The following is a 288,358-nucleotide window of genomic DNA, read 5'->3' as shown; positions in this document are numbered from 1 at the left end:
AATGAATTCTTTTATTTACATTTGTATGAACTCATGTTTCCTGTTTTATCCAATTGTTTACAATCTATTGCTATACTCATTTATTTTCATGCTATATGGTCTCAGATTTGGCCAATGAGAATTCCTTCTATCCGGCTTCTTTACCCTCTTGACCATTTTTTTTTTTAGTGCTTTCATATTTTCTGGCATAATGAGATGTTTTAGGATTACTTTGCACTTTCTCTTTCTCAGCCATGGATTTAACCATTTCTTCATGGAGCTCCAGAATGATATTTAGAAGCCAAGATCTGTGTGCTAAATGTGCTTATTGGTATTGGAGTGTTACCATTCACAGGCCCTTGAGTGAAAACAGCTATGCAATACACGTATACATACACAAAATACATTCATGTTTTTATCTACATTTATTTGCATCCCTGTCACATATACATTGAAAAACATGAGTTCACAGCAAAACCTGTAATTTCAATCCAACATCCTAGAGTTCCATCTAGTTTTTCCCCTTTCCATATTTGTATATCCATGTCTCTGATAGTGAGAAAACTATATCCCATTATTTTAAATTGATTTGCTTATTTGATCAATCCCTCTGCATCTAATATCCTGCCTTTGCTGTTACCTTCTCTCCAACATGAATGCCCTCCATGCCCTACTCTGACACCATGATTGGTGTCCCTGTATGTGAACATGGTCATCACCCTAGTTGGCCCTACTATCTCCATCAGACCACCCTTCTGCACTGATGGCCTTCTGAACCCAGCCAGGCTTCAACATTCCCTGCAGAATTTCCTGCTACATAGACATCCTGGGGCACCTTCACTAGAAAAATGTGGCTCCCTCCCATTAGTGCCACAGATGTTTACTTCATTCTATTCTACGTAAGGATTAAGATTAAACTGATATACAGGAAAAGAAATAGGAAAGGAGGGACAAGGGAAGGGGAGGGAAAGGGAGAATGAATGAGGAAGGGCTAAGACATCCTTTCAAGATCCAATTTATCCCAATATATTATTATATATTGGCAATATACAACAGAATGTCATAATGCATTCACATTTAAACTTGATCATGTATAAAATTTCATAACCTTGGATGCTCCCATATGTCCCTAAAAAAGATCAAATATGTGTTTTTCTTGAGCTTGTAACATTAATGAGTATTTAACTTACTCACATTTCTTTTATTTTGCCAGCTCAGTGTCAAGAATTCATTTAGATGGCAGACATCAATGTGCACTTTAACACTAAACCATGAAAATATATACTCACTAGAATAAGTCTAAGCCATTATTCAGAGACATTTTAATTCCCATAGTTCACGTTGATATCTATCTCACAAATATCAGGAAACAAGTCTTCATTTTTGCAACATTGGTTTGTTGTCATACGTAAAAAAATAATAATTAAGAGAAAACAGATACTGCCATAATTTAAAGTAATATGATTTATTTTCAATAGACACTAGCATGTTATAAAGCAATTTATAACATCAAACAAAGCCATAATGTTTCAGAATGGGTCATTTAGTATATTATATTATGGCACTTTACTTATTAGAGCTTTGAAACTATTATGAAATTTTCTCAGCCAGCACTTTTTTCTCTGTAAGAATCCTTGTTTTTTTTATGTTGTTCTTGTTTTTTTTTTTTTTATTTCCAGAGAAGTGAATCTGTTTCAATATTTAATCACTGTCTGAGTTTAGCAGGTATAAAAGATTTAAGGTTTTATTTCATTATTAATATATTTACATAGCACTTTTTTCTTTATTAGTGCCTAAGCTGAATAAATAATAATAATAATAATAAAATAGGTAAGAAAAGGAGAGGTGTCATTTTCTGTTTAATTCTCCTAGATTGTTGAATGAGATTTTTGGATGAAACATACATCAATTTTAGAATAAAATTAGATTTGAATGTGATTAGTGCCAACTTCATGCTGTCTAAAAAAGAGTTTATTTAATCAATTATAACTGTTTCTTATGATGTCAAGTTCTTGATTTGTGATTTCATTTTATTGTGTTTGGAGACCCTTGCTAAATATGTCATTAGGAGACAAAAGCTCAAATCCCTCGGCCTTCTTACTACAGTAATGTTTCATTTTAATTTAAATTCAACTCATAAAACATCTCTGTCCTTTTATAAACAAGGTGAAAAGATAAGTTCAATTCAGCCTACTGAAAAAGTGTTCCTAGAATTAAAATACTGGCAAAGTATTTTAATCTTCCTCTCAACACATCTGGCAAGTTTTTTGGTTTTGTTTTGTTATATTTTGTTTTGTTTTGTTTTTTTGAGCTGGAGTCACCCAGGCTGGAGTGCAGCAGCACAATCTCAGCTCACTGCAACCTCTGCCTCCTTGGTTCAAGCTGATTCTCCTGCCTCAGCCTCCCTAGCAGCAGGACTACAGGCACATGCCACCACGCCCAGCTATTTTTTGTATTTTTTAGTAGAGACTGGGTTTGGACATGTTGGCCAGACTGGTACTGAACACCTGACCTCAAGTGATCCTCCCGCCTCAGCCTCCCAAAGTGCTGGGATTGCAAGCATGAACCACTGTGCCCGGCCATATCTGGTAAGTTTGAAAAAAAAAACGCGGTCACTGAGACCATTCAGTTACCTCTGGCCCTCTGCTGTCCCCATCACAGCTATTTGGAATACTTGGGTTACTTTTTGATTCATAAGCGATATCTCATCATAGTCCTGAATTGACCAGCTATTACTGATGAAGAATTAAAATCACATTTAGCAAACCTCTACCTTTCTCAACAATCATTGAAACAGCAGTCTCCAAATCTACATACATATCCCCTATATACTTCCTTGCTATTGTTCCATTTTGAAGGGTTGTCATTTTAAAACTAAAAACTAAAAGACATTTTTTTCTCTAATTCTTTGCCCCCCCAAATATTCTAAACTTGTGTAAAACATTTTAGCCATACCACAGACTTCATTTGGTATTTGTTTTGTGGCTGGTATTGGTGCACAAGAAATGTAATACTATCTGAGAAAGTGCTTTGTAAAACATAGGACTTTGCTGCTCTTTAGAAATGGGTGAGGATTTGAGGTGAGTGAGATTGTGGTGTTCATGCAGTTGGTAGATTCAAATCAGGCTGACTCCCTGCTGAGGAATCCTGGGTCCTGATTCACCTAGGTTGCCTAGCTACTTTCCCTCTTCTCACTTCAATGCTCTCTCAGGACCCGAGCAGAAACTGAACCTTATTTCCAATCTTTCTTCTCTCTTCCTCCAAACACTTTTTTAAATTCACCAACACTATGACCTATTTTCTTGGGACCTTCTTTCATAAAGCTACAGTAGAGTATTCCCTGATGTTGTATTAAAGGATGCTAATGTGTGAATGGATGCAACTGTATTAATGGGGTCAGATGCAAAGAGACACTGCCTTAAATGACATAAAGGACCCTAATAGTGGCCATTTCAGGCCAGGTAGACCAACACTTGGAAGACAACATACTTCTGAAAGACTCAACTTTGCTACCAATAATAAAAGCCAGTCCAAATAGAAAAGACCTTTCTACATAAAAACTAATAGTGTTCTTGTTCAACAGAGCACAATTGTGTGCCCAGCTGAGTCAGGAGAGCCAGAACGCCTGGCTTCAACTCCTGATTTTGAAAAAATTATTTCACTCTTCTGTGCCTCAACCTCCTCATCTGAAAAATGGAGAATCAATAAATTAGAAGTGGAAGGACAATGTCAGAAGCTATTATTTTTAGTGGCAGAATAACATATTTGTTTAAAAAAAGGGTGGGGGAGGGGATTAGGACAAGACCCAATACATAAATCCTGGCCATCTACGACAATTGGTGAGGTGTTGGCAAGGTGCTTTTCTCCTCAGCGCCCTAGATATTTTGATCTGTAAAACTAGAACTATCATGATACCTCCTTCACAGGGTTACTAGAAGATTAAGGAAATACATATAAGAATACTTTATCATCATCTGCCCCATAGTAAGAGCATGATGAACACTACTGTCACAATAGAAACAGCTGAATTCAAATAGTATTATTGTACTTTATTAATCGAGGTACCCAAATCTATATAAGGTAGAGAATAACAACAAATATTTCTACTGAATGCGTTACAGTATTTCTTTTAGCCCTTGCTTTTTACTTGCTTTTTGAACAAAGTAAAAATAAATCAAGTAAATAACTCTTTTTAATATAAAAGGCACTACACGAAGAGCAGGATGGATAAGAAAAAAACAGGTGAATTCATTCAAAATGCATTAACTTCAGAATTGGTTCTGAAAGGGCTAATTGTAAAAGTCTCTTTTTACATGTGTTGTGTTCACAGGTGGTAAACACTGCGCTAACAAAAAGGACCCCATGCGAAGCACCGTGGATGCTCTGCCAGAACGAGTTTGTGTGGCCGTACTAATAGCTGAAGCATTAAGTTCTTATATCGGGTTAGAAAGCAACATTTCTCCCAATTAAGGAGCCAAAGAATATTTCTGTTTCCTGAAAGTAAATTATGACCCACAAATTAGGAATTTCAATGAAATATTTACCATTGACATGAACAAAAAGTTTATTTTATTTTTATTTTAAATTCATTTCAGTGGTAGACTGGAACACGAAAGACAGACACTTGTGATTTGAAGGCTTGCGTCTGCAGTGTATACATTACATTTGCTGCTGGACTCAGGACAATAAAAATAATTTCTTGTTGCTGCTGCTGGTACTCTACTACAACTATTCATATTTCTTCCACCTAGTATTGATTAATCTTTTATGATGGACTAGCTAGGCACTTTACGTGTATTAACACATTTGATTATCACAACAACCCTACCATGGAGACTCCATTATTAATCTCATTTTAAAGATAAAAAGACTAAGGGACCAATACATTGAATACCTTTTCCAAAGGCCTCCAGAAGAAAACATCAGATAGTCTGACTCAAGAGTATTCTTATGCTGTACCATGTCTCTATATTAAACTTGAGGCATTCTGAAAAAAATTGAATATTGTTCCTATTGAATTTTTTTCTCTCTTATTTCTTCTAACTGGACAAGAACCTATGCCTTCAAGTGTTGTATGCGTGTATGTGTGTGTGTAAAATTTATAGCTCGAGACAATAATGTCTATTTTCTATTTAATGGTATGTGAAATCAGCTGGCTGTCTTGGTCTAGTAGCCGAGACACAGGAGCTCACATTACAAAATAAATAATGGCAAAGATTGAATGGGCATTTATGGTAGCAGGCACTGGGAAGACAGAAAGAAAGGTGAAGACACTGTAAATTGAATGCCTTCACCTTAGAAGAGGTCTCTGTGGTCTGGCATCATGAGTTCATGGAATAAGTCTACTCTTGCTTGCTAGAAGGTTGTCTCTATCTTTCTTAATGAATGACTTGATAGTTGTACAAAATGTGCAAAAATTTGTCTTCGTCTCAAAACCAAAAAGAATGGCAAGATAGAGATGGAGGATGAAATAGCATCTCTTGGAAACTATTAGTACCTAATTAGTCCTGAACAAAGGTATCTGTGAGGTCCAAACCCTCTTGTGCCCTGTTTTTCTACACCCTCATGGTAATTGGTATGACTTTCACAAATTTAAGAAAAAGACAACCAGTTGACAAGGGAACTGAAGGTGGTGAAGACATACTGGCAGGCTACAGCATTTCAACCCAGGGGTTAATTCTGAAACTCTCTCACCATCAATGTAAAATTTTTCATCTATAAATTCCCACATACAAAGAAAAGGAAAGGGAAAGGAAACAGCCTTTTTAGCCAGGGCAATTTATTAGCATTGCTCAAGTCTGTGCAAGAATGTAAACTAGGACTTTTGTGAAATGTCTTGTAATATATTCAAATCAGTTCTTCCAAATCCTCATGTTCTTTTTGAGCTGATTTAGTTGCACATTGCTCCTGGGAAAACCCAGGAAGAGAGTTTGTGAACTGCATACATCTGTAATCCAAATGATAGCAATTTACCGTGAAATGTTTGACAAGTATTGGCAGGCTGATTATTTACCAAAGCTATTCCTGCTTTTGGATAAAAAGGGGATAATTTATTAATTAAATTGGGAGATAAAGGCTTCATTACACTGCTATTATTAAAATCTGAGAAACCACCTGTTTCTTGCATCTTAATCTCATCCAAGATTCTCGTTAAGAGTAAAAAAAAATTGTAATCAAGCTGCCACAAAGGGGAAATGAATTGTTCCAAATGTGCTCGCTCTGTAAGTTATGAATTTTTTGAATTAATGATAGCTATTTACATACATTCACACAAAAGTTTCTTAGTTATAAAACTCTGTATGTAATTTCCAAAAGCCACCATTGCCTCTGTTTTCAATCCATTCTGACTAAATGGTATTATAATAACTAGTACCTGTTAAGTACATAGGACATGCCATGAAAAAGCTTGATAGAAATTAATTGATTTAATCCTCCAAACAGCTCCATTTAAAAAGTAATATTATTACCTCCACTTTTACAAAGGATAAGACTGAGGTACAGGGTAGTTAAGAAACTTGTCCAAGGTCACACAGAAGTAATTATCAGAAGGGAGGCTGGGACTCCAAGCCCTCATTCTGAACTTCAGTAAAATGGGTTAGGCTCTCAACAAATATTTAAAATGAGCTCAACTATTATTTTCTAAATGTGGAATGACAATTTGAAATTCATTACTTTGGACTCCATTTAGACCTCCTCTGTCAACATAACTCGTTTTTTAAAAAAATTCATATAACTATTCATCTGGTTATTGCCTATACAATGACTTCTCAAAGACATAGCAGAAAAAGCTGAATTTTATAAGAATGTTTAAGTTTCACAAATGTGTAGGAATAGCAGAGGGTGGATATTTAGACAGCCAGTCTCACTCCTTTCTTTCCTAAATAGTCACTTCTTAAGTAGACGTTGGTCTCCTTTAAGCTAACAAGTAGAATGATTCAAGAAAAATGCTAGTGAAGCACTATCAGGAATATGTTAATGATACCATATCATACTAGGAAGGTAATTCAGAAATGAGCTGCCTTCATTGTCCATCATGTCCCATTTAATCCGTAATATCTTTGGCAGGACTATTTAGCCAATGCGAACACTTCCTCGTAGTATGGCCCATTCCTTCTTTGAACAGTTTTAATTATTTCAAGATATCTCTTACATGAAACCAAATACTGCTTTCTTCATACCCCATATATTCTTCTCTTTCTTGAGTGTGTGTGGGACTGGTGACCACTAACCAAAAGAATCCAGCAAAGGTGATGAGATGTTTCTTCTGTGGCTATGTTATATAGGATCGCAAAATCTGTCTTGCTGGGAGACAGGGTCCCTTACTGGCAGGAAGCAAGCTTCCATACTGTAAGATCCCCTGTAGAGGGGACAGCATGGTGGCCTTTAGTCAATAGCCCACAAGAGACTAAAGTCCTCTGCCCAACAGGCTGTAAGGAACTGAATTTTGTCAACAAACACATGAGCTTGGAAGCAGATCCTTCACCGTTGAAATCTGAGATAAGACTCCCATTTTGGCTAACAACTTCATTGCAGCCCATGAAAGATCATGACATAGAAGATGCAGTTAAGCTGTCCCTGGATTCCTGACCCACAGAAACTGTGGGACAATAAATGAGTGCTGTTTTTAGTATCAAATTTGTGATGATTTTGTTAGGCAGCAATAGATAACTAAAACCTACGTATCACAGTTTGAATGCTAATTCCTCTTAAGAGCTTCATTAAAAATAATAAAATTATATTAGTATTATTAGTTCTATCACAATAACAATAGAGTCAGCCCTTTATTGAGTATCTACTATGTGCCAGACACTTTCACTTCACTAGATTCTTTCCTCTCCCTCAACCCCCTTTTGTTTTTTAAAGTTTCAGGATACATGTGCAGGATCTGCAGGTTTGTTACATAGGTAAACTTTTGCCATGGTGGTTTGCTGCACCTATCAACCCATCACCTAGGTATTAAGCTTGGCATGCATTAGCTATTTTTCCTGATGCTCTCCCCCACCCACCCTCCCCCAACAGACCCCAGAGTGTGTTGTTCCCCTCCCTGTGTCCGTGTGTTCTCATTTTTCAGCTCCCACTTATAAGTGAGAACATGGGGTGTTTTATTTTCTGTTCCTGTGTTTGTTTGCTGAGGGTAATGGCTTCCAGCTCTATCTATGTCCCTGCAAAGGACAAGATCTCATTCCTTTTTATGGCTGCATAATATTCCATTGTGTATATGTACCACATTTTCTTTATCCAGTCTATCATTGATGGGCATTTCGGTTGAGTCCATGTCATTGCTATTGTGAATGGTGCTGCAGTGAACATATGCTTGCGTGTATCTTTATAGTAGAATGATTTATATTCCTTTGGTTATATGCCCAGTAATGGGATTGATGGATTGAATGGTATTTCTGTCTTTAGGTTTTTGAGGAGTCACCACACTGTCTTCCACAATGGTTGAACTAATTTACATTCCGACCAATAGTGTAAAAGTGTTCCTTTTTCTCTGCAACCTTGCCAGCATCTGTTGTTTTCTGACTTTTTAATAATTGCCATTCTGACTGGCGACTTCACTAGATTCTATACACAAATCATCTCATTTGTTTTCATAAGAATCTTAAAGAAAAGGCATTATTAGTATTTCTAGTTTAAGAAACTGATGGTCAGAGAACACAAGTAACTCAAGGTCATACGACTAGAGTGTAAGGAAACTGCAATTAAAGCCAAGCCTTTTCACTGTGCCTTGCTGCTGCCTAATTCATTGGTTGAAATAAACCAAAACAAAAATAAAAATTTGGATTTAATTTTTTAAAAACCAGGACTGGGCCCAGTGGCATACATCTGTAATCCCAGTGCTTTGGGAGGCTGAGGAGGGTGAATTGCCTGAGCTCAGGAGGGTGAAGTGACAGTGAGCCATGATTGCATCACTACCCTCCAGCGTGAGTGACAGATTAAGATCTTTTCTCTCAAAAACAACAACAACAACGACAACAGTTATTAATATTTAATGTTATTAAAATGTTTCTCTTTGGCAAACATGGTTCTAGGCCTCAGACGGCTATTGGCATATCACAGTCATGGAATGGCACATCATATATTTGGATTTGGATGGTTTACTTCTCATTAGTACCATCCCACCCCTATCCCTCACCACGTCTTATCTACAGTAGACTAAACTTTCCCAGTACTTCAACCACTTTCACTGTTTCATGTAGAATGTTTTCTTTTCTACTTTTTTTTTCTTTTTTGGGGAGGGGATGGGTTTTACTTTGTCACCCAGGTTAGAGTGCAGTGGTTTCATCGCTGCTCACTGCAGCCTTAACCTCCCAGGCTCAAGCAATCCTCTTGCCTCAGCCTCAGCTGGGACTACAGGCATGCACCTGGATACTTAAAAAAAAAAAAAAAAAATGTAGGCTGGTCTTGAACTCCTGGCCTCAAGCATTTCTCCCACCTTGGCCTCCCAAAGTACTGGGATTACAGGCATGAGCCACCACAATCAGCCTACGATGTTTTCTTGAATTGCTTTTGCTTTCATTTTGGCTTCTTCTCAGTATTTCTGTAACTTTTATTTTTTATATCTCTTTAACAATGTGGTATCTTAACCAAAACATAAAATTGAAATACTATATGCAAAACCGATAAAAATAAAAGAACTTGACAATATCGGCTGGGCATGGTGGCTCACCCCTGTAATCCCAGCTACTCAGGAGGCTGAGGCAGGAGAATCACTTGAACCCGGGAGGTGGAGGTTGCAGTGAGCCGAGATTGCGCCACCGCACTCCAGCCTAGGTGACAGAGTGAGACTCCGTCTAAACAAAAGCAAAAACAAAAAACAAAAAAAAACAAACAAAACCCCCCAAAAAAAGAACTTGTCAATATCACAATGAATATTATTTTCCTTTTAGAAACTGACGTATCTAATCGACAATAAAACTGAGTGAGGAAAGTGAATATGAATAATAGGATTAATATGCTTCATACAACTAATAGGTATAACTTAATTGTTTTTAACTCTAAAGAGTAATAATAATGTATTTTAAAACACATTTTAAACTGACAAAAGATGATCTTTATTAGGGCAAAAATAAAAATCTCAATATAGTCTCCAAAAGAGAAATAATATAGACTTAAAATTGAATGAAGTGGTGATAAAGTTAGACAATTAAAAACTGAAGAATCATCAAATATCATGCCTTGAAAGATTATAATAAACACATACTTCTAAATAAGTCTTGAAAAAATGAAACATATTTATATGTGTGTGTGTGTTCATATAAATGAAGTTTCTAATTATTTGGAAACGTAAAGTGTTAAGAGCACTACAACACCCCTTGCAGAAAGAAGCCAAGGTTGCATCAAGAAAAACATTTATAATGTTAAGAGCAAACACAGATAAGAGAAAAAAATTAAAAATAACATAAGTATAAAGTAACTTTAGAAAGGTAGGAGTGCAACAAAGGAAAATCAACCGAGTGGGTGCATTAATAAAGATAAAAGTGTAAATTAATCACACTATATAAAATGGAATGCCCCCACAAGAATATGAGACACCATCTGCCATCGATAAGGACAAAGTATGTCCCTTCAGGGTCTAAATTTGCTGGAGCCTTTGCTCACATTTTTGTTAGATTCCAGGATATTGTTGTCCTATATGTTGTAAACAGAAACAACCATAGTGAATCTTCAATTGGTATTTTTTTGTCGTATTTTAATACCAACATATGGGGAAAGCTTAGAAACAAGTGTTCTGTCTGTTAATGAAGTTTAAACCTCAGGGATTTCAGTTGTTAAAGACCTTCCTTTATCATCAGCCATGAAAATTAGTATTCAGAAAGAATTTTGAAAACCAATTATTCTTAAGTTTGATAATCATAAATTAGGGGATGAATTTTTAACAATTATTGTCCCAAAGATATTTCCACAAATACATTGGTGCTATTAAATACTTTTATGTATCTATTTCCCTTCTCAAAAGGCCTTCCTTTAAGCCACTTTTCCTACAGAGACATTTCACTTTAACATGAAAGTCATAGTGTGTCTCCTCTAGAATATTCACAGATGATTGTCTTCATTTATCGGGAACACATATTTAAACAGTTTGCACTATTTCAGTTTTCCTTGTGAAGCAGAAGTATTCATCATACTAGTTGAGGCTTATATTACCCTATAGCAAAGCAATTTATCATATCCCTACATCAGCAACTTCTTTGATTATTAAAATTCTCTTGCAGAGGTACACTTAGTTGCACACAAGCTGCTATCTAATGAATTTTCTTTATTATTTGACCTGAAGTTCAGGGAACCTACATATTAAGACATATTATTCAAAAGCAGTGATAGAGCATGCAGAACCAGATTAATTAAACTCATATCTGGAAATACTTCAGCAGAATTTAATACTTGGCATATATAAGCAAACAACCCTCAGGAAATACCAGCGTGAATCATTTTTTCTCCTTTAGAAACAATTTTTATTTCCTAAATTTGGTCTGCTGTAAAATGGTAATTTGTGAAGCTCCAGAATTATTGATTCAATTTTGAATAGTAATTATAACTAAGGGTATGTGTAATTGACTCAAGTTACTAATGACCACCCTTTTCCTAATTATTCAATATTATTTCAATTAATATTTATTAAGCATTCTTTTGTCAGCCTGACACTGTGCTGGTTTCTTTCAGAGATGTCAGAGGTGTTTATATGTTTCTTCTGGCTTCAAGAAGTTTGTAATCTAACTGGAGAGGGAAGATTCACCCATGGAAACTATATGGGCATCTAATTTCTCCTCCATGTGATATCTCTAATAGCCAGCCAGGTTTAGATTTACTATCCAGAAAATATGATTTCAGGTTTCCAAGGGTAGCCAAAAGGATCACACCTCAATGTTCAATTCTTTTCAAGCTTCTGCTTGCGTCATGGTGGCTAACAACCTATTGGACAAGACAATTGACGCAGTCATGCCCAGATTTTAGGGGTAGAGAAATAAACTGCACCTCTTGATGGTGGAATGGCAAAAGGTCCTGCATAACGAGATAATGTATCCATCTTTGAGAGCCTCCCATTACAATTAAACCAGAATTTCTGGAGGTGGAATAAGGACAGAGAATTTTTTAAAAAGCATTTTAGGTGACTCCAATATGTAACCAATTTGAGGGCCAGCTGTTTTGACCAGTGCTTCTCAAACTCTGGTGTGCATCAGAATCACCTGGAAATCTTGTTAAACTACAGATTTGTGAACCCATCCCCAGGGACACTGATTCAACACCTGTGGAGTTAGGGCCTGACACTTTGCAGCTCTAACAAGCTCCCAGGTGATGCTGATGCTACAGGTCCTTTATCTACATTTTGATTAGCATTAATTTAAACCACGGTGCAAAATTAATTATATGGATGATATGTAATATGTCTCTATTCATATGGCTGAATTCCTGTGAACAGTTTGTCAGTTTTACAAGTTGGAAAAGTTAAATCTCCCATATCATACACAGGGACCAATCTTATCATATGACCAGGAAAATGGGGAGAAGTCCCTCATCAGCAGTTCAAATTTAAGTATTTGAGCATCATAGGACACTTGATATTGTACCTGCATTAATCTGCCTTGTTTCTTGTAACTCACTTCCTGGGCTCCCGCTATGCATCTTTTTTCATCCTACTACTGCACTATGGCTGTTTTATTCTTGGTACACTCGATCCATCCCTCTGTTCCCAACTGGGAATTGAGATCTTGCCTTGTTCTCCACATTGATTTAAAGAACTAAGCCTTCCCAGTGGCTTTCTGCCACTAGATTTTACACATTCAACCTGCCAACTTCATATTGTATTTGCCTTCTGGTTTTCTCTTTGTGTTGGTTGTTTTCCTTTGGCTCTCCCTAGACCCACACTCCTGCTTTCTCTGCTCTATTCCTGCCTTAGAGGTTGATCTCTTATACAATATATTGCACTACTGGGGATTTCTTGCTGCCTGGTTTCCTGTACACAAGTGATTCTCAGAGTAAAGTTCCTGGACCACCAGCAGCGTTACCATCACTTGGAAACTATTTTCATTAGAACTGCAAATCTGGCTGGACATGGTGGCTTATGCTTGTAATCCTAGCACTTTGAGAGGCTGAAGCAGGAAAATTGCTTGAGGCCAGGAGTTTGAGACCAGCCTGCACAACATAGCAAGATCCCCATCTCTACCAAAAAAAAAAAAAAGGAAAAGAAAAAAAAAAGAAAATTAAACAGAACTAAAAATTTTGGGGCACCACGTCAAGACTAGTAAATCAGAAACTCTGTAGGTGAGGCCCAGCAATCTATATTTCAACCAGTCTTTCTGATGACTCTGATGCATGCTAAAGTTTGAAAACCACTGACATAGGATATAGCTGATGCCAGGCACTGGCAGGTCTATGTACAGACAGAGAGAGTAGAAGGTCTGTTTCTTCCCTTGATTCCTTCCTGCTCTGGGCTGCATTTTCTTACAGAGTTTGCATGCCTTCACAACTTAAAGCTCTTACCAGGCAGCCTTTGCTCCAAAATTTCATTTCACTCTGGTCTCCAATAATATTATTTCCTCCTCTCCACACTTCAAGCTTAGGAGTTGTAACAGCTTCCTGCCATTGCTATGGTCTAGGCCTCAACATCCGTTTTTGTTTTCTTTAACCTATGTACATATCAGTAAATATTCTCATTCTTACTGTCTCCTAAACTGTTCCTGCTGGCACCCTCAGGCACTGCTGCCTGTGGATTTCCTTTTCCTAGGCTTCTTTATCCTGAGTCCTCTCACCCAAGACCTAGCTCAGATCATGATGAATAATAAAGTTGGGATAAGTGTTACTTACATAAAGGTGTGGTTTCTTACAAAGGCAATCTTGAGAGCATGAAAGCATTACAGTTCATGAAGCCAGGAAAACAGAGCCCTTCCTAGAGTTCCTAAAATCTCATTGCACAGGCAGCCTGTCAGTGAGTACACACACATGCTATGATATACATGTATTGTGTGTGTGTGATGTATGTGTTGTGTATAAGTGTGCATGCATAAAAAGGGTGGGGGAGAAAGAAAGGAAGAAAGGGAAAAAATGAGCATCAAGATTTTCTGGCAAAATAAGTAATGAAACCCTGTTAATCTCCTGGCAGCTGCTTCAGATGTCAGAATACATTTGTCAAAAAAACAGTAGAATCTGGTTTGAAGAGCTTTTCTGTTTGGGGAAAAAAAGAAAAAGTGAAACTTAGCAAGAATGTGAACTAGATCATAAACTCAACTGCGTACTAATGAAGATGGTATGTTTCCAATTTCAGTGGTCTTTCCTGGTCAACAATGTTGTGCTTGTTTTTGTTGTTTGTTTTGTTTTATTTTTATTTTTTCTCTTCTTTTTATTTAAATGTATTTATTTACTTATTTTGAGACAGGGTCTCACTCTGTCACCTAGGCAGGAGTGCAGTGGCTTAATTATGGCTTACTGCAGCCTTGACCTTCTGGGCGCAAGCAATCCTCCCACCTCAGCCTCCCGAGTAGCTGTATCTGAGTAGCTGAGACTGTAGTTAGCCAGCATGCCCAGCTAATTTTTAATTTTTTGTAGAGACAGGTTCTCACTATGTTACTCAGGCTGGTCTTGAACTCCTGAGCTCAAGTGATCCTCTTGCCTCGGCATTCCAAAGTGTTGGGAAAATAGGCATGAGCCACTGCATCTGACCTTGCCTCATTTTTAATCTTTTCTGTGTGAAAGCCCTCAGAAGTGGTCAGAGGTAATAAAAAATACTCACACAGCAGATAATTTCCCTTGAGGCAGGCCACCAGTGGCAAAAATGAACTTGGCACCACATGTAAGAAATGGTCTTAAACACACCCAATTTAACTGTGAGCTTGACTTTAGCTTAGGATTGAGGTAAGAAAGAGCTGTAGGTACACAAAGATGGTCTTCTAAACCTTCTACAATCACACCAGTTGTCATGTCTCATGCCTGTAATCTCAGCACGTTGGGAGGCCAAGGCGGGTAGATCACTTGAACTCAAGAGTTTGAGAGGAACCTGGGCAAAGTGGTAAAACCTTGACTCTACCAAAAATACAAAAAATTAGCACAGTGGCGTGTGCGTGTGGTTACAACTACTCAAGAGGCTGAGATGAGAGGATCACTTGAGAACGGGAAGCAGAAGTTGTAGTGAGCTGAGATGGTGCCACTACACTCCAGCCTGGGCGACAGAGCAAGACCCCATCTCAAAAAAAATTAATAAAATTTATATAATCAAAACATTTTTTTCTGATACACTGCACCAATGCTTCCAAGGATAAAGACCTTTTCTCCTAAGAATATTAAACAAAGTTGTTACGATTATGATTCCCATTTCATAGGTGGGAAAAATTTGAAGGCAGGCAAAGAAAGCTCTAGCAGCAAACATCTAGCAGGAAATGCAGAGAAAAGGAACTTACTCTCACAGTATGTAAGGGAAACATCTTTTACAGACTTGCATATGCTTTTTCTGAACAATCTATGTGTTTTTGTTTTCTTTTTTAATTAACCAGGGTCTTTATTTTAGCGTTACTCTACATATGTTTCTTATGACAATGTATTTTTAAAATTTATTTTAATTGTGGTAAAAATCACAGAATATAAAATGTATCACCTATTTTTAAGTAATGTTAAATATATTCACACTGTTGTGCAACCAATTTCCAGAACTATTCCATTTTTCAGAAAACTGAAATCCCGTACGTGCCCCCACCATGTGTTTTTAAAGCACATATCAAATGTCTTCTTTTAAAAAATTCATATTTTATGTTCTTGAATGTTTAACTTTATCATGTATTATAAATAACCTGCCAGAATTAATGTGGATTTTAAATAAATATTTCTCTCTACTAAGATGCTTTTTTAAAATAAATATTCTTTGGAGTTTAACTCTGTGAGACCCCATGTCTACAATGGTGAGAAAAGCAGATATATTTTTCAAATGGTGGGGCAAAATGTGTGATGCAGTGAGGCCAACAACATTGAAAATAATGATGATGATCACACTGACTGGCACAACACTATAAATAATAATCAGGACGAGCAATGCTGTAGATCCCAGGGTTCTCAAGGGGTATTATGAAATGGTGCCTCTTAAGTTCACCCCTCAAATTTATAATTGAACATATCAAGGACAGACTTTGTCCGTTTAATAGTATACTCACCTGCTCTGGAGACCTGGCCCCTCATAACCTAGCTCTGATCCTCAGAATCTTAGGGTTGCCTTCAGCAGATCCACTTTGCAAAGCTATGGAACTGAACTTCTGTCTGGGACCAGGGGGAGTTGAATTACAGGAGACATTAACTTCACACAGGCATCTAATGGAGCCCAAGAATATCAACACAATTCTCAAATGACTCTCCCCATTTGCTACTAAAGACCTGTAGTGCTTCTCATATCACCATGGATAATTATTACTTGCTTCCCCAGCCCACATATCAGCCACTTATTATTTTTTTAAAGACAAAACAACAACAACAAAACCTGATCTTTGAGATGTTTAAAAGCATAGATACTAGAGTGAGACTTCCAGGTTTCCATTTTGACTCTCATACTTGTGTGACCTTGTGCAAGTTATTTAATCTCAGTAACCCAATCTAGACTATTAATTAAGCTAGTTCTTATATATAAAGATTGTGGAATAATTTCTGGGTCACTGTGTAGGTCTTGTAAACACTACATAAGTATCTTCTACTAGAGGGTCAGGGATTTGGTGAACCCCATACCAAGTTGTAGTCAGTGCCCTGCTGTAATTCGTCATATTCCTTAATTCTAGTTTATGCCCAGCTGCACTCTCTTCTGATGCCTAAATTTATACAGCTTTTTATTCCACCTGTACAAAATCGCAGTGAGTAGACAGAAAAACTCTTAGCAAGTAAAAATATTCTTGAGATCAAAGAGTTCTAAGCCAAGGGGCAGATGCATTTCAAAATCAGATCACTGTTCATAGGAAGGGAATTGGAGGGACAACCTGGTTACCAAGATCAAGGTGGTAAAGGATTACTTTGCATCTATTCTTTTTCTAGTTACTGGATCACAGATACCCAGAAAGAAAGCCTTTGCACTTTGACACTTTGATCTCTTTCTGTAGCTATATCCACTACATGCCAACTGTTACCAGACACTTTCTTCTGCATATCATTTATGATCCTTATCTACAGTAAATAATCTTCAGATTTCTCTCAATGTTTCTCTAATTTTAGTAACTCTTTATATAGTGAAAGGCTGTCACAGCACCCATGACTTCCATATGTACATATTAATAGCATTTTAGTCTTCAGATATGAATTTAAAAGTCACATCCTCTAGAAAGCTTTTGCTAACTCCCCAGCCTTGGTTAGGTCTGGTTACTATACATTCTTACAGCTTGCATCCTATATATCTCTTTTTTTATTGCACTGAACACATTTGTATGATTCATTGTATTTCTTCTCCATTAGACTCTAAGCTTCATGAGGGTGTCATGATTCTGTTTTACTGATTTCTTCTTGTGCCTAGGACAATTCTATCTCCAGTCTTATTTCCAAGTACTTAAAGTATACCCTGATTCTCTTACAATGTCAGCATTTTCATATTTCTTCCTATTATTTTTTCTTTTGTGTTTTATTACTACCTAATGTTCCTGACTCTTATCTCTAGAGTTGCTATGTAAGCCAGTCTAGATTGTAGTTAATGTTATGATGAAACACAAAATGAATTCAGGAAATTCTTATAGAATGTTACCTGCAAAAGCTCCAGTGGCTTTGGTGATTAAACTGTAATCTCAGTTAAACATCTTACTTTCCATTGTGGGAAACTTGCTTTGGCAATATTCAAACAGAATGAACATAAATTCTAATCAAATATGTTCATGGGACTCATTAGTCCAGTTCCCTTGCCTCACTTAAATTTACAGTACTTGCTAATTCCTACCAGCTTCTCTTATAGTTTTAAAGGTATCCATGGACTCTTATCTCAAACCATATACATTTGTTATGCACCACCCCCAAAATTCTCCAAGGTTTATGCTCTTGATTTAAACAGAAGATTTTTACAAGGCAATAATTTCTACAAAGATGTAATTTTATAAACACTTTATCCCCATCTTTTAAGAGCTTTCCATAAAATTAAAAATAAGAAAATGATTATTGTTGTTATCCTTAGTGAATAAACCATGTAATTGTTCTCTTTTATTTGTTAAAAATAAAAGCACCTACAATAATGTTAACAATGGGCATTTACTAAGCACTAAGATATATATGAGCTTTATATTTTTAACATGTAAATTTCACAATAATTGTGTGAAGTATTTGCTATTATTCCTATTTATAAATTAAGAAATTGGTCTGCATAAAAGCAAAACTCATCCAATATGAATTAGTTGTTAAATGAATAAATTTGAATTCAAAGCCAGGTCTTTCTGCATCCAGGGCCCGTGTACTTTCAGTAAGTACTACCTCAAGTGTATAAAAAGTATTTAAAGTTAAAAAATGAAAACCTTTGCTTGACTCCCATGTAAAAACTCACGAATTACACAAACGCAGTAACTTGATGTCAGCTGAGCATGCACACACTCTGAGCAAAGAAATGGGGTTCATGATCAAGCTGTGGTTTCTACAGTGTCTTTTCACAGAATGGAAGAGACAATCACAGAGTTTTGATGCTGTCTTTATGTAGAGCCTGATATAGTCCCATCACTTAATTTTTTTCCATTACTATTCTGAACTTAGAAGGCTAAGAACATAAACAAATACAGCTGTTATAAAAAAGGAACAGGCTTTTTCTCCCTCCATCTCCCCACCCCTGCTTCAAGATTTGAAATGTTAAATTAATAATAGGTGAAGAAAATTAAAACTCTTAATTATAATAAGGTAAGGCAACAACCAAGAAAAATAAATGCATGGGCTATCCCGGTGAAGAAGTTAATCATTTTGCTAAATGCAAAATAAAACTATAAATAAAGAAATGTTGAGTAATAAAACACTTAATATAATAGTTAATGTAGAAGTCATAATGGTTAGGAATTTGTGCAACCGCAAGAGGCAGGAAAGCCAATCACAGAATAGCTTAAAGCAGTTGTTCTGAAGATGGCTGACGTTAGAATTACCCAGAGAACACTTAAAGTTACCAATTCCCTGGCCCCAGCCCCTCTCTCTTTCTGATGAAATTGATCTTTTTGAGAGCCCCATATAAATATCTTTTGTCAGTTGATGTATTAGTTATCTATTGCTGCATAACAAATTACTCCAAAACACAGGAATTTAGACAACAACATTTATTATCTTACACAATTTGTAGGTCAGAAATCTAGGTACAGCCTAACTGGCTCCCTCTGGGTTAGGCTCTCTCACAAGACACTAATCAAGGCATCACCTGGGGCTGACATCATCTCTAGGTTGAACTGGGGGAGAATCTGCTTCTAAGTTCATTCATATGATTGTTGGGTAGCCTCAATCCCTGTGGGCTGTTGGCCAAAAACACCAGTGTTCTGTGCCGTACAAATCTCTCCATATCCAGAAAGCAGGTCACAACATAACAACTGGTCTCCGTTAAAATAAATGAGCAAGAGAGGGCTCCCAAAATGGAAGACATCATCATTTGTAATCTAAATCTTGGAAGTGACATCCCATTACTTTAGAAATGTTCTATTCAGTAGAAGTAAGTCACCAGATCTAACCTACTCTCAAGGGAAGGAGATTACAAAATGATTTGAATACCAAGAAGTGAAGAACCTTGAGGAACATCTTAGAGATTGCTTTCCACAGCCAGGAATGTGAATTGGCTTAAATGAAGAGAGGTTTATTTTTCTCACATAACAAGCCTAAAAGAGGTATAGTAGCTGAACATTTTCTGGACTGCAAGTCACTGTTGGCATTTGATAGGAAGGAGGAGGAATATGGGAGAAAGAGAAGGTCTATGCCTCTTCTTTTTATTAGGAAAGCAAATATTTTTTTTTCTAAGTCCCTCTGGAAGACTTTTGTTTATGTGACACGGGTCATAACTGGATCACTTGGGATCCCTTAACTAAAAATGGAGGTGGATGGTGAGTGTTTACCTCCAATCTTAGATTAGGAGCAGCAAGGAAGCCTGAGATTGAGAATGACTTGAGAATAGTACCCATCAATGACCTGTGCACACCATGCCTCCATTTCCTTGTATCTTACTCTTTACTGTATCTCAATTTAAGTTTGCAAATTGAAGTATAAATTGATGCTAGTTTACTAAATTTAATATACAGCTAATTTCAAGATCATATTTCTCATGGCTTCAACTTTATCACAGCATGCTCGTGAACCAGAAAGTAGCAAACACCTTCGAGCAGCAGAAAAAGTTGTAATCAAGTCCATGTAGTTAAATTTACAGAAAATTTCTCAGATCTTACTCTTCAGTTTTATTTATTCCCTTTTAGTTCACAATCCAGACAGGATTGATGATTAATTCATCTCACAGCTTGTACATTTGCCTCAGTTTTTCCCCAAAGGGTATTGTCAACATTTTAGCATTTCATAAAAGGGCTGTCATAATCTGGCCACAACTTTCTTCTCTGGCCTTGCCCCTGACGTCTTCTTCTATGCTCGCTTCTTTCCAGTAACTCAAGATTTCTGAACACACATCCTCTTCTCTACCTCCCTGCTTCCTCTCTGCCTGCAATGTCCTTCCCGACTCATCTTTCAAGGTCTACGTCGTATCATACAATCTTAGATGTCTATAGGGACCAGGGAAATAATGTAAATGAGAGGAATGTGCTGGCAATTGCATATTAAACACATGGAAATCATACTTGCAACAAGGGATATATGCTCCATCCTGCTTTTCTTAATATTTTCTCTGTTCTTGGTCATTCCTTTGTCTTCTCATTCCAATAGAGACATAATGATCCACTTTCTAAATTCTAAATTCTGATAGAGACAAAATTATTTCATTTTTGTGTTAAGAAAGTGAAAATGATTTACATCCATTTTTAATCATGACCATATAGAAAATGGCTATAGTACCATCATATCTCCTCCTCCCTCCTCCATCTTCTTCTCCTTCTCCTTCTCCTTCTTCTTCTTCCCAGGGTTTTGCTCTGTTGCCCAGGCTGGAGTGCAATGATATGATCACAACTCACTGCAGCTTCACCTCCTGGGCTCAAGAGATCCTTCTGCCTCAGCCTCCTGAGTAGCTGGGACTGTAGGCATGCACCATCACAACTGGATAATTTTGTTTATTTTTTGTAGAGAAGGGATCTTACTATGTTGCCTGGACCGGTCTCAAACTCCTGGACTCAAGCAAGCCTCCTGCCTCTGCCTGCCAGAGTGCTGAGATTATAGGCATGAGCCAACATACCTGGCAACCATTATATCTTTTATCTCTCTCTTTAAAAAGTGTCTACAGTAATTAGAAATCCAGATTTTAACGTAAAGTGTCCAGTTTTAAAATCTTGGTGTTTGTATATACAAATTTACTTTTTAAATTATTTTCGTGGAGGAAGGGAACATTCTGCATGTCACATTAAATACATCTGGAGTCTGGAGCATGCCTGCTGACTGTGAGCTAGATCAAAACAGTTCCCTCTTAGAGTCTTTTCTAAAAGCCCAAGTTGGTTAGTTACTTCCTCCACTGTTTTCCAGGAATAGCAAAGATGACCTCCAAGAGGAACATTTTGTATACCAATTTACACATGCGGTTTATATGTGAGTCCTTACCTGGACTGAGATACTTGAGAACAGAGTTTGCAGATTATGACTCTGTTCTCAGCTTAACACATTGAGTCTACCACATAGTTCCCACCCTGTAATTGCTTGTTGCATTAATGCATCCCAAATGAACACATGAATCTCATAAAGAAATGTAGCTGATGTGGAGTGGACATGATCTAATTAGAGAACAAGTAAGCTTTGACTTAGCAGCAAAATTTGTGAAGAAGAAATGTCCTGGTTTGTCCTCTTGGACAGGATTATTGGATAGAGGCCCAAATTCATTCATTTAACAAGTGTGTGCTGGAGGCCCAAGATGAATCAAGCAGTTCTAGACACTGAGGATTCAGAAAACAAGAATATAGAGAAAAAAAAAAAAACTTGATGGGAGGGGACAAATAAGAAATAAAAGCAACAAATAAAGCAAATCATATTTTCAATTATTCTGATGTTTGTTTTGTAAAACAGTGAAAAAAAGGACAGAGAAGAAGTTGTCAAGAACCTGAGGAATGGGGGCATGGGGGCATGTGCAAATTTAAATAAGCTAGCCATGTTAAGTGTCTGTGAGCAGGAGGGCATTTGAGTAAAACTCTGAAAGAATGAAAGAGCCAGCCAGACTGATAACTGGAGGAAAGTGCTCCAGTCAGGTGGAACAGCAAGTTCAAATCCTGAGGCAAAAGGATGCCTACTCAAGGAGTAGCAAGGCTGCTGGGATGGCTAGAAAGAAGAGAATGAGAGAGACAGATGGAGAGGGCATGAGGTTAGAGACATCCTAGCAGGATTGGAGGGAGAGAGTGCAATAATCTCTTAGGGCCCATTTTGTGACAACTTTAACTTTTATTCCAACTTAGATGGAAGCCATTGGAAGAGCAGGAGAGTGACATGATCTAACAAATTTTAAAGGGATCACCTTGGTGACTCTATTGACGCTAGACTGAATGGAGACTAGAGTGGGGCAGGATGACCACTTAGACAGTGATAGACATAATGCAAGCAAGTACAATGACAGCTTGGACCAGGGTCATGATCACAGAGACAAAGAGACAGATAGAGAACTGGGATTCCAACCTCATTAGGTTCCTAAAATAAGTTAAAATCTTCCTTGCAAAGCAATAGGATCACAACCTGACCTGTCAGTTCAGTATAAGAATATCTTCTTTGTGATCGTTCTAGTTTTAATACTGCCAGCATGATAATTAATTGCCTAATCACCTGCTGTTTTCTTGTCAAGGGGATTTTTCTGATTTTTCTCCTATAATATATTCTCTACATTGGAGCCAGGGTGATCTTTTCATAATGCAAATCTGACAATGTGTCCCCTTTTTAAAGCAGTTTAATATCTTCTCATTTCATGGAGGGTAAAACAAAATTCCATATCATGACCCACAGAACACTTTTGGATCTGGATGCTCACTGTGATGCCAAAATCTTCACAATCTGCTCCAGCAAAGCTGCCTGTTCAGTTCCTTTTTTGCACCATCGTTCTCTCACACCAGAGGTTTACCCATCCTATTCCTTCTGCCTAAGTTTCTTTTTGATCCTTTCTTCACCTCGTTAATTTCTTCTCATCCTTTTCATATTAGCTCAGTGCTATAAGTTCTACTCCCTCTGGGACTCTTTCTCTAAGATTTCTGACTATTGGGTACTCCCCTATTGTAGGCTCTAGCAGTACCTGCACCTCTCCCTGCATATGTCACAGTTACAGTTTTTTAATACACTTGGGTGATGACTGAACTGATGTCACCTCCTCCTGTCACCAGCTCCCCTCCCCCCACCCAAACTAGACTGTAAAATTCTTGGAAGTAAGAGCCATGCCTTCTTTTCTTCATCATTTATTCCCAGCATTTAGCACAATATCTAGCACATATATGTTGGATGGATGGATGGATTCATGGATGCATGGATGGACAGACGGATGGGTGCATACTATGATTGCCTTAAAATTTTAGCATTATTCATCCTACTATTTCTCACAATTTAGTGTAATTTGTATTCTCAGAAGCATGAATAGAAAACAATTGCAAGTGTTGGTTGTCCCAAATGTGCTGCTGTAAAGCTGGGCTACAAAGGCAGTCATTTTGCCCTGTCTGGGGATAAATAGGCATAGTTTGAGTAATGGCAATTACAGCCAGAATTCAACTGGTGAATCACATTGACCACCACTTGAGTAAACCCATGGACTGTAATTATGTCTATTCCTTATTTGGAAGCCTGGGGAATAATGCTTTTGTTTGCAGTGTTTCTCCCTGGCACAGTCTGTGAGCCCAGAATGAAAAGATTATTATCTTTAACCAGAATCTCATGTTCTTTGATTTTCATCAAGCTTTTCACATTTTCATGTGAAGAAAGTGAAAAGGATTTACATCCAAGATTGATTCAATGACATTTTTGTAACTGATTGCCTTTTAAAAAATTATATTCCAGAGCTTCAAGTAAAAGCAGTCTTACAATAATTTCATAAGGCAAGAATGCATTACTTCTTTTCTTCTAAAAACAAATTGATGCTATTGTATATATTTTAACCAAAATGACTTTATACACACTAAGATCAAAGATGTTATCTAAAAGGGCTAAAACAAGATTCCACCGTAGACCTTACAATTTAAAAAAATCCTGTCAATATTTGATTACCCAACTGAAGAATGATGTCTTATTTTTTAGCATTCCTCATAAATCCTATTTCTTAATTTTCCTATAAACAGGCTGGTGTGTTTTGCTATCAAGCAATTTAAGTGTATATTTTTATGGGATTTGGGGTCATTGTTGAAACCCGGCTAATAAACTGCAAAGGCAGTTGATGCAGATAAACCTTAGAACAATAAATATAAGAACAAAGGGAGAAGAAAATAATGTGCATCTGCTGAAGGGAAAGATACCGCCGAATACTGATGAGGAAAGTGGTCTGGGAGTTGTTGTAGAAAACCTCTAAAGCATGCAGCTTAATGTGCAACTGCGGCAAAAGGGCATGGAGAATGCTAGATTGTATGGCGGGGAAAGACAATATAAATCATATTTGGCATCATTAATCCAAGCCCCAGTATTAATGTCACCTGAAGAATTGTTCTCTATGTTGCTCTTGGTCAAGAGAGGTGCAAAGAATGCATTTAATGTTGAAATTGTGTAGTAAAGGGGCAGCTCTAGGAATTTAGTGGTCTGAGGTTAGCAAGTAGGGGAAAAAGAAGACTCACAACCTGGCTAGTAGCTGTGGACTAAGATGAGCATTGCTGCCCTTTCTTTTTATATGGGCCATTGAGAGTTAAGTAAGCCAGAGATATCATCGAGTTCATATAAAACTGGACCCTAGGCCACTTGGGCTGGGCTCAATGAAGACTTCCACTTTCTGGAAAACTCTGAGATTTCTGCCCTGTCAGTGTACCCAACCTTTCCTCAGAGGATACTTTGCTGTCTTTTCTCACAAGTATTTCTTACTTTTTAATCTGCGTACAATCTATAAGGTACATTTAGACCTGTGAATATGCATTTGCTGAAGTGTTCCCACCACTACCACCACTAAAATACAGTCCTTTCTTACCTTTTTTACCTTTTTTTTTTTTTTTGAGAGAGAGTCTTGCTCTGTCGCCCAGATTGCAGACTAATGCAGTGGCACAACCTCAGCTGATGGCACACTCCACCTCTGAGGTTCAAGCAATTCTTCTGCTTCAGTCTCCCAAGTAGCTGCAACTACAGGTATGCATCACCATGCCCAGATAATTTTTGTATTTTTAGTAGAGATGAGGGTTTACCACGCTGGCCAGGCTGGCCTCGAACTACTGACCTGAAGTGATCCACTCGCTTCGACCTTCCAAAGTGCTGGGATTACAGATGTGAGCTACCGCGTCCAGCCCCTACTTTAATTCTATTCATCCTGAATTCAAGGTAATTTGGAATTGAAAAACTGTGAGTAAAACTGCAAGAAACTCCAGGAAGTCGTATGTATTCATCCATATGAGTCTACTGTCTACACACATATACACAGACACACAGACACACACACATGCTTATACATACACACAAACATATAGTCTGTTTCTGGATGTGTATATATAAATATATACGAGTGTGTGTGTGTGCGTGTGTGTGTGCATATATATATATATATATACTGAATTATTCTTACTCCAAAACAAGTCTCCTTCACCATTTTGTAGATAAAAACTTCACATGAGTGTAAATTCAAAAGTAAATACAAATTTAAGTCAATTTTTAAGTCTAATTTTCCCTACTTGCAGGGTCAGTTTTTTCAATATAAAAAAATTGGATTTACTTAGCTTGATTTGTTTTTGATAAATCAGAATTGGCTGTTTATAATACCTTGATATCCACTCTGTACTTGGAAATCTATTTTTTGACCAATTGGAATGAGGTGTCTCTGAATCTTTCTGGTAATGTTACTCTTTCCACCTTTGCAAATCTGAGTTGACGATGTTGCAGTGTGCTCTAGAGAAGCACACTGCAGGTGGTGAGAAGTAAAAGGTTCAGCCATTGGACTGGTTGTCTTGTCTATACAGAGCCAGAACCATCAAGAAGTAACCATAAATCTCTCCTGGGGTATTTTAGCACATAAACTTTTCCTAGAGTCTCCAGACTGTGTTTATACTTTGCAGATATTATGCAAAATATCACGGCACTGGATGTAGTAGTACAGGATGCATTTGAGAGTGGTGTGCACAACATGTACAGTTGACCCTTGAACAACGTTAGGGTTAAGGGTGCTGACCCTTCCATGCAATAAAAAATGAGCATATAACTTTGGACTCTCCAAAACTTAACTACTTATATAACTTACTGTTGACCAAAAGCTTTGCCAATTACATAAACAGTTGATTAACACATATTTTGTATGTCATATTTATTATGTGCTGCATTCTTACAATAAGTAAGCTAGCGAAAATGAATATTATTAAGAAAATTATAAGAAAGACAAAATATAGTTGCTATTCATTAAGTGGTGTTGGATCATTATAAAGTCTTTTTTTTTTTTTCAGAGGAACTCTCATAGTGTCACCCAGGCTGGAGTACAGTGCAGTGGTATAGTGGTGTGATCTCGGCTCACTGCAAACTCCATCTCCCAGGTTCAAGCCATTCTGGTACCTCAGCCTCCCAGGTAGCTGGGATTATAGATGTGTGACACCATTCCCAGCTAATTTTTGTATTTGTAGCAGGGATGGGGTTTTACCATGTTGGCCAGGCTGGTCTCGAACCCCTGACCTCAAGTCATCCACCCACCTCAGCCTCCCAATGTGCTGGGATTACAGACATGAGCCACCTTGCCCAGCTCATTATAAAGTCATCATCCTCATCATCTTCACTTTGAGTAGGCTGAAGAAAAGGAGAAAGAGGAGGGGTTGGTCTTGGTGTCGCAGAGGTGGCAGAGACCCAAGGATATTTGTATGTAAGTGAATCTGCACAGTTCAAACCAGTGCTGTACAAGAGCCAACTGTATAGATACATTTAAAATAGTCTTTAGAATTTGATATCATTAAAGTCATTATTGATTTCTTATGCAAAGACAGAGATAATTTTACCCCACCTGGAAGCAAATTTTAAAAGTTCAATTTTTACATTTATAAAATCCTTAAGTGTCATAAGGTATACTCTGGGACACTGTGTTAATATAGCAGTTTATTCAGTTTTAAAAATCTGAACCAGAACTTATTCTTAAAGTTCACTGCATATAGTACTCTCTTTTCATGCTCTTACTTGCCAGGTGAATGACCTTGAATTGTGCCCAGTTCCAGCCTTGCGAAGCAAAGGTACTAACAGATCTCAAATGAACACTGAGGTGATAAACTATAAGATCCTATTTGAAAATTCAAAGGGTGGTTCTTACCATTTTTATCTGACGTTAGAGGAGGCATGTCACAATCTGAGAGTAGACCTTTTGGTCTTTAAACAGTAGCTATGAAATAAGATAGAACATATTCCTACCAACTTAGCAAAATGTATTTTTATTTTGATATATGACAGCACTTTCCCGGGTTGTATTTCACACTGGGCTGCAGGAATATTGCCTGGATTATATTAATGTGATCATTAATTTGATTTAAAACCAATTCTGTTCTTTTAAGCTTATAATTTAAATTTAAGGTAAAATACCAAAGAAATTTCTTTTCCTTATTGATATAACTTCAAATGTGTCTGTGCATTTTGTAGAATTGGAGTTACAAATTACAGATTTGCAGAGCATTATTAAAGAACCATTTAAATGTATAAGATATTAAAAATCCCATTAGTTCAGGGTGTATATTTTCCTGACTAAATTAAATAAATTCTATCCAAATCCTATTTTATTCAGCAAGTAGAGCCATCGAGAGAGAACTATGGAGTCTGATGACCTGGACTGAACCCGGGTTTGGTAATTGCATGTCTATGTTTCCTTGAGTGGACCACTTATTCTTTCCCAGCCTCAGTTTCTTCTTCTGAAAAGTGTGAAAAATCTAAGCATTTACCACAATGGTTAACTGTGTGCTGCACATAATAGGCTCTCCGTAAAAGTTAGCTACAATTATCACTATTTTTTTTCTATTGCATGCAATCCTGTCTTCTGTTAATCTTCATTTACCCTTTGTTTCTGCCTATTTTCTTACAATTCTGCATTTTATAATTCTTTCTGTGTACTTGTTAGGTTCCTCTAACCTACAGTACAAATTGTATTACTAATTGGCACTGTATAATTTACTATATTACTAATATTTAATTAGTACTATTTAATTTAATAATTACTAATCCCTTCCTCACAATGTTTAAGTTACCATAGTCAATAATTATTTATTGAACCCAAGCTTAGCCATTGAAATGTATAGGTAGATTGCGACCAGATTCAAATGTTAACCTATAAAGAACTGGTAGTTTTAGGATATTTTCCTCCCTTTTTGAAGAACATTGCACACTTTCCCTGGCTATCAGGGTAGAATGTGAACTAGGCTGGGCCAATTGAGTATAAAATCTGCCTTAAGTGTAGATAGTGTCAGCAATAAGAATTTGAACCAAAATCAGATCAATCAGGGATTTCCCAAATTTTCTAATGGACTTAGCAAAAAAGCCTAATGGACTTACTCTCATCTTTAAAATATGAACAATAATACATCCACTTCATAAAATTACTTTGATTAGTATAAGAGTTTCAAAGAACTTGGAAATGTCCTGGCATGAAGTAATTTCTTATAGCTGAATACCTGCTGTTATTTTATTGGTATTACTATTGGTATCATCTTTTTTCATGGGTTGCTAAGATGGGAGAATATGGGTCTGTAGCTGAATATGGGTCTCTCGTCTTCTCACCTATTGCATGGGGAATGTCTGAACAAACAATGATAGCAAGCTATATATATATATATATATATATATATTATATATATATATATATATATTATATATATATATATATTATATATATATATAAAATTAGGAATGAAGAAAGAGACTGTAGCCAACAGATACTGCTGGTGCCTGTAGATCCAACCATGCCCAAAGGCCAGAATATACTATTGGAATCTCCAAATATATGAGACAATAAATTTCCATTAAAATAGTGTGAGCTGAATTTTTTGTTATTTGCAATAAAAATAGTATCACTGAATAATCTTTCCACTATACCATGTAGCCATCAAATGAGGAATTCCCTGGTAAAATTAATTAATTTGAATGACAAATTTGATCTTCAAGACTGAATCTTTCTGCATGTATATGTGTGGTATTTCTTTTGGGAGAATTATCCAAATAATTTTTTTTTTTTTTTTGAGATGGAGTCTCATTCTGTCGCCCAGGCTGGAGTGCAGTGGCCCGATTTTGGCTCACTGCAATCTCTGCCTCCTGGGTTCAAGCGATTCTCCTGCCTCAGCCTCCTGAGTAGCTGGGACTACAGGCGTGTGCCACCACATCCGGCTAATTTTTTGTATTTTTGGTAGAGATGGGGTTTCTTTCTTTTTTTTTGAGACTGATTCTCGCTCTTGTTGCCCAGGCTGGAGTGCAATGGCAGGATCTCGGCTCACTGCAACCTCTGCCTACCAGGTTCAAGCAATTCTCCTGCCTCGGTCTCCTGAGTAGCTGGGATTACAGGTGCCCACCACCACACCCAGCTAATTTTTGTATTTTTAGTAGAGACAGGGTTTTGCCATACTGGCCAGGCTGGTCTTAAACACCTGACCTTGTGATCTGCCTGCTTCGGCCTCCCAAAGTCCTGGGATTACAGGCGTGAGCCACCCCGCCTGGCCGATCATTTCTTAATTAAATACTTGACTCTGTCTGCATAGCCATAATGAATTAAGAATGGAAATGATGCTGAAATAGAAGAAAATTTGGAATCATTACTATTGTTCCACCTAATTAGGACACTCATAATGACCAGTGAAGAATCTGCAGTGATTTCATTATAATGACTTGATATTCTAGATGTCCACACTCAGTGTAAACAAAGGAAACAGGAGCTTCTTTGCAAAAACACACATAGGGGAGTAAGAAGGATACATAATTGCAAGTCTTAATATCTCTGGTCTAAGGATGAGGACATAAGTGGGCTTTGGGCGTAAAATTATGATTTTTGGCTTCTGCATATTGCATAGCTTGGAATATTAAACAGTTGAAAATAAACTTTCATTTTACCTTTAGTTGAGAATTTTAGAATAAAGTATGTTGAGAAGCTTCCTACGTGAACAATTTTCTTAATAATTTCATCATAAATTTGCTATATTTTAGCTTGAATTTATGTTCATTAGAGGTATAAAAAATATTTACTATAAGTAATTTATATGTCAACAATACACCTTGTTTCACTTAGCATTCACACATGTTATGAATCTTTCATTCAAACTTAATTTTACCAGGTAAATATATAAGAGATCTTTAAATAGTAATATTTGTATTCTATATCTTTATTCAAGAATAATATTTTGCTCAACATACATATTTGTGTAATGCCAAAAATTTATTCTCCAAACATCTCTCATAATAATGCTTAATATATAATACAATGTAATACTCAATATAAGAGTCTCTAATAATTAATACTTAATATAATCCACAACAATAATAATCTGTAGGCGCCTGTACTATAAAAAGGTAATACTTAGAAAAGGTCAGTTAGCTAAATTTTCTCCAAAATTACAAAGTATTTGAAAATAAATTATTACAATATTACATGTCATAAAGTAAGTAAATAGCTATTTTTCCTAGTGATTTTTATTTTATTAAATAAGTGTATATACACATATAACTGTGTATATATATATATACATATATATACACTTTATATACCTATACTTATTGGATTTATATACCTATATACTTACAGGTATATAAAGTATATATATACTTATGTGTATATATGTATATATTTATATGTACGTACTTATGTGTATATTTGTATATATTTATATGTATATACTTCTATTTATAAATAAGTGTGTGTGTGTGTATATATATATATATATACCTTATAAGTGTGTGTGTGTATATATACATACACCTCTATATATAGAGAGAGAAAGGTATATATATACTTATTAGGTATACTTATTAGGTATATGTATATACTACTTTTGTAGGTATATCTATACCTACAAAAATAAATGCAGAAATATGCCTCTGACTAGAATAGCTTGAGAGGTATTACGAAATATCACCTTGAACTAATTCTTCCACATGAAAATCAGCATGAAGTATGTTTCAATTTATTTGTTAAGAAATAGTCTGAATTTAGCTTGTGGATCCTAGGTTAATACATTTCCTAAAACATTTAAGAGCTTGTATTTTTCACTTCTTTTGGCACTGATTCTCTTCTGTCTTCATTTTATGTTATTCTTTCTCATTTATGTTTTTTTCCTGAGGTTGGTTCTCTATTTCTCTCTCCCTATATCATTTTCTCTTAAGACAGTTGGTGGCATGTGAAGATGGGATTTAACTATTAGCACAATCTTGCCTTTCTATGGCAGCCTTTCCCCTAAGGAACTGGCTTTCCTTGAAATTGGCTTTAGATCTGACAGGGCTTCTGCAGTTTCACATTACTGCTAGTCCAATAGAAAAAATGAAGCCAAGAAATTTGATCAGGTTATCCTAGGGCAAAATAAAAGGTTGGTTTGGGGAAATGTTTAATTTCCATGATCCAGCAGGGATTTACCAGCCTGATTCTCCTGAGAAAATCAGAATCCAGTTTTCCATTTATCCATCCAGCTTTTCCAAATTACCATCTCTAGGTGGTTTTAAAGATAAGAAACTGGAATGGATTCTAAATGTTGGATTCCATTTCTGATATGGAGTTATCTTAAAACATGGGTCAGAACACCAAGCCCCTCTCCCCTCTCCCTGACCCCAGCTACTACCACCAAATAATCTATGTCTTTTCGAGGTCTTTAGTAGATTTACTCAAGAAAAAGATTCAAGGAAACTGAAATAAATCCTTGAGTCAGGGACCACGTTAGCCAAAAGTTAAGAATCAGAGACTAGGTTAATTGAGGAACGACTTTCAGAATCTTACATTCTTTTTATCTTTCTTGCTTCACAGATAGAAATGTTGGGCAATGGGCTGTTTCATTAAGCAATAAGGAGAAAATAATCTGACACACATTCCTTGCATCATTGAACATCAGATGAACTAATATGCATAGACTCTTGCTATTACTGCACAAAGCCTTTGAAAATGGTCAACATCCACTGCCATGCTTTTTCTGCTGTATTTTTAAATATTCTATATCTGATGGGTAAAAAATTCGAGACTAGTTTAATTTTATAAAGGAACTAGATGTGTCCATTCTCCGCCATTTGTACAACCTTGTAATATACACATGTGGAAAACTGGGGACAACATTTCTTCCTTTCTTTGCAAGGAACCAATTTAAATTTGTCACTCTCATTTACTTATTGCAGAGAAAAATAAGGAGCATGTCTTTTGGGGCTTAGCTTTGCATTTCACAGACTATATAGGCAAATGTGGGGGTGTCACAACAAATGCAGGTGAAGAGGGGGCTACTAATTAAGAACCATCATTCAATGTCACTTCATTTCTACATTAGATTAAGAAAAATACATTAGAATGCTCCATCTTATTTTTCTCAAGAGGTCAGAATCCAAGCTACTAAACTCATCAGAACAAACACAATCACTTTTTATTCATTTCACCACAGTTCAAGCTAAAATTAGGTCTCATTTGCCTTTTACCAACATGCCTTCTAAATGCATCATAAGCATTTCTTCATTTTGAAGAAGTTACTACAATAGGCCACATACATCTTTGCCCATATTCATTTTTTTGTTAAATCGAGACAGTTGATTAGAAGTGTAAAGATTTTTTCTTTGGTTCTAGGGAATAATTTTTCTTCTATAGACTTCCCAGAATACACCTGGTGAAAAGAAGTTTTGATTCACAAATTGAGTCTGGAGCTCTTGCTAAGATACTGAGAACACCACGGAAAGGGTGAAATTCACACTGTATGTATGCAAATATAGTTCTGGTGTTTTAACTAAATCAATTTGGACAACCTCTTAGAATTTTTTTGTTACTTCACTGATGATAAAATTAGTCTTTCATCACAGCCTCTTATGTGTATGACTGCTGCCTCATATGTAATTTACTTCTAAAGATTGAAAATATCTTATTAATTAATGACCCAAACTTTATAATAATATTGACTTAAAAACAATGCTGTTTCTGCACAAGTGAGGTGAAGTTCAGAGTACAAATAACAGAATAGTTAGGAAAGAAAAACTGCTTGTATATTTTGTACTAAGATTGATTGGTTCTAAGTTATTTGGATGACTATCTCAGTTATCCACTTTACTTGGAATAGATATGGTTTAAGTCATGGCAATAAAATAAATAGTCATAACTTTAAAAATAAATAAACACAATTAACTGATGTTGCAGATATTTCATTCATATAATATTTAGTTTCCAATTTGTTCACGTAGATATATAAAAACAAGAAACTACAGTAGTTTATATAATGAATAACTTTAAAAAATCTGCTTACATATAAAAAGAAAAAGCATGTCGTATTTGAAATCATGTAATTCTACCACCCTACATAAGAAGAGAGAAATTATCATGAGTGAAAGCACAACACAAATTTAAATTTTGGGTAATAGTTCCTTTCCCTTCTATTTTAAATAAATGGACATTCATTATAATATATGATAACATGGTGGTCTGCTTGGTTAAAGTTGATGATAATCATCATTTTACATTTGATTTGTGCATACATTTTGAGTAGTACAATTGTCCCTTGGTATCCATGGAGGATTGGTTCAGAGATCTCTTATGGATACCAAAATCTGCAGATACTCAAGTTCCTGACATAAAATGCTGTAGTATGTATGTGCATATAACAATGCACATCCTCTCATATAGTGTAAATCATCTCTAGATTACTTATAGTACCTGACACAATGTAAATGCTATTTAAGGCCAGGCGGGGTGGCTCATGCCTGTAATCCCAGCATTTTGGGAGGCCGAGGCAGGAGGATCATGAGGTCAAGAGATCAAGACCATTGTGGCCAACATGGTGAAACCCCGTCTCTACTAAAAATACAAAAATTAGCTGGGCATGGTGGCACACACCTGTAGTCCCAGCTACTTGGGAGGCTGAGGTGGGAGAATCACTTGAACCCGGGAGGCGGAGGTTGCAGTGAGCCGAGATCTTGCCACTGCACTCCAGCTTAGCGACAGAGTGAGACTCCGTCTCAAACAAAAAAAGAAAAAAAATTGTTCTACTGCATTGTTTTGAAAATAGTGACAAGAAAAAAAAGTCTGTTTATATTCTGTACAGACATATTTTTTCCAATATTTTCTATTTGTAGTTGATTGAACCCATGGAAGCTGAACTCACCAATAGAGAGGGCCAGTTGTATACAAATATGCAGAACACGCTAAGTATTAGACACCATATATGTTACAAAGGTGACTAAGACCTGATTCTCCTCAAGTGAAGATGAGCCACAGGCTACAATACTGCAGAGACTAAAATGACCATATTAGTCTCCATCATATACCATTTATTGGCAGCTTACGGAGTTGGTGTTCTCTTGTTTTGCAACGTAGTTTTCTTTATATCCTTGGAAGTTCATAAGCGAGAGATTCACAACTAGAAAAGATTTCTGTATGAATATGCAGAGGTAACAAACTGTGTCTTTTAAAGTACCTGAATCAGAGCAGACAAAGATTCAAGTAAGCTTTCAGCTGTGTGACTTTCAGTAAAACACTCGAACTCTCTAAGATTCATTTGGTACATCTGCAAAATGAGAAAAATAAGCGTAGATATCATGGATGCATGTGAGGATTAAATGAGGTAATATGTCAAGCATTTAGCACAGTACCTAATATAATAATTATTACAATAATAATAACACAAAATAAACTACTATTAGTATTAATGAAACTCAAGTTGCCATGGAAGTTCCAAGGAAAATTTCTGTGGAATGCATTTGGGGATCAGAAGCATTCTAGTAGAGAATTAAAGTATTTGTTGATTTAAAATAGACCAAGAAGACAATACAAGTGTTTCAGGAGAAAGGAGTGGAAAAATTAAATGCTGAGTGTTAACAAAACAAGGCGTGATCTTGAGAGAATAAATGTACAGTCAAGCATTGCTTAATGACAAGATACACTCTGAGAAATGCCTCCTTAAGCAGTTTCATTCTTGTGCAACATCTCAGAATGTGCTTACACTGTCTTGGATGGCATAGCCTACCACACACCTAGGCTATATGGTACAGCCTATTGCTCCTAGGTTACAAACTGTACAACATGTTACTATACTGACTACTACAGGCAATTGTAAACCCATGGTATGCATCTGTGTTTCTAAACATATTTAAACATAGAGACGGTACAGTAAAAATACAGTATTATACTTATGATACCACTGTCATATATACAGTCTACATACCGAAGCGTGGTGTTGGTAGGACATGATGATAGTCAAATTTAAATGAAAGCAAATATTAGGATGTAAGACTAGAAGCACAATTTGAAACACAAACTTCTCGGTTCTTAAATGACAGGCCTAAAAGTCTTTATTGGTCTTGATTTCATAGAGCAATTGAAATCTTTGCTAATTTTTGAAGTTAGTAAGATGGATTGAATATATAGGAAAGTAGATATGAGAAGAAAATTTAGAAAACTGTTACTAAAGTCAAGACAAAGGCCATGAGCTAGGGGGCACTAGAAAGAAGAATGAAGGAAGAGAAATGAAAGATAATTATAGGATAAACTTAACCAGACCTAACAAATAAATATATGAGGCCATGCAAAAGAAATCATCCAGGGTCAAATACTGGATGATTCTTGATGCCTGTTATGGGGCTGAATTGTGTTCCACCAAAATTTATATGTAAAGTTTGATGCTAGCCCTAACCCCTAGTCCCTCAGAATGTGACTGTCTTTGCAGATAGGGTCATTAAAGAGGTGACTGAGTTAAAATAAGCTCATTACAGTGGGCGCTAATTCAATATCACTGGTATCTTTATGAGAAAAGGAGGTTAGAACATGGACAGGCACAGAGGGAAGGTCATGTAAAGACACAGAGAGAAGATAACCACCTACAAGTAAACGTGAGAGGTGTCCAAAGAAACCAACCTTGACAACATTTGATCTTGGAATGCCAGCCTCCAAAACTGTGAGAAAACAAATTGATTTTGTTTAAGCCACCCAGTCTGGTATTTTGTTATGACAGCCCTAAGAAATCAATAGAGTGTTATTCACAGAAATGGAGAGAATAAAAGTGGAGCATATTTAGATAGACACAGATAATTAGTATAATCACAGGCAGGTTGACCTGACTCAGGCTTTGTAAATTAAGATAATAATGGTTTCCTAATGATCTGATGCTTATGTTGAAAATATTAAAAGTATAATGCTATAATTTTATTTTGGGGAGAACACACACCTTGTGTATTATATTCATCAGATAATTAATGTTAGCTACCATAAAAAGAAATTCTGCCCCTCTCTCAATCTCAATGGCTTCACAAAATAAAAATTTATTTTTTGTTTATATGAATTCACTGTAAACATCCAAGTTGGTTCCCCTTTTTTTAAGAGTTAACTCGAAGAGCTTGCCCTCTTTTTCTTGTAGTGCTTTTTCCTTTGCTTCTAGCCACATGGATGGAAAGAGAGATAACTTGAAGAATGGTTTTAAGGCTATTCTTGGAAGTGACACGTATTTCTTCCTCCCATATTCTATTGGCTGGAACTCAGTCACATAATTCTACCCAGATGCAAGGCATCCTGGGAAGTCCAGTTTAGCTGTGTCCCCAGGAACAAGAAGATAATAGAATATTAATTTACACATGTAAACTTTGCCTTACGGGCTACCAGACTTTTAGTGTGCAGAATTATACATAAGGGGGAAAGGGAAAAGAGTAGCTAATTCGATATAGGGTATATTTCTATGAGGGTAATTCAGAAGAACATCTGGATTTAGAAATTTCTTCCCAACAATATAAAGATTGCTTAGCGATCCCTAAGGTCCAGAACAGGCTTTGAGAAACTTTTTCTGTAAAGGAGTAGAAAATAAATATTTTGGGCTTTTGGTGCCATATGGTTTCTGTGGAAACCACTGAACTCTTGTTATTGTAGCACAAAAGCATCTAAAGACAATATGTAAATAAGTGAGCATGGCCTTCCAATAAAACTTTATTTACAAAATTAAAAAAAAGGCAAACCAGATTTGGCTTACAGGCCATGGTGCACCAACCCTTTTCACAGTATATTAGGTAATTTGTCATTTTGCAAGTATTTCATGCTTGTGCTCAGGTAATTGTGCATGGGCAGTGAGCCTAGCTAACTGCCAGCACCATCAAAAGTGGCTTTGCCCATTATCCTCAGCAAACTAAAGCAGGAACAGAAAACCAAACACGGCATGTTCTCACTTATAAGTGGGAGCTGAACAATGAGAACATATGAACACAGGGAGGGAAACAACACACACTGGGGCCTGTCAGGGGAGGGTAGCATTGCTGGGGAGTGGGGAGCATCAGGAAAAGTAGCTAATGCATGCAGGGCTTAATACCTTGGTGATGGGTTGATAGGTACAGCAAACCACCATGACGCATGCTTACCTGTGTAACAAAACTGCACATCCTTGGCCAGGCGTGGTGGCTCATTACACACCTGTAATGCCAGCACTTTGGGAGGCCAAGGTAGGCAGATCACTTGAGGTCAGGAGTTTGAGACCCATCTGTCCAACATGGCGAAACCCTGTCTCTACTAAAAATACAAAAGTTAGCTTGGCATGGTGGCGCACACCTTTATCCCAGCTACTCGGGAGGCTGAGGCAGGAGAATCACTTGAACCCTGGAAGAGGAAGTTGCAGTGAGCCGAGATCACACCGCTACACTGCACTCTAGCCTGGGCGACAGAGTGAGACTCCATCTCAAACAAACAAACAAAAACCTGCACATTTTGCACATGTATCATGGGACCTAAAAAAAAAAGAAAAAGTGGCTTTGCTCTTTGCCATGCTCTAATTTACTTGGTCAAAGTACATGGAGTATCATTTGCCGAGAGGAGAAAAAACAAAAACAAAAACAAAAAAATACCCTAAGTTGCTTTGTAAAAACTGACCTTAAAATCAAAGATAACTACTTGAGTTGATTATGAAAGTAAAGAAGAAGTGAGGAGCCCAAGAAAGTGGCAGAGTATAGCTAGGAGATGTCACAGTTAATTTCTTTTATTTTGATTTGTCTCAGAAGAATGGTTGTTTTTTCTTGCCTGTAAAGATAACTTTTCTTGATTTCATGATTTCTTAAATCCAGAGGAATCTTTTAATCAACCTAATTTTTAGCTGTCACCTCCATTCTGTCCTTCTATACTGGCCAATCTCTTTTCCATTGTAGTACATTGTAGGTGTCTTCTCATGATATTTCTGTCTCTAGTTTTTCTGATCTGCCAAACTGCACAACAAAGCACGTGTGAATCAGACAGATAGGAGTTTGAGTTCTCCGGTCTTTCACTCTTTAACCTTGTGACTCAGAAACTTCACTTTACATCCCTCAATCCTCAAGTCTTCATTCCTAAAAGTTGGCAAAAGCACAATATTCAACTCAAAGATTTGTTTGGTTTTGTCTAGATTAAATGAGTTAATCTATATATAGACCACTAAACTCAGTGTTTGGAACCTAGTTAAGAGCTTGATATTAGTTTATTAGTATTTTAATTTTTCAGTAATTCTATCCTCAATGCAATATGATTACTAGAACCCAAGTTGTGCCAACATTTCTCTCACTAATGTCACCAATGGCTTTCGGGGGCGGGGGGCTGTAAAGGTTTTTATTCATTTGATATTGTTAAACATCACTTCCTCAGCATACTTCTTTGCTATAGTGTGCATGTCATTGTACTCTGCTGTTTATCTCCTACCTTTATGATACTTCTTTCTTCATATAACTTGATGGTTTCCTTTCTCTGACTCCTAAGTGCAATGCAGACAGAGCTTATTTCTGTACCACTGTGCTCCCCACACTCACACTCATGAGAACCCTTTCTTTGCAGGGAATCTCAACAACCCCTGAGAACAAGTCAAACACAATCCTTACGTTCTGTTTTAAGCTCTCACATTTGTGACTCTTTATCTGCTATTTCCATGGGTATATATCTCACCCATGACAAACCATACTCCAAACCCATACTCCAAACCCATACTCCAAACCAAACTGATGATGTTTGAAACATGAATAATCTTGCTAAGTTACCATCATTGTTCCCGTTTCCCAGGCTTGAAACTTTTGTCATTTTCTACTCTCCTGCATCTTCTTCCCCTATATTTATTCAGTTCTCAAATCGTGTCCTTCCCTCAAAATATCTGCCCTTCCCCCATCTCCTTGATAAGGTCCTTAGATCTCATGCCTGTATTAATTTCTGCCCTCAAAGTCTATTTTTCCTTCCACCCACCTACCTAGTCATACATTCATTCAATGAGTATTAATGCTCTACCATGGGCCAAGCATCCTGAGGTCCCTACTATGAAAAATACATGAAATAACAATCCACTCTTAGCTTTTCAGGGTATATATTCTCTTGGAGGACAGTAGACATTGATAATGCACACATGCTATGGAGTCAAATAGTCTTCTGTTAAAGTCTTGGATCCTTTGTTTCCTACAACCATAGATGATTGACTTAACCTCCCCATGACTCATTTTCTCATGTGTAAAATTCAGATGGTAATGGTACACCCTTGATAGATATTTTGTGACTATGAATTAGGTGGTGGCACATCGAAGCCTTTGCACTGTGTCAAATATCTAATAAACCCTCAATAAATATTAACCATTATAATTATTACTAATAAAAGCAGAAAGGAACATTGTCATGACAAGGCTATGTGTGATTAAAAGCCAACATGAGAATTATCTAGAGTAGCAGTGATTCAGGGAAACTGAGGTGAGCTGTGACCCTTCTGGGGCCAGTTCAATGAACAACCCAACACAAAGACAGGTTTCATTTATGCGTGGTGCTGGGTGAGACTGTATATAGGGGTTGATGGCTTCTAATAATAAGCCAGGACATGTGAACTTCCTCCTGTTCACAATGTGGAGACCGTTTAGATTTTGGAGTTGAAAAATAATATGATAAAATCAGTTTTTGTTCGTCTGTTTGTTTTTTGTTTTTTTGAGATGGAGTCTCGCTCTGTCACCCAGGCTGGAGTGCAGTGGCGTGATCTCGGCTCACTGAAAGCTCCACCTCCCAGGTTCAAGCCATTCTCCTGCCTCAGCCTCGAGTAGCTGGGACTACAGGTGCCCACCACCACGCCCGGCTAATGTTTTTGTATTTTTTAGTAGAGACGGAGTCTCACTGTTGTTAGCCAGGATGGTCTCAATCTACTGACCTCGTTATCCGCCCCCCTCAGCCTCCCAAAGTGCTGGGTTTACAGGCGTGAGCCACCGCGCCCGGCCAATAAAATCAGTTTTAAAACAACTTGAAATCATATAGCAACCCCTTATTCCTTTATGCATGCTTTGCCTGCCCTCTGTTAAGGTCAATTGCATAATATTTTTCCCATTTAAATATTGCATTTTTCCAAGTGGAATAAGAATGACTAGGTCTTATTTTGAGGATAGGAGATATTCAGCAAATACTTGATCATTTATTGAAATATAACTGTTTTGACTGAGCACAGAAGTAAGGAATTTTTGAATCACTTCCTTTTGTGAAGGTGCATTTATTTTGTCCCTTTATTCCATGGCTACATTCTGTACCATTAGACTGAGGTTAATTTATGGTTAAAAATGCCTGTGGTGTTTTGTTACAATGTCTACAAATATCAACCAAGTCATCTCTAATAGTGTACAAGTAAATTAAACTCCAAATCAACTGATTATGATACTGAGGTGCAGTCTTCACAATGATTAGGAACTTGATTATTTAGTAGAATTGTGCTTAGGTATGAACATCACCACTCTTTTCTGCACTGTGAGAAGAAATTACTTAATATAAATGGAAGCATCTTATTTGGCTCTGTGTGGTGGTTTTGATTTTTTTTGACCAAACGCTATGATTATAAAGTTCAATGAGCTATTTAAAATAGATTCTGTCTCAGAATAAAATGCATTTTGTTCATAACTTTGCCAGCTACTATGTCAAGCCTATATTTACTAAGGGCCTTCATGAAATGTCTGTTTGGAAGAATCAGTCTGTAATGGCAGTGATGTGTCAAGGAAAGACCATACAGCCTTAGGGAATGCATTTTACCTGGTGTGGGTTGTACGTACCTGTAACAGGAAAGATTCCTTTGTCTTTGGGCAGTACAGTTGGCCTGGCAGGGTGGTGGAGGATTCTGCCTGTGCTTTCCAGCTCATAGCAGGATGTTCACTTTTATTTACTTCCTGAGTATCCTTCAAGTGGTACTGTTATCAGAGCTGCATTTGAGATGAAAGGGATCCCTATTATGGCCCAAACTGAAACTCTCCACAGGACACCTCTGTTAGGAAGGCAGGAATTCTTTCCAACTTTAGACACTGAAAGGAACTATTCCTTCTTTATGATATGCAAGGTGATCTTTGATATTTTAATGCTTATTACTTTAATCTCAGAGGAAATTTTAAAACATATTAATGTTCCATTTATTCCAAATATGTATAAAATAATTTATTCTTTTTCAAAGAGGGGCACTGTGTTTACCATCTGCAGATTAGGTATGCATTATGTATGTACATAAGCACTTATGAATGAATGGATGAATGATGATTTAGGTGGTATTATAGGCTCTTCCTTCTTCTAACATAATTTGCATAAACAGTGGTCTCAGAAATAAATTTCCTGATTCTTTACTTGCAGAGCCCAGGAAATGCTTGCAAAGTCTGAGGTTCACAAAATGGGTTTGGTTGGTAGTTGTGTGCCTGTGTATATTTTCCCATTTCTTTTAAATTCTTAATGACCTTTATGTAAGTTTACTTTACCACTTTGACCCCAGAATACCACATATTTTATTGGCAGAGCTATTTATTACTGAAAGAATGTAAAGTAAAGTTATAAAAATGTCTTCTAGATGAGGCATTTTTAGTATATATTCTGTGGTTAATTTTTTTTTCTTTTTTATCTTTCCATTACTTCTGTCTATTTATGGAAGCAATGTTTTAGGCTTATTCTTTTCTGACTTTACTAATGCACTTTTCTGACTTTAATATGCACCAAAGTTGCCCTGTTTAACAGCTTTCTCTGCAACCTTTTACTAACATTCAGTCTCTTGGGAATCAAGCGCAAAAACAAAGTCATCCATCTTGAACTAATATACAAGCTTACACCTACTGACAGTAGTAAATACAAAATTGGTGATGCTCTTCACGACTGGAATTCCATTTAACTACCAATTCCCAAGGAGACTAATTCATTTACCAACGGATATGAACAAAACCACAGTCACTATTTCAGAGAGCATATTGTATTTTCCCTCTTTGAGATAATTCTAACGAGGGGCTGTTCCACCTCACATCTTCGATCACATGGTGGTGAGAAAACCCTATAACTTAAAGGAGAGGAGTTTATTACAGTAAGTATAAAACAGAACAAAACAGCTGGGCTTCCACAGCACTTTATGGGAAACGTCTTCTGACTCTTCTATAAACAATTCCTTTGGTAAAGTCCCCATTTTATGTTGGTTTGCTCTGTCATCGGTGTAGAGTTATGGCTTGAATAAATTCTTGTTGAGGGTTTCAAGGTTGGCATGGGAATGCCTTTCTTTTCGAGATCTTATAGTAGATGTGTGTAATTCATCAAGTGTGGAACATATGCCATGCTTTATTCACAAACTTTGAGAGAAGTTAATTGCCAGCTATCACCTTCAAAATCTGGCACCAGAATTTGATATCTAAATCATTTGAGTAAAAATTAGTTTGTAAGGCTTTGAAGTTACTCCTAGCAAATATATTAGCTTATCCAAATGAAAATAATTTTAGTGTGGTTTTATGATTTTCAAACGCTTGTTATTTATGCTTCATTTCATACCTTGGTAAGCATTTTAGGATTTCACTATATCTAAATTATGGAGTGGGTGTGAGAATTAAAGACATAACTAAATTGCTGGAGAAAATCAGGTTATAAAAATTTAATTTGTATTTTATTTGAGTAGCATTTAAAGGAAAAATGTGTTTTCTATATGTACATTAGACTTTTGATATTTTGTGTGTGTTATAAAGCATAATATCCTCCATATATTTACTTTGTAAAGAAAAAAAGTTATGAATATAATGCAAACTTATTTATTCCTGTTCTCTTTTTAAATTGAACTGTTAACAATTACCAATGCCTTGAAAACTCACAAAAGTGCATTAGGCAATATACTTTCACAATTAATTGGTTATTAGATCATTAACAAAATTTAAAATCTTTTTTCTTCTTCTTATGGTACCCAACTGTAGCATAAAAGAACAGATATGACACATTATTTGATGAAATGCCAGTTTTAAAAAACCTTTTTTAGTTTAAAATAATTATGTCTAGTCCTCACCTAAAACTCAGCTGAAAGTTGTTAACTTTTATATTTGAGTCTAATTTTGAGAATAAAAAAATAAGCTGCAGCAAAGTGTATTTTTTCATTACGTAAAGCAAATAAAACATGTTTCATGTATAAGAATTTTGGTTGATTACCCTGTGTGTAAGATATTCTTCAATTAATCAGTTCTAGCTGTTTCCACAAGAAACAATTTTTCTTTGGGCATGTGTAATAGAAAAAAACACATCAAGTTGGGCATAATGTGTTTTTTTTGTACTTCCTCTTAAGCAATTCATTCAAATTTAGATAAATTTCATGTTATTTCATTTTGAAGTAGGCAAGCTATATTTATTTCACTTTGTTTCAAATGCAAATGGTTAAGTGTTTTGCATTCTCATCAGTAAAGAGTCCTATGACTAAATCATAATTTAATGATCTCTTCCTAGAGAGATGATGCAAAATTTAGATCTGAGAAAAGAATTCTTTTTATCTATTTAGGCTGATCTTTCTATAAAATCTCTGCAGGCTTCCTTTGTTGTTCAAATCATAAAGATGAAATCAATATTGTGAAAGATAATGTATTTTATTATAGAAATATGGATTATTGAAATAAATCTTTACATATGAAATGACATTTTATGCATTGCGATAATGTGCTTTTTCCCTGGAGTTAGGAAATTGTCTCAGTTTTATCAGAAGCAAGAGTTAGGACTTTTTTATTTAAACCATCATATACAATTTAGGTAAATTGAAAGAAAAAATATTTTATATTTACCCACATCTTTTCCATTTTCAGTGCTCTTTACTTCTTTTTAAAGATCTGAGTTTCTATCTGGTATAATGTCCTTTCAGCCTTAAAAATGACTTTTAGTGTGTCTTATATACAGTGTAATTCTAATGATGACAATCCTCTTAGTTTTCATTTATCTGAAAATATCTTTATTTTACCTAAATGTTTGAATATTTTCACTGGATAAAGAATTCTGGGTTGATGCCGGGTTGGGTGGCTCACGCCTGTAATCCCAGCACTTTGGGAGGCCGAGGTGGGTGGATCACGAGGTCAGGAGACCGAGACCATCCTGGCTAACATGGTGAAACCCTGTCTCTACTAAAAAATGCAAAAAATTAGCTGGGCATGGTGGCATGTGCCCGTAATCCCAGCTACTCAGGAGGCTGAGGCAGGAGAATGGTGTGAACCTGGGAAGTGGAGCTTGCAGTGAGCAAAGATCGCGCCACTGCACTCCTGCCTGGGCGACAGAGCGAGACTCCGTCTCAAAAAAAAAAGAAGAATTCTGGGTTGACAAGATTTTTTTTGTTTGTTTTTCTTTCAGAACTTTTAACTTGCTATAAACAGTATGTAATGTGTTGTTTTTCTCTCTGGCTGTTTTCAAGGTTTTTTTATTTTTGTTTTTTGGCAGCTTGATTATTATGTTTATTATGTACTTAGGTGGGGCTTTCTTAGTATTATCCTTCTGAAGGTTTGCTGGGATCCTTGAATCTATTAACGCCTGATTTTCACCACATTTGATAAATTTGCTGCCATATTTCTCCAATATATTTTTATGCCTCATCTCTCTTTCTTCTGTTGAAAATTCAATTACACACATGTAAAATGTTTTGAGGCTCTATTCAATTCCACTCCCACCCCCCAACCCCCAATCTTTTCTCTCTCTGTTTTTAAGCCTAGAATATTTCTATGTATCTAGCTTCAAGTATACCATCTCTTTTCTCTGTTATCTCAAATTTGCTGTTAAGCTAAGTGAAAATTTTAATTTCTGATATTATTTTTTCAATCCTGGAATAGCTTTCTTGTTCTTTTTTAAGAATTCTATTTCTCTGTTTAGGTTTCTCAATTTTAGGTTCGTTTTGAAAAATATTAATATATTATTTTATTCCTTAAGCACAATTACAAGTGTGCTTTAAATTCCTTGTTTGCTAAGTCCAATGTTTAGTAGGTCATCTCAGGGGTCATCTCCGTTGTCTTCTCTTTGAGTATGGAACACATTGTCTGGTTTTATCATATGTTGAGTCATTTTGAATTGTTTTCTGGTCATTGTAGAGATTTCAGAATCTGTCATGTTCTCCAAATTATATTAACTTCTGTTTTGACTACCAGGCACTAAATTTCGCAGAAATCAAATTATAGTGTCCTTTAAAGTGGATGGTTGTTGAAATCTCAATTTAATTCTTTTAACCTCAGCAGAGCCGTTTGGAGACTATCTTGCTGTCTTAGTTCTGGCTGCTGTAACAGAATACTATAAGCCAGGTGGCTTATAAACAACAGAAATGTATTTCTCACGGTTCTGGAGGCTGGGAAGTCCAAAATCAAGGTACTGGAAGATTTGTTGTTTGGTGAGGGCTGGTTTCCTGGTTTACTGGCAGCCACCTTCTCCCAGTGTCCTCACATAATGGAAGGGGTGAAGGAGTTCTCTGGGACTTCTTTCGTGAAGGCACTAATCCCAGTCAGAAGGGCCCCACTATCCTGATCTGATCACTCCCCAAAGGGTTCATCTCCAAATACCATCTCATTAAAGATTAAGTTTCAACATATAAGTTAGGGGGCAGGCACATATATTCAGTCTATAGCACCCACCGATGCATATTTCAGAGGATAGCCAGGGATTGGGCATCATTTACACAGAGAATATGGGGCCTTCTCCTTGATTGATTTCTCCTCAACATTTTCCAGTTGCTCTGTTTGCCCAAGCTCTGTCCCTTGCTACTTCAAGCCAATAACTGCAAGTTTACTTTCCTCGTTTTATCCACCTAGAATGGACAGACTGGGTCTTGATCTTCCCTAAAAGCTGTAAAATAGGAAACTTACCCAGTGTTGTTCCCTTCGTCCAGTTGTCTGCCCCCTTCACTATCTGCCTGTTTTGGATTACTTTCCAGTGTTTTCAAGTACTTACATTTTATATTTTGTCTATACTTCATAGTTGTTTTGTTTTGTTTTGTTTTGTTTTGTTTTGTTTGAGACAAAGTCTCGCTCTATCACCCAGGCTGGAGTGCAGTGGTGTGATCGCGGCTCGCTGCAACCTCTGCCGCCCAGACTCTAGTAATTCTCCTGCCTCAGCCTCCTGAGTAGCTGGGATTACAGGCGTGCAACACCGTGCCCAGATAATTTTTGTATTTTTAGTAGAGATGGGGTTTCACCCTGTTAGCCAGGCTAGTCTCAAACTCCTGACCTCAAGTGATTCACCTGCCTTTGTCTCCCAAAGTGCTGGGACTACAGGTGTAAACTACCACATCTGGTCTACACTTCACAGTTTTAGGGTTGGTTGGTTCTGAAAGGACCCATTATTAGAAATCTATAACTTCACATTGGAAAGAGTTCTCATATTACAAACATTTGAAAACATAATTTTATTGGCTGCTTCATTACAGGATTGCAGAATAATCTATTAGGTCAAACAATGTGAAATTGTCATTTTTCCAGGTCAGAAATGCTCAGATAATGGTAATTTCATATGGTTTAAACTAGTAATTATGTTCTTAGATATTTATAATTTATTTTATCATTGAATATCTATGGGAATATAGAGTTTTCTGTATTTCAGTTTGCTTACATTGTGTAGAGTCTTAGAAGTGGAATGCCTGGGTCTATGTACATCTTTAAACCTCTTCAATATAATTGCTATTTTTGTTATTAAATTGTAATGTAAATAACATGTAATTTTTTTTGTAAAATGGTTGCATGCATTAATGATGTTTAATATGGCTTTCATCCTACAATTGAGTCATGAAATTAAATTTTGGCTTTACTATTTTTTCTTTGGCAAAATATTTTCAAGTTATTTAATTGATTTGTGTTTGTTCCTTATTATCCACATTGAATATATTCATTATGCTTGTTAGCTTCTCTACTTCATCTTTGGATAAATGTATCAGAATATTTTAAGTACCCAGAAATATTTGAGACTTTCATCATCAAATTTCCTACTTTATTCATATTTAAGACTTTAAAATCTGCTTAAATTTAGGAATTTCTAAAAATAATTTCAAATTTTATCTTAGATTAAGTGGGTACATGTGCAGGTTTTTTACATGGGTATATTACATGGTGCTGCGGTTTGGGGTGTGAATGATCCTGTCACCCAGGATCATCGAGCATAGTACCCAGTAATTAATTTTGCAATCCTTAGTCCCCTCCTTCCCTCCCTCATCTACTAGTCCCCATTGTGTAGTGTTGCCATCTTTATGTTTATGTGTACTCAATGTTTCACTCCAAGTTGTAAGTGAGAACGTGGTATTTAGTTTTCTGTTCCTGCCTTGATTTGCTTAGGATAATGGCCTTCAGCTGCATCCATGTTGCTAACAAGGACACAATTTTGCCATTTATTATGGCTGCATGGTATTCCACGGTGTATACATTTTCATATCCAATACACTGTTGATGGGCACCTAAGTTGATTCCATGTTTTTGCTATTGTGAATAGTGCTGCAATGAACATATGAGTGAATGTGTCTTTTGGTAGAACTATTTATTTTCCTTTGGGTATATACCTAGTAATGGGATTGCTGGGTTGAATGGTAGCTCTGTTTTAAGTTCTTTGAGAAATCTCCAAACTGCTTTACACAGCGGCTGAAATAATTTACATTCCCAGCAACGGTGTATAAGCGTTTAATTTTAGGAAACTTTTAAGATGGCTTCTATATGCAAGTAATAATATTTGAAAATGTGTTCTATATTTGTATTTTTGTGCATTCACTCAGATATAGAAAAAGGAATCTAAGTCAATAAGTGTTTCCTGTTTGGAGAAAACTCTACTCAATATATGGGCAATACAAGTGCTCTATATAAAGCTCTTGCCTGGTTACGTGACCTTAAGTGTTGTAGTATGAGCTGGCACAAAACTATCTAAGTGAGAAACACAAAGGATATGGCATAAGAGAGAGTAACTAATCCCCATAAGATAAGGCAAATTTTTCATGTCAATATAAACAGAAGATTTGGAACCCTTGCTGTGGGCTTACTGTACTGTGGCATAGTGCTTTGAATGCCTAAGAAGATTTGTCTGTTTATCATATTCTGAAAAACAACATGAAAAAAATAAATTGAGAGGTCTCATTTAACCCCTGGAAGAAAATAAATCCAATGCAATGCTTGTAAAAAAAATTGAGTTATGTTTGTGTTAACATAGCGCATCACATACTAGCAATCTGTGATTTCAGTACATGTCTGCTAATTAATTTGTTTATTTTGTAGGAAAATAAAGTTAATTGAAAGCATGAAATATGGTTCCTAAACAATGCATGGAGAGGGCTAATTGGTTCATGGCTTTTTAAAAAAATGGATAAAAATATGCCTTAAAAGGATGTCCTATTATATCACAGTTCAAAAGAATAAAGTCCCCACCCATGTCTAAATGTATGCTAAACCTTAAGAATATCTTAAAGCAAGAATAGAAAATACCTAACACATGAAAATTATCTCTTGTATAATATCTGTGATAGAAACCATTAATAGGTCACTTTAACCTTTCCTGCTCAGCTCAGATGCAGGGTCAGCATCCTTTGGACACAGTGTTTCAGTAAGTCACTACCAATCAGTTGGGTTAGTTTATGAAATGAAGATTTTTTTTTGCCATGTATACGCCTCTTACTAAACAACCTATAACAAGAGAGTAATCTTACTTAGAAATGTATCATGAATAAGAATTATTTTGATTTTAAGAAAAATAATTTCAAGGAAAATAGTTTCAAGGAAACCATTGAAACTATTTTACATGAAACATTTTTTTCTCTCACCTAGCTACAAGGTCAAGTTGTATTCCAGTTTCAGCTTTTAATAAAAAATGACCTTTCAGTTTATTTGAAGATCTAGGTCTTCAGACATAATTGTCAAGTATCTGTCTCTCTCCTCTTTTCTCTATGGTGATTTTATTCTCAGGAAGGCTCTAAGTGGTGATAAGAAGAAGCGAGTTTCTCCTGCCTTATGTCATACCTGCTGAGCAACACTCAGTTTTTTCCTAGTAGCTCATGCATAAATCCAAGGTAGTTTTCTCACTGGCTTCTGTTGGGTCTGATGCCCTTCATAGCTTTAGTCCCCGTAGACTTAGGAGTAGAAAATATTGGCTGGTCGTGCCTGTGTCACATGGACCAGGGATAACTAGAAAGCATTGGAATTAGCCTCAATTCAGCCACATAAACATAGGAGATATTATTCCCTAGGTCCAACTGGCCTAAATGAACGGAGATAAATGCTTGGCAAGCAAAAAACAACAGGTATTCATGGTAGCTTCCACTCTTATTTTTCTTAACTATTCTGAAATTGTTCTGATGACAGAGATTACAGTTGCATTAAGGATAAAGTTTAAGCAGTTATAATAAAAGTCTCCAAAGGAGACTGGCTCAAATTGAAAAGGGACATTCAATTTTTTATGGTATTAAGCAGGTTCTGATCCTCAGTCATGTAGGAATTCAGGCCAGAGTGGGGTTTCTTTGTCATCCTCAACATGAGCCTTTTACTACTGTGGGTTAGTCAAAAGGAAAAGGAGAAGTGAATCTAGATTATCTTTAAGTAGATGAGCTGAGAGTTGCCAACAGCATTTTTCCTCATGTCTCTTTGGTGAGAACCTAGTCCTAGAACCAAACTAAGTCAAAAGGGTGACTAGAAAATTTAGTCTTTAGGTTAGCGGCCCTGTGTCCAGAAGGAGAAAAAGAACAGATTAGGCCGGGCGCGATTGGCTCACGCTTGTAATCCCAGCACTTTGGGAGGCCGAAGCGGGCGGATCACGAGGTCAGGAGACCATCCTGGCTAACACGGTGAAAATCAGTCTCTACTAAAAATACAAAAAGAAATTAGCCGGGCGTGTTGGCGGGCGCCTGTAGTCCCACCTACTCCAGGGGCTGAGGCAGGAGAATGGCGTGAACCTGGGAGGCGGAGCTTCCAGTGAGCCGAGATCGCGCCACTGCACTCCAGCCTGGGGGACAGAGCGAGAGTCCGTCTCAAACAACAACGACAACAACAATAACAACAACAACAACAACAAAAAACAGATTAGTGGGGGCAGAGGAAGTGGAGAGCAACCTGTGGCTGCCACAAGTTCTTGTTAGTCTTTCCTTTTTCTCTAACATGTTTCTTTTACATTGAGTGGAAAGCATACTTTTCAAAAACAACTGGAAAAAAAAGAAAAGGATAAACTTCATTTTGGCTATGTGTCTCTGTAAAAAGATCAGCCCTTATGTTCCTGGTATTACTCGCTATCCCACTATTCAATATTTGTCTTGTTTGCTGCAACAGAATAATAATAAGTAAAATTATCTTCAAAGATGGCAGTGACTTTTCATCCTGTAAAATGATACAAGATTAAAAATTTGGAAATTTTTTTCAATATATTCTCTGCCATTAACCAGTTGTACAACTCTGATAAAATTTCTGAACCTTACTCTTTTCAGATATAAAAGGAAGCTATGGAAGATTATGTTATCTGAGGTCCCTTCCAGACTGAAAAGATTTCGTACCATGTTGGAAATAGAGAGGTTTAGAAGAAATTCTCATCCTCCAGACATATGAGGACTTTCTCCAACAAATAGGAATTCATCCTATAACTCAGTTCACAGGCCTTTGAGATAAGACTTGGGGGCATAGGACTTCGGAGCAAACCATCAATAGGAGAGAAAACTAGCCATTGTAGGCATTGCTGATTGGAGGGTGGGAAATCCTTCTGACCTGCACAAGTAATCAATGGATGCCTTAAAGCATGAGATTTGAAAACACTTAACATTATCTTGGCTACATAATTATAATGTTATTAATGGCCACAAAGTTTCTTAGCCTTTTAAAAAAAATCCGGTGAAAGTATTTGATTTCATGACCTACCACGGCTGAATCATACATATTAATGATCCATGGCATGCAATACAAGATTTTACTTTTTTATTTGTTCCAGAATTATTGTCCTTTGATTTTTAATACATAACCTTTTGTTCTTGTATTAAACGACAAGTTAAAGGAGTATTGCCTCTGTCAGGATAACTCTGCAGAATTAATATGGTCTTTTTAGCTTTATTAATATCTAAGCTGAAGTGGCTGCTTTGTACTTTCAAGGTTGCTTTTGAAGGATCTATTCCTCAGTGGAACATCCTGCTTCCTGCTTTTTATTTTTTATTTTATTTTTTTATTACAGCAGTTGGCCGGAAAGCCCCTGTTGATCTGTGACTATTTGGAACTGCTAGACTGAAATGCCATTTTCAAAACTCCAGCTCTTCTGCTAAACAATTTTTCTAGGAATGATGCCATATCACTAGCTACTTGTATTTGCCAAAAGGCAACACTACTTCAATGGCCCTAGCTCTGGGAATGATACCAAATGACGGTTCAGGAGGGGGGTAGGCAGTAAATCAGCAGGAAAAGCTGAAAAATGCCCCAGCTTTTAATACCTTTTATCTTTTTCCAGATGACTGGCCTATCTCTCTCACCTTCTGCTTCTATTCATGATAGTACCGTTTTCTCCCCTGTTTTTGTGGCTTGATATTAGTATTTTCATTCGAAACGGCCTTCCTCAATTATCAGAGAGAAAATTCACACCTTTCAAAGCTAAGGCAATCAAATTTCCATGTGACTCATAAGTATATCTTCTTTCTCTAGCACCTATGTGCAACTGTGGGATGCCTGATAGATTAGGATTGTATGTTGAACGGGAAATGGGTCTGAACGAAGTGTCAGACAGTAGAATGGGAGCCAGGGGAGGGTTCCAAAGCAGCAGCAGAAGGTATCTCTAGCAAGCATCCACTCTGGCTGGGGACTGCCTTCTGGTTCCAGCCTTACTGGAAGCTCAGGCTGTAGAGCTGTGAATTCCTTGGGCCAGGCAAGCCTAGATGTGTTGCCTGCTTTTGATAATGTATGAACTCATCCTTGGAGGCAACAGCTATGAGGTGCTTCTTGGATGTAGAAATTTAGGTCATCTGTCTTCCTTGTGCATTGCCTTAAAAAATACTATTTCCTTTCTTGGTTTATCATTTGCTTGCCTTCTTTCTTTCCTTCCTTCCTTCCTTTCTTCCTCCCTTTTTTCCTTCCCTAGATTTTCCCTATCTCCCTCTTTTCTTTCGTAAAATTTGGTTGCCTGGGATAACATGTATTGCATACAAGCTGACTTCCTTACTGTCCCTAGTAAGCTATGTGTGGCTATTATTTCTTCATTTATATGCAATGTCAGAAGCTTAGAAGTATGTTATCTCCCTTTCAATTAAAAACTCATATTTAAGAACTGATCATCTTCTTGTTTTGGGTATTGTGGCTTGGTATTGTCTAATATATTTGGAGGGTATTTGATTTTTTAAAAAAGCAATTGGCCATGTCTATTGAGTTTCCTACTGAACCCTAGCACCCAGACCAGTGACTGATTAAATAGTAGATGCTCAATAAATATTTATTTTGTAAATAATGATTCTATTGTCAAGAAAACAAATCACCAAGAAAGAAGGAGCTATATATTTAAGAGTACTCTGTTCATCTGGCCACAATGGAGTTCTGAGTCCCTTGCTCAGCTGATGTTTACCCAGAAGATGGTAAACTCCTGAGACCAACTTCGCTTTGTTGTTCTCTTGTGGTTCCTTGACCTTGGAAATGTTTTTCTACAGGCAGAGTATTTCCCCCGTTGGAATTTTATTTAATATTCTATCTTTGTTTCTACTTTAGAAAACATGCCACGTGAATAATGATGCCTCAGGCAAAAGAAAATCACTCCAGCAGTACAGTTTAAACTTAGGACAAATCCTGCCCTCACTTGCATTCACAATTTGCCAAGGCAGTTGGTAAGAACTGTGCCCACACACGAACTGACAGAATCGAGGCCCCAAGGTTAGCGATGGTTAAAATTTAAAAGTCCATTTACTCATTTTCAAAATATTTTATTCGATTGCTTCTGAGGCAGAATCATGATTGCCTTCGCTTTTGCTGCTCCTGGTGGTGGCATCCAACTCTGAGGATAGCTCATCCAACTCTGAGGGTAGCTCTGAGGGGAGCTAAATATCCTCATTGTTCAATGAGCTAGATGAAAACAAAATGAGGCTGTAAGGTCAATCTCTCAGCCTTAGTGGAGTAAAAATTAGAAGTCAATAATTCTCTTACCAACAAAGAGGACTTGCATTCAACAGGATTTTTAAAAGTGGTATCCTGTAAAAATTTTGGAAAATACCACCATAATGGAAAAAAAAAATAAAGTGGCACATAAATCAAATGTAGTGCTAAAAATTATAATTTTTCCATATGAATTTTGGAATCCTAAAATATTTTTATGTGCTTGTGGATTAATAAGGCATCAGAACTGGCTTTTTGCACTGAATATGAGTACAGAAGGCTTTCTTCTCCAATAGTGAGTTAATAAAGGATAAGTAGGAAAAACGTTATGAAACAATATGGTAAAATTATAGACTCTGTATTAGGGCAAAAATTGTGAGAATAGTAGAAGATCTGTAAATTTATGTATGCACAATTTGACAGCGGATGGTTGTAGCATATTTTGTAAATTCAATAGTAAGCCCCACCACGCCCTTAAATGAAGGAAAGCAAGAAGACCATTTTTAATACGTACATGGCACCACACCCCTCTATCATGCAGCAATGGGAGAAAACCAGATTGGCGACCTGTGTATGGAATATGAACTGAGTGAAACCATGGGGGAGGGGGTGGGGGGCGTTTCTTTTAAATGTCGCTTTTGCAGATAAACAAGCAGGGATCCTACCTCTTTTGACCAGAGATGTTGAAAAGCACGACCAAAGTTTTTGGCTTCGTCTCTTGCTTTCCACAATGAGATAAAGTCTTAAGCCTGTAACTCTGCCTGTCCCATGGGAGTGTGCAAAGGGAGGGAAAATAAGCGGCGTGGGTGAGGGGTGACGGCGCAGAATCGAGGAAGGGAGGAGAGGCGAGAGCCAGCCTCTGGCAGGAGGGCGTAGATCCCGGTGCAAGCCAGAACAGGTCCAGCCTTCCCGCGGCCAGAGCCAGCAGCGGCAGGGGACAGGCGGGACATCCGTGGACAGCCCCGGGTGCGGACCAGCGGGGAGCGGCCGGCAAGAAACTCCCTTGGATCCGTCCAGAGCTTACTGGACCCTGCCCGTCCCCGTCCCAGCTCCCAGCCAGCTTGGGGGAGAAGTTGCCCGAGGGGAGGTACCGGACAGATCGCGTGCTGGAGGCGACGCAGGTGTGTCAGGGGTGGGGGTCAATTTGCATGTCTCGTGCCAGTCCTGGGGGGGTCTCCCATGGAGGACCGGCTAAAGGTTTGCTCCCAGGAGGAGGGGGTCAACTCGTTATGGAAAGGAAATGGTGAGCAGTCAGGGTTCCTTGTCTGAAGTGGGGGTGATCCGAGGTCCCTCAGCCTTCACCCGGGAAGAGACACCCCCTTTTCAAGCCCCGCCCCCGGGTGGCCGAGGCTGGATTCAGACAGCTCGGGGTCAGTCGGACGGAGTACACTGGGTCCCCGAATCCGCCGGGTCCCACTCACTCCCGCTGGTCGCCGGTAGGTTGACCCTCTTATTTCCAGCCTCTCCCACCCCATCCCTCGCTACTCGCTGAAGAGGATTCCAGATCCCCCTGTAGATTCCCGTCCTCTCTCGGGTGGGGGTCCAAGGTCTAGCTAGTTTGGGGGTCAGTCCCGACCTCTCTCTCCCACCACGCCCCTCACTCCCCTGGACACCTCCTAGTGTGTGGGGCTCAGATCCCCTCCCAGTCCACTGCCCCTGTCTGGCTCCTACTCTCAGGAGAGGATTCTAGATCCCAGGGGGGTTCCGAAAATGCCGCCAGCCTGGAAGGGGGGAATCAATGGACCGTGGGGTTGTGGGGTTGGGGAGCACGAAAAACCAGAGAGGGGCTAGAGCTCCACCTCCCCAGACCGCCGAGGGGGCGAGAGGGCAGGCCGGGGGCCTTGGTTGCCATGGCTCCTGGTAGCGGAGCCCGGGGAGCTAGAGATGCCAGTCACGGATGGTCCCTTCTTCCTCTTTGTGCCTCTCTCTTTCTCTCGCTTTTTTTTTTTTTTTTTTTTTTTTTTGAGTGTGAGTGTGCGTGGGGAGGCAGCACGGAGAAAGTGATTAATTTGGAGAGCAGGGATTGGAGCCGGGAGGCTGGGGAAAGCCAGCCCCTCCGTTCCCACTCTCCGGGCTTGCTGCGAGCCACAGTTTCTCAGCCAGGGGCAGGGCTGGTGAATTCCTGCGAAAAACCACGGGCAGGAGGAGCAGCAGCCGCGCAGGCCCAGGTACCCCCGACCCAGACGGCAAGCAGGGTCGAGCGCAGGGTGGGCGTTTGGGCTGTTGGGCGCGAAGGCAGGCAGGGGAAGGGGTGGGAGGCCAGCGGCGGAGGGCAGGTGTGCGTCGGCACGGCTGGGTGGCCCGGCGGAGAGGGAGCCCCAGGTTCAGCCCTTCCTCGAAGGGCGCCGGGGGTCCAGTGCCGCTCGTGGGAGCCGCGGAGCAGCCCCAGAGCCAGCAAGCGGCTGCCTGGCCAGGCGTCTGCGCGATGGCGCGCTCCCGCTGGAACGCGCCGTGGGTGGGGAGATTTGCGCGTGCGCGTGGAGATGGGTAACTAGTGAGCCACCTGGGCTCGCTCTAGGCGGAGGCTCCCGGGGCGCCCACGTGGCTTCGAATTCCAGCTCCACCATCACTGTGATGTGTCACTTTGGACTAGCCATTTAACTATGTGCCTCAGTTTCCCTTTCTCAATAATACGGAGATTATCAATACCCTCTATATTGGGTTGTTGCAAGACTGGAATGAGATGATACAAGTAATTTAACACCATGACTGACGCATATTAAGCACTCAAAAGTTAGTTATTGTTGTTGATGGCATTACTGTTAGTTAATCCTCAGTTTAATTACATATGGTGCATTTTCATTTCTCTGCATTTTCATTGAAGTAAAAATTCTGCGTTTTCTAATTTTGGAGAATAATCTTAATTAAAATATGAATATTTGTACTGCACAGTCCAACTCCTACAAAGCTCTGGCTTGCAGCAGATTGGAAGAGAGAAACTGATCAACTGCTGATGAAGTTGGCTTTTCGGTATATCGATGGAGAGAGAAGCTTAGAAAGCTCTTTGGGGAAACTTTTGGTGACAAGAAAATAAAAAGTTTATCCCACAGTTTTTTTTTTTTTTTAATTTTTTGTAAATCTTTGTGTTTTCTCTTTCACCTGCAGATGTTGCAGTTGGGTTTGTCTTAATTTCAGTCTCTTTGTGAGGGACCACCATTTGGCTTTCATAATTTAACTTGGTTACAGAGCCTATGTATACCCTGGCTTTCCATTTTATGGCCTTAAGTGCTGCAGTGGATTTACCTTTAGTAATGGCAGAACGTAGTGTATGATCATTCCTTGCAAGCTCCTGAATATTGTGAGCAAATCAATGGAGACAAATAGTTATTACTGGATGGGTGTGAGTACTGGCTATGGCAACTCATTAAAATCTCTTTCAGAGTATGTTTGTACCCACTTCACTGCAGCACAGGACAATGATGATGAATATATGTTTTCCAGATTGTTATCTGTTGCATGTAGACTTACGGATCCTTTTCTTTAAAGAAAAGGCTATAGATATTTATTGATTTCTCATGGTTATATAGGTCCTCCAACCTATCTGCTGATAAGTAAACTGTACACTTCATGGGCCTAGCTGTAGGTCTAAGAGGAGTTGATATTGCACATACTATACTTATTACATTTAAGTTAATTCATCTCATTACATGAATTGGTTTTAAATAAATTTTTAAAATCATTTGATTATTAAAATATAGGCGTTTCTTGGTGAACTTGAGGCAAGTAAAGCCTGACAGATGTCACCATCACAAAGATCCTTAGTGACCTTTACAAAATAGAGCTCACCCAGAAAGACATTTGCTGGATAGAAACCTGATTTTATAGTTGCTTCTGAAATCTTTGAAGATAGGAGGTTATTTGCCCCAAAATTGCTTTGTTGAAATAATTTAGCCTGATTCGCTTTTATAGAAAAATAAGGGTAATGATCAAGACTGATTTAACAGTCTTGTATTTTTAACCGATAAAGGAAAATTAAGTAATAGTTCGGGAACTACTGGTGTCAGATTTGAAGGAATGATTGTCAGGAAATACTGAGAGTATCACTTCAGGTAGTGGTGTTTTGCTTTGCAAGACAACCCTCTCATCCTCACCGTGAATATGTCATCTTTAAAAGGTACCTTGAGGAATTAGTGTGACAGCTTCTCTGAAATTCATGTGATCATTTACATATTGTTTCCCAGGAGCTTTGGCATTAAATGTTTCATTTATTGGAAATTATTTTGCCCTTTGATTTATGACAGCCAACAGTGCAATAGAGTCTAATGTATTTTAGAAACAATAAAATTAGCTTTTCACCATTTTCTATTTTCCCTAAAAATCTAGCAGCAATGCACTTGGAATACTTAAGTTAGTCCAGAGACAAATAGTAAGAGTAGGAAAACATGACAGATTGGGAGGTGTTGAGTCCTGAATTTGGGGACCTAATTGAAATGCAAAGGTATAATCAAGAGATGAACTTGTCTCTGTACTAAGGTTGTTTTCAGTGATGTACTGTATTATCTGATTCAGTCAACGTTCCTTGTTATTTTTTCAAACCAAGATTGAGAATACTATATTTTCAATTATGAATATTTTGATTACAGCTTCATTCTGACTAATTCAGTCTGAAGAGAATGCAATTATTATGGTGATTTACATACAATATGCTAAGTTAACACAGCTAATGAGTGAAAGCGTAATATTCTTTCTATTCATTCCTGGAAAAATATTGTGCTAAGCATTCTTTCAAAGAAAAGATTACATTATTCACTATCATTTTATGTCTACCTACAAGTAGAATTGGCATGAGCCATTTTCTCTGCTATTAAAGTGAAATCTCTTATATTTTGGTGATTACATGCCTTTCCTCTCACCCTTTGGGGGAGACTGGAAACAATTCTCAATTTAATTAGATATGCTGCTTTCTTTTTTCTGTACATCTTTATCTGAGGAAAGATTGTATTTTCTAATTTGGGAGGCTGCTTAACACCTTAAACATTACTAATTACTGCAGTTAATTTTTTGTGTGTCGCAATAGTGTAGTTAGTTAATTATAGCTTTCTCATTGGCACCACGTAGAGAATAATGAATTAACACATCCCTTTGATCAAAAGGGATTTAAGTTTATCTTCTGAGAATAAAAGTGTTATTGTGCTACTGAAAGTCACTATAATTTTCCCAAGAAACAAATTGGTTGGAATTCTGTATCACTGGGTTAGGAAGCTCGATGAATGAGTTGGATTGATCACAAAGTAGAGTAGAGCTGTGGTTGCTTGGCAACCTGACATTATTCTACAATTTCTGGTATATTTATCCAGTAAACTAGAAAATTCTGTTTTGTTAACGAATGTTTTAAGTCGGTGCACAAATAGACCATAACTAATTGAGATTTTATGTGTTGTGGATAAAAAATGATCCTGCTTACCTTCTCATTGTGTTTGGATAATAAAAATACAAAGGGACATATTCTGTTTTCAATTTTAAGGCTTTTCCCTGAAATGTTGACTTCACTTTCACACAATTTATTCCTAGTGGAAGAATACAACTTGTGTATCTCTTTGGAAGTTAAATTATTAGGGGTGTGTGTGAGTGTATATGTGTATGTGTGTATGTGTATGTGTGTGTGTGTGTGTGTGTGTGATGCTTATATACATAATTTCAGTAAGAATCACAACTAGAGTTTGAGGTGAGATGAATTCTCAAAATTCATAGTTTGCTAATTAAACTGACAATTTGGTAAATTTAGGGTGGGTACAAATATCTGATTCAAATGATGCTGGCAGATGATGATAAGAATGATAAATGCATTGAACTTGGCCAATATATAATTATATTTTATGTTTAGACCAGGGTTTCTTCTCCTGGTAGTCTTATAACATTCTCCCTTCTAATGTTTGTTTGCATCTTATTTCCCCTATAGTTGTGGAAGTAGGAGCTCTGTTGCCCATCTTCTGATTCACCTTTTCCTAACTACAGGGACTACAATTGTGCCATTTTCTTATACAACCTATGAATTTTAGTGTGCATCACAATTCCCTTCTCAGACTGTAAACTCCTTGAGGGTATACATTTCCTTTTATGCATCTCATAAACTCTTAAAGTGTCTGGCACAGTGGGAAGCAAACTGTTGTGGTGGTTACATGCACTGGCTATAAAAGTCAGGCTGCTAGGGTTCAAAATCTAAGTCTGTCAGCTTGCAGGTGTGTGGCATTGGCTTAGTCATTTTGACCTCTCTAAGACTACTTTCTTCTTTAGAAATGGGGAAGTAGCCATACTTAGCTCACATGTCACATGTGTTCTTGTGGACATTGTATGGGGCAACCTATGCAGACAGCTTAGTAGCATGGTTTTTTATTGTAGTGATAATTGTCCTTCTATATCATGTTCAGTATGTGAATGAACAAAGATACAGGGACAGAGCGTGTGTGTGTGTGTATCCCTGTGTATGTGAATAACTGTGAGCCATGATCAATGGTGGTGTCAAGTGGAAAACTGTTGATTCCTACATTAGTTATATGCACATATACCAATAATGATGGCTTCACATATTTAAAAGGTTTTCTCAATAGTTTTTCTTAGGCTTGGCTGAAATTAGAATCATCTGGAGAGTTCTTTAAAGCTACCAACCCAAATCAATTCAATTACAGTCCCTGTGGATGGTGACTAGGAATCTGGATTTTTGAAAACTTCTGGTGAGATTCTAACACACCCTAATGTACTAATATTGGTTGAGAACCACCACCTTATATTTGCGTACGTCTTCCTCAAGATTGTGTTGGGCTAAGGCATTGGTTCACAGTTACCTTGGTGTCATGAAATGTGGCTGAAAGAGAGAAAATGCTTTGGCAAACTTGTGAGGTTTTTCTTACTAATCTTCTTGGTTTAAATAGCACTTTATTCTCTGAAGATCTCAAATGTGCTTTTCATTTACTATGTATAATTTCGTTTTTCAACCAAATGTCTCTGTGAAGATGGTAGGAAAGAAGTAATTATCCTGATTTTGCAGATGAATGGAGTGAGCTACACTGAAATTAAATGATTTGACTAGATTCATACATTTAGAACAGGCCCAGATAACAAGATTCCTGTGACTTTGGGGTTTTGAATATTTCTGTTTTGCCTGCAGACTTCCAATGAGGTAGGGAGAGTTATTGTTTTTGGACTAAAGTACTGTGTAAGAAAAAGCTGTAAAAATGAGACTTTCATCTTTTTTTGGTTATAATTGTGCAGTGTAAAGAAAAACAGATTTTATTTTCTTTCCAAGAAGAGGCACCATAGTCTATATAGGATCCAAACCAATGTCCCCTGGACTATGAACACAGCTTGTATAAATATTTCATTTGGCCCAAAGAATGTTTAAGACAAATTTCAGCCAACATTTAAATACTGGAGATTTCATGTAAAAATTCATCTTTCTTGCTTATCTTAAAAGGATTGATGTTCTCACAGTATTGTACCTGAATGCCCAGGTGGCAGAATGCCACAGGTTAGAACCCAGTGGTTTGTCCCCTTGATGTTCTTGAAAGACATGTCTTCGCTGGGTAAAACATGGCTTCCTCTCACCTTCACTTTGTTCCTTTCTTTTATGTAGATCATACTCCAAAGAGGTAATTAAGGGACCTTAAAGACGGGCCCACATCTCTTTGGATGGGATTAGGGGAAGCCCACAAGGGCTGCTGAAGCACATCTGGAGCTGTTACTGCCACTTGTCCTGAAGGGATAATGGGAAGATGAAGTTCCTGGAAGGAAGTGGGAGCAGTAGCTCTGGGAGAGGGCTGTCACGTAGGACTTATGGCTTTTGGTAGAGGAACATAACTACTGTCAAATCACAAGACAGTGCTCTGCTTCTACCCCAAGATTTCCAGTTGCTTCTTCAGCAAGGCAGTAAGAGGGCAAGGGAGCCTATTATAGTGGTTTGTGGAGGTCAGTTCTCCCAGAGCAGAGCAGGATGGAGGAAGGCAGAAAAGGGATCTGAATCTAGGAAGTACATGAGGAATACCTAGCACATCTTGAAGGCTTTACATTTGTGGAACATGAGTAATGGGGAAGGGGAAAGCTAGAATTGACAAAAACAGTACAAAATAGGGAATCATTAAGTTTGTATTCAGGAGAATCTTCACCACTTTTTCTTTGTCATTCCTTTCTTCTTTCTTTCATTTGCCCGAGGTGGGCATGCTCATATTCAGTGGTGTGTTTCAGCTGGGACTCCTAAACTTCAAAACAAATTTGTCCATTTCGTTGCATTATCTATGCTTTCTAAGATGAGAGCTGACATAGCAGAGAGAATAATGTAAAAGATGTATTCCAGCTTCTATGGTAACGGGTTGGCATTTTCAGCAGAGGTTCCTCCCTAACAAAAGCTTTTGCTGTAAGTGGTGATTCTCCTGGGAGGGATTGTAGTTATGATGCCTGAGAAAGCGGAGATACCCTCAAATGTCAGTCTGGCAGCTGAAACTCATGTAACCCGGATGCCTGGATCTTTGGAGGAAGTATCCTTCTTCTTTGTTATAGTTGTATCAGAACAAGGACGATGAAGGAATAGACCAGAATGCACTGGTTGCATCATAATGTGAGGAATTTTTATTTCCAGGGACTAAGCGATGTATTTCCCAGAGTAATAGAATGTAAGTGGATAAAAGGAATGTGGGAATTTTGGTCATCTGTTGCTGTTAGAGTTGTTGGAAATTTGGTTTTTTATTGCATTGAAAACCTTGCTAAAAACTGTAAAGTGACAGAATATTAGCTATTATGGGATGTCTTACATATTGGTTATGTTCAAAAGAAATAACACATCTCATGTGCAAAAGGTTCAGGGGGAAGATAAATACTGACCTTTTCCAAGACTGATACTGGATGCTGCATTTCCATCCATTCAGAAGATTGCCTCTGAAGATTTCTATTTAAAAAAAAATCACAATGTCTTGCATTATTTGAGTGCTTTATGCTGTTTAGAAAATTTTTCCATGTCATCTCATCTGACTTTTACAATAACATAGTGAACAAAAAGAAACAGGTTGTTAGCCCATTATATAGATGAAAAAAACTAATGCAAGGTCAAATAGTTAGCTTTCCACCACACTGCCTACAGTAGTGAAAATTAGAATTAAATCATCTTAGATATCCTAATTTGTAACCCAGTTCATAGCCCACTCTATTGCTTTCAGGTTTTCTTTTTCCTTTTTTCTTTCTTTCTTTCTTTCTTTTTTTTTTTTTTTTTTTTTTTTTTTTTTTTTGGTGATAGGGTCTGGCTCTGTTGCCCAGGCTGGAGTGCTGGAGTACTGGCTCTGTTGCCCAGGCTGGAGTGCTGGAGTACAGTGGTATGGTCATGGCTCACTGCAACCTCGAACTCCTGGGCTCAAGTTATTCTCTCACCTCAGTGCCCCAAAGTGCTGGGACTACAGATGGCACCATCATGCCTGGCTAATTTTTAAAATTTTTTTTGTAAAGATGAGGTTTCACTATGTTGTCCAGGCTGGTTTCAAAATCCTGGCCTTAGGTGATTCTCCCACCTGCCCCTCTCAAAGTACTGGGATTACAGGCATGAGCCACCTTACACAGCCCAGATTTCCTTTTTGGAAGAAAAGAGCAACATTGTATAACTGATAGTGAACTGTTTTTTTAAGGAAATCTAGAGTCACTCTATAAACTGAGAGCTGTCTAGGGGAAAAATTGAAAATGTTACCAGTTATATTTTGAGGGTTGAATATAGTCCCGGCCAAAAATAGGAAGATAGACTTTTCCAAAGCATCCTGAATTCTATAATACATGTTCTTATGTTTGTGTGTGTGTGTGTGTGTGCGCGTGCGTGCACACGTGTGTGTGTAGGTCCTATGAGGCATTGTGACCAGTCATTATAAAAAGCTTTTATTGATCACCACTTTGTGCTACAGACAGGACTGAAACTGTGCCAGGCAGATACTTAAATAGCCACCATTGATCATTTATCAAGTGTTTATTATGTGTTTTGCAATCTCCACATCAGTGATTTGAGGAAAGTACTATTATAACACCCATTGTAAGCTGGGCGATGCAGACACAGAAGGGTCCTTGTCCAATGTCACACGATATGTCTTGCAGTACCAGAGTCAGAATTCAAACTCAGAAGTGTCTGATTTCCAGCCCCAGCAGTGCCCCCTTGATTAGCAGGATTCTCCAGCTATGGTCTTCACTATGGACTAACACTCTTTCCTGTTGTCCATCCAAACTTACCTGTTCTGTGTCCCATTATCCATTTGTGGAAAAGTAGACATAAAGGAATCCTACTGAGGTATTGGATGATAATGCATACCTATTCCAGGAATGGTGGCATTAAATATGAGGTTTTAAAACGTGCCAGGCGTGGTGGCGCAAGCCTGTAATCCCAGCATTTTGGGAGGCTGAGACGGGTGGATCACTTGAAGTCAGGAGTTTGAGGCCAGCCTGGCCAACATGGTGAAACTTCGTCTCTACTAAAAATACAAACATTAGCTGGGCGTGGTGGCATGCCTGTAATCCCAGCTACTCAGGAGGCTGAGGCAGGAGAATCACTTGAACCCAGGAGGTGGAGGTTGCAGTGAGCCTAGATTGCGCCACTGCACTCCAGCCTGGGTGACAGAGGGAGACTGACTTAAAAAAAACCTTAATACAACTTTGGGAGGCTGAGGTAGGACAACTTGAGGCCAGGAGTTCAAGACCAGCAACATAGCAAGACTCCATGTCTACAAAAAATACATAAATAAATTAAAAAAAATTAGCCAGGTGTGGTCGGGCATGCCTGTAGTCCCAGCTACTTGGGAGGCTGGGGTGGGAGGATCATTTGAGCCCAGGAATTGGAAGTTACAGGAAGGAGACATTTGTGTTCTCTCCAAAATCAATTCATATAAACATCTGATGCTCTGACTCTTCCTGTACCAGACCCTGGGCATCATTATATGTACAAATGAAACTTCACCCTCGTTATCATTTTTTATTTCTTGGCAGAAATGTTTCTGATACTCTGTGATATGAATACGCATGGATTTCGCTCACTTCTGGGTATTATATGTAACCAATTGCATTTCGTGGTTGGCATTTCCACAAAGGTGTGAGTATCTGCTATTCCAGATTAAAATAGAAATCATTGGCAATGGCAGATGCCATATCTCAGCATTGCTGTTCTTGAAAACGGCTTGAAAATGACACCGATCATAATGATGGCACTGTCTTTATTAGCCGCTGTCAATAAAGATAAGGCTTTAGAAGAAAAAAAGGCAACTCTATTTCAGGCACAGCCAATATATTTGGGAGTTTTAAGAGATTTTTGACTTTTTTGTTTGGGATATTTACAAGCAAATGTTCATGTATTTTTAAAATATGCATAATATAAATAGCATTCTCAGATGCTGAGTGGCTCCAAAATGCTCCTTTTTGTGTACTAGAAAGTGGCAAGAATAAGTTTGTTTCCTGCTTTGGCTAGACAGGAGATCCCACTTCCTTGGATTATGCACAATGGCTTTTCTATAAAGCTTTTTTTTGACCCATACCTGCTTCTCTGGAATACTCAGCTTGGCTTCTCAAGAAGTAAGGTTATTTCTGTGTTGTAAATTCAAGGATTTTTCTAACTTGTTCTGTAAAGTGCATCTGATGACATAGTGGAGAATTCATTTGATTAAAATTTAAAGATGTAAAGAATGCTTAAGGCATTATACAATGGCAAAAAACTGAAAACACTGCCCACAGGATAAACATATAGACAATAACAATTTTAACATCTATTACCTATATCTGCATGAATGATAGGCTATATTGGGTTGTTTGTTATTGTTCACTAATTTGAGACATATACTATTTTCCATAAAGAAGATCTGAGTGAATGGATAAAGATAGCCAAAACAAGCCTGTTTAAATTTGACCTTGACCCCATTTTCTTTGTGACCTCCAGCAATTCTCAGAGGAGCAAATTTCAAAGAGTTTCAACAGTCTGCTCTTCCCATGCATACAAGTTTCTGCATGTAATTGATTTGGGCTGAATAGATTTTGAACACAATTGATTTGCTTGAAATAACATTAAAGGACCAAGCATTGAGCAATTCAGGTGCAACTCAGCATATTTTGGAGTCAAGTTCAAATAAATTGGATTTGACTTTAACCACTGTGCCCTCAAAAAAAGGGCTGGCAGTCATCAGAATGAATGCCATCCAATCAAGTATAAAAACTGATAAGTGGTTTGGATCAGAAATTGATCTCCATACACAAGACCTTTTGAAAACTTGTCATGAGCTTCTGTTTCCCTGTTTCACCAGCTGTAAACTGAGGAAAGAAACATTCACTGCTGCCTCCCAATGGCAGTTGGAGGATTAATGAGCTAATATTTGTAAAGTGCTTTGAAGATAAAGATGCCAGCTATTATTATTACTAATAAACCATTTTTTCTGCAGTGTAATTTTGGACAGCAGCCATTAAAAACCCATTACTGTATTTAACAGTAAAACAATCTGCCACAGCCTAGTATTTACTGCCTCAATTAAGAATGCATTCCACTTCCTTTGCCCCTCCAAATTCAGAACTGGCGAGGAGAGACAGAAAGGTGTGTGTCATCATTTCCCAAGTTCATTGAAATATTGGGTTTGCGTTGTTTGATTGTCTCGGCAGAAAGCTAGACTATATCCTCAGTGGGAGACTAGTTGGGCTATACTTTTGTTTCTGTGCCTTATGAAGGGAATGGAAGGCTTGGTTCTAGGCCTTTATTCAACCAGATTTACATTGCAGTTTATTATCTTTGAAGATTGCATTCCAGTATCCCTTTTGGTTATTTGAATATGGTACCATTAATGAAACTGGTTTATTTGGGTGGTTTTGTGTGTGTACCTGCACGAGGGTGGGGTTCACAACTTACTCCTAAAACCGAAGTGGAAAATGAAGGTAATTCTGAAACTAGCCAATGTCCAAAAATATTAGAAAATAAAACTGGAGACCTTGAATTATACAGGGTAGTTTCTTAGTTAGTAATTGCTGTTATCATTATATGATATTAAATCCTTTCAATCTGATTTATTTTGATCTATATAGATGTCCTAAAATATCAGATGGTACAGGGTAGTGTAAATATTTCTGACATATTGCCAAAACAATGCTCATTTTCCTCTGATGCTGTTTCAATACTGCAAATAAAAATAAAAAAATATATAAAGTTAATAAATGACTATGATGAGATGTCTCAGCTTTCAACAGCTATTTCAGGTATTCAAATGCTAGGCCAATATCTAAAAGTTGAACAAAAGAAGCCTCAAAGCAACCTAGATCTCTTTCTTTGCAAAAATTCACTAAAATGTAAACACTTGATTATGGAAAGACCTTCCTCATTCAATGACTATTTGCTCTTAATTTAGAACCATTCTAATATGCATAATTATATTATTTTAGCAGATGACAAAGTATAAACTGCAAGTTGGAGCAGATGAGGGAAATTTTGCAAATTCATTCTAAGACAAAAGAAGTTACATCTAATATTTCTTCAGCAAGGGAGAGGGATAGAAAGACTAGAAAAAGACAACTCAGAAATGACTATATGGGTGATCTGGAGTCATTAAGAAATTATTTTAAAATAAAAAATAAATTGACATACCACCTATAGGAGTTCAGATCATTTATGTGAAAATCTTATGGAACCAATCCTTCCTGGTGGTCTAGTTGTTCAATAATGTTAAATACAAATTCTTAACAGAACCCAGATCTTTTTTTTATTATTATACTTTAAGTTCTGGGGTACATGAGCACAACGTGCAGGTTTGTTACGTATGTATACATGTGCCATGTTGGTGTGCTGCACCCATTAACTCATCATTTACATTAGTTATGTCAGCTAATGCTAGCTCTCCCCCATCTCCCCCACCCCATGACAGGCCCTTGTGTGTGATGTTCCCCACCCTGTCTCCAAGTGTTCTCACTGAACAGAACCCAAATCTTTAAATGGTTTCTTTTACAAGCAATGCACTAATAATGATCCAAGGTGGTGCCGTTGTTTACAGATAGGATTTTGTATTGCCCATTCCAAGTTTGCCACAGAGTATACTTTTTATAACTATCACTTAGGGAGACTGTATTTTAAATACCATCACCATTCCATTGACTTTTGAAGTTGAGCTCATGCTATTTTCATCATTTGTTTTGTTTAATTGTGTATGGGGAATTCACCATATGGCTTAAAACTGTTTAAGACCTCAATAGATATATGTTTTGCATATGAGATTCTTGGGGTATCTGTAGGGATATACACAAGCTGTTTGTTATTGGGAAGAAAAGTACCTGAAAGCTTGTGTGTAGCTAAGAGGAGAAATGATGACAAATATTCTGAATGTAGCAAAGTAACAATTTGTGTAAAATGTGAAGGCACATTTTTCCACTTACCTATCACTGAATGACAAACTAACTCATACCTTTAAACAGTAACTTCAAACAACAGACATTTTATGAAATCTCATGAATTGTAGGTCAGGAATTTAGGCAGGGCTCTGCTAGGTGATTTCTTCTGCCTCATTTGGTGACAACTGAGGTCATATGGTGGTGTTCAGAGAGTGGCTGGGGTGGGCTGGTGGCCCCAGGATGGCTTCCTTCATATCACCGATGCAATGGCAAGGAGGGCTGAGCTCAGCTGGGCCCCTCTTTCTGTTCAAATAGTCACAGGGCCTCTCTCCTGGTCCTTCCAGAAATGTCACTGGACTTTTCACACAGTGACTCAGGGCTTTAAAAATCTAACTTGGAAACTTAAAGGCTGGTCCTCGGACAGTTCAGATTCAAAGGAAACTCACATCCAACTTCTAGTAGACAAGGTAGCAAGAAATACTAATTAAGAAAGACATGCTAATTAACAGAATTATTAAACCCATTGTGATACACCATTCACTCACCATGTGACTGCTTACAAAGAGGGAAAAAATATGGATCCCTCTGTTCCAAGGGAACACTCCTTTCCCCCTCCCGACACTTCCTAGAGATCTTAGACCCACATGACTGTGAGAAAGAAGAGTGATGTGAGAGTGAACTTTGGCAAGGCTGAAGTGCCCTGGTTTTGTCTGGAGAGAGAATAAAAGTGGGAGGAAGGAGGCGTCCAGTTGGCTGAGAATACTGTTGGCTAAGATTCTTTAGCAGAGTGGGCTTTTCTGATGCTTTTCTCCTCTGATCTATTTAGGTTTATCCTTACTCTTTTCCATTTATCTGGGAAGTGACTTGGGTTTAAGAGAACCAGGAGTATCTTAGCAGAGTCAAAAGGGCCATTGTGAACCCCAGATGTCAGGAAACAAGGAATTGACTAGATTACTCAAGGCTTCACCCTTGAGGAGGGAGAGAAAAGAGCTCCTGCATTTCCTTCTATTTATTGATTACAGCCACAAATGGAAAAGGAAGCAGGCTTTCTGCCCTGAAATAATGATGATACATCGGGCTGCAGAGCTCCTATACCTATAACTCTCAAAAGCATGACTATAATGGAAAGGAGACTAGCGTGTGGCTAGTACCATTATACTCACATCTTCCTGCAGTGTTATGAGAGCACAGAGTAGGATGCAGGGCAAGGATAGACAGCAGTAGAGCTTTCTTGAGCTACTTATTCCTCTCCAAATGCTCTCTGAAAGTGGATGAAGAACTGCTGCCATGTCTGGCGTGGGTTCAATTTGTGCTCTCATTGCTTCTACTTCTCTGTTTCTCCGGATCCTACCATCACGTTCTTCCTTCTGTGGCTTAGCCATTTTTCTCTCCGCGCTTGGGAACCATACATACTATCATTCTTCTACCTCTGAAGCATTATCCCATCCTTCTGATAAACATGAGTAGATGTTTTCTCCTCACAGTCTTGTTAAAAAGCACTTATAAAGTATTGCACTATAGTTTTCGTATTTCAAAAACACTTCAACAGGCAAAATGTGATATACACAACCCCAAAATGCTGTGCTATGATGAATTTAGTTCTATATTGGTAATACTATAAATTGCTTTTGAATGAAAGATACAATGTCTATATATTATTTAATTTGATACTTGTAGTAACTAGCTATTTAAGCAAAATAGGTATCAGTCCTGTTTAGCGAAGTTCAGTGGAACCAATGGAACAAACGTGTGGGAGTGGAACTGGAACTCGGATGTCTGATTTTGTCATAAGTTATTTTAATGACAAGTCATTTAGCCACTGATAAAAAGTTACTTATTCAGAAAATTCAATCTTCTGGACAAGTTTTATTTTTACATGACATAACCTAAAATGTTATATATGTTAAATTCTGCCGTTTTAGATTTCAGGAAAACAAATGCAGAGTGAGAGGCTGGTGGTGAGAATGAGCTGAGAAGGGTGGTAGTAAACTGAGGTTTCTACAATGAGTTTGCATTAAAAAAAACTTTTTGGGGGTTCTGGAACCCAAGCAATTCTCAGATGTTTCCATAGTCTATTTTTATATAGCATAATACATTTTTATTACGATCAGGCAATAAAGCAAGACTGTTCACCAGTCTTGCTTTAGCCATTTACCATTTCCTATACTCTATGTATGTCCTTTCTCTGCTTTTACACTACCATAAAGCCTGCTTCAACTTTCCCCTCAATACACTGGGATTTATTTCTTCACTAACCATTCTGGAAAATTCCTTGTTCAGCCTTCTAATCACTAGACCCCTGCAACATTTCCTTCACTGGATTTCTGCCTCGAACAGTCGTTCTTCTCCACTAAGATCTAAATGTCACTGCTAAAATCCCCTTTCTTGCTTGTCACTTTGACCATGATGTCACTTACTTCCTGAAAATTTCCCCTGGCTCCCTACTGCTTTGCAGGCCAAGTAACTGTCACACTTCGTTTCCACTTTCAGCTGGAGTCAGCCTTCATTATTCCCCTCTCCGTCCCTGTATCCTTAGAGACCCTCTCCTTTGACTCAACAGCTCACTGCTCCTGTCTTCTCAAAGCTCCTGTCTTTTCACACTCAGTTCCTGCTGTCTTTTCTTCTTAAAACAACCAGCCATTCGACAGTCTCCAATTCTCTGAGAAGACATTCCCCTAAACTCACCATCTTCAATACTTGTGTCATATCTTTGTGTCAAATTCTAATTCACTTAAGATTTTAACTGGCTTACTAACAAAATACAGTAACTTAAAAGGAAGGTTTTATTTTATTACCTTAAATGAAACATCAGTGTCAGCGGCAAACAATGAAAAGTAAGAGCAAACATTACTATGATGAAAGCAACTTGAAGTCATTGCATTTTAGGTAGATATTTGTTCCTGCCCCAGACTCTGGACTTGAACCCTGCTCTCTCTTATAAAATAGGGAGATTAGAAAAGTTAAATTGTTATTAATGTTCTATTAACACCTACTTGAGACTTTCAACTTTTTATAGTAAGAAGAATTGAAAAATAATTCACAGGGAATGTGGTTCCCATGAGGCATTCACCTATGTCCTGCACAGAACATATCTAGGATCATTTCAGGGCTGATAGACTGTTCAAGGAGATGCAGCCCAACTCAAGGAGGGTATAACCACCCCTAAGAAAAATTCATCATGCTCCTCCTCTTTCCTTCTCCAGTTTTGTTCCCACATATGAACATCAAATGAAAATTTATGAAGTTCCTGCTGAGTGAAAATCGCTGCTGGATAGATGAATTCCAAGATGAAATAGATACAGTTTCTGGCCTGAAGTTGCTTACTGTTACCATTGAATATATGCCCATAAAATATTATTTAAATAGACCTAAATGCCTTTTCTGAGGTCTGGAACTCTCAAAATGTTGTGAGCCTCCAATCTAATTAAAGAACTCATTCAAGTATAATGCAAAATAGAGGATGAAAAATGCCATAGGAATGTATAGATAATGTTTTATGGGGATTAGAATAGAGAAAGATTATTTCCAGCTTGTGCACTGTTAAAAGTTATTAGGAAAGAGGTAGAATTTGGAAAGCAAAGAAGAAATTGCATTGCAAAGAAGACATTCAATTGCAGTGATTATTTCTCTGAAGCAAAATGAGTGTTCAAGCCCAATTTAATGAGAAATTAATTTTTAGCAATATTTTCCACATATTCATAATCTAGTACCATTTGAGAAAACTTTCTGATGTGAAAAAAATGTGATTTAAGTACTTGTCTCAAGTTCTGAAAGGCTTCCTCACATATTATAAAACAAGAGCCCTCCCTAATTTGAGTCAGGTTAGAGAAAGCCAAACATAGGTGGAATATGGATACCTTTACTACAACTACATTTGGGGAGTCAACCTAATGCTTGCTTAATCACGTCACAGAAAGATTGAGGAAGGCAGTGATATCCAGCATCATCATAGGGCTCTTTGGTGCCAATAATCTATTGAGGTGCTTTTCGATTGTGAGATGACCAAGAAATTAGCTGATCCCAGCAGAAAAACAGAGCTCCTTCCTTACTTTTTGGCTGGGTTAATTTCTTCTCTACATTTCAGAGTACTGCTAATTCCATCCACTGATCCCTTCTAGGGCCTGGTTTTCAGTCCTAGGAGTCCAGGTAAGGCTATTCTCTAGACATAATATGCATGTGAAACAAAAAAAGAGAAAAGTAATAATAAGGACTTCAAATATTAGGATCTGACTATGAAATATCGATTCTTTTAACTCTTTTATTCATGTAATCTTCCTACATTTTTTGAGTGAAAATATTTCCTACATTTTTTAAGAGACATCAGTGTTACATGCTACATTATCAATATTATTTTCTTATTGGCCATGGAAATGCTTAAATAATTGACGTGAATTGTTAAATCTATTTTACACATCGCATTTTAATTACATTTATAATTTTAAGAAACTTCACTTTTTAGAAAGATATAGACGTGAATACCCTTGGTATTAATTAGTAGTAGATGTCCTTACTTCTGATAGCCCTTACATAATGTATCCCTCTCTATGAGTGCTGTAGATTTTTCACTTATATCTACAAATACAGAAGACATAACTTATTAAAAGTTCAATAGGAATAAGTCCTCATGTTATGAGAGAGTATAAAGCAATAGTTACAGTGATGTGAAATATTATAACTCTGTCTTCTGGAATTATTCCGTGAAAAGATTAATTGTGTATGCCTAATGAGATAATAGTGACAAGGCATAATTTAGAGATTATAAAGCTGAGAATTTAAATGCCTAGCACGTGCGCGCGCACACACACACACACACACACAACTGCTCTTTTGCAAATCTTCATCACATCAATTGTGTTGAATCCATTCTCTTAGGCTATACATTCTCATGTTAGCAAAATGAAAACCTGAAAGTAATATGTTGAAGAGATACTATGTTGAAGAGATTCCCATGTTGATTGCAGCATTATTTACAATAGCCAAGATATAGAATCAACCTAAGTGTCCATCAACAGATGAATAAAGAAAATGTGGTGTATATATACACAGTTGAATAGTACTCAGCCATAATAAGAATGAAATCCTGTCATTGTGGTAACATGGATGAATCTAGAGGACAATATGCTAAGTGAAATAAGCAAGGCACAGAAAGACTAATATCCCACGTTCTCACTCATTTGTGGAGTCTGAAAAAGCTGATGTCACAAAAGTACAGAGTTATTAGTGACTCCGGAATGTATCAAGGAGGGGACGATAGGAAGAGATTGGTCAATGACATAAAATTACAGTTAGATAGGAGAAATAAGTTCTGGTGTTCTATAGCATAGTTGGGTGACTATAGTAAACAGTATTATAGTTTGTATTTCCAAATAACTAGAAGAGAGGACCCTGAGTTCTCACCACAAAGAAGTAGTGTTTCAGGAGATGGATATGTTAAAGCCAATGTATACATGTATCCAATCATTATGATGTACTCCATAGATGTGTATACTTATTGTGTATCAATTAAAAACACAATTCAAAAATTATCATGGGTTTGCTCTTTTTTTTTTTTTTTTTTGCAGCACAAAGTGACATCTATTTCTTGGCTACATGCTAGGTGATTAATTATAAAATGGCTCTGTGCATTGAAGCATCTCTTTCAAGAGCTTTACAACCTGACTTTTGGGAAAGATACATTGTATCTTTTGAATGATTCAATAGTGAAATTTATTTCTGAGTTTACCATTTTGTGATTTCTGAATTTTTTCACTTTCAGCATTTCCACTAGTGTTTTATTTACTGGTTCCACAAATCAGTCAGTTTCATCAAATTTGCCAACTGCAAGCCTAAACCATTGGAAACTGGCATAATGAATGTTCTGAGTAAGAATAGATATGTTATTAAGAATATTTTAAATATAAGAAAATACAATACAAACCTAGCTGCCAAAATATGGCAAAAATGTAAACAAAAAATGATGTGTAAAAAATACCACTGTATTTCAAAGGAATAAAACTAATCAGATAGTATTTTAAAGCTGATGTCTTGATGGTACAATTTTAAATTGAAGTGCTATGGGGGATATTGTCTTACTGGTATTTGCAGTTTGGGCTCAAAAAACCAGAAACTATATCTTTAAGGATGTTTAACAGAATAATTCTAAATATTATAGTTTTCTATTTCCTTTTTGTTGTCCTGTGATTTTAACTTTGACATTCTTATATGATAATTGAAAAAGTCTCTTCACTTTTGTGTATTCTTTCTAATGTGATCAGGAGAAGAATTAAAATGAACATTTTCTTTCATAAAGCTGAGAGTTAATTCTGAAACATTGTACCAGATTACTTTTATGAATGAAAGAATAGCCTTTGAACCCTAGGAGAGTCAACTCTACACCAACCCTGTCTATTAAAAAGAGTCTGTGCTTAGAGATGTCTTATGTGAGATGTGGCTTTACCAAAAGTATCTGAACTTCAAATTTCTCCTATCACTGCCGACTACCCATGGGTATTGGCAATGTATTTATTTGGTAGACTTATTTCTTCTGTAGGCATATGATGCCATGGCCAAAGTGAACTCTACATTTTTAGGAAAGGCTGCTAAATATGGCCAATCACAACCAGAAAACTAGCATCTCTCCAATTTGGCAGTGGTTTCTGGATGGCACACCCAGACTTACTTCCTTAAGCAATGCTGATATATGAGAATGCCATGATAGAGGCTCAGAAGCTAACACTGAATTCAGCAGTGCAGAAAAACTCCAAATCATGGAGTTTTTCTTTGTCAATATTTTCACTAAGGCAGCATAAGATATTAAATCACCTGGAATTAGTTATGTGCCATTTCAGCAACCTTTTGTGCTCAGTCTGCTACAAGCTGCTTGTGCTGATTAGCAGTTTAAAAGTCTGCAGGGGAAGGAAATTTTCAGTAGCTTGATTTTCCCCCACCCTTTGGTCCTGTGTGCATTGGGGAAGAAATTACCTTCTGTGCAATTCCTGAATAATTTGGTTTGATTATTAATAGATTCATGCTGAAAAAAGAACAATATCAGAAAAAAATTTAGCCATGGGGTTGTAGCTGTGCTCCCAGATACAAAACAGGGAAAGAAAACAAGTCTTTCCAAGCAAAGGGTATATGTGTAGACGTGTGTGTGCATGTGTAGCTCTGATTCTAAGAAGCCATTCGTTCATTTATTCACACATCAAATATTTATTGAGCTGCAAACAAATCCCAGGAACTGTGAGGAAGACAGATTTCCTGCCCTCCCAGAGTTGCCATTACTAAGAATGTTAGCCAATAAATGAATAAACACATAAAATCTTTACGGGAAAGAAACAAAGGACTGTGATAGAGAAAAATGGGAGGAGAAACTTACTTTAGAAAGGATTATCTGAGAAGGTGCCTTTCACGCTGAGCCAGAAAGGGAAGAAGGCAAACAGGAAAAGAGCCAGAAGAGCAGAGTTCCAGGCAGAGGGGAAGCAAGTGGAGAGGCGGTGTGGAGGAATCAATTTGGCCCAATCTGGAATGGACAGAAGGCTAGAGCCTGCAATGCAGTGAGTGTGGGAGAAACCAGCTGGCACAAGGTGAGCTTAGGGCAGATCACATAAGGCCTTGTAGGTCATGGACAACAATATGGATTTAAGTGCAGTATAGGAACTTCAAAGGAATTCCAACAGTTAAGCTAGCTGATGTAATTTGTGTCTACATATATATACAAAACAAACAAAACAAACCTTGGCTGTTGCATGTAGAGTAGATTGCAATGGAGAGGAGGACCAGTTGGTATTCCACAGGGGAGATAAGAACAGCTTAGGCTTGAACAAGGGTGTGAGAAAGGGGATTTTATGAGCAAGGCTGTTTTATTATTTTATTTATTGTACTTCTATTAAGATGATATGGGTGCTTTGGGGGCTGTTGTAAATTATAACCCACAGCCCCTGCACGGGAAACCTCCATAGGAAATAATCAAAGAATAAGCACTTGTGAGATGACAAGGTTTAAGACACGTATTTTCAGGCTTCTTAATAGCAGAATGGGTGGGTGATTTCCGAAAGAACTCAGGGCTGGGGTGGGTGAAATTTTGTGAGCTTCTGGATTGGATAAGGGTGTGCTCTTGCAGAAAGAATTCCTGTATACTTTCTGCACTGAGAGAACCTGCTTATTAATTCTTACAGCAGTTATGTTTTAGAAGATGAAAGACACTTTCCATTCAATTATTGATCATAAGCATGATGTGTGTTGATTAAAATGGCATGATAATGGTATCAAATGGATTTTGGATATCTTTTTCCTTACTATATTTTCGTGTATCATATTTAAGTTTCCTCAAGTCAGTAGAGAAGATGTTACCCACATCTTCTTTTCCAAAGAAGGAATCATTTGATCATTGAAAGGTTTACTGAATAGAAAATAAATTATGTTGACTTTAGCACAAATTCCTGCCCTAAGTTTTGGCCCATATATTAATGATGTCAAGTGCTGCTAAATGTGTTCTTCTTCTATAAAAATTAAAATTTAAGCTTTGGATGCTAACTTTCAAATCTATGTGAAATGATATGATTTATTGGTGATATAAAGAATGACATAAAGAACAAAATAATACTTTTTTAAATTTATGAGGAAAAAGACAACAGAAAGGAAAAATGGGCAAAGAAAGAGAACATGTTTCATGCAAATCAAAACCACAGTGAGATACCATTTCACACCAGTCAGGATGGTTATAATTAAAAAGTCAAAAAGTAGGCCAGACGCAGTGGCTCACACCTGTAATCCCAGCACTTTGGGAAGCCAAGACGGGTGGATCACGAGGTCAGGAGATTGAGACCATCCTGGCTAACATGGTGAAACCCCATCTCTAAATAAAAAATACAAAAAAATTAGCTGGGCGTGGTGGTGGGCACCTGTAGTCCCAGCTACTCTGGAGGCTGAGGCAGGAGAATGGCATGAACCCAGGAGGCGGAGCTTGCAGTGAGCGAAGATTGCGCCACTGCACTCCAGCCTGGGCGACAGAGTGAGACTCTGTCAAAAAAAAAAAGGTCAAAAAATAAAACATGCAGGTGAGGTTGTGTGGAGAAAAAGGAAGAGAAAATACACTGTTAGTGGGGGTGTAAATTAGGTCAACCATTGTAGAAGACAGTGTGGTGACTCCTCAAAGACCTGAAGACAGAAATACCATTCAATCCTGCAATCCAATTACTATATATATTCCCAAAGGAATATAAATTATTATATTATGTTAAAAAGACACATGCATATGTATGTTCATTGCAGCACTATTCACAATAGCAAAGACATAAAATCAACCTAAATGCCCTTCAATGACATCAATAACAGAGTGGATAAAGAAAATGTAATACATATGCACCATGGAATGTTATGCGGCCATTAAAAAAGAATGAGATCATGTCCTTTGCATGGACATGGAAGGAGCTGGAGGCTATTATCCTTAGCAAACTAATGCAGGACCTAATGCAGGAAAACCAAATACTACATATTCTCACTTATAAGTGGAAGCTAAGTGATGAGAAAACATGAACACTTAGAGGAGAACAACACACACTGGGGCCTACTTGAAGGTGGAGGGTGGGAGGAGGGAGAGAATCAGGAAAAATAACTAGTGGGAACTAGGCTTAATGAAATAGTCTGTACAACAAACCCACATGACACAGGTTTACCTGTGTAACAAACTGGCTCATGTACCCCTGAAATTAAAATGAAAGTTTTTGAAAAAAGAGAACACATATCAGAAAAATCTCAAATGGCCAAAATACGTACTAAGATAGACAACCTCATGAATAGTCAGGGAAATGCACATTGAAATCACAGTGAAACAAATTGTAGTTCATCTATATCATTGAATAATACTCAGTATCTAAAAGGAATGGACTACTGATATATGCAACAAAATAAATGACTCTCAAAAGCATTATGCTAGGTGAAAGAAAGTTACATACTGTGGGATTTCATTTATACGATATTTTGGAAAAGGTGAAATTGAAGGGATAGCAATAGAATCATTGTTTTTAAAGACTGGTGAGGGTGGTTGATGACTGACATGATGGGAATACTGTGTGCTGATTGTGGTGGTATTAATACCCAGTCTACCTTTGTCAATCATTGAATTGTACCTTTACAAATTTGGTTATTGTGATGTTTGTAAATTGAACCTACAATGATCTGATTTTAAACATTACAGTGAAGTCAGGAGTGGTGGTATGCACCTGTAGTTCCAGCTACTCAGGAGGCTGAGGTGGAAGGATCTCTTGAGCCTGGAAATTCGAGGCTGTAGCATGGGTGCCCAACCTTTTGACTTCCCTGGGCCACATTGGAAGAAGAAGAATTGTCTTGAGCCACACATAAAATACACTAACACTAACAATAGCTGATGAGTTTTTTTTTTTAAAAAAGGTCCATGCATAATTTTTGTGATATCTGTCATGCCACCACAGATAAGCAAAGAAGTCCTCACATTCAAAGGATTTTACACCTATGCATGTAGAATGCTATAATTGCACCTGTGGGTAGTCACTTCACTCCAGCTTGGGCAACATAGTGAGATCCCATCCCAAAAATCTCACAATGAGAAAATGTTATCATTTATTAGGCTACAACAATGAAAATAGGTAGTACAGAATCTTGTGAAGGTGTTAGGAAATGAGAACACTCATGCTCTGTTGGTGTGAGTGGTAAGTGGCATAACCTCCTTTTAGAGGAGGAATTTCACATCAGCTAGTAAAGTTGAACATGTTTTAACCCACACCTTCATAAGTCTGATAAACATTTACAATCAATTGTCTCTGAAGCCTACTACCTGGAGGCCTCATCTGGATAGAACCTTGGTCTCCACAACCATCCTTATCTTAACCAAGACACTCCCTTCTATCGATTCCAGGTCTTTAGATAAACTCCTTGGACTAGTTGCCAATTAGAAAATCTTTGAATCCACCTATGACCTGAAATCCCACACTCACCCACTTTGAGTTGTCTCACCTTTCCAGAAGGAACCAATGTACATGTTTCATGCATTTATTGATGTCTTATGTCTCCCTAAAATGGATAAAACCAAGCTGTAGCCCGACCACCTTGGGCACATGTTCTCAGGATCTCCTGAAGCTGTGTCATGGGCCATGGTCACTCATGTGGCTCGGAATAAATCTCATCAAACATTTTACAGAATTTGACTCTTTTCATTGACACTAATCATCATTGTAAAATTAAGACTATAGTAATCAGTGCATTTTGAGCCCTCAGTTGTTCAAGTACTATCACAGAAGATCGATATCAACTTTCATTTCAGCTCCAGATTAAAAGGTGAGCCTATTAGAGTGTTTATGTGTAGCAGACCCTAAACTTATTCAAAGAATCATTTGCTTAGATCTAAGAGAAATCTCATCCCTTTTACTTTTAATATCATGATCCTTGTGAAAGACCAGACAAAAAGTCAACCCAATTCGTTCCTTAAAAGAGGAAAAGTAGAGGGAATTTGCATGAGCAACACCCCAGTACTTAACAGTCATTCAAGGACTTATGCATTAACAGTACTTGGCATGTCATGTAATCCTTCCAATGTTCTTATCAGTTCTGTGTGTTCTTACCATTGAAATATAGATGAGCACACCATTGAAAAGTTTAAATCATTAATTTAGTATTAAGTTAATAAGAACATAGATGCTATACCTAAACTTATCCAAGATATTAATCCATTGTGCCTTAGTACTTTATTGACTCAATTTATAAAAATATTGTATGTGTTCAGTAAAAATATAACTACATTTAAGACATAAATTTGATTTTATGACTTAGGTTTCTGTAAGAAGCAGCATACTTTTAACTCAGGCTTATGAATATAATATCACTTCATCTCCTTCAAAGTAATTAGAATAAAGGCAGCATATATTTTGTATGAACTAAAAAGAAGTACAAAATATTGGTCCCCAAAATTAAAATGTAAGTTCTTAACTACACATTTCTATGCTGTATTACTTGTATTAGTTTCCCATTATGTTCATAACCAAGTTCCTCAAATTTAGTGGCTTAAACCAACACACCTTTTCCTGTTAGAGATCTGGAGTTTAGAAGTCCTAAAATCAAGGTGGCAGCAGGGCTATACCTTTCTAGAATCTCTAGGGGAGAATCTGTTTACTTGCCTTTTTTTAGCTTCTAGAGGCTACTTGCACTCTAGCTCACGGTCCTGTTGGAGCTCAGGGGAAGCTGCCCTCTTGCCCTTGGATGGTTTGCTGAAAAATAAAGTCACAATAAGGCATGTTAATAAGAAGAAAGCATAAAATTCATTTAACCATATGCATGGGGAGATCACAGAGTGATTACCTGATTACCCAATCAAACCCAAACACTTATATAACCTCCTTTCGGAAGAGCAGGGGTAGATGGGAAATATAGGTAGTTCCTTTGATGGACATTACATGATTACTAGGGAAAAGTAAATGGATCCTTGGGAAAACGAATAGATGCACTTGTAAATGATTTGGAAGTAGAATGAACTTCAGAGACAGGCACTATTTTGTAGAAAGGCTGTGCCAGTTCTGAATACATTCTTTCACTCTTGTCTTGAAATAGATAATGAGATAACAGGGAAGGGAAGGAAAAACAATTTTTTTTTTGGTGGATCCATCCTATTTTTATGAAGATAGGGGAAAAGTCTCTTCTAACGCATATTGATTTCTAAGGGATTTTAATTCAAAGTATTCATTACATCCAGGGAACCATATTTTGGGGAGAAATTCTCTGTGTTTTTTTAGTGCCATCCTTCATTTTTATAGCCAGCAGTATAGCATCTTCCAATTTTCCTTTCTTTCTGGGCTCTGTCCTTATAACATCTTTTCGGATTCTGACCCTCCAGCTTCTCTTGTGTAAACACACTTGTTATACATTGGCCCACCCACATAATCCAGGATAACATCTCCATCTCAAAATCTTGAGTCATCTTATTCACATTTGCAAAGTCCCATTTCCAATGTCAGGTAATATATTCTCAGGTCCTAGCAACTAGGACACGAACATCCTTGGGGTCATTATTTTAATCAGTTGGTCTACTCTTTAAACTCTTTTCTGGTTGAAATATCCATAAAATTAAGTGACATTTGGGTGAAATGTAATCACCCATCACTATCCCTATCTCATATAAAATAATGATACTTAAGTGAAGTGTTATAAGAATACAAATTTGCACTATGAAGTTAATATTAGAAGATAAACATCCTCTAAATATTATCTTATGGAGGTAAGATAACTTGTGTGAGGACTATACCATCTTTTATTCTTAGAGTAATTTACTATTCAGAATGTGGTCAGTTTTGGCACATTGTCAGAACTGTAACTGTATAAGGAATAAATAATAAGACCTATCTCGGAAGGTTGTTGCAATTATTAAATAAATTATTATTTTGGCATATAGACTTGCTATGTATTTACTGCAGTTGTTAATATTAGATCCATGTGAACTATCAAAAATTGTATTATAATTGTCCAACAGGTTCTTCTTGCCCACTACATGGATAGGGCAAATTCACTGAGACAGTGGTATTACAGTAGAGAAAGAGTTTAATAATTGCAGGCCCAGCCAAGGAGAAGGACTGGATTTATTATTACTCAGATCAGCATCTCTGAAAGCTCAGAGGCTAAGGTTTTTCCAGGATAGTTTGGTAGGCAGGGGACTAGGGAATGGGAAATGCTGATAGGCTGGGGCAGGGATGAAATCGTAGGGGTCAAAGCTGTCTTCTTACATGAAGTCAGTTCTTGGGTGGGAGCTCCAGGACTGGTTGAATTAGTTCCTTGGTATGAGTCACAGATCCCGGTGGAGTCAGCTGGCCTGCCCAAATGCAAGAGTCTGAAAAATACCTCAAAGACTAATCTTAGGTTTTGACAATAATGATGTTACCTATAGGAGCAATTGGGAAGGTTACAAATCTTGTAACCTCTGGGACAATGGCTGGTCATTATTTAACTATACCTACATCCTAATAGAGTTCAGGCCCCTCCCATAATCCTAGTCTTGTCGCCTTTTATTACTTTTACAAAGGTGGTTTTGGTACCTGAACAAGGAGGGGGTAGTTTGGGGAAGGGCTATTTTTATCCTTGTCTTAAGGTTAAACTATAAACTAAATTTCTCCCAAAGATAGCTTGGCTTATGTCGAGGAATGACCAAGGACAGCTTGGAGTTGAGAAGCAAGATGGAGTTAGCTATGTCAGATTTCTCTTTGATATAGTTTGAATATATATCTCTGCCAAATCTAATGTTGAAATGTAATCCCCAATGTTCAAGATTAGGCCTGGTAGGAGAGGTGTTTGGGTCATGGGAACAGATCCCATATGGCCTGGTGCTGTCCTCGTGATAGAGAGTGAGTACTCATGAGATCTGGTTGTTTAAAAGTAGGTGGCTCCTCCCCAGTTAAGTCTCTCTCTAGCTTCTGCTTCCACCATATGGTGTGCCTGCTCCAACTTTGCCTTCTACCATGAGTAAAAACTCCCTGATGCTCACCCAGAAGCCAAGCAGATGCCAGTGCCATGCTTGTATAGCTTGAAGAACCATAAGCCAATGAAAACTCTTTTCTTTATAAATTACCCAGTCTCAGGTATTTCTTGATAGCAATGCAAGAATGGCCTAATACATTTATTGTCATAATTTTGCAAAGGTAGCTTCCATGTTAGCTACATCAAATTGAGGGTTTGCTAGAATAGAAAAGTGAAAAATATCAATGAAAATAACTCAAGGCCAGGTGCAGTGGCTCATGCCTGTAATCCCAGCACTTTGGGAGGCCGAGGTGTGCAGATCACCTAAGGTCGAGAGTTCAAGACCAGCCTGGCCAACATGGTGACACCCCATCTCTACTAAAAACAGAAAAGTTAGCCAGGTATGGTGGCACATGCCTGTAATCCCAGCTACTCAGGAGGCCGGGAGGGAGAACACTTGAACTCAGGAGGCAGAGGTTGCAGTAAGCCAAGATCTCACCACTGCACTCCAGCCTGAGTGACAGAGTGAGACTCCATCTCAAAAAGAACTCAAAAGGACTATGTTAGGTACTTACAGACTAGAGGATTATGTTAATGAATCTTTTATTCATTCAACATATAATTATTGCCCACTGAGTATGTAACACGTTTTCTGTTATGTTTAGAAACAATTATGAGCAACTCAGAATGGTCTCTACCCTCAGAGGGTATACAGTCTACCTCAGTAGGTAGATGATTAATAGACAAATAATAAGTGATGAATGTTGCACAAACTGTCCTTTATTTGATCCTTAGAGTTATATAGCATATTTGAACATTTCGAAGTTTGAAAATGAATACAAATTAGAGAGACATCCAATAAGGTAGAACTTGGGTTAATGTTTACTTTCCTCAAGCACAGGAACAGTATGCAAGAATTAAGAATTAATTGTTAAAACCCATCTTTATATTTCTTTATGAGACAACTCTTGAAGCAAAAGTGAAAGCTGGCTCAAACACAATTCAATTACTTACACACACGTATACACACACTTATAGTCTCACAGACACACACAAAACCACCACTGTCCAGGAACTAAACAATAATTGTACTTTTCTAGATATCTAAAATCAAGAGAGGAATAGTTAAGAATAGGTTATGGCCAGGCATGGTGGCTCACGCCGTAATCCCAGCACTTTGGGAGGCTGAGGTGGGCAGATCACGAGGTCAGGAGATTGAGGCCATCCTGGCTAACTTGGTGAAAACCTGTCTCTACTAAAAATTCAAAAAATTAGCCAGGTATGGTGGCACGCACCTGTAGTCCCAGCTACTCAGGAGGCTGAGGCAGGAGAATCACTTGAACCCAGGAGACAGAGGTTGCAGTGAGCCGAGATAGCGCCATTGCACTTCAGCCCAGGCGACAGAGTAAGACTCTGTCTAAAAAAAAAAAAAAAAAAAAGAAAATGTTAATGTTACTTTTTTGAGACCGTCTCGTTCCATCGCCCAGGACAGAGTGCAGAGGTACAATCTCAGCTCACTGCAACCTCCACTTTCAGGTTCAAGTGATTCTCGTGCCTCAGCCTCCTGAGTAGCTGGGACTACAGGCATGCACCACTATGCCCGGCTAATTTTGTATTTTTAGTAGAGACGGGGTTTTACCATGTTGGCCAGACTAATCTTGAGCTCCTGGTGTCATGTGATCCGCCTGCTTCGGCCTCCCAAAGTGCCGATCCCAAAGTGGGATTACAGGCATGAGCCACCATGCCAGGCCAAAAATTCTGTATTCTATTATATATTACATAATAGAATATTATATATATACTTATATATTATAAAATATATAATTATATACACAAATATTTATTTTTTATTTTATTATTATTATTTTTTTTTCTGAGACGGAGTTTTGCTCTGTTGCCCAGGCTGGAGTGCAATGGCATGATCTGGGGTCACTGCATCACTGCAACCTCGAACTCCCGGAGTCAAGCGATTCTCCTGCCTCAGCCTCCCCAGTGGCTGGGATTACAAGTGCACACCACGCCCAGCTAATTTTTGTATTTTTAGGAGAGACAGGGTTTCAACATGTTGGCCAGGTTGTTCTTGAACTCCTGACCTCAGGAGATCCACCTGCCTTGACCTCCCAAAGTGCTGAGATTACAGGCGCAAGCCACCACACCCGACCTGTAGTACCTATATTTTTTATTTTTCTCCAATCTTTTAATCTTTTAATCATTCTCCAAAATGTTGCCTTTCTTCTCAATGCTTAGCAGGTAATTTGATAAACAAGGATCCTTTTCTAAGTAGACTTCATATAGGAGAGTTTTCAAAACAGAATAAGAAGGGCGTATTATTCCTTGTCAAAATATTTTCTTGTTGAAAATGGAAAATTTTTGCTAAAAGCTGAAATGCATGGCAGATTAATTTATGCCTATTGCTTCAGGTAAATAATTTCACCAGGAGTCTTCATAGGTAAAATGAATGTTTATGCTTGATAAAAAAGTAGCAGTTGTTGATTTCAACAGATTTTAAAGAAGCATAAATGTTATCCACCTCTTCTTTCCATCCCATGCACATCTTACTTTTACTTTAGTAACTACCACCCATGAATGTCCGTCTATTAAACCCAAGCAGAGAGTAATTTTTAAAATATTCCTTTCCTGTTTTCTGTTGAACTATTTTATAGACAAGCTATATAAAAAAGAAACACAAGGAACAAAAAATGATATCTTATTCTGGTGAAGGAAATCTAAAGTTGGGGTCTAGAATACAAATATACCTATGTGCAAGCTCCAGTTATGCCAGTTCCTAGTACTGGAGAGCATTGTGACTCTGAGCAAAAGAGGGAAGACAAACATATGAACAGAAAACCTCGTCTTTTCTCAAACATCCTCAATGACTGTTCCATGAAAATGAGGGCTATCAGGCTCATATCATTTTCAAAGACAATAGGTGACATGCATGTGGAGAACAAATACAAAAGACATGTATAGAAATCAAAAGTGATTAAAAATAGACTGAATTCTGGAGACAATAGCATGTGTGGACGGACAGGTGCTACAGATTTAATGCTGACATATGAGAGTTGAAATATCAGCTTTCTTTATTACCAGTAGCTCTCAGCTTTTCAGGCAAATCATTCTTTGTACTCTACGTTCTTTCTCCTCATGGATTTCCTTCTTGATGCCTCTTCCTACTTCTTCACATCTTTCTACTCCTTGAGATACCTGCACTCATTGCTTGTACTTCTGTTAGTGATTTTGTTACAGTATTGCACTGTGTGTTTCCAGGAGTGGAGCCAACGTGAAGGAAGCCCAGAAATGCCTGTCAAGGGACACTATGAGATGATGACAGCATTCCTCTTTTTCCTTGTGCTTCTTGCAATTAACACCCACATCTATCTATCCATCTATTTGTGTATCTCTGTGTCTGTCTGTCTGACTATCGATCTATCCATCACCCATTCATCTACTCATTTATTTTGGTATACAGCTTTTCGATAGAGGCAAACACTGCCTAATGGAATTGATCCACAACAAGACCATAGCTGGCATGAAAGAACCAGGACTCAGAAGTTAAAACCAAAGTTAATGATGTTATTGGAATGTATAGTCTTAAAAACAATATGTTTTTTAAAGGACAATTTTAATTCAATTAAGTGTGCAATGAAAACACTGGGGGGTGTTTGAAGAATCTTTTATCTTTTACCCAGGTGATGTGATTTTGGACAGGATTACAGTTAGTCTAAGAGTTAGAAAAATGTCACCAACAACACCTTAAAGGCTTACCCCAACCACCAGAAAAATATATGTACTATTTCCTTCTTAAACTGTGCACAACTTTTTATGTAGATATTAAGTGTTCAAGGGGATCCCTGCACATGGATGAAGTCATGTTTGCGTACATTCAGTGTAAATATGTATACACACACACACACACACACACACACAGAGTAAAGGAAATATTTTTTAGATGACTACACCTAAGTGGTTACTTTCCATCTTTATTTTCTTCTGTGGAATAATGCAGACTATAACTAACATAAATTGAATGCTCATGAGACCACATAGCTTCACATGGTATAGAGTGTGTTATCGCAGCAATTTTATAATGGCTCATTAGCCCCTGTGAGAGGCCAGTAATATGGGATAGCAATGGATTTCTATCAACTCCATGAGGGAGATAAGTAAGGTGGCATCTTATGTAGATTTCTAAATCCTCTACTTTGAAATCAGCTCAATAGCATATTTTAAACTCAAAATAGAATGTCTTCTGGTTCCTAATGATTGATTTAATGGTGGATTTGACCATATGTGTATCAGATGTAAAAAGTATTGTCCACTAAGTGGAGTAAAAATGATCTTTTACAGAAGGAAAAAAAACTGATTTAAATCTTTAGATTCTCATGGGATCTCATTAAGGTTCTCTTTCTTTAATACATTGTGCAGCCTAATAGTTATCAGCAACCCTGCAGTGTGCATTGCTGATAGGTTAGTTTACACAGGATTAATTGTGTAATTTTGCAAGCAACCAGCACAGTGAACATTGATTTTTGCATAAGCCCCATGTGTTGTTTCCAAGGGGACTCTGCTTTCTATTTTAAGGTGGTGTTACATTTCACTTCTTATTAATTATAATTTCTGCTAGCATGTTTTATGCCCAATATGATTTATTAAAAATCCTTCATAATCTTTTTTTCCTAATTGTTATGTCCTTCAGTAACTTCATTAATTTTGAGCACTGACGTGTAAAAAATGGCAGGAGAAAATGGCATTCACAAAAGGTTCTCTGACCAGCCAGTTTCCCTATGCTCCCGTTGATAAGTTGCCACAAATCTTTTGCTAAAATACAGAAATAAATTCAATTGCAGCCACTCCAGGTATGCTAAGTGAATAATCAATGCAGGCAACAACCTGACGGTACTGCGTTCCTCGAACCAAAAGAATGCGAATGTTCAAAGAAGTGTTGGCTATGCAGAACTCAGTCCATTTTCCACAATATGTAGCTTAGTATTTTCCAGAAATACTTGTGTATTTGGAAGAATTAGAGGAAGGAATCTTTTGTTTGAATTTTCCACATAATTGCTTAGTTCAACACTCAGCTACTACATTTTATCCACTCTTGGTGGGATTATGAAATGCCTATTGAGGTTTCAGTGGAATCTTTATAGCTGGACTTGATATTCTCTTACGTGGTTTTGAAAAAACAAAACAAAACAAAATGTTGACTGTGCACAGTTTAGAACTTAATCTTTAAATTCTTTTTGCCTTGAACCTGAAAATCAATTATCTGTCTATGCCCCACTACCTCTTCCCTCATCTCAGCCTTCATGAGATAAAATTTCTCTCCCTCTGGAGCACGTGGTCTCTCAAAGGGGAAGAGTCACATCTCCTTGTCTGTGCAGCTCTTGCTTTGTTTTGTTTAGGGTGGATCCTCTCTCCTCCTTATCCCATGAGTTTCTATAGTATTATAAAGGCCTAATAAGGTTCTGTACAATGTGGGTACTTAAAATGTGTCCTGAGTGACCAACTGGCCCCCACTGGAAGAACTCTTTTAAACACTCCGTTACCAGAGCTTCAAAAAGGGCTTGTTTCTGAAGGATAAAAGGATCTCTTGTATAATAAATTCTGAGCATTCAGTACATAATGAAGAGAAGAAAACATGTCTTTTAAGCTCCTATATGATGCCTGGATTATGTGAAGAGATGAAGGAAGTGGTGACTCTTTCTGGCTTTTGTGTCATTCACATTAAACAGGAATAGATGAAAGCAAAGGCTTAACACTGACAAAATCCCAAGTAGGAAGGCTCTGCATCCACAGCCTGTTCACACATTCATAACAAACCACCAGCTGATGACTTGAAAAAAATATGATTTTCTTTCATAGTAAAAGACTGACTTTGTTTTGTGCCTTTTAAAACATCTACCTTCAGAAAGTATAAACCTTTTTTTTTTGACAGAGTGATTGGGTTACAATATTGTTACAGAAGGACTAGAATTAGAATCACAATACTTGGGTGCCACACTTGACTTTTGTCACTTGTTATGTATGACACTAAGGAAGTAATTTAGTCTGTAAATTAATTTTATTTTTCATCATTTATAAATAAACCTAGTAAAATGAACAGGAATAGTTGTTTCAAACGTTTAATTTAAAAATCATTGTTATACTGTGGTAAAATGTAGACTCATATTCTTATAGGTAGATTGCAATAAAACTCTACTAAGCAATTACAATAGATTTTATTTCTCTAAATTAAGGCTGAACCATCTCTTTTTTCAATTCAACTTTGTCTGAGTAGTTTGAATGGCCCAGATCAGAGGTGATTTTTGAGACTGTTGTTATTGTGTTCAATATATTGTGCTCATGAAGGCACGTGCATATTTATGGAGAAAGAATCCTTAGCTTTCCCCAGATGCTTACATGTGTTTGTGATCCTAATGGAGTTAAGAACCCTTAACCTGATAATCTCAACCAATTTTCCTTTCACATTAAGTGGGAGTCCTACTATGTTAGTATTAAGTACCAGAAGGGTGAATTTTATACGTTGCTTTATATTTACTATCGGTTTTGTCTAACAGGAATTTTGTGCAGTAAAATATCTACCTTTCAAATTCCCTGGGAGGAGAAAGACAATGCATACTGGAGATATGAACACTTTTCCGCAATACTTATGAAAAATAAAAATAACTACCTTGGTGATTTCCCATAATTAAGGCAGTTTTTTTCCTTCCTCCTTCCTCCTTCCTCTCCTCTCTTTTTTATGTAAACACCACCACCCTCATCATTACCACTGCCACTTTTCTCTCTTCCCTCTTGAACTGAGTAGATAATTGCATATGTACAATTTCCTAGAGAACTGAAGCAGACCTAGCCCATAGTTGAACTAAGTTTCAAAGTTTGCAAAGTAAGACTGGATTAACTATATTTTCTGCTAAGTGTTGGTTTTAATAACAAACGAAGTTTATATTCATTGAAATTTTCAATTGGGAGTATATGTTTTGAAACCTTATTTCTTCCTTTTTTTTTTTTTTTTTTTTGAGACGGAGTATCATTCTGTCACCCAGGCTGGAGTACAGTGGCACAATCCTGGTTCATTGCAACTTCTGCCTCCTGGGTTCAAGGAATTCTCCTGCCTCAGCCTCCTGAGTAGCTGGGATTACAGGTGCCTGCCACCATGCCTGGCTAATTTTTGTATTTTTAGTAGAGACGGGGTTTCACCATGTTGGCTAGGCTGGTCTCAAACTCCTGACCTCAGGCGATCCTCCCACCTTGGCCTCTCAAAGTGCTGGGTTTACAGGCGTGAACTACCGCACCCGGCCTAGACCTTATTTCTTAATCTCTAAATGTGTTTGGTGTGACACTCAACTATACTTTCAGCTTACCTAGCCCAATATAAATTTTATTTTAATGAATGGTTTCCAACATTTTGACTCTCCTCATGTTAAAAATATCTCTGGATTTCCTTATACTTGATTTATGTACTTATCAGTATTTGGCAGGAATGCAAGTCGTGGCAACAACTGATGGTTGACGAGACGTTATGCTTAGAATTCATATATTCATCTCCTTAACTGAGAAGGTTTTGGTACCTACCATTACTGACCTCACTGTGAGGAGGCACAGGAGAATCATGATCTCATTCTGTATATTGGCATGTCATTACACATTATTAATTTGGTCTTTTGAGTGACACAACTGTTTTTGTATATCGGTGTGTTTGTGCACTGTCCCTGGAGCTCTTTGTACTGAGTTATTTTTATTTCATTTTCATTAACAATATTTTGGGAATTGTCATTGAATTTGTACCTTTTCTATCTTGCACTTTACAATAATTAGCATATTATTATAGTAAATTAGAGGTTTAATAATTAAGGTAACATTTAGATCCTGTCAATAACTATAGCCTACTTCATTTTTTGAACATCTTACTATGCCCCTTTGTAACAGTTTTAGGTTTTTTAAAGAGTCATTAGAGTCATTTATTTATGTTCTGCTGATTAGCTGTTTATTTTCACAGTTTTACAAGTTAGATGTTTGTACTTAGATATTTTTTACAGATCGAAGTTTCTATTTGCTCATGAGCAGCTATAAAATAATAATTATCATTAGGTTAGACATTTTCTGTGTTACAGTTTGCCATTTATATATTTTCATTGCCACCCTGTGAGTGAAATGAATCAGGGATTGTTAGCTCCAGTTAAAAAAAAAATGAAGAAAGAGACATTCAGAGAGGTTGGCTAAATGGCTAGCTAGTAAGTGCCTGAGATGGTGCTGTTCTGTTCATTTAAATTTACACTTTAGTCTAGAATTTTCTCTGTTACTGCACTTCCTTTTCTACTCAAAGACCTTTTTATAAAAGAAACCAAGGAGCACTTAAAATTTGCTCTCTAAGTTTAAGGCTGGACTCAAACCATTTCTGGCAAAATCAATTTTGTCCTTTCTTTCCTCCTTTTTTTTTTTCTTTCTCTCATAATGAATCAAGACATCCAGCATCCTTGAAACCTTAAAGGTGTCTGAGGATACAAAGATACCAAACTGGAGTTATCTTCCTGACACATAAATCTGATCTTGTCATTTCCTACTACAAATCCACAATGGTCTTCTTTTACAAGATAAAGTTTAATTATCTGAGCATGACACCTAGGGCTCTTCACATTCTGTGCAATCCAACTTTTCAGCCTCATCTCTTTTTATTATCTATTGCTTGCCCTTATACACCTCATCTTCAGCCTCCAAAATTTCATATATCTTCTTGACTGTGCCCTGCTCTTTTAGGCTTCTGAGTTGCCTCTCTTGTTTTCTATACCAGTCCCCAACCCCAACAGGAATGCCATTCTTTCCTTTGTAGCTTGCTAAACTGGGCCACTTACCTAACCAAATAACTACGTGGCTTTGGAGAAAATACTGTTTTTATTTCTTAGCATGTTTATTTTGATGTAAAAAAAATGTAACGCATGATCATTAAAAAATATCTATTAAATTAAGTCATCTTCAATTTCTCCTTACCACTTTCTTCCCATAAACAATGGTAGCAATTTGATGTTTTTCTTTCCAATGTTATTTCTCATGTAGACATTGATACATAGTGTTTTTCGTATGAGCAAAATTAAGCTCACATCCTATATAAAATTTTGTAGTGCTTTATTTCACCTAATATTATACAAAGTCTCAGCATTCAATATTCTTTAAAAACACAACTTTTTAAAATTATAAACTTTTCTAATACATAACTATATTCTACATATTTAATTATTTCTCTATTATTGGGCACTTAGGTTGTTACCCAAATTTTACTGTTATAAATTACACTCAGTAAAGATTTTTCCATTGGTATTTGGTCATATATTCATATGTTTAATCCAAACTTAGTTAGATTTCTAGATCTGTGCATACTGGCCAAATGAACATAAAAATCTATGCTAGAATATTTAAAGAAGTCAAAATGCTCATAATGTTATGTAGAGATAAACAGCATATGATTTTTACATATGTAATGTATTCATACATATATCTGTATGTGTATATATGTGTGTGTATATGAGTGTAGCTATAGCACTGGTTGAATATTAATATATCAATTGGGGAAGGAAATACACTAAAATATTATTTTACAGATGATGTCTATTTTATTATGTATACATGTGTGTATATATATAATGTATATGTGTATGTATGTATACATATATATTTGTATTTTACCAAATATCTAGAGTGAGCACTTCTTACTTTTATAATAAAACAAAACTCCCACAATTATCCACCTTAACCAATTGCTGTCTCCTATAAACCCTTTCCAACCTGACTTCATGGGTAGAAAGCAAGTTTCTGCTGGTGAAAGAGTGAAACTACTTGAAAATTATTTATTGTCTCCCAAGGTTCAATGCAGCATGAGACGTTACGTAGTTATCAAGACTAAAATACGAAGATAGCCCTGAAAATAGCTGGGGAGTGTGGACAAGTACTGAAAATTAGTGATACTTAAAGGAAAACAGAAAGTTTAACTGTTGGTTTGCTTTGGGAGAGGATGGGATTTTGAGACCCCCATGCTGGTGACGCACGGATCTTGGAGGGTGGTCAGAGGTTGAAAGCCACTTGAGCAAATACTCAGTCCAAAGCAGCAGGTGCAATGGCTCAAGCAGGAAACAGAGTAATATCCTGAGATTGGCTATGTTTAGACAAGTTCCTATTTTGGGGACACAGGGCTCCCCATTCATGGGTGTGCCTTGAGTGCAGTGCCAGACACAGAATAGTCAAGTAATATGTTCTTGGATGAATAAACAAAGACCCTTTGTACAATGCTCTGGGACAGAAAGTCTTCATAATAGTGATGTTAACATCTTTTCATACCTAAATAAGCCTAAAAGACTTCCAGGCAGTTTTCATATGTATTTCAGTGTGACTTAATGATTTATAATTCTGCTTTCTAAACATTATTAAAAATACTTGTGTCACTAAGCTTGCAGCCATAAAGAACAAGAGTTTGCTTTAAAGGTGTACTGGTGCTGCAATAACACCTACGGCAATATTTAAGGTTATCAAAATTATAAAGATCCATCCTGGAGAAATGGTCATGTGACATTAGGCAATATGTAACATCTTTATGCCTTAGTGTGGTCATTGTTAAATGAGGACATTAAAAAAAAAGCAAAACAGTATTTACCTCATGGGTTATAAGGATAAAATGAGTTAATAAAATGTAAAGCACTTAGGACAGTGCCTGGCCTATAGTTAGCCCTGTATAAATGTATCCCATTATCATTACCAAAGAAGCTTGACATTGGTATTAACTTTCTTACAGTTAACTGGTGTGATCAGGCATCAGTTCAAGGTGATATTACTATCACATACATTTTGGACTATATAGGAAAACATAGTGCTTCTCTATAAATTGTTTGCAGAATTATTACTGCAAATTGTAGTGGCCTTCTACTTCCAGGGGAGGCCATCTCTATTTGCATTAGAAAGTAATATAAAGTCAAAACTGGGTCCTATTTGAGATCTAAAAGATTATCTATTTGATTTATTCTTATCTTAAAACATTGACATTTTTGCTTATTGCTTTCAAGACGGTTTCAAACATGATTTCTTTTGATATACTATCTTTGATAGTAGTGAGAAAACAAGAGAAGCCTCTGCCATCATACTCCAAGGTGGGAAACAGAGGACTAGCACCTCCAGAAGAGGGCCTCTGGCCTCTGGGACATGGGGCTTTTAAGTTTCATGAATTGGTATTGGTGCTGGGATCTGAGTTTTGAGGTTTGACTATGCAACATGCTTGAAACATGGCTCAAGGATTGTTTGACTGCCTCAGCATTCATGGTGGGAAGACCAGCGACTGAGTGATAAGAGATTTGGACCTTGTGTGGCAGCCTTTGGCCTCAGGCCCTGCTCCACCTGCTTGGTATTCTACTATGATGACTTGGCTATAGCTGGTTTCCCAGGAGCTTCGTCATATCCACGTCTGACTGCAGAAAAAAAAGAGGAGTTAACTAACTTTCCCAAAGTGACACAGCTAGTAAGTGGCAGAGCTTATTCATTCACTCAAGAAAATATTTAGTGATGACCTGTTTTGTGCTACATGCTGAAGCTGGATCAAAACCCCAAAGTGTCTGAGTGTTATTGATATCATCAATCAGCCCCAGGTCCTTCTAGGTCAGCCTTCTATAGGGAAGGGAAGTGTTCTAGAGAATGTGTCTTGGTTCTCCACGATGTTCTTGGACAGTAGTGATGAAATGCATATACTCATTTCTATGAATAAACTATGCCTGCACTGGCCAAAAATATGTCTCTCCTTTTTTGGAAGCTATTTATTTCTTTAACATATATGATCTATTATAGTAATGTAATTCTATTATGTATGATTTGCCCTCAATTTATTTCTGGAGGATCTCCTGTCTTCCAAGTTGTAACAGGCCAAGGTTATAGAAAACATTATAGTCACATTTTCTGTGTCCCTTAAGATTTTATTTCAATCTATCTGTTCTGTGTATTCATCTGTCCACACTAAAGATTTCTAATGTTTCTAATCTTCTTCTGTGTAAGTCCCATGGCCCCAGCCTCTTAAATAATGTAGTGCCTTTCTCTGTACCTCCTTTAGTCCCATTATTAGAGAGTTTTTTAAAAATAATCATAGACTTTTAGGGCAAAAAAAAAAAAACCTTGTAAATAGCATTCAGTTAAAATTCTCATGTCGTGAATAGGGATTCTGAGGCCCCAGTTAGTTAGGAAACACGTCATTAATAGGGAGTGTTACTGACTTAGCTAGGAATCAAACTTGTTAGGACCTCTGACTTGCCTTGGGATATTCTTTGCTGATATCTCTCTATTATGCTGTTGGCCTCTAATATGGTTTGGCTCTGTGTTCTCACCTAAATCTTATCTCAAATTGTAATCCCCATGTGTTAGCGGAAGGACCTGGTGGGAGGTGATTGGATTATGGGGGTGGTTTCCCCCATGCTGTTCTCATGATAGTGAGTGAGGTCTCACAAGATCTGATGGTTTAAAAGTGTGTGGAAGTTCCCCACTCACTCTGTCTCTCTGCTGCCACAATGCAAGACGTCCCTTGCTTCCCCTTCCACTTCCGCCGTGATTGTAAGTCTCCTGAGGCTTCCCAAGCCATGCAGAACTGTGAATCAATTAAACCTCTTTTCTTTATAAATTACCCAGTCTCAGGAAGTTCTTTGTAGCAGCGTGAAAACAGGCTAAATACAGCCTCCTTTAGACAGTTGAATATAACTTAAAAATAGTAAAAGACTGAGGTATAACCAGTATGGAGTCCTTTTCTCAAAGTATTTTAGATGAGTGATGCAATAAGAAAGAGGGTCTACTGTAGATAAAGGCACAGGCCTTGAGGTTACACACATTAGGTTCGTATCTTGGTGCTGACATTTATTCTCATTGTAACTTTGTAAATCATACCTAACTTATTTGAATTCATTTAATCTTTTGTAAAATTAAAGTTAGTGGTACCCACATTAAAGGTACTTGTATTACCTGAGATTATACTAAATTATTAAATATGACATCTGACATATAATATGTCTTCAACTGATATTAGAAAAAAATCACATATGATGTTTAGTGGAGAGTCAATATCTGTGATTTAGTAAAGAAATGCTAAAACTCGTGATCAGAAATAGGGGCTATTTCTATTTAGAATGCTCTTTCAGAAGTATTCTTAGAAAAAGTTGAACATCTTCACATTGCCTATATAAGGTTTTCTGATAAATAATTCCCAAAAGCCGACATTAACAGCGTATCATATTTTTTCTAGTTCTTACTTTATTGTACATCATTTTATGTTAGACATATTGAAGAATTTCTGTCTGTGTGTTCATTTTTGCAGTACCAATGGCTTATAACCTAGGGAATATTATGTGCCTCATGTATCATTTTCCTTTTTAAAAGATACAGTCATTCAAATTTGTATTGAGCATTTTGGCACACATTTTGAGGGTCTGGGCCTCCATGATTTGAATCAAGAACTGATTCCTGTCAGGTAAATGTTAGTTGATGACCAAAAAAGCGGTGTTTTCAATCCCAGTTTCTTAAGAATATTGACCTAAATATTGATTAAAAGCTGAGGTGCTCACAGCCTTTTCTAGCAATTTAAAAAATCACTCAAGATCTCCAGTGTTTAAAGATCAATTGAGATCAGATACATTTTTTAAAGGAAAAAAATAAAAAAATAGCCAGTTTTGATCTCAAATGCACACACATCTATATAGAATAGGCATTTTTTGTCAACATATGTGTACTAAGCAACAAATATTTGGCAATCTGACAGCCATTGTGCTTGAGTACTAGGAAGGAAAAAATTAATAAGATCATGTTTCCCCGACCTGGACTTAAGGAACTCAAAATCTTGCATAAAACATTGTAAAGAAACCCTTTTCTGGCCAGGTACAGTGGCTCACGCCTATAATCCAAGCACTTTGGGAGGCCGAGGTGGATGGATCACCTGAGGTCAGGAGTTCGAGACCAGCCTAGCTAACATGGTGAAGCCCCGTCTCTACCAAAAATACAAAAAAAAAAAAAAATAGCTGGATGTGGTGGCGGTTGTCTGTAATCCCAGCTACTCAGGAGGCTGAGGCAGGAGAATTGCTTGAACCCAGGAGGCAGAGGTTGCAGTGAGCCAAAATCGCGCCATTGCACTCCAGCCTGGGTGACAAGAGCAAGACTTCTAAAACAAACAAACAAACAAAACAAAACAAAAAACCTTTTTTTTGTCTTGTGAGAATAAGGCATGTAGCTGCTCACACATGTGGCTTATATAGCAGCTGTCAAAGTTCATATGCTACCATGTGGGGTACTGTGTGATTTCCTCCTGATGGCTGAGTTGAGTGGGGACTTTCAAGTAGGGGGAACCCAGAGAATGATCTCAAGTGTCCCTCCCAGCTTCACTGGACATCATCAATCAGGACAATGATGTGGCTGCTGCTACCGCAGATGCCCTTTGCTTATCACAGAGCACTGGCTAGATCTCAGCCTAGTGCTAAGCAGTTTTTGCATGTCAGTACTATTCCTCCAAGCCATTCTGCAAAACAGATACTATTATCCCTTATTTACCAATGAGACAACTGGAGTTCTAAAAGGCTACTTGATTAGCTTAAGATCACACAACAAGTAAGTGCACACTTGCTCCATTTTCAGTCTGTCTGTCTCTTTTTTCTCTGCTGCAGCATCTCTTTTGACAGTCACTGTGGTGGTAATGTGCTCCCTCCTGCTCTATGAAGGTATGACATTCATACTTGTGACGATAAGGTGAAGGAACTATGAATACTACTATTAATTGATATGTGTAGCTTTAATGCATTCATTCATTAATTCATCTAAACAGTATATATATACATTTTAAAATTATTTTTTCATAGGCTTTTGGGAAACGGGTGGTATTTTGTTGTGTAAGTTCTCTTATGCTGATTTGTGAGATTTTGGTGCACTTATTACCCAATCAGTATACAATGAACCCAGTTTGTAGTCTTTTATCCTTCACCCCCCTCCCACCCTTTCCCCCAAGCCCCCAAAGTCATTCTTATGCCTTTGCATCCTCATAGTTTAGCTCCCACTTAAGAATGAGAACATAGGATTTTTGGTTTTCCATTCCTCAGTTACTTCACTTAGAATAATAGTCTCCAGTTCCATCCAGGGTGCTGTGAATGCGGTTGATTTGTTCCTTTTCATGGTTGAGTAGTATTCCATCATATACATTTATCACAATTTCTTTATCCACTTGTTGATTGATGGACATTTGGGCTGGTTCCACATTTTTGTGATTGCAAATTGTGCTGCTACAAACATGCATGTGCAAGTACCTTTTTTGTGTAATGACTTCTTTTCCTCTGGGTAGATACCCAGTAGTGGGATTGCTGAATCAAATGGTAGAGCTACTTTTAGTTTTGTAAGGAATCTCCATACTGTTTTCCATGGTGGTTGTGCTAGTTTACATTCTCACCAGCAGTGTAGAAGTGCTCCCTTTTCATTGCATCCACACCAACATCTACCGTTTTTTTTTTTATTTTTTCATTATGGCCCTTCTTGCAGGAGTAAGGTGGTACGGAGATGTAGTTTTGATTTGCATTTCCCTAATCATTAGTGATGTTGAGCATTTTTTTCATATGTTTGTTGGCCATATGTATATCTTCTTTTGAGAATTGTCTATTCATGTTCTTAGCCTGCTTTATGATGGGATTGTGTGTTTTTTTCTTGCTAATTTGTTTGAGTTCCTTGTAGATTCTGGATATCAGTCATTTGTCGGATGTATAGATTGTGAAGATTTTCTCCCACTCTGTGGGTTGTCTATTTATTCTGCTGACTGTTCATTTTGCTGAGCAGAAGCTCTTTAATTAAGTCCCACCTATTTATCTTTGTTTTTGTTGCATTTGCTTTTGAATTCTTGGTCATGAAGCCTTTGCCTAAGCCAATGTCTAGAAGAGTTTTTCTGATGTTATCTTCTAGAATTTTTATAGGTATCGGGTCTTATATTTAAGTCCCTGATCCCTCTTGAGTTGATTTTTGTATAAGGTAGGAGATGAGGATCCAGTTTCATTCTCCTACATGTGGCTTGCCAATTATCCCAGCATCATTTGTTGAATAGGTGTTCTTTCCCCACTTTATGTTTTTGTTTGCTTTGTAGAAGATCAGTTGACTGTAAGTATTTGGGTTTATTTCTGGGTTCTGTATTCTGTTCCATTGGTCTATGTGCCTAGTTTTATACAAGTATCATGATGTTTTGGTGATTATGGCCTTATGCAAAGAGTATATATTACGTTTTATTATGGTGCCAGGCAGTGACATTGGTACAACTAATATATGCCCTTATGGAACTCAAGATTTCTTATGTTAAATACAGAATGAAAAGAAGTAGGAATATTTATAGCTGTTAGGCCTTTAATTTTGTCTAGATGGAGTTTCAAATTACTTATGATTTGTTGTCAGTTCAGTGCATAAGGAGAAATTTATCTTATAAATAGCTCAGAAAGGAGTCATGTCATAAAATAACATGTCTCAAAATGTCTTGTGAAGCCAACTTTCCTTCCAGCATGGCAAGCAATCACCATTTCTCTTGCTGAGCATCTAATGAAGTCATCGGTTTGCTGTAGAGGGTATGTTGTGTGAAAAGTACTACTTTCAAGTATTAGATAACTTCAGAGGGTATGTTGTGTGAAAAGTACTACTTTCAAATATTAGATAACTTCAGAGTCACAACATGCTCATATTCAGAAAACAAGTGACCTGAGTTCCGCTGATCTGCAGCTCCCATATTACACCAGCCATGGGTAGGTTGTTTGCTGAGTGTACCCTCATAACCCAGTTTTTACTGTATCTTGCTCTTCAGCAAGTTTTGTTTCTCCTTCCAGTATACTTCTCTCTGTTTTTTTTTTTTTTTTTACTTTGCCTCAAGTCAGTAGAGTTTAATTTAACTAGTTTTTTGTGCATATACTATATTTTCTTTCAGTCATACTTTTTAAATCTTAGTTACAAAGCAAACAACCAGTAAGGACCCAAATGTTGTTTTGCCTTAAATTACTTCCTTTTTAATATTTTCTTTTTAATATTCCTTTCCATTCTTGTTTTACATTTGGTGGGTATATTTATTTGTATCTCTTAAGTAAAAGAAACTAAGGGACTTTGAAAGAAAAACACAACTTTTCACTAATAACAGAGAATAAGACGTTAGTATGTATGTCAATGGTGGTGAGGGAAAGGGTAAATGCTTTCTAGAGTAAATAAATTCAAAGGATTGTATGTCATGTTAATATAACAAAAACAAAATTAGAAAGATGTTTTCTTAGATTATAGTAGTGTATTTTGTATATACCCTTATCTAATAATGTTTGAGCCTATCCCTCCACTATATGTATATCCTAAATTGTACAGAGACATTAGTATGCTAAAATTTATCATAAGAAAAGAGTAAAAGGAGAGAAATGTTTAAAAATGAGATGAAAAATCATAAGTATGTGTGTGTGTGTGTATATATATATATATATATATGTATATATGTCTCCATATTTCTTGTTTCATTCTAAAGGATGGTCTGTGCATCTCTTTCCAGAGATCATGCACCTACAACATGAAGGAATGGAAGAAAACCTAATAATACAGAGACTGGTTGGGCGCAGTGGCTCACGCCTGTAATCCCAGCACTTTGGGAGGCCAAGGGGGGTGGATCATGAGGTCAGGATATCAAGACCGTCCTGGCTAACACGGTGAAACCCCTCTCTACTAAAAATACAAAAAATTTGCCGGGTGTGGTGGCGGGTACCTGTAGTCCCAATTACCTGGGAGGCTGAGGCAGGAGAATGGCTTGAACCAGGGAGGCAGAGCTTGCAGTGAGCCGAGATCGTGCCACTGCACTCCAGCCTGGGTAACAGAGTGAGACTCCATCTCAAAATAAATAAATAAATAAATAAATAAAATAAAATAATACAAAGATAATTCTTCATTTACAATAAACACTAAGAACACACGCACAAACACACACACACACACACACACACACACAGAGAGAGAGAGAGAGAGAGAGAGATTAGATTAGTAGCAAGGAACTTACATACATGATTAATGTGAATGCCTTCTGAACCAAAGTTGAAGGAAGCAGATGAGAGCTCTGTGGGCATAGGCTGCTGCTGTGAGCATACAAATAAGTTTGATCATAGCTACAGTTTCCATGCCTAATGTCAAACAACTGTCTTGAAAATCCTAAGTGAGAGTGTGGTGGGTAATTCAGCACAAGTACTGATCTCTGTTGTCTTGAATGTCCTTGACAGTGGTAAGAAGTGGGGACCCACTGGGAAGAGCCACCTGAGGTGGCTTCATGACATGATGGATTTTGAAGAGATGTCTTAGACAGATCTAATGTTAGAACAATAAAAGTGGTACCATGGCTATAGGAGATCCTGAATGCACGACATTCTTTATCACTGGGATAAAGAACACTCTAGATTAAGTTATTTAATGTTCACCTCAGCAAATGGAACAGCAGGGTCAGCAAATCTCATTTTGAGTCAACAAATGCAAACATTGCATTATTTCTTTTCCCCACTGAGATACTGTTGTAACACACATAGGATGCTGGACACAGCAAAGTGGCAGCCAAGTTCTGTATTCTTCTACTTAGGTAAACTTCTATTAGCCTGCAGAAGTCAGTGAACACAATTATATTAAAACAATGTGTACCATGGACCCATTGGTTAGAAGCCATATTAAATGCAGCTTCGTGCATGGTTAGTCATCCACAAACATTTCTGTTTGTAATAATAATGCTGTCAGAAGTAGGCCTTATGGGGCTGAAATGAGGTTACTAAACAAAAGTATTAAGGGCACGGTCTGTGCAGTGTGTCACTTGGTCAACTGGAAAGCAGTGACGACTTTTCTTATACTTTCCAGGGTGGAATTCTTCTCAGTGTATTGGTGTGAGGTTGTCTCCGGAGGCATTGCAATCTGTTTATAACTTCTTGGCAACAGCTTTTGGAATAAGGCCAAAAAGATTGTCAAATAATACACAGAGTGGAAATGAGTTGTTTGAATTTTTCAGCCATTCTTCCTTTTCTTAGGGCCAAAGATGTAGTTTTATAAATCTCCTTAATTAGTAATTTCTACCGGAATGAGTTAGAATTATTAAATGGAATTTAGCTCTTCTGAATGATGTTCAGTCATTAAATTATGACAGCTGGTATGCAAAAAAATGTTGACTTATTCTGATTGTTCTGATGCCTAATAGAAAATGTAGTTTTTTAAAAGGGTGTTCATGGGATGGCATTCAAAAACAAGCTTAAGCAATCTTTTTGAGATTGGGAGCCAATCCTTGAGACACCTGGGAATGAACAGTAAAAGGATTGGATATGTTGGTTGAATCAGTCCCCTCATTTCACATGTTGATGTTTTAAGAGATTGGCGGCTTGGCAAACCATGGTGAGAGATGACCTCTTGAGTTGAAGGCTTATGTTCACTCTGTAGTTCAGAGGTCTGATCTTTCAAATGCTTCCTGACAAAGCTCTCCTCATTTTGGTCGATATCATTTTATTTTGACAGATTAGTCACAGCATCAGACAGATGCAAGTAGCTATTGTGCCAAACAGGTCAGGAGAACTGCTATGTAGAAATACTTACAACTGTGGTCTGTTGCAAAATACGTGAATTCATGAGAGAAGACACATCGATAATGTTTTCAATGAGAAGTGTAATTATGTGGCTGCTTTTTGCATGCCTGTCCTCTCTTCTTCTTTTATTCCTTGATAGAAAGTCACAGGGCTCCTTTTTTTAGCAACAGAGCAATACTGTAGCTTAGGTATTTGAGTGGAAATTTTGAGGGGTGTGAGGAGAAAGAAAAATTAAATCCTTTTTTTAAACAGAAAATGTAAGAATTAATTTAAAAGTGACTCAAATGATAATTGTTTCCAAAATTACAACTTTCTAATCTATCCCTAGGTGCTGTAAACTGCAAACCATAATCCTGTCTTAATACTGCAAACAAATCATAGTGGAACTAAGGGGAACTTAATTTACCGGTAAGAGTATTTTCCTTAATCAGTTGTTTTATGATTTTTGATTGTATTTAATTATTGCAGTACATAGGGCAGGAGTCACACAAGATAAGGATAAGGAGACGTTGCAGAACTTTTGTCTGCACTACGGTCTTAGCGTAGATATGGACCAGATATATCATATAGTGAGGGTTTTTTCGTTTTTTGAGTTCCATTAAATTGCTGGCTTATTTTTGAAAGATCAAAACCCTTACCTTAAAGTTATTTTTCTTGTTGGCTGACCTGTTGGCATATTTGAAAGTGGCATATTTATAATATTTATCAAAATGTCATTTTTAATAGAAAAAAATAGTTTCACCACTGAGATTTGAAAAGGTTGACTTCTAAGGAGGCTTGAAGTTTCAGTAAGAAAACCAGTATTTTCAGGGGGTAAACAGAGCTCACGCTTCATAGTCTGAATGACTTACAGCTTCAGTCACTGTTCCTTGAATTTGAATCCATTTGAAATCTGACCTGAATCCTTGATTGGAGTTTTTTCAAATTCTTTGTGCAACACCAAGCTGAATTTAACTAATTTCAAAGAGTTTGGAACAATGAGAAAAGTCCACATTGGAGGGAGGGCCAAACACACGGTGATATAGTTCTAGGCAAGCTATTTAGCTATTTTGATGATCCATTTTGTAAATCATAAAACTGGAATAATAGTTGTAACTGTCTACAGGTGCAGCTTAAATTAGATTATTACGATAATGAATATTAGCACTGGGTTTGGTCCATACCATTGTGTTTGGTTCAGTAAGTGCCAATAATTAGTATCACAACTAGTTTTTAAAGACAAAATGATTGGAGGAAAAACAAAAACGAGTTATTTTTTTCTCAATGATGAAAGAATGATTTTCTTACTTTCTCAAGAACACATTATGTCACCAAGAGAATATGCACTCCAGAAGAAATAAGATATTACTTGGTGTATGAAGAATTTTTTTCTATGCATTTGTTGCAAATGGGACCTTAATACAAATATAAAATAATGAAGACAATGTGGAAAGAGATAGAGAATCTTGACTTTATGGGTTACTGTTAGCTTACCTGATTCCTGGTAACCCCCAGCGGCCTTCTAAATGAATGCGGGCCATACCAAGAATAAGTCTATGAAGAAACTGTCTGTGCTTTGAAAAACATTTGCTCTCTTCTCTCATCCACTGGAGCGGTTTTACCCTCCACTATTTTTAGATCTTCACTTGGGAACTTTCTCCAGGAGGGGTTCTCCATACAGGCTTTCTAACCACGGGGCATCTGCAAGTCTCTTGTAACATTAAAAATGGTTTGAAGTATATTCTAATATCCTTAGAGAAAACTCTTCCCAAAACCTGATTAATCAATTCCTTTGATGATGATTGTGTGGGATACATTTATTCCATTAAAACACTTTTATGATTTCACTTTAAATGAATTTCTAGTTCATAAGAAACATAGGTAAATCTTCTGAGATAGTAATGAACAAAATACAATACCCAGGGTATTAAATTTTAAAAAAGAGATTATCATAGTACTATAAGAAACTGTAATTGTGGTTGTGTCATGATGATGTATTAATAATTATGTCTCTTGACATCATGAAAATGGATAGTAACCTGCAAAACACCCTTCTTGCTCGTAGCCCTGCATTCTTTCCTGTATTTTATTGAATTATGTTTATTTCTTGTGTTCCTCTTGGTGATTGATGAAATCATTATTTAATTCTACAGAATAAGTTCCCTTACTGTCAGTTTTCATTGTGCTAGGGAAATCAGCCATCAGGTTCCAGGAAGGGTTTGTGGAATCATAGTCATAAAACACCCATACCCACACCCACACACAAACACGCATTTACCTAATCTTCATTTTTCTTTTGAGAATCTCTTGTTTGGAAATTTCCTCCCAGAATACCCAACCTCTCAAGAATTTTAAAACAATGGAGTAAAATAATCTTCAAGCTCTGATTAGATTACAACATATGATTGCTAATTTTGTTTTTACATGTTTCAACACCCAAATTTATCTGAACTTAGGGCACAATAAGCAGTTTAGCTGTTAGAAATCTTATGAGATTGAGTTTGTGCCTATCAGATGAATATAGATTTATATATAACATTTCAATTATTGCTACACTTATGTATAATTTATCCAAAGGTGATGTTATCTATGCATCTTAACAGAAGGCTTAAGTAGTTGAATGACAGAGACTACATTTTTGCTCCAGAAAATCATGATAAAACATGTGCTGTGTGGTCACCTTGGGTCATGTGCCAAGACTGCTTGATGATACTTATCTCTACACACTGCATCTCGTACTGATTTATGGATTTGGATGACTTATTTTATGTCAAAGACATAAAGAGAGTAGAGAAGAGAGAATAGTATTTTCATTTCAGTCTTAATAAAGTTCTATCCTATGAGACGTTACAGCTGTCTTCTCTTGGTGGTCTGTGAAGTTTTTATAAAGATATTGATATTTTCCAATGACACATAAATCTACTGCTAGAGACCATTCAAATGCTTAGTTACACCAGGGCTTGGCTCCTGTACCCTGAGGAGGACATGATTAACCAAATCCTCCTTTTTAAATGTTCTGAGGACAATGAGCTGCACATACTGCACAAATGCAATTTGCTTGACCAATCTTGCCTCTGTCTCCTTCTAGCTCTGTTTACAATGCTTCATGCTCAGTTAAAATTAATTCTTTACACATTGGTCTCATGAGCACATCTTTGAGAGCAGAGTTCAAGTTAAATTTTTATTTGCATCATTGCCTCTGAGAACACAATCTGGGGCATATTAGACGCTTTGTAAGTATAGAGGTGGGGAGAAAGAAGAAGAAAGAGAGGAACAGAAGGAGGGAAAGATTTTCCTGGTAGATCACTTTTTGGACACTTTCTGTGCTGAGAAGTTCTGAGATTGCCTCTCTGGATCCTGTTATCTTGGCAGTCTTGCTAAGAGTTTCCATTTACACTTACACATGGTTACTGATGAGTCTTAATGTTGCCTTAACTATCAGATCTCTGACAGTCCCACCTAGCCAAGTGGGACTCTGGTCAAGAAGTTCACCTCTGTTAAATAAATATGCATAGATTTTCAACATCTCTTCAGATGCATTTAGAGGAGATGAAAGATTCCACTGGATGCTAGAACATTGTGCATAAATAATCGAAGTTGTATGCTCCTCAGCAATGATGCTAACCCATATCCTTTTTTTTTTCTTTCCCATGATATGAGGATATGAGTGCAGCAGAACTAGCTCCATGCCTTGTCCCAGAATTAATCATTCCTATCCATATTTGATGTCTATACCTTTTAAATATTTATGGGCTGTTATGTTCCTTTCTTGTTGTTCACCCACTCTGGGGACATTCAGAAGCCTCACATTTCTTCCTTAGCCAAACACCCCATTCCCTTCATCCTCTCTCAGCTGTTCTTTGGATTACCTCCAAATTGCATACATAATTTTGGTATTGAGGTGCCAAAAATACATTTGTTTCAACTGGAGTCTTATTGAAGTTGCTTTTACTCAAATCACGTACTCAAATAAATTTGATTTCCAAGGCATGAAAATTCAGTAAGGTCTCCGAAGGGAAGCTGAGGTATACAAATATTTCGTTATAATGCTACAGGTAGATTTTAAGTCACTAGGAAAATGACATCTCAAAATCAAAAGATTATAGACTGAGCATTGTATGAAGAATTACATTTTAAAGCATAGGTCTGTGATCATTTTGTAGGTTTTTGTTGTTACTGTCAGTCTATTGTTTTTTATTAATAATTTTATTGAGGTATAACTGATACACAAAGGACATATTTAATGTGTACAATTTGATGAGTTTGGACATATCCAAGGACTCATGAGACTGTCACTGCAATCAAGGTAATAAACGTATGTATTACTTCCAAAAGTTTCCTCTGTCCCTCTGTTTTTGTTTGTAAGATTTTAATAGGCTCAAGCTCAATCTTCATAGCCTTTTTTTAAGTTAATTTTTTCTTTCTTTCCAAATTCAGAAGGCAGATTCATTTCATCAAAAGAAAACAGTTCCTCAGTTGCTATTGCATTGCAGAGAAAAGACTGACTATAATGACCATTAAATTATTAAAGAATAAAGGATACTGAAACCCAGCAAAACTTGGGTGATCTCTTTAATAAGCAGACACTTTTAATCTTATATTGACATTTAAAAGGACTGTTCAAGTAGCAACATGACAGACTGCACGTATAAAATGTCCATGAAAATATGTAGCACAGCTAAACAAATAACTTAGAGCAAAATCCAATGAAGGGAGAAAATTGTGTTTCCTCAAGAAAAATGCTATTTTTTCCCTAATGCAATTCTTGTTGGAGAAAAATACCATGTAAAACATTGACACAAATCACAGACATCTCTTCTAAACAGTGGATTTTATTGGACTGCACATGTGTGCAGATATTTGAGGGCTTGGAAAGGAAGCAAACCAGTGAAATATATCACTATTATCACCAACACAACTGCAGAGGGCAAAGAGCAGACACATCTCAGAGCCTAGTGATGAAGCAGGGAATTAAAAAGTAAATCAGAGCCTCTGCTCAAAGGCTAATTTAGTCTGTCATAATTGATCTGCAGTGGAAGGAAGCCTCATGCACAAAGATCAAAGATTAGTGACTTCACATTTACCACAACATCCCCACCCTAAAGGAGGGGAAAAAATCAGAAAGAAGAAAGGGGAAAAAAGAAGAAACATATCAAAGCTCACTAAGAACCCTGTGCAATATAATCTACCTTTCTTAAGGATAGCATGCATTATTAGAAAAATGAAAATGAATCTTATTATGGCATGTTTGAGTTCTACCTTCGAAAGAGTGAGGAACTGGCACTATTGGCTTAAGTAACTTATTTGCAAACAGACATTATTAGGCAGTGCCTTTTGCTGTAGTTGCTTCCCTTTATTTGTAGCCCTTCAAATGCATACATTAAGATTCTCTTCACAGTTGCAAACAGCAGGTAAATAATTGTATATTTGAGAGACTATTGCCTATTGAATTTAAGTTGGTCACAGACTTTGGTCCATGCTGACATACTAATTGTTAACTTCCTGTTAACCAGTTATATCAAGCCTTATGTATTTTTTGTTGTTTCAGTACATACTGTGAATATAGCCAGCTCCCTAACCCTGTATGAATATTATATGGGGAGGAAAAAATCCTGTTTCTCTATTCTTTTAAAATCTGTACCTGGGGCCTCTGAATTAAACTAACAAAAGACAGATTAATAGGAAAAAAAAAAACATACTTTTTTTTTTTTGAGACAATTCTCACTCTGTCACCCAGGTTAGAGTGTAGTGGTGCAATCATAGCTCGTTGCAGCCTTGATCCCCCAGGCCCAAATGATTCTCTTGCCTCAGCCTCTTGAGCAGCTGGGACTACAGGCATGCATCACCACACCTGGCTAATTTTTTATATTCATAGAGATGGGGTCACGCTATATTGCCCAGGCTGGTCTTGAACTCCTGAGCTCAAGCAATTCTCCTGCCTCAGCCTCCCAAATTGCTGGGATTACAAGCCACAAATTTTATTTGATGTTAGTAATTTAATTTTTACATGCAGAGAGGATGTCACAGTAAAGAAGTGAAAACCAAAAAAGCAATTAGACCAGGTTTGCATACAATTTTAACTAAGGGTGATAAATTGTGTAGAAGTGACAAGACAAAGGAAAAGAGATTCAGGCTTCTAGGAGCAGTTAATTGTGGGAAGTTAAGTATATGGGCAAACCTAGTGGAAGATTAGGGTTATTTTTAGTAAGATTTATGTGTGCAGATCTATCTCAGTACTGAGTTTCTATCTCCAGTGATAGTGGTTGTCCTCCTGGTACAGCAGTGGAAAGGGGGAAGACCCTCACAAAAGGAAATGTATGTCCTCCTTTTAGGCCTATAGTGGGGAGGCAAACAGCTGTTTCTGTGTTTGCTGCTTGCTGACTGCCTTCAGCTCAAAGTAAACCTTATGAAAAAGTGGCATATTTTGGGGTGACATATTCTGATCTCTTTCAGTTCCTATTTATTATATTCTCCTGTCATTATGCTTTGTATATTTTATGACATTTTAAAACTGTGCCATGTGTAAAATGACAGTGAAAATGAAAGTAATCATCTTATGAAATGTCTTTCTAGTTGTCTAATTATAGGGTGCCCTATTAGTTTGTAGGAATTAAGCATTTTCAAAGGCATTTATTCAACAATTGTTTTTGTGTGGCTGTTAAGAGCCACAGGGTTGAAGATACAGTCGCAAACAAAGAGAGACACAGTTCTTATCCTCATGAAGCTTATAATCTTATAAAGGCAGACATGTTATTCAAGTTATAATGCAAACAAATGTAAAATTGCTGCTCTAATAAGCACTAGAATATGGTGAATTGACCTGTGGTGGTCAGAGAAGGCTTCTCTGAGCAACAAATGCCTGATCAGAGATGAGAAGTAAACTAAACCAGAAAGTAAGACTAGAAGGATCCGTTTGATTGGGAACTTTATTAGAATGCTTTCATTTTTCTTGAGATAGATGTGGAATCCATCTGTGCTGGGGAGGTAAAAAATTAGTCCACCTATCAGGCAGAGGACAGAGTGCTGTAGACAATTTACTGAGAATGGATTTTAGTTCCAGAAAAATATGAGTTCCAGCTTTAACTCAGCAACTTTTCGGTTGAAGATTTGGACAAACTAGTCAACCTCTCTGAACCTGAGGCTGCTAATCTGTAAAGTGGGCTCATAATCCTTATCTCAGATAATCATCTCAAGTAATGTTTGTTATCAATGTCATCAACATAGCGCTGATTTGCAATGTGATTTTAGGCAAACCATTTTATCTCTTTGAGTTTCAATTTCACACTTCTTTAAAATGGGGGATGTTGGATTAAATGGTTTCAAGATTTCTTCCAGCTCTACATTCCGCGATTTTGCAAGCAAATGTAAAGCTGGAAATTTCTGTCTAGATATCATGGGAAGCCTATATCCTGGAAAGTTAGAAAAATTGTTGTTTTTGGAAAGTAGACTTTTTAAAAGGGCATAATTCCACCCGTTAGCAATTTTACTTATATTTCTTTAATCCACACTTAGAAGTTTCTATTATCTTAGATTAAATTTTATAGCACATATTTCTTCTGCTAAAAAGCCTTTAAAGTGTTTCAGTGGGATGTTTAATTTCCCGTTATGGTTGGTTTCTCAAATCGTTCTTTTTGTAATTGTCACATTTTTACAGTCCTGTTTAAAACAAATTCAGTTTTTCAACTGAAAATATCAAGCTGAGTTGGAAATTGAAATCCAAGGACTGCAAAATCAAATGATAATAAACCAACCATAAGGTTAAACTTTCCAACCACCACAATCTTAGAGACCACCAGAAATTTGTGTTACTTGTTTCTTATAAAATATAGAATAATCTTTTGAAAATTCTTGTGGCCAAAGTAAAATTTTATTACGTTTCTAAATCTAGAAAAGAGAAAACTATTTTTAACACCTTGTTACTTACTTAAACATAAAAATATTTAGTTTGATTGGAGCCTCTTCTTGACTCTATTTATATTTCACTTAAATTACTATTCTTTTAGCTATACAAAGCCTGCTTTTGATTATATTTATGTTAAACATTTAATCTTTCTTTGTAGACCCACAGATTTAAGAAAGCATCCAGATATTTATATATATATATATTTTTTTTCTATTTTGGTATTTTAAAACCTCACTCTTATGTTTTGATTAATAAATACTCTTAAGTGCTTTCATATTTATCTTTATTTTACCTTAGGAAACACATATTGAATATATTAAATAGGTATACCAGGTGCTATTGTCCTTATGTTATAGGTTAGAAAACTGGGCCATTGATTTATTCAAGTTCGATTGTATATTTATCGAGTGAAAATTAGATCTCATATCTCATATCTTCTAACTTCTTATTTCGCATTGCCTTACTGATTTTCCAAGGTAAGGCAGAACCTACCCAATCAAATGAAAGAGTGCTGACATGAATTAAATCTGGTTAAATGCCAGATGGTCTGATTGTCCTCAATGATTATAGCATTCAATGGTATTTTATTTTCATTTACCCTTCCATTTGTTTCTTATAATATTTCCCATTTTGTTAGCCTATGTATAGATATGCTTTTCATTAGTGAATGTCCAATTATCATGCTTTCATTTTGGGTGGAAGACTGATTAGCATGGATTAATTAAGCTAATTAAATAATTATAGTTACTATAATGTAACTATATAGAAATCAACATTAGCATGGCCTAATTATCTAGTAGTTAGGAACATATGCTTTGGAGAGGTGATTTAAGTGGGCTTGAATTTGACCTTCCATACTTACTAATAATGTGTGCTTTTACAAGTTACTTAATCTTTATGAGCCTTAATTTCTCATCAGTAAAGAGGAGATAGTAGTCCTTACAGAGTTTATTTTTAATAGACACATTTCTATAATTGTACTATATTTTATACATGGTAAAAGCTCAATATTATTGTTAACAATACTTTTATTGCCCTAGCCATGGCTGTGACATATCTCATTATGAACCAATTATGCTCCCTTAGCACCATAGTTATAGAGGATGGGACAGCTAATGTAAGTTAGGTTGTTTAGAGTTCTTCCCTGAGGATTTATTGAATTGATGCTGAAGTAACAGAGCTGGTATCAGAGAATTATACCAGTACATAAGCAAGAAAGAAACAAGAATAAGCAAGATAGTCTCAGAGGTGTTTGGGTTTCTGGATCCAGGGGTCTCTATAGCTGGTTCCCTCTCTACCTTTTCTGTAGTTTTTGTATGCGGGCCAATATAGTTCCATAACTTAAGTTAGTTTAGTTTAGTTTGATTTGGGTTCCTGTGACCCACTAATGCAATCCAATAATACAACATCTTAAAAGACACATTTCTTTGTTCTTCAAGTTAACATGTATTACTCACAACAGTATCTTAATACTTATTTATTTATATGTTTATTTTCTTTCTCCCAATTACTAAAATGTAAGCTCTATTTGAACAAAAACTTGCAGCACTCTTTCTTCAGCTGTTGGAAAACCTCTACCACCTACTAGGTTCTCAGTAAATATTGGGTGAATAAATAGATAAAAAGAGAAAGAAAGTGACACTTTTCTAAAAGTGCTCCTGAATTAAAATTGCGTCTGTATTCTTTCCTGAATAGACTAGAAAAGGACACAAATTTAACATTTATTGAGAACTTACACTGAGCTAGCCATCATGTTAGATATTATATACATTTTGAACTTGATGGTATTATCTCCATTTTACAAATGCACAAATGGAGGGACAAAGAGCTAAAGTCAAATTGGTGGCCTCCTGGTTCTCTGCTCAGACCGACCTTTGAGAACCAGCTGCTTCCCCAGCTGCTAGGATGTGTCCAGTAGCTAGCACTTACATGTTAGCCCTGTTTTAGGGATTGCCTCAGTGGAAGAGAGTACTCCTTTGTGCAATGTCATGTCCCCTTTCCAGGGAAGCCCACGTCTAATGCCTATAAAGGCCCAACATCATCAGCTCAGCTCAGGACAACTCCTGCTTCAGAACACCCCTTTCCCATAAATTGATCTCACATCCCTCACTAATAAACAAGACTCTTCTTCCCAGGGAAACCAACCTGCTATGGTAATTTTCAAAGATCTCTGCCCAAGCTAGTGACATGGCCTCTCTAAGGAGGTAAAGTGGGCTGATACCCACTGAAACTTGGAGAAGTATAGTTCCAAGGTATGATTTGAGAAAGGGCTAGGTATTTTCTAGGGTCTTAAAGATAGGTTTTTTAGCTGGGACACAGGGAGCTGGTGATGAGATGATTGTCAGGGCAGCAGACATCAGACTATGCAGGGCCTTATAAGCCATGTGTCTTAGTGCTTTTGTGCTGCTATAATAGAATACCAAAGACTGGATACCTTGTGGATAGTAGAAATTTGTGTCTCACAGTTCTGGAGGTTGGGAAGTCCAAGATCAAGGCATCAGCATCTGGTGAGGGCCTTCTTGATGCTTCCTTCAGAGTGCAGGTAGCCATGCCTCACATAGTGGAAAGTGGAAAGGCAAGCTAGCTAAATCCTGCATGAAGCCTCTTATAAGGCCTTTCTGAGGGCCTTAATCCCATTCATGAGGGAGGAGCCCTTCTGACCTAATCACCTCTTAAAGGCCCACCAGTTAATACTATCACATTGACCATTAAGTTTCAACACTTGCATTTGGGAAGGGATGCATTCAAACCCTACCATCACGCAAAGAAGCCAAAATTATATTTCCTATTGTCCCTATCCTTTCCTCAGATACCAGGATTTGCCTATCTCCATCTCTAGCTACAATTGTTCTGAATTTTGGGGCCCATTTTTGCTCCATGAATTTGTATTTGAATTCAAGACTTGAAAGATTAATTTTCCTTTCAGAATGTTATTCATATACCCTTTCATTCTTAATCTGCTCACTGGTTTCCTACTATAATTATAGTCTCAAAAAATGGTTGCATTCTGGCAAAACGATGTTTTGAGTTATAGTTGTTATGCAGTTAGTCAGTTGTTTGTAGTTAAAAAGTCTCTTTTTTATTCACTGAAATGACTGGAGTCCCAGCTGCTAGGATTCAAAGGCAACAGGGAAGATTTCCTAGAGTTTCATGTGATCATAAAAACCTTTCCAGACATTTTAAGTGATTATGATTTCTATGCTGTATTGACTTACAATTAGAGATCATTCAAGTAACTTAGAATTCAGTAACTTCTAGGTCACAGAGAGGCACAGATAGACACTGTTGACAACCTTTTGTTTGATAATGGGTGGTGTCTTTCTGTGTGTGTGTGTGTGTGTATACATACATACACACTAAACTGTACTGCTATATGTGTGGGAAAAAGTCTAAATACTAAGGATTTTTATTCTATTTTGGGCAAGTATCTGTGCTCAATGGATGCAAGTTGGTATCTAAAATCTGAAAAATGCAAAGATAACTGGATCATCTGTGTACTTCAAGCTTTATTTTCTTGCATAGTTTTTTCCTAGTATTTCTTGACAACCTAGAACAGTAGTTCTCACCTTTGACTGCCTATTACCATTGCCCGTAGCATATTTTAGATCTAAGGATCCCTGGACAGATACTCTAACTCAGTGGGTGGAGCCCAGGTATAGCTGTTTTGTTTGTTGTGATAGTTGCTCTTTTTAATGTCTACTCATTGTCCTGTAAGACAACTAGGGTTGTGAACCATTGGTCTGTTACACTATCTAAAAGGAAGGTGTCTGTGGATTGAGGCTATTTCTTACCTTGCCTACTTCCACACTTTCAACTTTCTAAAATTCCTGGGATTCATGCTCCCATTCCCCAAAGAATAGTGAGTTACCTATAATTATCTACAGCATCCATCAATAATGCCTTTAGTTCCTCACTTTGAGTTCTGCTTAGAGCTAAACATATTCTAAGCAAAGTAAGGAGGTTTCATGCTTCTGTGTATGCATAAGTGTGTGTGGCAAAGAGATGAAACATGAAAGTGAAACAATACTGATAAATGAAACTTAAAAATATAGTACGACTTTGATAGGTAGTCTATATTCTGGAACTTCATGAAATCTCCAAATTATTGTATATTACCATAGCATGCAACTTTTGCTTATAGCATGGTAAAGCAGAGTTCCTCCTTTTGAGTGATGTACAGCTATTGCACCACTCTAAGTGGTAACTTAACATAGAATAAATATGAATAGAATTATCTAGAGTTGTACAACTCAGTACCTTTGGTTTGGACTAGAGAAAAAGGCCTTAGAGTAGTGGTTTTCAACCAGGTGTGATTTTGCCCTTCAGGAGCATTTGGTAACATTTGGAAATATTTTTTAGCTGTTAACACTAATGAGGGAGAGACTTGCACCTGGTCAGTAGAGGCCAAAGATGCTGCTACAGTAGAGGCGAAAGATGCTGCTACATGTTCTGCAACACACAGGACAACTGAGTGCCCACAAAGAATTATCTTGCCCCAAATGCAATCATGCTGACGTTGAGAAACCCTGGCTTAGAGAATTGTATTAGTCATCCTGGCCCATAAAATTCCCATGAAAATTTGGGAACGAAGGGAGGATTCATATGTATGTTTTTGGTATTGTATTTCTAGCGCCTGGGAGCTTGCTTAGCATGCAGTAGTTGCTAAATATGTTCTTTGGATGACTGAGTGATGGCATGATTTGAATCAGACAACATTATTTTACCAGCCCTGGAATCTGGACAAAAGGGGGCTGCTTAGGAGCAAAGACACGAGTCTGTGTATTTCTGTGGTTGCCTTTCCATGGAAATTCCCATTCAAGGGGATACCTAATATGTAAGGATTAAAGATGCCTCCTCCGTGGATTTTCCATGGTGTCTCACATTCTCTAATTAGTTATTCCTTAAAGTTTTGTCCACCTGTGTATCTTTAGTGGGTATGGCTTCATGTCACCTCAAATATGGAGGCATTAGCTTTGTTTAGTTCAGTATATCCCAGATTATGGAATGGATAATACTGAAGGGATATCAAATGTTCATATGTAATCTAAGATATAATTAAATAATAGACTTACATAAAGCATTTTTTAAAAATTTTTAGTTCTCTTTCCCTTAATTCTTTCAGTATTTCAGGTAGAGTCAAAGGCTGGTTTTGTGCTATCACAATTTTATAACTAATTTTTAACACCATCTCTTTTTCTTCTTCTTCTTTTTTTTTTTTTTTCATGAGACAGAGTCTCTCTCTGTAGTCCAGGCTGGAGTGCAGTGACACCATCTCAGCTCACTGCAACCTCCGCCTCCCAGGTTCAAGCAATTCCCCTGCCTCGGCCTCCCTAAGTGCTGCGATTACAAGTATAAGCCACTGTGCCTGGCTCTCTTTTTCATAACGAGACAGCAAACCTCAAAATCAGAGATTCAGTTGGCCACAGGTCTATTTAAAATTGTTTTTATTTCAATTCATGTATTTTTTATGTAAAGTAGTGTTGATTTCCCATTTATAGCAGTGGAGAACATATTAAGATATTTTAATTTAAATAGAAAAGTAAGCCAATTAAAAATAAGTGCAAGTAGTTCACAGATATGAAAAAAATCATAATCATGTCACTTAGATAGGTGAAGAAATCATTGAATTTATTTGTTTTGTTAACATTGTCTCTTCTTGAAGGAGAAGATGGAATCTGGAGATTGCAGCTTGAATGGCTCCGGAAGAGGCAGCATGTTCTATGGATTGGATGTGTTTACATAACTGTGGGGCCACATGGGAGGTGACACAGGAAGGCTGAAAGAGGACAGTCTCAAAAGGGGGGAGCAAACCTTGAAAACACCTGCAGGGCCCTTTTAATGGCCAACTGCATCAATTTAAAATGTTCACTTGCTCCCCCATGGCTGTCTGTCCAGGCAGAAGCAACATGACTTCTGGTTTGAAAGGCCTCTCAGATTAAGAGAGAATATTGTTTCTTGGGGAAATCAATCATATTATTATGAATCATAGAATTATGAGTCATGTGTTATAGGTTGTTTTAGGCAACAAGACCTCAGATGTCCTTCACTTCAACCACTCTTGGGATATTGAAGGGTATTGCCATTGCAATCTGTGGCCAGCATCTACTTCCACATCTTTCCCTCTTGGGGCTTTCAAGTCCAAGCTTGAAGTTATGTTTGTAGGAGCCTCAAATCTCTCTCTCAAGAATTTTCATTTGTTTTCCCCAGTTCTCCCCTGTGGAACCATGGAAATTAAAATCGAAACCCTGTTCTATTACTTTCACATGTTTGAAGACAGATTTGATGCCTTACTTGAGCCATTTTTTTCTTCAAGAAAACATTTCCAGCTCCTTCAACTTTTCCATCCATGAGATAATCAGTCCCTTCTTCCAACTTCGGACCTTGCCTCTGAATATACTCAGCTTGTCTGAATCAGTTTTAAATAGAAGCACCTACACTTGGATACAATTTTCCAGGTGTTGCTTCAGTGGGACAAATGAAAGTGAGACAATTGCATCTCTTCTTCTAGATATAATACTTCTTTATCCGTACCCTAAGGTTACTAACTTTTTGGCAATTTCATCACATTGTTATTAACTAAGTCCTTTTTTTTTTAATAAAGAAAGTACTACAATTATCACACGCACTTATTTTAAATGTATGCCAACATCGTTTTTTTTTTTTTTCCGAGACAGATTCTCCCTTTGTCACCCAGGCTGGAGTGCAGTGGCTTGATCACGGCTCATTGCAGCCTCGACTTCCTGGGCTCAGGTGGTCCTCTCATCTCAGCATCCTGGGTAGCTGGCACTACAGGCACATGCCACCATGCATGTGCTTTTTTGTAGAGATAGAATTTCACCACATTTCAGGCTGGCTTGGAACTCCTGGGCTCAAGTGATCTGCCCATTTCAGCCTCCAAAAATGCTGGGATTACAAGCATGAGCCACAATGCCTGGACTGCAAATGTCTTTCTAATAAAAGTATGTGTATCTGTAGTGTGTGTGTGTGTGTGTGTGTGTGCGCGCTTGTGTGTGTGTGTGTGTGTGTGTGTGTGATATAGTGGGGGTGGGGCAGGAGATAGGAATTGCAGAGAAATACGAACAAACAGTTAAACACAAAGAGAAAATGGAAATTTGAAAATATATGAAGTGTCTGACCCCAAGTTCAAGCTGAGAAGCTAGGCATAGATTTTATTTTTCCTTAGCCTGTTTTTAAAAAAGTATTTCTTCGAAGTTTGGTCTGTGAGCCACTTATCAGCATCATCTTATCAGGGAGGCCTTTCCTGTATATCCCATTGCTTGTTATCTCATCCACCATTCCTTGCTATCTGCTTTACCCTGCTTTATTATTTTTTTCATAGCTCTTATTACTTCCAAGCATTTTATATCTTTTTATTTACGTATTACAAGGCTTCATGAAAGGAGGTACTTTGTTTTTTTACCACTGCTATTTGTCACAATTAGTTTACTAAATGAACAATTGAATAATAAGTAAAAGGCTAACTTGGGATGTGATTGCATATGCGGATTTTTGGGTCCCAAGCTGGGCCTACAGAATTAGAATTCCTGGTCATGGGGCCCATTTAACTTACTTTTCTAGTGTTTTGTCTGTGTTCTAAAATTTTAGCAAGACTGAAAGTGCACACAATCTCAGTGCACCAAACCCTGAAAATAAAGTGTAATGAGTAAATTTTTGAAATATCAGCTGGGCATGGTGGCTCATGCCTGCAATCCCAGCACTCTAGAAGGCCGAGGCAGGCCGATCACTCGAGATCAGGAGTTCAAGACCAGCCTGGCCAGCATGATGAAACCCTGTCTCTACTAAAAATACAAAATTAGCTGGGTGTGGTGGCGCGGACCTGTAATGCCAGTTACTCAGGAGGCTGAGGCAAGAGAATCACTTGAACCCAGGAGGCAGAGGTTGTAGTGAGTAGAGATGGTGCCACTGCACTCCAGCCTGGGTGACAGAACGAGACTCTGTCTCAAATAAATAGATAAATAAATGTTTGAAAAATAAAAAAATGGCCATCTTCCTTTACATTCTTAAAGGAAAACATAAGTCTGTATCAAGGCATTAGAATATAATTATGCTGACTGTATATTTTAAGTCAACTGCGTATTACTGGCCAACTGGAGATCACTATCTATTAAGACATAAAATTTGCTATAATGTAGGTTTATTATTTACAGAGGTAAAAGGGCCTTATTCAAACCTTGTTTCGACTATGATGATGTCATGGTTGAGGATTCACTCCCAGGTCCTAAATAACATTCCAATACCAGCATGACAGCAGATTTACACAAGCACAGGCACTTGCAGACTACCACAGCTTACCAAACAAGACCCAGGTAGATCATTTCAAAAAGCTACCAAATTGACACAGCTGGGGTGTAGTTTGCGAAATTTGTTCAAAATGCTAATCTTAGAAGTTAAAAGTGGAAAGAAAAAGTCTACATAAAAACCTTCCTTGGAAGGAGAAACTCTTATTTTCCTATAAACTTCATTACTAATAAAATAAGGGAGGAGAGCAATAAGAAACAAATAAGATTAAGGAAGCCAAATGGTTTTTAAATGAAATTATTTTTTCTCAGACTTTTCCACAAGGCGTCAGCAGCTCTGTAACCACCAAATTGTCAGAAATTAGCCTGGTTTTTTTTGGACAGTTTGAGAAGCCATTCTGTCGGCCTTATTTATTGTTTATTAAATTAATTTTACTTGATTTTTTGCAGACATAAATGAGATTCTTCTGAATGATGACCTATGCCGTTAAACCTTATAATAACGTCACTAGTCACTACTTCTGCCTCTCAGCTAGTCAGAAGGGCACACCCTATGGCTTTACCTTTGATCATTGCACAAAAAGAAGAGCCAAGATTGTGTAACCCAAGTGTAATCAAAGTTACATAAAAATTACTTAGTGAAGCCAGTCCCTGATCTTTTTAGCATGATGTTTACTAATTTATTTATTTTTTTTACCTCCAAGTAAAGTATTTGGTCTTTTTAAAAAAAGAAGGAAGAAGAGCAAAATAAAGAGAGGGAGGGAAGAAGGGAGGGAAGGAAGAAAGAAGGAAAGAGGAGAGGAGAAAAATAAAGGAAGGAAGGAGGGAGAGAGAGCCTTCTCAAACTCAGAAAATAATATTATTTTTTCTATTATGAAGCATAGTGGAAGAAAATAAGGCCAGTTGCTACTTAAAATTAAGCATTGGGCTGAGGTTAAGAAAGCATATTCCATCTTTAAATTTTATGTTCACTACATGTTTGGCCTCAAAAAGTCACAAACTTATTGAGCTAAGATCTTACTTGTAAAATATATGAATTAGAGCTGAATGATATTATTGAAACATTCCAGCTTTAAAAACTGTATGGCTCTTTGATTATTAATGTAACTGTCAGATTTGAAACACAAAGATAGAACGAGTATTTAGAAACATAAGCCACAGACTTAACAACCAGCTCTCAGAAACCTTTATCAGTATTTATAAGGAGAAATAAATTTTGAATAAAAAGATAATAATTGTGAAGTACAATTATTACTGGTTATAATTCAATCTTCAATGTTTTAATAGAAATAAATTGAACGATGTATGTTCTTAATAACTTCCTTAAGTCAATAATCCAGTTTGAGAATTTTTAGCAGCTTGAGTATATTCACAGCCTAGATCTACATAGTACTTACAGGGCAGAGTTCACACATTTAAATGCTAAGGGATGAGGTATCAGGAGAGGTATAAGACAACAGGGAGTGGTGAGGCCTGGTACACTGAAAAACAGGATTGTTTTAAAGCAGGAAAGCTTTGCTCAGCTCTGGAAGAATTTTGCCGTGTGCCAAAGCAGAACTAGTCTTGTCAGACTTTCTAAGTTTTGGAAGAAAGGACAGAAATCAGCATTTTAATGTTAAAACTCATAATGTTTAAGACATGGGAGCTCATTCAAGCCTTCAAAGACATCACTGTGCAAACTAAACAAAACACATCTGTGAGTTTGGCCCCACTAGGATTTCTGGAGTTTCCTTCCTCCCATTCAGGTATCAGGTGAACTACAATTAGGTATTAATCCTTAAGGACATCTTCTTAATGACCTTGTTTAGCTATTTCAAGAGGATCCTGCCCTAAAGTATTCAGTATAGCCTTGAAACATGAAGACCACTTCAAGTGCTATGCAAAGTGAGGGAAATTTGGAGAGTAGGTTCTTCTGAAGATTTCTCTGCTGAATAAGTTGCACTCAACTGAAATACAGATGTGCCAGCACTGAAGCTCCATCGCAGGCAAAGCCGATTGATTGACCCCAACTTCTGTCCACTCAAGTGCCCCAAGACTGCTGGTGATTTATCAAGTGAACTCCTTGCCATTTGTAAGAGCTAATTCAATCTCATCCCCAGGGTGGTATAGATACATTAAGAGGTGCAGCTCTTAGAGTAGTTAATGAGAAAAAAAAAAAAAAAAAAGCCAAAGGGCTTGCTGAACATTTAACTGAAAATTTCTCATTTGTACCTGATGGTTCTGAATTTTGTCAACTGTTTCTTTGTATCCTTGTGACACGTTTCTTATTTGTCATTTTTTTCTTTTAAGAAAGAATAATATGAGGGAAATGAAATGTTCATTTGTTACTGGAAACTTACAGTGATGAGATGTGGTACATAAGACATCATAAAATGTCCCTCCTTTCCATTTGCATTTGTCACTGCTCCAAATCATTCACGTATCTCTATATCTGCATCTGCATCTAGCTTTGATTTATTCACATAATTGATGTAGAGTGAGTTTTCTCAAATACATGAATTATATTAAATTTTTGATTTATACATGTATTTGCTTTTGCATATCTTACTTTTAGATTTTTATAGCTCTTCGAACTCAGAGAACATTCACCACATCTATGTTGGCCTAGGGAATGTTGAAAGAATGATTTTAATTATGCCACATATTTTTGCACTGTTCTTATCTACAAACAATTGTATAAGCTATGCCTTTTGAATATATTCATGCGCTGTGCCAAATAGTAGTAGTGCAAAATGCTAATGTTGATTTTAAAAGAATGACCTTTCCTTGTGTGTTTTTTTCCAGTGATCTGCTTATCTAAGATGGATAGTATTGATGGACTGCACTATCACAGTCTTAGACTTGCAGAAATGCCTTGGAGTTCTTTGTTTGACATTTCTTTGTCCCTTGGGTACTTTGCTCTGACTCTGTCATTTAGACTTTACTGTAAGGATAACCAATTAGTAGTTAAATGAGTTGAAGCAGTCTTTTTATGTACTCTATTCAAATAACACTAAACTCACTGTCACATGAATAGGAGATATGAATTATTTCTTTACGCACTTTTAAAGCAAGCCCACACAGTAAATGAATTGTTCATAACCCCTGCCTTTATTGCTTTCTTCCCTACACTTAGGGACTTATTTTAAAGAAGAACTTGTAGATCTCCTATTCTACATTCCAGTAGAAATAATAACTCAGTAGGAATAGGACTATGTGGTTTTTTTTAATAAACATGTAACAGAATGGTAGGATTAGTTTTGAAAGCCATACTCTAAAGGAACAACAATGAGAATACTTGCTGGAAATTCGCCTCTTTAAGAAATAGCAGAGGACTGTCAAATTAACAAAATGCCCCTGGTCTGTATCATTTATACATGGTACATGGTACAGATATATATTGTGGACCTACTGTGTTCCAAACCCAAAGATTGAAGAAGTAAATTCTCACTTCCTGTCTTTGACATAGTCAGAATTTGGAAATATTTGGGAAGCTAGAGGTCAATACTCACAATCTAACTCTTAGAATGAATGATCCTTGGTCTTTTAACAAAGGACATCTGATTAATAAAGTAGTCTTAGAGTTGTAGGAGAAATGTGTCATTCTGGACAACAAAGACCTTCTGTCTCTTTCACAATGGGCTGTTTGCATAAAATACCAGCGTACTTAGTGAATTAGACATCTACAACACTGTGTAAACATTCCTTTCCAGTCATTGCTTCCTGGTCAGTCATAGAGACCACTTTGAAGTGCCTTTATTTTGAACACTAGGAAAGAACTACAGGAGAGCTACAGCCCTCTGCAGTAGTAATTTTTGTAAATTTGCTAATAATGATGTTACATCACGTCACTGGGACATCAAACCTGTCTAATGTGCACTACTACTCCCACACTACTACTGCTAAGGCAACAACCATTTACTAGACTTATTGGCCATGTGCCAAGTGCTGTGTTTATTACTTATTTTCATAGGATATGTTATTTAATTAACGGGTAGCTAAGAGAGAGGGTTCCAGAGACAAACTGCTAAGGTTCACATTCTTGCTTCCATTATTTGCTAGCTGCATGAACTTGGCCACATTTCTCAACAGTTCTATGTCTCAACTACCTTATCTATAAAATGGAAATACTTGCCTGATAGGTTGTTATGTGATTAAATCGGAAGATACTGGTTAAGTGCTTAGAGCACAGACTAAATGTTCAATTTGCTATAACATTTCTGTAATATCACTCAATGAATATTTGCTATCATATTTTCATATCTCTTACTGATCACTGTAACTCACATAATTGTGCTTTCTTATTATTCTTAGTTTGCAGGTGAAAAACTGAAGTTCACACTAACATTTTAGTCAAAAAACGTACTAAATTCCTGAGCTGAAATTCCAACACTGTTTGATCTGATTCTGCAGTTCCAATGAGGGATGATATGTAAAGAGAAGGGGTAGGCCTGCACCTGAAATGTTTCTAGAATTCTATACAATGATCTGTGATCCTCATATTCATTCAAAACCTATAGGTGGGAGATGTGGGGAATGGGTGGGAGATGTCAGAATTTGTATTTACAGTGAAGCAGGGAGTTTAATAAGGTGGAATTTCAGGGTTTTTAAAACTCGATGGTTTTTGTAAGGTGGGAGTGGAATGGAGAGTGAGGTAGTAAATTGGGATAAACAACCTAGGAGTCTTCTGGGATGGGAGAGATTTCTCCTCAGTAATCAAATTCTGGAAACCTTTTGAACTTCTGTCAAAAATAACAAGACGTCTAATAAACAAACCATTACATGCACAGAGAAAGAAATGGATGGGTGGGGCTTTGAAGCCAGTGGTGGTTCTTAGTCTGCGTGGCTAGCCCACTAGGGACAGTTGGTATTATTGGGGGCAGCTCTCAGAAGATTTGTAAAATATGGTGAGGTTAGTACCATGGCCAACTTTATTGTACAGTATCCTCGGTTAAGCATATATACCAGGAGAAGGATCCATCTTTCTTGCACTTTGAAGGATTTGGTAGCTTATTCAGGACTTGGTCCTATAGCTGTGGCAGCAACAAGAGCAGTCAGCTCAGCTCAAGCCTCTGTTCCTTTAGACCTACAAGTGGCTCTGATGGGGACCTGCAGTGATGCACCAGCGAGCGACAAATGGAGACATTTCTTTAATATGGAAAGCTATACAACTTCTACATGGGAAGGATTCAGTGGAAGCAATCTGGTTAGAAGGGGGCTAGGGACTCACTTTGAAGGTCTAGCTGCACAACAGCCATCATGTTCTTACTTAGATTTACGTTTCTTTGGAATTGATAAAAATTGTGAGCAAACTGACTCCTTTCCTGAGGTACAAGTTTGCTCTGTGGCTGCTCTTTCTCTTCTGTGAAAACATGAAGCTCCAGTTTTGGTGCTAGCAACAACAGGACAGAGGCTTACTTTGCAATATGTCTGATAGTGATTGTGTGGTTTACCTGCATCAAAGGGTTAAAGATGAAATAAAACTTGCATTTCATTTTGAGCAAATAAAGCAAGAGCAAATGGCATTGTCCTGAGAAATGTTAGCACACTGTAGATTCTTAAATTTATTGTGGTTGAGGATGGATGTTCTCCAGATTAGCAAGGCAGCACTTCCAAAGTTCAGTGGAGGGCACTTTAAGATGGAATTATTTACGCTTCATGTTGTGATATTACAACAATAGTTAATAAGAGCTGAAGAGATTTCCTAATTATCTGAGAGTGCAGGAAATCATTTCACCCTCCCCTTACTTGAAATGCTAGGAATCAAGTCTGCAGGAAGCTTGGCTGATCACAAATCATGTGTCAGCACCTCCATAACACTTACCTGCATAATTTGTCCTTATTATTTTTTATGTTGATGAATCTATATTGATAAATCTTGCATTTATCTGTTTTTTCCAGTATGTATTTTCTATTTCACAGTAGTAGGGACCCTATGCTCTATTTACTTTGTGCTCTTTCACAGTACACCATAGGATTTAAATAAATGCCTATTGAAAAATTAAACAAATAAGCCATGCCATTTTTGTTAAGCAGCTTTACTTGGCAGCAAGACCTCTGTTCAAAATTATGCTAAGATGAAGAGTCTCACCATCATTTCCCTGGTGACCTGTGGGCACAGAATTTAATGAGAATTTGTTTCCTTGCCCTCATAGCAACTTCCTCTGCATAAGATCCTAATTAACCGCCATAAGGTGATTTAGGCCTTGGGGGTGGGGTGGAATTATTCATTTTCCTCTATTTTACATTTATATTTTACTTCATAATACTGCATTCACTTCCTTTGAAATGTTAGTATTAAGAAATTTTCTAGTAGCTGTTCTCTTAAAATTACGAGGATTTTTGATTTTATGTTATTTTATTAGTCAAAAACTAAAACCTAAAGCAAAATCTGTAAAATTCCTTTTTTGAGGGTGTAAAATCACCTTATACATTATATCTCATTATCTTTACCGATTTTAAAATTAACACCTAATTAAACCGTGTGGGTATTTCAAAGGTGAGGGTAGGTTCTCATTGATTCTCTCCACTGAATTGTTGCATGAAGCTCAAGAAAAATGTGAAAGATTATACAGTTTTTGGGCAACAAATATTCTCCCTAAGACTTGAGATGTATTTTCTTAAGAAAATAGATTTAAAATGTGAACTATTTCCAAAATATAACATAAAGCAAATTAAGCAGCATTTTCTTGAAGGAGAAAATGTAACAATTACCATAGAAATGCATTTGCCTTGATATCGTCATTTTTAGCAATGAGTTTGATCAGCTTTCTGTTGATGATCAATTCTAAAATGATTCTTTCCTATGAAAAACCATGCTTTGGTTTCATTTCACAGCTGCTAGTTTATTTACTTCACATTTGTTGTCATTATCGCATTTTCTGTTTATTCTTGCTTCAAATGTGTTTTGCCCCAACACATGTTCAATAGATACAATCCTTTACATAAAAATGAAAGTAGATTTCTAAAACTATGTAGTATATTTACATCAAACTGTGAGTAAAATAATTTGGAATAATAAAGTGTAAAGTGTTTTAGATATTATGGCAGTGATGAAGAAAATGTATTGAAAATGATGACTAGGCCGGGCACAGTGGCTCACTCGTGTAATCCCAGCACTTTGGGAGGCTGAGATAGGCAGATTATTTGAGGTCACAAGTTTGAGAGCAGTCTGGCCAACATGGTGAAATCCTGTCTCTACTAAAAAATACAAAAATTACCCAGGCATAGTGGTGGGCACCTTTAATCCGAGCTACCTGGGAGGCTGAGGCAGGAGAATCACTTGAACCTGGGAGGCAGAGGCTGCAGTGAGCTGAGATTGCGCCACTGCAGTCCAGCCTGGGTGACAGAGCGAGACCCCATCTCAAAAAAATAAAATAAAATAAAATAAAATAATGACTAGCTTATGCTCTCAGTACATATTTTGGATTAGATTTCCTACTTCAGTTAATACAGGTTTCTTCTTTCCCTCAATATTATTGCACATGCCATAAATATATCTTGCAAAATTGAATAAGAATTCACTTTGAGGCAGCTATAAATCTTATAGTCTTGTTAGTATACAGAAAACAATTAATAAAGAATCTTCGGAATTATTTAGATTTGAGTTCAAATCCTGAGTTCAGTTATTAGGAGTTAGGTTTAAGAAATAATTCACTCTACCTCTCTTCCAGTATTCGAGAGTATAGGGTTAAAGGCAGAGCTGAATCAGATGGCAAAATATTGGCTTTATTTACACTTCCCTAGTAATTATGAATGTTAAAGGATGTTGAGCAGGATTTTGTATTTTGTTGTTGTTGTTGTTACTCTCAAATTGGTAACTAGAGTTCACAGCTGCATGCAGACATTAGCCCAGTATACCATTCACTAAAGAGAGAAGTAAAAAACTATGGCCAGAATCCTTTCTCAGGAGCTTCTTAAGAGTTGAAAGAAAAAACTCAATTTCCCCAACCATCAACCAGCTGCTCGGCTTGTGCACAGAAAGTTTTGGAGGCAGGAAGGAGGAGAGTAGCTCTTTGAAATGTTCTAACATTGTGGAATGTGCATCATTTATGATCAGATGGGATTCCCTCTATAGCGCTTTTCTCATCTCAAGTCAAATGAAGGGCTCCAACTTAATCATTTGTACAGACTGGTGCACCTGAAAGAAGGAGACTGGCAAATCTTCCCTGTTTAGTTAACTGAATCAGTAATGAACTTCCGAATCTGTTTCTGTGCCAATGTTGGGCAGATAGGAGAAAAATGGAGAGAGATGGTAGGGAGGGTCAGTGGAGCCCCTACATTCTCACCTTTCAGCCCAGCTGGGGTACATGAATGTTCTGTAGATAAAAGACTCTCTCTATATATATATATATATGAGATGGAGTTTTGCTCTTGTGGCCCAGGCTGGAGTGCAATGGTATGATCTTGGCTCAATGCAACCTCCGCCTCCTGGGTTCAAGTGATTCTCCTGCCTCAGCCTCCCAAGTAGCTGGGATTACAGGCATGTGCCACTATGCCCAGCTAATTTTGTATTTTTAGTAGAGACCAGGTTTCACCACATTGGTCACGCTGGTCTCAAACTCCTGACCTCAAGTGATCCATCTGCCCTGGCCTCCCAAAGTGCAGGGATTACAAGCATAAGCCACCACACCCAGCCAAAATAGACCCAGTATTAAGCAGCTGGGCTTGAGCTGTTGCTGGTACCTCATCTAAGGGGGTTGGTAACAGGGTACAGTGACAAAAGCAGCAAGAGGCAGTGAGATCTCCAGGAAGCTAGAGGAAGGTGGGACGAAGGTGGAAGTACCTGAGACCTGTGCAGAACCTGACCCCATAGAGGGGCCAGGCTAGAAGAGATGTGAAAATTCCAAGGTGCCAAAGAGGAAGGGGGAATCAAAAAAGAGACAAAGCTCTTTAATTTTCATTTCAGCTCCTTCCAGCCATAGTTCTGGCCAGAAATGGGGGGAAGGGGGAAACATTTTGAATCAAACTGAGTTTTAGTGACAGAAAGTGACTTGAGATTTATGGAAGAACCAAATGCATAAAGGCATGGGAAAGGAGAATTTGGCAAAAAAATAGTGTGGAAAACCGTGATTGAAGAAAAAAATGGAAATATTTCAGGCCAATGAGGGTCTTTGATAAACCAGTTACAGCTGGATTAGAGAACTCTGTGAGGCTTCACATGTTATTTTCCCTGAATTTAAACCCTGGGACTCAGTATTATTTCTAACCAATCATAGGTAGAGAGGTTGAAAGGGAGACTACAGAGACCTGATTGGTATTTTTACCACCTGGACCTGGAAGCACTGTCATTGACAGATCCCAGGTGTAGGCAGAAAGGGCAGGGGATCCGGGTGCAAAAGAATGAGGCTTGCCTTGTTTTTGAAGTTTCCATTGAACCAAGCTGATTAGACATCTACCTGTTGTTCTAGTTACTGTTACCGCATAAAAAATTACCCAAAATTTGGTGGCCAAAAACAATAATTTATTTTGCTTGTGATATTGTGGATTAAGAATATAGACAGGGCAGTTCTTGCTAAAAGTTTTAAATGCAATTGCAGTCAAGGTGTTAGCTGGGGCTGCAGTTATATGAAGGTTCACCTGGGCTGGCTGTTCACCATGGCTTCCCCACATGGCTCATAGTGGATGTTTGCTGCCAGCTGGGAGCTCAGCTGGAGCTGTGGACTTGAGGGCATACACATGTGTGACCTCTCCATCACAGCAGTCTCAGGGTAGTTGAACTTCATGCATGACTGCTGGCTTTTTCAGAGCAAGCATCTTAACAGAACCAAGAGGAAGTAGAAAGCTTTGTTTGATCACACCTTAGAATAATTGGGTACAAGTATATCATTAAGACCAGCCTGAATTCAAGGAGAGCGGTATAAGCCTCATCTCTCAATGGGAAGTTGTCAAAGAGTTGTGGACATGTTTTAAATCTATCACCCTATGAAAAGCCAAAAATACTGCTCCAATCCAAAAAAAAATCTTATATTTTGGCCAAAGTTCCATTTTCTAAGGATTGTGGGGAGCGGGAAGGAAAGTTTTTGTGAACTCGGGCAAGTCATTTTAACTCGCTGATTTTCAGTTTTCTCTTACCAAAATGAAAGCAAAAATGCCTACTTTATTGTGCTATTGTTTAATGGGGTGAGGTTGGTGGCTCATGCCTGTAGTTCCAGGTACTCAGGAGGCTGAGGCAGGAGGATTGCTTGAGCCCAGCAGTTGGAGACTGCAGTGAGCTGCGATTATACCACTGCACTCCAGCCTGGGCAATAGAGTGAGACCCTGTCTCAAAAAAAGCATTGCGCTTTTGTAAATTTAAATGAAAAGACAGTGTCTAATACATAGTAGCTCTTATTATTTATTCATATTACATGAGGTATCCAAAAAGAATTTCTCACAAGATATAATGAAGAAGATTTGTATATTGGAAGCTTTCATTTATGGTTGGAGAAAAACTGCTAAAGATTTGTAATTTTGAATGAACATTGGCATAAATAGAAAGCCAGCGTGCAGAGCAGAGAAGGCTGATATTTTTATGCTAAGCTGTAGAAATCAGGAAATGTGTGATAAGGTTATCTGACAAATAGATTCAGAGAAGCCACAGAGAGAGGAAGGGGAAATCAAAGTGAACATTGATGAATGTGGGTAAGGATATTGTGTGTTGGGGAAGCATCTTAGTTCTTCCATTTAATACACATGTGATGTTTGAAGCACTCTTATGAAAAGTCATCTTTCATGTTAAGTAGAGATCATGTATTTGTAACATTTCTATTTGGTAGTCATATCTCTAGCTATTAAAAATCACATTGTGATAAAATAATCTTTTGATATGTGCTGACTGTAAAATGATATGGTAGACATTTTCTGCAATGTAGCAGGATTTAATAGAACTGGGAAAATAATGTTTTTATATTTCTATTATAAATAACATTCATATAAATAATCTTACCAGTTACTATCAATACAGGGAATTCTTATTTCAATTAATTAGTTAAAATCTTCATTGTTTTTGTGCTTTACTGTAATATTGCTACTGTTATTTGAAACACATTACATTTGTATAAGCACATGTAGCAATGCCAAAAATATTGGGGTGCTTACTCTGTGCAGGGGTTTACATTAGTTGTTGTAGTTGTTTGTTTTATTATTACCTTGTGCTTTGTCATATTTGCAGGCATGCTATTGCCTTCTTCCAACTCTTAAGTACAGTGACAAACATATTTCCAATTCATAATTTTGTGTTTTTTGTATTCCTGTCATTATGGTGTACTTTGTTGTTTTTGCATAGATTTTATAGTCTTTTTCCAGGTTTTAGGTTTGGTAATAGAAATACTTCTATTTCATCAATTTCAAGTCTTCTTTCAGAAATATTTCAGGAAGGCAAACTCCATTCTTAACAAGAGACTATGTTTTTGTTCTTTGGAAATGGGAAGATAAATAAGACCCATATTCTGTCCTCAGGTACCTAATAGAATACGCTAGTGTATTAGCTTATTAGCCATGGCATTTTCAATTGCAAGAAATCTAAGGCAAAAGGGAATTTTAGATCTTATAATTAGAAATACTGTAGAGTTGTTCACATTATGAAAAATAAGCTACAGTATTAGGGAAGAGTTTATGTTCAAATAGTTCAAAGCAGCAGTGGACATATTTTGAATTGTAAATTCCAAAGATGATCATAAAGATGACTCCTTGGCACTTGCTCCCAAATGGATTCATCCTTTTATTCATTCCGTCTTTCATTCATCCAATACTTACTGAACTCCCGTATTTGCCAGGCATTTGGTGCTAGGGATAGAGAGGTGAATAAGACCAAGTTTTGCCCTTATGAAAGCAGCAGTCTAATCTAGGGAGATAACAAACAGCCAAATCAATGAAGAGATAATGAAGTGTCACCTAGTGATCATTCCTATTAAGCTGGTATAAGTTGCTTTAAACTAGATGATGAAGGAAGGTCTTTCTGAAGCAGTGCCTTTGAATCTGAGATTTGACTGACATCTCTGTGAGTATCTGGGAAAGTCTTCAGGTGGAGGGTACAGCAGGTGTAAGACCCTAGGAAAGTGGGAGCTTTGTAGTATTTCACAAACAGTGAGGAGGTGGGAGTAAATTCAGCACTTTATGAAGTTTTGTGCATTGTTCAGTGTTGTTGGCATCAGTGAGTGTGCAATAGCTAGAAACAGGTCAATAAATTATTCATGATCAAAATGAATTTGCTGTTTCTCTGGCCACATTATTGCACCCTTGGGAAGTGGTTAGTTTGCCCCACCTGGGCCAAAGGAGAGTTCCTTATCCAAGAACCTGAATCAATATGTTTTAGTTTAGCTATGTTTTTCCACAAGCTCTTAAGCTCTTTAATTCCATAAAGACAATTATCACTCCTAGACTTAATCATTTTTCTCTTAGCCTCTGTGTTATCTTCTTTAATCTTGTTCAAGACTTGTTTCCTCCAGTCCCTTATTGTTTTGCCATTAAGCCTTATCAATATTTGCTTGGAGCTATATTTAATATATTCACATTCTTCTTTTTCTATTCTCTCTCATTTTTTCTGTGCAAGGACAATGTAAATGTCATGAAATTATCAGAATCTTGAATTCTGATGTCACATTCATGTTTTCTATCATAATGACTTCTTTTAAAGAATAAGGGTATATATCTCTTATGAATGCTTCTTATTTTTAAGTTATAATGTTTCTGCCTTTTAAATTAGAGGTGGTAGGATGGTGACATGCCTATGTTAAATTTACTTTTCTACTAGATGTGTTTCCTAACTACTCCAATCTACTCTTGCCTATACTGTAATTTTCCATGCTGTAACCAGATAATTCTTTCTGAAATACAAATTTGACCGCACCATAATTCTGCCTAAAATGTGTCGATGATTTCACATTCTTTTTGGGTAAAGATCAGCTCCTTACATGACCTACAAGGCCTCAATGAAATAGACTCAACAGCAGGGAGGCTCCACTCTGACCAAATCCCTTCTCACTTCACCAGTTTCCATTCACTGACCTTTTCTTCCTTAGTTTCTGTTCTCCATGCCAGTCTGAAAACAGAGAATTTGTATGTACTCATTTGTTGTGTTCACTACATTTTTTTCCCTCCTTGACTAACTAACCTATACATCTCCCAAATCTCAATTCAATGATCACTTCATGACAGTCACCATCTCTGGACAGATTGTTAAAAGCAGATCTAGACAGAGTACCACACGTAATTTCTGGTCACTCTAAAACATTATACATGCACACAGAATGCATACACACATATACCCCATACACATTCCAGGTAATATTCAGAAATCTTACTATTTTAATAGAAAAGTGTTTGCTTAAGTTGAACCATGCTCAAAAAAAGAACATTCCAAATTATTAAGCTGACTAAAGCTGTCTTTAAACAGCAGAATACATATACCCACTGTTCAGATTAGCTAAATGGGGAAATAACTGCTTTTCAAGGTTATTAACCCACAATATTCTAATCTCAGATGCTGTACTAGAATGTTCTGGTGAAAGTTATTAACCCACAATATTCTAATCTCAGATGCTGTACTAGAACGGTCTGGCACAATTATTGTTTGGTTTAATTTTTCACTCTAGTGAGCTGTAGGCTGACACTTATATTACCAATAGCTTATTTTCATTGTAAGCAGCATACAGTGTGATGCTCAAAATGTAAATAGGGTAATTTTTACCATTTTCAGGAGCATCTAATTCATCTACAATTGGATAACTTTTTTCCACAATTTGTGAAATACAGGTATATCTGTCAAAACTGATGCACAATTTTCTCTCTGTTTCTTTTATCTATATAATGACTTACCCAATTCCTAGTGTGCAAGAAACATTATTGATATCTTATTGAATCCTGATGCTTTCTGTATATACTACTGTGATCTTGGTGGCATCTTCATTTATTATTCTAGTGGATGCATATAACTTACTCAGTATTTTTATGAGACAAGAAGCAGTATCTCTCTTTTCTAACGAAGCATTTAGACAGTAAATTCTGTTAGCATGGATACCAATGTGGTCCTACTCACCACTGCAACTTCATTGCCTAGCATGGCACCAGCACACAGTTGAAACTTCATTCTTGAAACAGCCTGTGGGTTAGGGATATTCTACCTATTTACTAGTGATGAAACTGCCCCTTAAAGGAATGGGTGAGTGATTGCCAAAGTTTACACAGCTGCTAAGTGGTAGGGGTCAGGCTCTTAGTCGCAGTGTGGCTCATTATCTAGCATCTGCTAACATGTTATGAAGGCATTTTGCTACTTTAAAATAATTTATTTATTCAAACTTCATATTTACTGGTCAGATTTCCATTGTCAGATTGAGAAAATAAATCATTTGCAGAACAGTAGCAAACATCTTACTTGCATTCCAGTTGTGTATGGGTTCTTTTAAACTTCAGAATATTCTTTTCTTATTCCCCTTGCTATATATTGATGGCAACTGTAGGCCTAGGTTTACCACATCTCTATAGAACAAAGCCATATCTTATGAATTGTTTTAGGTGCTATCTGGACTGACACAGTTTTGTTATCTATAGCAAAATATTTACTGCTTTGTTGCAGAGAAAGCTAGCAGATGGTTTTCATGATGTCACAGGCAGGGAAGAGTAGACATGTAGGGTCCACATGTTTGGCCTTTTTTCCAAGAGTCTAACTTCATATATTCATGAGAATTTTGAATGAGGAAGTCAATAAACTTGTTATTGTTCTATAATGAGAAATCTTTACTTGCTGAAAACAAAGCCTATTACTGTGTTCTAAAGAATAGATCTCAGTCTGAAAAGAATGCTTGTGCAAGGGTAAACTTACATAAAAAAAACTTGTATAAAATTTAAATATTAGCAATCATGATTAAGGATATTATTAATTGTATATATATACTATGTGCCAAACAATTGGCTAAGTAGTTTATATTTTATCTTATTTAATCCTTAAAACCCTTTTAACATACGAAAAAACTTAGAACTTGAATGTTTAAGAGGGTAATTTATGTTCTAAAAACTAATAATTAGAAGAGTTGGGGTTAAAGATATGTTGAACTCTAAAGTCTAAATTATTATTGCTTATATTATTCTTTCTAAAATTAAGATAAATATTATATATTCATTGTCATGATTACTTTTATAATATATTTTTCCGACATGTCTAAAATGCTGTGAAGGTAAAGATCATTATGTCTGTTTAATTTACCACTATATTAAAAGTATTATATTGCACCACCAATTATATTGTATAAGATTTGTGTGCATCGTAGACACTCAATAAAATATATCAAATGAATCAACTTGAGCTTTGAAGGTTGGGATTGTCACAACATCAAGAGTGTTATAGCCTTTCTTCTCAGACTTTTTTGGGGAGTTGGAGATAGGAAACTGCAGAGTTTAGCCTGTTTGGAAGAAAGCTGGTGTTTTATAAAGTTTGCAGCATCACTGGAATCCAGTGACTCAACTGCCTTTGACCATGAGGTTTCAATAAGAGGCAAGAGGAACTTCAGTTCCAAGGAAAATCTCCTGATTAAAAGAGTCGTACACTGATCTCAAAAAAATTTCAGTGGCAGCATGGCATGGAGTTCAAGAGTATGGGCTCTGGGGCTGGGCTCGGTGGCTCACGCCTGTAATCCCAGCACATTGGGAAGCCGAGGGGGGTGGATTACAAGGTCAGGAGATTGAGTCCATCCTGGCTAACACGGAGAAATTCCGTCTCTACTAAAAATACAAAAAATTAGCTGGGCATGGTGGCCGGCACCTGTAGTCCCAGCTACTCAGGAGGCTGAGGCAGGAGAAGAGCGTGAACCTGGGAGTCGGAGGTTGCAGAGAGCCGAGATCATGCCACTGCACTCCAGCCTGGGTGAAAGAGCAAGACTCCGTCTCCTAAAAAAAAAGAGTATGGGCTCTGGGCCAGATTATCTGGGTTCCATTCTGGTGACTTTTCAAATGACTTCTCTATATCCAAATGATCTCATCTGAAAATTGGAGATAATGATTGTACCTGCCTCATAGGATTATTATTATTAAGATTAAATGAATTACTGATAAAGTACTTAGAATAGTGCCTGATACACAATATATGTTATGTAGTGTTTGTTACATGAGTATTCATTCTAAAAAGTCATTTAAAATATAAACTAAATGCTTATAGATTTTTTAAAAATATATTATGCATTGGCTCGAAAACTAAGGGATATTATTTGATAAAGTGTTAAGATGTTCTCAGTGCTAGAATTATATAATAATGGCCACATCCTGGAACCATAAAGGCATTCTTAAGGAAGTTTATATTTAAAAAAAGCAAAATAAAGAGCCAGGAATGAGTAACTAGTGCACAGACTGTGAAACCAGAGGATAATATTGTATATCTGTAAATACGCATAACATTAAAATCCTTAATTTGACAATTGGCAGGAACACAGCATTGAATCTTGTATATTTTCATTTTCTCTTTCTCTTCTCTACCACATTCATTTCCATGTTACTTTTATCCTTTTCAGAATGACCAATTACTTACATTTTAAACTGTAATCACTGTACTTGGGATTTATTTCTCTTACCTTATACTGGAAAAAAAATGCAAAAAAAGTGGCATTCCGAATTTATGTGTCATTTTTATATTGGGAATTCAAGGAAAATAAATATTTTTGTGACTTTATTTCTAAGTGTTACATTTGCTTATTTTGTCTTTTCCCTATTTCCCCCTTTCCCTGTCTTTGGCATGACATTTGGAATTGTTATTGGAAAGAGAATCAACTCAGAAATCAGGAAAGTTAGCCAGTGACATATTCCTTTATTACATGATGCAAATGTTTTGCTTTGCTCTTTTAACATTTTTCTTTTCCATAACAAGAAGTTTTTCAGCTACATTTCACAGATTTTACATCTCTGCATCTAACAGAAACATAAAATGTAGTTAGCATTTAGGTATTTGTATTTCATTTTACTAGGCAGGAATGTGGAGTGTGTTTGTGTGCTTGTGCATGTGAGTTGGAAGGAAGTGTGGTTGCCCAGTACTTCCTCAACTCATGACTGAAACTTTGTTCCAGTTCAAGAAGGAAATAAAGAGCCCTTCAAAATATAATACTGAATACTTTATTCATCTGCTCTATAGAAATCAGACCAGGAAGCAAATTAAAATTACAAGAATATCCAAAACAGAATTATTTTGCTTGCTGTCTGTGTATTTGACCACTGCCTTTTATGATTTTAACCTTTCCAGACATTCTCTTTGGGGATGGTTTTCCTTGTGGCCCATAAGAGATCCCACTGAAAATATTTACTAGTTGTTCCAGATTTCCCCACAATCCCCATTGCACTAAGTGGCGACTAATGTGGGAGCTGTCATGTTTGGAAAATACCATGATGCCATAAGTTAATTTCATACCCGTCACAAGATCTTGCATGGGATCCCAGGGGACCAGTGCTATGTCACACACTACTGCAAGCGTTCGTTAGTACCTCTCAAAGCAATGACCCATGGCCAAGAGATCTTGTTGCAACATATGGCAGCACCTGTCACCAGGTTTCATGACTGGCATAAAATTAACCTGTTTTCCTGTTTGATGTGCTGCTTTTTTTGCATTATCCATAAAAAGGATGAGAATAAATTGTATTTGGAAACAATTTACTTTCAAGAAGTATAATGGTAGACTTGGGATACTGGACATAATGAATAGACAGTGTCCTTGTAGAAGTACACACACTGCTATTCAGTAAAGGTGGTATTTTATGAATTTCTGAATGGCAGTCTGCAAATCTCACACAGGAAGCAACATTTTAGTTTCTGAACTCTGTCAAACCCAGACATAGAGCAAGAAATGACATTATTGTGAGCCACATTATGGAAGAAAAATCCAGGAAGCATGAGTTTCAGATGTGAGTTTGCCCTTGCCTTTCAAATGGTTTCAAGCAACCTTGAGCTTCCTCTCTCTTCTCTCTATATTTCGCATGCTCAGATCTTAGTATTCTAATGGGGGCACACGAAAAAGGGACCCACAGAAGAACAATATTCAGAATGATGCCGAATATTCAGTATTTTAGAAAAATAGATTAATGGGATTTAGTCTTTAAGTCTTAAAACTGCAATTTAGCAGTTATTTTAGTCCACCATTTATATATGGCTTTCTACCTCAGAGAAATAGTAAAAGTTTTTTGATCAAATGATTTCTCAATGGAGAAAGTATCTGGTTTCTTGCCTCACTTTTCTTTTCTTTTCTTTTGTTTTTTGGATCTTCTTATATATCTTTTTGCAGAGCCTTAAGCTTCTTAAAATATTTATTTTAATTGAGGGAGGAGCTGTTTTCTATAGCTAGTCTTTTTCCTTCTTCTTAAGGTAAATGCTTCTTAGATTCTGTGAGTTTTAAAATTCATATACAGCAAAGAACAAAGATAAATTTAGCAGTCTTTTTCCTCTATCTCACTACCAAGTCCAGGGAACAAATGGTGTTGTTCTTCCACAATCTGGACTGGTTGCTCTGAATTCTGGAGTAATCAATTTTTCCTGGCATTTCTTAAATGGTCTTTTTTATTCACTGAATCTCCTTTGAAAGTATAAACATTAGTCCTTGTTCTGTGGTTTTGGAAATTGATGACTGCTGTTCTCAAAGGATAGTATAGTTGGGATGATTGAAGGAGCAGAGCAAAAAGCTGAATTGAAACAATGGAGGGAGGGAAGATAGTACCAGAGACAATGAGAGAAGTGGGCAGTGATTGGGAGGGAATCTGAAGTAGGGATTGGGGACTTAAAGCCTGCTTAGACTTGATTAATAGATGCTGTAAAAATGAAATGCTGAGACAAGGGATAAAATTGCACTTGAGAAGTCACTTGAAAATGTGTTAACGCCTTTACTTGACAAGCATTTATTTTTTCATCCTGGGTATAAAACCACTGTATGAAAATGTAGATCATTTTTTCACATTGAGTAGTTTTTAACTGCTGATTATGGTTATGTTGTCCTAAAATCAGGTTTCTATTATCCGAAAGAAAATAAAAAGAAATAAATATAGGTGTGCAAAGATAAGTATTTTGGAGGCATGGATCTTCAGGTGAAGTGTCATGTAATATCTTTGCTAAGTCGGGATAAAAATAAAATTTAAAACTGAAATTCATATTTAAAAAGTTCTTAGTAGAATCTAGGCATTTTTTTTTTAGTGTACATAACAGTGATGAAAATTTTTTATCTAAAAGAATGAGGGATTTTGCAAGGGATTTTCAGGAGACTGTGGCACTGTCATGGATGGTAGCTATACCATTTTCTAACAAAGTATGTCAAGAAAATTGAACATCAGTCTTCTTACTAGAAAAGACAATCTGTGGCAAATTATTTTATTAATAACAGCAAACCAAGGAGCCACAAAATAATTTAGATAAGAATTAAAGTGCTGAATAATTTAGATAAGAATTAAAGTGATGAAACGGTTTTATTACTGGTAAAGCTGAATTCAGAACTGCTTCTGGTAATTTTACTGTATCAAGCAGGCCCTAAGAAAGACAACCTGAAACTGTTTAAAGGGAGATGTTCAACAATGGTCACAAGATGCAGGACTCAAGAGCTTCCACCATTACAAACCATCACCTTTACTACCACCAACTAAATACCTTTTTCTCTGAGAAGGAGTCCGTGAAGGGTAGAGATGAAATAGGAAAAATTTGGTTGGTTGGGTGGGTAGTAAGTTTAATCACCACTCTTCTTTAATGAGTAATAGAGTGGAAATAACTTTCCTTTCTGGTTTTAAAAGTTAACTAATAGTAAGTGTCTTTGTCAAAACACATAGACACACACACGCACCACACACACACACACACACACACTACAACTGTTTGCTACAGGATTTCTAATTGATGATATCACATTTTCTAACCCAGTAGTTCCCAACTGGGGTAATTTTGTCCCCTAGGGGACATCTGACAATGTCTAGATACATTTTTTGGTAGTAATGACTTGTACTACTGGTTTCTCAAGGGTAGAGACCAGTGATTCTCCTAAATTCTCCTACAACACCCAGCATATCTCCCCACAACAAGGAATTCTTCAGTTGGAAATTTCAAGGGCCCTCAGGTTGATAAGCCCTGTAATTGCTTGAAGTAACTTAATCTCCCTAGTAATTGTGCAGTATCTCATAGTTATTCCTTCTTCCACTACTACTCCCCATAAATTTGCCTACAAACTTGAGAATTTACATAACTCCAGGAGTACAATAGAAAGGGACCTCACATCCAAGTGCTTGGGTACCGTGCTATCTTCTGGTTCCTTATTTGCCTTCACCATTATGATTTACCATTGGTAAAGTCGTGGTCATGTTGGTTCTCCTGGACTACCAGGGCCCAGAAATCTTCTCTTGTTGATGGTTCACCTCTGTCTTAAAGTCTATTTTGTCTAATGTTAATATAACTACCCCAGATTTGTTTTATTTTTCCAATTTGTATCTTTTTTTTTTTTTTTTTTTGAGGCAAAGTCCCACTCTGTTGCCCAGGCTGGAATGCAGTGGCACAATCTCAGCTTACTGCAACCTCTGCCTCCTGGGTTCAAGCGATTCTCATGCCTCAGCCCCCCAAGTAGCTGGGATTACAGGCACATGCCACCACGACTGGCTAATTTTTGTATTTTTAGTAGAGACGGGGTTTCACCATGTTGGCTAGGCTGGTCATGAACCCCTGGCCTCAAGTGATCTGCTTGCCTTGGCCTCCCAAAGTGCTGGGATTACAGGCATGAGCCACCATGCCCAGCCTATTTCTTTTCCCTATATTTTTGCTTTTGCTCTGTAAATACCTTTGAATCTACAGTTTATCTCTTTTAGATAGGATATAATCGTATCATTATAAAAACTATTCTGCTAATCCTTACTTTTTATTAGTGTTTAATTCATTTACGTCTTATATAATTACTGATAAGATAGAATTGATGCCTGGTGTTTCTATGTCTTTGCTTTTTTTTTCCTTCATATCTGCCTTCTTTTGCGTTAAATAAATATTGTCTGGCATGCTGTTTTATTACCTTGTTTCTTTTGCTGTACCTTTAAAACTATTTTCTTAGTATCTGTTCTGGGGAATACAATTAACATTTTATTAAAATAATCTAGATCAGATAAAAATTAACTTAATTTAATAGTATACAGAAACTTTGTTCTAATATGTACCTGTTATTTCCTTCCTCCTTGGCTGTTAGTGTCATACAAATTACGCTTTTATGCTGTGTAAGCCCATTAACGTGGTATTATAATTCTTGATTTATGTAGTTGTCTTTTAATCAGATAGAAGAAAAGAGTTACAAAAATATTTTAATACTTTCTTTTGTATTTTCCTTTGCTAGTGTTCTTTATTTATTTGTATAGATTGAGGTTAACATCTAGTGTTCTTTCATTTTAGCTTGAAGGATCCTTAACATTTTTGGCAGTGCAGGACTGCTAGTAAGAAATTATCTCAGTTTCTGTTTATCCAAGAATGTCTTCTTATTATTTTTGTGATTTTCAAAGAATAGTTTTGCTGTATATAGAATTCTTGGTTGACTGTTTGTGACTGGTTGCCTTTCTCATTCAGCACATTGAATATGTTATCCCACTGAAAAATGTGAATGGCTTCACAAATTTGCATGTCATCTTTGCCCAAGGACCATAGTAACCTTCTCTGTATCGTTCAAGTTTTAGATGTGTCACCAAAGCAAGCACTCTGGATCCTTCCATACTGCAATAGAAATGAGGAAGACTTGGGGGAACTTACTATTTCTCTCTATATAAATCCTGCCTTTGCCACTTTTTATCTGTTTTCTGGACTATACTGTATAGAATGCAGGGCCTCTCTAAGAAAACAAAATATTTTTATTTTGTTTTTATTCCAGTGATCCAAGTAAAAGCCCTGCTTTTGGGGAATCTGGTGGTTTTCTAACAGCTCCTGCTCTGATTGTTTCCTTGTATTCCAGTTTTCTGCCTAATCACATGCAGAACCATTCCATTCACATAGTGAATACATCTCTCACTCGACACGGGTATTCTCATTTATGGGAAAGAAACACAAATCTTTCATTTGAAAAAGATATTATTATGTTTGTTTATGCAGTACCTAACTAAAACTTGATGATCACTTTCTCCTCATAGCCATTCCCTTCACGAATATCATTAGCATTCAATGCAAAAATTAGCCTGCAGTCTTCCCCTAATGTTTGCATGTATCTTTTTTGTGATCCAACATTTTGCTATTAAATAGAACGAATTCCGTGGAGACATGATTAGATAATATCAAGAGTCTAAGTTTCCTGAGATTAGCAGTCACACGTGGTTTATTTAAGTCCTTCATAGAATGTTGTGACTACTATCTTTCTATTTATGTACACATATATCTATGAAGTACTTATTCATCCATCCTTTTATTCATTAGTCTAGCCAGTCAACCATCTATTCATCTATCTGTCTATCTGTCTCTAACATATCTTTTTCTTCACAGGAATTCAATTTGATGTTAGCATATGATAGTTGTCTAATAAATACATGTTAAATTAAATTCATATGAGGAATACAGATTCTAGTGTAAACTATTGGCATTACTGAAATTTGGGGCTTGATCATTCATTTTGTGGGTGACTACCCCATGGGTACAGACATTGGATGTTTAGCACCATCATCCCTGGCATCTCAATATATGCTAGTATTATTCTCCCAATTGTAACAACCAAAAATGTCTTCAGATAACATAAAAACATCCATGGGGGAAAAATCCCTCTCCTCCACCCCAGTTGAGAACAGCTGGTATAAAAGCATCCTTTCCTTCTTTTATCATAGTATGTATGATTAAAATAAATGTTAACAACGACTAATAGTAGGGAATTTATCGGATGAATGAATGCATTTACATATGTGTTTTCCAGATAGTCACATTCTCCCTCACTGATTCATCCACCCATTTATTATTCAACAAACACTTACTATGTACCAATTATGCACTAAGTACTTTGCCAGGTAGTGGGGATACATTAGTGAAATATAAGTTTCTGCCCTGATGGCGCTTACAGACTTTTGGTGGAACTAGATAAAACTGAACAAACAACTAAACAAAGATATTACTAATAAGTGTTTTGTTTACAATAAGGCAGGAAGTTATAAGGGAAAGACGGGGGGCTGCATTAGATTAGTAGACAAGGAAGGACTTTCTGAGGTCACATTTAATGTGAGAATTGAATAATAAGAGGAAAACAAAGATGTGAATAATTTATTCATTAATTTTACTTATTTCTTATAGCATATGAGTTTTATGCTGGGAGTGCAAAAGGATGATCATTTGGTGGCATATCAACTTGCTTCTCTACCCATATTTGTGAAAAACACCAGATTGTTTGTGTGGAAACCATTGGGAACTGTTCCAAACCGTGTGAGAAGTCTGACATTTTTTATTGAGGGAGCATAGTCCTACCAATGTAAAGGCATTGTTTTATGACAATGCCGTGAAAACTGGTAAGACATTGAAAAGCAAAAATGAGACATGCAGACCTTAAAATATCCTGTGTGATAAGAACTAGTGATTGTTCACTGAAAAAGACAAATATTAGTTCTATCTTCATGACATTATATGTCATTGGGGAGGTGGTGGTGACCAGAGAAAACTGTTCAGAGGAAAATCCTTGCCTGGTATATTTAAAAGAAAGCAGGTAAATGCTTATTCATCTTTATTTTTTTTCTCCAACCTCAGTAGATCTAAGGACATTAATCAGACCTTGGGATAATTATATATAGCTGTGCAATGAGTACGTGGATTCATTTATAATTCCACTGGTAGTAGGTAATGCAATTAAGTACAAAATTCTGCAGAATCTATTATATCATTGTTTGACGAATCAAATAATGTATTCTGCATTTTTATTCTCATGAATATTTCCTTTATAAATAGATGTCTAAAATAAACTATTTTGCATATGCTTGCCTTATAAAAATAGGCTTATCCACTGGAAATAAAAAGCTGTTTTAAGCACATTTGTGTGTTTAAACATGCTTACACATGTTTTCAAGCATAATTGAAATAATTAGAATAAGTTTCATTATCACCTTTCACCTTTTATGCTAGATGCTGGATCAAGTCAAAACTGGAATTGCAAGTCAAACATCTTGATGAGATACAGAATTCTGTAAAGGAAAGAGATGAATTACAAAATACCATCTTGTTTGAGGAAGACATTATGACAGCTGGGTGACTTGGGCATTTAAATGAAATCTGATGAAGTCCCTCCCACCATTTTCTCTATAAAATGCCAATGGCATTTAAAAGTAGTGTCACCAGAGGAGCCAATGTATATTTTTATACTGCAATTAAGTAATTGAGTACAAAATTCAGTACAGTCAGTGGGAATGTGATCAGATGAATAAAGGAAGTCAGAGAAGATAATCATTTCAATTCTTTCCCTAATTTTGCTTTCTAGCCTAGTACTTAAAATTCACAGGCTTACAAGTCTCACTGGGCTCCAGAGAAGAAGCCTGACTCCTCCACAGCTGTGTACTCTCAGGCAAACTATGTAGACTCTACCTCAGTTTACTCAATTTTAAAATTGAGATCATAATTCTTGTCTTCTAGAATATTTGTGAGGATTGAATGAAATACTATGTATAATATGCACATTACATAGCTAATGCTCAATAAATCATAACTTTATGATTAGCAATGTTTGTTTCCCTCAGAAGTGACCTAAAACCAACAACAACAATATTTTTATTTTGCTTTCTATGGTCACTGCTAATTATGAAAACAAATGTACCTGCGTTGATGCTTAGGAAAGAAAAATGGTTGCAATGAGAGAGAGAGCAGTGTTTCCAGACTTGTGATGACTTTATTCAGTTTTCTGCATTTTGTTTCTCTCTGGCAGTTTTTTTTTCTCCTGTCACTTTCAAGATTGAACATAATTACGGTAATGAATTATAAATGAACATAATATGTAATGAATATAATTCATAAAGTTTATTACCCCCATTTTCATAATTCTGATTCCAAGTTAGATATCCCCTTCCAAGATAGGCTCCATAGCCTCCTGTGTAAGATGTCTCTGCCCACCCTACCCCAGATAACAGCACCCAGTTTGTCTCCTGCAAGGCACTTATCACAACTCTTAATGTTTTTGGTTATTTGATCCATGCCTCAAGAGTGGGTTCTTGGATCTCGCACAAGAAAGAATTTGGGGCAAGTCCATAGAGTAAAGTGAAAGCAAGTTTATTAAGAAAGTAGGGCTGGGCATGGTGGCTCATGCCTGTAATCTCAGCACTTTGGGAGGCCGAAGTGAGTGGATCACCTGAGGTCAGGAGCTCAAGACCAGCCTGGCCAACATGGTGAAACCCCATCTCTACTAAAAATACAAAAATTAGCCAGGCATGGTGACGCACCCCTATAATCCCAGCTACTTGGGAGGCTGAGGCAGGAGAATCACTTGAACGTAGTAGGCGGAGGTTGCAGTGAGCCGAGATTGCGCCATTGCACTCCAGCCTGGGCGACAGAGTGAGACTTTGTCTCAAAAAAAAAAATTAAGCAAAGAAAGTAAAGGAATAAAAGAATGGCTACTCTATAGACAGAACAGCAGCATGAGCCACCCAGTTGCTTATACTTATTGTTACTTATTGATTATATGCTAAACAAGGGGTGGATTATTCATGATTTCCCAGGAAAGAGGTAGGCAATTCCCAGAACTGAGGATTCTTTCCCTTTTTAGACCATATAGGGTAACTTTCTGACGTTGCCATGGCATTTGTAAACTGTCATGGCACTGGTGGGAGTGTCTTTTAGCATGCTAATTAGCATATAATGAGCAGTGAGGACCACCAGAGGTCACTTTCATTACCATTTTGGTTTTGGTGGGATTTGTCCAGCTTCTTTACCGCCATGTGTTTTATCAGCAAGGTCTTTATGACCCGTATCTTGTGCCAACCTCCTATCTCATCCTCTGACTTAGAATACCCATCCTCCTGGGAATGCAGCCCAGTAGGTCTCAGCCTTATTTTACCTAACCCCTATTCAAGATGGAGTTGCTCTGGTTCAAATGCCTCTGACATTTTCATTTATACTTTTCACATATGTATCAATATATAATATAAAAATATAAAATGTCATATATTATATATTAATACATATTATATTTACCATCATTAGAATGTAAATTCTAGTAAGTCAGTGAAGAAATCTGTCTTGTTCACCACTCTCTCTCTAGACAATAGCTCTGTGCCGGGTATGTACAGACACTCAATGTATATTGAATGTTGAAGAACTTTTCCTGCAAACCATAATTGCTACCTGATAGGTTTACACATTTGATTGACTTTTCACCTGCTCTTATATAAATTTGTGCTGAGACACGCAAGCCATTTGATGTTGTAGTTATTTTTTACAGTAGAGGTGCTTTGGGAAAGATGATTGAGATACCTCTTTATAATCTTAGAATCCATCCTAAAATGTCTTCTACTCAGATAATAAATGCCAGTCTTTGATTTGATATATTTAACCCTTTAGGTAATATTTACAATACATAGAACTAACTGGATTTAGTAAGACGCTTTAATTTACTGATAGCATGCTACTTATTAGTGTGTGCCTTCAAGCATCAAATATACCAAAAAAATGATCATTTTTGTTATAGTAGCACATAGATACATTGCTCCACTGGTATCTTTTTTTGTTTTTTTTTTGAGATGGAGTCTCACTCTATCACCCAGGGTGGAGTGCTGTGGCACAATCTCAGTTCACTGCAACCTCTGCCTCCTGGGTTGAAGCGATTCTCCTGCCTCAGCCTCCCGAGTAGCTGGGACTACAGGCGTGCGCCATCACGCCAGGCTAAGTTTTTTGTATTTTTAGTAGAGATGGGGTTTTACCCTGTTGGCCCGGCTGGTCTCAAACTCCTGACCTCGGGCAACCTGCCCACCTTAGCCTCCCAAAGTACTGGGATTACAGGCATGAGCCACTACGCCCCGCCTTCACTGGAATTCTTTAGCTAGCCTTATTTTACTTGGATTCTGATTGAAATATGTTCTCCTCAGAATACAGGATGAAACAAAGCTAATTTAAGGTGACCAAGTTTATACATTAAGTACAATTAGTGCATTTTTCACCAGAAAGTTGGTCACTACTTTAAGATTTTACCTTCATTTTTATTAGAAAGTATTGGTTAATCTATTATCTCCTCTCTCTAACTGCAGTCATCATATTAAACTTTTGCAAATTTTGGGTGACAAACACATGTCAAATTTACATACATACAGGCATAATTTACATACAAGCATATACAATGTACAATATATCCAGAAGGTAATTAGCAACTGGTTACAGTTTGCTACTAATGAGGTCAAGTTTACAGATCTACTGTTCGTCTGAGTCTGTCTTTTGGCCCTGTTCCATTGCCACAGGTTCTATCATGACCCCTGGGCTGCTGTTTCACACACGTTGTTTGTCACAGGACGGGGGACATGAAGGAGGATGTGATTGCTCCTCTGCCAACCCCCTACCTCTACTGGTCAAGGATCTCAGCATTTTTCTGACGAATGGCATGCGTGGGATGCGTTCCATCTTTGCATTCTCTATGTGTCAGGCTGCGTCCACAGGGAATTGACTGTGAAGGGTTTTTAAATCAATGGGAGCAGTAACACCATCTTTATATAGTGAAGACAGCTGATCATTAAATATAGTTTGAGACAAGCTTAATTGTGCAACTGAAAAATATTTTCAATAATATTTAGAACTTTTATCTATTTAGTGTTATTAGATGAAGACTTTATCATTTTTTTCCATCGTGTCTTTGGTTTTGTTAGCTTCTTTTTTGTTTTTATTTCCCTGTTTCTTTCTTTCAGATACTTTTAATCAACATTTCTTCCTTTGGAAAACAGGTCAAATGACAATGTGAAGGGTGATGAAGGAGAAAATGTGTGAAGTAGAAGCCTAGAATTCAAGAGAAATAAATAATATCTTGGCATCACCTACTTTGCTTTAATTTCTTAGTTTCACTCCTTTAATGTAACAACTGTTTTTCATTTAAAAGGGAGTTGTGAAACAAATATCTATATAATATTTTGGGGATTAAAAATGCATTTGCAAAGTTAGATTCATTGGTTTTTATCTTAAAGACATAAAAACTTGATATCATATTTAATTTTGTGCTCAAACTTACTGATAACACATTACTTAATCCTTGAAATTATTTGCTTTATTCCCTGTTGTGGATTAAGATGAGTGATTTTATTCTGAAAATATTAGATTGGTGTAAAAGTAGTTGTGGTTTTTGCCATTAATAATTCACAATATGAGAGCAATTGTAGAATCTAGCTAAAACTATATGCATTTATCCATCTCTCATTATTCATGATAGTTATGTTCTGTAAAGTCTCTGCAAACACTGAATTAGTAAACACTGAACAATTACTCCTGGTAGGTAAATAAGAGCTTGGTTCCTGCATGACTCTGGCCACACTTTTGTCAATCTATCAATACATAACTTCATTTTATATGTGTTTCTGTTTAATGATATCTTATTTAATACATATTGTATGCTCATTAACATTATACTCACAGCAAATAGCACTGTAACTCACCCCTCATTGAAGCTTGTTCAACACAGTTTTTTTCTCTGTAAGGCACATTATAACCTCCTTGTGCTTAAGAAAACTAGGGAGCACTTCTGCATTATTTTTAAACGGCAAGTCATTTTAAACAGCAGAATCATAAACAAAAAACATAAAAATGAGAAGAACTAAATAGACCATGAAGAAAACACTTGTTTATAGTACGAGAACTGAAACATGAAGGCAGAGTTTCACTTTGTTCAACCTCAGCTGGCAACACGTGTAGGGGTAACTCAAATTTTGTGATTCTCTGCACATGTTGGGGAAAGATTACACAAATATTGTGAGTATTAATTTGGAGTACAAATTAATATTAGCAAATAGTTGTATTTGCAAATATGGAATCTGTGGATAATGAGTACGGACAGTATTTATATTCTAGGTTAGAAAAGAGAAAATGAGTTCCTTTTAGTCATCAGAAGCCAATGAAAGACCTGGGTTTAGTATTTTTTTCCATCTCTTGATTTCTGTTTGCTTAATTGAATGACAAATTCTAATTAGTCATGCCTGACTAACATAATTTAGGATGAAACTATGTCTTCATCACTCTCTACTTCTGACCCTGGCCCTGTTCCTAGAGTAAGCAGGCATTCAGTTAATGCTTGTTGAAGGAATGCATAAACCCCTTTCCTCATTTGGAACTTTATGGAATTGTTGAGAACATCACATGGCAATAAGGTGATTGGAGCTGTAATCACACACAAAAAGTTGTCTATTTTAATTAGCCAGGTGTGGTGGCACACACCTGTAATCCCAGCTACTTGGGAGGCTGAGACAGGAGAATTGCTTGAACCTGGGAGACAGAGGTTGCGGTGAGCAGAGAATGTACCACTGCACTCCAGCTTGGGCAATAGAATGAGACTCAGTCTCAAAAAAAAAAAAAAAAAAGAAAGAAAGAAAAAGAAAAACAAAGTTAAAACCACAAAATTGTTTATTTTCTATTTTGAGGATTTTAATTATTCTTAATAACATAGTCACTGAAATTAATTTATAAACAATATTATATAGTTTAAAACATTAATATAGGACTTTTTTGCTGTAAACCAGGGTTGCCTGTTTAATATTTGTATTTCGCTATGAGTAGTGAACTAGTATCTCTTGTAATGCAAGGTAAAGAGGAAGAGGTTGGTTAACAAAAAGGAACTATGTTAATTTTGCTATTAATAAGGGGGAAAACCTTTTGAATTTATTTATCCTAGAGACACAAAACTTAAACTCATAATGATATCATATATATTAGCATTACTGTGTTTCCTTATTATTGCAAATGTACTCTTTTCATCATTGTAGTCACTTAACATATTGAGTAAGTTTTATTATACAATTTTTCTCACATTGATTTTAGTTTTATTTTTTCTTTTCTTTTCTTTTTTTTTTTTTTTTTACCTCAGAAGGAATTAGATGTCCAGTATAAAGAAGCCTGATCACTCTGGCCTTACTTGTCTTTCCAATAATAGTATTTTTAAGATCACTGATATAAAACCTGCAAAGTAAGTACTTTGGTTCATATAAGCAGGCAAGTAATAAATTTTCCTAAACATTGTTATTTCTCATTAAATACATACTATTACTCTCCAAATAAGAGATTTTTAGAGGTCATTTTTTTTCTCATTTTTGAAAAATACTGACTGACCCATATTTGCACTGGTAGACTCAGAAGTGCTTGGTTTATACTTGTTCAAAATGATTGTCAGCAGATGTAATGAGCCTTGGACCAGTCCAGTAGCTTGGCTAACATGTCTGCAGAAGGATTTTAAAATCCTGCTGACTAGGCTGGTCCTGTCGAGTCTCACAGCAGGAAAATTGTCTCTTGCAGCTCAGCTTATAAATATAACCTTTGTGTGTTTGGAAATATCCCTTCTAAGGCAGGACTTATGCTCACCCTGAAATCCAAATGTTCATTTTGATGTCAGCACTAACCAGGAAAAAGAAAAGGTGGAAATGATTCCTCTTGCACGTCTCAGAGTGTTGGAAACCGCCTATTATTTGTGTCTCATTCTTTGCTGCTCTGTACAAGCTCTAGAAGTCATAAAGGTGTTCCTCACAAATTGACTCCTTAGAAATGCTGACTCCGTGTTTCAAATCTTATAAAAATATCTAAATGGTAGACATATTGTTTTCATTACAGATGCATTAAGTCAAAACTGTCAAAGGCTGTGTTGTTTTTGCAAACAGGGCAACTACTGCTTGAATGGGGCTTATCTGTTTAGGCACTGAGAGGTTAGCTGTGCTGTCTGCACATATTTAATCACAAAGCTTTACTTGACTTTCCCACATATTTCCTTTTATTATTTTTACTTATGGAAAGCAAGAATCAGGTTTTATAGTCATTCAGTAAGTCCTCTTTTTAAATAAAAATTATTATATTGGAAACAGTGTCTACAAGACCACTAGTGGAAATTAATATAGCCAATATAATTAGTAAGTTTGATTCACCACACCCCAGTAGGTAAATCTTATTGTGGGAAAAAATTGCTATCTTATTCACAAGTGTGTTGAGCTGTTCTTGTATTGCTATAAAGGAATACCTGAGACTTAGTAATTTATAAAGAAAAGAGGTTTAGTTGGCTCATGGTTCTGCAGACTACAAGCAAGGCACCGCTCAGCTTCTGGGGAAGCCACAGGGAGCTTTTACTCATGGTGAAAGGGGAAGCGGAAGCAGGCACGTCACATGGCCAGAGCAGGAGCAAGAGGGAGAGAGGTGGGGAGGTGCCACACACTTTTAAACAACCAGATCTCAAGAGAACTCACTAACTATCACAGACAGCACCCAGCCATGAGGGATCTACCCGCATCACCCAAACACGTCCTACCAGGCACCACCTCCAAAACTAGGGATTACATTTCAACATGAGATGTGGTTGAGACAAATATCCAAGCCGTATCACCAAGTGAACTACCAAAGCTTTTTATTGATTTATATTAAGCCGACACATGGGTTTACCCAGTAACTCATGATTTTTACACAAAAACCAAATTAATGTTTATCGACTAGTTATTTGGATATAAATACATAGATACGTCACAGTGCTTCAGGTTAGTTTATAAAAATCAAGTCTTTCCTTTAAATAACAAATGATTTATGCATTCATTCAAATTTAGAATGCTGAGGTATAAACTACAAAAAAAACTTGTGGCTGAGTGCAGTGGCTCATGCCTGTAATCCTAGCACTTTGGGAGGCCGAGGTGGATGGTTCTTTTGAGGCCAGGAGTTTGAGACAAGCCTTGCCAACATGGGGAAAACTTGTCTCTACTAAAGATACAAAAAATTAGCCGGGCATGATGGCAGGTGCCTGTAGTCTGAGCTACTCTGGAGGCTGTAGCACAAGAATCGCTTCAATCTGGGAGGCGAAGGTTGCAGTGGGCTGAGAGATCCAGCCACTGCACTCCAGCCTGGGCCACAGAGTGACACTCCGTCAAAAAAAATAAAAAAAAAAACCCTAATTGTATCTTTCCCCCTGTATTTCTGAGAAAAAGGAGCAAATATAAAATAAACAAAAAGAATACATACGGAACATTTATTCAGAAATCAAAACCAGTGTTAAATGTTCTAATGTTTGATAAGATACTACCCAGTTTCCTGCAACTTTCGCTTTTGTTCTGTCAAAGATTCCAAATGATGATTGTGAGCCACTGTAACCTGAAGACATATTGGATACATTTACTTATGTGTGTTAAATTGTGATTCTTATGCTATTTTGTGGAAAGGCTGTAGAATAATTTTTTTTTTTTTTGAGATGGAGTCTTGCTTTGTCACTCAGCCTCTGGGATTCAAGCAATACTCCTGCCTCAGCCTCCTGAGTAGCTGGGATTACAGGCAGTTGCCACCACACCCAGCTAATTTTTGTATTTTTTGTAGAGACAGGTTTCACTGTGTTGGCCAGGTTGATCTCAAACTCCTGACTTCAGGTAACCCATCCACCTTAGATTTTTAAAATAAAGGTTACAGGCTGGGAGCAGTGGCTCACACCTGTATTCTCAGCACTTTGGGAGGCCGAGGCAGGCAGATTGCTTGAGCCTAGGAGTTCAAGACCAGACTGGGCAACATGATGAAACCCTGTCTGTATAAAAAATTCAAAAATTAGCTGGGTGTGGTGGCAGGCACCTGTAGTCTCAGCTACTCAGGAGGGTGAGGTTGGAGAATCACTTGAGCCTGGGAGGTCGAGGATGCAGTGGGTCATGATTGCACCACTGCTCTCCAGTCTGGGTGACAGAGCAAGACTCTTGTCTCAAAATAAATATGTACGTACGTACATACATACGTACTAGAATCAAGGGGGTTATTTCTGAGTTCATTGAGTTAACTAGGAAGGTAAATTAATCAGGACCTTCTCAAGTTACCCATGTAATATTATTTAATTGCACATGTTTAAACAAGCTCAGATTACATTGAATGTGATTCTTAAAATGGTAACCACAAACAAGTTACACCAAGATCCCTCACAATGTGTGTTGTCTAAGAGAAAAATCTTATCATTTCCTTTTTCCACATTCACTACTTTTCCTAGATTATGAAAGGTAGTCATTCACTAAACCCTTCTAAAATATTCCTTTTTTCCAAATATAGAATTATTATATTAGTAACAGTACAGGCATGGCCATAACAAAAATGGAAACTAATATAGTAAACATAATTAGTAAGTTTAATTCATCACATCCCAGGGTAGAATAGAACTTCACCTTCAAAAGTGCAGTCGACCAGAATTCAGATTTTGAGCTATTCACCAGTGAGAATGCATGGCAATACATGCCTAATTGGCATAGTTACATGTCATTAATTTATTCCTTTTATTCATTTAACAAATATTTATTGAATGTTTACTATGTGCCAGACACTATAATGCTGTTCTAAGATAGTTTATTTTACTTATTATTGAAATTACACTTATTAAAATGGTAACAATTTGTAGAGAGATTAAACTTTGTTTTTTCTCCCTCCCTTTCTCCTTCTCCTCTTCCTTTCTTCCTTTGTTTCTTTTCTTTCTTTGCTTCCTTCTTTTGTGTAGCCATAAATAGGAGTCTACCGGGTCGTTTCTGTTTGTAAGGCACAATTTGCCTCCCAATCCCCCTCACAAAAAAAACTAACAAAATTTAGGGAAGGAGCTGATTTCACATTTCTTCAGAGGGCCTGTTAGAGTGATAAAAGGCAAAACTATTTTCTTTACACGAACGGTCACAGAACCAAAAAGGCCAAGGAAGAAGTCAAAGAGCACATAGTATTTAATTAGGAGAGTTTCTAGTGTCCCGAAGCCACAGAAGCAGCAGCTGCTTGAACACTGCTTACCCTTTGACTAATGGCCAAAAGCACTGAATAGGAGAAGGATTAACATGGATAAGACTTAAATAAAAGTGATACCACCATCAGAGCAACAACAAACAAAGGCACATTAAAAAGTAACATGAAATGATGTTAAGAAATAGGTCATGGATGCAAAATGGTAAAATGTTTTGTTCTTTGGATGTAACTTTTTTTTTTTCTTCTGTTCTTAGTCATCCATCTCTATCAGAGTTCTCAAATAAAAATGCAAAGGAAAGTTAGCACCACTCTAAAACAGTGAAGGGTCAGTTCTCTGCTTTTGGATGTGTAATTTGAACGGGAAGTATCCTAATGACAATTAAACACAATCTTCTAAGCACAAGAAGAGAACTGATAAAGTCAAGCAATGGCTGTGGCTTTTCTTTTGTACTTCCTTTACTATTAACTATTTGCAAGTTAACAAATGCTGGACAGCCTATCTAGTGAACAGGGTTGCTTCATTGCCAGGCTTATGTTTTAAGTGATGATTGAGTGTACACAGATCTAATCAATCGTGTGCAAAGTCTAAGTCTCTCTCATTTTGTTTGAGTTTGGAAGAGAGAACCTGGTGCCCCTTCTTCCTGAGGAAATTTGGGAAATATAGTACAACTCTCTCTCTCTCAAAAAAAAAAAAAATACTCCTGTAATTCCATCCTAACTATTGATTGTTTTATATTTTTGATGTGGTGGGGAGTTCAGACCCTTTCTTAGTGAATGCTATGTTTAGCACATTCTTTGGAATATACTGCTTGAGTCTCTTGGTGCATCATCTGAAACTTCGTTTTAATATCCCATATGCACTTAGTAAATACTTGGTTTTCCTCTAAATTGGTAATTATTCCTAGCCTATCATTGAGTTAAGACCTATCTTCCATATGCAGATTTTTATATCATTCATGGAAATTAAGACTTGTTGCAAGTAATAAAAACTGAACTCAAGCTACCTAATACAAAAGGAATTTATTATTTTATATATCAAAATTCTGTGAAAATACAGGTGAGACTAGCCTTAGGGATAGCTGATATCAGGATATAAACCCTGTCACTTTTCTCTGACTTTTTTTTTCTTCCCTTTGTAATCATTTCATTATTACTTTTCACTGACTTCTTCATGAATTTGGAACCATGGTCATTGGCACTTTCTAACTCATGCTTTCATAGTTTCATGACCACAGAGGAAAAGAGGCTTTGGAAATTCTCAAGGAATCACTGTGACTGTCCACACTCGGATCACATTTTGGACTCATCACAGCAGCCTGAAGGTTAGATGGTATGGATGCCCCAGCTTAGGTCATGAGCCTGCACTTGGGAAAAAAGGGGGAAAGTTATTTTTAAAATGGAAAGAAGTGGAAGGCAGACACTGTATCAAGTTTTATATATTTATATAAACGAAACACTGTAAGGGGGAAAATATAGACTTGAATCAGAGGAGAAGAGTTAAACCAGTGTTTATATATTTCTTTAGGTTTGTTGGAATATATGTGCATGTAATTATATCAGCAAACTACATGGTGAAGTCAGGGAGACAGATTAGACAGATAGGAAGAGTGGGAGGGAGAGAATGTGCAAAACGAACAACAGAAAGAAGAGTGGGGACATCCTGAGTTTGTGTGTGAGGAGAGGACAGATAGGAGAGGTACAAAGGAAAGGGATTAGAACAGAGAATTAGAGGATGGGGAGATAATACAAGGGAGAGACAGCCAGGCATGGTGGTTTGCACCTGTAGTCCCAGCTACTTGGGAGGCTGAGGTGGGAGGATTGCTTGAGTCGGGGAGATGGAGGCTCCAGAGAGCTGTGATCATGCTACTACACTTCAACCTGTGTGACAAAGTGAGACCTCATCTCAAAAAAATATATAAAATAAAATAAATATAAGAGATAAGTAGAGAGATAATGAGAGAAAGGAACATAGAGGGACACAGACGCAAGAACAGGGAAAGAGAAAGGATCAGAAAAGCGTAATTTGTAGAGAGAAAATTAAAATGCTATTATTATTGGTATTATTGCTGCAGTTGCTCTCTTTTGCCGATTAGAATATTTTGGCATTATTCGCAGGTTTAATGTAAAATGATTTGTGAGTAACATTGATCAACTCCAAATTATAAATGTCTTTCAACAGGCTATGAACAAATATCATAGTAGTTCTCAAAGAATATCGCTATTTTTAATCAATGGAGTATACAATGTATTATATTTTGAAATCATACAATACTTCCAACACCGCGAAGAGAGAACAAAGCCATATCAAATAATGAATGAATGGTTGTATTACCGAAGTACTTGTCCTGATAGAACACTTCAAATACCATTTGGCTGCTATTTCTCTCTGGGTTTGCTTTGTAACCCGTGGAGATCATCTGACCTTAAGCTTTTGTTAGCTTCAAAGAGAGTTCTGTTCTTGCCTCATCTCTGCAGTATTGAAGAAACAGACCCTTGGTTAACAACAGGAAGCCAAATTGATTTTAATATTGTGAACTCTTTACTCTGATGCAGGAAATGTTATCTGGGCCATCTCAGTGGGCTGGGGATTATAGAGCTGGATTAGGCTTCAAAATACAGATAAACTCCATAGGTCTGGTACAGCTGTAAGGTACAGGGGTAGAGAATATTAGGTGGTCATCTTGATAATCATTTGTGATTATGTTAATGCACTCCAAAGTAGACTTGTTTCTTCTACCTGATGTATATACAACTAGTCTTTTCACTATTTTCAGTGGTTATAACTCAGGAAAGAGACAACATATCAAAATATGAATGTGGGTATATCCAACGAGATCTCTCTTATAATTTTAGTCCATAAATAGGCATACAAAATGTGTTCTTTCAGAAAACACTTACTGGAACCTGAGATAATGATACAATATGTCGAATTGCTAAAAAGAGACCCCATGGATCACAGGTCTGACCTAATATCTAGTTTTACTAATAATTTTAATGGTATAGGTAATCACATGGCGTGGGTGAGCCAGGGAGAGAGGTCTTTGACCTTCAGTGTAGCTCGCAAATGCTTTCTTTCCACATAAGAGCATGCACTGGACCTACAGGAAATCTCTAGGTGACATGTGCAGTTTACATTCCTTGCTCAATAGGAGTATTTAGGTAATTAAAATCTCCATTTATATTCAGATACTTGCATAGCTTTTTCCAGGAGACCATGCCCATAAATGCATAGATTTCAGGTTTGTTTATCATAAGCAGTGCTAGATAGTGAGCATTTGATAGATAAGGACTGTCTCTAAATGCCATTAACTTGCTTGCCAGGAGGGTCTCTCATTCACATGTTTAATAGGAGATTTGACTGGGCTACCTTGTTTATTTCCAGGGAGTGGTCCCTTGGTGAAAAGAGAGAATGAATGGCAGACCTATTACTTGACCATATTCCTCCTAAATACCTTCTTGGTGATATGGATACAAAGATTAGCAAAACAGTCCCTGCCTTCAAATTTTTTTACCATGTAAGAAGATGAACACAAAATCAACACCAGAGATAATGTGCCTAAACCCCTAAATAACGTGTGTGGCACAGAACAAGTATCTCAATAGACAGTAATATTTTTTTACAACAGTATTAACAATGCCGTGTTAAAGTGCTATAACCTGGTTGAATCTTATTTGGATGGTGGAGTCTTAGTGGACAATGGAATTTGTACAAGTTTTGAGTATACTTATTCTGCTGACATTTATTGAGTAACCTCCCATGTGCCAGACATTATCTGAGGTGAAATGAAAGAGAATTCCTGGGTTCCATGAGTTTTTAGTCTTAGAGAAGACACAGTCAGGTAAATGAATAATTGAAAAATATTATAAAGTGTTTATAAAAATCTATTTGTTAGGTATGAGAGTGCAGCATACTTGGCCTCCAGAAATGCAGAAAGTTTCATCAATATACAAATTAAATCTTGAAGGATGAGTGAACACTTATTGGGTAAATAACAAAATGAAAGACTTTAGGGGGAGAGAATGAGATGGGCTAAGTTAGCAGCATCAGTGAACATATGGACATAGGGGGGCTGCAAATTCTTACCATTGGTTCCCTTTTGGATGTTGATCTAGGAAAATGCTGGAAAATTAGGTTTTCGTCAGATGATAAATTAGGCCAACAGGAATGAATGATAATAAAAATAGCTACCAATTTTGAGAATTTACTATGTTCCAGGTACAATATTAAGTACACATTTTTAATACTCATGACAGATTAGGAGGATGTAACATCTTGATTTTATAAATGAGAATTTAGTTCAGCAGCTACTAAGATACTGTGTTGGGATGTGCCTCCATAACTCTCTTACTGCAAACCCCATCCCTCTCCATGACCCTATGTGAGCTCCCCTAGGCTTGGAAGCTTGCATATTGTTCTCACCTGATAGGGGAGCAGTGAAACAATACTAGAAGGACAATTAGTCATTATTCAGAGTGTATATCAGTGTGCCTCTGTGAACACCCACATGAACAAATAAATCTACAAATAGTGAGATTGCTTTGGAAATACAATATCAAAACAAGGTCACTACTACCTTCTCTCTCCCTTTCATCGAGATTGCAGCTCCTGGCACCTCTTCAACAGGAAGTTGTTGGCTGCCTCTCCCTTGAAGGTTTTAGTAGGAGAATGAAAGGATCAGTATCGGCTTTCAGAAAGATAAATTGCTTACCAATTGATGGAAAATGGCAGCTTAGAGAATCTGTGGTTAGAGAAAATTGTTTGAAACTTACTATAATATTTCAGAGACGAAGTAATAAGAAGAATCTGGAGTGGCAATCATAGATCAATTGATTGAAACTAAAACTAATAAGACTTGTTGTGACCATTGAGGGGACCCAAAATATCAGTTTGAATCACTACAGTGAGCAGTGAGGCTACTTAGATAGAAACTGCCAGAAGAAGAAAATAAATGAACCTTTGGATTTACTGAGTTTGTGGAGGCTGAATGCTAAAGTTTTTTGTTTGAGTTGGGAGTAGCTTATAGGCAGGCAGGAACCGGCTCTGATGCAAACAGAGGTGATGGGATAGAAGACATGGATTTGGGTTCTGATGACTTTGTGAGAGTGAATGGGAAAGCACATTCAATGGCAAGAACCTTACAAGGAAGTAGGGCACAATGTGGTTAAGCTATAATTTTTACTATATTTCTTTGTTTTTATTGGCATCCAATTATTTTATATGTACTCACTATTTATTTAAACAGCTTTATTCATGGGCTGCCTACTCTGTGCAAGGCAATACCTTTGGCAATGAGGACATGATGATGAGCAAAGCCTGAATGTTTCTTACTCTCCTGAGTTTATTGTCTAGTAAGAGACATAAGCGTCATAAGACATCACACTAGTGAATGTATAATTCGAAACTGAGATAAGTGCTCTCGTGTGAAACATCTTATTTCTAGGAAAAAAAAAAAAGCAGTGCAACAAAAAAAAGAAAACCCTTGTGATATGAAAGGTTTCCTAAGAAAGTGCAGTTGTGTTAAGATCTGAAGTATAAGAGTTGTCATCTAGGCAAAAGTGATGAAAGTAAAGGATTCTCCAGACTGATGGAAAAGCTTATAACAAGAGATTGGAGTGTTTAGGAAGTTAAAAGAACATGTAATTGAAGCTCAGGAGGGGGAGGAGAGATGAGAGATGTGTGTAGAGTCCACAGCACTCAGAATTTGCAGAATAATAAGGATTTTGATCCATGTTCTGAGTAATGACATGCCATTGAAGTTTTCCATTTTTTAAAAATATTAACCCAAATCTCCTTTACATGAATAATACAGATAGAAAGTGCTGAGGAATCAAAGTAGAGGTAGAACGGATTCAGACCCCAGAGTGTCTACATTAGGAGGGAGCTGAACCTCATCAAGTTCTTTCCATGGGATTTTCTTCATGCACAAATATGCATGGCTGGCTTAGTCTGCAGACCACATTTTTGGTTCACCTAGTGTTTCAGATGGCAGATGACATAACTCTGAGTAAATTAGAAGTTCTGGCTGTACCAAAAATATACATATCAGGAAAATGAAAAAGGAAACTGTTCTGTGCTGCTTAAGAGAATTCATTGCCAACCTCCTACTGGCTATTATAACCCAATAAACAAGCAAAAGTGACTTGTTAGAGCCAGCAGCTATATTTTGAGTACCATTATCCCCACTGAATAATTCAACACTTAATGGTGGTGATTTTAGTTGCTCAGAGAAGGTATTCTTTTGCAATTGTGTAGCTCTTTGTTGAGATTCCGCATTGTCTAGTTAAAAGTATGAGAAGAAAAGCAGAATTCTTGCTGTGAAAATCACTACTTCTAAAGAGATGCGGCATTGCCATATAGTAGTCACATTGCGCAATTACTACATGGAAATTACTTGCTTTCCTGTAGTCTTTTTCCAGAAAGAAGACACTCTTTATTATTATTATTATACTTTAAGTTCTGGGTTACATGTACAGAACATGCAGTTTTGATATATAGGTATACACACGCCCTGGTGGTTTGCTGTACCCATCAACCCATCACCTACATTAGGTATTTCTCCTAATGGTATCCCTCCCCAGCATCCCACCCACAACAGGCCCTGGTGTGTGATGTTCCCTTCCCTGTGTCCATGTGTTCTCATTGTTCAACTCCCACTTATGAGTGAGAACATGCGGTGCATGGTTTTCTGATCTTGTGATAGCTTGCTAAGAATGATGGTTTCCAGCTTTATCCATGTCCCTGCAAAGGACAAGAACTCATCCTTTTTATGGTTGCATAGTATTCCATGGTGTATATGTGCCACATTTTCTTAATCCAGTCCATCACGGATGGACATTTGGGTTGGTTCCAAGTCTTTGCTATTGTGAATTGTGCCGTAATAAACATACATGTGCATGTGTCTATCATAGAATGATTTATAATCCTTTGGGTATATGCCCAGTAATGGGATTGCTGGGTCAAATGGTATTTCTAGTTCTACATCCTTAAGGAATTGCCACACTGTCTTCCACAATGGTTGAACTAATTTACACTCCCACCAACAGTGTAAAAGCATTCCTATTTTTCCACAAACTCTCCAGCATCTGTTGTTTCCTGACTTTTTAAAGGTGGCAATTCTAACTGGCATGAGATGACATCTCATTGTGGTTGTGATTTGCATTTCTCTAATGACCAGTGATGATGAGCATTTTTTCATATGTCTGTTGGCTGCATAAATGTCTTCTTTTGAGAAGTGTCTGTTCATATCCTTTGCCCATTTGTTGATCAGGTTGTTTCTTTTTTTCTTGTAAATTTTTTTAAGTTCTTTGTAGATTCTGGATAGGTCTTCGTCAGATGGATAAATTGCAAAAATTTTCTCCCAATGTGTAGGTTGCCTGTTCACTCTGATGATAGTTTCTTTTGCTGTGAAGAAGCTCTTTAGTTTAATTAGATCCCATTTGTCAATTTTGGCTTTTGTTGCCATTGCTTTTAGTGTTTTAGACATGAATTCTTTCCCCATACCTATGTTCTGAATGGTATTGCCCAGGTTTTCTTCTAGAGTTTTTATGGTCCTAGGTCTTACGTTTAAGTCTTTGATCTGTCTTGAGCTGATTTTTGTATAAGGTGTAAGGAAGGGGTCCAGTTTCAGTTTTCTGCATATGGCTAGCCAGTTTTACCAACACCATTTATTAAATAGGGAATCTTTTTCCCATTGCTAGTGCATGTCAGGTTTATCAAAAATCAGATGGTTGTGGCTGCGTGGTGTTATTTCTGAGGCCTCTGTTCTGTTCCACTGGTCTATATATCTGTTTTGGTACCAGTACCATGCTGTTTTGGTTACTGTAGCCTTGTAGTATAGTTTGAAGTCAGGTAGCGTGATGCCCCCAGCTTTGTTCTTCTTGCCCAGGATTGTCGTGGATATGCAGGCTGTTTTTTGGTTCCACATGAAGTTTAAAGTAATTTTTTTCCAATTCTGTGAAGAAAGTCACTGGTAGCTTGATGGGGATAGCATTGAATCTATACATTATTTTGAGCAGTATGGCCATTTTCACAATATTGATTCTTCCTATCCATGAGCATGGAATGTTTTTCCATTTGTTTGTGCCTTCTCTTGTTTGCTTGAGCAGTGGTTTGTAGTTCTTGAAGAGGCCCTTCACATCCCTTGTAAGTTGTATTCCGAGGTATTTTATTATCTCAGTAGCAATTGTGAATGGGAGTTCACTGATGATTTGGCTCTCTGTTTGTTTGTTATTGGTGGATAGGAATGCTTGTGATTTTTGCATGTTGATTTTGTATCCTGAGACTTTGCTGAAGTTGCTTATCAGCTTAAGGAGATTTTGGGCTGAGAAGATGGAGTTTTCTAATTATACAATCATGTCATCTCCAAACAGAGACAATTTGACTTCCTATTTGAATACGCTTTATTTCTTTCTCTTGCCTGATTGCCCTGGCCAGAACTTTCAATACTACGTTGAATAGGAGTGGTGAGAGAGGGCATCCTTGTCTTGTGCCGGTTTTCAAAGGGAATGCTTCCAGTTTTTGCCCATTCAGTATGATATTCACTGTGGGTTTGCCATAAATAGCTCTTATTATTTTGAGATATGTTCCACTGATACCTAGTTTATTGAGAGTTTTTAGCATGAAGGGGTGTTATATGTTATCAAAGGCCTTTTCTGTGTCTATTGAGATAATCATGCGGCTTTTGTCATTGGTTCTGTTTGTGTGATGGATTGCATGTATTGATTTGCGTATGTTGAACCAGCCTTGCATCCCAGGTATGAAGCCAACTTCGTACCTGGTGGTAAGCTTTTTGATGTGCTGCTGGATTCCATTTGCTAGTATTTTATTGAGGATTTTCACATCAATGTTCTTCAGGGATATTGGCTTGAATTTTTTTGTTGTTGTAGTGTTTCTGCCAGGTTTTGGTATCAGGATGATGCTGGCCTCATAAAATGAGTTAGGGAGGATTCCCTCTTTTCCTGTTGTTTGGAATAGTTTCAGAAGGAATGGTACCAGCTCTTCTTTGTACCTCTGGTAGAATACAGCTGTGAATCCATCTGGTCCTGGGCTTTATTGGCTGGTAGACTATTGATTACTGCCTCAATTTCAGAACTTGTTATTGTTTTATTCGGGGATTTGACTTCTTCCTGGCTTAGACTTGGGAGGGTGTATGTGTCCAGGAATTTATCCATTTCTTCTAGATTTTCTAGTTTATTTGCGTAGAGGTGTTTATAGTATCCTCTGATGGTAGTTTGTATTTCTGTGGGATTGGTGGTGATATCCCCTTTATTTTTTATTTTTAAAAAATAAAAAATCATTTTTATTGCATTTATTTGATTCTTCTCTCTTTTCTTCTTTATTAGTCTGGCTAGCGGTCTATCTATTTTGTTGAGTTTTTCAATAAACCAGCTCCTGGTTTCATTGATTTTTTTGAAGGGTTTTTCGTGTCTCTATCTCCTTCAGTTCTGCTCTGATCTTAGTTATTTCATGTCTTTTGCTAGCTTTTGAATTTGTTTGCTGTTTCTTCTCTAGTTCTTTTAATTGTGATGTTAGGGTATCAATTTTAGATCTTTCCTGCTTTCTCTTGTGGGCATTTAGTGCTATAAATTTCCCTCCAAACACTGTTTTAAATGGAAAGAAGACACTCCTTAAGTGACTTGGTGGGAGCTTTTATTTGATCAATTTCTCTCTGATAAATTATACTTGTAGTCATATCTGGTCATGGATAAACTTTATTTCGTTTTTGACTGTTAGCTATGTTGAATCCAAATTGCATGCCAAACCATAACATTTAGGAAAACATCACATCTCTAGAGCTATAATTGATTTGTGCTAATGATATGTTAGTAGAAAAGAATGACAGTTTGATTTCTTTCGTTCAAAGGAAAATCTCTACAGTAAGGAAGAAAGTATCGTGGCTAAAAGTCACTTTTAGTTAATCTCAGGTTTTATCAAAATATTTACAGAACACAGTAAATAAAGACAGACTACAGTCTTTGTCACCTGCTAGTCATTCATTATATTTCATGATGACAGTATTATCTTTGGAATCACAAAAATATGATGTAAAAGAAAATTGTTCTAGAGTAGAGTGAATGCTTAAAAATATAAAATATATCCAGTAAATGAATTACAGTTAGGAATGTTGACATGATTAAGAATGCTTGCATTACTGGTAGTGACCTCTGCCCTATTATAACTTTATAGCTAAAGAAGTTTAAGATCTTTCACAGTTTTTCCTTCAGTAATCCTTTTTCCAAACTGAATTTCGAGTGCCTAGTAACTTGTGATTTTTCTAGGAAAAACCCATGGTCTTTACCTGTTTGTTCTATAGATAACATTCTATAACTTGTTTTTTTCACTTAACAAAAAATAATAGATATATGATATCATTTATATAACAGATATAAGGCATACTATACATTATATATAATATAAATGTACATATAAATAAATAAAAATAAATATAAATGTCTGGAAGTGTTCATATCTTAAATTTTTTCTGGCAGGGATGGGGAGAAGAGGGTTGTATAATCTTCAAATTTTTACTGAATATGTTCCTTTGCCATTATTTTCTGTTACAATAAGAATACATTTTATTGTAAAATAAGTAAAAGCAAATTAATTAAAAATGGTATGTGATGATAAAAACAGTAGTTCTTAGAAATATTATCAATATTGGAATCAAAACACATAAGACTATTAAACGTGTATTTAAAAAACTGCACATTATATCCAGAAAATTGAATCTAACTGGTTATCATGCAAATGAAGAAGCTAATCAGTTCAAAAATGACATAATAACTGATATTGCCTTCCTGTTCTTATTTCTTATTCATGGAAAACGAGGACAAGATATGAAGGGTTTAGGGATCTAGGTCATTGGCCCAGGATTTGGCATTAATTCTTCTCATAAAAGCACAGGGAACGATCAATCAATGTTGACAGCTCTAATGCCATCGTCGGAGCAGAAGATGAGCCAAAGGAAATTATGAGTTTCTTATAAATGTATCTTAAGTATCTGGAAATCATACTTTGTATCTTATGGCTTGAATAGAATAGGTTTGCTTTTAACGATTTGTACAGTGAGAAGATTAAAATTTCTACCAACATATCCAAAGCACTGATACATATATTAAACTATTTGCAACAAAAATACCTACACCTTTTGGAATTTGAATAGAAATATCCCATTTAAACAACCTCTGGGATGTTATTATGCATAAATATTATTTTCTTAATATGCCCAAAATCTCTCTGATTATAGTTGGTTTGCTTTTTTATATTCCACTTGAAAGTTTTGAATTGACAAGAGGGATGTTTCTGTGAACTACAGATTTTAGGGGAAAAAAGACTAAAGTTTCTTGTATCACTATTTGGCATTTAGCATTTTTCAACCAGTAAATTGTCTTTAACCAAAAAATTTGTCTCAGAGAATGGAAAAAGGAATGTGGTGACAAGAAAAGAAATAATGCAAAAAATGAACAGTTATGAAACAGTATATAGATAAAAAAATCAAAGGTGAGTTATCCCAAACTGTGAACTATTTATCTTAATCATGCAGCCTTTTCATCTCTGAAAGAATCTATTAATGTCATATTCAAGTGCTTAATGTTCACTAGCAGTTGATAATTATGATGACCATCCCTGTCACTACAAGATCCTTAAGTGCCTTTTGATGAGCAAAGAAAAATAAAATCATATTCAAGTACCAATTGTTGGAATTCGTACTTTAAATACAACCTTAGAAATGGCCTTAGGTTAAGGCTAATTGTGTATAACTTGCTCAAATTTCTAAAGAGTATATTTTCTGACAATGCTTCCATATGGAAAGTTTACCGCAGATAGTAGTTTCTTCATATTTGCATCCTGACCTAATTTTTGGTCATTAGGTTACTTTTTATAGGTATCAGTATTTTCCAAGTCCTAGAGAAAAATGAGGGTTTTAATTTTCTCTTATAACCTAGCTACCAGATGCTATGTGGCAAAGACAGTCTTAGGATGAAATTGTCCAGACAAACAAATATGTATTAGCCATCAAATGTACACATGTGCTCATAAGTATGTGTACACATGCACAAGCATGCATTCACACACACACAAACACACACATCACAGAATTATACCCTGTATTCTGTCAGCTTGATGGAGTCCCAGCTGTTAAACCTTTGAGGCATTGTGACAGAAATCTGCAAGAAAGCTTCACTAGAGGCAGATGAGATAATATTCTAGCTGCAGGATTCAGCTACATTTTCAACTGGAGTCATAGGAAAAAATACTCATTGCAAAAACGAATGAAATCCTAAGCCTGGAGTGCAATGAAATTGTGTTTAGGCTGTGGGGCTCCCTTGATTTTTTAATATCCTATTCACTCAAGGATGCTTGTGTCTGAGCAAACATTTCTAGCAGATCCACCAATATATACAACACTGCTTGTTTTTTTTTTTTTTTTAGTGGAACATTCTGCTAACATCGACTATAGTGATTAAGCCATACTTACACACTTAACATACTTTACAAAATAAAGATACCTGAAGTACAGGTAGTAACCAGTGCTGCTACATTTGACTAGAGATTTAGAAGAGTTTTGATTAAGACCTTTTGAATACTGACTGACTATACTTACGGGGTACATTAAAATTCAGTAGCCTCTACATTATCACACAGCCTATGCTAAAGTATTTTTTTTCTTTTTTAAATTTGTTTATTATTATTATACTTTAAGTTTTAGGGTACATGTGCACAAAGTAGATTTCAGAAAAGTTAATGATTTGTTTTTGTTGACACTTTTAAGAACCACTAAAATCTATGAATATGGCTAGCCTTAAGTAGACACTGTAAAATGAATGAGATTGAGAGATATTCATTTAAAGTTCTATTAGCCTTTACGGAATTATTGTGACAAGCCCAGCAATGTTTAGCTCAGTGTTTTACATTCAAATCCATATTTACTTTAATGAGTATTTCAGAAAATTTAATTTCTGAGTTGTCTTTGGATTAATGAGAAAATAAAAGGAATTCAGAATTTTATCAACCGTCTATATCTATGCAGATTATATTCTTTTGTGGACATATGTATGAAATTCATTCATTCATTGAGAAAGACTTATTATGTGTATTTCCGATATTCTGGGCAAGCACAAAAATAATGAATAGGATCTGGCAACTGCCTCATAAAATGTACAATCTCCTACAAATATGTGGACAAGGCAGGTACAAAAAAATTGTAAGCCCTTGTTTATTTTAGTCTTATAAGTAATGTGCTCACTACTGATATCCACCTGAACAATTTGATTAACACAGAAAACTGGAGAAGTAGATTAAAACCATCCAAAACATTGGGAGATATAGATAGACAGATGATAGATAGATAGATAGATAAATAATCATATAAACATAGATAATCATGTAAACATACGGAGATAGATAATATATATAGATAATATCTATATTATAGAACATATATATGTTATAATAGTATACAATAATATCTATATTATATAATATATATAATAGAATAATAAACACCATTATCACGTGAGCTAAGACAGGAAGGAGGTGCATTTGTTTGCCTCTCCAGGCCTTGATTTGGCTCAGATAGAACTCCAGTTCCTTGCACTCTAGCACATAGCCATCTGCTTAGCCACGCTGGCTCCATCCTTATGCAATGCACGACAGAAGCTTGCCCTGCTGGAACTGCTCCTCCAGAAGACTGCTGTTTTGGGCATTCATTTTCCTTTCATTATATTTTTTTCTGAATTTGTTTTGGATCATTTTTTGTTTAAAATCTCTTCCTCCTCAGGAGTCCGCTGGGCCCCCTTCTTGTGGCCCCGGACAGTGCACGGTGGAACTTGTACTGCTGTTGCTAACGTGCGCTGCCAACCAGCAGCAAGCAATTCCTCACCAGGGTCTTGGTGCGGACCGGCTCGCTGTGGGTCACATTGCAGACAAGATCAGTAATCCTTGTTTTGCGAGTGCAACACCCCCAGCCACAGAAGTTCCCGTGTCCAGCCTCAGAGCACAATATTTTTCATTACCTCCCCACACACAAACTGCGTGGATGTGGCGAGGGCCAATCTTAGTCTTGGCAGTGGGCATCCCAGCTCAGACTTCTGCTTCTTGTGGCAGTTCTTTCTCTTGCCCCTGTCTTCTGGTACTTGTGCCAGTTGTCGTGAGAGATGCCCATTGCTGGGCGCTGGTTGGAAAGAAAAACTTAAGTATATATTTTCTTTTTCTCTCCTTCCTTCCTTCCTTCCTTTTCTTTCTTTCTTTCTTTCTTTCTTTCTTTCTTTCTTTCTTTCTTTTCTCTTTCCTTTTTTCCCTCCCTTCCTCCCTCCCTCCCTCCTTCCCTCCCTTTCTTTCTTTCTCTCTTTCTTTCTTTCTCTCTTTCTTTCTTTTCTTTCTCTTTCCTCTTTTCCCTCCCTTCCTCCCTCCCTCCCTCCTTTCCTCCCTCCCTCTCTTTCTTTCTTTCTTTTCTTTCTCTTTCCTTTTTTCTCTGCCTTCCTCCCTCCCTCCGTCCCTTCCTTCCTTCCTTCCTCCTTCCTCCCTTGCTTTCTTTCTCTCTCTCTCTTCCTTCCTTCTTTCCTTCCCTCCTTCCTTCCTCCCTCCCTCCCTGCCTCTCTTTCTCTCTTTTTTTCTCTTTCTCTTTCTTTCTTCCTTTCTTTCTTATTCCTTCTTTCTCTCTCTCTTTCTTTCTTCCTTTCTTTCTTTCTCTCTTTCCCCTTCCTTCCTTCCTTCTTTTCTTCCTTCCTTCCTTTTTTTGAAATGGTCTCACTCTGTTGCCCAGGCAGAATCATAGCTCACTCTAGTCTGAAACTCTGGGGCTCAAGCAATCCTCCGACCTTGGCCTCCTGAGTAGCTGGGAGTATAGGCACATACCCTATGCCTTGCTAATTAAAAAAAAAGAAAATCTTTGTAGAGATGGGGTCTCACTATGTTGCCCAAACTGGTCTTGAACTCCTGGCCTTAAGTGATCCTCCAGCCTCAGTTTCTCAAAGTTCTAGGAATACAAGCATGAGGCACTGCACTTGATCCTATTTTTTTCTAATTAGTTTTCTACTTCTAAATGTAACTGTAAGTTGTAATCAAACATTATATATATTATGCTTTAAAAAATTCCGAACTTATTGTTATGGTTAAATTTTTATCATTAGTTTCCAGACTCAATGAGAGTCATTGTTCTATTAATGGAAAATAAGGGACAGACCTTTCACCTGGAAGTGCCTCATTTCTTTTTTGAAAATTCCTGCCATGGTACTGATCAGTGTTGATATATATGTGAAAAAAATAAAGAGGAGACAAATAGAGGGGACAGTATTTAATAACAGGAGAATAGTAGAGAAGGAGAAAAGAAAGTTTTAAAAATGAGCATTCACGGGTTGGGCACAGTGGCTAGCACTTTGGGAAGTCGAGGTGGGAGGATCATTTAAGGCCAGGAGTTTGAGAACGGCCTGGACAACATAGTGAGACCCCTATCTCTATAATTTTTTTTAATTAGCTGCATGTGGTGGCGGATGCCTAAAGTATCCCAGCTACTAGAGGGGCTGAGGCAGGATGCTCACTTGAGCCAAGAGTTTAAGACTGAGTGATTGCACCACTGTTGTTATCAGTCTTCTGTGATTTTAGGTGTCCAAGGTGGGAGTGAGTGATGAAAATCTGAAAAAGAGTTAAGAGGATGTTCTCTTTAATTTACAAATATATTTTTGAAGTTGATTTTTTGTTGTAGCTTAGAAATCTGTCATATATTATTATTGCTTCCTCTCACATATTGCAGTTTTTCTTTCCAGGAAGATTTCATCTTTTAGTGCTGTTTTAGGTTCACAGCAAAATTGGGCAGAATGTGCAGAAATTTCTCTTATACTACCGGTTCTGCATATGCACAGCCTCTCCGTTATCAACACCACCAGCAATGTGCATTTGTTACAACTGATGAACCTATATTGACAGATCAATAACACCCCAAATCTATAGTTTACATTTGGGTTTCTTTTGGTGTATACATTCTATGGGTTTTGACAAAGGTATAGTGACACATATCCACAATTGTAGTATCATACAAAGTAGTTTCACTGCCGTAAAAATCCTGTCCTCCTATTCATTCCCCCTTCTCCCTTAACCCCTCACAACCACTTATCTTTTTACTTTCTCAATAGTTTTGCCTTTTCCAGAGTGTCGTGTAGTTAGAATCAAACAGTATCTGGTGTTTTCAAATTGGCCTGTTCACTTAATGTGCCCTTAGGTTTCCTTCACCTCTTCTCATGGCTGATAGCTCATTCTTTTTAGCACTGATATTCCATTGTCTGGACACAGTATAGTTTATTTATCCATTTACCTACCAAAGAATACCTTGGTGACTTTCAAATTTTGGCAAATATAAATAAAGCTGTTAAACATCCATGTACAAGATTTTGTGGACATAAGTTTTCAACTCCTTTGGGTAAAAACCAAGGAGTTCAATGGCTGGATCATGTGTGAGAGTTTGTTTAGTTTTGGGGGAAGCCATCAAACTGTACTCCATAGTGACTGCTTCAATAGTAATGCATATACTATATCCACAATTTATTGACCACACAACTTTTTTTTTTTTTTTTTTTTTTTACCCAGCATACTATAGCATCAGTATCTCTCACAGTGAGGGTTTGCACTTTTCAGGTAGGGCTGTTCTTCCTTGGGCAGGACTGTGCTGAGCACTGCAGGTTGTGTAGGATCCATGGCTCCTGCCCACTAGATGCAAATAGCATTCTGCAGTCATGTGACAACCCAAGCTGCTCCCACATAATCCAAATATCACCTGGAGGAGAGATAGCACCTTGGCTGTAATCCAAAAGGCTAGAGGAACACAAACAGGTCTTACCCTCTTATGAGCTGTCCATGTGGGATGCTCCAGGAGTGAAGCTAGTGGAATGTTTTCAGTGACTGAAAGTCCTTAAGAAATGTGAGAAGTGGTTACCTGGATTTATACATATGTAAAAGTTTACTGAGCTGTACACTTAAGTTTTGTGCATTTTAGTACATCTGAGATTTTTATTTAATTTGAAAAATAGTTCCTACATGAATTTCACAGGTATATAAGTTGTTTTCTGAGAAATATCTCAGAAAATAACTTAATGTTGGGATTATTCTCCATCCCTGTAGTCAAATGACCATGAATTTCCGTAATTTTCTTTCATAGTCTCCACTATGAAACAATTTGAAATACTATACTATTTTTTAAGAATCTTACATGTATAGGTGGGAAAACAAAAACATGTATATATATATATATGTTTTTATATAACCTATATGTATATATAGGTTATATTCAATTATATTCCAGTTGGAGTTCAACCACAGTAATTTGCTATTTAAATAAATGATATTATTAATGATATTAGTTTATCCCACATCGTTATTAACTAAAGCTGACATTTTTCCAATAAAATCAATTTGCTTATAATAACGTCGACATTTCTTTGATCTACTGTGTACAAAATACGCCAACTCTGCAGGGATGATGAGTTAACACTCTGAGCAATTCTTTTGTCTTGTCACTGCAGTATTATGAGACATGAAAGAATGTTTGAATGGATATGGCTATAATGTACAGCGTTTCCTTTGTTTTCAGAGTAAAAAGCCGTTAACAGTTATTTCAGGATTACTGTGTTTATGACACTTGTAAATTGATTTATGGTATTAGCCAGGCAGGTGATTGAACAAAAGCCTTTTAATTTTTGTGTATGTGTTTATCCTTCTCAGCTTCACAATGTTGAGTGATTCAGATCACACTTCAGGCTTATGGAAATTTGCTGGACCTCCTCCCCATAAAACCTGATTCCGAACCAGGGGAATAGTTTAACCTAGCCTGATAATCACATAAAAAGGAGTTTCATAAAGGGACACTTGAGGTCAGAGAGAAGTGAAGGTGACATCCACTCCATCATGAAAATGTCAAATGGCTTTATATAAGACATCTTGCTTGATGCAGCTCAGTAATTCTTAAGCCTTTTTATCATGGAGAGAAAAGAAAATTTAAACATTTCCGAGTTATAGCACTGTCTCAGACTATTATACAAGTCCATTGAGTTATTTTTAAAACTATAATTTGGATGCCAGTGTCATAAAATATCTCTTCCTGCTGGCTATAATAAAAGTTGTTGATCTATTTCAAGCATCCTGAGTAGAAAAATGTTGTTTAATGATTTTCATGCATGAAGTTAATTTCAACCTCTGGAACTCATAGTAGCTGAAACAACTTAATGCTGTTTCTTAGTGAAGAGGAATGTCAACATAGCATGCTTTTTTTCCTTCTTTTTTGGCTGTATACATTCCATGTTGTCAATGAAAATGGCAGATGGACTGTCACTGACATTTCTGCTTTGTGTAGTTGCTGCCATAGAAATGAAAAAAATTTTAAAATGGTGATCATAAGAGTCACCTTTCGTTCATTGAATTTGCTGTGTTATATTTTCTTCTTGGAAATTTGACCTAAAACTGTCTGTGAATAATTATTGAGAAAAAATGTCAAGGATTTTTAAAAATCACTAAAATAAAATGTGCTATGTCAAACCAGCTGCCTTTCTAAGCTGGTTTTTGTCCATTTATCACACTCATCAGATTCTATTTCCCTCTAGGATAAAGTGGAAACCTCTTTTTTTTTCAAATTCCAGTATATAAATTTGAATAATGTTATTTGCAAAAGGGAAAATCGAAGCATTTACTATTCATTAGAGCCATTAGAGAACCATAGTGCCAAAGGTTTTGTGTAAACATGACACCATTACTGTTAGGTGAAAAAAACAAGTGATTATTGGGAAATGATTATTATTCAGAATACATTAACAATAGCCTTGGATCTTTAAAGTAATTTTAAAATAATTTGTTTTAGTGTTCAATTTATAAAGATGGAATGATCTATAATTGTCCAAAGTGAAAATTTAGTCTTCACCATTTTTATGCATTGTTGCCTTTCTATGCTTTATTAATGGAATTTAGTCTCCAGTGGAAACATAATGCAAAGTTGGTGAATTGAGGATCAAAGCATTAAAGAAAAATGAAGAGGCATCATGTATACTAACAGCTACCAAGACTTAAATGATGATGTACTATAAAATGGGCTTACATTTTCTTTAGCTGGGCTATAACTTTCAAAACTCTTAAACCAAGAAAGAAAAAGCATTGAGTTACATTAGCTGCTTAAACTAAATATACAGAACATATACACTGATGTTTAAAGAAACCCCATGTTTTCTCATCTTGTTCCAACAGAAGAGGTGCACACAGTATGGTAGCTTTAAGGAAGTCTTTTTTTCTGTTTGTTTTTTATTTTTATTTTAGATGTATGGCAGCAGGCATTCTCAAGACTTTGTCTACCTTTTGCCTAAAGAATTTCCTTACTGCTGTTGAAATATTTTAGGCTGATTTCTGATTTCCAAAGACTGAATAAACATTAAAAATGTTTCTATTAGGAAAATGTTAAAATGTACCCCCAATACAGAGATTAGCATAACCCCCCCCCCATTCTTGCTCTCTCTCTCTCTCTCTCTCTCTATATATATATATATATATATATCTGCTTCAACAATATTCATTATTGCATCAATTTGTTTATTCTGTCTCTTCTACCTAAACTAGCTATTTCTACCTTGAAAACCATCCCAAAACACTGATTCAGTAAAGGAAACATTGATTATTGTTCCTAAGTCTACTGTTTTTTTGAGAGATTCTGCTGAACTTAGCCAGTCTTGAGTGATACTGACCAGCTGGTTCTAGCATCTGTGTTCAGCTGACAGGTTAGTAGGGCAGTCTCATCTAGGATGGCTGCCATTTTACATTTAGTGGCTGGCTGTCTGTTGGCCAGGATGATGGGGATGATGGGCAAAATGTCTCTTATCTTCCAACAGGGTAGCCCAGGCTTCTTTTTAAAATAGCTGAGCAGAGTTTTCAGAGACAGAGAGAAAGAGGAAAAAGGTGCAAGGCTTCTTGAGGCCTAGACTAGAATTCATTCTAGGGTCAAAAGCTTACCAGATTCAAGAAGTGAGGAAATAGCTTCTTGGGAGGAGCTATAAAGCCTTATTACAGAGTGTGTGACCACAAAGAGGAGAAGAGAATCAAAGAAGATTTTGCAATCAATCTACCACACTCTCACACTTTTGGGGAGAGTATTTTATATCAATCAATATCATTTCACCACTATACACTTTAGAGAATATGCCTTTATTTTGTAAGTTGTTATGATTTTGTAACTCTAATAGAATCCACAGAAGTTAACCATGCTCCTTGGATCAGAATATTAGTAGGAGGGACTATATCCTCATTGCCACTATCAACACAATGATCATCACTTTCACTAGTATTAGCAAATTTTATTTATTTTTCTCTGCTAATGATACATTACCTCACTTAAATCTCATAAGTGTGCTATACAGCAGCAACTATCACCCCAGTTTGTACAGATGAGTGAGCAGGTTGGGTAAACTGCCCACAGCCATCTAGCAATGGTGGCTTTGAACCCAGGTTATACTAACTTTCCCATGGTCTTATCACTACATATCACTTTGTCATGTGACCAGTCAGGAGGCCACAGTAGCTTTGCACTTACTTGGGAGGCCAAGTAGAACAGACAAAGACTTAGCCATCTCTCTCTTCCATTTCTCAAGGAAGAATATGAATTTAAATTAAGGGAGCAAGTTGTTTCTAGATTTGCCACCACGGAGCACTTTTAAAAACATCAAAGGGATCTATGTGGTCACTTTATAATACTCATGATGTATATGTTAGAGGCTTTTGTTTTGAAGAGGCAAAGAACTTTATTTCCTTTTTGTTGTGTTGGAAGTTGCCCTAGGAGGTATGCACACTTGTCCATGTTAAACTAATGTCTCGAAATCAGTGTATTCTTAATTCTTATCCCACTAGTCGTACTGGAGAACCTGAGGGAGTCAGGAAGGTTCCATTGCATTGAAGCGACTGCATTGTCTGGGATAAATACCTGGGGTTCATTGTCTCATGTCAAGAAAATTTAGAACATGGACACATATGAGGAGTTTAGAAGCAGAGGTTTAACAGGCAAAAGAAAAAGAAAGAAAGAGAAAGGAAAACAACTCTCTCTCTAGTGAGAGAGAGGGGCTTCCCAGAGGAAAAGTCTGGCCTGTTGCAGATGCACTATATTTTACAGGCAGGCTTGAGGAGGTGGTGTCTGATTTATGTAGGGCTCACAGATTGGTTCGATCAGGTGTGACGTGTACATAGTGTGCAGAAAAGGCCGGCCACCCTACCCTTATTACCCTAATCTTATTATGTGAATGGGCTTTCCAGTTGACTGGTGCCATCTTGTCTGCTCCTTACTGTACATGTGGCTGGGAAGGGAAGATGGAGCTGCCGTTTTTGAAAATGATTGGCACAGCTGCTAGGGTCTATGTCTGCAGCTCTATTTTACAGGCTGCTGTTTGTTAGAAAATAATTTGGGGGCTGCTTTTCGTTGAAAAGGAAAACCTTACCGAGGACTCTAGTACCCTCACTATCTGCCTAAGCAATTTCTTCTTAACTCCTATATCAGTATGATGTGACACTAAGAGATCTATTAGGTTGGTACAAAAGTTACTGTGGCTTTTGATGGCAAACACCACAATAACTTTTGCACCAAGCTAAATTTTTCTTTTGAAGTAGTTGGCAGGGATGATTTTTTTTCCTAAGGATGAGCTACAAGAGTAGGAATTAAAATTTAACCCAGTTTACCCAGATTCACGAAAATTAATAGATTCCTTTGTGGATCTGAGTTGATATCTTTAATATAAGCTATCAGACATCAGCTTCATGTGCCTTAACTTCAAAAATATTTTAATAAGAGTATAACTGGAATGTTTAAACACAAAGAAATGATAAATGCTTCAGGTGATGGATACCCCAATTACCCTGATGTAATTATTCCACATTGTATGCCTGTATCAAAACATCTCACGTACCCTATAAATACTACGTATTCATAGAAAGTAAAAACTTTAAAAAAATTAGTTCTTGTCTTAGTGCCAGCTCCATCCTGAGTTTCAAAAATTGCTATTATCTTTGAGGTCTGGCATGAGGCATTAAATGCCATTGTTTCAAGAAAGATAAATGGGAATATAATTTTATTGCTATCTTACTGTTGCAAAATTGAATTCCTAGGAAACATACCCTTTATGAATTCTGGCAATGAAATTAAGACTGACTTTCCGTTTTCAATCTGAAAGCTATTTTGCAGCTTTCATCATCAGCTAATGGAGTCTTACTTGAACAGGGTCACATTTAAACTTCTAATAATTTTTATATTGTAGCCTGTGAACACACAAATTTCAGGTAAATTGAAGCTAATTCCTGCAGGAGGTAAGGTCATATATAGAATTAGTCATTATTCATATTCTGAAAAGTGATGATGTCATTATGGGAGAGAATTTCTTGGGTCAAGACCATGCACTTAAAACTATTAAAATTCAAAAAATTGGATCACCATTACTGAATAATTAGTATCTACAAGCTACTTTACTACCACAATTAGAGACCAGTGAACTTACTGCCCTAAATCAGGAGATTAATGGAAATTGAGAGTGTTCTCACTTATTTGGCTATCTAGTTATTCTTGTTCCATATTTCAGAGGTGAGATGATGTTAAATATTAATCTGGAAATACAATCTCCTAGTAGCATAATACTTTGGAAAGTCTTGCTCCTTACAAATAAAGGGTAACTCATAAAACACATACATGAGATGCTCTTAAAGCCATCAGCATTGAATACTAATGGAATCGAATATTAAATAATAACTAGATTGCAAGTAAAGATTGATATATAATAAACAATGACTTTAGATGACTATTACCAAACTGTTACAGAAAAAAAAAACCAGGAAAAAGAAAATTCAAAGGGGCAGGGCATTGATATTTTCCTCAAAATTTTCATATTAATAATAGCCGCATGGTTTAATGTCTCCCAACTTTGTACAAATATGTAGTACTCACTTTTTGTAGTTAAGGCAGTATTTTGCTTTTTATAATGAATGCATTTTTCCATGTTTTATTTCGTTGATTAGGATAACTCATTTCATCAGAAAACCAGTGTCAATTAACATAGTGACACATTTGAAAATATATGTTAAATTTACCAGTAGAAGTTAAATTACAAGTATAAGTTATTTGTCGTTAGAAAATGTCTGAAGCATACAAGAGTCATTTTTTCCAATTCCCATTTTACAGATGGGTCAGTTGAAGTCAGGCAGAGTAGAGTAATGCCATTACTCTAATTCAGGACAAAGATTCACAACATTTTTGGAGGGGGAAGCGTAGTATTTTCTTTTATGATTAATATTATTTTGTTCTCAAAGTAAAACATAAATGGTATTACTGTTCCTTAAGATTCCTAAAACTATAAAACAACAGCCATTAGTTACTACCTTAAATTTTACCAATCTGTACGTATATACAAAAAATAGAGGTCCATAATCTCTTAAGATGCAATTTAAGGTGAAATAATAAAGCCAAAATACTTAGAATTTAATATAAGTTTAATGGCTTTACTATCTCTGTATTAGTTAACTTTTTTCACCAGTTCTAAGTGAACAAATAGAGTAATTGATTTTTAGAAAACAAAAGAAAATTACATACCTGAAAGACTAATTATCACATTTTGGAGCAAATTGTTGTATTATTACCTTCAAGAATACGTGATAGACAATGTATAAACAATGTTTAGACATCTATTATCAGAATGTTTCAGAAAAAAAATTGAAATTGTAAGAGAAAGTAAAAAAAATGAAACCTTAATTCTTGTTCTATTTCTGTAAACTTTGGAATGAATAAATAGTCTGTTTAAGTGAGAAGCAACTTATGCCTTTGTCTTCTGCTTGAACCAAACTCACATTTGTAAATTTCAGTTAAAATGGCGCCCTTCATGCATTTGCTCTTTATTTTTTCTTTCCTCGATCTTGCGGGAACTATCTATCTTCTATTAGTGTGAAAACTTTGAAGATGAAAAGCTATTTCACCAGAAAAATCAATGATGTGTATTTGTGATCCTTAATAATGACTCAAATGGGAATAGATATCTAATATAAAGAACTGAGTAAAAAAGAACCACCTTTTAAATAAAATTAACTAAATGAAGTTATTCTCTTAGCCATTAATACTCATTAGTCTTATACACCATGGAATACTACTACACAGCCATATAAAGAACAAAACTGTGTCCTTGCAGCAACATGGATACGCTTGGAGGTCATTATTCTAAGCAAATTAACACAGGACCAGAAAATCAAATACTGCACGTTCTCATTTAGAAGTGGAAGCTAAACACAATACACATGGACATAAAGATGGGAATAATAGACATCGTGGACTACTAGATGGAGGAGGGTGAGAAGGAGTGAGGATTGAAAAACTACCTATCGGGTGTTATGCTGATTACCTGAGTGATGGAATCATGTATACACCAAGACTCAGTGGCACTCAATTTACCTATGTAACAAACCTGCAAAGGTACCTCCTGAATCTAAAATGAAAGTTGAGAATAAAAAAGAAAAACCACTTGTGTATAATACCATACCTTCCAAGTAAAACTTCTTCTGACTTATAAATATAATTTATTGGAATAGTTTGTGGTTTACAATAGAGTATATATTCACTGTCCTTTATTTTACATACAAAGAGGAAAAACTAATTTCATTCATGTGCAGTTATGAGAGAACAGTTTCATAAAGAGGAAACATACTGCCAAACCAAACAAAAATAATGTATTTAATTTGTTATGTTGAAATTTTGGAGTTTATGAACTAACATGTTTTTCTGTTTGTTTTTTTTAGTTTCCAGGTTAACTAAGTCTCAGCTTTCAACCAAAAGTAAGAGGAGACATTAAGATTTTCATTCTTTCTGGGTTGTCTCCTTCCTGAAGAGCAATGGAGCCACTTTTACCTGGAAGAGGATTAATTGTATCTCTCATTTTCTTCCTGTTAAAATTCTCTACAGCAATTGAAATACCACCCTCAGGTAAAGTTATAGCATTCAGTGCCTATTAATGGAATTTCATATTTGCATTTTGATTTTTAAGTAGAATACTTATGGATTGAGGATGTGACTTTTCTACCATATTTCTATATATTCTTTAGCAATCTGTCATGACAATTCATATCTATCTTTTTCGTTTTGTGGGTGGCTGATACATGACTGCTGTAGTTATTCTGCAACCCAGGCTTTTAGTTCCTTATGCAAACTTAGAACATAACAAGAATAACAACCTATAGATAAGTTAGTATTTTTCCATTTGTCTAGGATTATCTACAATATTACCAACAACTTCACTTTTATATACTTAGGTTAGTTAATCAAGATTCAGAAATTACTGGCATTGAACCAATTATGTCAAAAAGGAATTGGATAAACTTTGTATTTTTTTCAAAATGATTATATTTAAGAATGAAAATAATGAGTTAGCAAAATAATAAGCCATTTTACAAATAAAAGTATAAGATGATATCTAATCTTAAAATCTGCAGCATTATATAGTGTGAATTCATATTAAGAGGTTAGACAGTAGTCTGATGGAAATATATAAATATATATTCTAACACATGTTGGTAAAATGGATGCAGATTTTTAACCATTATAAATCAGTTTGAACAAGTCATGGTAATTAATAGTTAAAAAAAATACTTCAGCATCAGCAGGACATGGTGACACATGCCTGTAGTCCCACCTGTTTAGGAGTCTGAGGCAGGAGGATTGCCTGAGCCCAGGAGTTCAAGACTATAGTTTGCAATGATCACACCTGTGAATAGACATTGCACGCCAACCTGGACAATATAGTGAGACTTTGTCTCTAAACAAAATAAAAACTAAAAAAAACTGCAAACAGAACATATGTAATAGTATATCAAGTCTGTCATGTACGGATCTTGCAAATTTTTCTTGTATTACATGCATAAGGGATCTAAAAGACCCTTGAGAGGTTATTAAGACATTTTTATCCATATCATTCAGGAATAATCTCTATTGTCTCTTCTGTATATAATTTGGAGAGTTATTATATTAGAAGTATTGGTTGTTTATTAGAATCTTAGTATTGCAGGTGATATTTGTGGATCTTCTAAATTCTAGAGAAATAGTCTTGAGCTCATAAAATTTAATAAATCTTAGAAAAGTGTTGGGACTTAACTAAAACATTGCTTTTGAAGTGCTCAGGCAGACTGAATGTGAATAGAAAAGGAAACAACTCTCTGACTATATATAATACAATGTATTTAAAAACTATTCTAAGGGCCACCTTAAATTACTTGATGTAGCTATTTTATATTATGCACTTTGGAAAGCACTGAAATTGTAGTTCCATCCCCCCAGGTAGAAACCCCTTCTCTATTATTTTTAACAGATAAGTAAGCTCTGTTTTGACATTTCCATTTCTTAAGAAATTCCACTTATCTGACCTACAAATATATAGACTTAAAGTCTGCTATACATTTGGCTGAAATCTTTCAGCCTACACAATATATTAGATTTCATCACTGACCAGCCTTTTTGTAGAAATTCTGGTCAGGAGTCTAAAGTACCTTCATCTTTAGTGAATTCTTTTGCTTTGAGTATGCAGTAGCAAGTTATGAGCAAGCTTCTTCGTAATCCTGTGGAAAAAGGTTAATAATTTCACATTGTCTTCCCAATAGCAACGAAGATGCCACTGAGATTCCTGATTCAGATTTCTGACCATAATCTCTGGCATACACATTTATTCTTCATCATTTCTTACTTTGTCAGTGGTGAAGGATGTGAAATTTTGCATTAATTCCTGGCTCACATTTTTATTCTGGTTGTCTCAGTTACTTATGCATTTTCATGCTGTAATGTCCTTAGACAACAATTGTTATAAAATATTAATGACATGTTTTCAGAACATCTGGATATTATTCATTTATTTCAGGACTCTAGAGCACTCACAAGTAAATGCAACTAAGGCAGGTATCCAATTTGAATGTCAAGGAGTCTGATGTCTCTGTAATTGGCTTAATTATAGAGGAAAGGATTTATAATGTAGAATATATATTCTTATAAACACCCAAAGGTTATTAGCTCCGTTCCCCAAATAATTAGTTATTGCTGAGCCTTTGCAACCTTAGCAAATTTAGGAAAGAATAATGTTCTAATAAACAAGTTGTTCACAAGTTATTAGCTGATATCTAAGGGACTGTGGCCATTATGTGTCATCCCTCACCATTTATAACTGCAATAAAATTTAACTAATATGAATTTGCAATAAGCTCAAGTCCTGCTCTACACAGAAATAGTAGTAATCAGAAACAAAGTAAATGTGAATGAAAATACAGATATTTTGCATGTTGGTTTATGAATATCCAGTAGATAAACACTGAACTTGAACTAATATCCATAAGCTCGTAAAACTCACTTATCAGATTTATTGGGCAATAATGAAAAATTTTAAAAAAATAGAATTAATAGAAAAAAATTAGAATTTGGAAAGGCATTTAGTTTTTATTCTACTCTGGCTGTCAATGTTCAAAATGTGGTTTGCAGAATTCTTGGGGTCCCAGAGACACATCCAGATGGTCTGTGAGATCAAACTGTTTTTATAATATACCTAAGATGCCATTTTTTCATTTTCACTGCATTGTCATTTGCTCTGATGATACAAAAGTAATGAGGGCTGGGCGTGGTGGCTCATGCCTGTAATTACGGCACTTTGGGAGGCTTGAGGTCAGGAGTTCAAGACCAGCCTGGCAAATGTAATGAGACCTCATCTCTAAATTATATATATAAATATATATATACATAATAAATAGCTGGGTGTGGTGGCTTACACCTGTAGTCTTAGCTACTTGGGAGGCTGAGGCAGTAGGATCATTTGAGCCCAGGAGGTTGAGGCTGCAGTGAGCCATGATCGTGCCACTGCATTCCAGCCTGGCATTGGCATCAAACTTTACTGGTAGTCAGGTGATATTTAATGTCCATATACTCAGAGTAAAGAACTCTCAAAACAAAGCAAAACAAAAACAGTTTTGCTTATGATTATAATTGTTGAAGCACTTAAAGGTTATTAATGTTATTAATTATCTACCTTGGAATACATACTTTGTAACATTCTAGTGAACTGGAAAGTAGATATAAAATAATTCTGCTGTGCATCAAAGTATTATGATGATCTCTATTTCTTAATTGCATCATTGCTTGAGTCCTTAGCTGGACATCATCTTTACTTTAAGGTTATGACTGACAAATTATGGTTGCTCAGATAGATATAGGTCAGATATTTTCCTGAAAGTGAACCAAGTGAGCCCATTCATTTCAAGATAAACAACTGACCATATATAAGGTCATTGATAAAGTGTGAGTGTTCAAGAAAACATTAGAATTGTGGAGGACATGTATTGTCCACTGTAAGCTTGAGAGCTTCCCGATACTTAATACTGCTGATTAGATCAGTGGCAATTCTAACAAGTGTCAATTTTTGATATTCTATAATGAAATGCATCAATGTTTGGAAGACACAAAATTCAGTGAGCGGGTATTTTTTCCAAATGAAAGCTTCATGATGTTACAAAATCATTTGTAGATTAAAAAAAGTAAAATGGTTTAATGGTACACAATATGAAAAGTTGATTGGTAGGGTTTAGACTTGTTGTATCTACAATCATCAGAAAGGACTCTAAAATTTCCCATCATTTTTTAACTACGTTATCTGTATAAGGCTGAATTTTCTTTATATCTTTGAACAAATCAACCCTATTGCAACAGATGAAATGCAGAAGCAGATATAAGAATCCATCTGCCTTCTCAAGAAATTACAGAGATGGCCTGTAGTTCTAGCTACTCGAAAGGCTGAGGTGGGAGGATTACTTGAGCTTGGGATTTCTAGGCTGCAGTGAGCAATGATCCTGCCACTGCACTGCAGCCTGCATGAGCGAGCAAGACCCTGACTCAAAGAATTAAGAAAAAAGCAATTACAGAGATTTGCAATAATGTAAAGTAATGCCATTCTTCTCATAATATTTAAAGGTTTTCATAAAATATGTGATTTATTTTAACATTGAATTATTTTAAATAAATTCATAAGTAAACATTTTGAAAGACATTTTGAAAGACTTTTTCAGTTTTTATTCCTATTATAGTAAATATTGTTAGCTATACCCCACATGAACAAATGCTCTTTGAGATGTCTTGTAATTTGTAAGACTGCAAAAGAGTCCTGAGACCAACACGTTTGAGAGCAATTTATCTAGGCTAAATCCTTAATATTACAAATGAGAAAACAGAGAGTGGTTCAGGGCCTGGTCCAATGTCACAGGTTTTAGGGCCTGATTTGCAACTCTACTGTGGAATAGTACTTATTTAAGTTAGGCTCTGTGCCTGTCTCCAAACTGCTTTTCTCATACTTTATTTGCCAAAGTCAGGTCCCTGCTGCTGAACAGTTTGCATTTCCTTATGAATCAACCCTGTCCTTTTATTAGAGATTCTAAGAACTGTACTAAAACTGGGATGTCTCCTTTTGAAAAATATTGAGTGCTCATCAGCAGTAGATCTTTACACACATCATGATCTATGTTTTATTTCAAAGCTTAATCTAAGTTGTGTTTCTAGCATTTGTAAATTTATTTTATAGTTGCAATTCTTAGAAATGTAATCTCGCTACTCTACTAGCTGAGAGGCAAAATCACTTCCTACTTTTAATTATTATTATTATTTTTTTACTTTTATGAAAGAGCCTCACTCTGTCACCCAGGCTCAAGTGCAGTGGCTTGATTATACCTCACAACAGCTTCAACCTCCTGGGCTGGAAATTAATCCAGCTAATTTTTACATTTTTTTGTAGGGACGAGAGTCTCCCTATGTTACCCAGGTTGTTCTTGAACTCCTGGGCTTAAGCGACCCTCCCACCTCAGCCACCCAAAGTGTTGGGATTACAGGTGTGAGGCACCAAGTGTGGCCCACTCCCCACTTTTTAAAATTGTGTTTGTCTTGTAGATTACTTATCAAACACTAACCGAGTTTGTCACAAGATTAGAGCATATTTGAATATGAATAGTCTATTAATGCCATTATGCATCGGTTATTATTTTATAATAGTGGCTATTAGTAAGTTAAATTCTCTAAGGAAACAGAACAAAACTCCCAATAGATAAGTGAGAAAAAGTTATAAAATGAAAACTTACAAATAAGGAATAACAAACACTAAACAAGCCCATGAAAGAACATTTATTAACCAAAAAAAAAGAAAATTAAAATAAAGAGAATAAGGAGTTTATATTTTCCTTCGTAATAAATGCTAAACTATTTTATTATTTTGAAATGCTAGCATTCACTGGTGGCAAAAATATAGAGAACCACTCTATTTTTGTTATTTGTATATATATTCTGTGGTGAAATTATGTTTACAGTTTACCCAGAGTAATTACCATTTGTGTCCATGCTTGGAAATTTATCATAAATCAGTAATTCAATAAAGGAAAAATCTATTTACTCAAAATTCCTATTGAAATAGTTTACCTGGAAAGAAAAAAAAACTGGATAATAATCTAATGACCAGTAATAGAATTATTAAAAATTATAGCATATCAGTGGGAAGAAATAATGTAAAAGCAGTACATTAATTATAATGTGTTTATAGAAACATGGAAGACTACAAACAGAACTTTCAAAGTGACTGAACTAAGGAAAAATGCATATGCATGCTAACATAGATTGAATGCCAATAATTTTAATAATATATTTAAATTGTGATGACATGGCAACTTTTCTTCTGCTATAAAAATTGTTACATTATTCTGGGTTTAAATAAAATGAACATATATTAAAACATGAAATGATGGCAGTGAAGTGTATTCCTTAGAAGTAAGTACATGTTGCAAAGAGAGTGAGATTTATTCTGATTTTCACTTTTGTATCATCCTTTCACTTATCAGTATACAAAAGAGGTTTAAAGTGTTTTTGCTATAAATTAATCTTGCCTACTGTTTGAATAGTGTGTTTTTAAGTACATATTTTAATATTTAGTTCAACAGGTTCCAACAATCATAAAACAGTCAAAAGTCCAAGTTGCCTTTCCCTTCGATGACTATTTTCAAATTGAATGTGAAGCTAAAGGAAATCCAGAACCAACGTGAGTATTCTTTCAAACTAAGTGATTCTTTAAATGTGTACTGTTCTTTATGCTATTCTTTACTCTTACCATCATAAGCTTGTTGGACTATGAGTCTACACATGATTAAAGCTAAGGGTTTACAAAAAAATAATATCCATGCAAACAAAAATAAAATTTGGTTATTTTACATATGTTTTTCTGCCACTTGAATTTATTTTGACCATAAACTAAGGGCTGTTATTAAAATACTTAGAGTAGTCTTTGGTACAGCAGAAATACTCCACAATCCCTTAGTCTACAAATAAATAAGGTAGCTACAAACTAGAAGATTATTTATTCTACTTAGTAAAATGTAGCATTTATTAAGTCAAAGTTTGTAAATATCATTCTGTACATATTTATAATTGTGTGTCTTTAAATTTAAACATCTTATTTTGTGGATAGGTTGTTACTTGATTTTTTTTAAGTTGTCATAGAAATATTGTCATCTCAGGTGGCAGAGTACTATTTGCATGATATACTACTATCTAGTATTATTTTATTTTATAATTAAATAATTGTTATTCTAGGTGACCATAATCACTGATGAGCTTTTTCAAAATACCTTCTATGTTTGGAGAGGGAGAAAAAAATGTAAATGTATTGGAAGTGAGAAGGGAGAGGCTGTGGGAAGAATTCCCAATATTAAAATTCTATGTGATTCTAAAATGGAAAGCAAAGCTACATACTTTTATTATTCTGCATGATTATCTTATATTCATTAAGAATATCCATATTTAATGAAAAATTGATGATTTTCAATTGTATCATGACTATTATTATTGCCTGATAAGTTGATATTTAATAATCATTAGTGACCCATTAACATGCTAAATTATAATTATTTCTATGTTTAACCAAATGGAAGATATTCAGTCAATATATGTAAGTATGGATAGAATTACAATGGAATTAAGGATAATTTATTCAATCAACATGAATATATTGATCATATCATGATATATTAATATTAATTAGCTGAATTATTATGTCAAAAGGTAATACCATACACTTGTCAACAGTGAAATATAAGACACACAGAGAGAAGTAAAATAAGTCAGGAGGGTGGCTCGGTAGGCCTACTCCTAATGAGAATACATGTCCATTGAAGGTTTGTTATTCCTGTTGGGAGAATAATCACATAGATTAGTGTAAGAATATGGCGTCCTGACATATACCCAAATTTGCATGGGTAATTCAATCTACAATGCTGAATACAATCTAATTGGGAAGTCATTATTTGTCTATCAGACTGATAAAGATTTAAACAGACTTCTTAATGTCATTGTTCATAGAACTGACACTCTAGCATACTGGGGTGGGAATTTAACATTTTTTTTCTAGGATACAATTTTGCAACATTTATCAAATACTATAAAAAGTTTTTAATTATTGGTTTATTGATCTCATTTCTAAGGAATTGGCATATTGAAATATTTGGACAAGTACCAAAGAATAAATATATAGGGTTGTTTCTTACAATATTGTTCATAAAAGGAAAAACATTGAAATGGTTAAAAGTAATTAAAATAGTAACCATATGACAGAAGACAATGTAGCTATAAAAATTGTCTTTAGTATCATTATAATAATGGAAAAATTCAGTTGGCCAAATTATATATTCAGTGTGGTCTCAGATATGTGACAAAATTCTAAAAATACTAATAGGAAATATTAGCAAATGTAATAATACTGGGCTTATCTGTTTTGGGATTTTGAGTGAGTTCCTTACACACACACATGCATGAACAGAAATTATGTATGTTTCTTGTAGTCTCCAGAATATTAATAATAATCTTGTATTACCTTTCTAATTAAAAAATAAATAAATAATTTTAATTTAAAAAAGCAAAAGCTAATTTCAATTTTAATCCTCTCATTTATCAAGCTATTTTATGGACAGTAATATTTCTCAGATTCTTCTGAGACCCTTATTTATACCCTGTTATATTCCATTAAGTATATACTTTTTATCATAAAATGTCTTGGTTTTGTCAATTTTATGCAATTGTTAATAAGTACTCTAAAAATATGTTATTATTTTTCAGGATTATTAAGTTCAGTTTTATTTTTTAGATTTTCGTGGACTAAGGATGGCAACCCTTTTTATTTCACTGACCACCGGATAATTACATCTAACAATTCAGGAACATTCAGGATCCCAAATGAGGGGCACATATCTCACTTTCAAGGGAAATACCGCTGCTTTGCTTCAAATAAACTGGGAATCGCTATGTCAGAAGAAATAGAATTTATAGTTCCAAGTAAGTACTATAATGGGAATTTCATTTTACAAATGTTTTAGTGAAGTGTTAAATAGGACTTATATTGGGTTCCAATGAAATAAAGCAATTATTAATTAAATCAATTTATATGTGTCTTGTATTTTATTTATAAGGAAAAATTTCCTCCAGGTCTTGACACTTAAAATCAGATGACCTTAGAAAGCAACATAATTTGACTCTGTTTCAGTAACCTTATACCTAACATGGAAAAATATAATATCTGCTTTGCCTTATACGATGAGAATTAAACATATTATTAGTTAAACTTGGCTAAATTCCATGCAGTAATAGATAATCCCAAAACCTCTATGTAAACACAAAGTTATTCCCTGATAAAGCAATTTACTGTGGGCCTGGCAACTCTTTCATGCAGGCTTCTCGCTGATCTCAGCTAATGGAGACATCACCATCCTGTGGTTGCCTCTTGTGAAACATGCCATTTTGGTCAGAGTCTGGGACAGAAACATGAAAAATTGTACACTGGCTCTTAAATGCTTCTGACAAGAGGTTATGCAGGCAACTCCTACTCATGTGGGGCAAAGCAAGTTGCATACTCCCATCTAACATCAATAGTATCCTGCTCATTAGGAAAGGAGAAACAGCTATTGGTAATGTTAACCATAAATAAAATTTATGTAAAACTGCAAGACACTTTGCTATTAGAGGTATATTTATCAGTAATTGTCCCCTGAAGTAGTGTACTTTATTCATAGCTTATTTGCCCTATGTGCATGGGAAATCCATGACCACCTTTTATATTTTATCATGTTTTCCCCCTGTTCTTAATATATCCACCATTACACAATTTTAGCCAAAGCCTTTATAGGGTAAATTGGTAAGTATAAAACTGTCAGCTAGCTTCTCTTCGGCAATTTCTTCTTTTAGAGTCCTAGATATGAAAGTATTTCAAAGAAAGTCCTAGGACTTGCAAAATATGAACACTTGATTCTGGGGATGCAAAATGGCCACAAACTTCAGAAAAACAAATGATGAATCTTTAACCCAAAAGTTCAGAGAGGGCATTGTATTTAAATTGTCCTAAAGTCCTTATATAATTCTAGAGGAAGGAATATAGGTCAAATTTAGACTCAGAAGTAAGGTGTGCATCTTAAAATTTATAGAGTATTTACACTAAAATTATAAGAAAAAAGTATTATCACACTATGTGGTTCATGTGGGGGAAGAAAAAATAAAGGAGAGAAAAAAAGTAAGACAAGCAGAAAGAAAAAGATAGAAATAAATTCAAATATATCACAAATCAAAGATAAAAGTAAATAGAATAAATGCTCTGAGTTAAAAAAAAAAGCTATAAACTTTTTACAGCACATCTATCTAAACCATAAGGATACAGAATTGTTGAAATGAAAAAGACAGAAAAGATATCCCAGACAAACGCTTTCCAAATGAAGATAGGTATGACCATATTCATATCAGTCATAACAGACTTTATTTGTAAAAGCCTTCATGGAAATTAATTTACTAGACATATATAATATTAAAATGCCTGAAGCAAAAATAGAACTACAAAGAGAAATAGACAAATTCACCATAATAATGAGATATTAACATATCTTTTTCATTATTTGCTCACTCAAGAAGAGAAAAACATCAGTAAGCATATAGAAGATTTAAAGAGTACAATCACAAGCTCTATCTAATGAAAACATATAGAATATTGTAACTAACACAGCAAAATGAGTTTTTTCATACACACAGGGTAAAAGGTTATATTTGATGATATATTGGGCTATGAGGAAAATATCAAAATGTAATTAAGTTAGAAATCAATAATAAATAGAAAACTTAAAAAACTTATATCTTTGAAAACTAATAAATATATTTCTAAGTGAGTCTTAGGTCAAGTACCAAATGATAAGGAAAATAGAATATATTTTGAAGTGATGACAGTGAAAACTCTACATAACAAAACATGTTTAATGCAGTGAAAGCATTATTTAGAGGGATCTTTATCATTTTAAAGACTTACATTAGAAAAACATAAAGGATGAAAATTAATGATCTTAGTTTATTAGGTAACATAATTTTAGGATAAAACTGAATGAGCTAATTTAAGGCAACAGAATAAACTAGAGTGAAGGGAGAAAATAGTATAAAAGCAGAAAATAAATTCAACAATGTGGTATGTAATCTTTGTAGTGAAAGTATCCATATTTATTAAAAAACGAAAAAAATCTAGATAAATAGAAAATAAGTCAACTATTTCTATTTATTGGAAGAATCTATGGCAGTTAAAATGCTCATTCTCAATGGGTTGATACATAGAAGAATTGAAATCAGAACACCTATAGTTTAGTTTCTGTTTCTCTGTGGAATGTGACCAGCTGACTCAAAAATATATTTGAGGAACAAAGGGCAAAATTCAGTAGAAATTCTTGAAGAAAAACAAGTCATAGGGAATTCTTGTTTTCAGAAATCAAGATTCAGCTTAATTCAGGAATTAAGCCATTATGGTTCTGTACAGGGTTACACAAATCAGAATAGCATAGTAAACCCAGAAACAAACCATCACATATGTAAAAACAGTTGAGGGAATTAGCATGTTAGCATGGATCTCTCTCTCTCTCTCTCTCTCTCACACTCTCTTTACTTTGAACTAAACATTGTAGAACAATTGATAATTCACACGGAGAGACATTTATATGGACTTCTACCTCATATCATATAAAAAATCATCTCAGAGTGGATAAAAGGCTGAACAATGAAAGGAAAAAATGTTTTAAAAAGTTAGACTATTTGAACAATATGTTTATCACCAGGGTCATAAATACAGAGAAAGATTTCTTTTTCTTTCTTTTCTTTCTTTCTGGCTTTTTTGTTTGTTTGTTTGTTTTTGACAGGAACTCACTCTCTCCACCTCAGGCTGGAGTGCAGTGGTGCAGTCATGGCTTCATGGCTCACTGCAGTCTTGAACTCCTGGGTTCAAGTGATCCTCCCATCTCAGCCTTCTGAGTAACTAGGACTACAGGCGAGTGCTACCATGCCTGGCCAATTTTTATTTTTATTTTTTTTTGTAGAGATGGGGATCTCACTATGTTGCCCAGGGTGGTCTTGAACTCCCAGCCTTGAGCAATCTTCCTGCCTCGGTGTCCCAAAGTGCTGGGATACAGGCATGAGCCACCATGCCCAGCGTGGGATGATTTCTTTAGTCATATTAAAGCCTCATGAAGGAAATCATTAAGAATATGTTCTCCTACATTTGATTTTAGATCCTTTTTTTATCGAAAGACTCTAGGAAGAAAGTACAAACAAAAATAAGCCACAACTCAGAAAAAAATTATTGACAATGCATATAACTAAAAATAGTACGTATTCATAAATAATTTTACAAATCTTTAGAAAAAAAGAAAAATGACAAAGTGGCAACATATATAAACTCGAACCTCAGACTGGAGGGTCAATAAAAATGTGAAAATGTGTTCAACATCTTTAGTTACCAGAAATAGACCTATTGTAACCCTAGTGATAAAAGCATTTGATCCTACGCAATTGGGAAATATCGGAAAATCCGAAAGTAAAAATTTTAGGTTGCAATATACAGCCAACAGAATACGTATCCACTACTGATGACAGTCTAGTTTACTGCGTGATCTTTGGAAAACATTTTGTAATCCCTAATCCCTTCCTTAGTTGAAGATGCTCTTACTTATGACCAAACAATTCCATTCCCTCGCTCATGTGCATGTGCCTCTTGTCCATATGTACCAGGAAGATTTGTGGTCACATTGTTTGTATTTAAAAATATGCTGGTAAAAATACAACAGTCCACTCGAAGTAGAATGGATCAATGCATTGTGCTCTATTCATACCAAAAATACTACTCAATAGTGAATAAAACGTCAAGAATATGTTGAGCAATAAAAGTAAATCTTGGAGAAAGTTTGAAATACATAAAACTGACTACAATTTTGATTGGCATAATTTTATTGTAAAATTATAATGAAAAATAAGAGAATGATAAAAACAATATTCATGGCAGTAATTACCTGTAATGGAAGTAAAAATTGGAAAGTGGAAGTGGGGGTTGAGATCAGCACCAGACAAAAAGGTGATGATGATATTCCTATTTTGTAAAATGGGTAGTAAGTGAATGGATTTCCATTGTATTTCTTTCTTTCTTTGTGTTTACTTACATTTATTTGATAAACAATCATTTTATATTCTTAAAATGAGTAAGTGTGAAGCACGCTGATTTGTCTCAAGTGGACATTTCTGAGTTACTGAGATATTTTAGCATCAGAGCAGTGACATGTCAACCTGAAAATTGTCCTCAGGAGTTTGGATTTGAACTGACATTCAATAGGAAATGTCCATGAATTCTGGATTAGAAAGCATTGCCATGAAAATTGTGGTTGATAATTGTTAAACTATATATTACATTTATATACTTAACTGAAATAAGTTAAGACCAGAGAAAAGGACAGATTAAATATCTGTTGTAGGAGGCAAGTCATGAGGGTGATTCCTAACCTAAATTCTAGTGGTTGCTATGGAGACACAAAGGAAAAAGCAGCAGCTAGATCTATTGCAAAGAAAGGAATGGCAGAATTTGGTTTAAGATTCTGCAATTAAAGGATTTCAATTTTTTTTCTGTCATTATCTAGGCAGACCAAGTGAAGACATGAACAATATAAGGATAATTCTGACCAGAATATGATATGAGAGTATTGTATTAAGAGCTGGGAGTTGGATCTGAGCTACGTTGTTGGATAATTGCTCTCTTTTTTTTTTTTTTTTTTTTTTGCTGCTGCTGCAGAAAAGAGCAAAATAAATTAGGTTTCTTATGCATCATTTCCAGCCTTTCCTGAAATTACTTCATCATCTGACAGCTTTCTGCAACCATCTATATATTGAATAGTAACCCAACCCAATCCTTAGGAGTTTATAAATCAGAGACAATTTAAAGCTTCCTACAATCTTTAATCGATTCTTCTCTTAAACTGTAGAGAATTGGTTCTTCTCAAAGATTGATAGAAACTTTGTGATTCAAATGTTAGAGTTTCTACTTCTCAATCTCCTGTTAACAAACAGAAACCTTTGTATACCATGTCCAGTTTTCTATTTTCAACAACATTGCAGTTAAGTTTCCTAGGGAAAGAGTGAAAGAAACAACAACAACATGAACCAAACAAACAATGTACCATTTTTATATACATGAAAAACTATTTAACTAAATGTATTATCCAAGACGTGGCATAGGGATTTTGTCAGTGAATTAGTCAACAATCTTCCTGAAACTCCCGTAATACACCAGCCACTTTCTAGTAATTTGGGATTTAACAGTGAATGAAAACAAAGACTGTCCTCCAGAAATATACATCCTGTGCATGCATATGGTGATTGGGTCTGGAAAGGAAGGGAGCTACTCTCTTGCCTTCATTATCCAACTATCAGTAAGGTTAAAATGATAATATAAATAATCCTAATTTGACTGTTGAATACTACTCACCCTTCAGTGCACAGATTAGATTTCTTCAGTTAGCATTCCTGGTCTATTCCAGCCTAGATTATTTTTTTCCTTTTTCTGGGATTTTAAACAACTTTTTTGTTTGTTTGTTTTTGTTTTGAGACAGGATCTTGCTCTGTTGCCCAGGCTAGAGTGCAGTGGTACAAACACGGCTCACTGCAGCCTCATCCTCCTGGGCTCTAGTGATCCTCCCACCTAAGCCTCCCCAGTAGCTGGGACTACAGGCATGTACCACCATGCCCAGCTATAAACAACTTTTTGAAGTATAATTTACATATCATGAATTTTACTTGTTTTAAGTGTATAAGTAATACTTTTTATACATTATTTATTTATTTATTTATCTTAGAGATGGGGTCTTGCTATGTTGCCCACACTGGTCTCAAATTCCTGGGCTCAGGTGATCCTCCTGCTTCAGCCTCCTGAATAGCTGGGATTATTGGCACATGCCACTGTGCCCGGCCAATGACTTTTTTAGTAATTTTCTTAGTGAAATATCATTATAATCTAGTATTAAAATATTTCCATCACCACAAAAAGATTTCTTGTGCCCATTTGCAGTCACTCTCTGTTCCCATCTCCAGGCCTTAGGCAACCACCAATCAACTTTCTGCCTCTTTAAATGTACTTTTCTGGACATTTCATATGAATGGAATCATGTATATGGTCTTTTTCATATGTCTTCTTTCACTTAGCATGTTTTGGAGGTTCATCCATGTAGTAGCATATATCAGTAGTTTGTTCCCCTATATTGCTGAAGAGTATTTCACTATGTGGATATCGTTTACTGTTAATCCATCCACCAGTTGATGAACATTTGAATTATTTCCACTTTTGGCTATTATAAATAGTGATGCTGCAAATTCTCTGGGGTTATTAAAGCATTTGGTTGTGTACTGTTTGGGTCAGTCTATCGATTGTCATATGTATTAATTAGGATCCTTAAGAATGAGAAAAAATATCAGACTATCATATCCTTCCTGTTCTGCATTGCCTTGTAGATGTCACAAGAATGCATACTAACTTTATTTGATTGATTTATTGGTTGATAGGCTGAAGAATAAAAGAATGAATAAAAGTAACACTGCAATTTGCACATGCTATTAAAATAGTCTAAGAAATGGCTGACAAGGATGAAATCTTCTATATAATAATTTAATGAAAACCAATTAGAAATATTCATGCACTAGGTTTCTACATTTGTGTTAACATAACTTCCTCATATTCCTCAGGACAATTTCCTTAAGATAAACCCTGGCTTTTTATCACCCTGATTTTGGAGGGGGAGTGTAGGAAACCTGGATGTTGTAGCCTATGCTAAATTCTCCTATTAATAAGTGCAAATCAACAAAAACAGATCAATTTGTTCAATTAAGGGTGCAACTTTGAATTCTAAAGCTTTAATTAAGTTCGAGGATTTTACTCCGATTCACCAAAGTATGTGAATGCCTGGAATGAAATGGGCTGAATTGGGTGTCCTTCCTTAGCATGAATTCATTATGAGCTCATGGACTGAAAGCCAGTGTTATTTCTCTGTAGTCCTAAGTGGATTAATGGGGTACTCTGCAGGAAATGGGAATCAATTAAATCTCTTTACCAAAGGAAACTGGAGTTAGGGGTGATAAAGTGTGTGCACTCAGTAGCATGCAGTTGTGGCAATGATGGCAGACTGTGAGCAATTTGCCAAGCATATTTAAGTGAAATGTACGGCACTCGAAAGCTCACCAGGCCAGTCCTGTAAACAGAATGCCAAGTCGAAATAGATAAAGCTTTTTGGTATAGGAAGATTCATCCAATGATGGAAAAAGGGGAAATAATTCAATAAACAAATCATATGTTCTACATGAAATGAACAGGATTTTCTTCCCTCTGTCCTTCCATCTCCTCTGAAAATGTTAATTCAAATAATCGCACAAAATCACAGAAGAGGTTAAGATGCAGGCTATGGAGAAAATCAGAAGCAGCAGCAGAAGAAAATTCCCTGCCCCTTTGCCCACCTTGTCTCTATGCATTTGGCTGTACCATGCAAAGTGAAAATATTTGAGGAGTAGCCAACATGTATTGAATAATTTTTAAGGGCTTGGTCCTATTTTAATCGATTCATGTGAAATATTTAAATTTCAGCATAAATCAAATGAGTTAGGTGTTATTACATTTCCCATTTATGAATGAGGACACTGAAACATATTAAGTAGCAGATTCGAAGATCACATAGGAACAGATGAAGCCAGGACGCAGGCCCAAGCAGCTGACCTCAGTGTTTATGGATAATCTGATGCTACATGGTGTTGTCTATACTTTGAGATTCAGCTAACACATGCTATAGATGAGCAAAAAGGAATTGTACTTCTTTGTTGAAAATACCTTGATACTAGATTAAAGTATCATCTAGAAACAGGAAAATATAAGAAAACCTTCTATTTTGTTCCTTGAGTGCCCGAGAAAGATAATCTGTAGTGTTGCCTAACATGGTAGCGGTTAAGATGCCAGTGTTTTTTGTTTTTTGTTTTTTTCATCAACGTGGTTAGTTAGCATGAATTGTATTTAGTTAAATTTCCCTGATACCATTTCACTGCTACTCTTCACTATTAAGCATGTTGACATGATGGGATTACACAGCTTAGGTTTTATTATATCTCTACCGTTAAGAAGCTTCTACCCTGGTGAGGTGTTTGAGGAGCCTAGAGAGATGAATTCCAAGGATTCTAAGATGCCAAAGGAAAACAAAATGAGATACAGAAAGGTAAAGATATTGGTCTGAATCTTTGTAACCAGTTAGTTTTCTAGTGCCTGGGCTAGAACCTAGTTTATGCTGTAGGATATCCTATAGATAAAAATTCTCTTTTCAGAAGTCTTCTTTATTTCAGGAATGAAGATGCTATTTTTCTGTATATTATGTTGAAATAATTGGCATGATGAGTTTTCAAAACTCATTGACAGCACCTGAAGTCATAGAGCTCCTGCAAATTTTGTATTTGCAGGTTGGTTGTGCCTTGATAGTTGTGGTAATAAGACTCATGTGCAGCTAACTTGTCTGTAGGGAAGTTTTTCCATGATAGATTTTAACTGGGGAAGTTTTCAAAAACCTAGATGTGAATATATTTGAATGTCACTTATACCCTTCGTGTTAGTTATTGCTAGAAATCTGTCTATGACACTGAATAATAAATGTGAAAGCCTAATGGAGAAGAGTGAAAAGATAGATGCTGTGATATGCTTCCTTTGCTGATGCAAATAGATTAACAGTGGCATTAAATAGAAAGGAAATTGATCTCATCTAGACTTGGTTATAATGGGATTTCCAAACATTCTTTTTTTTTTGAGACGCAGTCTTGCTCTGTCACCCAGGCTGGAGTGCAGTGGCGCGATCTCGGCTCACTGCAAGCTCAGCCTCCTGGGTTCACACCATTCTCCTGCCTCAGCCTCCCAAGTAGCTGGGACTACAGGCACCAGCCACCACACCCGGCTACTTTTTATTTATTTTTTATTTTTTAATTATACTTTTAAGTTCTAGGGTACATGTGCACAATGTGCAGGTTAGTTACATATGTATACATGTGCCATGTTGGTATGCTGCACCCATTAACTCGTCATTTACATTAGGTATATCTCCTAATGCTATCCCTCCCCCATCCCCCCACCCCACAACAGGCCCCGGTGTGTGATGTCCCCCTTCCTATGTCCAAGTGTTCTCATTGTTCAGTTCCCACTTATGAGTGAGAACATGCAATGTTTGGTTTTTTGTCCTTGCGATAGTTTGTTGATAATGATGGTTTTCAGCTTCAACCATGTCCCTACAAAGGACATGAACTCATCATTTTTTATGGCTGCATAGTATTCCATGGTGTATATGTGCCACATTTTCTTAATCCAGTCTATCATTGTTGGACATTTGGGTTGGTTCCAGGTCTTTGCTATTGTGAATAATGCCACAATAAACATATGTGTGCATGTGTCTTTATAGCAGCATAATTTATAATCCTTTGGGTATATACCCCGTAATGGGATGGCTGGGTCAAATGGTATTTCTAGTTCTAGATCCCTGAGGAATCGCACTGTCTTCCGCAATGGTCGAACCAGTTTACAGTCCCACCAACAGTTTGAAAGTGTTCCTATTTCTCCACATCCTCTCCAGCACCTTTTTTTGTATTTTTAGTAGAGACGGGGTTTCACCATGTTAGCCAGGATGGTCTCGATCTCCTGACCTTGTGATCCTCCCACCTCAGCCTCCCAAAGTGCAAACATTCTTGAAGTTCTGCTTAGGTAGATTGTTATGTGCAAGTTGATTCTGATCCCTTTGCAGAGAGGCCATTCAGGATCAAGTCCAGTCTTGTTGAAACAAAGTTAAGTGATTTTTGGTTTTGGTGTTGATGAAGTACCCATGTGAAATATATTGGCAAGATAAAGGAGTGTAATTACCTCATTTACAGAAAAAATTATTTTTTTAATTTACTTTTAAAAGTATTACTGTTGTCCAAACTCAACAATGCTAATGTTTATCACCAGATAAACACAGTAAATGCCACTGGTTGTATTTATTTTTAAATGGAGTCATTTCTTTATTTGAATTGAGGTAGACTTCATGTCTGCTGTTGTGTTATAGTAATTAAATTTCACATTTATCCGTAAATGTTAAAATTTTCACTTTTTATCGTGCCATCAAACTCACTAAATAGTTTCAAAGTCAAAGGATAAGACATAAAAAAATCCTGAAAAATTAATGCCATTTATATATCTTCTAAAACCTTAAATTTATTGATGTATAAGTATGCATCCCTGTTTTCCAATATTCATTTTGTATTTAGTTAAAAGCTGTTCTGAAGATTAATGGCATGCGATAGCAGTTTTGGTAGAGTTATAAATTTTCTTTTCTTTTTATTGTTGGTGCCTTAGAAGCCAGTTGAATTACAAATTTACATTTTCAGAATTAGAATTGTATAATCTAGATTTAATTAATGCAAGGATGATAATGCTTCACTGGCAGTACTATCTGCTCGAATTGCTAGACTTTTTTGAACGCTCTCAGGGAGCAGCTCTCCAATTAGGGATTTATACATCTTATTAATTAACTACTTTACAATAGATATTATCCAGTGAACTGTGTATTCATATTAGGCACTGTATAGTTTGCTTGTTATCGAAGTGGATTACATGCCCTTTCCATTTTCTAATCCATATTTTATTTCCTCTGCTGCCTCTTCTGTCTGAGTATAGATAGATTCACCAACTACCCAACAGCACCACTGACTTCAATGCCAGTGTTTACTGGGCTTAAGTTACAGCAAATAAAACTAAATAAGTGGTTTGAATTTGGAGATTTGGGTATATAAACATTTTGTATATTACTATGCCTTATGTCTATAAGGTGTGCTTTCTGCAAAATGTTTTCCATAACATTTGCTGTCAATCAAAGCCGAGGCTTTACCAAATAGCTGGCATGATATTTTATCTACAAGCTCTTAATGTAGCGAATATATTAAACATACTTTCCTGACTTTTGAGGGAAATTTCATGCTACCTATAGCAAAAATGTGATTCAAAGATGGTTGCTATTTCAAAAATGTTTCCAGAGACTTTCTAAAAGGAATCTCATAGAACGAGTTGAGCAAGAGGAAATCCACTAAAGGACTGTCACATGGCTGAATGTATAAAGAGAACCAAAGTCTGCTTTCCAAAATTGCAAAGGCAGTGTAATAACCACACCGCCCCCTGCAATGTTAAGCCTTGAAAGGTCCTTGAATTTAGACAAAAAGCAATTCACTGTAACCAGCTGGTGCATCAATAAGAGAAATGTCAGCAAGTTCCCTCAACCTCTAAAGGCATGGATGGGGGTTGAGGGGCTATAGGACAAATATATAGGAAGTGCACAAACCTTCTCAAGAAGAAATTTTACGGTAAATGAGTAAACCTTTAGATTTCCAAGAACAGCGAAAATCGGCTGTAAATCATAATTTAAGAATGAAACATACAAATAAATAACTTCTAATGAAGTCCGTCAAGTCGGGACTGTTATAAATGCCTTCCTAAGATCCTTCTCCTCCACAAGAGACTGTGTAATTCTATAATGCAAATTCCCCCAACAAAAGTTGAAAGACATCATTGTAATGCTCAGGAAGAATATATTTTGAATATCCTTATAAATATCAATACTTCCATAAAAATATTAAACTTTGGTGTTAGATTTCAAATTCTGCACAATTCTGACTTATATTCTGATTATAACTGCATTGCTCTTTTAATAAATTGACTCCAGTGTGGGGAGGAAACAATAGGTTGAAATATTGACAAGTCTCATTTCCTACATCAATTTCATTTCATTTAAATTTTTATTTACTGGGAGTAATTTCAATGTGGATGGCTCTTTTTGCAACTTAAAGTGGTCAAATTTGACTTTTCATTGCATTCTTACCATTTTCTCCATATGGGCTTAGAAGTTTTTATTTAGTGTGGTTAATGCACTGAATGGAATACTTGCCAATCACATTCAAGGCCTTCCCAATAAAGCGAGAGATAAAGAATATGTAACTGCCCAAAGTGAAATCAGTGTTTGGAGAAAAAGATTTCACATCTATCAAAGCTAAAGCAAGAAAATCCTGTGACTCTGGGTTTATATATATGCTCAGAGAAATATGCACAAGTATGTTATTGCCTTATTGTTGTCGCATAACAAAAACATTATTGTCTGGGGTTTCAAAATGCAGAAATATTTTTAAAGTTGTGTAAAGATGCACACCAGTTTCTTAATAGTATTTATCTCTGCAGGGGAGATGTAAGAACCAGGATCTGTAGCATAGAATTTATTTAAATTGCTCAATTTTGAAAAAAAAAAAGAACGTATTAAGATATTTGTTGTTATAGTCAAAGTTAATTTTAAAATAACACATTAAAATGATTTTTTACACCAGGTGTTCCAAAATTCCCAAAAGAAAAAATTGACCCTCTTGAAGTGGAGGAGGGAGATCCAATTGTCCTCCCATGCAATCCTCCCAAAGGCCTCCCACCTTTACACATTTATTGGATGAATATTGGTAAGTAATGCTCCGTTCCATCAAAAAAGGGGGACATTTTAATTCTATCCATCATATCAATAACAATGAATCCAAAGACAAAATAAAAATCTCTTAATTTTTTTCATATTTGAAGAGGAGATGCTACTAATATGATAAGGTTTGTCTATGAAGACAATACTTCGTATATTTCAAACAGTACACTTACCTTTGGAATATAGATCATGCGAAAGCTGAGGATGGCATGAGTTTGTGTTGTTAGCTTCATCTTTCTATTTTAGTAATGTTCTACCTGCTAATTGCAGTCACCTACCAAGAAATTAGTATTAACTTTTTTGCTTAATTTTCTAAAAGGTTTGCTGACTCTGATCTGAAATTCTAGCTTTGTAAAGTCTATTTCTAGCATATGCCTTAGCAGTGCTCTCTACATGTTTTCTCATTGTGAACCATAGAGAAAAATGCTATTTGTACAGCACTCAGAAGAAAGCAAATGAAGCTACTCTTAGGTACAGCCAATTGTTCCAGACGTCAGTTCCCCTAGAAACTTCCAGGCTGCAACCAGAACAGGGAGATTAATATCACAGATAAAACTTTTGGAGAGGTTTTTGTTTTTTCTTTTTAAATCATGTTTTAAATAAACGTGATTCCCAGAAAATACGAGTGATAATTAGGTCATTGTCTGCATTGATCGGGTTTCAGTTAAGCCAATTCAGATTCATAGAGCAGAGGTGGAAACCAAGATGGTAAACAGAGTTTACCACTGTTTGTCTACCAGCGGACTTCTTTGGTTAATGGTAAAAAGTATGCTCCCAAGGGTTTTGCTGCTGTTTTTGTTTTGTTTTGTTTTCCTTTTTGCTCATTGTTCCTGTAGTAAGACCAGACTTGAGAGGAATTAAAGAGCAAACAGGAAAAATCAAATGAAATAATAATGTAGAAGAAAATGAAAAGGGAAGATGAAGCACAATAAGGGACAATTGCCCTTTTCAATGGCAAGATATCTCTTTTCAGAATTAGAGCACATCGAACAAGATGAAAGAGTATACATGAGCCAAAAGGGAGATCTATACTTCGCAAACGTGGAAGAAAAAGACAGTCGCAATGATTACTGTTGCTTTGCTGCATTTCCAAGATTAAGGACTATTGTACAGAAAATGCCAATGAAACTAACAGTTAACAGTTGTAAGTCCAAATAATTTATTGTTTCATCATGTATGCTGAATGCAAATGTGTCTGTAATTTCCTTCTGGCTGAAGTCATTTAAAGCTGGGTTGATATTTTCCGCCATTGTTCAGTTCAACTCTAGAGACTTCTTCCAGATGAAATAGACATCTGCAGCTGCAGATCCACAGTAGCTCTGTCTCTCACAGCCAGGAAATCAAATCTCAATTCACAGGACAAATGTATTTCATCTGACATCTGCAGGATCTTGTCATTTTCAGTGGATGAAATATACAATGAAATTCCAGGGTTTTCTAAGCAAATCTTGGGCATTGATTCACTGTGATCTTGGATAAACTGGCAGACTGAAAATGGGGGAGAAAACAATAGAGGCAAAAAAAAGGAAATTTGTATCACCAAATTGGCAAACTTACTTGAATCGCTCCTTTCCCTACTTGATTCTGCGGATGCCAGCCTGGGTTCCCAAATGGGAAAAGTAATTAGAGGGAGGAAGAACCATAAGATTCAAAGGGAAGAAATAATCCCCAACAGTTTGCTGACTGAATAATTGGCCGTGGTATAGTTGAAAGTTGGCATTACCATTTCATTGTTTAATTTGGTCCATGATTTTTTCACTTTTATGTGTAGATACACCATGCCAGGGCTTCACTATAACATTCTTCTAGTAGCCTCAGTTCTCTTCAATGGAGCTATAACTTGAATCTTCTCCACCTGGATTCATCTGTGGTAATTCAAGATTAAACTCACTGTAATTATTTTCTATGTAAAACTATATTCCCAAAGGCAATGTTCTAGTGAAGCATGGTTCTACATCATTTTGTAATTTTTCTAAGACAAAAATATGACTTTTCATTCTTTATTGATATCCGCATCCACCATTATGTTTGTGTTTTTTTCCTTCCGTTTTTTTATTTCAGTAAAGCATGCTAATGACTCAAGTTCATCCACAGAAATTGGTTCCAAGGGTAAGTTGAACCCGTGTGGAGTGTTGGCATTTGTTTATAGCTCATTGTCATCTCAGATTTTGAATTTTTTCTTTAATATCCTCTTAAGTTTATTACAATACTGTTATTATGAAAAACATCTTAACTTAGAAGGTTCTATTGCCCCCCATGCCCTCTTAAATATATGCAAAGGGAGTGATTTTTATAAATATATAACTATATAAATATAATGAAATACTTATATATAATGCATTGAATAGACAGATAGAGATATTTAATGGAGTAATTATTTTGGGTCTTCCAAAACGTCTCTTATGGTATATAAGGTTGATACTTTTGCAGAAAGAAAAGAAATGTTTAAGTGTCAAAAGACATAGAGAAAACATCGAGTTTAAGAAAGTTAAGTGGATTTTTTTCTGCAAGTCTTCTTGAAATATTTGACATGCAACTGTACATTGTTACTTTCTAAGAAAAAAAGTTTGTAGCATTTTTCAAGTTCATGTGTCTATGTGATCTTTTTATTCAATTCTTTCCCCCATAGAACATCTACCAGAACTTGTATTCTATGGAAAATGCCTGAGTAAATCTGAGTTGTATAGCAGGCGAGTTCTCTATAATGAAAAGAGTCATTTACATAATTGCAGCAAATATTCTCTATAAAACGTGGACCAGTGATAACTTAGATACCTTATATACTTGCAAGTTCAGTGGAGGAGGATGTAAGCTCCTTTTGAAGAATTGTCAATTTTAAGGTGGACTGACTCATCCCCAACATCACTTCCTTTGGGATTAATAACTCAAACATATATAGTGCTATATTTTCAAAGCACTCAATGAAAAATCATTACACATTGTACATATTCAAGAATTATTTTTCAAAAAATAAACACGAAGTATAGAAGACTGTCTACGGCTTAAGTCCCTTTGAAGATGGAAGTCTCCTAATTTGCCATTGTATTTGAAAAGTATTCTTAAGAAAATAAGAAATGGGACATTTCAATATGCAGGTAGTGAGGATGCTTGCTAATCATTTCCTAAAACTGTGTTTTTCTTTAAGGAACTGAGACTACAGGTAGAGTTGCCGAAAGAGCTTGATAAATTCATAGATGCCTAGTGTCTAACACAGCCTTCCTCAGTGAGAATTTCTGAGTGCAGGAATGAGGAAGCTGTTTTTAGCAGAAACCTTATTAAATTCTTAGGCAATTTAAATTAAATAAAAACATAAACATAAAGTCATTGCACATGACATGATTGAAGTATAGAATATAAAATCATAGATTTTCAATTAAGGACTTCTGTTTGACCTTCTGAGTTAGCAGATATGGTATAAATAATAATATTTATAAAATTTGGCAGTGCTATGCTCAGTAAAAACATATGAGAGACAACCCATGCTTCATGGTAAGAGAGAAGAGGAGTCTATTTAAATGGAAATATGTGGAAATGTGCATAGAACACACACACAGACACACACACACTCATGTGTGTCGGATTTTTTGTTTTAAGAAAGATGTGGTGTCACAGAGTTTTATGTATATTAATTTGAAAAAATTCTGACTTTTCTTTTCTATTTTGTAGCAAATTCCATCAAGCAAAGAAAACCCAAACTGCTGTTGCCTCCCACTGAGAGTGGCAGTGAGTCTTCAATTACCATCCTCAAAGGGGAAACCTTGCTGCTTGAGTGTTTTGCTGAAGGCTTGTGAGTAACCTGACTCTCACTCATGACTTTGTCCATCCAGTTCTGTAAAGAATAAGACATCAAGCACATTGACTGTGCTTGCAAAGATATTTTAAAATTATTTCCTTAAAAAAATTAAATTCTGCCAGGCACTGCAGATATTCTGCTCGGCACTGCAGATGTTCTGCTCAGGACTGTTATCCCAGGTACTTAAGAGGCTGAAGCAGGAAGATTGCTTGAGCCCAGGAGTTTGAGGCTGCAGTGAGCTATGATAATGCCATTGCACTAAAACCTGGATGACAGAGCAAGACCTCATCTAAAATAAAATTAAATTAAAATTAATAAAATAAAATAAATAATAAAAATAAATTCTGTTGTTATATCTCTGGAGGAAGTAATTTGTACTTCACTCTACAGACTTCAGGCAGTAACAGGTTCACAAAATTAGATCTCTCTGTCAATTTATGATATTGTGGATGGAGGGGATGATGACAACATTCTCCTTAGTTAAGTTTAAGAAGCATGAGGTTGTTGGTAGTCAGCCCCTCACTTTTGGTGCTGAGTTTTCTCTCTATGCTATACTATCTTGCCTCACTCCTGTTTGCTATGTTACTTAGTAAATCTGCTCCTTTTCAGGTTCCAAGGAACCCTATTTATCTATTTTTACCCTGCTGCCCTTTGCACACATGGAGGTCCAGACCATGTAATTTAAGAGAGTTTTACATCAAATTCTAATTAAGTGAACTTTCTTTACACCTGAAAAAGCAATCCATTTATTTATTTATTTATTTATTTATTTATTTATTTATTGAGACAGGGTCTCACTCTGTCACCCATGCTGGAGTGCAGTGGTGCAATCTCAGCTCATTGCAACCTCTGCCTCCTGGGTTCAAGCGATTCTCCTGCCTCAGCCTCCTGAGTAGCTGAAACTACAGGTGTGCGCCACCACGCCTGGTCAATTTTTTGTATTTTTAGTAGAGACAGGGTTTCAACATATTAGCCAGGAAGGTCTCGATCTCTGGACATTGTGATCCACCTGAGTTGGCCTCCCAAAGTGCTGGGATTATAGGCATGAGCCACCAGGCCCAGCCCGCAATGCACTTTTCTAAATCCTCCAAGAAAACCCTAAAGGACCTCACTTGGTCACCTCTTAAAATTGTTCCATTTATTAACTACTGTTAAGTACATGTAAACAGGGACCATCTTATTTAATATTTAATCATACAGGGTCTCCTATTTTTACCACTATCCTTCCAAACTTACGGTCCTTCCGTACCATTGAGGATACCTTGGGAAAAGCATTCCAGCTTCCTAGCACCTGAGTTTACTCATTTGAAATATAATCTGTTCGTAAGCTAAGGGCTTTGAGGACTCTAGTTAGTGGACTAGGATTTGAAATTCAAAACATCATGTTCATTCATAATTTAGAGTACGTTCTGAACGACTGGTTTAGAAATGGAGCAGATTTTATTGGTTTTACAGCCCCTAAGCTTTGTAAATTTCTCTTTCCAACCACCAAAAATATCAAAGTTGCTTGTCTGGCTTCAACTCCCAATGTGTATTTACATAAATTAGTTAGAAGTACTATGACACAGACTCTGTTTGGAATGTTTAGTCTGTGTATTATTTTAGAAGAGGAAAGTCTCATGTTGAGTTTGAATCATGATGGCAACAACCTGCTCTACTGGTTGTATTTGTATGTGTTTATAGTGGTAAAAATTAAATTCTTGCAGAGTTCATCATTATATTGAGTTGGGCAGGATGATCCTTTCCGTAATTCTTTTTTCTTATTTCCCACAAATGCCTTCATTGACCTCTTGGATTGACTAGCAACTGTGCAGAATGTCTTCAAAATGATGAAATGCTCTCATGTGCTTTTTAGAAAATGGAGAGTCATAAAGGAATATATAAAAATAGAGTGGATGAAAATATATGTTGTTGTAAGGACATGAAAATTCTTGATGCGCTGTCCTAAGATTTTTCGCCTGAAGTAGTTTCTTCTTACTCATACTGATTTTGTGTTGGGTAATCCTGTCTGATCTGGGTCCTCTCTCAGAAGATGATACATTTTTAAAAAGTTTTTTGGGTCCTTTAAAAAACTTTTTCTAATAAGTTCAAGCCATTAACCTCCTATAGTAACAAAAATAATTATAATTAAGGTATTGTACTATTATTTTGTGTCAAGCACTATATTTGGGTCTTTGAAAACTAGTCTAATTGTCTAGTACATTTTACTTGAAAGAATAAAGTAAAATGATTATCTATAAGTGTCAGGTGAACATGAGATATAATTTATCTCAAGATAGGTCTACATCTTGGCAAGAATTTCTAGCTATATTCTTGCAAATGTTTTTCATTTCCTTTTGTTTTAAATTTAAGGGACATTTACCAACAGTAACTGAACAAATGTGTTTTGAGGGAAAACTTATAAAATGGCCATAGGTGGACTCATGTGCACTGCTCAAATAGTTTTTTTTTTTTCTGTTTTGTAAATTCATGGGTTTAAAGTAGGTATAATTCTTTCACAAGATACTACTTTATAAATAGAGAAATATACAAATAAAAGTTGGCCAGACAAGGGCCTGAAAAAAAATGGAGATTATGAGGTAGTGTATTTTGTGTGCAAAAAGGTATTAAGCAATATATTTTCCCTCAAAACACATTGCTTAAATGCTGTTAGTAAATGTTCTTTAAATTTTAAAAAAAAGGCAGGAGGTATAAAAAATTGGCAAGAATAGAGATGGAAATTTTTGCCATGGTATAGACCTATCCTGAGATTAAATTATATCTCATTTTCACATAATACTTTAGATAATTATTTTACTTTATTCTTTCAAGTAAATGGTATTAGAAAATTAGACTAGTTTTCAAAGACCCAAAGACTAGGGAGTCTGGGAGATCTTGCTGAAAGTGAGTTACTTGCTCTATTAAAGGATGGACTCATGAAAAAATCCTGTTTAAGGGGAACTGAGTTCCAGAGCAGCCTATAACTTGGCAAATTGTCATTTTGACAGATGGAGTGAAAAGCCAGCAGTTAGGAGACTTGGGCTATGCATCCTCTTAGGTGGTGTACTCAGAAAGCCAACAGCTAATATACTCTCACAGCTGTCTGCCCAGGCGTCATTACTGTTTCCTACACAAGTGTGCCATGTGCTCGTAGGCTGGTAAAATATAAGATTATTATTCCAGGCTGCACAGCACATTAGTATTTGAGCCTTGAAGGAAGAAAGAAAAGAGTAGATATATATAGATTAAAGAGCCTTCATCTTTACCTCCAATTTTTTTTTGCATAAATAACTGAATTATTTTAACCACAAACTATCAATACAAATAATTTGAGAATATTGACACACACGATTTCAAGAAATTGTTCAATTATTACATAGTAACTAATGGGCAATTTGACAGGAAGCATATATTCTAAGACTATAGAGTTAGGAAGGACATAGGTTGAAAAGCACAAAATAATAGAACACACTGATAAAAAAGGAACAAGTTTAGAGTAGACAAATATAAGTTGTGGTATATCATTTATTGCTCCAGTGACCTTAAGAAATTAATTTACTGGAGCTTCAGACTCCTTACTGTTAAATGATTACAATAATGCCCATCTTTAGAATGTACCAAATAACCTACAGCTATTAATAATAAGAAGAAATATGGAGAGGAAAATGTAGCATCAAAAAATTAGCAAAGCTGTTTCTTCTACTCACTTATAGAGCCTGACTGGGGAAGAGAAAAAGACAGTCATCCTTCATTTAGAATCAACCCTTTATGCTTTCCACATAATTTTTAAATCAAATGAGTCCAGAGGGTATGACTTCTACACTTGTCTGGTTTTCATGAGGAGGGATTTTTCTTTTTTTTTTTTTTTTTTTTTTTTTGGTTTTTATTTTATTTTATTTTTTTTCTTTTTTCTTTTTTCTTTTTTTTTCTTTTATTATTATTATTATTATCATTATTATACTTTAGGTTTTATGGTACATGTGCGCAATGTGCAGGTAAGTTACATATGTATACATGTGCCATGCTGGTGCGCTGCACCCACCAACTTGTCATCTAGCATTAGGTGTATCTCCCAATGCTATCCCTTCCCCCTCCCCCCACCCCACAACAGTCCCCGAAGTGTGATGTTCCCCTTCCTGTGTCCATGTGTTCTCATTGTTCAATTCCCACCTATGAGTGAGAATATGCGGTGTTTGGTTTTTTGTTCTTGCGATAGTTTACTGAGAATGATGATTTCCAGTTTCATCCATGTCCCTACAAAGGACGTGAACTCATCTTTTATGGCTGCATAGTATTCCATGATGTATATGTGCCACATTTTCTTAATCCAGTCTATCATTGTTGGACATTTGGGTTGGTTCCAAGTCTTTGCTATTGTGAATAATGCGGCAATAAACATACGTGTGCATGTGTCTTTTATAGCAGCATGATTTATAGTCCTTTGGGTATATACCCAGTAATGGGATGGCTGGGTCAAATGGAATTTCTAGTTCTAGATCCCTGAGGAATCACCACACTGACTTCCACAAGGGTTGAACTAGTTTACAGTCCCACCAACAGTGTAAAAGTGTTCCTATTTCTCCACATCCTCTCCAGCACCTGTTGTTTCCTGACTTTTTAATGATTGCCATTCTAACTGGTGTGAGACGGTATCTCATTGTGGTTTTGATTTGCATTTCTCTGATGGCCAGTGATGGTGAGCATTTTTTCATGTGTTTTTTGGCTGCATAAATGTCTTCTTTTGAGAAGTGTCTGTTCATGTCCTTCGCCCACTTTTTGATGGGGTTGTTTGTTTTTTTCTTGTAAATTTGTTGGGGTTCATTGTAGATTCTGGATATTAGCCCTTTGTCAGATGAGTAGGTTGCGAAAATGTTCTCCCATTTTGTAGGTTGCCTGTTCACTCTGATGGTAGTTTCCTTTGCTGTGCAGAAGCTCTTTAGTTTAATTAGATCCCATTTGTCAATTTTGGCTTTTGTTGCCATTGCTTTTGGTGTTTTAGACATGAAGTCCTTGCCCATGCCTATGTCCTGAATGGTAAAGCCTGGCAGAGACACAACAAAAAAAGAGAATTTTAGACCAATATCCTTGATGAACATTGATGCAAAAATCCTCAATAAGATACTGGCAAACAGAATCCAGCAGCACATCAAAAAGCTTATCCACCATGATCAAGTGGGCTTCATCCCTGGGATGCAAGGCTGGTTCAATATACGCAAATCAATAGATGTAATCCAGCATATAAACAGAACCAAAGACAAAAACCACATGATTATCTCAATAGATGCAGAAAAGGCCTTTGACAAAATTCAACAACCCTTCATGCTAAAAACTCTCAATAAATTAGGAATTGATGGGACGTATCTCAAAATAATAAGAGCTATTTATGACAAACCCACAGCCAATATCATACTGAATGGGCAAAAACTGGAAGCATTCCCTTTGAAAACTGGCACAAGACAGGGATGCCCTCTCTCGCCACTTCTATTCAACATAGTGTTGGAAGTTCTGGCCAGGGCAATTAGGCAGGAGAAGGAAATCAAGGGTATTCAATTAGGAAAAGAGGAAGTCAAATTGTCCTTGTTTGCAGATGACATGATAGTATATCTAGAAAACCCCATTGTCTCAGCCCCAAATCTCCTTAAGCTGATAAGCAACTTCAGCAAAGTCTCAGGATACAAAATCAATGTGCAAAAATCACAAGCATTCTTATACATCAATAACAGACAAACAGAGAGCCAAATCATGAGTGAACTCCCATTCACAATTGCTTCAAAGAGAATAAAATACCTAGGAATCCAACTTACAAGGGATGTGAAAGACCTCTTCAAGGAGAACTACAAACCACTGCTCAAGGAAATAAAAGAGGATACAAACAAATGGAAGAACATTCCATGCTCATGGGTAGGAAGAATCAATATCATGAAAATGGCCATCCCTCCCAAGGTAATTTACAGATTCAATGCCATCCCCATCAAGCTACCAATGACTTTCTTCACAGAATTGGAAAAAACTACTTTAAAGTTCATATGGAACCAAAAAAGAGCCCGCATCGCCAAGTCAATCCTAAGCCAAAAGAACAAAGCTGGAGGCATCACACTACCTGACTTCAAACTATACTACAAGGCTACAGTAACCAAAACAGCATGGTACTGGTACCAAAACAGAGATTAGATCAATGGAACAGAACAGAGCCCTCAGAAATAATGCCACATATCTACAAGTATCTGATCTTTGACAAACCTGAGAAAAACAAGCAATGGGGAAAGGATTCCCTATTTAATAAATGGTGCTGGGAAAACTGGCTAGCCATATGTAGAAAGCTGAAACTGGATCCCTTCCTTACACCTTATACAAAAATCAATTCAAGATGGATTTTTCTTAATGTAGCTGCCTTGACTCCCCAGTCCTATTTTCCTCCTTACTAAGGTGGGGAAAGTTATCATGCTGGTGTGTAACAAGTTATCACGCTGGTTTTGTTTTGTCTTTACTTTCCTGTTTGTTTTGACTGGGTGAGCTAATCTTTTGAAAGCGCTAAGTAAGGGAAGATTTGGTTCATTCCTCCTTTCCTCTACTCCCCACAAGGGCGAGAACGTGATCCAGGAGGCAGCATCTGTGCTACAGATTCCAGCTTGCCCTAGAATTGGCTGTTCATGGGTCTAATCAACATGTCTAGCTTTCACACAGGAGCCACATTCTCCATTATCAGCATCATAGGATTAAAGGGGAAACTTCTCTCTGCTGACTGTTAGGTCCTACTTTACTGTGTTTTACACAAACAGGGAATAGGGATGTTATCACTGGCTGCCTCAAACCACCCACAGGGAGATTTTCACACTTGGAAAATATCTTGGTAATATTAATTCAATGAGCTCCAACTATTTATCCTTCACCCAGCCACACCTAGTCAGCACTTACATGTAGTTAGCCCTTGTAATAGAGGAGAGAGAAGATTTCCAAGGAGATAGACCATTAGAGGAACTTTCAGTGAAAGAGACTTGCTTCAACACCAGTGTTCACTATTGATGGTGGTGGTTGTGTCTGTACACTGGTAAGGATGATGTGATTAAGTGGAATATGAGCACATATGTGAAAGCAGCTTGATAAAGGATGTGTCCTGAGGTTTTCTTTATATTTTACTTTCCACTTTAAAAAAAATGTTTATTTATTTAATTATTTTTTGCAGGCCAACTCCACAGGTTGATTGGAACAAAATTGGTGGTGACTTACCAAAGGGGAGAGAAACAAAAGAAAATTATGGCAAGACTTTGAAGATAGAGAATGTCTCCTACCAGGACAAAGGAAATTATCGCTGCACAGCCAGCAATTTCTTGGGAACAGCCACTCATGATTTTCATGTTATAGTAGAAGGTACCTTTCCCATGTTGGTCTATTTCTCTGCTTTTCAAAAAAGTAACTTTACACACGTGGTAGGCCTTGCTTCCAAATCATATATGTTAAAACAGGTCAACAGTTTCAACTTTTAATTGTAGTGTGGGCACTGAATTATATTACACTTCAATTAAGCAGATTTGTCATTTATGCCTCAAAACGCCATAGAAGGGACAAATGACAAGAAAAGATCTCATGTTAGGGATTAAACACAGACAGTTTACATGATTTATTCAAATAGTCATTAAAGCTAGTCTCCTAAATTATTTTTATTGTGATACACATATACATTTCATAATATTAAATCATAAAAGCAGCAGTAAGGATTATGATGAAAGAAAGTATTAAAATGAGCCTGGAAGAAAGCTTGGATTTTGCTTCCTAATCCTGCAATTAACTTGCTGTGCCCTTCGCCATTTATTTCACTCTCTGTACCTCAGGCTCTTCACCAAAGAAATGAAAGAGGCAGGCAAATTGTTGTGTTAGCTCTTTCCTGGATATAACATTTTTGTAATCCATATCTTGGGTTCAGATGATAAATTCAATATGTTACTTACAGGCAAAACAGAATAGACTGTATGCTATGATATTAATTCTCTCAAAAAGTGCAAAAACATTATATTCAAGTCATCATCTCTCTGTAAATTCAGAGATTTTGATCAATCAAGGTTTTATTGGTGTTAGTTACATTTATAGGAATAAGTAGGCAAAGATGATATCATTTAAATATGGAATGTAGTTATTAGTGCTGTGCCTTTTTGGCTGATGTGAAGTTTGTCTAGTCCTCTGAATGTGATTGACACAGACTATTTTCTGTGGATTCAATCACACTGAGGCTTTCTATCTACAATTTAGTTGACTGTATTGATCAAATTAATGGAATGATTACTGCATTTGTACTTATTTAGTGCAGTGTAAGCTTAACTACTGAAAGGAATTATTCTTTTTAGACTACAATTTAGTGAACTAGTGCTCTAGGGCACCCATTAATATTCCAGTAAAGTTCACCTCTTAAAACTTTAGTTTGCACAAGGAACACCTAAGTAATGGCCTGTTGTTTAAATTAATGGAAAAAAAAAAGGACTCAGACACAAATTCTCCTCCCAAGTAAATGTTAATATAGTTGATTTAGTCATACCCCTGTTTGGAATAACACTGTATTTCCAAGCCTTCTCCATAATGCGTATTATTATTTAAGGTAGGAAGAATAGAAAACCAAAGTTGAGAGTTTTATTTTCTTTGCCTTGACAAAAGCAAAACTTATATAGAAGAAAGCCCAATATTATGCATTAACGTCAACATCTGCCAAACAGTGATATATTCCTTTGACATTAAATTATTCACAAAGAAATTCAGAGAAGAAGAGTTTGAAAGATTTATGTTATGTATATTTTTAGTCATCATTTGATGTTTCTATATAATTTGGCTACATCATGCAACAGGGGTATTTTTCTGTAACCCCCTCCTCCCCTCCCTGGCACACACACACCCACGAACCAGACATATCTAATTGTTAGATTCTCCTCCAAGTTGCTGACTATTAGAAACCCTTCCAGATGGCTGGAACATAGCTACGGTAGCTGAATATTTTAACAATCTGGCCACAGTTTTCTTGACTATAAAACCAAACCTTTCAAAAGAATTGCAAGGGTTGCAAAAAAGGAAATCAAAGATGTAAAATTAATTATGCAATTTAAAATGTTGACTATAGGACTCCAAAGGAATATAGATTTCCTGAACAAATTGTTCTCACTACTCATAAAACAGCTATTAGCACCATTGAGATGTAAATGATGTTTTTATGAGGAACTTTTAATCCTCTCTCTTTAGTAAGAAACTATTAAATGTACCTTCAGTTGTATGTTTTTGGAGTTTCCCTTTACCTATGCACGTGAAAAACAAATTGAGCTTAAGAAGTTTTTACTTTTTTTTCTAAAGTGTGGAGGTAATAAATAAAAACTTTGTTAATCATCTGGATGGATGAGCTCGTGTTTATTCAATTTTTTCTGCCTTCTTGCACCCTCTCCTTTTCCTTTTTTGTCTCTTTTTTAGAAGCCCAAATTAAATAACAAGGATTTGCCATGTGAGAAAATAGCAATGCTATTATATATTTTGAAAATCTACTCCATTCTGAAAACACCCATTGTGCTTAAGTAAAATCATGGATTGGATTGGATTCTTTCTGTATGTGCAATGTCTTTCCTATCACTAAACATAATCAAATCCTATGAGCTTGTAATTTAGGTTGCAACATCCTAAATATGAAATCAGACTGCACTTCAAATCCTATAATATGTATGAGCAAAAGCAGCCAGGATGTCTTGACTAGGTACAACTATATATTCTAAATATCTAAGATATGATTAATTACACATTCAGTAAAAAGAGATATATTATAGTGACATCTAAAACAGTCTACATCCAGAAATCAAAATATAATCACAATCACATTTCAATAGATTATTTAAAAATAAGCTCCCACCAATAATTTTTATGTTGTCAACTTTTGAATTATTTAAAGCCTTTAAATTTTAGTAAGTGAAATAGGAAAGCATTTATATATAATTATAGAGCCATAACATAATCCAAAATGTTTTTGCATTTTCAAAGGTTGTCATACAATCAAATGCAACTCAGTCATTAATATACTTGAGAAATCCTTGTTTTCAAATAACAAATCTATTTCTAAAATGTTGCAATTAAATCCAATTTTTGTTGAACCTAACAATTTTTGATTTATTAAAATACAGATTTTAATAAGAACCTGTGAAGAAACAGTTTTACTAAAAATAACCAGTGTTGTATGTTCTATAGGTACCAAGTTTGTTTTATTTTGTCTTTTTTCCTAGTGATAAACATCTCTATTTAGCTTGCTTAATATATAGTCCCAATGTTCAGACATTTGCATCTGTTTCCAGCAACATGAGAAATATGTATCATCTTACTTTTGTATTTACAATTATGAGAAAATGCATAAAGTTTCAACATAAGCAATTTTCATCTGTTACCATATGTCTTAGGATAATAGATAAAATAATGAGTTTCTATGAGGATGGTATTTTTCCTCAGAATTTTTGGTTTTAAGGCTCAAGAAGCAGCTGTGTCTGAGCAGAACAAGCTTGACTCAAGTCTCTCTCAATATTACATGACTCAGGACCAGCTTACTTCTATAGGAGAAACAGATGAAAAGCATCAAAGTAAATGTTCAAGCAATTATAAAGAAAACTTATAAAGAAGGGTTAAGGTAAAGTATAGTGAGGAAGCCTAGTGAATGCTCAGAACTTCTTGAGTTACTTGATAAATATTGGGGGAGCTTGGATTTGGAAGCATAAATTGGGTTGGCCTTCTTTCCTGTCTTTGATACAAATTTGTAAGATAACACTATATTAGAAATAAAAATCACATGACTTCAGAGTCTTAATGCTGCTCATCCATAGTTGCTGTGTATTTATCTATGGAATGGCAAGAACAGGAACTGGAGCTTCCTTTGCTGGTGGCTCTGGGCAAGTTAGGCAACTTCTCCAAACCTCAGCACTCTGTCTGTAAGATGAAAGGATTGGATGATGTGATAATTTGGGACCTCTTTCAGTAATACTAATATTACTAATAGTCCTAATTGTAAATATCCTAATGGCAATAGTAATTATTCATGAAGATTTACAGAAATATCATCATTGCTTGATTTTCTTTATTTCTGCATATGTTGAAAGCAATAGTAATTTTCTACTGTAAATATGATATGCCATAATGTTCATGTTCATGGAATATTTTTCTCTAACTTACAGATATTTAGTTTTATATTGGTTGTATTAAAATAACCAGAAAAAAAGTAAGGACATCATTAAAAAAATGCAAAATAGACAAAAATAAACCTTCACTTCAGAAAATGATCACAGTTTATAATTTGGACTAGTGTATTTTAAACCAAGTGACTAAATATTTACAGGTAGCACAGCTTATGAATACAGATATTTAACTTGGAATTTAACAATTAAGTCCACACCCTGTGGAGTAATTACAAAGGCACTTATCTCGCTTGGACTTGAACTTGCCAAGGCTAGTTGTGTACTTTCGTTTCCTCTGGTGAACTTGCAGTTATTTCCTTTTTACATAATCCTCTTTTTCCTCTTTTACTTAGAAAAATTTTAATGATATTTTTTCATTGTATACATACATATATCTTTGAAGACTTTCCTTTTTGGCTAAAAATGGAAATCTAAAATATCTTTGGGGAAATAACCAAACTACACTTGATGGGAGTTGCTACCTGCAGGTTTTGTGCAATTTTCTCTGAAATCAAATTATCCAAACCATCAACACTTTAAACCTTTTATTTACCCCTGACATAGCAATATTCATGAAGTTATAAAACGTAGAGTTATAAAAACATGGAAGTCCAGTAAAATGCGTCATCTATTTCTGACATACTTTGCAGTATTGTAATACTGGAGCATTAGGGCATAAAAAGATACAGGTAATTTTAAGGTACCTTTTGCTGCATTGTTTTGACTGCAGAAAGCTAAACACTGCTTTTGGACATCTCTCCCCTCTTACAAAAAAATCTCTAGGAAATAATATTTTTCAAATTGATTATATGTATAAATGCTATAAGATCACTAATTAAGAAATATTCAAAATAAGCATTAAACATTTTAATTAGTTTTATTTTTTAAATTCTTAAAATATAATTCTTGTGTATCCACCCTTTTTAGGTGCCATGCTGCAGCTTGAAAATAACCTGTAGTCAGCTTTAAATAAACTCACCATCTGCTTATTCTTCCCTCATTTTTTCCTAGTGGGGTAGCTACTTGTATGGCTAAATAAAGTGGTTGTATGTAACTATTTTTAGTATGTTGATTTATGATACATGCTGAATCCAAATTAAACACAAACACACACGTGCACACACACACACACACACATCACACAACACAAAAGCAGCTCCCACCTTGCTTTGCAGAGCCAATTTACTTAAAAGAGCTACTATGAAACCCTTTGTGGTGTCTGCCCTCTGCTGGTGCAAAGTAGAAATACAGGCCTTAACATTTTTGGACTTTTTGACATAGATAACATCTCTCATGAGCTCTTCACTTTACATCCAGAGCCTCCTCGCTGGACAAAGAAGCCTCAGAGTGCTGTGTATAGCACCGGAAGCAATGGCATCTTGTTATGTGAGGCTGAAGGAGAACCTCAACCCACAATCAAGTGGAGAGTCAATGGCTCCCCAATTGACAGTAAGTTTAAAAACCAATTGCAATGCAATGCTGAAGGCCCTGGTTTGATGGGATTAATGATGGTCAGACATGTGTGTAAAATGAAGTTGGTATGTGGTTGGATTAGCAGGACAGATATAACCAGCAAATCAGAGATTGCTTATTTCTAAGCAATTTGGTTGTTGAGACTTGATATTCATGGAAGAGCCATAAATAATATTTATACTGCTTGGGCCCTCTTATAAATTATACATAAGAATAAAGATTTTTAATTTTTAAAAAGAAAATTGAATGAGAAAGAGGATGCATCCAAGGAAAAAAGCCAATTATTGTTCCTCTCCCTGAGAAGAAACAGAACAGGAGCCTAGCAGCTGAGGGCACAGGTTCAAAGTCAGGACCTCCCTTAGGCTCGGGCAACAGCAACACCTGTCCTGGGCTCTGCCCTTTTAAGGGACTTGCTCTGGTCACCCTCTGGTCCTGCTTGTCTCCATGATTTGAAAGCATCCTCAGGGAAAACGAAGCATCCCAAGTCTGAACCTGGTCCCGTTACTGCCTGTTTGCTACCAACCTCAAGCACAAAGACCTGAAAATCCCCATGCCCGGTCCACCCTAAGCCCACTCCAAATGGGCTGGGCAGGGAAAGGCAGGAATGGCCCAGCACTGACGGCCAACTCTCCCCATGTCACCATGCTCAGCATAGAGCTCCAAGGAGTCCCCAAATCTTCCACTGGAACCTGGAGTTCAGATTATTTTGGATGTCCTTGTTCAGGAAGGACAGAACATTTTTTTGTGTGTCAATTGCTTAATTAAGAGCAGGTACAATAGTGTCTTCCATTTGTCCTTTTGCTCTGGGGCCTGCACAAGTTAAGGGTGAGCCACTTGGTGGATAACAGACCTCGGGTCCCATCTAGGATGTGCACCTTGCCAGCTGTTTCATCTTGAGGTGTTTTCTGAATCTCCCCAAGCTTACATTTTTTAAACTGCAAAATGGAGATAGTGGCGGTTGGTTGTGATTGAATGAAAAAAAATGTAGCCAGCTGCCTAGGGCAGTGATTCATCTGTAGAGCACTGTGATGGTTTATAAACTCTGGAGCCAGACTGCCTGTGTTTGCATACTGGCTCTACCACTTACTAGCTGCGTGACAGGAGAGTATCACTGACCCTCTTCAAACCCATTTCTTCATCAGTAAATTGGGATAAAAATAACACTGACTCACGGGGTTGTTTTGTGGATTAAAGGAAACATCATGCAGAGAATGCTTAGCACGGGGACGGCCACAAAAACAGCACCCCGTAAGGTATGGTTGGTTGGTATTATTTTCCCGTAACAGACACTCAGGAAATCTTAGTCCTCATTATTACTATCTTCAGATTTGGGATTTTTCTCTTCATCTCTTTAGGGAACAGAATAAAAAATGAAAAATAATAATGAGGTTTTGGGTAGACGAAGGGAAATGAAAGCAACTTTTTTTTTATAATGAATGTTCAGGTTACAAAAATAAGGAACACAGATTCTCCGGAACACAAAATCATAAAATATTACATTTGGATGGTATTTGGCTGTTTACAAAAGACATTCACAAATTACTTAGAATCCTCAAAAGAACTTTATAAAGGAGGTGCTGTTATTCATATTTAACTGATTCGTTCATTCAATAATATTTATGGGGTACACCTACGTTCCCGGCACTGGACTTCATGCTTGAGATACAACAGTGAATAAAATGGATGGAATCCTTGCTCTCCTGCCATTAGACAAATAACACATGAATGTGTACTGTGGTGTGGTAAAGCAGAAAATAGCTGGGTAAGGGTAGTGCCTGAAAGAGGTTCAGGACTCAGAGTTGCAATCTTATTTTAAGATCATAATAGTAAGACCCCTGTGGTAATTTACCTTTGAGTAGAGATCGGAAGGAGGCGAGGAAGTCAGCCATGTAAATAGCAGGGAAAGTGCTGTCTCAGTGGAGAGGCATGTTGAGGAAGAGAAAAGAGGTGAGTGTGACTGAAGCTGAGGGACTGCAAGGGGCAGCCCTAGGCCACCAGATCTGCCAGCAGGGGAAGGGGCCAGAGCTTAGGTAAAGATGAACATCGAAGTAGGGCCTTGGGATTTTGAGAATACACTAGGCAGCTCTTGGAGGATTTTAAGCAGAAGAGTGACACAATCTAATTTACATTTTTACAAGGTATTTTCCTGGCCTTTGAATGGAGAATGGACTGTGTGATTGATTCTAGGTAGGAGGCCGTCTGAGAGGCTCTGCGCTCAGGGCTAGATTGGTGGCAGTCATGGTTAGCTTCTGGATTTATTTTGAAATTGAGCCAATAGGTTTGTTAATGGATGAGGAGGTCAAGGCTGAAAATAAACTTATGCAAGACCACACAGCTGAATAAAGGTAGACTTCAAACCAAAGCCGGGTCGCTGGAATCCAGGCTCTGGGTTCTGTTCACAGCTTTTGGCCATGGCTCTCCTTGTTGCCCTGCAAACAGGTCATAAACTTTTACAGGTTGGGATATTTGATGACAGTGTGTTGGCTCAAGGATTTGAAATCTCTTTAAGCTTATTTTAGTTTTAGGGATTATATATCCTTTTCCCATGTTATTTCAAAATTAAATCAAAATGATTGCTATTATTGATTATCGGCCTAACCCTTTTCACATGCTTTGCATATGATATTTCTGAATCTCGTAGCAGCTTGAAAAATAGATTCTATTATTCTCCATTGGCAACTGAGGCTCAGAGAGGTTACATTACTTACTGGAGAATGCAACCCAGGTATATTTAAAACCAGGAATTGAACCCGGGAAGGATTAACTCCAGAGCTAAAGTTTCGTCCACTTTATTGCATGATTTCTCACAGGGTTGACCAAAGACAAAACTGAGAAAGAATTTCTGAAGTATGTCAGGACTAGTGTGTTTTATAAAGACTTGGCTTTCTTGAATCCTGGGAGCTTCTGTTAGCCTTTGTCAATACACAGCAGTTTCCATACCCATGCCAACGGCAGATTTAAGCAATGTTTAATTACTTAAATAAAGTATCATTTAAATAGTCTAATTTCTTACTTTTGTAATGCGGTGTTAATTCTGAGCCATGCATGGATCAGACGCGATAAGGACAACTAAATGGGAGGATGGCATTAACTCTGAAAGACTTAGGACCCTGAGTTGGGTGTGGAAGTGAAGAACAGGATTAGAGACTCAGTGCTTTGCAGCATTCCTAAAGAGTTTAGCCTTTAAAAACTTGGAAGAGCTACTCATCTTGCTAATTTGCAAGAAATAAGTGATAAATTGTTCAACAGGATTGTATTAGTTTTCTAACATTGCTATAACAAATTAAATTACCATAAACTTAGTGGCTTAAAATAGTGCATATATACTATTTTACATTTCTGTAAAAGTCCAACACGAGTCTGGGCTAAAATCAAAATGTCAGCAGTGCCATGTCCTGGAAGTGCTTGGAGAGCATTCCTTTGTTTGGCTTTTCCAGTTTTTCCAGGCTGCCCACATTCGCTGGCTCCCTTCCGCCATTTTGAAAGCCAGCTACACTGCATTTCTCTGCCTATCCTTCCATGGTCACATTTCCCTCTGACCATAGCCAAGAAAGGCCTTCTGATTTTCAGGAGCTTTGTGATTACATCGAGCCCACTTGGGTCATCCAGATGTAGGAAATAATTTTCCTATCTCAGTGTCCTTCATCTTAATCACATCTGCAAGTCCCTTTTTTCCATGTAAAGTAACAAAGTCATACATTCTGGGACTTAGAACGTGTACATCTTTCAGGGGCTATTGTTTTGCCTACTTACAGGGGCCTTTCAGGAATAAAGGTTGCCCAACCTAACATTTTAAGTCATTCCAACAAGTATTTACTGACTGGATTTTCTGTGGTAGCTGCTCTTTGCGCAGTGGGGACACACTGCACAACCTCAGTGAGGTCCTGCCCTTACAGAGCTCACAGTCAAGTGAAAAAAATATTCATTTATGACTCCCAGGCAGAAAAAGATGTGTAAGTCTTTTATTTTAATATGTAATACTCATGCTTTCTAGAACCTGAAACTTAGCATAGTCATTATCTCGTATAATGGAGACACAATCAGAAAAGTAGAATTCGATTGATTATTAATCTTATAATGTCCTTTAAACTAAAAATTTTTGCATTTGTGCCCCTCCCTTGACATTTCCAGCTAACATGTTTTCCTTCCCACTAGATTTATATATATAAAATATATGTTGTATATTTATTATATACAGATATTATATATATTATATATAATATAATAATATATATTTATATCTATATATAATATAGATATAGATACAGATATAGATATAGATATAGATATACACATATATAGTATCATAGCAAGGGCAGGGCTTTTAGAGTCAGAAAAGTGGCCAAATGTTGTGGGATGTGTCATCCAACTTCTCTGTAATCCAGTCCCCTCACCTTTAAAATGGCCATGTAAATGCTGATCCATCAAGTTCTGAGCAGTGTCAGTGAGATCATGCATGTGCCACATCCAATAGAGTTTTTGGTCCTTAAATGCATCAGAAATGTAGGTATTCTTTTTTTTCTTCTTTTTCTTTTTCTTTACTTTTTTTTTTTTTTAAAGAGTCTCTCTACATCACCCAGGCTGGAGTGCAGTGGCAAGATCTTAGCTCACTGTAACCCTGTAACCTCCACCTCCTGGGTTCAAGTGATTCTCCTGCCTAGCCTCCGGAGTAGCTGGGGTTACAGGAGCGCACCACCACACCTGGCTGATTTTTGTATTTTTAGTGGAGACAGGGTTTTGCCATGTTGGCCAGGCTGGTCTTGAACTCTTGACCTCAAGTGATCCATCTGCCTCAGCCTACCAAAGTGCTGGGATTACAGGTATGAGCCACCGTGCCCAGCCTCATGTTAGGTATTCTCAAATCCAAAAGATATTTCCAGAATTATACTTGGATCAGGAGTGGGGAAGGTTTTATTGCCCCAAAGTAGAAAATCTGGCCCTTTTTCTCAAGAAGCGTTTAGTTTTCCTGGGAAAATGAAATATACAAGCAACGTACATGAAGTGATTAAATAGTGAAGCAAGGCAAATGAAATGAATGGTGCAGATCAGAAAACTGTAGAGAGGCAGAGAACTGAAATGGGAACAAAAGTGTCAAGGGGGAAAATAGCAGCCAGTACTGGTAGCTTGGGAGATCATGATGTGTTGACCATGTGACTTGTGCCAGGCAGCATCAGTACCTAAATTCAGAAGAGTAACAGTGTGTCACTTCATCACAGGTCTTGAATGCCTAAAGGGTAATCCGGAATAGTACTATGAGTATAGGTATGGAAAGTCTGGGAGTTCTAGATGAGCAGATATTTTGTTGCTAAATATTAACTTGAAAGATAATTGAAAATTCACATGGATCTGGAAAGAAAAGTCCATAGTTGATGTTCAGAAAACCTAAAGAATTGGCTTCAATGAACTATTAGTCACCCTAAACTGGTTTTAAAATATAAATACTGTGTGACACGTTTAATAAATGGTGTATAAATATTTTATGTCCTGTTCTTTATCAAACTGACATTCTTTAATCTCTTTCAGATCATCCATTTGCTGGTGATGTTGTCTTCCCTAGGGAAATCAGTTTTACCAACCTTCAACCAAATCATACTGCTGTGTACCAGTGTGAAGCCTCAAATGTCCATGGAACTATCCTTGCCAATGCCAATATTGATGTTGTGGGTGAGTGTGCCTGGGAGCTGACTTAACCTGCTATTTTCCCAAGGAAAATGGTCAAGGTCGTGTTCAGAAGTGTATTAACTCTTGACACATAATATATGGGGGAAAAATCAAACTGCTTTTCACCATACATTTGAGTTTTAGACTTCACACTGAAATTATACTTTCAAAAATGTATTGAATTGGGATACTTTTATAATTCAAAACAGACACCATAATATTCCGCTGTTTTCTATTTGTATTAATATGACTAGGACACAGAAAAATTTAGTTTGCACATCTTTCTTCCACGAAAGTTTAAAACTGCGTTTATGTTATTTTCAAATAGATGTCCGTCCATTGATACAAACTGAAGATGGAGAAAATTATGCTACAGTGGTTGGGTACAGTGCTTTCTTACATTGCGAGTTCTTTGCTTCACCTGAGGCAGTGGTGTCCTGGTAAGCCGGTGGTGCATGGGTTTCTTAAGAGAATGTCAATTGTAGATTTGACCTTGTTTCTTCATCCGTCATTTGACAGGCTGTATTGTGTCTATACTGTTACATGTACCCAGTACCTCTGAGACATAAGGTAACAAACTTACCTTCCAGGAAATTAGCTCTTCTGAAAACATTGGCTAGATTTCTAGGATTTTCTCACATAGAGACATACAGAGAGCCACTTGTGTTCATAAAGAAAAGCAAAGAATTGAAGAGATTACAGAGACAATTTTAAAGGTAGTTTTGGTTTTTCATTATGGAGTACCACAAGGTCATGTTTTACTCTATTGTTGTTTTGGGATTATCTAAATGATTATCTAAGCTCACATTTAATTCCAAATGCATGTGCTTAAGACTTTTCCAGCATTCATTTTGATTTTAATTTCAATGAATTAATTGGTGTCATAAGTCCAAAGACATTATCAATATGGATCTACCTTATTAGTTACTTTACTGAAAAAGCTTGGTTAAATAGTTCTTGAATAATTTTGTCACTGGTCTGTAGGGCAGGGTGAGATGAGTGACCCTAGGTCATAGATTTATAGGGTCAGATATTGCCTTTATTTTAAATCATGATACATATTTTGTTCATCATGGGTTTTTTGCATTATTTTGATTTTTCAAAATACTCGATTGAAATATTATTTACCTTGCTTACTGAGATGTTTGGCACCCTGTTAAATTTTGCATCTGAGGCAAGCCTCCCACTTGCCTCAGCCTAGTCCCTGTCCTATATGATCCTACATGGACCGCATCCACAGCTTATCCTTAAAAAAAAAAAAAAAAAAAGAAAACTCAAGCAGTCACTTACTGTGAAATGTACAGGGTAAATCAAGGTGTAGCAGCAAAGGCTTGGAAATGGATGAATGTTGGAGGAAATGGCTCTGGGGTTGATAGGGTAAATGTAATCCATGTCCACAGGACAGGCAAGACTCCCTGGCTTATAATATTTCTGAATGACCAATGTTCTCCCAGGACAGCAGGAGGTTTGAAACGTTCATTATCTCTTTCAATTACTAGCTTTCCCGTTTAGTACCCTGGAGCAATCATTAACTAAAGAGTTCACCATGAATAAGCCAGAAAATATTTATTAAGCTCTGAGGACACATGCAAACTGGTGCTGGTGGCTATGACAAATACAGCAGAAGCACAGAGCATGGACTTGGATTTTCTCTAGCCACAGTCTATTTGGGTAGATAGGATATACATTCATGGTCCATTTTGAGAAAAATATGAAACCCAGTGGAACATTTCATAAGGTTTGCTAAGCTATTGAAAGGGGATTGGCCTGAATGACATCACTAACTAGTATTAGAAAGAGTGTACAATTTTACCCTACCTCAAATGGATGTATGCTTTCTTTGTCCATAGGCAGAAGGTGGAAGAAGTGAAACCCCTGGAGGGCAGGCAGTATCATATCTATGAAAATGGCACATTGCAGATCAACAGAACCACCGAAGAAGATGCTGGGTCATACTCATGTTGGGTAGAAAATGCTATAGGAAAAACTGCAGTCACAGCCAATTTGGATATTAGAAGTATTTTTATTTCACTGTTACTTTGCATGAATTGTCACATGGGTTCAGTCTGACTTCATTTGCCCAAATGGAATAATACAATTTAAGTTGGAGTACCAGATAAAGTTCTTTGAACCGTTTTTCAAAATTTTAGATTGGGTTTCATCTAAAAGATTATTGCAAGAATTACAAGGTATGCCAATGATATATGCACAGCTTCATCCTATTTTAAGAGGGAGCCAGGTGTCCTTAGTGACAGATGGCTGTCAATATTTAAAAATTACCTATTAACCATACTACACCATATTTCTGTAACTATATTTTATTTCCAAAACCAACTCAAGGTAATGGTACCAGTAATCAAGTTTTTGAGCTAAATATTTCACAAACTCATAACTTTGTAATGACTGAGTCATGACAGAATGAGGAGAGTTTTTGATCCTCTTTTTGAGTCATAGAGAGCTTTGTATTATTCATTCTAATTTCAGGGCACAGTCCTGGGAGCTGTTAATAGTTTCTTGGGCTTCACTGATATTTTGATTTTAATATTGCTCAGAGAATTTTCAAGAAAACACAAAACAGAAAGGATCTTCAGTATTAATAAGGAGCATTTTTGTTTCTTCTGTCATGTCCATATCCCAGCCTGCTTCTCACTTCCACCTAAATAAGGGAGAGCATATTTGTTTGATCATCTGTTTTCACTGATGCCACTTTTCCTCATACATATTCTGCTGTTGTATCCACTGATGTCTTGACATTTCTTTCTCTCTTCCCGTATATATCCTTCCTTCCTTCTTTTTTCATCGTTTTCCTTCTCTTTTGCCTTACATCCTTTTCTTATTTTATAGTATTTATCTCTTTCTGTGCCCTAAGTAAATCAATGTGCCAGCCCCACAGACTATATTTTTAAAGCACTCAAATACTCTCCCACAATATCTACTTATCTCTGATGTCTTCTACATTTTCAAGTGTCATGTACACTTTTCAAGATGCCCTCATGAAGTCACTGAAGATGGTGATGATTGTTTTTATACTTCAAAAAGTAAACCGATATCAAGGCTAAGCAACTCAGCTAGGTGTAAGGAGTGTGAAGCCTCGAATCTAAATGGAACTTTGCACTCCTATTGCCCAACACAGTGCTTGGCCCAAAATGGACCTCAAAACTGCTAGTGGCCAGAGAGATAGACAAGTTTAGAAAGTCTCAATATGCTGTAGTGTCTATTTTATATGTTAAAAATATATACGAATCATATCAATGGAGGATTAAGGACACTGTTTTTTTTACATATACAAAAGGCATGTTGAGAATGGAGTTAAGTGAGAGCCTATATAGTATAGCGTTTGAGAGCATGAGCTTTAGTCTCAGGCAGACTTGGGTTCAAATCCTGGTTCAGCCCGTTACCAATTAGGAAACCTTGTCTTATGGCTCAATTTCATTTTAGCCTTAAATTATTTTCTCTGTAAGGTGGGAGTATTAATATTCACAAAGTTGTTATAATTATAAAATGCCACAATGAATATGCATTACTTAGCAGAGCCCTGATAGAGAAGTGTTTATTAAATTGTATCTATTATTATTAAATGAATTTCTGGCTTTAAATTTAGACTTAGAAGTAGGATGTCAAATAATTCACTTAAAATTAATTCAATTTAATAGTCTCTTCAAGTTTTGTGCCTGGAATAACAATTAATTTTATTAATACTTTCCATTTTTAGCCACTTCCTTGAGAAAAATGTACATAGCCAATATCAGAGTATAATTATGGAATTGGAGGTCAGCTTATGCAATTGGTCTCTGGGAGGTCCTCAAAATGCCAAATGCCACGTTAAGAGTATACTTACTTTTAATATAGCATTAAAGAGTAAGGATTGCATGTTTTGAAACAATCATAATGAAGCAAACTTTTTTTAAGGCAGCCATACACCAATCTTTGAGTTTCATAATGTTGATAACTACAAATTTATTTTTGTTTCAAACTATCACTCCCTGTAATTCATTCAAAAGGAGATTTAAAAATATGTATTGAGTGCCTACGGTGTACAGGCTCCCTTCTAGGCTCTGGAGATACCGCAGTGTTACGAAACAGTCACAGGCCCTACTTTCCTGAGGCTTACTTTCTAATTCCTCACCTTCATGTTAATAGTTCATCCATTCATGGGCTTAAACATTTACCCTCAGGTTTCTGAATTAATAATAAACACGCTAATAGAAAATCAAATATCTTTCCCATTTCCTTTACAGTGCTTTGGTTATATATCCAGAAGCACTTGAAGGAGAAATTATGTTATTTTCAACTTCTAGAGACATTTGTTTGCTTATACTTTGCTTACTCCTTTCCCCAAGAAATAATGAAGGAAATTCCTAAACTGTTAGTTGATATTTCCACTTAAATTTTGTCAGATGTCCAAGCCTGGATGGAAAGAAAATAATAATGATATACAATGTTAGGAAATTACAGTGGGACAAACCCTGCATGAGGATTGGACTGTTATGGTGACAATTTGGGTTACTTAAATTGCAGGCACTTAATAACAAAGTAAGCTATGCTTAGTTCTAACTAATATCTTTGTTTGATAAAAACAGATGCTACAAAACTTAGAGTTTCTCCTAAGAATCCTCGTATCCCCAAATTGCATATGCTTGAATTACATTGTGAAAGCAAATGTGACTCACATTTGAAAAACAGTTTGAAGTTGTCCTGGAGTAAAGATGAAGAAGCCTTTGAAATTAATGGCACAGAAGATGGCAGGTAGGTAAACTATTATGATATGTTATAATATTTGCTTGGGGTGAACACTTTGCATTTGATAAAAAAAAGTTCTAGGTCAGGCGCGGTGACTCACACTTGTAATCCCAGCACTTTGGGAGACCGAGGTGAGTGGATCACTTGAGGTCAGGAGTTCGAGACTCGCCTGACCAACATGGTAAAACCCCGTCTCTACTAAAAATACAGAAATTAGCCGGACATGATGGCGCGTGCCTGTAATCCCAGCTACTCGAGAGGCTGGGGGACAAGAATCACTTGAACTCAGGAGGCGGAGTTTGTGGTGAGCTGAGATGAGATCACACCACTGCACTCCAGCCCGGGGGACAGAGAGAGACTCTGTCTCAAAAAAAAAAAAAAAAAAAAAAGTTCTAAAAATATTCATACGGAAGTAAAAACAAAAACTAAGTAATATTTCTGTCTTCAAGTCACTTCACTCTCCTATCATATGTTTATCATCCTGTTTTTGCTACTGACTTTTCACGTAACATGTATCATTCTATTAGTGTGTGAAATAGAAACCACTCTAAGTAACCGAGGAAGAATTGCATGGGCTTGGATGCTTGCAAAAAAAGGCTGAGAACTGCATAGGCTTGGATGCTTACAAAAAAGGACTGGAGGAGCTAGGCCTAGAAGAGGCTGCATATTAGTCTTCTAGGTTCTTGATCACAAAGCACTGCAGCTGCAATCCAGGTGTCTGGAAACTGCTGCCATCTTCATGGCCACCTCACCCTGTTGGTACTACTCGTGAGTCCTGCCACTGCCAACTCTCATGTCTGCCAGAACCACTACCTGTTCCCACTGGCCCAGAGAAGATGGCATCCATTTTCCTTCTACTTTTCAATCTCACATGAGTTTATTTAACTCACTAGCAAAACCTAAATCATATCTGGGATTCTTCCTGCCAGAAAGTACTGAGAAGTACACCTTTGAGTCTTCCAAACTCTGTATAGAGAACATAGACAAAATATGAAAGAGAACATATAGAGAAAAGTGTGAATGGATGCTTAATAGCACTAGATGATATTAAGTACATCAAAGAAATAAAAAGTCATCATTTGCTGAATGTCTACTCTCTTTTGAAAATATGAGAAAGTCAGCTTTGCGTCCTTTTGCATTATTAGTAAGGGTTAAAACTTAACCATCTTGGAGCCAAATCTCACCTCTCATTAGTTTTGTAATTTATTACCCTGTAAAACTACAAATCTGAAAATGTTTAGATAGGACATGTGCTGCTTGCATGAGACAGCAACACTGCCATGGGTAAGATCATGAATGAAGCTCAAAGGCTCAGATTCAAATCTCAGCTCAGTCACTTATTACATCTTTGAACTTAGACAAGCTGCTTAACATCTTTGTGCTTTAGTTTTAAATCCCATAACATAGTTTGAATTAAAAGTATTAAAAAGATACTTTCATTATAGGGTTAACAATACCAAGTACTTAGAAAACATTAACATACAGATCACTTAGAAAATACCAAGTGCACAGTCCATTTTTGCTCTTGTGATTGTACTACCAATTTCTTCATTTTTTTCTTATGACAAATTTCTTTTTTTAATTTTTGTTTTTCTTTATATCTTCTTTAAAAAATGGGATACATGAACAGAATGTACAGGTTTGTTACATAGGTATACATGTGCCATGATGGTTTGCTGCACCTATTGACCTGTCCTCTAAGTTCCCTCCCCTTGCCCTCCACACCCCAAAAGTCCCTGGTATGTGTGATTCCCCTCTCTGTGTCCATGTGTTGTCATTGTTCTTCTCCCACTTGTTTGCTGGGGATGATGGCTTCCAGCTTCATCCATGTCCCTGAAAAGGACATGATCTCGTTCCTTTTTATGGCTGCATAGTATTCCATGGTGTATATGTACCACAATTTCTTTATCCAGTCTATCACTGATGGGCCTTTGTGTCCATTTCATGTGTTTACTATTGTAAATAGTGCTGCAATAAACATATATATGCATGTGTCTTTATAGTAGAATGATATATATTCTCTTGGGTGTATACCGAGTAATGTGATTGCTGGGTCAAATGGTATTTCTGGTTCTAGATCCTTGAGGAATCACCACACTGTCTTCCACAATGGTTGAACTAATTTACATTCCCACCAGCAGTGTAAAAGTGTTCCTTTTTCTCCACAGCCTCACCAGCATCTGTTGTTTCTTGAGTTTTTAATAATCACCATTCAGACTGGCAAGAGATGGTGTCTCATTGTGGTTTTGATTTGCATCTCTCTGATGATCGGTCATGTTGAGCTTTTTTTCATATGTTTGTTGGCCATGTAAATGTCTTCTTTTGAAGGTGTCTGTTCATATCCTTTGCCCATTTTTGATGGGGTTGTTTGTTTGTTTCTTATAAATATGTTTAAGTTCCTTTTAAATTATGAATATTAGACCTTTGTCAGATGGGTAGATTGTAAAAATTTTCTTCCATTCTGTAGGTTGCCTATTCGCTCTGATGATAGTTTCTTTTGCTGTGCAGAAGTACTTCAGTTTGATTAGATCTCATTTGTAAATTTTGGCTTTTGTTGCAATTGCAATTGCTTTTGGCATTTTCATCATGAAGTCTTTGCCCATGCCTATATACTGAATGGTACTGCCTAGGTTTTCTTCTAGGGTTTTTATGGTTTTGGGTTTTATATTTAAGTCTTTAATTTGTCTTGAGTTAATTTTTGTATAGTGTGTAAGGAAAGGATTCAGTTTCAGTTGTTTGCATATGGCTAGCCAGTTTTCCCAGCACCATTTGTTGAATAGGAGATCCTTTCCCCAGTGCTTGGATTTGTCAGTTTTGTCAAAGATCAGATGGTTGTAGATGTGTGGTGTTATTTTTGAGGTCTCTGTTCTGCTCCATTTGTCTATATGTCTGTTTTCATACCAGTACCATGCTGTTTTGGTTACTATAGCCTTGTAGTATAGTTTGAAGTCAGGTAGCGTGATGCCTCCAGCTTTGTTCTTTTTGCTTAGGATTGTTTTGGCTATATGGGGTCTTCTTTGATTCCATATGAAATTTAAAGTAGTTTTTTTCTAATTCTGTGTAGAATGTCAATGGTAGTTTGATGGGAATAGCACTGAATCTATAAATTACTTTGGGCAGTGTGGCCATTTTCATGATATTAATTCTTTGTATCCATGAGGATGGGATTTTGTTTTTCATTTGTTTATGTGCTTCCTTACTTCCTTGAGCAGTGGTTTGTAGTTCTCCTTGAAGAGGTCCTTTGCATCCCTTGTTAGCTGTATTCCTAGGCATTTTCTTCTCTTTGTAGCAGTTGTGAATGGGAGTTCATTTTTGATTTGCCTCTCTGCTGGTCTATTGCTGGTGTAAAGGAATGCTTGTGATTTTTGCACATTGATTTTGTATCCTGAGACATTGCTGAAGTTGCTTATCAGTTCAAGGAGTTTTGGGGCTGAGACAATGGGGTTTTCTAAATATAAAATCATGTCGTCTGCAAACAGAGACAATTTGACTTCCTCTCTTCCTATATGAATACCCTTTATTTTTTTCTTTTGCCTGATTGCCCTGGCCAGAACTTCCAATACTATGTTGAATAGGAGTGGTGAGAGAGGGCATCCTTGTCTTGTACTGGTTTACAAAGGGAATGCTTCCAGCTGTTGCCAATTCAATATGATATTGGCTGTGGGTTTATCATAAATATCTCCTATTATTTTGAGATATGTTCCATCAATACCTAGTTAATTGAGAGTTTTTAACATGAAGGGATGATGAATTTTATCAAAGGCCTTTTCTGCATCTATTGAGATAATCATGTGGATTTTGTCTTTGGTTCTGTTTATGTGATGAATTACATTTATTGATCTGAATGCGTTGAATCAGCCTTGAATCCCAGAGATGAAGCTGACTTGTTCATGGTGGATAAGTTTTTTGATGTCCTGCTGGATTCGGTCTGCCAGTATTTTATTGAGGATTTTTGCATCAATGTTCATCAGCAATATTGGCCTGAAGTTTTCTTTTTTTGTTGTGTCTCTTCCTGGTTTTGGTATCAGGTTGATGCTGGCTTCACAAAATTAGTTAGGGAGGAGTCCCTCCTTTTCAATTGTGTGGAATAGTTTCAGAAGGAATGGTATCAGCTCCTCTTTGTACTTCTGGTGGAATTCGGCTGTGAATCCATCTGGTCCTTGGCTTTATTGGCTGGTAGACTATTAATTACTGCCTCAATTTCAGAATTTGTTATTGGTCTATTCAGGGATTCAACTTCTTCCTGATTTAGTATTGGGAGGGTGTATGTGTCCAAGAATACATCCCTTTCTCCTAGATTTTCCAGTTTGTTTGCATAGAGGTGTTTATAGTATTCTTTGATGGTAGTTTGCATTTCTGTGGGGTCAGTGGTGATGTCCCCTTTATCATTTTTTATTGTGTCTATTTGATACTTCTCTCTTTTCTTCTTCATCAGTCTAGCTAGTTGTCAATCTATTTTGTTAATTTTTTTCAAAAAAAAAGAAAAACCAGCTCCTGGATTCGTTGATTTTTTGGAGGGTTTTTCATATCTCTATCTCCTTCTATTCTGCTCTGATTTTAGTTATTTCTTGTCTTCTGCTAGCTGTTGGATTAGTTTGCTCTTGCCTCTCTGGCTCTTTTAATTGTGATGTTAGCATGTGGATTTGAGATCTTTCTAGCTTTCTGATGTGGGCATTTAGTGCTATAAATTTCCCTCTTAACACTGCTTTAGCTGTGTCCCACAGACTCTGATACATTGTGTCTTTGTTCTCATTGGTTTCAAAACACTTCTTAATTTCTGCCTTAATTTCATTATTTACCTAGGAGTCATTCAGGAGCAAGTTTATCAATTTCCATGTAGTTGTGTGGTTTTGCATGAGTTTCTTAATCCTGAGTTCTAATTTGATTGCATTGTGGTCTGAGAGAGTGTTTGTTATGCTTTACGGTTTTTTGTATTTGCTGAGGAGTGTTTTACTTCCAATTATGTGGTGAGTTTTAGAATAAGAGTGATGTGGTGCTGAGAAGAATGTATATTCTGTTGATTTGGGGTGGAGAGTTCTGTAGATGTCTATTAGATCTGCTTGGTCCAGAGCTGGGTTCAAGTTCTGAATATCTTTGTTAATTTTCTGTCTCATTGATCTGTCTAATATTGACAGTGGTTTTAAAGTCTCCCACTATTATTGTGTGGGAGTCTAAGTCTCTTTGTATGTCTCTAAGAACTTGTTTTATGAATCTGGGTGCTCCTGTATTGGGTGCATATATATTTAGAATAGTTAATTCTTCTTGTTGAATTGTTCCCTTTACCACTATGTAATGCCCTTCTTTGTCTTTTTTGATCTTTGTTGGTTTTAAGTTTGTTTTGTCAGAGACTAGGATTGCAATCCCTGCTTTGTTTTCCTTTCCATTTGCTTGGTAAATTTTCCTCCATCCCTTTATTTTGAGCCTATGTGTGTCTTTGCATGTGAGATGGGTCTCCTGAATACAGCACACAGATGAGTCTTGTCTCCTTATCTGATTTGCTAGTCTGTGACTTTTAATTGGGCTATTCAGTGCATTTACATTTAAGGTTAGTATTGTTATGTGTGAATTTGATCCTGTCATCATGATGCTGTTTGGTCATTTTGCTCATTAGCTGGTGAAGTTTCTTCATCATGTCATTGGTCTTTATATTTTGGTGTGTTTTTGCATGACAGGTTCTGGTTTTTCCTTTCCATATTTAGTGCTTTTTTTCAGGAGATCTTGCAAGGCAGGCCTGGCGGTAATGAAATCTCTCAGCATTTGCTTGTCTGGAAAGGATTTTATTACTCCTTCACTTGTGAAGCTTAGTTTGACAGGATATGAAATTCTGGGCTGAAAATTCTTTTCTTTAAGAATATTGAATATTGGCCCCCACTCTCTTCTGGCTTGTAGAGTTTCTGCTGAGAGGTCCATTGTTAGTCTGATGGGCTTCCCTTTGTAGGTGACCTGGCCTTTCTCTCTGGCTGCCCTGAACATTTTTTCCTTCATTTCAGCCTTAGAGAATCTGATGATTATGTGTCTTGGGGTTGATCTTCTCATGGAGTATCTTAGTGGTGCACTCTGTATTTCCTCAATTTGCATGTTGGCCTGTCTTGCTAGCTTTGGGAAGTTCTCCTGGATAATATCCGGAAGTGTGTTTTTCAACTTGTTTCCATTCTACCCATCTCCTTCAGGTACTCCAATCAGTTGTAGGTTCAGTCTTTTTATGAAGTCCCATATTTCTTGAAGGCTTTGTTCATTCCTTTTCATTCTTTTTTCTCTAGACTTGTCTGCACACTGTATTTCAGCAAGGTGGTCTTCAAACTCTCATATCCTTTCTTCCACTTGGTAGCTTTGGCTATTGATACTTGTGTATGCTTCACGAAGTTCTCCTGCTGTGTTTTTCAGCTCCATTAGGTCATTTATATTCCTCTCTGAACTGGTTATTCTAGTTAGCAGCTCCTGTGACCTTTTATCAGGGTTCTTAGCTTCCTTGCATTGGGTTAGAACATGCTCCTTTAGCTCAGCATGGTTTTTATTACCCATCCTCTGAAGCCTACTCCTGTCAATTCATCTGCCTCATCCTCCATCCAGTTCTGTGCCCTTGCTGGAGACATGTTGTCATCATTGGGAGGAGAGGCCTTTTGGGTTTTTAGCATTTTTTTCTGTTGATTCTTTCTCGTCTTCATGAATTTGTCTACCTTCTATCTTTGAGGCTGCTGACCCTTGGATGGGGTTTTGGTGGGAGATTTTGTTGTTGATGCTGTTGTTGTTGCTTTCTTTTCTTTTTTTTTTTCTTTCAGTGGTCAGGTCCACCTTCTATAGGGCTGCTGCAGTTTGCTGGGGGTCCACTTCAGTCCCTATTCATCTGGTTCACTCCTGTACCTGGAGATGTCACTCAAGGAGGCTGGAGAACAGCCAAGATGGGTGCCTGCTCCTTCTTGTGGGATCTCAGACCTCAAGGGTCACCAACCTGTTGGCAGTAGGATCACTCCTATATAGGGTGTCTGACAATCCCTGTTGGAGGGTCTCACCCAGTTGGGTGGCACGGGGACTAGGACCCGTCTAACAAAGCACTTTGTCCCTTGGTGGAGGGGATGTGCTTCACTAGGGGGAAACCAACTTGTCTGGGCTGCCCGGATTCCTCAGAACTACCAGGAGGAGAGGCTAAGTCTGCTGGTCTGCAGAGACCATGGCCACCCCTCCCCCTAGGGGCTCAGGCCCAGGGAGATCTGGGTTCTGTCCCTGAGCCTCTGGCTGGAGTTATTAGAGTTCCTGCAGAGAAGCCCCACCCAAGGAGGAATGATGGGTCAGGGTCAGGCCTGAAAAGGCACGCAGGGTCTGGCCTGAAGAGGCATTGATTCTGCCACAGTGGGTGTGTTGGGATGTGGGGGACATGTCTTGGGACCGAGCCATCCAGCTTCCCTGGCTCCAGCAGGGGAGAAAGCACAGCCTGGAGCTACAGATATGAATGTTGCCTTTCCCCCACCCAGGGAGCTTGGAGTGTCAGGCAATTGTGATTCCCAGTGCTGGCTGCTGCCCCTCTTCTAAGGAGCTCAAATGGCTTAGGCAGCAGGCAGCTGCAGCTGTGGGGCTGGCCTCCCCTCCCACCAGGAGCTCAGTAGGCTTAAGCAGATTCCAGCTGAGAGGCTGTTGAGAATCTGTGGGGCTTCGGGGTTGTGATGCTAGACCCAGTGGCCTGAGTTTGTGAGTGGGGTCTTCCAATCCATGGGTTTCACAGTTCTGTGGAAAAAGCACTGTTTCCCCCGCTGGGTAGCACACTCACTCACCGCCTCCCTTGGCTGGGGGGAAGGGTCTCCCCTGCCCCGTGTGGCTCTCAGGTGGACCACTGCACCACACTCTTCTTCCCTCCTCTCTGTGGATCATGCCAGCCTCCTAGTCAGTTCTTATAAGAGAAACCTGGATACTTTGGTTGCCAGGGAAGGATTCATACACTTACTGTGGTTCTTTTCTATGGGCGCCTCTGAACACAGCTGTTTCTAGTTGGCTATCTTGGTCCTGCTCCCTGCCTCCGCCTCCCCCAGCCCCCACTGCCCCACTGCCTTCATTTCTTCATTCTGCTTGTCTCATTTCTGTTGCTTGCTTGGTCTATCTTGGTATTTATGTGTGAGCCAGCTCTATGCAAAGGCATTGGTCTCAGCCTTGGTACTTAATTTATTCTCTCCCCTCCTTCCTATATATACAAAGGTTTGCAGAAAGGCAGTGTATGTATTACAACCAGTTCTCATTGAAACACAAAATTAATTATATACTTCTAAAGGCTACACTTTGCAATACAGATCTCCAGCCTCAGGTTAGGTCTCTGTTGGTCTGCCAACTGCTCAGATATGCCTACATTCTGCCTCTTTTGTTACTACTGCCTGACTATCCAGGGTCTTCCATGTGACCTCTGGGCTACAGCCAAGAAGGGAATCAGAGACACATGGCTGGTTGGTAATATGACATGTACATTTAGGCTTTGACCCCAGAAGCCCTAAGCAACCTTTTCATGTGACCCAGTTTTACAGTTCCTGCAGGATCCGAGAGCTGACACTGGAATGAACCTCTGGCTATCTGAGTGGACTGAGCAAGTGACACAGGTGTTCTGCCAATTTCCCTAAACAAGTAACAGGGATAAAGGACAATAACCTTAGCTCAGAAGAGGCCCCAGGAGCAAGGAAGGCTAGGAGTCACTGCTGCTGGCTGGCCCTGACTGCTGCCAAGGGCAGGCATGGAGATATAGCAGGGAGTAGAAGTCACAGGTATCTGCTAAATTTCTAGAAGGCCATATCAGTAACCTCATACTTCTTACCTTCTGCTGAGACACCTTCTCCTTATTACTATGCAGAAGACCAGAAGCTTTAACCTAAAGGGAGGTTAAACTTCTAATCAAATATACATGGTGAACAATGAGAAGTGAAAATTCCTTCTTCTCGCTTGTCCCCTTTCTTGTGTAGGGATGCAGTAAGTGCTGGGAACTGCCACTCTGAACCATTAGACCTATGGGGCTTCATGTTATGTTAGTACTTCCCATACATGCTTTCTCTCTTTAGCCCTCACAGTAATGCTATTAGGTAGATTGAAATGCCCCCCAAGGAATTTTCTGTGGATTTCCAACCTGCAGGTGGCTATAGACCATACAGGCTATAGACCATACACTATGGTTATGAAACATGAAATGGAGCATGGATATGAAACCATTTTTAGAATTTATATCATGCTTAACAAAGGTAATGGGGACTGTTCATGACTGTAGGCAAAGGGAGGGACCTAGCCCTGTGGGAGAGACCACTGTAGCATGAAAAGTGGGATATACTGATAACTAGGATGGCGTGGGAGGAAAGAGCATTGAGAATCCAGTGGGAGGGTTTTTCCTTGGCACCAAATAGGAGCTTCTTTTTTTCCCCTTCCAGAAATAGTGGCAAATTAATGAGGGAGGGGAGAAGTTGAAGATGCAAAGATGAAGATGCAGTCATAGTGAAAGGTCTCTTTCTAACAAATTAGGAAAGAAGGTAATTTGTTCAAGCAGAGAGGCAGGAGAAATGGGAGTTGGGGACATTAAAACACCAACCATGAGAAATGTGATTAGCAATAAGCCAAAAATGAATGAAATCAACTTGATTAATATTATTAGTAACACTCTCTGAGCACATACTCTGCCAGGCTGTATGCACTAATCACTTTATGTGCTTTACCTCATTTAATTCTCCTAAAGAGAAAGAAAATATTGTTATCCCCATTTTTCAGATGAGATGAATTAGGCTCAATGTTTTGTTCAAGGTTGTACAAATAATAATTGATGGAACTGAGCCGCAAACACAGGTCTCCAAAGAGAGAATCGTTTTGTCATAGTGCCTTCAGGCAAACACGGATATTACTCAGCTGAACAGGGTAAGACAACAATGGCTGCTGACATGGATTAGGGACTAGCAGACTGGATACTGCAGATGAAGGAGTTGAGTGGTTTTAGTGGATAGATTTCTCAGGCAAGGTAATTAAGCGGGTGAAGGCAAACAAAGGAAAAGATTGGGACACAAAGATGTGAAGATGTTTTTAGCTTCTTCTAAGAGTTCAAGTGCTATGAGAGTAGAAATGATACAACTTTTTAAAGCAGAATCCAGCTGACCTATGATGGGAACATAATGTGAGAGAGAAATAAGTGATTGTGTTCTTAGGCATGGAGAATTTGGAGCTGTCTGTTACTGCAGCACAATATAGTGTGACCCTGCGAAGGCAAATAGTTGTCTGATTTTGATGTGTGACAGAATTATCTAGGCTTCATGTTCAAATGCAATAGCCCTTGCCCCATCTCCAAATGTACTGATTTGGAACCTGGACTGAGGCTGGAACATGACATTTTTAATAAGTTCTTTAGGTATACCATACCTACCACATTTCAAGGACTAGTGAGGCACCCAACCTTGATTAATTTGAGGCACCTAAGGTACATTTGTGAGACTGGAAACAAGGCATAATGCAACCATGACTTGCCAAAAAATTGGTAGCTTTCTTCTCTGGCCTGAAGCACCCCATGCCAAGGTATAAATCTTGGCAAGATTTCAGCTACTATGGGCCCTCTTGCGGGGCACAAAAGCCCTATTTCCAGAGGTTATTAAAGTATATTCTTTCATCTAAGAAGGTAAATTTTTCAAAAATTGTCAGGATATGCAGTATTCTAATATTGTATCAAATGGACACCTGACTAACATGACCTGACATGTTAATTCATGTCAAAGTTTTATTATGTCTAGAATTATAGTGAGATTCTTGATGTAACAATTCAAGGTAATATTGGTTGGCAAATCTTTCTATTATTGGTGGAGGAATAAGGGCTGATTCTGTCTATAATCAAAATAACTATGTTTCATTACACTGCAATTTAAAGTAGATTTATATAATTCAAAATTCTCAGCATTTTATATGAAATGTACATAAAAATATTAATTATGTGAGCCTCCTTTCCTCCTCACAAGGATAACACTATTTAAATTATTTCTACAAAATGCTAATTATTATGAATACATTTTAAATTTTATGGAACGTGAAAAATACTTTAATAGTTATCTCGACAATCATACAGGGTAAAAGGTGAAATTTATAAAGAAGCAATTTTCTTATAGTAAACCTGATCACAAATTGGTAAAAGAACAAATGATAAAAAGCGAGGTGAAATGATTTGCAAAAAGAAGTACTACACTGCCATCTACTGTTCAAATAAGTCATATGCTTTAATTGCTATCAGATCTTAATGTGCATTGTACTTGGGAGTAGAGGGGCGGAGAAAAGAGAAACTTGTGAAAAACTGAGATTATCAGACTCCATCTCAGGTATTCTGGTTCTGTGGAGTGGAGATGGAATTCAGAATCTGCCTTTGTAAGAAGCACTCCAATTGAGCTTATATAGGTGGTTCCCTAAACATACCTTAAGAATTACTCAAATATATCTTGGCCATTGTAAGGTATGATGCACTCTTTAAACATGCCAGGCAACACACAGTTCCATCACTGACCCATGCAAACAGATGGTTAGATTTCATAACAATTTTTAATGTTATTTTGTTTATGGCTATGTAGACATTTGTGTATGCTAGAATAATTCTTTATCTCCAGGTTTCAAATGTGGCATTCTCTAATCAAATTTGCATTGCATAAAGTCGTTTTTCACTCTTAGATCGTTTTCGATGAGGATTATGCATTTTTAAAAGAATTGGGTTTCTATTTTTTCAATTGTTTTCCTTCTCATCATGTACTGACTTTTTTTCTGATAGGATAATTATTGATGGAGCTAATTTGACCATATCTAATGTAACTTTAGAGGACCAAGGTATTTACTGCTGTTCAGCTCATACTGCTCTAGACAGTGCTGCTGATATAACTCAAGTAACTGTTCTTGGTAAGTGCACTAACTAATGAGAAATCTGTTAATTTCTTCATTTCTGATTAAATTTCATCGTTCCTGGCTAATAAAGCTAATGATTCTTTGAGCCCCTGCACATATATTGTTAGTTTCAAATTTTTGTTTAAAAAGCAACGCAATTTCAAATCCTTTCTCCTCTTTTCATATAAAAGAAATTAATTAATGCTTAATTTCTTTTCCCTACGTGTGTTAATTTGCCAATAGCAGTGGGAGGTAAGTGATGCTATCAGCAGAAAGAAAAATAAAGCACGCTTGAGTTCCTAGCACTCTTGAGCTACTCTTCCCTGGTGTACAAAGAAATGGGGCTGAGAAATGGAGGTGGGCTAGACTGGAGGATCTCAATAGGGGTCGAGAGGTGGATGCACGGTGGTCATCTGTAAACCAAAGGCACAGACTGAGTTCCCAGGGTTCCAGGAAGGATGGAGAGGAACTTCCAGCATTCTACAAAGGAATGTCTTTGTTTTTTTTGTTGTTGTTGTTAGTGAAAGTACTAATTAGGAAACAGTGTGCACACTTCACTAGTGTAATCAATGCAATTACTCCTGAAATCACCAATGTTTAAAGCTCTTAGACTATCTGCTGGATGTTTTCCAAAATTTCCCTTCCAGGTTCACTCTCTACCAGCTCTTTGACCTAGAAAGGTTGCTTGTAAAGACAACATCAGCAAACCACTTGCCTTCCAGCTATTATTTGGTTCAGCAAGTGGAGGGCCATTTGGAGTGTTGTATTGATTCTCCCTACTCCGTCCCTGTGGACTGGCTGTGTCCCACTGCCAAAGTCATGGCTTCTGCAGACAGGGTCTCCTCACACCATTCCTTCTGATGGGGCTCTAGCAGCTGCATCCCACCACCAATATTTCAGGTCTCTCTCACACCCAGCCTACTGAACATCCTGCCCACATCTTTTTAAAGATGTTTTATTAAAACGTTTTGGAACTATCCTAAATTTGTGTGAGTTATTCATTAATTTTCTGCAGGGACGCTAACAGCTACAGACATTTGTTCTGTTTCAGTGGCCACCATTTAGTCTTTCTTTTAGTTTGCAGATATTCCTTAAAAGTATTGGTTTTGCCTACCCTTCTTTATCATATGTCTACATTAATCATTGTTAATAACAGACCTTTGTGTCTTTAGCACTCCAGCTGTTGGGGCCGTCTGTTAGGTTCCAAACAAGGGAGGTGGTGGTACAGACCGAGGGAGAAAATTCAGTCTCTTCTGAGAGGCTGATAAAAAATGGATCAACAGGCTGGATCTCTTCAAGTAAAGCGAATGGCCACCCTGTCTCGGGTGAAACAAATGGCCATCAAGGTTGGGTTCTAAAAATAAAAGAACAGTTTCCACTTATAGAAGGTATGGATTTGTAGAGTTGTAGAGTCGGCTCAGTAGAATTATACATTTAGGCAAAATGTTTGGCCGTGGGTATTTGAGCATTTTCAGGTCTTTACAAGCAGAAACGTTTAATCCCCTAGTGATGATTTTGACAATAATTCATCAGATAAAGTAATTGAGCTTCAGATAAACTGGAATTCATCCCAGGCCCAGTGAGTAGAGGGGTAAGTATCAGGCTCCTTGTGCTTTGTCCCTAAGTATTTTGAGCAATCTCAGCCACCAAAGGGACTGGGTCTCCTACTGCTTGATGCTCCCCTTCTCAATTTCCTTAGAAAATTTAAAAGTTCATTCTTGAGATTAGGCTGCCATTTTTGGAACTATTAATTTTTTTAAATTCTACCTACGATTATATGTACTGTTTATATATGCAGTAATTTACCAATGTTTACAGAATAAAAATAAAAATAAATTTTGGAGAATATTATATTTAAAATTTACATTCTTTTTTTTTAGACAAACTTCTGATTTACCAAAGCATCTCTCAACAATTGACAATAAAAAAATAATTATATAGACACATATGAGGTTTCTAAAAGACTATGTTTTACCCCCTGGAAAACAATTTTTAAAAGTACATACTTGACCCCCTTTAATCAAAAGTTATTTTTAAAAGCCTTGATATAAACATGCTTTCAGGATATCATTTTTTTAAAGTTTCAGTTGCAAGTTCATCAATTCTAGCTCCATATGATTCTCAGAGGAGCCAGATTTTAATGTCAGATGCAATACGCAGCCTTAGTTTATTTCAGGAAGCTTCAGAAATTAGTGGACTCAGTAAATACTGAAGAGAAACCAAAGTCCTCTGAGCTCAGAGATTCTGAAACCTGTTGAAGAATTAACTTTTTATTTATGGCTTTAATGTTTGGACACAGTCATGAACCACATTTTTAAAAAAACATGTTCTCTATTCTGAATTGGAAACAATGCTTTTTGTCAATGTAAATTTCTAACAATTAGCAAATATTCAAGAGGAGCAATAGACGGTGCTTTCCACTTGGAGAAGAAAGAGCCCATTGAAAGGCTACATTAGATAATATCTTCCTTTTCTCTTCTGCAAAAAGATAAAAGTCCTCCAATACTTGAGAGAATTCAAACCCAATTTTCAGAGTAAATACCATTAGAAATAAGATTTTTTACTGTTGCTTTATTTTCAAAGTACCAGAAATTTTCATTTTCTTTAGTACTCAAAAATTTGTGATCATTTACTTACTTAATTTTCCAGTTTCTGTCACAACATTTAACAATGCCAAATCTCCCTGTTCTGATATAAACTGACTTCCTGCTCTTTTTGAGAACTCCAGGTTAAGAGGGTATCAAAGTTGCTATAATGAAAATTCATTGTTATCAATAATGATAAAAATCCAACAGAGTTGCAGAAAAGAAAGCAGAGCTCATGTTCTCTTTTTCTATAACCATAAGACCTAATTTTTACTGATTTAATATAATAATTATACACGATTGAAGTAATAATATCTTTTTCACTGATTTATTTAGTTATAAAACATTTATGTGTGAGGCACTGTGGGCAATGCAAAGCTTAATAAAATATGACCCCTATTCTTGGAGATGAATCAGGCATATAAACAAATATGTACTGGACAAACAGAAATGATTCATTTGAGATACATCATGTTTCTCAAACTTGGGTATACCTAATCACCATCCAAGGAACTTGTTTGCAAATGCAGACTCCTGGACCCACCTTCCTTGGTAAGCCAGAAATAGGGCCTAGGAATTTTCATTGTTATTAACTATTCCTAAAAGAATTCTGATGTCCCTGGTCAAGGATAACCCCTTGAGACTGTAATCAGAGAAGAGGGAGGTAATATGGTCCATTGGGGAGTACATGTGAAGATGCTGCATTTTACAAAGAACCCCAGACCCCAGAGCCTGATGCGATTGAACATAGTGGAGACATGGGCCCAGAAAAGAAGGGTTTTTATGGAACCAAACTGGGGTCCACCAACCCGGTGCAGTAAGACCAGGTATCTATACTGAGGTTTGCAGTGGGAGAAAGGAAGACTCTTATCTGCAGGGCACCAAACAAGAACTGGTCAGCTCATGCTTAAGTCCCAACCTCCTCAGTGGCTTGCAGGTGAGGGTATTTAAAAGCAGCAGTAAATTTCAGGAAAGCAAATGCTACAGGCAAAATAGTAAATTAGTACATTGAGGTTACACATTGGTTTATGCCTAAAAAGGGTGAGATATCTTGAAGTGGAGATGGGGCATGGCTTACAGGTCATAGGTGGATTCAAAGATTTTCTGATTTGCAATTGGTTAAGGAAGAGAAGCTTTGTTTAAAAATTGGGAGTCAGTCAAAAAGAATATTAGCTCTGGCTCATGGATGTGGCTCCCTTTAGGCCCTCAGGAAGAAATTTACAAAAAATGATGATCAGAGCTCAGACTTCAGTTTCCCTTTATCTGAGGTCTCCGTGCCAGCAAATTTATTTGGTGAGAGTCTGGGTTCTACAAAAACAACTTAGAGACATATATTAAGATGTTATCTTCAGTTTCTATAGGAGAACCAAACATCCCTGTGATTCTAGCTTCCTTGGCTATTGTTTAAAGCTGCTATTACCTCCGTTCTTATGAAGTTGTTTATTTACTTCTTAGGGCTAGCTAGGTGCCTGAATTACCCTTGAAACTCCACCTTTCCCTTCCATATATGGGGCGGGAGGCGGGTGTGCTTCCCAGGTCCCTAAGAGGGTGGTACCTCCTCTGTCTCAGGGTAGCTGGCAATGTGTCTGAGGAAGGGAATCAGGTAAACAAAGGCAATTATCTACATTTTCCCTTCCTTTATTAATTAGATGTTCCGGATCCACCAGAAAACCTTCACTTGTCTGAAAGACAGAACAGGAGTGTTCGGCTGACCTGGGAAGCTGGAGCTGACCACAATAGCAATATTAGCGGTAGGAAGACTTGGGATAACTGTTTTCATTACTCTAGATAGTCAAAATTAATAGTGAAGTCATTTTTTAACCACCCTTAGTGGATTATTCTTTTTATAACATCCTTTTGAACTTTTAATATTGGGTATAAATTTCGGTATAACTTATCCATACTCCATACATTCTAATATTTTTTTCCCTGTTCATACTACCAGAGTATATTGTTGAATTTGAAGGAAACAAAGAAGAGCCTGGAAGGTGGGAGGAACTGACCAGAGTCCAAGGAAAGAAAACCACAGTTATCTTACCTTTGGCTCCATTTGTGAGCTACCAGTTCAGGGTCATAGCCGTGAATGAAGTAGGGAGAAGTCAACCTAGCCAGCCGTCAGACCACCATGAAACACCACCAGCAGGTATGCAGGTTCTCACATCAGGTTTCTAACAAAATATTTGTTTGTCCCCATCTTTGAACATCTAAAAAAAAAGATTGATAGAGTAATGTAGGATTTTAGATTTCTCCAAATAGTGTTAACAGTTCTGTAAACAGCACACAAAATATTCAAAGCACACAAGTTTCAGAAGTGTTACATACGAGTTCGATAAAAGCAGGAAATTAGGGGAGTGACATATGAAAAAAACCCATTACTTTCAGTTATTTCTGATGGCTAAATATCAAGTTTAACCAGATATCATCAAGTAAGTTCTAAATTAAAGTTCAATATGTATGCATCTAACATTATTAATTTTTACGCATTCAGTGTCTTTTCTTGTGTTTCAACATCAATCTAAATTTCCAAGATGCGTTTGAAAAAATCTCAAGGATGACTGCTAAAATTTGTATTACTTAATTGTTATTGATCATCAGTATGGTCATAGCACGATATTTTATTTTTCGTTGGCTAAAATAGATACTCTAGTACATAATTTCCTTTTTGGACTGAGAAAAAGCAAGTGAAGGTTATAACTGAATCAGATAGAAATTAACACTTGTGTGATTTTAGTGTATGTCAGCCTTTGCACTAAACTCCACATTTAGCTATTGCTAATAAAACGAATCCATCTAAAAATATTCATGACTACTTTACAGGTTTTATTCATTTTGATGTCCTTAAAACTCGGCTGCTGATATTAATACATGGTGTTTATTTTATTCTTCTAAAGGCAAATATTCACAACATATGTTTCTAATGACAATTCTAACAGAAAAAATAGGGCAGGCTTAAATTAAAATATATTTTTTTAAAAAGCAGGTTCAGAATTTTAAAAAGCAGTTTTAAAAATTTTAAAAGCAGATTCAAAATTAAGACATATATAGTAAACCATCTACTCTCCACTGGATAATAATTATTTCACTCCAAGAAGACTATTTTACTCTTTTAAATAAAATACATATTTAAAATCTACCTTAAATCTTTTTAGGAACTGGACCAGATATAAATTAATAAGTACAATCAAACTTATTTAATTATCTGTGTTTTTTGGGGGGAGGAGTTGTGATATGATGACTTACCTATGGGTTAAAAGGAAAAATAATGTTAATGTTTTTAATTTTTCAGCTCCAGATAGGAATCCACAAAACATAAGGGTTCAAGCCTCTCAACCCAAGGAAATGATTATAAAGTGGGAGGTGTGTATTCCTTAATATGTTATGTATTTCTTTGTGCTCTTTTCTCTTCCTCTTAGGTCTGCATGCTAACTACAATGATAGCACAACATTTTTTTAAGAACAAAGATAAGATTTGGAAATGAAATGAACTTGTGAGTCATCATCATAAATTTTAAAGATCATTGTGATTAAAATGATGTTATGAAATCGAGTTTAACGCTGGTCAACAATTTAGGGAAGATTATGCAGATTGATTCAGTTGTAATACATTACCAGAGTTTCAAATTATTAATAATTTAATTAACAATATTCTAGATTCTCTTCCATTCAAAAAATACTGAAAATCTTTAATTAATTTAGTATAATCTACTAGATATTATTCATATCAAACTGATGACCCCCCAAAAAATATTCGCTACTCATTAAACACCAGTAGACATTTTGTATTCTCCTCTCTAATAATTCTGAGGATGATCTTGTGAAGAAAGCATCACGAACGCCTTATTCTAGATCTGGAGATGGCATCCAGGATTATGAATGTCTTGCCCATCACCACACAACCAGAAATCCACAAAGCTAGGATTTATATATGAGGATCTTTGGACTCCAAACCTCACTTTTTCCTCCTTTACATATCTCTGTTAAATGTTATTAAATAGACTTCACCATTTGAATTTTGCATAAAAATGCCCATCTACCCAGATAATTTTAATTATTCTAGGGTCATTTCCAAATTTCTTCTGTAACAGTGGGGAATTTTATTTTCCCTCTACTACTTGGATGTATTCAATGACCAGTATATTGGCTTACCTAAAAGGAAATTATCATTCAACCATTCTGATGAGTAATAGGCCTCCAACATTGAATTTATAAAATTTTGTGTAAACATAGAACATTTTTAATGTATGCTGAAATATACTAATTTATTTCCACAATTCATTCCAAGTATAAATTTTTGGAAGAGTTTTAAAATGCACAAAGTTTAGTTTGCTTTTTATCCTCGTATGTTGGTCTTTGTACTCATTACACAATCACATGGCCCATACTTGCAAAATATTTAGTCAATATTTTTTAGATCAGAATTAGCTCTTTATTTCCACTTCAGTGAAATTAAGTTTTACAAGTTTAAGATGTGGAAAACTTTTTTTAAAATGGTAATACATAGAAATGAAATATATTCAATAATATTATTTCTTTCCTTGAATGTGTGGTTATAAATAGTTACTACTACATTGTCTTGATAATTACTTAATTTGTAGTCTAAAATGATGTTAGTCTTTTAGGGTATATCTGTATTATCCTCCCTTAAGTTCCATAGAAATTTTCATAAAGTAGATAATACAGTTGGTTAGATATCAATAATACTGTGTATTTGCCGGTCAGTTCCTCAGAGAAGCACATCATGTTCCAGTAACATTAGCTCATTAATCCTCACTACTCCTTTGGGAGGGCTGTGGTCCATGATGGTGTCAGTCTTATATGTCATAAAGAGAAACTGGGAATCTCAGAGTTTAATGACCTCACCCAGATGCCATGGGCTGAGTCATACGGAAAGAAGGCCAGAAATCTTCAGTCTTTTTGACTGCTCCTCTCACTCATAAGTCATTTTTTATTACCCCAAAGATACACAAGATTGATTATTAATGCTCTCTCCTTGTAAGAATGGGACTGTACTAAGAAAGCATCTATGGCCAGGTGCTGTGGCTTATGCCTGTAATCCCAGGACTTTGGGAGGCCAAGGCGGGCAGATCACAAGATCAGGAGTTTGAGACCAGCCTGGACAATATGGTGAAACTGTGTCTCTACTAAAAATATAAAAATTAGCCAGGTGTGGTGGCGCATGCCTGTAATCCCTGCTACTTGGGAGGCTGAGGCAGAAAAATCACTTGAACCCAGGAGGTGGAGGTTACAGTGAGTTGAGATCATGCTACTGCACTCCAGCCTGGGTGACAGAGTGAGACTCTGTCTCAAAAAAAAAAAAAAAAAAAAGAAAAAAGAAAAAGCATTTGTCTTTGAGGAGCAAATGACATGTAATTTAGTAATTAATTGACTAGAGGAAGGAAGTAGTCACAGGATTTGGATCTAGGCTGACAGTTACATTCCCAGTATGTCCCATGGTGTCTCCTATTATCTTGATGTGTCAGAGATCTAATCACTGCTGACACAGCCAGTGAAGTTTAAGAATATTCATTCATTGAGTATCGTTCTATATGGATCATCCTATGGAAAGGAGTTAGACTCCAGGTTTTTCCCAGTTTCGCAATCAGATAGTATTGTGCATGAATTACCAGACCCCCTCCAGAGATGTACTCAAAATAATTCCTGTCTACATGATAATGGGTCAGAGAGCCATAATTTGAAAAAAAAAAAAAAAGCTGATCTTTCCCAAAAGAACTAACAATGGAGATGAGGACTAGGAACAGACTGGACATCCCTAATTTTTGTTTCTTTGTTTATGTTTTACATTTAACGCTAAACATGATTCAATTTAAAGTAACATTACAATTTAACTTAATGGTAGAACTAGGCTTTTTAGTTAGCATTACCTTCAAACATTCACTTTTCATATATTAAGTGGGTCATGACTCACTCATGTATTTTGAGTGTTCGAACATCATCATGTTCTACTCGCAAAACAGGACAAAAGAGTCTACTGCAAACTCATCAGTTAAATACCTATACCAGGATAATTTTTGCTTGAGAGTTTCCATTGTTCTTAAGCATATACATGTGAATTTTTAACTTTGCTCGGTAAAATAACACATTTCGAACTTAAAGGACACCAAAAACAAAACCAAAAGCCCAAAACCCCACTAATGTTGGGAAGCAGGAACATCTTTAATTACCTGGTTATATAATCACATCCAAGGTAGTTAACTCCTAATGGATCTAGGTTTTATTATTTATAATACAAGTATAATAAGAAGACCTACTGGCTTTAAAATGAAATTAAGTGGAATTAAATTAAATATTGTATAACATAATGACTATAGTAGATAATAATGTATTGTATTCTTGAAAATTGTTGAGAGACTAGGTTTTAAGTGTTCTCATCATAAAAAATAAGTATATGAAGTAGCATATATTTTGAGTAGCTTAATTTAGCCATTCCACAATGTATACATATTTCAAAACGTGTTGTACATAATAAGTATATACAATTTCTATTTCTCAATTAAAAATAAATAAAAATGTTCAACAATTTTTTAAAAAATGGAATCAAGGCAGGACAGCAGTCTTTCTGTTTTCTAGATTAATAGTTATAACCTTGCTTGGTTCATAGATCTCTTTGAAACTATGTTGGACGTACAGGCTCTTTTTCTAGAAAAAGTCATACTAACAATATCATTGGTTTCTCAGATCCTTTAAAGGATACACATGTACCCTATCTAGAGAGTCCTACACCCCAAGTTAAGAACCTCTTTTCTAGAGACTCCTTCCTCATGGGCTACTTCACGAGAGGCAGAGGGAAGGGAAGGCTGGTGGTCTTCCTGCTTACTCTGCCCTTGCTCCTTCTGTTCTTTCTTGAAGAGATTATTTGGGAAGTATCTGAGGTTCAGTAGGCATTGCCTTAAGGTCAAATACAAAGCATTCAGGCTGTTTATTTGGGTTCCTGGGTACTAAAAAGGCCAATAATATAGCTAAAATATTTTTGTCTAAAGTGTTATGATTTATTATTTATTTAAAATTTGTCAGAGAACTTTATTAAATTTAACTCCTTTCTTTGGAGCAAAATGTGTAAAATGAATAATATTATTTGCACATACTTATTGTCAGTAGAGACTGAAGAAAACTGTCATTCCAGATTGCAGCACGGCATTACAAGCTCATGGCCTAATTCACTGGGACAATGCTAAAGCCCCTGGTGAATTTATATCCATTTCACACTCTAAAATATCTTGGAGCAAAACTTTCCAATGAATCCAAGTATTAACAAGGTCTGCAGAAAAATCTCAGAAAGTTTTCATTTTGTTTTGATTTTTTTTCTCTCAGTTAGTTTAGTTTATTCACCTTGGAATAGGAATACACTTAAAATTATTTTGCTCATATGTCACTATGCTTTCAACTTAATTCCAAGCAATGCCTCTAATAAGTGTTTTAGTAAATTAGATTAAGTTGAGAAGGATTACAGATTCTGTAAGAACACTAAGTATGACATTATTGACTCACTCACATATCCAGAGAAAATTACTGTTTATATAAGTGAACCTTAAATTTAGGATTAAAATTGTATTTTAAACTTATTTTATGTAACTGATGCATTTCAATGCACAATCCCATTATCTTTGAAATTAAATAGGCAGTTTAAATCACATTATTGTTTTTAAATTAAAGTGTTGCTCAATTAAAGACTAAAGTGGAAATAAACAATTTCCCATACTAGAAATTATTCCTCCAGGGCTGGTGCTGTGGCCCATGCCTATAATCCCAGCACTTTGGGAAGCCGAGGCAGGCGGATCACCTGAGGTTGGGAGTTCGAGACCAGCCTGACCAACATGGAGAAACCCTGTCTCTACTAAAAATACAAAATTAGCCAGGCGTGGTGGTGCATGCCTGTAATCCCAGCTACTCTGGAGGCTGAGGAAGGAGAATCGCTTGCACCCGGGAGATGGAGGTTGCAGTGAGCCGAGGTCGCACCATTGCAATCCAGCCTGGGCAGCAAGAGTGAAACTCCATCTCAAGAAAAACAAAAAAGAAAAGAAAAAAAAAGTTATTCCTCCAAATATTTCTATGGAGCAAAATAAAGTGGGTAAGGGAGGCATTTTTTCTTAAAGAAAAATAAAGAATGGTCAAGGAGCTGGGAAATTATTAGAAAGAGGAGCTACTGTTTCTTTGTATTAAAGTATGAACATTCATATTCTCCAAAAATATTTACATAATCTCTCTCTTCTTATAGAAGAAAAATGGAGAAGGATAGAACCAGGTGCAAGAAAGAGTTCTCTTCAAAAAGCCATGGGAGAATCCCATTCACAACCAAAGAATTCGTGGCCATATTATTTTTTATTTCAGCCTGTTCTTTGAAAATGAAAAGGTGGAATGTAGTGGAAAGCATAAGCAAAAAGCTGAAACACTTTGTGGAATTTCTTTGTAACTTCCTTCATGCGTAAAAACTTAGACTTTACCATAAGGACATAATCCCGGCATCTGATTTAGGCTTCTCCTTACTTGGGGAGTTAAGGGATTAATTTTCATACTTAAGCTCATATGATGACAAAACTTTTTCACAACTGTCTCTAAACCAAGAAGGGGGATTTAAGATCTCTCAACAAATGATCATTTCATTACATTGTTCCTTATTCCACTTAGGGTGGTTCACCATCATCTCTGAGTCAACACATCTGTGATCAGACTAAATGAGTCTTGCCTTCTGTTTTAGCCTTTGAAATCCATGGAGCAGAATGGACCAGGCCTAGAGTACAGAGTGACCTGGAAGCCACAGGGAGCCCCAGTGGAGTGGGAAGAAGAAACAGTCACAAACCACACATTGCGGGTGATGACGCCTGCTGTCTATGCCCCTTATGATGTCAAGGTCCAGGCTATCAATCAACTAGGATCTGGGCCTGACCCTCAGTCAGTGACTCTCTATTCTGGAGAAGACTGTAAGTGATGCATCTAAAACTGCTAAGCACGTCAGTAACTATTGCTCTCAAATATATTGTACTTCAATCAACAAATATTTGTGAACAACTACTGCATGCAAAGAGGATGTACTAGCCGTGGGAGATAAAAAGAAATATAGCACATGACTTCTATCTTAGGATTGATTGTAGGACAGTTGATCGTATACAGTACCAAGGAAGTATGTTGAAAGTTTCCATTTTATTCCATTTCCTATAAAGCTCTTTCTACATTGAAAATTGAAGACGTGGAGTTATCACTGCAATCATTTAAAGCAGCATAACTGTCATAAGATTTTCAAGTACATTTGCCCTCTGCCCTTACTTGTCAAGGATCCCCTAAGAGCCACTTGCTGTCGTGCCATGGGCTTCAGTGGCATGTCTGGAGCTTTCTTAATACTGATGAGATATATACCCAGATTTATATGTAGAATTATATGCACACACACCTTCTGATGCCGTAGTAACTGCTGCAAATAGGTTATTGGAAGAAGAAAAAAACACTGCATTCTGTATTGCTAATACTGTGAATAATATTAGGGGTTATTCTCATTGCCTTTCCAGCATCTAAAGGAATAATTTGATCCAAAAATAGAAGAAGGTTCAGAATGAGAAATAGCCAACTCATTACTCACCTGCTGTCTAAATTCTTCTACCCAAATAAAAGCACAGAAAACACATATCACATGTGAATTAAGATAGTATTAGTCTTGACTGCTCTGTATTTGGCTTATTCCTCTGTAGTAAGAACTCCTATAGAACAGAGATAATAATATCATCTTCACAGGGTTGTATGAACCAATTTAGGTAAGTCCCTTAGAACAGTGCCTGACACATAGCACATGCTCAAATGTTAGCTGTTATTAATATTTGATTAACAAAATTCCCAACCAATTTTATTTATATTACTAGTTTAATTCACTTGCTTCCAAAGGCAAGATGCCCACAGAATAGTTTCTGGTTTTATTTACCCACATTGTATGTATCTGGAGGGCTTCGTTTCTCAGTGTGTTACAGGCTATCCTTTTCTTTGGGAAATCTATTTGGGCTGATAAACTTACCTATCATGAGAAACTCTTGGTTCCATTTGGAGTGAATTTCACAAAAGTGCTTTCTCCAGAAGAAACATTATGAAAATTTTTGAAAAGGATCCCAATAATCACATTTGCAGGTTATCGAAAACTAATCAATCTTATACGATTAACAGATCCTGATACAGCTCCAGTGATCCATGGGGTGGACGTTATAAACAGTACATTAGTTAAAGTTACCTGGTCAACAATTCCAAAGGACAGAGTACATGGACGTCTGAAAGGCTATCAGGTTTTTATCATGATTTTTCCTCTTCTTGTTGAATTGGTATCTTTCCTGAGAATAAATAAGAACTGATTTCAGAAGAAGCCAAAGAGAATCTGCCACCACAATGGATATATTAAAAGATTTTTGTTTTCATTGCAGATAAATTGGTGGAAAACAAAAAGTCTGTTGGATGGAAGAACACATCCCAAAGAAGTGAACATTTTAAGATTTTCAGGACAAAGAAACTCTGGAATGGTTCCTTCCTTAGATGCCTTTAGTGAATTTCATTTAACAGTCTTAGCCTATAACTCTAAAGGAGCTGGTCCTGAAAGTGAGCCTTATATATTTCAAACACCAGAAGGAGGTGAGAGGATAACGATGTAGAGTCATGTCAAAAATGGAGGTGATCCATGGCCATATTAAACATTCTTCCTTATGGCCAGGCACAGTGGCTCATGCCTGTAAATCACAGCACTTTGGGAGGCCAAGGCAGATGGATCACTTGAAGTGAGGAGTTCCAAACCAGCTTGGCCAACATGATGAAATCCTGTCTCTATCAAAAATACAAAAATTAGCCAGATGTGGTAGTGCATGCCTGTAGTCCCAGCTACTCGGGAGGCTGAGGCAGGAGAATCACTTGAACCTGGGAGGCAGAGGTTGCAATGAGCCGAGATTGGGCTATTGCACTCCACCTAGCCTGGGCCACAGAGTGAGACTGTGTCTCAAATAAATAAATAAATAAAATAAACATTATTCCTTATTAGTAGTTCATTAATATTTACTTCAGATGAGTTAGCTTGTCAATTTCCATAAAATTTATAATATAATAAGGCTTTTTTGAATTTTTCTAATTTATGTGAGTTTATTTTTGGTCTTGTGTTTTCTAGTACCTGAACAGCCAACTTTTCTCAAGGTCATCAAAGTTGATAAAGACACTGCCACTTTATCTTGGGGACTACCTAAGAAATTAAATGGAAACTTAACTGGCTATCTTTTGCAATATCAGATAAGTATGTAGAAATTTGAATTGGAGTTAACTTGTTAATATTTCATTTTTTGGTTGAATATTCTGTTTGCTATGTTGGGAGTCTAATGATCACTTAAGGCCGTGGTTTGTAAGCTGCTGTTCTTCCTTGTAGCCCAGGGGTCTGTAAACTGGCTTGCAGGCCAAATTCAGCCTGCTGCCTGTTTTTATGACGACATGGCCATGTCCACTTATTTATATATGTCTACGGCCACTTTCTCCCTGGAGTGGCAAAGTTGAGTCATCTCAATGGAGACTACACAGCCTACAAAGTCTAAATGTTTGCCCTCTGGCCCTTTACTGAAAGGTTTTCTTACCTGTTTTAGAAAAAAAGCAGTGTGCTGATGGGTACACAAAACACGTGTTTAATGTTTATATATAAGATGTTTGGAGAAGTAGGAAACATGCAAAAGAGTTATTGAGTGAGGTGATGGAGATTCAAAGCACAGGTACCTTCCACACTACCTCTTCTGCCTCAGATATATGCTCCCAGACTCAATCCTAAATATACTTGTGTTTATCAAATCTCTATGGGTTGCTCACTGTTTCATGGAGATGATAATGAAAGGACTAAATAATTGTCTTTGGATCATTACTCAGAATGGGCTCTACCCAGATGCTGCTGTGCCACTACAGTAACGTGAATGTGTTTAGCTGAAATCAGGTCATTTTTAATAGTAGCGCCTCCCATCTTAAACAGTCCTCAAGTTTAAGCATCATCTCAAAATGGAAATTCGGGGATTGACATTATAGAAAATTTTAGCACATCCCATCATGAAAATTTTAGGCTTTCAAGACATCAATTCCCAAAACACCAGAAATACAGAGACCCAGCATACACTGCTTACAAATCAACTTGATCATAGTCCTGTCGTGCTACTTTCACATCAGCTCAAGACTTCCAGCAATCCAGGTCATGTATTTGCTTTAGTTTCTGACGGTTTCTGCTGAAATTAGCATGTATGTTTAAATACATACAGGCATAATCCCAACAGAAGTAGACTTTAGCACTTTTGAGTGCTTGCTAAGTAGCAGGATCAATACTAAGTGTATCTCTTTGCATTGTGCCATTAAAATAAGAAATCTATTAGATATGTACTATCACTATTTTATGAATGAGGGAATTGATGTACATCAAATATACTCACACAGAGTCAAGTAGTAAAATAAGTGTTAAGTGGGAGGCTGAGGCGGGTGGATCACGAGGTCAGGAGATCGAGACAATCCTGGCTAACACGGTGAAACCCCGTCTCTATTAAAAATACAAAAAATTACCTGGGCATGGTGGCAGGCCCCTGTATTCCCAGCTACTCGGGAGGCTGAGGCAGGAGAATGGCGTGAGCCTGGGAGGCAGAGCTTGCAGTGAGCCAAGATCGTGCCACTGCACTCTAGCCTGGGCGACAGAGCGAGACTCCGTCTCAGAAAAAAAAAAAAAAAAAAAAAAAGTGTTAAGAATGCAAAGCAAGATCAGTCCAATTCTAGATGTTGAGCTCTTGACCGTATATTAGTCCATGAACTCGTTTTCAAAAAAATTGTAAGAACTGAAGAAATATTTGAAGATTCTTTTAAATGCCAATTTGTTTGGTAAAGATATACCTTCTCCTTATCCTAACAATAAGAACTCAGCTAATTAAATTCCCACCTTCATATTGATTCATATGTGACATTTAAGTTTATTTAAAAACAAGTTCTTAGAATATAGAAGTTGAAATATTAACAATTGTAATGATTATTGAACTGCTTGATATGTGTATTTTAAAATAAAATAATATATAATTATTTTGCTTTCTATTAATATTAATTGATCAAGACATTTTAGGTAGTTTACCTTTTTCTTATTGCTTTTAGATATTTTAAATTGTTGCAGTTTATATGTATGAGAGCTCTATGTATACTCTCCTGAATTCTTATATTGATTGTAGTAGTTTTTCAATTGACTTTGTGGTCATTCACAATTATGTTTTCAAAAAATCTAAAAGAGTGATGATTTCACCTCCTTCTTTTCAATGTTTGGATGCCTAGTTTTTTTTTTTTCTTTTCATTGATTTGAATTGCATTTTTATGGACAAAGGAAGGCATTTTTATGTCAATAATAAATGCATTTTTTTAACCTCTATGGTATCTTGGACTGAGAGTCAAGAGGATTTATTCTATATTCTTTCTTGCCACTAACAGCTGCACTATCTTGGATGTATTTCATCTCTTGGACTATTGTTACAGTAATCTTATAATACTCATACTCTTACACAAATCTCATGTCTTTGCTGGGTTCCAAATTCTTTGAAAGAAGCTATCTGATTCAGCTTTTTACAATGAGCACTTTACATAGTACTTAGTACACAGTAGATATTCTTAAATATTTAATATATTCCTTCATTTATTGATTCTATGTATACTGAGTAGCTATTTGGTGCCATACATTAAACTAGAAACCATAGAAGACACAAATAAATTATCATCTCAATTATTCTTCCAAAAGGAAATTACAATACTTAAGTCAAAGATACAATGAAAATCTAACGATGGGGAAAATTCATTATTATTAATAAGTATTATGAAGCTGGAGCAGTTGACTCCAATATAGCACAGGGATTAAAGACATTTCTCTGGGGTCAAAAGGCCATGGTTTGGATTCAAATTCCAGTTGGCAAATTTAGAGACCCAAGATGGGAGCAAAGCGCTTATTCTTGCGAGACCTCAGTTTTGTCATATATGATATAGTCATAGTAGTTGTATGTACCTCATAGGATTAAATGAGTTGATGGTTATGAATCATTAATGTATCTTTACATACCACAAGCATAAGGAGAAATGAAAATAATGAAGAATGCAACTTGAATGGTTAAATACATTTGAGCTGTTGTTCATGTTTTTTTTTTTAGTAAATGACACCTACGAGATTGGAGAATTAAATGATATTAACATTACAACTCCATCAAAGCCCAGCTGGCACCTCTCAAACCTCAGTGCAACTACCAAGTACAAATTCTACTTGAGGGCTTGCACTTCACAGGGCTGTGGAAAACCGATCACGGAGGAAAGCTCCACCTTAGGAGAAGGGAGTAAGTACATGAGGCTTCTCTTTTTTAATGGAGGCTTTAAAAAGAGACTGCATCTTTTTAAACAGCTGCGCTGAAAGGAAAGCACTGTGCCAGTCATTGTAAATTAGAAATGATTGTGATCCCACTCTGTCTGACCTTCTGTTTTCCACTGACATAGAGGCAGAATTTATTAATCTTGTTTGGAAAGTTCACACTGACTCAATTTATGGATTTCTGTGCAATACCAATCAAATTATAGCTTAGTGTATACAAGGTCAGGAACTATAATTTTACTTAATTAAAGTAGCAGGACATAAGGTCACAAAGCTATTCAAAAGGTTAGTAAAGGTATATTTTTCTTTTAGAAATGTTTCCATACAGAAAAATATTTGACTCTTCCATTGGTAGACATTACAGATCTAATACATCTCGCTTTCATGCCTTCACTCTATATACATTGATCCATATGTCAATTTTGTTTTACTGTCTGATGATTGATGCCAAGCAACTGGCTGGGAAATGGCTTATAAGTCTATGGTTTCACTTGTAACACAATTATCCTAATTCAATTACGCTTTTCCATTTTTTTCTACCTTTAACCATTTCCTTTCCCAAATTGCATCTCCAGTTATGATTTTAGAGAGGTTCTTGCTAAGCTTTCTATGATAGCAATAGGACCTTCACAGAGAAATCAGATCAGAGGAACTGACGTACACGCTAAGTTAAACAAAGAGAGATTTATGTAGTGCTTAGGATGTTCGGGCATGGAAGGATATTGGAGAAAGAAAAGAAGGATGTAGAAGATGGCAGAAAGGGAAATAGAGTTGTTTATTTATCATGTATTAAGTTTGGTGCAAAAGTAATTGTGGCCCTTCCATTAAAAGTAGTAATGGCAAAGGCCGCAATTACTTTTGCACCAATCTAATGCTATGTGTCAGACTGTGTTCTGGATGCTTTTCCAAGTAGTAGATTAGAAAAACGGTAGAATCAATGAAAGAAACATCACAAAGGGGAAAAATAGTAAAGAAAATGCAGTTGCCTATTATGTATTGAAGATGTATATTAAAATATATTCAAGCTTGTGAGTGTAAATCACCGTGTTTGTGTGTGAATGGTTATGCTCTGACCTTTAATATTGGTTTGTTTTTATATCTTATTGTGCCTACTGTATCTAACTAATAACAAGCTTATGTTTTTCTCAGATTCCTTGAACATTTAAAACCCCTTTATGTGGGAAAAGTGTATAATTCAAATAATTACTTCCCTAAAACTCACAAAGTATTCCCAGGGATGAATTGAACACCAAGTGAAATGAAGAACTAATTTCACTGACTTTACCTACTCATAAAAGTTAGACTTAAAGATGGGGATTGGAAACTTCCCAGTAACTAAAAGGTTCTTATTTCTGAAGCATTGGAATTGACATCAAGTGTCCAATACAAAGAGAAGTCAGAATGGTAGTAGTCCAAACATGCAACTTCCATATTCTTAAAAACAGAATTTAAGGCATGGAGTTGGTTGCTATTTTGATATAACCAAGACCACAATGTGCATGTGAAATGCTGATCCCATTCTTACCAATTGGAAGCATATGAGAAAAAATATTCACAGAATTGTCTTACAAGTGTTACACATTCTAGTATATATGTTGCAAAATTTGGGCTTGGTTGCATTCATGCTTGAGAAATTGTTTTTGGAGGATGAAAATGCTGTTCATGTGATTTTACAAGTGATGTGGCATCTTTTCTTCAAACTAAAAATGTAACTAATGTGCTGCGTGTCTTAAAGAACATTTCTTCACTGTCGTATGTGTCAGGAATTTAAAAATGTTTCTTACTAGTGTGTTTGTGCTCTTTTTCAGGAATCCACATTTTCAGTATTCCAGCTAACTGCCCCCTTCCCGAGTTGACACTGATTTCTATTCTATAGGCATGTCTTGCTATATGTACAGGGAAAAAAATTACAATCTCTTTTTCTACTAGAGTTCAACATAATCTTTGAAAAAAATGTATATTTCCAATGAGGAGAGATACATCTTGTTATCACTCAGCACTCTAAAAATGATCACTTGTGCAAATTGGAACCTACTACTATGCATCTTTCTTCTTGCTCTGCCTATGTAGCTCATTTCAAGGTCATTTGGCGTTTGTTCAAAAAATACATTTGATTGACAAGCATTTTTCTCTGATTGTTTTCACTCTGATTTCCAAGTAAATCATATTCCATAATCTAAGAGGGGAAAAGATGGAGTTAATCAGAAATATTATTTTTGTGTCATTAGCGGTTTGAATAAATCACTTACTTTACTTTATTTTTCAAAAGCTTGCACTACTTAATGTTATACTAATTAATATCTCTGTTTTTCAAGGTCAAAATTAATTGCACTCTGTTTCAATGATGCTTAATCTTGAAGGCTTTGCTCATATAATTGGCCTTATTTCTCTCATGGTGTCATTTTTAATAAAACCTTTTTGTTATTTAGTAACTATATAATTAATTTTTATTTTATAGTGAAAATACATAATGAAATATTGATCTGTAACATATACCTACTTGAAATAGAGTTTCATAACCCCTTGTAGTCTCAGTAAGAAGCATATTTTATATCATTGCTAACATTTTCTGGGTTATATTTATTATATTGAGTAGATTCCCAGCAAAACTGTGGATCACATGCAAAAATATTTAAGATATTTGGTGGTAAGACAAGAAGTTAACATATTTTTGTTCAATTTGATTCATTTTATCTTCTACTGTGAGATTCTACTATTAACATATTGACATATTAATATTTTTTGAAAAGTATTAACTTCTCACACCACTTTCAAAATGTCAGTAAAACCATTCCATTGGTATGTACCTGCAAGCCTATACTTCACGTAGTTTGATGTTCTATAAATTTCAAATATTTAATATATGACCATATTTTTTTATTATTCTATAAACCCAATTTATTTTTACTTCCCAGCGTATGTTAATTATCTGTATTATAGAGTTTTTCTTTTTTTTAATTTTTAAAATAAAAAAAGACCATATTTTAATGCTATTTCATCAGTATTTATGGAGAAGACCAAGGAAAAAAAAGCAATATATAGTTAGTTACGATTATAAGGTTATGTGCTGTCAATTATAAGTCAAAAGGCCATATTCAGTTTCCCATTAGGTTTGTGAAAATCCAAATTGCACAAAATTATATTGTATAATTTTTTTAAGTCTGTGGTTTTGAACCATTCAAGTGACCAGGCAGATTTACAGTACCATTTCATCTTAAATGGCCATGCATTGAGTTCATTTCATTTACTCAATTTCGTTATATTAAAAAAGAAAGTTGAAATGTTGATTTTCTTGATCTCCTGGTAATTCAAAAACTGTCTGAGAAAATATGGTATAAGTGACTTTCTTATTCACCTCTAATAACAATATTTTTTATGTCCTGTTTTTCCATGATTACAATTCACATGATTTAACTGTGTACATTTCTTAGGTAAAGGTATCAGGAAGATATCAGAAGGAGTAAATCTTACTCAAAAGACTCACCCAATAGAGGTATTTGAGCCGGGAGCTGAACATATAGTTCGCCTAATGACTAAGAATTGGGGTGATAACGATAGCATTTTTCAAGATGTAATTGAGACAAGAGGGAGAGGTGAGAAATGAGATTATATTTGGGGAAGTCTTAGGCAATCTATGCCCTGTAGAATATTTAGTGTTGCCTATGTCCTATCTTAAACATAAAAACACTGAATATATTAGTTATGAAAATCATACTTTCAATTTGTTCTGACATATTTTTAGATTATCAAAATGAAAAATGTTTCACAGTAGTCCAACTTATCCTTTTTTTTGTTTTTACTAGAGTTGTTGCCTAAAAATATCTCCTGCTAATTAACATATCTTAATAACACAAACTAAAAAGAAAAAGCAAAACAAAACAAAAACCACCAGGCTCCATGGTCATCTGCTTCTAACCAAGGCAGCTTGCGCTTTTGTTTGCTCCTTGCTGCTTCTGAGTTTAACTTCATCTGCCTTCACTATCCTTCTTTGGTTTTTCATCCTCAGAATCAAATACAACTCGGAGAAGTCCCTTTTTAAATAAAGAAGGAAAGATTTACCAGTATTGTCCCATTAACATGTCCTTCAAATTGCATTCCTTTTGGGGTCATTAAAAAATTGATACTATTTGGTATGTTTAAAAATGATGTCTAATTTTCCCCAATGTTACAGAATACAAAAGACTGTTTCTAGTTTACAATGCTGTGACTTCTCTTTCTGCCACAGAATATGCTGGTTTATATGATGACATCTCCACTCAAGGCTGGTTTATTGGACTGATGTGTGCGATTGCTCTTCTCACACTAGTATTGCTAACTGTTTGCTTTGTGAAGAGAAATAGAGGTGGAAAGTACTCAGGTAAAATTGTTTCTTAATGTGATTTTCAACTTATTAAAAAGCATTTTCTGGGAAGCGTTCTTCAGAGACATCTTTTTTTTTAAATACACATTCAGGTCAAATTTATATTAGCAAATTAGATGTACAATGCACTGACAGAAAAAACATATTGCTAAATTAACCAAAGAAAATATGTGTGGTCTAGAGTATTATTTCCAGATAGTTACTTGGTTCTAGTTTCTAGCACTTAAAATGGGCTCTAACTGCCGGGCGCAGTGGCTCACGCCTGTAATCCCAGCACTTTGGGAGGCCGAGGTGGGCGGATCATGAGGTCAGGAGATCGAGACCATCCTGGCCAACATGATGAAACCCCGTCTCTACTAAAAATACAAAAATTAGCCAGGCATGGTGGCAGCTGCCTGTAATCCCAGGTACTCGGGAGGCTGAGACAGGAGAATCACTTGAACCCGGGAGGTGGAGTTTGCAGTGAGCTGAGATCGCGCCACTGTACTTCAGCTTGGGCGACAAGAGCAAAAACTCCATCTCAAAAAAATAAAAAATAAAAAATAGGCTCTGACAAGGTTGATAACACTTCCAAGCTTCTATTTTCTATCTGTAAAATATCAGCGTCATTGAGAGACATATTACTAAGTCACATATATGCTTCAGTGTTTTAAGAAGTGACCCATGTATAGCACGCCTCTCTCTATACATGACATACATGACTCATATTTTTCGCACTAGTGCATTCTAATGTTACTGGCTCCACTGGTCAACTTTGTTGGTGTTAATCATTACTAGGAATGCATTTCTTATTACCATGGCATGTAGTAGACACACTGCCTCTTGAATTAGTGATACATAAGATATACATGAAAACCATCATAGTTGGTAATATGATGTTTGCCTTTAATTTCATTCAACTTCCGAATTTGTTTTGTCTTTTTCAGATATACATATTGTATCAAGATGATGATTATTACTAGCATTGCTTAGTATTCATGATGCTTTTATATAGGGACAAAGATTTAGATTACACTGCTATTTGTTTCATGATGTTCAGATATATGAGAAGTTCATTATTGGCTTATGATTTATCTAGCAAATATTTATTGGGAAACCGTCATCTACATAGAAACATTGAGAGCATAATTTCTAGGTTTTTGTAAAATGACATGCATAATTTATGGAGTTATGCATTTCACTTTTTTCTCTGAAGACTGAATGATTATGAATTAAGTTCACAATGACTAATAAATGTTCTGAGTAATTAATGGGAAATGTTAAAGAGTTATAGCATTCTCCTTATCCCCAACAAATAATCATTTGTGAATTGTGGTGCTATCCAGATTCTAAAGATGTTTCTTCAAATCATGCCCTAAAAAGAAAAAAAAAATCAGCATTTCATATTGTAGAGCAACTAAGAGAATCTACTAGGTCTCTGCATGTAGTCGTAAAATGTTCCATGAAGAACAATTTGTATTTGAGGGCTTTTTTTTTTTTTTTTTAAGTGAAGGGAACAAGAGCTTTTTGGTCTCATATTCCACTAATAACAAAAATTAGCCAGGCATGGTGGTGGCTGCCTGTAATCCTAACTACTCGGGAGGCTGAGGCAGGAGAATCCCTTGAACCCGGGAGGCAGAGGTTGCAGTGAGCCGAGATCACACCACTGCACTCCAGCCTGGGCGACAGAGTGAGACTTTGTCTCAAAAAAAAAATAATAAAATAAAATGTCAGTGGAGACCTGAATATTCAGATTGTTGCAAGAATTTTGAGTAAGAGTGATGCATAACAACCAAATGATTGCCTTTTTTTTTTTTTTTTTTTTTTTTTTTTGAGACAGGGTCTTTTTCTGTTGCCCAGGCTGGAGTGCAATGGCGCTATCTCAGCTCTCTGCAACCTCTGCCTCCCAGGCTCAAGTGATCCTCCCACCTCAGCTCCTTGTGTAGCTGGGACTACAGGTGCATGCTACCATGCCTGGTTAATTTCTGTGTTTTTAATAGAGACAGGTCTTGCTTTGTTGCCCAGGCTGGTTTCAAACTCCTGATATAAAGTGTTCTGCCAGCCATTGGCCTCCCAAAGTGCCGGGATTACAGGCATGAGCCACCACATCCAGCCTTGATTGACTTTTTAAAATTCAATTTAGTTTAATGACGCAGATCTAATAGGTGCCTATGACATCTTCAAAAAGTTCAAATAGTAAAATAAATATTTAGTAATTTGGTCTTCACTGAGAAATCAAACTAAGTTGGGCTCTTCCAATAAGACTTCTTGTTCACATAATATTGAGTAGTCACGTGAAAATATGCAACATGCTGCAGGTGTGATGACAAATAAGTAGAACCCCCCAAAATCCCCTCTCTTTTTTGTTTAAACAAAGAAGTAACTGATGGGCTGTAGGTATAGCCAGAAAACATATTGCCTCACTGATATCAAAACATTTGAGCAATGCTGTTCTTATTGACTATTCACTATTCCACAGCACTGGTAAAATGTCTTTTAAATGGTCACCGTATTACTTTCCCCACCTTTTTTCTCTTTTTTAGTTAAAGAAAAGGAAGATTTGCATCCAGACCCAGAAATTCAGTCAGTAAAAGATGAAACCTTTGGTGAATACAGGTAAACATAAGGTTCTGTTTTAAAATCAAAACACATATTCATCATGTTGAAAGCTTAAATGAACAAAAAGGTGTTTATTCTTAATAAAAAGTTTACATAACTATAATGTAATGACCCTATAAATAATACTTTGTACAAATAGGGCCCACTTAAGTGCTAGCAACCAAATTTCTGTGTGTGTGATGAGGGTGTATAAATAATTACTGTCTAGGAAGAAATGTTAGTTAGGACGCTTTTCTTGAAGCTCTGTGCCTAACGCAAAGAATATCTATTTGGGGTAGCTAAAACATCTTTAGTATGGCCATTATGAATTCAGGTTCGATCCAGTTTGCATACACATACACATATCTGTATACCTACACTGTTGCACCTGCAAAGGTAAGTAAGTTACAAACCCTGTCCTCTAGATGAACCTAATCAGCAGAGAAAAATATCCTATATATGCAAATGACTGTAATGAAGTAAATAGAATAAAAGAGCACAAAAGAGAGCAACTATTTCTGCCCAGGTAGAATTTTGGGAAAAGGATCATCCATATGAGATAAGCTAAGACTTAAAGGATAAAAAGTATTGTGTTACTGTTAACCACTGGACAGAGGATGACCAACTGAGTGAGGGCATGTCTGGCAAGGGAGGAATGGCAAGAAGTCTACTCTGAGCTAGGTAGGAATCTTTCAGGGACGTGTTAAACTGTCTCATTCTCCTGTTATCTTTCTCCATCTTCCGCTTTCTACTACTCTCTCAACTTCTTAGCTCTTTTTGGTTGTAATGTCATCATTTTTTTCAGGTCTCCTGTATATTTCAGCCAACAGACATATTGTAAGTTCCAGGTTTATATCGATTTTAGCACATGGGAAACCAGAGTTTATATCAAAGAAGAAATCTGATTGATCCTGATTCTCTCTCATCTCTGGATTCATCACTCTAGCAAGGGATATGGAGTATTTTCATTAGCATTTAATTGGTAGACATTTGAGCTTACCTGTACCTCCACTTTGTGGTATACTTATTTTTCTGTATTCTACTTAGTCAATACCCTTTTTATATTTTTATATTTCTTAATAAATGACTTTAAATTCTTTCCAGAATAAACAGAAAGAAAGAAAGAGAGAAAAAGAAAAAGGAAGAAAGAATTTTGGAACTTTACAAATTGTGTTCATTACTATTTTATTAGTTAGCAGTTGCCTCATAACAATAACCACCAATACTTAACATCTTAAAACAATAAACATTTATTATTTCAATGTCCTCATAATTCAAGAATCCAGACATGGCTTAGATGGGTACTTCTGGCTCAGGACCTCTCATGAGGTTGCAGCAAGGTTTTGACCAGGGCTATGGTTTCATCTAAAGGTTCAGCCAAAGCACAAGTCATTCCTAGGCCACTCATGTGGCTGTTGGCAAGATATAGTTCCATACAGGCTGTTGAACCAAGGGCTTCTGTTCTTCACAGGCCAGAGGTCATTCCTAACTCCATACCACGTAGATATCTCCATGGGGCCATTCACAACATGGCAGCTGGCTTCCTTCAGAATGTGTGAGCCAGGGAGCAAGAGAGAGCACCCAAGTTGGAAGCCACAGTCCTTTTGTAACCTAATATTAGAAGTGATATCCCATCAATTTTGTTGTATTCTATAGGAACAAGTCAATAAGTTTAGCTAACAACTCAAAGGAAAAGGATTATACGAGATACAAATTCCATGAGGCAATGATCATTGAGGACCTGCAACAACTTTTCAAAAGCTGAGGCAGGAGAATTGCTTGAACTCAGGAGGCGGAGGTTGCAGTAAGCCGAGATTGTGCCACTGCACTCTAGCCTGGGCAACATAGCGAGACTCCGTCTCAACAAAAAAACAAAAACACAAACAAACAAGCAAAAAAAAATTTTGAAAGACAATATTAGCTCAATTTTATAGGCAAGAAAACAAAAACAATGCCTTGCAATGCCTTGTCTAAAAACCCATTTCCCCACACCCTGCTGCTCCTTTATAAAGATAGCTAACATCTTCCTGTGCATTATTTCCTATGACATCCCTTTATAGTAGTTGATGTGTTTTCCAACCTCTTTCCCCAAAACTACATATTTATCAAGATAATTGTCTACTTTCCACATTATCCCAGGAGACACTTTTATAAGATGCTGTGCCCTTGCATAAGTCCTCATCCTTCTAGCTTCTGATAATCATCCCTTTTGTTATTTTTCTTTACTCTTTGTTCCTGATTCCTCAGCGGATGCCTCATTGTTTTTCTTGATTTGTTCTTGTAACTGCAATATCCTAATTCAAGAGCCAATTATCGTATCAGTCAGGGGAGCCTGTGTTATGCTGCTGTCAAAACAACTCCAAAAGCATTTTCTTTCTCAAGTTATGTGTCCCACAGAGATTGCCCTTTACATCTTAGTCACTTAGGAGCACTGGCTGGTGGATGAGCATCCAGGGTCACCACAGCAGGGAAAATAGAATGTAACAAAGTGAGCACTGGCTTTAAATCTTCCACTTGGAAGAGACACATGTCACCTTTGCTCACTTTTTTTTTTAAACCAAAGAAAATTCCATGGTGGCGTATAACACAGAGTAGGTAAAGAAGTGCCACCCTGCTTTATTCCCAGAAACCTGACATACTTGATGAACAGCTCTGACAAATACCACAAATTATAAAGTGATATATACATCTAAATTATATTTTTTTCCAAATGCTTCATTGATCAAATTTGATAAAATCATTTTATATGGTGTATAGCTTCATAATGTAATACTAATTGGTACTTAAAAAAATCTTGATCCAAAATTTAGAAGATAATACCATTTGATAAGCATTTTACTAATGGATTTGCTTCTGTTCATGAATAAAACACCTACCATAAACATAGTATACTTATTTATGTTCTTAAAATACCAGCCATTTCTTTCTGTCTTAAAATGTAACAAACTTGAATTGTTAACTATATTAAAGAAAGTTATTTGGTTTCAAAAACAGAATGTGATTGATTTTTAAAAGAGAACCTTTTAGAAGGATATAAGAGAATCAAAAGGATCAGAAGTAAAGACAGAAGATCAAGACTTGGAGGCCCGGAGCTCCAAAAGTTCATGACAGCAAAGGAAATTGCATTTGTTCTCTGTCTGAGTCCATTAGGGCTACTATAACAAAATACCATAAGCTGGGTGGCTTATAAAAGAACAGAAACTTATTTCTCACAGTTCCGGATTCTGAGAAGCCTAAGAGCAAAGTGCCAGCATTTTCAATGTCTGGTGAAGGCTCACTTTCTGGGTGACAGATGGCACCTTCTCTTTGTGTCCTCACATCGTGAAAGGGGTAGGGCAGCTCTCTGGGGCCTCTTGTCTAAGGGCACTAATATCATTCACTAGAGCTCCACCCTTATGGCCTGATCACTTCCCAAAGACTCCACCTGTAACACCCTCACATTGGTTATCAGGTTTTAACATAGGAAGCTTGGGAGGACACAGATATTCAGACCATAGCAGCCACTGTGGACATCAACAGGTTGAATCTCACATGTCCTACAGAAGCTAAGCTGCTCAATTTTAAAGAGAAGCAGAAGTGTTGTGAATAATGAAAAATTGTTTGGTGGAAATTGCTTATGACTTTGTAAACATGTGTTTACAGACTTCGTAAACTTGGTAAACATTTGTGGTAGTATCATGTGGGCTTTACTATCTGTCTTCAATGCTAATACAAAAGTCCTGAAAATTATAAAATCTTTTATCACTTATGAGTGTGTTGCTTTACATGACTATGAATATTAGATTTTGTTGAGCTATTTTGTTTGTTTGTTTTCTAGTGACAGTGATGAAAAACCTCTCAAAGGAAGCCTTCGGTCCCTTAATAGGGATATGCAGCCTACTGAAAGTGCTGACAGCTTAGTCGAATACGGAGAGGGAGACCATGGTCTATTCAGTGAAGATGGATCATTTATTGGTGCCTACGCTGGATCTAAGGAGAAGGGATCTGTTGAAAGCAATGGAAGTTCTACAGCAACTTTTCCCCTTCGGGCATGAACACAACATAAGTAAGCAACACTACTGGTTCACCCCAACCTTCCATATTTATCTGTTCAAAGGAGCAAGAACTTTCATATAGGAATAGAATCATGCTGGCTGAAGATTTCATACAGAAGTCAACATCCTGCAATTATGTTGAAAAAAGTAGCACTTTCTTCAAAATATAAAATGCCAAGCACTTCAGGCCTATGTTTTGCTTTTATTGTTTTCAGGTGCTCAAAATGCAAAACACAAAACAAATCCTGCATTTAGATACACCTCAACTAAATCCAAAGTCCCCATTCAGTATATTCCATATTTGCCTGATTTTACTATTCAGTGTGGTTGCATAGATGTTGCTACTTTGTGGGTTTTTCTCCGTATGCACATTGGTATACAGTCTCTGAGAACTGGCTTGGTGACTTTGCTTCACTACAGGTTAAAAGACCATAAGCAAACTGGTTATTTAAAATGCAAAAAGGAATATGAAAATCTTATTAAAACACTTCATTGAAAATATACAGTCTAAATTTATTATTTAAATTTTAGTAGCAAAAGTCTTAGGTGAACAATCAACTAGTATTTATTGAGCTCCTGTTTGTCCAGAGATGGTCATATTTAAACAGAAGTATATGTTTTTCAGTTTCAACATGAATTTTTTTATTTCTGCCAGTTATGACATCCACGAGCATCACTTTTTGTGTCTGGTTTTTTTTTTTTTTTTTTTGCTTGGACTGAATTCAACTGCATGGAAGCGGTGGTAAGAAGGTTATTTTATACAAGAACAGGCAGAAAGTGCCCATTGTTCAGGATTCTAATAGCTACATCTACTTAATATCTTCGTTTCTAAATTGACTGCTTTTACCTTTTTCCTATGTTTATATAATGGTATGCTTGCATATATTTCATGAATACATTGTACATATTATGTTAATATTTACACAATTTAAAATATAGACGTGTTTTATTTTGAAGTGAGAAAATGAACATTAACAGGCATGTTTGTACAGCTAGAATATATTAGTAAGATACTGTTTTTCATCATTCCAGAGTTACAACTAATAACATGAGGTTCCAAAGCTGAAGACTTTGTATAAAGCATTTGGGTTTTGTTCTTGTATTGCTTTCTTTCAACAGTTTCAAAGTAAAATATCATATAAATATTGAGGGAAATGTTTTCATATTTTTCAAAATAGGTTTTTATTGTTGAATGTACATCTACCCCAGCCCCTCAAAAGAAAAACTGTTTACATAAAAATTCCTACACATACGCTGCATATATGTTATTTTAAACATCTTTGTGGTGAGAATTTTTTCCCCTATATTCTCCTTCTGTCAAAGTCAGTACAAATTCAGGGAATTTATTTTCTGGCAGTTGTGCTCCAGTCCTTTTAAAATTGTACATGAACATGTTTTAAAAACAATATGGAGGATGATGCATACATGTCGGTCAAGTTCAGCGCTCGACATTTTATGGAAAGATTTTTTTAACCTTACCATGAAATACTTAACTACTGTTTAAGTGAAATTGACTTATTTTACTTTAGTTTTTGAACTGTGATTATTGGTATACTGTTATATCCTCAACTTGGATTTATGGTAACCCCTTATAGTTCATGGAGACCAAAATTTGGGGTATTTATAATAGTCAGCGCAGGAATGCACATGGAATATCTACTTGTCCTTTTGAACCTCACATGTCCTTCAAAATGTATAGACAGGAAAAGCATGTCTTATTTAAAACTGTAATTTATGGGCTCAGGATTTGACCACAGTCCTGGGAGTAAGCATTTCAAAGGGGGAAGGCAGTGTGGTCCCTACCCCGTGTGAATGTGAGGATGTAGACATCCATCAGTGCAACTCGAGCTCCATCCTCATCTGATTTCTAAGGTTCCAATTTTCTGGAGGAACAGTCATCATGTTTTGATTTATCTGAGAGAAAATTGTGGTGCACAGCTTGTGAGGAGGACAAGGTTGTGATGTTCAAGTTTAGTTCTGGTACTATTCTGTCTCCTCTTCTTTGTCATCAGCCAAAACGTGGTTTTTAAAGAGAGTCATTCAGGTTAGAAATAATGTCAAAAACATTTAGGAATTTAATAACCTTTAAGTCAGAAACTAAAACAAATACTGAAATAGTAGCTCTTCTTACACTTCATGTTCCCCTTTAGCTGCCTGAAAATCAAGATTGTTCCTACTCAGATCTTCTGAGTGGCTAAAACTTATGGATACGAAAAATGAGATTGAATGATGACTATGTTTTGCTATCATTGTTACCTTTCCTCAATACTATTTGGCTACTACTGGGACTCTTCAGCACAAAAGGAATAGATCTATGATTGACCCTGATTGTAATTGTGAAATTATATGATTCATATATTTTATGAATCAGAATAACTTTCAAATAAAATAAATCCAAGTAGGTTAAAATGGATTTCATGATTTTCCCTCAGAAAATGAGTAACGGAGTCCACGATGTGCAATGGTAATTATAAATTGGTGATGCTTGTTTGCAAAATGCCCACTAGTGATAAGGCAACAGCCAATATTTAGAACTTTGTTCATTACTGGCTTTACACTAACTTTCTCTAGTCTACTGTCAATATTATTTTAATGTAATTGATTGTATATAGTCTCAAGAATGGTTGGTGGGCATGAGTTCCTAGAGAACTGTCCAAGGGTTGGGAAAATCCAGATATTCTTCCTGGTTCCAGCACTGATTTTGTACCTAAACATTAGGCAGGTTGCTTAACCTTTTTATTTCAAACTCTCTCAACTCTAAAGTGCTAATAATAATCTCAGTTACCTTATCTTTGTCACAGGGTGTTCTTTTTTGTGAAGAAAAATTTGAAAATGATAAAAGCTAAGATGCCTTCTAACTTCATAAGCAAACCTTTAATTATGTATCTAAAAGTCACCCCCACATACCAACTCAACATTTTTCCTGTGAACACATAAATATATTTTTATAGAAAAACAAATCTACATAAAATAAATCTACTGTTTAGTGAGCAGTATGATTTGTACATGCCATTGGAAATTATTAATCAGAAGAAAATTAAGCAGGGTCTTTGCTATACAAAAGTGTTTTCCACTAATTTTGCATGCGTATTTATAAGAAAAATGCGAATTTGGTGGTTTTATTCTATCGGTATAAAGGCATCGATATTTTAGATGCACCCATGTTTGTAAAAATGTAGAGCACAATGGAATTATGCTGGAAGTCTCAAATAATATTTTTTTCCTATTTTATACTCATGGAAGAGATAAGCTAAAGAGGGGACAATAATGAGAAATGTTGGTGTGCTTTTCTAAGCATTTAAAACATAATTGCCAGTTGAAACCCTAAATATGTTTACATACCATTAAGATATGATTCATGTAACAATGTTAAATTGATTATGATGGGATTGGGTTTGTTATCTGTGGTAGTATATATCCTAGTGTTCCTATAGTGAAATAAGTAGGGTTCAGCCAAAGCTTTCTTTGTTTTGTACCTTAAATTGTTCGATTATGTCATCAAAAGAGATGAAAGGTATGTAGAACAGGTTTACCTGATTACCTTTTTCTTTTGGCTTGGATTAATATTCATAGTAGAACTTTATAAAACGTGTTTGTATTGTAGGTGGTGTTCGTATTATGCTTATGACTATGTATGGTTTGAAAATATTTTCATTATACATGAAATTCAACTTTCCAAATAAAAGTTCTACTTCATGTAATCCAAAAATGTTTGCATTCTGTTCTATACAGTTAAGAAGAATCAGAATTTACATATTAATCTTAACTACTTCAGTTGCCTCTGATCCTGGAATATCTATAAATGAAATATAATTTAATAAAGTATAAATAAGATATAAATAAAATATATTGATTTCAATTACTTTATAAATATACAATATCATCATCTATAAAACAGAATATTACAATAAAATTTATATTTATAATAAATATAAATTTAAGATGAATGTATACTTATCTGGTCATTTTTAATAAAAATGTAGAAGTGTCACTTTTCAAGAAAATGTCCAATATGCTATATTTTCAATGAGGCTAGTAGATAATTTTGATATGGTCTTTTAGAATTGGGTTACCCACTTTGGCTCAGTGGACAATCTATTAAAAATTGGATGAATTGGGGGACTGGCCTAGGGGGGCTCTGGACTGGAAGAGCTGGTCCCTTTCAGGTTCCTCACACTCAATAAACATTTCCTGTATTGAAAAAAAAAAAAAAAAAGAAAATTGTTATTTTTAAAAACTGTTTTATTGACCGGACATGGAGACTCACTGAAATCGCAGCTCTTTGAGAGGATGAGGTGGGTGGATCACTTAATGCCAGGAGTTCAAGTCCGGCCTGCGCAACATAGTGAGACCTTGTCTAAAAAATTAAAAAAAAAATTATCTATACCAAGCACTTTACACAAAATACCACATTTAATCCTCGAACAATATTCTCTGGTTTGTTAAATTAGGGGACCGGGAGGTTAATTAACTTAATGAGTGTCACCAGCATGGGCTAGAACTAGAAATTAAACCCAGGGATGTTTGACTCCAAAACCCTAACCCATTATACCATTAATAGTACATTTTTTCATGACCTCACTCCTCCACCTTTTCTTAGAAATACTAAAGAAAGGTGAGTTTCAACTTAATGCCGACTTATTGATCATGCTTACAAACACCTTGGCTTTAAGATATGTGATCAAGACATACAATAGGGGAAAACAATCAATGCTTTATTGTATAAACAGTTGAATGTGTACAACCTAAAAACTAGTAATTCAAATAAGCCAGTTATTTTTAAATGAATGTCACACATTTCACTATATTCCACTCACTCTTTTGGGAAACTGAAAAAGAACAAAAGCTTTTTATTAGAAGCGGCTTCAAAAACAACTGTGCTAAACATTTTTAAGTTGATATTTATATTTCCTCATCAAACACCAGAATCTATGGTAGGATATCTCTCTTCTTTTGCTATTCTCATTTGTTTCCCTGTAAAATACAACACAGAATTTTTAAGCCATATATCTCTGGACTCATGGCATCCCACTTATGGAGAACCCTTATCTCTAAGATAAATCAGACGTTAAGTCAGATAAACTTATGTACGATAACCTTTCAAGGGCCTTATTTTAGTATTTTAGCATGTGTTAATACAATGAGGGTTTTATTATCCTCACATCACTTACAATGTGATGCAATAACATATATATATACATGAGTAAAGAAAGGATAAAATATGGAAATTCCCATGTCACCTGAAAGAAATAATATATTACACTGCAACTGAAATGCAAAAATTCTTTTAACAGGTGGAAAAAAATGTTTCATTGATTGGTCTATTTATAACAAAATGAAACATTAAATATTTTCCAAAATGATCATCTATATAAATTGTTCCCAAAATAGTTCTCTTGAATCGGTGATTCTGTGGAAAACATTATGTTTGACCAAATTATTTTGGGAATGTTGGCAAGCATAATTAAACAGACACATTTGCTGCATTGAAAATCCTTGGGAGAATATGGCATCAAAACTTGCTGGACCCTGGAGTTCTTTGCAGACTCAACCTTAGTTCGCTTTCCCACTCTAATGCTTTCCTAAGGTATCTGGTCCATTTAAGACTTTGATTGCCATGGGCAGACGGATGACTTCAAGTCATTTTTAGCCCAGTTCTCTCCTCAGATCTGAGGCTTTTATATGTGACATTTTACTTGGCATCTCTCTGATGTAGGCAATTTCAAACTCAATGTTTCAAAAGTAAAAGCATAATTTCCACCTTCCAAACCTGTTTTTCCCCCACTGTGCTGTTCAGTGAATGACAGCAGTAATCCATCCAACCACTCAAGACAAAAACCTCGACATTGTCCTTCATACTTGAGCTTTCTCTTTCAACCCCTGTGCTCAATCCATCAAAAAATTCTGTTGATATTTTCTCCTAAGTATCTCCTGGATCTGCCCACTTGTCTGTACTCAGACCTCTTTTACGCTGAGTGATCTTTCTGTGTTGACTGGCTCCCCTCCAGTCTCTTATCCACTATGCAGGCAGGGTGATTTATGAAGTGCAGTTCTGTTCACACTGTTTCCTTACTTTGAAAAACAACAACAACAACAAATAGCTTTCCATTTCTTCTAAGATAAAAACAAAAATCTATAATTGGCTTCCAATGTCCTGCATCGTCAGATCCCTACTTAGCTTCCAAGTCCCTTATTTTCTGGTTCTTTTTTTTTCCTTTCTCCATTCCAGTCCTGATGATTGAATTAAACAAGTCTTCTGCATGCTTCAGATTCTGCAAGGTTCATCCAGGCACTGCTGGAGTGAACAGTTCTGCATGGACCAAAGCTGACTAACGGCAAGTCAGCTTGCAACTAGCTGCAGTGTTCATGATGCACACTTGCACTATGGCATGAGATGCTGTGAGACTGCCTGGTGCCCATTCATGCTCAACCTGGAAGCATGGAAGGGTTAACACCTTGTGGGGCAAACATTTATATCCAATGGGAGAATGGAGCTGGTGGATAAATGCCAACCTTCTTTCTTGTCCTGTGTCCGCTCCCTTCTCTCTTATACCAAATGGTCCCGTGGGACAGAGCAATCATTTGCATTCAAAAGTGGCCAACTCAATAACGTATCTTCTACTGGTTCTCCCTGCTTCCTTGTCTCACGCTCCCTTCTGCCTCATGCCTGCTACCTAGGATTGCACTCCTTAATAAATGAGTAGCCCGTGTACTGATTCCTGCAGGCTCTTGCTGTTAAGGAATCCAGACTAAGATGTGTCTTTTATCAGTTCCAGGTATTTTCTGATTCCTTCCTGTCCTGAGAAACCTTTAAATTTCTTACTTCTCCTTAACAAAATCACTGATCTGCTTTCAAGTTTAATATCATTTCTCCAGGGAAAACTTCCATAACTAAGTGAAATCATCTTATTTTAATGTGTCATGGTGTTAATGTACCTTTGATTTCTAGCATGAACCACTGTTGAAGTTTTACTTTTGTTACATGGCTATTTGATTACCATCTCTATTTATCCTATTAGCCTAAAAGTTTTATGAGGGCAGGAGATGCACCTTCATTTTCACTGGAAGTACCATCTGCCTAGCACAATGTCTTGTATCTGCTGGGCATTTATTAAGTGTTTACTAAATAAAAGAATAAAAGTCACAAGGAGAGATATTCAAAATAATTAAAACATTTGAGAGAATGTCAGTCCAGATGCATGAAAGAAGTCTCTATTTGCACCCCACAAACTGTTCTTACCCCTTGTGTTTTTCATCTTAATAAATGACTCCACCATCCTCCCAGTAACTCAAGCCAAAAGCTTTAGGAACATTCTTGAATCTACTCTTTCCTCATTGTCCTACAATCAACCCATTGTCTCTTACAGTGCTAACTCCAAAATACAGTTTAAATCTATTCATTTTTCTCCATAGTCATTGCTACCATCCTAGGCTAAGCCAAAGGAGTCTTTTTCCTGTTACTAGCCTTCCTTCATTCTCGTCGCTTCCTCCAACCTATAAAACAATACCAGAGAAATTTGTAAATATAAGTCAGATTGTATTAGTGGTTTCTCAGTAAATTTAGCCACAATCCCACATGTCTAACCACACGGCTGTATATTAGCTAGCTCTGCCTACCTTATGACCTTGGCTCATATATTCTTCCCCCAAAAGCAAAGCTTGTGCCACGCTGCCCTTCTGTGCATTTCCAGAGCCCACCAAAACTCTTTCTTGCCTCAGGGCACTTGCAATTGCTGTTCTTTCTGCCTGGAATCTTTCCCCAAATTTTGTATGAACTCACTTATTATCATCTAAATCTCTGTTTGAAGGTCACTACTTCAGAGAAGACATTTCTAATTACCAACTCTAAAATAGCCAGGCTCTATGATATTATTCCTTTTAATTTCTTCATAGCAATCATTACTACATGAATTTGTATTCTTATTTTTTTTTCTTCTCTGTTCTCATTACAATTTAAGTTCTATGAGAATAACTTTGTCTTGTTCACTGCTTTCATACCTAGAATTGGCTCCAGAATATAACAGATGCTAAATTTGTTAGGTAGATGAATGAATTAAGCACTAAATGGAAAAATACAATAGATCATAATAAGAAAAAAACAAATTAATCTTATCAAAACCCATTGGCTCGAGTTTTTAAAAAATACTCATATATTTAGAATATACAGTTGCCTCCACCAAAAACCCTTGTATAGTGCATAAACACATAAAGCTGCTCACAGCAGGATTGATCAAACTGCCAAAAAAAAAAAAAAGATTTTTCTTTTACAGCTGATGCCAAGCCCTTTCTGTTGTCCTTTTAGAGAAAGTCATTATTAATGTTTTATAAAACAATTATGTGACATGTAAATCAGTAATTCCAGTTATAGGTATCAGTACAAAAAAATTTATTTGCTAAATGTCAGTATCTTACAAACAATGAAGTTAACTGCAGTACAATATGCATTTGAATAATTATAATGAATGAAAATATATATAATATATGACTATAATTTCATAGGAAAAATGTTCATATTATAAAAAAAAGTAAATTCCTGCATAAAGTATGAGAATCAACTACGTTTTAAAATAAAATTTAAAATTTCCAACACATGCTTTTTTGGTTAAACAGTGGGTAATAATAATAGTAATAATAAAAAGCATACTGTTTTCATAAAAGATGTAGTTAAAAGTCTCAACCACTAGATGGAAGTGTTTCAAAGTAATATAAACTGTGCCATACAGAAAGCATCCTACAGTCATTTTTTCCTCGAAGGCAGTTTTCAAGCTTTAGCATGCGTTATGTATGTATTACTTGGTTTACACTTCTTCTTTCACTTCTAAATTGTGGCCTTATTATAATAATTATTGACTTTCTTTGATGTAAGTTTTTGTAAATTATATAGGTTTTTTTTTCTAATTTAGAAGGGGTCAGTGTTTTTCAAATGTTAACAAAGTATGATAAAATAATCTTGTTATAATACTTAGGACTTAAAAACAGTTTTCTAGTTTAACATTTTAAATACTGGTAGAAAGAGATGGAAATAATATCTGAATTATTTATATTACCTATTTCTAAACAAATCGATATTTCTTACCTTTTTCTTTAATGTATATGAATACCTCATTTACTGTGATAAAATACTGTCTGATATACATACATAAATATAATAGAGTACTAATACCTGTGAAGCCATGAAGATAAAAATGAGTTCAAATATGGAAATACTTTAAAACAGTACCTGTCATATGCAAAATGCTAATCACACATTATGATGTGTTAATTAAACATTTTTATAAAGCTGTCAACTGAGAAAGTATAGTTATGGTCATGTTGATAATCCTACAGTAAAGGATAAGGCTCTATCTGAAATAAGCTCTTTATCTTCCCAAGAAAGGGCACCAGATGACATCTGAGTTGACATGTATTGTAAATAAAGCCTTAATTTCAAAATTGAGTCGAACTTTAACCTTAGTACATAAAAATTAAATACTTCTACGTAATTGGCTACCACCCATATTAATACCCTCAAAGTCCAGTGGGCACCCACATCACCTGAACGGCTTGTTAAGACAGACTGGTGGGCCCCAGCCCCAGAACTGTTAGTTTTGAAGATCTGAGGTGGAGCCCAACACTTTGCGTGTTAAAAAAAAATTGCTGTCGATCTAGGAATCACACCTTGAGAAACATTGGCCTACTACAGTGCATGGATTTGAACATAATCAGTTAAACTAAGGAAAATTCAGAAAGAATGAAAATAACTCCAAAATATAAGAATGTTCCATTAATTATTTGAATACTCTTTTTAAAGAAGTAGCAAATTAACTTTCAGAATGAAAAAGTTATGACATACTTCCTTCAAGGTTTATGAACTAAAATTCACAGCACAGTCATGTTTGCCCCGGACATTGGGATAGGGAGTTACAGCACATGCACAGCGTATTTGCATTTCCTGAGTTTGTAACATTCCATGGATTTTAATATCTGGCAGATCAATTTTATTTTTTATCCCAAGTAACACTGGTCTAGGAAGATTTGCTCAACATTCTATCGTATTCAATTTTTTAATAAATTGAGCCAACAAAACAACTAATTTTGAAAGACTCTGAGAAGCCATCAGATGGTTGGAAAACTCCTTTGGCATCTATTTTGTCTCCGTGGCAGAGCAGTCTCACATTTGCTCATGATTCTTTCCAAGTCTGGGCAGGGAGTCCCTTCGGAATGGGATAAGCAACACAGGACTTTCTAAAATCCTTCAATGACTCAGTTCCCACCCTACTTCTATCTGCTATTTCTTTATCTCCACAGCAGCTTTGAAGTGCTTACCTAGAGCAGATTACTATAAACCCTTTATAAATTATCTTACTTCCCAGGATCCTGCACACTTTTCTGTTTTACAAATCTTTGGGAAATGTTTGAGTTAATGGGGACACCTAGTGTACATGGTAAAATGGACACCTAAATTACTGCACAGAATGTACCAATACAGAACTATGTTAGAGTTACATGAGAATGCAATTTAATAGACACAAATTACTAAAGTTAGTGCGTCTTTCTGAAAATATAACTTATCTAAGGGTGATATTCTTCATTCTCAGGTTTTGTCATGATGTAAGAAAAATTCACAACCTAGACTGTAGCTGTGGCAGGTTCAAATCTAAGACATGTAATTCCAGGACAATAGTTTAACAGTAAAATTAAAATCTAAAGAGAACTCTAACACTGTAAGTCTCAACAGAATTGGCAAAAATGAAAAGTGATGCCAATGTCTAAGGTTGGCATGGGAGATATTAACCTGTTTGTTTATAACTCCTGCTGGTAATACAAATTGGTAAAATAATTAAGGAGAGCAATTTGACCATGTGTATTAAAATGTATAAGAAGTTCCAAAATATACTCTAGGAAAATAATTAAGAATACTCTATTTTCCTATAATTTACATTAAATTGTGGGGAAAATAATCCATATTGTTCAAGTGTTTTACATGACTATTTTCGAATAAAGCCTCTTATGAAGATAGCATTTTATAATAATAGAATATCAGAACAAAAAGACCCATAGAGTTCACCTAGTCCAGGAGTCAATACACTGATGTATAAACCTTGTATTTATGTGCAAGTGTATATTTTCTGTGAAAAATCTATAATACCCTCCATCATACTTGAAGGTGCCTACATACATAATTTGGCATTTAACACAGGGATTTTAGGAATTCTCTGAAGCCCAGTTTATTCATCACCCTCAGAAACAAATGGTCTACTCAATTCCACATTTAATGCAAGAGGAAACTGATATCTAAAACAAGTAAGTTTCCCAAATGTACTGTGCTAGTTATGGCATATACCACATAAACTAGTCCTAGTTCTATACATTCTAACTTCAAATCCAGTTTCCTATCTATATTTATCTCTACTTTTATATATCCATATTTTTTTAAAATATAAAACCCCTATAATGTGTTTTGATGTTTCCACTCTTACATTTGTCATTAAGGATTAGAATTCCTTGGTAGAATAAGAGATATCAAGTTTGGTACCGTTATTTTATCAAATGAATCCAGAGAAAGGGACTTGCCCAAGGCCATATTGCTTATCTACATCTATGAAAGCCAAAAGGTAGCCTCTGATGTTTTAGATAGATGATTTTCTGTTGGTATTTCAGATATCAAAGTCTGGCTAAATGACCTGGTAGACCCCATAAAATTCCATTTTATTATCTGTAACAATATCTAACTTTTAGGTTTGTGGAAAGGAATAAATGAGAAAATCATAAGTAAACAAGCACAGAAATATACTCTGACCAAAAGGTTGTTGGACACTGTAGAACAAATATAAACACAAGTAGTATATAATTATTATTGCATTAATTTGGGTTCTACTGAGAAACAGAAACAATAGCATATACTTACATATGCAAACATTCTATCTATCTATCTATCTATCTATCTATCTGTCTGTCTGTCTGTCTGTCTATCTATCTATCTATCTATCTATGTATAGATTTACTACAAAGGATTGGCTGCCACAATTATGAAGGCAGAGGAGTCCAAGATCTGCAGTCGGCAATTTGGAGGCCCTGGAAACCCAATGGTATAGTTCAACTTTGAGTCCAAAGCCCTGAGAATCAGGAGAGCCAATGGTATAAGTTCCAGTCTGTGTGTGAGTCTGAAAGCCGGAAAAGACCAATGTCTTAGCTGGAAGACAAGCAGTCAGAGAAAGGGAATTCTTTGTTACTCAGCCTTTTATTCCATTCAGGTCTTTAATGGATTGGATGAGGCACAGCCACAAAAGAGAGGGAATCTGCTCTATCCAGTCTATGGATTCAAATGCTAATCTCATTCAGAAACACCTCACAGACACACTCAAAAATATTGTTTAACCAAATATTTGGGTATCCTCTGGCCCAGTTGAGTTGACATATAAAGTTAACCATGATAATTTATTATGTGTGAAAACAAGCCAGATAGTTATATGACTATCAAAATAAAAACATAAAGGAAAACAGGTTTTCCTTTTCTTCTTTTTTTTTGTCACCCAGGCTGGAGTGCAGTGACATCTTCTTGTCTCACTGCAAACTCCACCTCCAGGGCTCAAGCAATGCTCCTGCCTCAGCCTTCCCAATAGCTGGGAATACAGGCTGGGACTACATGGCTAATTTTTGTGTTTTTTGTAAAGATGGAGTTTTCATCATGTTGCCCAGGCTGGCCTCAAACTCTTGAGCTCAAGTGTTCCTCCCACCTCGGTCTCCCAAAGTGCTGTGATTACAGGCATGAGCACTGTGCCCAGCCAGGGAAACAGTTTTTGAGTAGGAGCTGTTGGGTTTTAACTCCACCAGATGTCTCACATCTTTCTAATACTTTGCTACTATGAGTAAAGCTTCTCTAATAGCCACTGCCATTTCCTAAATACTCACTGAAATGATCATGTCATAAATGATAACTGTCTGCAGGCTTTCCAGAAAAAAAATATCTGGGAGTCATAGTTTGAACAAGTGGCAAAGAATCCTGTGGATTGACTTCTAATTGTAATGTAATGCTGGGTTTCCCTTGGATTAGTAATTCTCTATCTTTAATACAAGAAATCTTAACCTCCTTTAAGAATTCATTGCAGGTCTCTTATATTTTCTTCAGGACCCTGGGCAGATGGCCATAGCATTCATGATCCTACCCATTAAAAGTATATATGTGTCATTATTCTTTCTCCTTATGAAATTCTTACTTTCTCTGCTAGCCTTGGTGAAATCAGAAGACATATACGAAGCAACTAATTGTTTGCACAACTCCCCATTGTATAGTTAAGTTCTTTGGAAAACACATTATACTGGAATCCTGCAGATGGTTGGACACATGGTATCTAAAATGTTATTTATACTTTGTAACTAGTCACTATGACTATAAGATTACCCTTGCCTTAATAATTAAAAACGTGTATTCTCTATCAAAGTCCATGATCATCATTCTCACACTGCATGCATTGCAGTAAGAAATTAACAATCACTCATTTCATTCTTGTCAACAACATATACATATATATATATATAAACATCACTGTGTGAGATTAACAGTGACAGGGTGATAATAATCAATGATAAAATGAATCAACTTTTTTTGTCTCAAACTGTATCTTAGTGGTTTAGATTCTAAACCACTTCTAAATTCTAAACTTTAGAAGATGAATTTTAAAGTCAGTAAAGCTGATGAAAAAATGGCAACTCATTTTACACACCAACTCTGATCAGTTGGTAATGGCTGTCTGCAGTGTTGTCTTGAGAAGAAAGGCACATCCAGGTAGGACAACAGAGAGTGCCACAGTGGATTAGTGATGTGTGCCCTGGACATAGGGATAGGGAGTTATAGCACACGCACAGTGTATTTGCATTTCCTGGGTTTGTAGTTATGAGATTCAGGTTTCAAGAGTCATAGATTCCTGGCAACATTACTTATTAGCTAAATAGCTAAGTGACCTTGAGTAAGTTGTTTAATCTCTCAGAGTCTCAGCTGCACTCAGTTCTAGTTCCATTAACTGCAAATCGGGGAAACTAATATTATCTTTCTTTTTTTTTTAGAACAACTCAGCAAAATAAAATTCCTGTTTATTGTTGGACAACATTGTTTCACACATACATCAAACAGGCCAAAAAAATAAAAATAAACAGCAACTTCGTAGACAAAAAAGGAAAAAAAAGAAACCTTTTATCTTTGGCCTTTTTAACCATCTCATACAAACCAACTACTTACAGTACAGCTAAGTACATACACAAAAAAGTTACTGGACTGCTTGGAATAAGATTGTTTTTCTGTTGTCGTTTTTGCTTTTTTTACAAGGATTTTTTTCTCCTTTGAGATTATAATGAACATGGTCACACCACAAGTAAAGTCAGAAGTAGGACAGAGAACGCTCCGAAGGCTGGTTTGGTCATCCGACATCATTAAAAATGGCTGACCCTAACAACATATACACAAATATAAAATGTAAATAAAAAATACAAACAAATTTCCTTTTTAAAGTACTTTTAAGAAAAAAAGCAGTGCCTTGGAAGTTTTGGTTCTTTTTGCCTCCCCTGTTGCAAATTCTCATGGTTTGGGTTGGGTGGTGGAGAGCGCGTGTCATCTGCGGGTGGCACTGCCCATAGTGGGCGGGTGGGCCTCTCTACTCGAAGGTGACCACGTTTAGATTCTGAGACGGGAAGTGGAGGGTGAATAGGTCACGGCGGCCTTTTTTTAGTTTAACTTTTCCTTTTTTGCTGTCTAGTTATACTCGTCGGTCTTCTGCTTCTTGATATCGACATCATCATCCTCATCATCTTCAGCTGCCCGCTTGCCCATAGCTGACTCAGCTTCCTCATCTTCATCTCCATCCTCTTCCTCATCATCATCTTCTTCTTCCTTCTCCTCTTCCTCCCCACCTTCTTCCTCTTCTTCATCTACCTCATTGTCCTCCTCCTGCTCCCTATTTTCCTTATTAGCATTCCCGTTAGCAGGCGCGACCCTTCCATTTTCGGCCTCTTCCACAGCTTCCTTCTTCTCTTTTAAGTCCTTGGTGGTGGTTTCGGAGCTGGCGTCTACGGCTGCGTCTGACATGGTGGGGCACGCCGGTGATCCGATGCGGGGGATTAAAAAGAAAGCGAGAGTTCAGGGACTCTGGAGATAAAGCTGCCGGAGTCCGCGGCGGCGGAGGAGGCGCGCGGCGGGGGCGGCGGAGGCGAGCAAGGAGGTGGACGACGAACAATGCAAAGATGGCTTTTCAGAGCAGCCAGTGGGGGATATTATCTCTCTCTCTCTTTCTCTCTCTCTCTCTCTCTCTCAATGGTTATGATTTTAAACGTATGTAAAGTGGTACCTAGCATAAAGCTTAGTATCTAAAAATGTTAGATGATACTATTGCTACTGCTACTAATCATATTAACAAATAGTATTTCTTCAGGTTCATCATGCACTGAAGAAGTAACTGGTCAGCAGTGACATTAAGAACACATAGCAATCCCTTATCCATTCTCCTAATCTTGCAAAAGTTATTCCTTTCAAACAAGTCCAAAACAAAATGCCTAAAACAATAGCTTTGTAGGAGTCAGCTGTGGCACAGTGAACAGTATGACAGCCTTTGGAACATTATAGGTCGGGGGAACCGAGGCTTTACTATTTAACTCAGTACCACACAACTGGACTGCAAATATTAAGTCAATGCAAAAGTAATTGCGATTTTTGCAATGACAAAAACCGCAATTACTTTTGCACCAACCTAATACTTTTCCCATTTCTCACTAGTGTGTCGTAACATTTATGCAAACGAAAGCAATTTATACATTCCAAAGTACAACACATATGAAGAAATATAGACATTTCAATGCCATTGAAAATTCAGAAAACTCAGAAAATAACACACACCATTTACCCATTACCTGAGACTATCAATGTCAATAACTTGTCAGATTTGTTTCACATGATATTATCACTTATTTAAAGTGGAGGATGGATAAGGGATAGTTATGTGTTCTTAAATAAGTAATGCCTTATGTTGGAATCTCTTAGCTTCAAAGGTGAATAATTTATGCTCTTAAGAAGTTCCAGGAACTATTTTTTTAATCTATAATTAAGAACAGGTTTGAAAGTTGATGATTATAGTGTTTGCTCAAATTGTGGGGTCATTCAAGAAGATTGGGAATAGCCAAATGACTTCAGAACTAGCTTGTAAGTCTCATGGCAAAAAAAGTCATTCAGTCTCTGAGCTGTCGATCTAAACCCTAGATGGGTAACAATTTTGTTGGGCTTAGCTATGTGGAAGGAGGAGTCTAAGAGCAAAGTCAGTCTTGGAATCTAATAAAGTCAGCTTCTGAGAGAGAGAGAGAGAGACAGGGAGAGAGAGAGATCTTCATTACAGTATTTTCCACAGTAGTGTGACTAGCTTTCTTCTACCAGGGCAGCTTGTCTCCAATTCTTCTAATGCAAAATAAAATTTATATGACTACTTTAACACTTTGGGATATAAATCAAGTAGAATGGACTGGAACATTCCTCTTGCTCACAGCTGCTTTTCTCTGATTTTTACTAAACAAAGCCGCATATTGCAGCCGCCTTTTTCTTCTACCTGTTTTTTTCTCCACTTGCAGATAGCAGAAAGAAGTTTAAGTCTATGCATATCATTTTGATAAGTTATTTCAGCTAGGAAATCACTATTGGAAAAAAAGAGACTGTGACTTTTGGTGCCAAAAATAAGCACTTATCGCTTAAAATTTTCAAAGAGAAGCCAAAGTCGTGCCACAAGACTTGGAGTAAGCACATCATATTTCTAGGTTGAATGTGCAACCTCATTATGCAGTGTTCCTTCTGATGAAACATCTGACTTGGATGCTTTCCCTCTTGCCAGAAAACTTTTTTGACTTTTCTTCTTCAGAATAAAAGAAGCTCTGTAACTCTAACTCTATTTCTTTCCCGACAATCACACTTTAAATCAATGTATTAGAGCAGTGGCTTCATTCTTGTGACTTCCTGGATCACCGTTTCTCAAAGAAGACTCCCTGGATGCTAGCACCCCATTTTATTAAGTTTGTTCCTTTGGGGATGGATGAGGGGGTCAGTGAAGGAACAAAAGCTTTCTATGATCAGAGGAATAAGAAAGTACAATAAAAATAAGTCCCTTCTTAGAGAGTCAAAATACACGTTAAAAACAGTGAGAATATAGAATGGAAGTTTGTTTAAACAAGTTTCACAAACTTGTTTTTTCTTAGGATTTTTTTTTCACAGAACCCTTATTAATATCTTGTGGGGCATTTCAAAAACACAGTTTGGCAAATACTGGTATCAGTCTTTCTTTCTTCAACTCTTAAATATATTGCTCACTCTAACTTTCTATTTATATTTACTTTGGGTGTTTAAAACCATTTATTTCATAATCTCTAACCTCTAGTTAGTAAACTGTCTAGTTCTCCCCAAAGAAGAAGTTGGAAATTATGTTCTATAGTTTATGTTTGCAAAATGCACTGTTTGAATTCATTATCACTAAATTATTTAATTTGATTCTAATTAAGTTTCTGGTGGACCATGTGGAAAACTTAGAGAGAAATTTTATTCTCTAACCTGATGAATGATAGTCATAGTGGCATGATACTTCAATCAAACTAAAAAAATTTGCATAAATTCTCAGGATGCATTTTCCTTCTCATAGACTGAATATGTCCATTGCAAAAGTGAAATACAGACCTTAGACTGTTTTCTACAGTCCAAGGACAGACCTTGGACAAGTACAGACCTTGGACAAGTTGTCTACATAAACTAGGAAAAGATCGAAATAGCATCAATCAGAAGAATGTTTAGGAGATCAGGTTAAGGATTCAGAAAACCTGGTATTAATTTTATACCTTTACATTTACTAATTGTGTGATGTTGGACAAATTACTCAATTCTTATGGCATTATGAATGATGTGAAGATTAAGTGAGATAATGAATATAAAAGTCCTTAGCACATGCCTGATAATAAAGCACATTAAAATGTTAGCTACAATTTTACCCTACTAATGACAGAAATTGAGAAGGAAGCTAGAATGTCCACTGAAATTGGTACCACTAATGCCTAGAATGCTGGTGTTGGTCTGAAATTTATGCTGAGTATTAAAATTCCTCTTTTTGTTTTCTTTTTATTTGTTTTCCCTCACAGGCCTTTTTGGAATTTCTCAGGTCACCTGAAATGGTCCTTTCTGATGATACATTAATGTTAACTGTGTAAATAATCTATAAATTACTATTAAGAAACCTTTGTTTTTATTGAACTAAATAGCCTTAATAAATCAACAATAATGGAACAGTGTTAAAATAAATCAACAATAATGGAACAGAGTGTTAAAATAAACCAAAAACTATCAGTTATCAGATATCAGACATCTAAGAGTGGTGTAAAACAATCTATCTGATAGAACATGCAAACTCCAGGTGTCTGAGGATGATAACCAGTTAGATTTCTCTGAAACAGCTTACCCACATTGAGGGTAAAATTTGGGCATCTTACATCCTGTGAGTCTCACCTCCCCTACTCCTTCCTAAGGGAAAGAGCTAGAGGTGCTTCTCTGTTTGCTTCTAAAGAAGATACTATCAGTAGAATCATGAAGAGTTTAAGGGGACACAGTAAACTGGTGTCTGAATCCTATCTGTAAAATCCAAGGACAAGAGATAGATAATTGAATGCAGACGACTGGAAAAGGAGAAATGTCACTGAATCACATTTCAATCTAAGAGTCTTTTGGGGCCAAGGATGGGCAAATGTTTTCTCTGGTCCTGATATGGACAATGAGGGAGTGAGAGCCAGTATGGGGTGATGGGTCGAGAGGCAATGGTTAAATCTTGTTCAAGAACAGTCTCCTAGAGAAATGAGAAACATCAGCAGAGAAGAGCTGGCAGTGGACTTTCGAATTCTAATGGAGCTGCTACAGGAGGAAATGGTGAGCAGATATGAAAATCTGTGTTCCCAGTCAATGGAGGTGGAGGAGAGAGTTTCTTCCAAATAAGAAAGGATTGGTCTCCAAAGAACCAACCAAACCCTCCAGGAGAGGAAGAATCAGCAATAAACACCTGCCAGACTTAGAGTCTGAGAAAAAGAAAAGCAAACCAGATATTCTTCCCCCCAGCTCCACCCAGATCCCTTAGGCTGTTACTTTAAAATCAGCATCACCTGGATGTAGACTTTCTAACTTCTAAAGGGAGGGTGTGTTTTCTAATTTAAAGTAACATTGGATTTTGCATTGTTGTTCAATGTGCATAACATTGCAGGTATACAAGATGAGAAAGCTCCAGACATCTGCTGTATAGCATAGTGTCTATTGTTAACAATAAGGGATTGTTAAAAATCTGTTAAGGGAGTAGATCTCATGTTAAGTGTTCATAACACACATATACACACCTAATCAAAACAAACAAACATAAAGACATACTGAAAACTTTTGGAGGCAAGGGATATGTTTACATTGATTGTAACATGAGTGCATACCTATGTGCAAACTCACCAAATTGCACACATTAATTATGTGGAAGTTTGTATACAAATAGACTCAATGAAGCTGAAAAAATAAACTAACATTGGTAATTCTTAAAACTCACCAACGAAGTCATAAAACTGCATATATTTTCATCCAGAGGCAAGGAGATATCTTCTGCCATTGAGTCTCTGTAAGTTTCACCTCCCAAATTCTCCCTAAGGGAAAGAAGTGAAGAGGCTTCCCCATTGGTGCCTAGAGAAAATAACTTTAACAGAATCATAAAGAGACATTGATAGAAGTCCCCTGAGATTGAGGGAACATAACAGACTGGTGTCTGACTTTTATCTTAAAAATCCAGAAGACAAGAGATGAATAATTGAGGGCAGACAAGTGGAAGAAGAGTTACATGCTTGTATAATACTTCAATCTCGAATCTCAAAGAATAGAAGACTTAATAAAGTTAGTTTATTAATAATACTAGTATTTACTTAATTGAACCTGTCCCAGGAACTATGCTATGCACTTTGTCCACATTCAATGCTCCTAACAACCATGTGAGATAAATGTTGTTAGCAGATTTTCAGATGAGGCTATTGATGCTCTAAGTCACTCAACTGCTATAAACAACAAACTGAAATCCAGCCCCAAAACTATGAAACTCTGAACCACAGTTTTTTCCAAGATATTACAAATCTAAACCCAACTTACGTCTAAGTAGAGCGTATAGCTCTAGAGAGAATATCAATTATTTTCACATGCACACATTTTGATCAGAATATTATGAGACTGTGTAATGATATCCTTTTCTCTCTAGAATAAAGATGGTTTACATTTTCTAACGTATCTAATAAAACCACCCCAAAATTTATTTGGTAAAATAGCTCAGTTTTCAGCTCTCCAAAAGATGCTGAATAACAAAGAAATTTTTTTAGAATACTTAGAATCGGATTAGACAGAAAATATCCCTGAGAAGATCTTCCTAAAAGGTAGATAAAATTTTCCAGTTTGATTATCTATTATTTTATCCATCAATTTTCAATTATAGTAGCAGGAAGTAAAACAGTGGTAGTCACTCGGAAAGAGGAGGGACACAGCTGAGGAGTCAATTAATCTAAGACTTATCAGAGGCTTTTGACAATTTATAATTTCATTCAGGCTTCCTTTGTCCGATTAAAAAAAATTAATAAATCCAGACTTTGGTAAAAAGAGATGATTCAAAAGAATTATATGAGAGTGGTAAATGGACATTGAAATAGGTGGAGGGTAACTTTCTGATCAGAAGATCAGCAAATGTCTCAAACTTAGGCCAAAAAAAGTTTTCTTTTGTAAAGAAGAAAAAACAAGGCAGTAGTGGTGTGGGGGAAGTGTGATGCTCAAGAAAGGTGGCTACAGAGAGTAGTTCAGAGAATATTTTACTCTGAGGTCAGCCCATTCCATGAAGGGGCCATTAAGGAAAGGCTGTGGGCTACCTCAGGCTGAGGGTGGGTTTGCAGAAGGATAGATTAACCAAAGATTGGTCAACAACTATTTTGTTACATTGATCAGTGGGGAAAACAGTTCAACTAATCATCTTGGAAGCAAAGAACGGGAATTTTGTCTGTGTGAGTGTGAGGGGGTCTCTGTCTAGCATTATAAACAAGTGGGTGCCATGAGTCTTACCTATGTCCTACAGGGAAAGGTGTTTTTTTTTTGTTTTTTTTTTTTTTTTTTTTTTTTGCTTTGTTTGTTTTGTTTGTTTTTTCAATAGGCTACGCCATTTCCCAGAACATAAAAGGGTGGGAGTATTCTTGATCCTGGCTTTTTCTTTGTAGGAGCACAGGGCTCAGGTAATACTCAACACTGTATCTTAAAAGATCTATATGTTGGTAAGTGCCAATCTATATTATATAGTGAAAAGCAACTTCATTTTAGAAAAGATCCGCAACTGATTTCAAAAAAAACCCATGAAGTATCAGTTTTCTTTGATGCTACAATTCAGCAGTCTTAATGTGGGGCCTCACTCACATTAATTGGTTTACTCATCTCTTCTGAATACTAATTGATGCTGTACTAATAATAGTTGCCATTTATAGATTTCCTTATGCAAAGCACTGTTCAAAGCATCACATCTTTTATCTTCTTTAATTTCATAGCCTCACTAAATTTCAGTTACTGTGACTAGAATGATTTTCAAACAGAAAATTACACCTAGAGAGGCCCAAGTTCCCAGAGCCAGTTTTGTAACCCAGGGACATTAGAGTCCAAAATCCAGTCCCTAACTGTTACAGCAAACCATTTCCCATAATGCACAGAGAGAGTGGGAGGGCTTTGTCTCTTCGGTCCCATATCCTAGAAAATAGCACTTATTTAAGCATAATTCTAACGTGTGTATCTTTGTTGGCTTGGGCTTCTATAACAAAATGCCACGCAATGGGTGGCTTAAACCACAGACATTACTCACAGTTCTAGCGTCTGGGAAGTCCAAGATCAGAGTGCTGGCCAATTCAGTGGTTTCTGCTGAGAATTCTCTTACTGGCTTTTAGATGACCTTCTTCTTGCTCTATTCTTACATGACAGAAGGAGGGAGTGAGGGGTGGGGAGAGAAAGAGGGAGAGGACAAGCACAAGCTCTAGGTGTCTCTTCTTATAAGAACACTAATCCTAGAGGATCAGGGCCTCACTCTTAAGATCTCATTTAACCTTAATTACCTCCTCGGATACTCTGTTTCTAAATGTAGTCACGTTGAGGGTTGGGCTTTCAAAATATGAATTTAGGAAGGATTAAATTTCTACCCATAACCGGGTATGAATTGTGGAAATTAGAAGATAAAGAACTATTCGTTTATTTTTTTCTTAGAGTAATTGAAAAGACAGTAACTTTATAGTAACTTTTACAGTAACTTTAGTATATATAATTTTAATAACTGTATTCAGAGAATTCTTTTGGATAAATTACCAGATACAGCATTCTATTAAGCCATCTCACATTTTGTCTCTTATCACTAACCCACTTAGCCCACACAAACCCAACAGTACAGTCCACATTTCCAGCATATTTCATGTATCTGTGAATTTTTCCAACAATTATGCATTTTATACCTTTCTAGAAAAATTTTTTAATTTATATTGGATCAGAATTTCTAGAGGAATCAATACTGAATGTGTCTGAAACAACAATTTTCACTTTCCAATTTAAAATATCCTGTTTCTCTCTATGACTTAGGATACACTGTCTAGACATGGGTCTCCATGCCAAAAGCTAAACAGCAGGATCCCAAATCGAAAGGCAATTCATTAAAAACACACACACACACGCTTAGGCAATCATTTCTTGTACATAATTTGGCTAAGGGGAAATAAATGTCTGCCTCAAGAAAGAAAGAAATTGAGAAAGAAATAATTGGACAAGGGAATCCCAAATTATATGGGTAGAGTAACGAATTAGAATACAAAGCAATTTCCAAATAGATTGAGTGTGAGAGGGTAACAAAACTTAGCTTAATTCTCAATAAAAATATCTGTGGAATATAAATTGAAGCCAGTTTTAAAATTCTCAGTCAAGGGATTAGCTGATGTTCATTATATCTATCTGTTCTCCACAATCTCTATGTTTACATTCCAGACAGTTTGACAAGACTAGAGTTTTGTCTTTGGTTGTCATAATCCAAATAATCATCAGTAAAATTATTTCATAGATTTCTTTGCAGTGGAAAATAGAGATTATGTTTTGCCATAATTATTAAGGCTTAGAGTCAGTAAATGCCCGTGATTATCCTCTATCTGCTGTCAGATGTATTTTAGTAAGTGACTGCAAAGTTCTTGAACTACAGACACAAACTTTGGTTATTGGTTCAGTTAGCAATAAAGCATAGTGTCTTTTCTTCTGTGATATTTTAGTTTTTCTAGGTAGTTAAGGAAGATACTATGAGATTGCTCATTGCTATAGATCCCATGTCCATCATTATCTATCTGAGTCCCTTTGGGCTCGGAATATTTTATACAGTTAATAGTTTTTCAGGCTTCTTGAGATATGTTACCTGTCTTTAGTTATTCACATGTTGAAACTCCATTCAGTACAGTGATTTTCAGGGTACTCCACTTTATGCTAGAGTTGTGTTCCTAAAGGCTTTAAATAATTCAAAACTCACCCAATTCAAGACTTATCCTGATAACCTAGGTTTTATATTTACCAGCTAAAGAGGGTAATTCCACTTGAAAAGACATAGTTACAATTTACACAACCAGCTATGCGATCAAATTAATATTTGAATTTAATTTTTAGGATGAGAATGGTTTTGCACAAAGTTGGAGCTTTTTATGGTCTATGTCACACTATTTCAAATATAGGTAAATCACATTTATGTAAAATATAAACATGGTAATTATACAATTGTGTCATAAGAAGTTCGTAGTAAGCCACAAAGTCATAGACATATGAGTAAACTTAAGAGAAAGATGTTGAATAAATTATGCAATATTTATTGAACACCAGCAATTATTGATAGAATAAAAGACCCCTTTCTTATGCCAAACTGAAGAACGTCCTTTAATCCATGAAGGAGCCCAAGCAGCTTGAGTAGAATCTCACACACACACACACACACACACACACAAATCTCTTTTTGTTTCTACCATTCTCCAGGCATTTCC

General features: G+C 36.5%; 2 protein-coding genes, 1 long non-coding RNA gene, 1 other non-coding gene and 1 pseudogene across 14 annotated transcripts; 1 reads left to right on the top strand and 4 right to left on the bottom strand.

The window, feature by feature from the left end:
* Nucleotides 1-53,365: 53,365 nt before the first annotated feature.
* Nucleotides 53,366-54,959, bottom strand: LOC129033491 (uncharacterized). Its single transcript, XR_008501592.1, has 5 exons — nt 54,575-54,959; nt 54,216-54,311; nt 54,065-54,117; nt 53,602-53,646; nt 53,366-53,520 (listed from the first exon to the last, which is right to left on the bottom strand). It is a non-coding gene; the product is annotated as an uncharacterized LOC129033491 (long non-coding RNA).
* Nucleotides 54,264-267,998, top strand: CHL1 (cell adhesion molecule L1 like). 11 transcript variants are annotated; one of them, XM_054482117.2, is made up of 28 exons: nt 54,346-54,671; nt 102,208-102,287; nt 176,561-176,744; nt 182,751-182,856; nt 184,954-185,141; nt 197,553-197,675; nt 198,663-198,833; nt 199,751-199,798; nt 201,356-201,476; nt 208,645-208,829; nt 213,953-214,084; nt 219,632-219,772; nt 220,098-220,209; nt 221,620-221,786; nt 224,350-224,515; nt 236,253-236,377; nt 240,597-240,698; nt 240,893-241,090; nt 242,234-242,304; nt 247,661-247,883; nt 249,109-249,224; nt 249,360-249,564; nt 250,088-250,210; nt 253,107-253,286; nt 256,750-256,911; nt 257,544-257,675; nt 260,201-260,273; nt 264,073-267,998. In XM_054482117.2, exons 3-28 carry the CDS (start codon nt 176,654-176,656, stop codon nt 264,287-264,289), a joined length of 3,678 nt encoding a protein of 1,225 aa, XP_054338092.1. In that variant the 5' UTR covers nt 54,346-54,671; nt 102,208-102,287; nt 176,561-176,653; the 3' UTR covers nt 264,290-267,998. The 11 variants fall into 11 exon arrangements, with proteins under 11 accessions (XP_054338098.1, XP_054338092.1, XP_054338097.1 ...); XM_054482118.2 differs by lacking the exon at nt 54,346-54,671 and adding an exon at nt 54,831-54,986; XM_054482119.2 differs by lacking the exon at nt 54,346-54,671 and adding an exon at nt 55,537-55,718.
* Nucleotides 139,540-139,643, bottom strand: LOC129034364 (U6 spliceosomal RNA). The gene has a single exon (XR_008501862.1). It is a non-coding gene; the product is annotated as a U6 spliceosomal RNA (small nuclear RNA).
* Nucleotides 163,380-165,947, bottom strand: LOC129032874 (small ribosomal subunit protein eS8-like; annotated as a pseudogene).
* A 10,762-nt stretch (nt 267,999-278,760) lies between the features above and the next one.
* On the bottom strand, nt 278,761-279,512 carry LOC129033659 (prothymosin alpha-like). Its single transcript, XM_054482526.2, has one exon. It carries the CDS (start codon nt 279,345-279,347, stop codon nt 279,015-279,017), a length of 333 nt encoding a protein of 110 aa, XP_054338501.1. The 5' UTR covers nt 279,348-279,512; the 3' UTR covers nt 278,761-279,014.
* Between the last annotated feature and the right edge of the window lie 8,846 nt (nt 279,513-288,358).

The sequence above is a fragment of the Pongo pygmaeus genome, chromosome 2, assembly GCF_028885625.2.
Source record: "Pongo pygmaeus isolate AG05252 chromosome 2, NHGRI_mPonPyg2-v2.0_pri, whole genome shotgun sequence".
NCBI lineage: Eukaryota > Metazoa > Chordata > Mammalia > Primates > Hominidae > Pongo > Pongo pygmaeus.
This window is presented reverse-complemented; position numbering and strand designations above follow the sequence as displayed.

Coding starts and splice junctions, on each gene's coding strand:
- CHL1 (XM_054482117.2), top strand. CDS start 176,654: ATGGAGCCACTTTTACCTGGAAGAGGATTAATTGTATCTCTCATTTTC. Junction 182,857..184,953: donor AAAGGAAATCCAGAACCAAC/GTGAGTATTCTT, acceptor TTTATTTTTTAG/ATTTTCGTGGACTAAGGATG. Junction 214,085..219,631: donor CAATGGCTCCCCAATTGACA/GTAAGTTTAAAA, acceptor AATCTCTTTCAG/ATCATCCATTTGCTGGTGAT.
- LOC129033659 (XM_054482526.2), bottom strand. CDS start 279,347: ATGTCAGACGCAGCCGTAGACGCCAGCTCCGAAACCACCACCAAGGAC.